The sequence below is a fragment of the Cygnus olor genome, chromosome 7, assembly GCF_009769625.2.
Source record: "Cygnus olor isolate bCygOlo1 chromosome 7, bCygOlo1.pri.v2, whole genome shotgun sequence".
Classification (NCBI taxonomy): domain Eukaryota; kingdom Metazoa; phylum Chordata; class Aves; order Anseriformes; family Anatidae; genus Cygnus; species Cygnus olor.
This window is the reverse complement of record NC_049175.1, coordinates 27089488-27377845: the sequence shown is the minus strand read 5'-3', so window position 1 is coordinate 27377845 and position 288358 is coordinate 27089488. Positions and strand designations below refer to the sequence as shown.

The 288358-nt window shown below is 45.9% G+C and overlaps 4 protein-coding genes and 1 long non-coding RNA gene across 22 annotated transcripts; 3 read left to right on the top strand and 2 right to left on the bottom strand.

Moving 5' to 3' along the window:
- Positions 1 to 15668: 15668 nt before the first annotated feature.
- Positions 15669 to 27589, top strand: LOC121073536. The gene is made up of 2 exons (XR_005821774.1): positions 15669 to 16367; positions 21707 to 27589. It is a non-coding gene; the product is annotated as an uncharacterized LOC121073536 (long non-coding RNA).
- A 4733-nt stretch (positions 27590 to 32322) lies between these two features.
- SMNDC1 (survival motor neuron domain containing 1) lies at positions 32323 to 41812 on the top strand. Its single transcript, XM_040564507.1, has 6 exons — positions 32323 to 32477; positions 32684 to 32803; positions 36051 to 36193; positions 37910 to 38071; positions 39181 to 39334; positions 40032 to 41812. Exons 2-6 carry the CDS (start codon positions 32684 to 32686, stop codon positions 40167 to 40169), a joined length of 717 nt encoding a protein of 238 aa, XP_040420441.1. The 5' UTR covers positions 32323 to 32477; the 3' UTR covers positions 40170 to 41812.
- A 7226-nt stretch (positions 41813 to 49038) lies between these two features.
- Positions 49039 to 101334, bottom strand: MXI1 (MAX interactor 1, dimerization protein). Of its 3 annotated transcripts, none has more exons than XM_040564504.1 (6): positions 101124 to 101334; positions 91051 to 91183; positions 75384 to 75413; positions 54341 to 54455; positions 52312 to 52483; positions 49039 to 50913 (listed from the first exon to the last, which is right to left on the bottom strand). In XM_040564504.1, exons 1-6 carry the CDS (start codon positions 101296 to 101298, stop codon positions 50750 to 50752), a joined length of 789 nt encoding a protein of 262 aa, XP_040420438.1. In that variant the 5' UTR covers positions 101299 to 101334; the 3' UTR covers positions 49039 to 50749. The 3 variants fall into 3 exon arrangements, with proteins under 3 accessions (XP_040420438.1, XP_040420440.1, XP_040420439.1); XM_040564506.1 differs by lacking the exon at positions 101124 to 101334 and adding an exon at positions 91882 to 92350; XM_040564505.1 differs by lacking the exon at positions 101124 to 101334 and adding an exon at positions 91294 to 91453.
- A 12448-nt stretch (positions 101335 to 113782) lies between these two features.
- ADD3 (adducin 3) lies at positions 113783 to 213263 on the bottom strand. Of its 15 annotated transcripts, none has more exons than XM_040563275.1 (17): positions 212997 to 213080; positions 178237 to 178282; positions 159002 to 159100; positions 139970 to 140193; positions 128096 to 128234; positions 126469 to 126620; positions 126262 to 126342; positions 124824 to 124973; positions 123740 to 123883; positions 123553 to 123651; positions 122626 to 122808; positions 121563 to 121820; positions 120296 to 120415; positions 118947 to 119036; positions 118283 to 118406; positions 116924 to 117019; positions 113783 to 116190 (listed from the first exon to the last, which is right to left on the bottom strand). In XM_040563275.1, exons 4-17 carry the CDS (start codon positions 140162 to 140164, stop codon positions 115889 to 115891), a joined length of 2133 nt encoding a protein of 710 aa, XP_040419209.1. In that variant the 5' UTR covers positions 140165 to 140193; positions 159002 to 159100; positions 178237 to 178282; positions 212997 to 213080; the 3' UTR covers positions 113783 to 115888. The 15 variants fall into 15 exon arrangements, with proteins under 15 accessions (XP_040419209.1, XP_040419211.1, XP_040419204.1 ...); XM_040563277.1 differs by lacking the exon at positions 159002 to 159100 and adding an exon at positions 144537 to 144927 and having other exon boundaries at positions 212997 to 213071; XM_040563270.1 differs by lacking the exon at positions 159002 to 159100 and having other exon boundaries at positions 212997 to 213193.
- A 17354-nt stretch (positions 213264 to 230617) lies between these two features.
- XPNPEP1 (X-prolyl aminopeptidase 1) lies at positions 230618 to 260768 on the top strand. Of its 2 annotated transcripts, none has more exons than XM_040563878.1 (20): positions 230618 to 230768; positions 233734 to 233864; positions 239283 to 239346; positions 240809 to 240913; positions 241230 to 241322; positions 241891 to 242034; positions 242412 to 242507; positions 244754 to 244835; positions 245792 to 246002; positions 249597 to 249686; positions 250807 to 250857; positions 251972 to 252030; positions 252696 to 252773; positions 253304 to 253375; positions 255183 to 255243; positions 256084 to 256153; positions 257294 to 257467; positions 258320 to 258396; positions 259086 to 259184; positions 260209 to 260768. In XM_040563878.1, exons 2-20 carry the CDS (start codon positions 233748 to 233750, stop codon positions 260335 to 260337), a joined length of 1872 nt encoding a protein of 623 aa, XP_040419812.1. In that variant the 5' UTR covers positions 230618 to 230768; positions 233734 to 233747; the 3' UTR covers positions 260338 to 260768. The 2 variants fall into 2 exon arrangements, with proteins under 2 accessions (XP_040419812.1, XP_040419811.1); XM_040563877.1 differs by lacking the exon at positions 230618 to 230768 and adding an exon at positions 230892 to 231057.
- The last annotated feature ends 27590 nt before the right edge of the window (positions 260769 to 288358 follow it).

Below are 288358 nucleotides of genomic sequence, written 5' to 3'. Positions count from 1 at the left end.
TTATTATGGACTAACATCGCCTGGCTCTTCCAGTGAGCTAGTGGTAGGAGCATTGCAGAGCTAGGGACATCAGAGAGGAAATTAGCAACATGCAGTCCACAAGTGATGGCTGCAGACCCCCATGAGGGCAGGTCTGCGATGGGGAGAGTTTCTGACCTCCTGTCCCACACAGCTCATGGTTGGTTGGTCAGCACCACCACGCAGCCCCCTCTCTCCTCAGCTTGAGCTAAAGCAAGGTTTCAGCCACACCTTTCCACGCTGCTCCAGGTCTGAAGAGCTGCCTGCTGTTTTGGAAATCTGAGAGCAAGGGAACCATCAACCTTTGGAGTCAGGTCAGGAATACTGATTGATACACCCAGACAACTGGACGGATCCAAGACAGACCTTGACTGGGAAAGGGAAAACTGCAGGGAATCAGCTCTGCTCAGCAGCAGGTGATGTAATGTCTCTGGAAAGCAAGATGGACAGACAGCTCTGATGAATCCTCTATCTGTCAGAACAAGAGCTGAGGATGGAGGATATTCACACAAACGTGGGAAAAAGCAGAACAGAGGGAGGAAGGAACAAGCAGACGGGGAGGAGGAGGTGCTGAAAAACGGCAGGGGAACAGCTCTTTCTGGGAGAGAGTAGAAAGGATTTTGCGTTGAGGAAAGCTGTTGCCAGTTATTTTTGTACAGATTTTAAAGTTCACCGAACCCAGCTCTGGAAGTTGCATGTTGTGTTTTTGGCTGGCAATATCAACATACCATATGGAGAAGCCTCAGTTTGAGCTTTACAATATTGTTTGGATTTGATATTGACGTATTTTCATTACTGAACCTGCCTGGAATTGTATGTTCTTTTCTTTTGATGTATGATGGATGAAATAAACCCACAAAGCAAAGAAGCAAAACCTAAAAACAACAAAAGAAATGCACAGGGAAAGTGCTGTATTTTGAATTAAGCCTGAAATTCATTGGCTTTAGCATCCTGTCATTAACAGCATCTACCAGATACAGTAGATTCCAGACAAGAGGAAGAGGCAAGAAATACTATGCTACTGTGGATATTATAGACACTGTTTCTCCATCTGTTCATCCCATTATTACTGGACTGCTTCCCTGTTTAAGGGATTTACTAAACTACTGGAGGAAAGGGTGGAACGGTCTAAAGATAGTCCTTACATTTACTGATATAGTAAGCACTGCAGGGCAACAGCTCCCACCTTCTATCTTCTTAGAAGATCCTTAGCAGAAAATAATCTGGAACAAAAACTTGGAAAGTTACTTGGATGAAAGTGTAGAGGCTGTCAGAAATTAAATATATGGAAAACAGAAGGAACCTGAAGTGTCAGAAACGCAGGAGTCAAAATGAATTTCTGGTTTTGTACGCTTGGCTTTAGAAATCTCTATTTGTAAAGCTTTTCTCTTGTAATGTTTTATTCTTCTGCTGAAATTGTGACAAATTTACTTCAAAAAGTTTAGGGCTTCTCTCACTCCAGACAGTGACCACATATGCACGTGGCTACCCTGCTGAGCAGAATGCTTGGTGTCAGAGCCTGAAGACCTGATCTAAGGTGAGGAGAACCACCATGGCCTTTCAGGTCAGCGCCACTGATGCCAGAATGGAGCTGCTGAGTAAAAGCCAAAGTCAGGACGGGGACGCAAGTCCCCAGCCATGGGAACCACTGTCAAGAGAAAAGGGCAGCTTACTACTCAGACCCAGCATGCAGGAAGGATGTCCATTAATTACACAGACTGCTGTCCAAGAAGCATCCCCTGAGCTGCTCTGAGGATCTGAAGAAAAACCTAGGAAGACCAGCTTCATCAGGCCCAAACTGGCATCTGGGTCCATGAACCATATTTTTAAGACTGTATTAAGACTGCAAGCTTTTTAGAACATGAATGCTGTTAGGTATGCTCTTGTTGTGCTCAATACCTTCAGTCCTCATCCTGGATAGGGTCTCTCATTGCTATTGTAATATGAAAACCAACACCCAACAGCATCCAGCAAACCCCTGTGCTACATTTGAACCTGCACGCTGGGCAGTGATAGGTACTGCCTTTTGTAAAACTTTCTTCAGCCAGCCACTGTCCCTAGCTGATGCTTTTTGCTACAACCTGCATTTTAATAAACTGTACTTTCCTCTGCTAATTAGCGTCAGCAGCATGAAATCAGGCAGTAGTAAGTGGCCCTCCTACGCACCTCTTCCCCCTCCTTGCAGCCCATGCCGCACCAAACTGCATATTTGCATTTTCAGAGGCTGCTTGCCTGAAATGTAATTGAAGACACACAGATCATCTGTTTACAGTAACAAATTACAGTAATTTCAGTGAGGCTTTCGTGACAATTTTACTCCTAACGTGGCTATTTTTGATCTGCAGTTAAAACACAAGAAAGATGACAGCGAGAGGATCAGAAACCCTGCAAAGACGTTAAACAAAGAAGGAATACTGTAGGGATCTTTGTTATAGATATAAAAAAAGCTATGCTGAGTGATACACATCTCTTGCTGGTGTAGGTCATGCTGTACAAGGGAGCCTGCTAGCCATGATCTTGCTCTAAAACCTGCCTTGAGCATCCCTCTAGCAGTGACTCCATTATTCCCGTCCCTTGGCATTTCCATCCATTCTTCACCCATTCCACAGGCAACAGAGTAAGTCTATCTTCTAGGTAGTATCAGGAGCCACACAACAAGTTCAAATTTCACTGATCCATCCCATGCGATTTTCTGCTACTGGTTCCAGCCTTTGGCCTGCATTTCATTTATTAGAGTTTGGTGACACGGGCTGCCCAGCCTTCTGCTGCAGAGTCAGTGACGTGGGAACCTTTGGCACTGGCCTCTGGCCACGCTTATTTGCAGAAAACATGGTGTTGGTAAAGATTTAGAAATAAGTGTGGATACAAAGGTAATTATTCCATTATAAGTAGAAGCAAAGGCTCCCTGGAGCAACATCTTATTGATTACAGGGGGCACTGGCAGGGAAACTTAGAGACTAGTGGCCAACACAGAAGCAGATCTCTGCAGTAGATATTCACCGAAGGGAAAAGCTCCATTGGATTTAATGTTTTAAGGCTTTTCTTGTACAAATGGGGAAAAAGGGAAGACAAGAAGCATAGACTTATATTTAAATTGCACTGAAGGTCACAACTAAAAACCTGAAACCATAACTTCTAAAAGCAAACAAACAAAAAACTACTGACCTTGATGATGCCACTGTAGTTGACATGGTTGATATCCCACTACCCTGCCTAGTTGCTTCTCAGTTCCAGCTCTCTGCTGGTTAAAAATTTCTACCTCTGCTTGCGCTGGAGTTAGAGTAATGGGAAAGAGACAAAAACCGCTGCCGAAAACTCTACACCATCGCTGTGCAGTTATTTCTATTTGTCAGAGCATTTGTGCAACACTAACCCAATTCTGTCATCTCGTAAACTTTAATTATTGTCACAAGCACTGCTGAGGTAGGAAGCAGTCCTATCACCCCCAGAGCAGACTGAACTGCTGAATGACCAGCTAATTTCCCCAATGACACCTGAAGTGGCGGTGCAGGGTGGTGCCCTGCCACCTTTACACTGGTTAAGTAAGCTGAGCTCTGCTCCTCTATTTTCTTCCACATTCTCAGCGTATCTGCTGTTTTATTTTCAATTTTAAAAGAAACTAAACCAAACATTATCAGCACACAGAACATTTTTTCCATCAGAAGTCACAGGTGCACACATTAAATCTTGAAAATATTAAAATCATTCTGGAACACAGATTCTCCTTGAATTTCACTAAATGCCTTGTTGCATCTCTTTATTCAGTTCTGTAAAATATCTGATTTTCTGGCCTGAGACAACTTGAGTACCAGATGAAAAATAATTATTTTTTTTTAAACACACAAATTAAATTCACAAGTTTTTCAATTTTGTGTTCAGCTCTACTAGGTAATTGTTGACTGCAATGGCAACCTCATGTTTGGAGGAACACTGGAAATGCTAGCTTTATTCAGTTGATATGGTTATCCTCTCCGAAACCCAGCTCTCTGCAAAACCCTGACCTGATGAAGTCAAAAAAAAAAATCTATTTCAAAGGGGCCAAGACAGTTTCCTGTCTTTAATGAAGAACGTCACATTCACTTAGATGGCATCTTCCTCTCTGTGTGAGGATAACAATGTGAGACCATCTCTGCTGTCTTCAGTAGGCAACTATGAAAGGGAAGAAGCTGGCTAAAACAGCTTGAAATTCTTAAAAATGGGCTTTAGTCCAAGTCCTGTTAACAGATTACTGTTATTAGCAAAATTCTCTCTCTTCATCACGACGAAGAATATAAGGCACTGATGAAAGTTTGTAGATTAATAAGATATAGCAAGTATTACTCAATCACTTTGATCAAAAAAGTCCAGTTATTTTTACAAAGCTGTTGATCGAGGTGTGACAGCTAGAATACACAGCTGACATTGAACACAAGTGTGTCCCGTGTGCAGAACAATTGATTACCTTAAGATGTGAAATGTACTTACAGATTAGTGTTCTTACTTCGGTGCAGTTATAATGAACAGGAAAAAACTTCTGTATAAAAGAAGCAATAACCTGACCCATAAAAGCAGCATCTTAAGTGTAGAAGACAGTTTTGGAGATATGGTTTCACATCTTTTATTCTCTGAGGAACAACAGGTTATATGGAGATGTGATGTAAACACAAAACTGCTACCGAAAGCCTGCAGTCATCCCATCTAAAAGGCAGATGAATTGACCCAGGGGAAATTCAGGTCAGCAGAAAGAGTAAAGCAGTCTCTCAAAACTGACTTTACCTTTTCAGCTTGAGAGATTTCAGTTTTATTTCTGAGCTACTTTTCCCCCATCTCTGACCTTCTGGCCAGGAACAAATGCCAATTATCAGGAGAAACAGGAGGGTCAACCCACCTGAGCTTATCCAAAGCCCTTCAGCATGAGAGGAAGGATGCATCTGTGGTTGAGTTGACTGAGAGATGGATTCTGTTCCCAGCCTCCTCTGTGACTGTGGGTACCTAAAAATTGATCATTCCTCTGATAAAGGGAGACCATAGAGGAATTTCATGCCTCAGTGTGTGAGCGTGCTTGGATACCTCAGCTTTAGCTTATGACAAAGTCTCTCTGTGCAAAACATCTGTGTGTTTCGGAGGTACAACCACCACTATGTTTGAGTTTAAGACATACAGTTTATACCAAATCTCAAAACCTCCTCGTAGTCAGATACGATGTTGCAAAGACAGGGTCAATCTGCACAGTGGGATACAGCGTGGATTGCATTGTTTTGCACAATCAGTCCCAGAGCTCCCATTAAGTCCCCATGTAGGACTCGACTTTAAGAGTTACTCAGGAAGGAAGAGAGCATCAAATAGAGGCATCAGCCTGGCAGCCAGGGCATCGCTGTCTCTAGACAACAGTGTCCATAACAGCCATGGGAAGCAAGAAGCTGTGAAGCACGTGTTGCTCAGCTGTATTTTTACCAGTAACGCCTACAAGCATTTCAGTTCCCTATCTCATGCCTACTTACGCTGTCTACAAAAGTATGTGAACTGGCGGTAAACTCTGCTACCTGTCATACTGAAGACAAAAAGAAGCTATAGACTCCCCTACAACAAATAAATCGAGGTAGATAAGTCCTTAAGATGAGCCAGCACCTGGCAGACAGAACCAGAATATTACTCTATTTCTGAAGCACACCTTTAATGAGACAGCTCTGCTCCAGTCCACCTCACAGCTCGTTAGCAAGATGCTACATCATGCATTAGAGGTAGGTGTGCATGGGAAGCCATGGGAAGCAAAGTCAGAGTTTCACAAAGCGTTTTGTAGATTTTGAAAATGCTTTTCTAAGCATATGTAGCACTATTTGCCTCAGAGCCTGCTCAAACCCTTGTATTCAGAGCTCTGCTCAAGAGAGCATTTCAAGCCACAAGAAAGATCTAATTACAGCATAATAAATACTTCTGCTAAGAAAGCTAAGTGAATTCTGTGGAAGTGAAAAGAACCAAAATCAACTGACGTCTCCATGAGCTGAATTCCCTGGTTTACTTACAAAGCAGTCCAAGGGCAAACACAAAGCCATTTTTCCTCCTACACAAAGTATGTCAACGTGAGGAACCTTCCAGGGAAGTCAAGGAAGAATGCATCCGTTCATTCATTAATTCGTTCATTTTCCATCCTAGAACAGCCAGCTAAGTAGACATAGCTGGGGAAGGGAGAAGGAAAGAATATACAAGTTTTGCACCAGGCAGACCCCCGCCTATTACAGGCTCGATAAAGGCCACAGAGATTTTAGATGATCTTTGAACCAAAACAAACAACAACAGAAAAAAAGGAGGCCTTCACACCAGGCTTTGTGGTAGGGAAAGGATGTGCCCCCTCCTACCTATTCTGCCCTTAGATGCTTTCTTTAAGCAAAGAGGTGGAGTACAGCACAAAAAAGACTTACTGCTAGAGCCACATGAACCTTTTCAGTAGCAGGAGTGCCTCAATCTCCAGATACATTAGGAGGGAAATGACATTTATAGCTCTATTGAAAGCAGAAATAAAGAAAGGCAATGAAGAGGCCAGTTGTTTCCCCTGCCTTCCTTCCTCTTGCGCCTCCTAGCTCATATACCCTCCAGGAAGAAAGCTTTGACTCTCAGAACAGCTGGTCTGCCTCTGACAAATGAGATATGCAGAAAGGGAAGTTTAGGAGTGATTGAGCTGCTAAAGAGACCCAGCTGACCTCAGGGTGTCCTGAGGCCTCCCCCCTATTGGAGAGACTCCCCAGTTCCTAAGAAACAAAGTGGAGGCATTTCCCCACAGCAGTTCAGGGAAATCTCTTTCACAGGGGATTGCTGATGCTGCTCATCATTGCACAAATCCTGCTCTCGCTTTCATTTGAGGAATCCAGCAACAATCCTATCACTGCTGCTCTGGCCGTTACACCACAGACAACTGCTGAGAGTCTTACACAGAAGAGACTGATTTTATGCAGGAATTTTAAAGTTGTTGTCTCTAAAAACTGTATTTTCTAATTTCTTTAAAAACATACCACATGCAGTTATTTAAGCAGCCTTAACTTTCCTTCCTCTAGGCAAATGGAAGTAAGAATTTCAGATCAGCAAAAGAGCTGGTGCATTTCAACCCAGACTCATAAAAAATGCTCTCATGTTAAATGTTGTGAGCAGCCCAGGCGTTCTGCAGAGCCAAGAAAGACCTCCAGAGCGAGCACGGGCTAATAACGATGGCAGCCTATCTGTAGCATTGCTCCACGTTAGTGGAAGTGCAAAATGAGACCTACGGAAAATGCCAGGGCGAGCAGAGGGACGCCGTGCTCACTGAGAGATGCAGATGGTAGCTAAAACCCATCCGACAGCAAAATGCTGAGCACATTCCTTCAGCAACTCAGCAGACACAGAACACTACAGGGACGGCACAACCCTCAAGCCGTTTCCAAAGCTCTGGCCTCAGCTGAGACCAGCAGACCAAAAGCTGGTAACAAACGAGCGTGGGGGTCTTCGATGCTCAGTGTCAAAGGTGGTATAGCAGCAATACTTGTGAGAAATGTCATCCTGCAGACTGAATGACAAACGGAGAAGTTTTAATTATTACTGACAGCAGCCACTTTTCGTAATTGCTCCTGAGTTTCTTGATACTGTACCCAAAGCCTGTAGGCTGTCTAGAGGCGCTCTTTGAAACGCCTCGTCATGAAGCTCCCACCCACAAATCTGCCTCGATTGCCCCTGCATCAGGTGGAGTGAAGGTCTCCCGGTAATGACAGCTTGGACAGCATTGCCTCGAGTCACTGAACTCTACACCAGCTCTTGTTAGAGGAGGGCTGGAAGTCGCAACCACAGACCCTCACGCTGTTCTGAACTGGCAGATCCTCAGAGGCGAGACTTGAGCCCTGTCTCATATTTCCAGCAGATGTGTGAAAAAGCTTGAGAGAGTTAACCAGTGGCAGTCTTTAGTTCAAGCATGTGCTGCCGTAATACACCATGAAATTATTATCTAGCAATGACTTAATTTGTGACCTGGAAAGTATCCCCTTCCCCAGGGGGGAGATGCAGTGCTGCCCAATCAAAGGCTGTCACTCACAGACCCGGTGCAATTAGCCAGGAGCATGTTGCTGCTGATAACGGCTATAATGAATCCCAAGCAGAGACACCTTCCCTGGCAGGCTGCTGTTTGGGCTTGGAAAACAGTTTCAGAATAAATAAAACAAAAACAGAAGCCATCACATTAGCTGCTGATTTTTTGCCTCCTACTCAAGCGCTCCATGCAGATCCACTCCGGGCTCTGTCAAAAGCACGCAATTACTCCCAATCAGAGAGAGCTGGCCTGGAGGGAGTGACTTAGTGCATTCCTCGGGGTGGGTGGGTATTTTTGTACTAATTCAGATAATGGAACTGGCTTGCCGAGTGGGAGAAGACTACTCATTTCCAAGGCTACCTCCCAGCCCCCCCCCTTCCACTCCATTCCTTGATCTTTAACATCCTCCCACTGCTTTATGACTGGTGCATTACACATAACCAGCTCCTGAGGTGGCTGCTTCTGGGTAAGAGGAGAGAATTGCTCACATTCCGATGTTGGGTGAGCTGAGTGAGTTGATTTTTTTTGTTGTTTTTTTTTCGGTACTGAATACAACAACATGTATATTACACTGCACTGCAGCAAACCACAGCTTCCCCCCAAGTTACGCAATTCAGAAAGGTGACTGAGAATGCCAGGAACAAAGAAGCCAGATGATGCCCTTGCTGCAGAAGCAGGGTCTGGGCAGCTGGTGCCCAGCTTTGCACAGCAGGTCTCGAAAGGTGCCAGACTGGTGACCGGTTATCTCAGCCAAAGCAGGACAGGAAAAGAACTGATGCCTGGCTTCCAGCCGACGTTTCTGACACCTCTGGCCAGGGCCTCCAAGCCGATATCCAGGGCTGACAGCCTGTCTGGGCAGGTCCTAACTCCTTCCTATTTTGCTAAGCCAGCATTTGTATTTCTGGTCCCTTTCACTTCTTGTCAGGTGATAAAGTGAGTCAGGGGAGAGCCTGTGCTGTCAAGCCGAGACCATTCCCGGTGCATTGCAGGCATTCCGCGGGCACAGGCAGCTTGTTCCAAAGGACAGCCAAGACCTGGAGGCTCAATTTCCATTTCCAGGTACCCCAAATCTGTTAGTCCCTGCTTGGGTCCAGTAGGCTATGTGTAAAGTGATGTTTTATCTCTACAGCGTTGCAAGAATTTGGTGGTGGTTGCAAAAAACTTTGTTGTTAATAAAACATTAAAAAGCAGTGTTGCACAAAGTAAACCTATTTCCTGGTAATTTGCTTTTGTAATCGTGTTAGTACAATCCAGGAAAGGAAATACAAGTGAAATACTTCTACTTTATTCGCTGATAAGGTATTCCCCCACTAAGCACATGAGGAGAACAATGCCACGTTATCACTGTCTGCCTCATTGCCCAGATGGCACAGAGGTGCTTCCTGACAGATAATGTACTAGGCTTCTTCAGTTTAACCCAAAGGTTTCCCTCCCTGGCACTCTTGAGAACAAATTCTTCAGAACAGAATTAAAGAAGTATTTACCCCAGATTGCTGAATGATAGTATTAGTGAAATCTCTTTCTACCCTTATCTGTGCTAGACAGCTGGCTCCTGTGGGTGACTGTGGCACCGAGCAGGGACATTCTTGGGCTGCTACTGACAGCGTGCTGCGGTATGACAGGCTGCAACAGAGCAGGGAAGATTTTAGTACAGAATATATCTTATAAAAATAATATAGTAAAGAATATATCTCAAAAAAAAGCACGTCCCTTTCCAGCATAATATTGCCCACCACACAACTGTATAAGAGCAAGCTGCAGAGGCACATCCAAATCTCAGAATTCACTACAAGGAGACCTTGCCAGCAAACTTCCCCTACGGGATGCGTAACGTGGTCTCCAAATACATTATCACTAGCAGCAGACAGCTGGAAGTCACACTGCAGTTATAAAAACCTTTGAGACGTGACAGTCACATCTTACAAATTGGTATTGTTCAACACCTGTTATTATTTCTACACTTTATTTTCTCCCCTGTTATGAATCACACTGACTTTCCCTGGTATAACGCGTACACCAGGCAGGTAGGGGAGCTGGCCAGAGGAAGCAAATCTTAGCTCTGGGTAATTCCACAATGAAGGTAATTAGTTACAGCCTTGCTCTTATCATTTAAAACAATGCAGAAGAAAGGAAGGGCCTACTTACCACTGCAAGTTTATTCAGATTGAGATAGATGAGACTTAAAGACAATAGGGATCCTAGAACAATTTGGTGCTCAAACTTAATCCAGAATAAATGAATGAATGTTGTGACTTACCAACTTCAAATATTTGCTTTCCAGGTAAAAGCAGTTAAACTGAAGGAGGTACCATTTCTCTAAAATAAGCAAGGCCATGCATTAAATTATTATGGGACATTGTGCAGATAAATCCTAAGGTTTTCAGAAAGAAACACAATCCTTTACTACGAAAAAGAGAGGAACAGTTTCTTCTGAGTTAGCAAGAGCAGGGAAACAGGAGAGAGATACAATGGAGAAAGACCAGAGGTTTTAAATTTGGCTGTGCATTAAGAAACAAAAATTACTCACTTCTCTCAAACTAAACTACGCCGAGTTTTTCTCTGTTATATATATTTAGGCTCCCAACCCAGTCAGACCTACATTAGCATCACAACACTGAGTCACTCGGCTGACTGACGCAGACGTACCGAGTTCTCCAGCTGAAGAACTGAAGCCTTTCCCTACTGACAACAGGAACAGGGAGTCTTCCTTTCTTCTTCTTCTCTTTTTTTTTTTGTTTTGTTTTGTTAACATATTCCTCCTCTTAATAGTATCAACAGCTTTAAAACTGTAGTCTAAGTGTTGTAACACAGAATCTAAATTATCTTCTACAATAAACAACCTGGAACCTGAAAACAAATGTTACCTTCTGTGAAACCCTGGTTGATTTAAAGCTCAAAACTCTCTTCCCATACAGCTTCCCACGGGTACAGTAGAAGCCTATCCCATGAGCAGTGGCCATGAGAAAGGCTGCTGCCGAGGTACTATGATGCCCGGCACTTCCACGTTATTTTTACTGGGAAAGATTTAAAAATACTTCCCCAGCGCACAAAATATTCCTGGAACACCTGAAGCCTGGGAGTTCGTTAGCTGTGAAAGGCTAATGAATATTGAAAGCCCTAGCAAATACAGTATTTTGTAACTTGTTTCAAGAAGTTCTGGCCACAGAAGTTGTCACAATGATGTCTCACGCTACCAGGTATTTTAAAGAAAGAGGATTTGAACAAACGCAAACCAACTGCTTGTCTCACCACTGATTAACCAGTTTGTCTCTTAAGCCACTATTAATAAGCAAAAAGTAGCTCTTCATCATCCCAGCAGATGAGAGCATTCTACCATTAAAAAACTCCCTTGCCCATAAATCAGGGCTTATCTAAAGCCACGTTTGACGTGCTTGCAGAGGAGTAAGAGAGGCACTCGGTGAGCAGCAGGCTGAACGCACGCACAGAAGCACGCCGTGCTCGGGACCAAATGTGCAGATCCCCCAGAGCTCCAGCACAGCTAATGACATCCTCCCTTGCAGGCGCTGAGATCCCATTAACTGGTGAATCACCCTGCCATCTGCAGAGAGCAGGTCCTCCCACCTCGCCCTCCCCACTCAGGACAAGTAAAGGGGAAGCTTGAAAACAACCTTCAGCTCTTCTAGTTCGTCTTCACGAGCAGTTTCATTGGTAATCCTTCCAGTTTTCTCTCAACAGGGTTTTACTACAGCGTCTCTATGTACCACATGGAGACCATCAGGTTTCAAAGCTGCCCGAACGCCAACATTAAAAAATGACAACCACAATTGTCACCTTGAAGACAGCTGCACAGACAAATAGGTGGTTTCATGTTCGCTGCCATTAAGCAGAGCAGCATTCATTTAAGAGCCAGAACTGAAGAACTGTGAAATATCACAACAACATAACCAAGCATTAACTTGGGAGACTTCAAACAAGGCTGAATCCAGCTACCTGCTAAGGCCCCTATCATATCACAACTTCCAGAGACCATGGAAATCTTCCGGACACAAAGGAGAGCGATTTTATTTGCAGGTCAGTGCCTCCAACACCAGCTTCGCTTGGTGGCTTGGTGCTCTGAGGCCACACAAAAGAAGGAGCTCAATCCACCTGCCTCTCAGGCTGCCAGCTGATAACCCCATGCCAAGACCTGTTCTCCTCCTCATTCCAAGGAGGCCAATCAGTCACTCAGCAGGAAGGCCAGACCCAGACCCAGCACCGTTACAGCGGTGACTTACTGGCTCAAACTTACTGCGAACGTGGTTCCCAGGAATTTTCTTAGTAGCAGTCCATATTCCACATCACTCCCGTCAGGGAGCTGGCACGGCTTTTTGGACGCCCACACTGGCAACCAGACCAGATAACTGATCCAGATGCAAAAAAAAAAAAAAAAAAAAAAAGGGTATTTTCTGCTGTGCTAGCAGCACAGGGAACGTGGCATGGAAGCTGGTTAAGATGACTTCAGCAGCATTGCCATAAAAAGCAAAACCCCTGCCAAATGATCTGCTTTAACAAGTCTTTTTTTTTAAAAAAAAAAAAAAAAAAAAAAAAAGCTGGTTTTCAAAACACTTAAAGCTGAAATTTAAACTCAGTGTTAGATGGTATCTCCTCCCTCACCATATTTTTTCTTTTTTGAGCACTCATCTGGCTTTCAGATCAGAATGAAAGCACCACTGATGGTCTTGAAATTAGCTTTAAAAAAAAGTTAAAAAAATTAGCTTAAAAAAAGTAAAAAAAAAAAAAAAAGGCAGTTCAGACAGTCTAGCTGATTTCATAAGCATTTACAGAATTTTCAGCACTGAATTCAGATGTACAAGCAACAAACACCCCAGAGCAATCTCTTTTCCCTTAAATTATCTCTAAATCCTAAGGCTGCTCCCTCTCCACACCTGGTCAAGAGCTATGGGTTAGGAGTCAAAAAACACCCTCTCACCCGTAGTCTGTTATTCACATTCAAGCTCCAACTTCTACCAAGACAAAGAAGAGAAGAGCATCACAGTGCTTAACACCTAGTTTATCGAGTAATTTCTTCTAAGTCCCACATTTAGATAAATAAGAAGGCTCACCTTGCCTCTACACCAATTCCAAGGGCTTCATGCTGAACTGAACATGACACAGGAAAATTGTTGATAGCTTCCTGGGGCACCCTGAGGATCATTTCTATCTCAGTGATGACTTTTGCAGACCTTGTATTTATGAGGCTTCCTTTGTTTTTCTGTATATAAGAATATCTGGAGAGACAACAATTGATTTAGCAAATTGTACATACTATTTAGCTAATGTGCAAGTCATTACGGCATGAAGCATCTAATCTCTTCTTCACTTCTCATTACAAAGAATACATCCGTGGTGTGTTTTTTTTCCTTTTGCTTTAATGAGAGCATTAAGTGCTTTGCCAAGAAACCTGATTAAGATACTATTTTAACTTGTATGTTCTTCTAAAGCTAATATCCAATTGACAGCCTTAAGTGGACGACAAAAAAACACCTTTAAAATTTTTAAAATCCAAGGGGTAAACCAATATTCCTCTGCAAGAAGACAAAATTACCAGTTCCTTAAGACTGGTTTGGGATACATCCATTCAAGAAAGTGCTCAACAAAGCAATGCAGATTGTCACAGCTGTCATAAGCAGCAATTACAAGAGAGTTATCCCAAAGGGCTATCCATTTACTGATAGGAGTTATTCAAGTTATGTTACTTCTGCCAAGCAGGACAGCAATGCACTGAGTCTCCTGACAGGTCCTGCACATCCACAGCAGCTGGAGATGACAATTTTGCACCTTCTGCAGAAAGCTCCTGAGACCCAGCAGTGCTGGGCACAGTGAGCTGTGCTCAGAGAAAAACTAAACATTTACTGAACTCTCCAAGAAACTGCGGTTTTCTCCCCCTTGCCTTTTTTTTTCCACTTATTCTAAGATTCCACAAATAGCCCACGAGTAATTTATTCACCGATTTAAAGTACTTTTCCTAATCACCAGTTCTGTATTTTGTTCTCTTTCAGTCCTAACTTCCAATGTTCAAATTTCAAGCGTGCTGTTTAACAGCAGCTGGTCAAGCAACTCAGATGATGCCGTTTCCACTTTCTGATGGGATGAGTACCTCAGCACTGCATTTTATGGCAGTCATCTCTAAAGAAGCATCTGTGGCATTTGCATGCCAAAGACATCATCTCTCCATCAGATTTCTTCCTCGCCTTCCCTGCCATGCCCTCAATTACCTACAGCTTGTGTACCCTCTCTCCTCATTTCCAAATGGTTTCCTTACCATGGCCATAACAGCAGATGTAGGAATTTAGGGGAGAGTGAACATCTCTCTGTGTATCAGTACTTCCCCAAGTCACTATTTTGTTAACTGCACAGCAGTTAGGCTAATGCCTCAGTATTAGACTCATGGGATATTAGAATTACATACGGGGAAAAGGAAATGAGTAGCAAGAGGAAGTGTTAACATGGCATATTTAAAGTATGTCTTTCTGTCCTTTTGCATCAGGTATGCGTTAGTAATCCAAACAATATTTCTTGCTTAAAAAAATAAATAAAAAAGTGGAAAAAACAAACAGTTTTTGTAAGAAAAAAAAATACTGCAGGGAGCAAACAAACAACTTTTTGTTTAAGTGTGTGTGGCAGCTCTTCCTCTGGGAAAAGTTTTATTTTTCCCTTCATGATTTATCCGCCAGTCAGACCTCCATGTACTCCCCTCCCTTCAGAGGCTGCCAGTTCACATGGAGCTTTGAGACGTGACTGTCACTGATGCATCTCACGAAGCTTTATAATGTCACCTTAATTTTCCACTCTGACCAACTCTCTCCCCCTTAGACTTCCCACAGGGTAAGAATCTGAAAGAAACAAAAGAGGAATCAGTCACCTAACTTCACATTTCAAGTGAGCGGCTGCAGCCTGAGCTGAATCAGAGCTTTTTGAAATTGAGTCATTTTGTCTAGCTTGCTGTAATGTGATAAGCTAGATGGGATAGAAATTCTATATGTTATTAACACAGAATTATTTCAAAACATGGAGTTAAGATAAGAGGAGAGTCCAGGGAGGGCTAATCTGTGCCTGGCAGCCCACACTCTCATCACATGCCGATTGCTTTGTTAGTCATCTCTTCATCAGTGCTCTCAGCCCACTCCTGCTCCTCCTGCAGTAAACTTTAATTAACCAAAGAAACACCGGACTTACTCACTGAAAATGGAGAAACAGAAAAATGGAGAGGCTGAATGTGTCTCCTCATAGGTGAGAGCAAACCAGGGTGGAGGTAGAGGAAAAGTCAACTCTTCGAACCAAGCCAGCAGGAATACCTGTGAGTGAGCGTTTTGAAACAATCCAAAAAGAAGATTTTTGTGACCTTGTGCTTTCACATTTCTTTCCCTGGCATGCCTTTCAGGATAGCAGCTGGTCTTTTGCAATAAATTAAATCGACAAAAAAGCAAATAGAACAACACATGAGTCACCTGCGTGGAGAGTTCAATAAAATCACTGCTCTTCATCTGCTATGCATTATCCCTGTTCCAATGGGACAATTGTTAGCTAAATGACAAAAACAAGCAAGTCACATAATAGCAATGTTTGTACTTTAGGGTGAGCCTTCAGTTCTTTCTAATTTTAGTGAGCTAGCACCACCCCTACATATCATGCCAGTTACCACAACAGGAGCAGCATCTTGTCATGCTACCAGAAGTAACAGCTGAGGTGTTATGCTTTTGTTATGCTCTTATGGATGATAATTAACCACTGAGGGAAAGGAAACCACTTCAGTAGAGCACAATCCCCCTGTACGACTGGTTGAGCAAGTTGCCATGACTTGACAAAGAGAATCTTCGGTGAGGAGCTAAGCTTTTATCCTCCTGCATCCGCATCCTCACATCAGCACTCGCACACTTCCTCACCACACCGAGCTGGGCAGCATGAGGCCTGGAAGAGGAACAAAGGAAAATAGGGTCCTGGCTCTTCAGGGGGGCACGTTTCCATATCAGGTCTGGAGAGCATGGCCTGAAGACCCTGTTAGATTACTTTAGCTATTAGGTAAGGATTGGAGAAGCAGAGCAGACTGGCAGGTTGTAGACTCGACTGGATTACACCAGTAGCTAGCACTTTGTGCCACATGGAAGAGCTGGGGTTTGGGCGCAGCTGCCCACTAACCTTGCATGCTCATAAGGTGTTCTGCATCATGCCCTGCAGCCAGCCCGCACCTGGCCCATTTGCATAATTTGCAGTATTGCAGTAGAAAGAAGATTATGAAAACAATGACTGAGGCAACACTCAGCTTCAAGTGGATGTGCTGCTGCAGTACCCGGACATAACAGGCCGCTGACAGAACTAGCTCTAGGTAGCTTTGTCACTTCTGTGTCCTCGCTGTCTCTCTTCTCCTAAGCACTGTATTATTTCACTAACGCCCCTCCCAGCTCTTCTTTCTTCCCAGTTTTCACCACGACCTACACTTTGCCCATCTTTAGCACTCTGCCACCTCACTACTCTCTCCCTTTCTCCAACTCATGATGAGATGTACCGCTTCGTGCCAGCACCTCTGCTCAGTCACAACAGACCAAGATCAACTACACCAGGGTCCTGCTTTTGACTGTGACTACAGGCAGATACCTGAGAACAACGGTAAGAATCAGTCTCTTTTTACTCCACTTGTGGACCTTCTCCTCCTCCTGCCCCTCACCTTGCTGTCAGACAGCTCTTACTCTCACTCCTGATCGTGTGAGGACACAACATAACCTAGTAATTAGGTTTGAGAGGAACAAGAGAGCAAAGCTCCTCAAGAGCTCACCATCTGGACAGTGTTTGGTCACTCGGAGCTGTCACTCGGTGCCACATCCACGTGCCAAGCCAGATTTATTATCAGTGACACACCTGGAAGCGTGGGCTGTATTCACAGCTGCTGCAGGGCAAATCTCTGTGAATTAATCTCCACTTTTACATACCCTCATCTCAGGCAAAGCTGTAAGAGTAGTGTCCCTGATCTGGCACTTCAGATGCTACTATTGCATCCCAAACAGCAAAACAAGCACCAAAGATAACGAAGGCTTGCTCCTCCTAAGCACAGTGTGAAAGGCAGGAGGTTCTTACCATTAAGACTCCTGTTACCTCAGCCAATTTCAGTTTTGCTCCAGCAAACTGCTGTCTCCCTCCCCTAATCAAGGAGGCACAGCGGTAGAGGCACTTCGCCACCTCTCTGTTTCACAGACTAGAAGAAGAACGCCTGGTGTTTTAGCACAGGAAAGACACGCAGGCAGCTGCTCACAGACTTGCTGACCTGGCACAACGTTCAGCTGTAATGCACAACTATTTTCCCTTGCAACTCATTGTTAACATCCAATTGTGAACACTGTAGAAAAGGCTACCGGATTTGGAGAGAGGTTATGGGAAGCAAAGCATTAGCTGGGATGTTGTTCTGCTCTCCAGTGAGCAGGCAGAGAAGGACAGCAGAGGCTGCCCAGATAGAAGGAGCAGACTGAGAAAAACTAGCACCATGCAACAGTCTACTACTAAGAACAAGTTTGTATCATCATAGAACCAAGTTTCACAGCTTTTCTCATGCCTGATATAAAAGGTATATAAATTACATCAGTCATAGATGAGTAATAATCATGCAAGGATTAATTGGATTTGGAGAGAGCAAAGGTAAAATTCAGCATGGTGTTTACAGCAGTCCTGAAGTCCCTGACTACAAAAGGGTGGCTGAAAGAGCTTATGTTTTTATGAGCATTCACTTTGACTTCTAACATATAGATGTGCAAGTTATGTGACTCAATACAAGCACATAAATCAGATCAAATGAAATTCAAACCTGAATTTCAGGAAAGTCACATACTAATGTAAATCAATCAGAATATAAAGAATTGCTGTCTTGTTGTCAATTAAGTCATTTTCAGTCCTCTCTCTGAGTTAGGGCTTCAATTCAGATACAGGTATGTCTTATGGTCTGATTTATACCACGAGGCCTCCTCTCCTCTAGATTTTAGAGAAGAGGTATGGTAGTTGAATAATTACCCTCACACTGGAAGAACAGACTCCATTATGCCTTCTTTCAAGATGTATTACAACCCTTAAGCCCAAACCACTGATAAATGTCATATTTAGTATGCCTGCAACAGCTGAGGAATATCTGTATGCCTTCCCCATTCTTTCATACACTCACACACTTTGATAAGAGCTCCAAAATAATAACACAACAAACAGAGGTGGAGATCAAAGAGAGCAGTTTTAAAAGCACAGCAACAACAGAACCCCAAGTCTTCTCAGTGCAAAAAGTTCTTCTGAGCACAAAGTTCTTCTGCAGGTTCCCCTTTGCACTTGTCTGAAGTCACTACTCATTTCTGAAACTCTATTTTTTTGCTAAGCTAGCATAAGACTTCTTAAAAAGAACTGAGTTTTTTTTTTTCTTAAATCTAAGATAACTTAAATCACTATATGATATGTAGATGGCAGAAATCTGTATCTAGACATTTAAACCTGCCAGCTGGCAGAGATGTTATTCTAACACTATGTAAAGTTAACAACAAAAAGGCTTATCTAAGTTTCGCAGCCCCTTTAATATGAATATGCTTCACTATACCATCCTGACCATCACAATCCTCTTCCTTTCTGCTCAGTGGAACTCTTGAGTCCCTCCTGATATCAGATTCCTACCAGGAGCTGTAATTCATCATGTCACCCAGCTGGAACCCTGCTTAGAATATTAAAAAACAAAAATATATGCTTCTCAATAGCACTCTCTCGATTACCTAATTGATATTTAAAAATTAACAATAATAATGCTAAAACACCCAGAAGCCTAATTATCAGCTGCTTTTCATTTGTACTCCCATTAAATTCACAGCTGCTTTGCACAGTGACAGGCTGCTGTAGGAAGGCTGCCTTGTGTGCCTCCATTCAAAGCCCTTCCATTTATTCCATGGAGAATGACGACACAAAAAACTCTAATGCCTGCTTGGTATTTGGCAGATGCAATTCTCACATGACACACTATTCAAAGAGCAAACAGCAAGAACTACACGATGTTCTAAAGGTATTTTCTTCCTCTTGAGCTAATAAAAGAGTTGGTTTACAGGTGTCCCCTAATCTCTTTGTTATCCGAAGGAATTCCTCTTTGAGTCAAATGTCTCAGTTTACCTGCCTTAAAACAAACCACAGCTGAAAACTTGGAAGCAGTGAATACAGCCACTGATACTGAGGGGTTGAGGCAGGAGAGGACAAGCAAGGCCTTCATGACAGGCAGACCCATGACAGGACACTGAGGTGTCCAAGTCCTGTCTTGTAAAACTGATCCAGTTGGAACCCCCTCTTGGCAGGAACACCTCAAAAAGAAGAAAGAACATGCAATTACTTTTTGTTGGTTTTGAAACATGCTAAATTGTCTGACTATATGTCAACTTCATGCAGCGAGATGTTTCAGCATCTTAAAAATGTATTTTCTGGTGTATTTCTAATTTGCCAGGGCATTCCTCTGCCAAGTGCAGAACACAAACCTATGCCAGGAATGGGCCTGCACCACCTCGGCAGAACCTGGGCAGTTCTGCTCGGCAGGGCTAGGCCCATTTCAGGCCAACCATTGTAAGGAAACCCAGACAAATTCACGGTACCCATGTGTTACATAGGAACAGCCTTGGTGTATGGCACCCATGTGTTATATAGGAACAGCCAAGGTGTAACTCACTCTGCTGGTGAGTTGGGCCCTGCCACAACTGCGGTGTGTTGAACACCATGCAGTTTTTACACACATTCCTGTCCTCTATGAAGCAGGCTGGGATTTGCCTGCCTGTTTCATCTTTAGCAAAAGGCCTCCTCTGTAACGTTTTACCTAGTACATATATCAGCTGGAACCATCCTGATGACCTAAGGAAAAATATTCTTACTAATCAGCAGACAACCTGGGGCACTCTTTTTCCAGGACCAGCTAACCCAGTACTGCTATTCGCACCAAGTGAAAGCTTAACTCAGCGCCTCCAACTATGCCGAGAAGTACAGCTGAGAAACCTTCAAGTAATAACATTTTTACAGCAACCTAATTTATCACCATGTATAAAGAAGTTATTTCTATCCAGTCGCACTACCCATAAATAAAGAACCAAATAAAGTATAGAACATGTGAAATACTGTTTTTAAAGCAGCCATCATAGGCTAAACACAACCCTTGGACTAAGCTGATGTTTGTCTACTCCTGATTTATAGCAGTGAAAAATCAGGATATTTGGCCTCTGTTTAGTTTAAAAGCTCTCTCAGACAGACTCCTCAAAGCCACATCGACAGCACAGACAACACAACAGGTAGGCTACAATGCTGGACATGCTCCATTTCTGAATGTAGGGTGACATTGGTGGTAGGGGGACGGTTGGACCAGGTGATCTTGAAGGTCTTTTCCAACCTTAATGATTCTATGAATTGTATTTAAAGGAGAAAAGTTGTATTTAAAGGAGAAAAGCTTGTCATGAAAGAATAAATATGAAGAAAAGGTACCGGACACAAACAAGCTATAAAGTAATATACAAAACCAGTTTGACAGTATCAGTTGGCATGAGAGGTGAAAATCCCACCTGTTAAGTGGTTTAAGGGTATAAAAAAGCATCCCCAATGAGATTAGGTCCCTTGCACCTACAGAAATACTCCCTGTAGGAACTCCACCTGAGGTTGCTATGTTTGGCACACATGGGTCTTGGGACAGGGGCAGTTTATAAACAACAAAATAGCACCAAAGTACAAGATGTAGCCTTAAATTCTAATTTGGAGTGAATGCCACCACCTGGGCCAAACAGAGCGAGGAGGAAAATGTGCACCTGTGATTTCAGGGGTTAACTCAGCCAAGAAAGCCAAGAAAATCCCACCTTAAAACCATTTTTGTTGAAATTTTTGGATTAACTCCTTTTTGTTTTATTGTTAATGTTACTTTCAAAGACCAATTACATACCTGAAATAATAAAATATGGAAAATTGTAACAAACCTAACATCCACATGGAAATTTGTGATAGGATTTGCATGCCTTCGGTTCATGTTTTAAACTAAATCAGACGTCAAGCTTGACTCCAGCCTAGGATTTTGCATTTCATATTTTTTTTATTATGGGGTAACCAATCTATGAATAATGTACTTATTTATTTTAAGGTCTGTTACCCAGTCCATCACAAAAGACCGTGTGCCTTGAAGTCCCTTCTGACTACCCTCAGCCAATATACACAATTTTCTGATGATTCCAACCTGATGAGTTACAACTGGTTTTGTCATCATACAGCTCACAAACCACAAAGCAGGCCAAAAGCATGTTTTTACAAAATAATCGGGAGTCAATCAGGTTTCAGACTTTTAAGATTTTTGAACTGAGAAACATGAAGAACCAGGAGGAAAACACATGAATTTAAGGCAAAGGGCATGTTTACTATGAACGATGTTACCTCTCTTGCACAGCTGTAAACACTTGGATGGTTTATTTTTTGAAGGGGTAAGGAACAGATGACAAAATTAGATTCAACGACTCCGTTTGTTACGCAAAACAAGTTGTTTTTATTTATTGGTTTATAACTGGGAGCTCTGGGACCTTTTCTGATAATAGGCTTCACCAGCTGAGTCACAGCGTGCGCAGGATTAGTCACGTCTGTAGAAGTGTCCCAAGGTTTCATTTCCATCGGCGTATTTACCTGATGTACATTCTTTTTTTTTTCTGTAAGTGGCAAATCTCTGAAGTTGTGTGCTTCAGGACCTTCTGGCTGTGTCCCTGCCCAGGGCACAAGGCGCTCCATCCGCCAGCGCCGCAGGACCACGAGGCTGGGTCAGGCTGCGACAGCAGGCAAGGAGGAAGGCGACGGCTGCTGGACGCGGGGAGAAGAAGAGAGGGCTCACAGCTCGCACAGCAACATATGCTATGTGGGCCACAGCAGAGCAGAGCATGCGTCACGCTGACTTCAGGCTATTTTAGGCAGCGATGGGTAAACTAAATGACTTAGATGAGCAACCGAGCACCCTCCTTTCACTCTGCGCTCCAGATGATGAGTCTGAAGGTACTGCAGTAGGTACGCGTGCTCCCCTCTGCCCTGTGATCTTCCCTCCCTGCAGATGTGGAACAAGGATGAGATGGAAGCAACTTTTCCCAGGATTGAACAGCAAATCTTTGGCAAAATGAAAACCGTATCAATGCCTCAGGCCTCCATGTTTTCATTTACCCTCTCCATGTAATCCCTGAAAATCTTCTGCCTGGAAGATCTGACCTGGCAAAACCCGGCTCTCCCACAAGAGATGCCAGTTACTGCCTACACTGGCTCACCACATGAACGCCAGGGAGCATATCTTAGTTATCTCACGTACCTTTTACAAACACCTTGAATGTGGCCCTATTTAGACACAGATGCCCTTCCACTGGGGTCCACATCCTTATGCTACCCGTATGCTGCTCTCTCAATGAGCACTCAGGTCACTGTCCGACCAAGGGACATCTCGGACACTCGTCTCCCACCAAGTGAACTACAGACACTCTTGAAGTTATCTCGAATGGAAGCCTATCTTCATGGCAAAACAGGAAAAGAGAAAACATACAGTAAAAATTATTTAAAACTGCACTTAAAGAACATGTTGTTGCAGGGACAGTCCCCCAATAAACTTGCAATCTGTTAAACAAATTTTCACACAAAAACAAAACATGGTTAGCCAAAGATAGTTTAGTCTACAAACGACGGCACGATGGCACTTCGCTGCTCTGTGTTGGCTTACACTGCTCACAGCTTCAAGAACAAATACAAACAGCCCACTGAAAACAGATAGCTCCATGAGACCATTCTCTTTCTTGTGAGGTTAACATGCATTTCACTCGGTTTTGTTCCTCCATGGGGTATGGGCTATACATTGATTCAATTTTACATCTCTTCCTGCAGTAGAACCCAAATTGTTAACTCTCATCTGTAGGTTAAACCACCCCTAATTTCCTTCCGTCTATTATTTCATATTCTCCTTCCTCTCTTCCTGTTTCTGTGTTAAGGATATTGCCATGTACTTATGACAAAATTTTCCTCCTTTCTCCTACCAACAAATTGCTTTAGAAGATTCTTAACCGGTCTTATTAGACACACGGAGTTTTTTTAATGCCATGCAGATGGAAATACACTATCTGAAAGCTTGACCAGCTCCAAAAGAGAAGTGGATCAATACTTACTGAACACTCTATACTAAAACCACTCATAGTATTAATACAGCTAATGATAGGAATAATCTACAGAGACTTATCAAGTGATTGTAAAGTTCAGAACCAATAGTGATTCCCTGTTCAGATCTGTTCAGAAGTGCCAAAGATATCTAGAAAGATTATTTCCCAAGAGGTTTCACTAACAAACCACCACCAACAAAAAGGATTAGTATAGCTGATCTAATATTTCAACCACAGCTCCTGACAACAGCTCCCTCAAGGTTAGCCTTAGAACTGTATCACAGCCTAATTTACTCTTGTTTTACATCAGTCTGAAACCATGTCTATATTTTATTGAACCCTGATTTTGTTACTGGTTTTACATATTAGCCAGATTCAATTTTTTAAGATGGCTTCATGGCTTGAAATGCACCATCATCTACTGCTGGGTAGTTTTTAGTTCAGCAGGAAATGGAATTAGGAAAGATCTACTGACTTAATTGAAGACGCCACTAAAAGCATTTGTCAGCTGCGAATATTCTGCCCTCGTGCTTTCTGCAGTGGTCCTGGGGGAGCGTGCTGAGCAAACAGCCACCCTCTGAACACAAAGCAATTCCACTGCAATGAAATCTGTGATGCAGACCTGGTCCACGCATGTATATCCAAGCAGGGGGTGCATTTACTGCAGTCAATATGACTTTGGGATGTGCAATGATTTGATTATGATAATTGTGCTGTGTTGTGCCTCTTCTCTAGCTCCAAAGGAAACCCAAACTCTGAAAGAAAAACAAAATTCAAACCACAAAAGCCTTTACGTTCTCTGCTGCTGTAATGTATATTTGAATCCCAAAAGTGACTAGAAGAGAAAATTATTATGAAAACTCATCTAAAGATATGCAAATGAGTATTTCCTATGCTCGCTATTCTAATTTACCAGGTAGCTACTGTCTCCATTTTATTTCAATAAAAGGGGAATGGTGAGCCCAAGTGAATGTCCTAAATCTAGAAATACTAACACATGAGTGTCAGTGAAATAAGTCTGCTTGGAAATTGCTCCGAAAAAAGGCAGAAATAAAAAAAAAAAGGTACATTTGAGTTCTGCTACCATGTTTTCTCCCTGTGGCTTAAGACATCACTGTCATGACTCACACCAAGGATTGGGTTGCTCCCTGGGCGACACGACCTCCTCATACCGGCTTTGTTCCTCATCCCGGTACAGATTGGTCATCCGCTGACACCAAATGAAGAAATTTCCTTATTAGTCATATCTGGATCTATAAAACTAATACCAGAAAATGATGTTTAAACAAGCCCACTGCTGCTTCAGGTATGCGGCCTTCCGACATTTCAAAGCTGAATAGTTTCATTAGGTGTGGGAGGAAGGGCAGAAAGAGAAAACAAAAGTTAGATGCAAAACTGCTTTGGGGCTCTAGGTAAAATCTGTGCAGCAGCACTGCTCGCAGGCAGTTTGGATCCATATTTAGCTTTCCATGTTTATTTGCTTGACTGGCAAATCCCAAGGAGATTCTGAGGCCGGTGTTTTAAAAACAAAAAACATAAAAACACACTGAGCCTTAAAATCCAGATGGCTCAGTCAGCTCTCAGCTGCACTTTAGCTGATTAGCTGTCCATCCTTAGGCTGTAAATCACTGCGTCTTCCCATGACGCAATTAAAAACTACACACCAGATCACCCCGCCAAACACAGGCGCAGGTGTCAGCCTACACATGCTCTTGCCAGCACCTGTCCTGTAAAACCTCAATACATTTCTGACCTGGTGCAAACTCAAAAACTCTGAGAAAAGCAGGCTGCATCGGAATAATAAGTGTGATTTTATACCAAGTTGCTTAATGTAAAAGATACAGCAATAGTATCAAACCAGAAGTCATTACAAATTACATTTACAAGAGACTTACTCCATTAGCACGGCAGGCTAAGGCGGTAGCAGAGATGCAGGGAACTTTGCAGAAATAAACTTAGATTTTCGCCAGTGGCAATATGTTTGGATCTGAGACAGCACTTTGCCCACTGCTGAATACAATCATCTCCTCTGTCAATCCAAAAATTATTTCCCTTGGAAGAAATCCCAAGAATATAACACGAAATGTTATTACATGGATAATGCCCATTATAATGGTCACTGACAATAATTGTCTTCACCTTGTTCCCACTGACGTTGGTTGCTTTTCATTTTAAGCTCCCTCCCCTGGTAACAGCACCGAGTCCAGTGCCACCCAGCAGCACATTTTACCCTCTCAGAAACTCATGCCAGTACGCTTGACCAAGAAGAGGCCAAACGTCCCCATGTCAGGGGAGCTGATCTGAACCCGTTACCTACCCCCTAAGGCAATAAAGTACGAAGCCAAGCTGCAAATCCTCCGACGGCCCTGAAGCTTTGGAAAGACTTTGGATCTATAACTACACCAAGGAACTGAAGTTTTTTCTCAAAGGAAGCCTAGCACAGGGAATCGAAACCTTCAAGAAAAAAAAAATGCAATGTATGAAACCATGTAACATACCTACTATACCCATTTTTTCCTTTGTAACTAAAGGATGTTGACATACTAAGTCAAATAAAATTGCTAAAAACCTTGAAATAATTCTTTTTTTTTCTTTTTTTTTTCTTTTTTTTAAAGCAACCAAGAAAAAAGCTCCCATAGGTTTTTAGTCAATACAGGGTGAATAGCAATTATCCCAGAGCCCAGACATGGCGTTGATGCCTTTGTGAAAACAAGAATCCTTTAGTTAGGCTTCCAGATCTCCTACATCTTTGTATACTCCTGGTAACAAGTCATCTTGGTTTCCCCATCATATTAAGATGGATATCAAAGTAGTTTTACATAAAATTTATCATTTAGAGAAATATCAGCCAGTAGCAACCACATCCTCTTCTCCTTCAAGTGACTTACAAATAGGAACATCAATAAAGAGAGGTCTCAGTGCCCATCTGATATATCCTCGTTTTATTATTAGCCTCTAAATAGTGACATTTGCTTGACAGGGATCCGAACAGACTTCATCTGTAGACAGCTGCAATGACGTGCGGGACGATTACGGCAAGAGAAATTTCAGTTTCATTTTCAGAGGAAACATCTGTAGGACTTTCAGTTTCCCTAAGCACTGTGCCAGGTGTAAGACGTGAGACAACAGTGATTACCAAGCACAGGATGCTAAGCCACACGAAAGCAGTCTCGCTGCTCAAGTTGTGACTAACATGATGTAGAAGGGAACATTTCACAAGTTCGTTCACGCAGCAGGATGGGTGGCTGCCATATCTCACCGCTATGCGCACGCTCCAGAAATTCTCTCACTTCATGAGAATGTGTCTCAAAGTCTGGCAGGAAAATGAAGGATGGGAGACTTCGGAAGAGGGATGTGCATATTTTGGATTTTATGCAGGCTGTGCATGTTGTTTATGTTGGTGGAGAAGGCGCACGGCTGCATGTGAAGTCTGCAGCTACTATAGCATAGCGAATGTTTCCCAGGGTTCACGTACAGAGTAAACAGCAAAAATAACCTTACCACACTCCGTTGCTAGAAATGTTAACTGTGGGCAACTTCTAGGTTCACAGGCTAGAAGCAAAACATGTCCTGGCAAAGTAGACTTGAAGAGTCCCTAATTCTGTTCTGACGCTAGACGTTCCCAATCTGCTGCAATGTCAGCAGAACTCACCAGAATAACTTAAAACACTTCCACCTTTTCTGTTCAGATGAAGTCTTTGCCAAGGACCCCTCAAATTCTGTTTTAAAAAGAGAATTCTTCATTTCCTTACTGGCTTTCCCTTGATACTCATTGGTACTGTGTCTCAGCATTTTTTAAATACTAATTTCCATAACACAAGGCAGCCTTATTAGCCCCTATTCTACAGGAGGGCACAGCAGCAGAGATACCAAGAACCAAAGGTGTCTGAGGGACTAATTAAAGTTCCGATCTCATTAACTTCAGAAGAGGCAGCACATAAACACTACTCTCGTTATAAATAAATTATCCTGTCTCAAATTGCTTGTTTCTATTTTTGACCACCCCCAAACAACTACCCACGTGGCTTACCCAACACTGATCGGGAGTGGGAGCTGTTGCGGGTCAAGATGCTAGGATTTTTCAGAACCTAGGAATGTATGACACAGTTCCCAAAAGCAAGCTTGCCATGCCCCAGTGGCAGCAAAATTACCTCTGGCTGAATCAGAGCCGCTTTGGTCAGTTTTCAGCGCCAAGACCCATGGTGCAATTTGTTTACAAATTGCAAAAAACTCTGAGTTTACACTCAGCTTTCTACTTGCCGTACATTGCTGCTTGCTCATTCATGCAAGACACTCCTACAGGGGTAACTAAATCCAGATCTTTACAGCAGCACTCGGTTGCCCTCTTGCAAAGCTCACTTTCCCTTCTTTCAGCTTACTTTCCTTTAGAATTCAGGGAAATGAGATGCAGGACCTGCAAAAACAACACCTTTTTTTTTAAAAAAAAATGTTTGTTTTAACTACCCATCCTTGATTACTGTAAATCCTGTGTTCTGAATGGAACAGACGTTAAGAGGAAGAGGATGAAGGCATTTGAGAGTGTAATTGAAGACTGCAGCCGAAGGTGCAGGCAGTTCCCTTCAGGGCCGAAGCAGAGGAGCTTGGGGCAGAGGGGCAGGCAGCATCTTTCCCTCGCCCCTAGGCACTGTTACCTTTCCTACCAGCTGCCACCGCCGGATGCCTGCCTCCTCTCCCCCACACCAGTCCCACAGTTCACCCCAGCAGAGCTCCTTGTTCCTACCTCCCAGGTCCCTCCCGCACAAACCCATGCCGTACCCCCATACCATTCCCACAACAACCTCGAGATCCTGCCTCCCAAACCTCCCACGCTGCCTGCTCGCTGCTTCAGGCTCTGCCAGGCCTCCCAGGCGCCTCTGCCTGCTGCACCGGCTACTGGCAGGCTGTCATTTCCTACGTAAGGCAGTGTTTTGTCGGGTTTCACAAAGTTGTCAGCAGCAGGAGAATGGGAATCCCAGAACCTCTGACTCTGCTGAAGCAGATGATGTCCTAATGGCTGCAGGCTTTCTGTCCTTTCATCCCAATTCTGACCTTTTCCTCTTATCTCCATGATGTCCCACCCTGTCTCCTAATCCTCATCCAATTCTGATTCACTTCTCCTCCTCAGTTTGAGTCACTGTGCCTTTCTCACTGATGGAGCATAATGACTGTAATCATTCAGGGCACAGAACGTGTTCGAGCTCTCAATTTCTCTGCGTAGCACCACAACCCCCGTTGTGGGCTACCGGGACTGTAGGGAGTCTGTGTTCAAGAACATGCTCACTTATTTAACTTCTCAAACTCCTGTAAGAGCAGGTATTTGAAAAACAAATAATTAGGCCAAATTTCAGGTGAGTGGAACAGCAGAAAATATATCCTTAAAGCAGAAAGAACTTCCCCATGAAGTTTCAAGCCCGCGCTTTAGAACAAAGAGGCACTAGAACCTCTCAGTGACAGAAGTACCTGCATATTTTAAGTATAAGCCTAGCCAACCAGCATCTTTTCTAGAACTTGATTTTATAAGTTGGAGCTGCTGAAGCTTTCAAAAGTCCTGCCAGAACCAAACAGCCAGCGAAGAAAAAAATCACCCCAAAGAAACAAATTTTGCAGGAGCAAGAAGAACAATGCCTCATAATAGCAAATACCACGTAATTGTGTCTATGGACAAACTTGATAGCTCTGATAACAAACTGTTTAAAAAAAAACAACAACAAATTTTGCTTAGAGGCACAGGTCAACTAAAAGAAAAAGATATACCTTCAGGAAAACAACTCTCTTAATTGAAGTATCGATAGATATTTCCTTGACGGTTTGATCCAAATGAAAATACCCATGACTCTGAGGCCTGACACACTGCCCTACTAACAGGGCAAGGCCTGCCAGGCTGGCAGCCCACCAGAAAAGCCCCAAAAGCCCGGTGTCTCCCTTTTGGCCTAGATTCGGACTGCAGTTCAGCTTCAGTGACTAGCACAGACTGTTTTGTTTGCAAAAGCCAAATTTTTGCTAGGGACTGGGTCGCTGTGCTGAGCAAAACGATCTGTCCACACAGATGAAGCTGAAAATGGAGGGCATTAGCTTTGGGTACAATTGTCGGCTGTGTTACTTGCTGCTGAGCACTCGGCTCACTCCCCTCCCATCCCACAGTTAAACGCATCAGGGTTTAACATCAAGGCGTGCAGAATGGTGCTGATCTTGGTGTACTTCTCCAATATAACACACGTACACGGTTCACAAGACTGGGTAGTCCCAGACAGCTTCAAAAACAACTTCAGGTATGTGTTGCTGATAGCTCTAACCGTAAAAAAAAAAAATGCAGCAGACCGTGGAAAAGAGGCGTAACTTCGGTCCTACAAAAGAAAGGTTTCCTGCCGGCCTGGGCGATTGTGCCGGCGCTGCAGGTGTTCGTGCAGCAGCAGCACCACCTGCTGGGCGAGGCAGGCACGCCGCCAGGCTTGCCTTGGAGCCGGGCTCCCCGTTAGGAGCCCGAAGCAGCGCCAGCTGTCCCCGGAGCGCTGCAACGTCCCGCGGGCAGCTTCGGGAGATCTCGCCCAAAGGCTCACCATTAAGGGCGGCTTGGAGAAAGACTAATCCAGGCGCCTTTTCTTCCTCTTACTAAGTTAGGGTAACAAATTCGATGGCGTTTGTGATGAAGGATGGTCTTAAATTCACTTAATTTGGCAATAAACTGCACAAAATTCTATGCATCATATAAGACGATAAGATGCAACGCACAAATTCCTATAATAGCATCAATTACTCTGTAATACCAATATACCTGTGGTACAACTGTACTCTGTAAATTAATATTGCTCAATTCTATGAATACCCTGTAATACCAAATGACAATGTACACATAGCTCATAAAAAGGGATTATGAAGAGTGAAAGTCCTTCTGGTAGCTACTCCCCTGCCCATATATAAGATGAAAGTACTGGCTGCAGTTAGAAACATCCAGATATGGCTGAACCATACCTGAACTTGGTTTGAACTCCTCACATTTACAGATCCAACAAAATCTTAACAACTAGATATCATCGTTTTAAGTAGCAAGAGGTCTGGCTTAGATCACATTTTTTCTCAATGTAGTATAAAAGATCTGTTTTGTTGAGCATAGAAAAAAAATATCTCTATTTTTGGGTGAGGACAAATCTGTTTTTAAGGATAGAATTAATGAGAATTTCCAATTTATAGGAGTTAAAGATAAGTGGTTTCAAGAGTGGGATTGCTTTCCTATATGTAGTAGCATGCACTTGAATGATACCATGTGATGAAATGGCTTCTAAAAAGGCTGAAGAAGCCAAGAGAAAAAAATCCCCTCTCCCTTGCCTTTGTAGTTAGTTCCAAAGAAGTTATTCATCTTCATTTATTGAATTTTCTAAAATTCTTCAGTGCACCATTAGCTTTCAGTCAACTGGGCCTCTCTCTATGCTTTTACATTTCAACTACTTCATATTGTTTTCCCTTCAGATTATTTACATGTTGTACTCAAGTCATTCGCGATCTTCAGTTAACAAATAAACAGATTGGGTATTTCAGTCTTTCACTGAGAGAAAGGCATTTTCTCTAGCCACTCAGCAATTTGGTGGACCCTTTTAGAAGTCTGCAGATCGCACAGAACTCCAGACTCTAGAACCACATATATTATTGCAGTATTAATTCTCAACAAAACCTATAAAAATAAAATAATCTCCTTACTCTTGCTCAGGCGAGCACAAATGTTTTCTTCTTTTGCTACACCATTGCCTTTGCAGAGATCTGGACACCCACACGGCTCCTCAGTCCTTCTCTGTCACTTCCTTTCCACAGATACGGACTGGACTGCTTGTTCGGAGAGGCAAAGCTAGTGTTAATTGCAGTAACGTGCATTTTAACTCGTAGACGTGCTCACAGTCATTAAGATTGCTCTGTATCAACAAATTTGCAGGTTTGTTTTCAACAGTCACTGATTTGCTCACAAAGTCGCATCAGAAAATGCTTTTACATCTATTTCCACGTTAATAAAAATACCGAAAAGATGCTAGCTAGTATCTTCATTGTTGCTCGTAAACACGGTCCCATCAATTGGTCTGTGAACAGTGTCCAATAACTTCTGTATTTCAATTATCAAACCTTATGCCAAGATTAGCCAGAAGCCTGGTTTATCCTCCACGAGGATATCCTCTGAGGACATAAATTAGGCACTGCAGAGTACAGTAGATGCATTTCTCCCTTTGTACATAAACAAACCCAAATGAAGCCCAAGCCATCTTCCTGCGAAGCACTGCACGCTGCCTGCCGTGTGGGACAGGATGTTTGCTGGAGACACCAGTCCTGGCAATATTAAGAAACACTTTGGGCGCCTGCTCAATTTGAGTGGCTCACGGGCTTGAGGTCACATTAGTCATCAAATTTCTGCCAGGAATGCTTTCGTAATTCCTGCTCTGGGCTTGAGTGGTCCACTAAATTTTCCTTTCCCCTTTTCTCTGTTGGTGTAGGACTAAACATGGAATCACAGAAGCATTAGGGTTGGTAAAGACCTTCAGGATCACCTGGTCGTATCCCCAAGCGCCACGTCCACCCTTTCCTTGAACACCCCCAGGGGCGGTGACGCCACCACCTCCCTGGGCAACCCGTCCCAATGCCTGACCGCTCTTTCTGAGACAACTGTCTCCTCATTTCCAACCTGAACCTCCCCTGGTGCACCTTGAGGCCATGCCCTCTGGTCCCATCACTGGTTACCTGTGGGAAGAGGCCAACCGCCAGCTCCCCACAGCTTCCTTTCAGGCAGTTGCAGAGAGCAACGACGTCTGCCCTGGGCCTCCTCTCCCCCAGACCGAACGCCCCCACTGCCCTCAGCCGCTCCTCGCAGGACCTGTGTCCCAGACCCTAACACCGGGAGCTACTCTTCGGACCGCGTGGCACTGAGTTTCACACAAATAACCACTCAACACAAATAAGCCAGAAAAAACTTGTATTTAATAGGGAGAAACACGAGGACACTGGACAAGGGACGCAGCCCCACACGCAGCAGCGACGCGGCCCCGAAATGGCGGCCGCCGCCCCGCGCACGCGCCTCACCGCGCCCCCTGCGCCTGCGCTCCCCCCACCCCTCCCCTCTCCTTCCCTCGCGCGGCACCGCTCACCCTCCCCCCACGTGACCCAGCCCTCTCGGCGCGCTCTACCAACCAGCGACGTGCAACGCCCGCACGTGATTAGCAGGGGAGCTCCCGCGAGCTCCGTTCTCCCTCCGGTTCTAGTTCCGGTTCCGGTTCCGGCCCGGCGCTCGGACGCGGAGGCGGCGGCGGCCTCGGCCCCCCCGGCACGGCGAGGTGAGGCGGGGAGAGGCGGGAGGCGGCCGGGCCTGGGCCTGGGCCTGGGCCTGGGCCTGGGCCTGGCGGGGCGGCCCCGGGGCTGGGCGGGCAGGGCCGGGCCGCGGGGTGCTGGGCCCGGGGTGCTGGGGCCGGGAGCGGCCCCCGGTGGGTCCCGGCCGGTAACGCGTGTTCCTCCTCCGTGGCGCCGCGCGTGTGCCCCGCAGATGTCGGAGGACCTGGCCAAGCAGCTGGCCAGCTACAAGGCGCAGCTGCAGCAGGTGGAGGCCGCGCTGTCGGGGAACGCGGAGAACGAGGACCTGCTCAAGCTGAAGAAGGACTTGCAGGTGAGGGCGGCGGCACGGGGCGGCTGCGCCCGCTGCCCCGGGTGGCGGTGCCGCGGCTGAAATACGTTCCCGGTGGCTTTAGTGCTTCGTTTTCCCGTGATTTCGTATAATTGTTGTAGGGTTGGGTGGGGGAGTAGCGCCGACAAAGTTTGACCTACTTGCAGTCTGTCCTGTACGTTGCCCAAAAACACCCGCGATTTTACACGGCAAACTTTTTTGCTGAAAAGCCCGGCTGAGGAACAGTGAAAGATATGCCAGTGCTGTCTCTGCTATCTTTGTGGTTTTCTTTAAAGCGTGTCGCAGAAAGGTTGGACTTAACTGCTAGCCTTTTTGTGGGGCTAGTATATAATAACAGTAAATCAGAGAAATGGAAAAACTTAAACCTGAGAGGCATAAAATTATTCAGATGAAATTACACGTTGGCTAAAGGGTACCGTTACTTCTTGTCACTGTGCTGAATTCTAATGGGTGGGCTCAACCTGATGCCTTTCCGCTTAGCTTTGAGTTGTCAAATCATTGATCCGGAATCTGTTTGTTCATTACCTGCTGTTGCAATGATGCAAATTTTAGAGTATTTCAGAATTCCTTATACATCTAAGCATCCGTTGTGTTAAGGTTTACTTACGAAAGGAAAAAAATGCCCTTCATTTGCCACCTGCAGTTTTTTAAACGTTTGCCCATACCGCATTCCAAAGAGCTCAGGAACACTTCTGGTCGTTAGGCTGCTGTTCAGTGACAGGAAGACCACCAGTCTCATGCTGAACTGGTAAGTGGTGTTTGAGGTTCCTGTGTATCTAAAGACACCTTGGCATAGGAGTGAACAGAAGTGCTGCTGAAGCCTCATGTGAGAGTGCAAGATGCTGCCTCGTTTCTGTTGGGCATTGCTTTAGCTCTCAAGTTTTAAAATACGCGCAACTGTGCAGTGCGACGTTCAGTAACCGCTATTCCGGATGGAAATAACAGCAATAAAAACAAAGCTTCGACCAGAACACCGGTAGTGCCTCAAATCGGTGATCTTTAGAATTCCTTTTAAATTGTGAAGGCTTTGTGCCCGCAGGGCACTTTATAGATCACCTTAATGTCCTTCGCTGTACGCTGTTAAAAGCATGCGTATATTTTTATATTTTTAAAATGCACAGCAAAACCCATATGGGATGATATTTCCGATACCAACACGACCTCGGCTTTGATGCGCAGAGATCACTGATGTGAAAGGACAACTTGCAAACTTCTTAATAAAAGCTTTCTGCACAGAATGGGGAAGATGTTTACACTTTCGTCCCCAAAAGGTTTGCTATCCATACGTTGCACCTTGATAACGACGTAGATAATGTTGTACAGACTTTACGTATCGACCAATTGTAGAAGTGGGCTGGATGCCTTAGTGCCCCGACTAAGTAGCTTTGTTTGTTCGAGCAGAATGTTACTGCGTAATTGAAACATCTTTTTCCATCGTAAACAGGGATGCGCTACTGCATTTCATACACTCGGCTTATCCCTGAGTAACGAAATAAATATTGTAAGAAACTTAGCTTTTTACCTTTTGTTTCACTGCAGCACTTCTTAGGACGCTGTCCATGCAGCCAAGGACCAAACTTCACCCTTTGCGTGCAGCGGAATTGATGGCAGCTGTCATCTTCTGCAGTTAGGGACGATACTCACGGGTGTTGCACGCTAGGGTATAAAGCTCTGTCTGGGTTTTAGAGACCAGGTGGTGAGGAGGAACCCTGACAAACTCTAACTAGCATTCTCTGCAGGTCACGCTTCTGTGTCACGGGGCCACGGCAGCAAGCCCTGTTGTTCAGCTCAGTTGTTCAACTCGATAAGCTGCTGCGGTAGTCGCCGCTGTTGAGAAACTTTCTTTGAATAAACTGTTCCCTTAGAGACTGTGTTGAGCTATCTCGTGAGTTGCAATGCGATTTCTGTCTTGTGTGCTTAGCGCTGTGTGCGCGGATATCCAATGAGGGCTTTTTGGTTTTCTTGTTTATTACCTGCGCTAGTCTTTTTAAACCCACAGCTGCAGCGGGATGTGAAGCTGCGGGGAACGTTCAGGCTTCACAGAGCCTCAGTTGAATGTTGTTTGTCTGTAACTCCTTTAAATGAAATACTTCCTGCTAATTAGGAGGGTGACAGTGGCTCATACTGAGATACTCTTAAGAACTGAAGGTTGTGTTTTTTTTTGTGAACTGCAGAGTTGCCTGGCGTTACGCAAAAAGTTCAAGTGTTCTTTTAGGTGCTGGCTCCTAAGTCCGATTTTTAATTCTAGTCAAAATCAATGGTACTGATCTTGGAGAATACAAATATAATATGGGCAGGAAGTTGAGGAGGGTAGCGTGCTCCTGTCTGTGAATGAATAATGTTTAAAAGAAATGGAGAAATTTGTTAAGTACTTAAAAGCCTTTCTCTCTTGTTTTTGCCTCGCTGGATTAGCAAGGGAAGGCCTGACCTGAAATCTTGAGGTCATGGATTTTGAGAAAAGTGAAGGCTTTAATTTAAGTGACTTAAAGAAATCAATTTCCTAAGGATGCATCTGAATGCTCTCTAGAAAAGAGAGGGCTTTACTGAGTGGCGGTCTTGGAAGGCACTGGCACTGAGTACGTCAGTCCAGACAATGCAGATATTTGAGGAAGCACTTTTCAGTTTATTCAAACTTAGAGATGTTGCATTATGCTTGCAGCAGTTGTGTGTTTATAGATTACATAAAGTAGTCAGCGAGTCCCAGCACGGAAGAGATGGAAGTAACTGCTGGCTAGGCAGAGAATAGAAGCATTGCGTGCTTGACTTTCTGTCTCTCTTAGAGCACTGTCCTGCTGATTACTTGCTCTGCCACTCGTGTGCTTTTTGGGCAGTAACCGATATCGCGTGCAGCCATCTGTACAGAGAGCCACGCCGCTGATTTGTCTTAATTTTACTTCGCCTTGAGGCTGTCTAGCTGTGTCTTTGTGCCTATGGATAAACAATTCCCCTAGAAAGAAATCCCATAAAAATAGAATGGGCAACTTTTCTGAAATTTTGTGGAAGGCATGGGGAACGTTACAGGGAGGACCATGGATCCTTTTACCTACGTGGGCAATAAGTGAATTTAGTTAAATGATTTATAAAATAAAAAAAGCACCCCCCCCTTGGTCCACTACATCAGCTATGAATTCATCGCAGTAACTTCAGAAAAACAGACCTGTAAGCTTGGGGTAAAAAATTCGTGGTAAGAGTTTTGAGATATTATTCTGTGCTATTTTTCCTTTTATAGGAAGTCATAGAATTAACCAAAGATCTCCTTTCGACACAACCCTCAGAAACTCTTGCAAGTTCTGACAGTTCTGCTTCTGCTCTGCCCAGCCACTCCTGGAAGGTTGGGGACAGATGTATGGCAATATGGAGTGAAGATGGACAGTAAGTGTAGAAAACTTCTCTAACCGTTACGTGAAATAGTTCAATGGTAAGAGACTTTCATTCAGCTTGTACCGCCCCTAGGGCGACTAAAAAGCAAAAAGAAACGCGCTATTGGCTATCATCATACTCCTCTTATTAAAGGTCAGTAAAGTAGGTGAAAAGCAAAGAGCTGGGGGGTCGTTTTCTAGGAATGCCCTGTTTGTCACTAGCCTCGTCAAAGCAGAGCACCTTTGGTAAATTACCATCTGTTAATGTAATAAATGGCAGACTTCCGTGAATTGATCTTAGGGCAGCGCTTCATAAACGTTACATAATATTAATATTATCATAATAATTGATCAATATCAAGAAGATACAACAAGCATTTTCAGTTTGTGTCAATAATTGGAAATTAGCTTTTAACTGGAAATATTTTTTGGCTATGAAATAACTGGCTATGCAGTGTAGTTAAGGAATTAATCGACCTTTGGAATTTAGTCTCCACTGTGTTAGCCTTTGAAGTTCTGGGAACCGAATTAGTTCATTCTGACTTCTTAATTTTTGAAATAAACATTCTAAAATTAGGAATGCGGTTCTATTAATATTTGTATTAACCACACAAATTTTGGCATAACTGTTAATATTTCAGGTAGAAAACAAACCTAATGATTAACAATTTTTCTGTCACAGATTTTTAATAACTAAAATGCCTTTGCGTAAGAGTTTTAAAAAGATAATGTTATACTGGGTGTGTTTGGTCACCACTGGGGCATTCTTCTTACTCTGATACTGGGTTAGAGGATCAGAGTTCGAAGAAGAAGGTGTTGGAGTGTCCGCTGAAGTGGCAGGTGTTTTGGCAGCTCAGCATGCCAGTATTGGACGTCATTTGTATGACTCTTCTTCATGCACTTTGGGTTTCCCTGTATGGTGCAAGGCATTAACATTTAGCTCAGCTTAAGGCGTTAGCCCACTATAGAGACTCATTTAGTAGATATAAACTGGAATACTGTCTGTAAAACATCTCATTTTGTTCCTCAGTTTGTCTTAGAGATATCCTTTTGCTCTGAATCCAGACTCAAATCGTTTTAATGTTCTTGGAAATGTCACGCTTTCTCCCCTTTCCCATTAGGAGGTCCATTTGATTGACTACTACAGTTCATACGCATAAATTCAAAATGGACCTGTTTCTGTTAAAACTTCAAAATTGGGATTTCAATTCAATAAGAAAACTTAGAATGTTGTAAATGCTGAAGGGGAAATATTTTTGAACGCCTGAGTTGTTTTTCTTTATTCTTTTTTATATGGAGGAGAATGGAACCAAACCTCTTCTGCCATGAGCTGACAGTTCCTGAAACTTCCCAGTGAATTCCCTGAAAGCTGTGTTCTTTGACTGCTGGATCTTGCTGGGGCTTTTTCCAGTCCCATGACCTGCCAGAACTAGAAACAAAATCAGAATTTCTGATTAGATTGCCCATGCATTAATCATTAGTCTTGCTAACTGTGAGACCATTGCTTCTCGCTGCCAAAGGTCAAATAGAACCAAGCCCAGTCTTTTACTCGTGTCCTTTTGACCTTAAGGACATGATCTCTGAGTTTGATTTGGGTATTGTCCCTGAGAAGGAAGGCTGATAGTTGCAGGTTTTTTACTTAATGCCATTAGCTGGCTGACAGTGTAGGTGTTGAAGGGCTGAGTATCAAACCTTTACTCACATGCTTACAGCCATGATATCTTTACAGGTGTTATGAAGCTGAGATTGAAGAAATAGATGAGGAGAATGGAACAGCTGCAGTCACTTTTGCTGGATATGGCAATGCCGAAGTTACACCGCTGTTCAACCTCAAGCCTGTGGAAGAGGGAAGAAAAGCAAAAGAGGACAGTGGCAACAAACCCATGTCCAAGTAAGTAATATACAGGCACAGGTCTGAAAGCTACTTGGTTTTTTATTTTTTCACCCTCACAGCTATGAAAATTGGCTGATGAAATAGAATTTCTCTTTGATATCTTCACATATTTGTGGTGAAGGATCATAAATCAGTCTGGCATATAACGTTTGGCAGATGATTGTGGCTGGTATTGTGTGTTATGTATCCTGGTAAGATAACGTGATAGACTTTGTTGTGCTCAGATCATGCTATTTATTGCAAGATACCAAATATCGCAAGTGGTAGACTTAAAAAAAGGTAGTTCTTTCTGGTTGCCAGCAGAGCCCCTGCAATTTTCAGCCCAGCTCCACAGCAGGCTGCTCTCAGATGTGTAACATGGCACACAGCTGAGTGCGCTTAGTACAAAGGACTTGTGCTCCTGCCCCTATCCCTGTGTTGGGATAGCTGCGTTGACCCCATCACTGGGGAGATGAGCTTTACTTAACATCCCACTGTGCCTAACAAAGAAAGTGTTTTTCATGTTTTAACCTTCTGGGGACAAAAATATGCAGTACAATTTCAGACTTTGTTATAGGCACCTTGTCCAGGGGCTCATTCTGAGGAATGCTGGTGTGGCATAGATTGATTCTTGAACTTCCTTATCTTACTGAAAAAAAACCATCTCTGTTCCTTTCCTTCCATCCCTGTCCAGTACTGGTTAGCATATGAGTGCTGTAGGCATCTAGAAAAACTTGGGCTTTTCACTCGAATGGGCTAGTTAAATTTTCCAAACACTAGATGCTTCTGGGAAGTGCTGGTAGGTTCCTTTCCAGACTCAGAAATGAATTGCATGCATTCCCACGGGTTGCTGCATTTGGCATGGTGTTAATCAGGTGGTTCTTATTATTTTGCCCAAATACACAAAGGACTAATGCAGTGCTTAAGCATGGAAAGATAGACTTCTTTAAATTATTACTTTTATTTCCTCCCTCCCCCTATGAAGTGGAGAATATTTACATGGTTTATGTCCGTATGGAAAAACTATTGTGCCTCTCTTACAGAGGTTTTAGTTTCTTACAGGATACTCTATAAATATCAAGAAAAAGGCACAAACATAAAATGTATTTTTTTTCCCTTTCTTCCAGAAAAGAGATGATAGCCCAGCAACGCGAGTATAAAAAGAAAAAAGCTTTGAAAAAAGCTCAGAGAATTAAAGAACTTGAACAGGAACGAGAGGACCAGAAAGTCAAGTGGCAACAGTTCAACAACAGAGCATATTCTAAAAACAAGAAAGGCCAGGTTTGTTCGCACGCTGTATGCGAATAGTAACAGGTTATAGAATTCTGCGCGTAACTGGGGAGAGAGGCAATGGTGTCTTTTAAAGGGAACTTCCTCACCTTTGGCATTTCAAAGTATGCAGTTCAGTATTTTATATACTTCCAAGGCCCGGTTTTGCACTTACCTTGGAGAACTGGGTAACTGCTCTCAGCTGCAAGGTACCGTTTGTTGGAGTTAAGCTTCTGAGGCCTGTCTAAACCAACAAGCCTGACTTCTTGTGTTTATGATGTAGCAGGCACAGCACTAAGTAACTGCCACGGGTTAGTAAGCACGCCGCAAAAAAGTTAGCATCTTAAAACTGTACTTAATTTTTATCATGGCTGGACCAAGAGCTGCTGGACATTGTGCTCAAACTTCAGTCTCCCTTGTGAGCAATGAACAAAGATTATCTCACGAGGAAGGTGACTTGTATTCGTTGTTGGTCTGACCCAGGCCAACAAAGTGCAAAAATCACATCCAGTACATGCCAGCCAGGAAGCTCCCAGCCGTTGTCTCATCTGCTTGTGATGTGCCACAGATGAGCTAGCCCTTTTGAAAGCTTGCTTGCTTCTAGAGTAAGAAGTTGAGGATTTTGAAAGACTTCAAATGGTAATATTTGCTCATTTTTAAAAGCAAGTCAGACGTTATTCAGAAACGGTGTTTTCTGTTTCATTTGCAGGTAAAGAGGAGTATTTTCGCTTCTCCAGAGAGCGTAACCGGCAAGGTTGGAGTTGGAACATGTGGAATTGCAGACAAACCTATGACACAGTATCAAGATACCTCTAAATATAATGTCAGGCATTTGATGCCTCAGTAACAGGGGAAAAAGGTGGAACTTCATCTCTGCAGGGCTTTACACTTATCTTTTTACCATTATATTTTTCTAAAAGTAAATTATTTGTTGGCACATAGAAAGTAATCCATTTTGTCACCATCACTTTGGCTTCAGCTGATACGAGCCTTAAATTTCCAACTATTGATTTGATTTCCCCTAATCATTGAACTTTTTGTAGCTGCATTAAAATACATTCTGCAGGTAAATGCTTTCATGAACTGCTGCAACCTGTTATGCAGAAAGCAGTAGTTTCCTGGAAGTTTGATCTCCAGAATCTTCCATTCATACTGGTGGTAAAGTTTTCTTTTTTTTTTCTGTCCTTAAGAAAAGTGGTGGTATAAAAATGGCACCGTAACAGCCTCCCTCATTTCTGTAGTCACAGTGCTGTCTGCTGGTCTCGGTGACAGGCCCAGCATTACAGAGCTGCTGCAGTGCTGTAGAGAGAGCTAGGCTCCATCGTAGCTTTTAAGTCACGTGGAATTGCTAAGGAAGTTCTGAATTACTCCCTTACAAATCCACTGAAGATCGATTTGTACAGCTGTGAATGAGGGCAGAACAGGGCCGGTACGATCTTTATTACTAAGTACTATTCATGTGCTAGAAACAATAAATCTGACTTTAATTCCAGCCTAAATTTCCTGTACTAAAAGTTAAGTAGAGGAGATCTTTTTTTATACTCATCAAATTGTAACAGGAAGTTACTGAAACATAACCAGAAAACCATAGGAAAAGGTGTTTGGACTGCAGTTTCAAGAATGGAACTGTACTTAAAGCGTGCCCCAGGGATTAGAGTTGCGAGAACTCTAGATGGTTGTGCTTTGGAAATGAATCATCACCTCCCCTCTTGTAGTTCTTACAAACTAAAAGGTTTGATGGTCACAGACCTTGAACACACAGCAACACCTTGTGTCTGGGCTGCCTCCATCTGGAAGAGTGGAACTGAAGCCTAGCAGGTATGAATGCCTAGATCCCTCGTAGTTGTGAGTGAGTGAAGGTTAGTCCCAAGTTTCTGTCCGTAAATACCTGACTGGCCCTAGTATTCATTGTAACTTCAGCTGTATTACAGTGCTGCTGAGCCCCTTCAATTTTATTCAGGAAACCACGTGTAAAAGCTCTTGCTTTTTTTTTTGTATTTTATGTGATTTGCTTTCCTCTGTTATTTGTCTCTCACTTACGGTAGTGGTGCCATCTCTGAATCCGTAATGTGGTTAAAGAAGTTAATGGGTAGCCCTGTATACAATGTAGATATTATTTTTGTAAAATCTAGGGCTGAGTTAATGGACAAGAGTACATCAGCTGTTTCCCCATTAAATAATTAAAGGGTGTGTCTTGTCCATTAACCCTGACCATTATTTCCCTGTATATTATGTTAATGTAGCTCATTTTGTAATTTGTTACCTAGATCAGGTCACGTCAGCAATTGTTGATGCACTGATTGGTGGAACTGTCCATCAGTTACCTGAGTCACAACTCAAGCTAAACTCTACAACTGGTAGTTTAGAATCCATACATAGAAAAAAGTTTTCCCTATAATGGGAGAAGGTGATTTTTATGAATACAAAGTGTGTTAATTTCAGTTTTGTATGTTTAACTTTTATTAAATAAAGTGTTTAAAATCTGCTGGATATATTTGACAAGGTGAACGTACATAAGTGACATGGGCACAGTAAATGAGCAGGAGGGAGGCAAGTATAGAAGCTGCTGATGTTACACAGAACAGATGGGGTATACTGAATATGATACTCAAAAGTGAATCAAGAGTATGTCACTGTCAGTACACATTCAATTCCTCATCTTCACTGCTAGTGTGTGGGGCGGTGAATTTTCTTTTGACTAGAAGAAATAATTTATAGTAAAATAATTTGAGGGAAGACCCTGCTGCTTTTTAGAGAGGGAGTTTGTACTGCAGCCTGCACCCTATAGCTATGTCATCTCTGCAATGACAGTGGTGGTAGTTCTGCAATGCTGACAGCTACTTGAGGAAAGTCACCTGTTATCTTTTACTGATATAGAATCTCTGTCAAAGCTCTCTCTTCCTCCAGACAAAAAAAGGAGCATCTTTGTAAGGTTACAACAGAAAAGCACTGAAGTAGACAGAACTGTGTTTCTCAGAAAGCCATGTAAGCCTTCCCTTAACTCTACCTGATCAGTTTTCTTTTTGAAAAAACAGTTTTAGGGTAAGACTTAGACCATACGGTAATGTACTCTGGCTTGCAGTAAGTCTAACAAATAGTCTATCGCAGGACTGTTCACTAGTTCTGAAACAAACCTGAGGTTACAGCAAGTCACCAGAACGCAATGGCCCTCCCTGATTGTGACAGCCCAGCCCAAGCTGAACTTGGGCTTATGGGCTTGGTTTTTGCTGATCCTTTCCCTGCCCAAATTAACAGAACTCAAATACGGTTGTTCTGGCCTGATGTAGAAAAAAGCACCTCTTACAACCTGGGCTGCCTAGTAAACTTAGCTGTAGTTCTGCTGGGCACCGTGAAGAAATGCTGCTTAAAGAAACCGTTGCTACATATGCTTTTTTCTTTCTTCCCCCTAGTGCCTCACCTGAAATAGCTTGTGACACACAACAACCGCTATGGCTGGGGTGGTCCACTCTACAGAAGAGAGAATAGCTTTAAGATCACTTGTTCAAATAAAACCGAACCAAACCCCCTAAAACTGACATCTTGGCTACAGCCATTCCTCATGGCACTTGATTAAATGGCTGTTCCCTCATTCTGCAGCACAGTGCCACTAACTGCATAGTCCCAATAATGTAGCTTGAATTAAATTTTTTTTAAGCATCACTGGCAATTGCCAAAACAACAACAACAACAGAAGTTCCTTACTTTACAACAGCTGAAGTGGTTTTTGACTTCTGGGCCTCTCAGCAGATTAAGTATCTACCCCAGTTCTAGCAACTCCTACCATAAAGCAGCCAGTACTTCAGAAATACCGGAAGGAAGAAGAGGTAGTGTTAAGCATAAAAGTAAGATGCAAAAATGCTGAGCTAGAGACATTTTAGAAAAATATTTCTTGTGTCAGAATACAGATTTGTTCCTTTAATGCCCAAGAAGAGCACTATAGGACGCATGTCTCCTCTTAAAAGCAAACTGCTATAGAAAATAGTTTATCTAGCACAATCTTGAGATTGTACAAATGGTAATCTACTGGGGAAATTAGAACAGCACAAATCTGAGACTCCTAAGTCACTGTAAGCATTTAGAACAGTCTTAAGAGTAGCAATATTAAATGCTGTGAATGTTGCCATCACAGTTACATTTTTTAAAGAGATATTACTGATTTTTAATCAGTAACTTGAGACATTAAGTATATAGAGGTAAGAGAGGAATTATACTGACCAATGCAAGGCTCATGGTCACGGAACTCCACTGCGGCTGCTGTTTCACTTAGTTCTGAAGCTGTCTGGCCTCCAAGAGATTTGGAAATACAAAGGTCTTCAGCAACTGCAATTCAATGCTGGAGGTGTTTGGAAGGCAAAAAAGATATGGTAAACTTCTATATTTCCCCTTGACTTTTCTCTACTAGCCCGAGCTGGCACATTGGCAGTACTCTGCGGACCAGCCACCATCTGTGTGTCTTAGAGCAGTTACACTGAGCACGGGGTGACTGAAAATGCTCTGGGGTCAGGTCCAACAGAAGCATCACTACCTTGGCACTGGTGGTGCTGTTTGCATTGCAGTGTTGGTGCAAGCTTTATCCCATTGCTAAAAAGCCTCATTTAGATTACATGGCAAAAAGGAAGGCAGTTTGCATCACAGCTCTGGTAAACATCCATGCCCTACACCCAAGCTAGCTACCTATTAACACATGACCCGATTAAGCAACTTCATCTTGACTCTAGAGGTTCTGACATTTCAGTGAAGATACAGCTACACAAAAGGTTTACCTCCCCTTGTGAAGGAATTATTCTAAGCTGAACTCACCTTGCTTTATGATTCCTCAGTCCGTACAGAAGTGCAAAGCTTTCCCATGATGACTGCTGATGGAAATGGAATGTGCCTGGAAATGTCTTGCTCTCACCTAGATTGAGGTGATGCGAGTTCCCGCAGAGCACAGGTATTCCCTAAGGCAACAAGTACGGTTTTGTATAGCTGTCCTCTACTCCAGAAGAGCAGAAAGCTTTTACATTTCCCCACCAAGCCTTCCAGAAGGAGATTCAAAACAATTCATTATTTTGAGACAAGTATTTTTGAGAAGGGGTTAAATGGAAAGACCTTCCTAACCTTAGCTACACTAAGCACCAGCTAGTTAGCTGGTAGCCCAAGTCAAGGAATGCACTAAGTCTGTATGTTCTGAATAGCAACCACACTTAGAAACACCATAACATTACTAAATTGCTTTGATGGTTTATCCCATTTTGCTGTAACGTCCCTCACAATCAAAACTAATCCCTTCTGAAATGCAGCCCTGCTGCAACGTTCATAAACCCAATGGGACATTAAAGGGGCCAATTTGGCCCACAGCTGACAGCACACGCATGGAGTGGCTTTCTGGCTCACTAACGTGTTTCAGTAGGAATCACAGCAGGGAAGAGCAGATGAACACTAAACCTGTCTTCTCTCAAGCCATCCCTGTAATTATCACCTTGTGGAGGAGGCACACAAGAGTTATTGCTAGCTGGAAGGAAATAGGAAATGCCAGTGTCCTCCAGACCCATACCCATCAGTCAGATCCATACGATGAGACATCCCAGAGAACCCTATTGCAAAAACAAAAAACAAACTGGGAGCATGCCTGGAGGTGGGAGTAGTATTATTGCCTTTTACTCATCATTCCTCTCTGCTTGATCCCTTTACTCAGCTAACACGCTTCCAGCATGTGAACACACTTCACGGCCTTACAAGCGCTGGCTGGGACCACCCCATGCTCCCCTGAAAGTCACTGAGGCAGCTGCCTTCCCTCACCCAGCTGAGAACTGACATAAATCCTGTGCAGTGCTCTGTTTCCTCGGAGTAAATGCCATATTACAGTGCAGCCTCGCTGCACGGCTGCAGCACAGCACACTACAATCCATATTTTACGGATGAGGGGACAGAACCAAGATGGTGAGTGACTTGTTAAAGGCCGCATGGACCAGCTCACCCCGGGCAGCAGGATGTTTGGGCGCACCAGGCCACGCGCAGAAACGTTCTGCTATCTAACACGGTCCCATGGAGTTGGCGTGGAGCCCCTTTAAGCTGAAGCACGGATTTGGATTTGCATCCGGTCTAATTACTTAGCAGAGGATCCCAACAGGCAAAGTTCACACGAGCCCCCTCCGCAGTGGGCTGGCGTGTACAAAATGGCTCCTGCTGAGCTCAGCTGCCAGCCTCCCCGCTCCTTCCCTTCCCTCCACACACACACAAACCCACAGCGCTAAGGAGGCACGCAGAAGGCTCCGTAAGGCCCGAAGCTCTGCCCACACCCCCGACGCGGATCCCAGGGCAGCCGCTGCCCCTTCCCAGGGCAGCCCTGGCTCTGGGCCTCACGCGCGTGCTACCACCAAAGGGGCCGGCTTTCTCCAATGTGGTAGCATAGCGTTACATTAAAATATTACCGACAGCAGCACACACCTCACAGGGACAGCCGCCCTTCCCAGGGGCTGCCCAGTAATTCCTCCTCCTTGGCCTTTTTCAAAGGACCCCAAAAGGAGCATCCCTCCTTTCAGGTAACTCCTCAGCTGTGGTGGAGCACAGCACCACCACAGACGGGAACCCTAAAAACTGTGTTCAGTAGCACAGCCATAGCACCGATACCCATAGCCTCTGTATTCCTCCTTCCGCCTAATACACAGACCAGTCCTCTTCTCAGGGGGAAATAAACGAGCAGTACATCCATACCATCTGCAGGCCTTTCTGGAACACGTACCTCCAAAGGAAAACACCGTGCGTGCAGTCAGCCACTCTCCTGCCCTTTGTCCGTCCTTCCAACCATCACTCAGCTCTATCGGCCAATTTCAAGCAGAGCTGACAGCACATCAGTATTTGCATTCATTTTTGAGGTATTTTGCACAGGCTGGTGAACAGAGAGGAAGAGATGCACTCCTCTTCCCCCAGGGTCCACAGGACAATTCAGGGAATTTATCTCAGATGCGGAGGAGTTTCAGTCACTCTGTCAGAGCACTCAATTTATCACTCACCAGAGGATCTGCCCACAAGACAAAGGCCCAGGAAAAAAATCAGGCTTTATTCTGGTATTTATGGACTTTTTTTTTCTTTATTATTATTATTATTACCCACCTCCCTAAACTCAGAATAAAGTCGTATTTTTTATCACCATCTTCCAGGGAGTTACCTAAATTTCTCTTTCCAATGACATACAGCTGGTGCCAAAAAGATGAAACAACAAAAGCTTACAGTCATGGGGAAAATAAGATTCTCCATTTAGTGCACAAGATGGATCCCACCTCCACTGAAGCCAAATATCCAAATATTTCATCAGTTTCAACAGAGCAACACAAAAACACAGCCTGCAAACAGGGAGCAGCATGTAGAAGCAAACAAAGAGCAGAAAAGCTGGAGCTCGCAGTCCAGTACCAGACATTAGGAACCAAACCAAATGAAAACACAACGACAAAACCTGGAAAATGATCCATATGTGCAGTTAACCCCATTTCCATTGACCTGCAGATTTCTTGAGACAGACAGATTTGCGACCACCTTCCGTCAGTGACATGCCTCTAATGGAAGGGACAGCGAAATGACCTTCAAGTGACAACTCGCCCCGGGATAACCGTGACAAATGCAGCCCGATAGCCATCTCCACCTTGCGTGCAGACACGAGATGACATACTGTAATACGCTTGTGTCACAAGGAGGGAAATGCTGGATGGTCTTTTTAATGGGTTTGTCTGTAGCAAAAGAACCCATCAGAGATGTAATTTGCAGGGGAAGGACTTGCCAGAATGAGCTTACGAAGGAGGTGTGTGTGTGCGCGCACGTGTGTGTGCTGCGTGGGCAAGCTGCCTGAAGGAAGCACATCTGACTCTCTTTTACAGGGAAAGGCAGTGTATTCCTGTAAAATTAAACTGGTTTAGGGCTTCTGTTTTAACACAAACAGAAACAGACCACAAAAACAACAGCATGCATGAAGAAAACCATAGAAAGAATCTCACTCAATTTTGCAAAGATGAAAAGGAAACATGATTCCATGTCCACAGTACCGTGTGGTAAGAATACAAATTATTCTGGATGGAGCTACAGTTAACGTAGTGGACTGACACCTAGGGCCACAGGAGACTGGGAGAGAAGTGTTTCACCTTACTCGCACAGGAGTGAAACGGGGCCTCAGAGGCAGCATGAATCCCTCACTACCATACATTAAAAAAATACCAGGGTTGGAAACCCAATCAGCAACATGCTTTCATTATTTTTATTTGTCAGGTGAATGAAAAAAAACTGTTTGTTTATTTTCTTTTTAAAAAGTGAGTTTGGACAAAACTGTCCTGAATTCTGTGTTGTGGAATTTTATACAACACGTTCAGGTGACATCTGGGTAACCACAAAGATGACTTCCACCATCAGTATGAAAGCTGCTTCTTTCCCAGAACAGCACCCAAGAAAGAAGAGAGGGACAGAAAGCTGCTGCAAACACCTCTCTGAGGAAAACCCATACATTTGACTTGCTCTATGGGTTCTCTCAGAGTTAAGCAATGTGAGGGCTTCCAAAGGATGACAGACCTGCCCCTCAAGGGTTTGGGTCTGCACCTGTGGACACTTACTCCTTCACAAGATTTCAGAGCTGCTACTAGAAAGTTGAGGACACTTTGAAAGCTGACATGATCTTAAAGCAGATCGGGGACACTGGGCTATTTTGGCTTGCCACAATGGGGAAAATTCAGGAGATTCACACATTTTTGAGCAGAAGGAACTATTACGATCATCTAACTAATATCCGGCATAACCGTACTGATTGGCCTGTACTATCATCTAAAAGTAATTGACAGTGACTTCTGTGAGCCCATCCGTCACCTTGAACGTTCGGTGTAACAGCCCAGAGCAACACATGAACACGATGAGCATTACAGACCGTGTGGGGTGCAAGCACACACAAAAGGCCGGAAAGCCTACAGTGCAGTAATGCAGCGCAACACAACCTCAAAAAGCCAGAGAAATGTTTTCATCGAGTAAGAACTATTCAAACACTACCTGAAATCTGCTATGACCTGCCCAAGCGAACCCTCCAGCACCAAAGCAACCAGACTCTTGTCTTTAGCAGTTATTATTATAAAGACACTTTCAGGCAGAGCAATAACGAATAACTAAGTCAGGCCTTGTTAGAGCTGAAGTTTTCCTCTCTTCAGCACTCAGAAGACTGTCCCAAACTCCTGTCATCTGCAGATAATGTGGACCCCAAACATAAATGCAAGCAGGGTGCTCTTATTCCAAAACCCTCGGGCCCTATTAATTAACCCGGAGCTCAATTCAGCCTGCGACAGGCTCCTCTTCCTGCCAGGTCACCTCCCAGAAGGAAGGGGAACAGATGTGCTGTGTTACATACGCACGAGTGAAAACACATTTAACAACAGCAACCTGACCCAGACTTAATAAACAAATTAATAAAAATAGAGGAAAATAAAAAAAAGAAAACCACACAAAACCAGAAATAGTTCATTACAGCCACAGAAAGATTATTTCTCTACTCAAGCACAGGCGTTGTGCCTCTTAACAAGGGACAACACATTTTGGAGAAGAGTGGGGGACACACCGGAATATTTAAACAGAGGCAATTCACCGTAACGCATAACTCGACAGCAGAACCACTCAGGATCTTCTCTTCACAGGATCAAAGGGCACGAGAAGAACAAAGGGTCAGCTAAAGTGATACGAATGACCAAGATGGAAGAACACAACTCATTTCGGATACAGAAATGTTTAATGGCGTTAAAGTGCTACTTTAATGGGGACCATATGCTAACATTTAAACACAATTCCACTGCACTGCTAAATATGGTTGTCTTTATTTTTTATTTACTTTATTTACTTCTTTTTGCCCAACCCTACCTAAAACAATAAAATAAAGTCTAAAGGACTGAAATTAACAACCCATTCAAATCAGCAATAAGTTATGAATTTTATAAAGCATTTTTTTTCCTCTTCTTTTCTTAGTAATGAGGGGTAGTTAAATTACTTAAGGATATACAAAGTTTCAAACAATGCCATAGGTGAGGACTCTATCAAGGTTTTTAAAACTTGGAAAAAACAAAATAATCCTGGCCATTAAAAAGACAAAAAATAAAAAACAGCAAAGCCCTCAAAGTGCAGGTTAGAATGCTCATCTCTGAGAAAATTAGAAAACATTTGCTAGAATAGCTCTTAACAGCACCTGCACAGGTAAGATGGCAAGGCCCTTGGGAACAGGACGTGCAGTCAAAACATTACATTAACATGAGAGACGTGCTGAGCTTAACTAGGTTAACTACTGGACTGGAACTTCAAAAGTCAGCAGAGGGAATGATTCTAAAAAGAAAACCAAAGGAACCCTCACCGAACTTGGCCTTCTCCAGCTAGCACAGCCTTCATCCATTGTGTGCACGGCAAAAAGCATTTTGCATTTCATTGGGTCAAGTGCTTCATCAAAACAGAGATCTTCTCATGGCCTAAATTCATATAAAAGACATCTAAGGTTTAATATGGACAAGCTCTAAAAAGACGCATCAGACTTGGGGTGTTTTCCCTCCCAACACATTTACAAACGTTTATCAAAAAATCTCTTCAAATAAAAAGGTCATAGTGGCTCAGTATCTGGGCACGACTTTCTGGCATATCGCCTCTCGTGTGTGCTGGTTTCTTTCTGTCCTCAGCTGGTTGTGTGTCTGCGCGTGGGCACGCATCTACCGGGAGATCTGCTGTCACTGTCACAGCACGACACAGCCCATGACGTGCTGGTAGATTACAAGCGTGTACCCCTCGCTTTAGCCACGCGTCAGAGGTACTTGCTTTTTAAATGATGTCCAACAGAAAGCTGAGCTGAATGGTATTCTCTCCTGTACATCTCTTTTCACTGCCCCTCTCTCTGGGCACAGAACGAGACCTTAATCATTACTGTCGTTGTTTCTAGGCTACTTATGCCCTCACAGATTTCCTATTACATTACGACAGCATTGGATTGTGATAAACTGTAGGACATGGTCCTTTTAGGACCACAAAAGCTCTTCAGAAGGGCCTAAACTAGGTTGTTCAACCTGAATGCAGTGTAAGAAATTCTGACATTTCTCAGATCTCATGACAGAAAGAGAGGGATGAGTCTCTAGTATCCTCTTTCAAACAAAGAAATTCAAAACAAAGTGTTTCATCGCTAAGGTCTAGATCCAGGTCCCACAGAAACAAATGGATATCACAGACTTCAATGGGACTAGGGTTTGGTCTAACTTTTGGCCAGCAGGAATTGGGATTGGTAATGTGACCAAATGAACACGTGGGTTTCTTCCCTTACCCCAAAGGTTTTATATTTACAGGTCTCTTCAGGACTAGCTGTCAACGTGTCATTTCTGAAAGAGGATACTGGCATCTAGGACCCAGTTTGATCACCCCAGTGAAATCTTTCGCCCTGCACTGTCATCTCACTTGGTTCTAGGAAGCAAAGGAGAGCTTGACACTGGCGCTGGAGTAACCCTCGTCACTCCCAATACTCTGCAAGCTGCTGTGATCATCAATGTCACTGATGCTGGTTGTGCTGATATTGTCCACTTCTCCATGGGAGAACTCTGTGCTTTCAACGTCCACTTCAATCTCTTCTAAAAAGGGAAATGAGAGAAACACACACAGGTTAGCACCACAAACCCAACTGCTTCCTTCAAGCCAGCTGCCAGGACTGCCCTGGTCAGGGCTGCAGCAGCCGCCTGGCAGGAAGACTCTCGGTGTTTTCCCTTGGGGTAGGATAGGCTATGGACATGGTTTGGGAAAGGACTGGCTACCAGCCTGGAGCTTTTCATAGGGACTTTGCAAAGGGGCTTGACTCCTCCAGAATGCAAAACCCGCTATCAGTATAAGTGGGCCATCTCATGCACTGAACTTGTTACTCTGCCTCTGTTCTTTGGAACGGTATTATCCCCGTGTTGGAAACAAACAAACAACAACAAAAAAAAACACAGATAGAACAGAGGACAAGAGAGAAAACAGAGCGTGAAGTCACCCCTAAAGTTACCCCTACCTGTAACATGCTATTCGATTGATATCACTTTGCCAAAGGTGGGATCACCCATTATAATGGGCATTATAATGCATTAAGATGAGGGTCTGAGTTACTTTCAGAGATACTGAGTGGACCTAAGAGCCTAAATCCTGTTTTTAAGAGGGTACTAGAAAGCAGATACTTAGTCAAACAGATTATCTTGATTTCCACAGCATTCAGGAATTTTCCAAAAGGATTTTTTTTTCCAAACTGTAGACTCAAACCCAAACTACATGGCGTGCTTGAGTCTGTTAGTAAATACCAAGCTATCTACTGTGCCCACCTGGGATCCACAGCAGAGGTGTTTCCAAAAATAAAATTATCTGAATTCAGTTAGCCATTCAGACCATCTCTATCCAGTTTTAACCGAGATGAACAGTACGGGAAGCTTGGAAAAGAAAGGGGGTTGGTGGTAGAACGATTCTTGGAGTTTTAAGAGTCAGTTTGCTTAGTTCTGTTTGCTTGGTTATGCCATGGTAGGCCCAAATACAGGAAATATATTGGAGAGCATGAGAAGTTGCTTTGCAACATCTGCTCCAGCCCCAATAATATCTTTCTTAGATATTCCCTTTGTGTTGCTGAGAGATACAAAAAAGGGACAATGGATCTTTAACATCAGGTATTTATCTACCATCTTGTGACCACTGCAAATTACTTTGCGCAACTGATGCTTTCGTATTTTAGAGAGCTCTTCAGAGAAGCAGATCACTTTAAATGCCACCGAAATCCTGAGATGACAATGGCAACACTTCTTCCAAACTTAACTGTAATTCAAGCAAAAGGCGAAACTTTTTGTATATAAGTGTGTGCATATGTATGCACGTACATGTGTGAGCAAAATCAGTAGCCTAAATACCAAAAGTCAGAGAGAAGGGGGTAGCTGAGAGACAAGAAATGGATCAGCCTCCTGCCCCCTCTTCTCAGAGTCCCGGGGATTCCCTGCCAGCTTAGTGACACCCACCTCGCTCCGAGTCTGAGCGATCAGAGGAAATGGTAGATCCAATGCTGTCCATTCGTATTCGCTCTATCTCCTGAGACCCCTGTAGTTGTTCCAGTCTTCTCTTTAGGAATCTTTGTTCTCGTTCCAGGTTCTCAAGCTGGTGTTGGCTTCTCCTCTCGGTCTCTTCAAGTTTCTGACATGATCAAATATGGCTCAGTAATAGGTTTCATTCTTTTCTCCTTCCCTCCCACCTCCACCGTCCAGCCACCTGCTTTACTTAGACGTTCCCAGGTCCCTGAAGGATTTAAGCTGCAAAAGAGCACTGAAACAAGCTGCTTTCCCCTTTCCAGGAGCTGTGCTGTCTCCTCACAACTTTTCCTGTTCCCAAGCTCTGATAAATCACACGTGCATTGGTATCAAAAGGCTTTGAAGACAGAGCCTCTCCAGAGGAAACTATAGGAACCGTAGCACTTTGTGGGCCATTCTGCCTGAGCTCAGCCCCCTGCATTACCACATCTGTCCACAAAGGGGCCTCGATTCCCTTAACCAAACCAACCCAGCGTCACAATCAACTGTCACATAAAAACGTGCCCTGGGAGCTCTGTGTTCCTTGCTGCATGGTTTAGCAGGATTTCTCAGAAACAGTTTTCTATTTAGTAAGTGATTTACATAACCTACTACAGGTTTCTTTGATCACAGCTGGGAAATCTACCAGGGCACTGTTCTTTGTTTCCTAGGACAAGCACATTGCATAAGGAGGAGTCATTTCAGGCTAACCCTGTCCCTTCGGCAGGGCTTTTTCTCCTTCGCCACCCATCCTCCCTCCCACTATCCTGTGCTGTGACAAAGGGTTTCAGCCTTTTCCAGCTACTGACAACGCTGCGTTTTCTCTTTGTGCTTCACTCTGCCAGGAGTGAAACTAGACGAGTGTTGGGCTGGCTGGCTGGTTCCCACAGGGAACTTCAGCAAGCCAGCCCTGGCTTACCCTCCTGGGATTTGCACCAATGTTTTGGCAATGGAAACTCACTGGCACATCAGAAGAGAAGGTGCGCTTCCCATCAAAATGGGGTCATCAACAGTAGGTACGTTTTTCTCGTAAGAGCTGTTGCTGTCAACAACTGATGACGATACAGAATAAGGCTCCTGCTTTCCAAATCAATCATTTCCACAGTTAACAGAGTTCCTTATGGACTCTCCTACCAATGTGGCTTGTAGTAATGATAAACGATTAACCAAGGAGACAACGCTTGCTTGTTGCTTTATATATATATACACACACATAAAATGTAAGTAATAGATATATATGTATATCAACATATCAACATGTACTACTAGTAGGTAAGAATTAGAACGAGTGTTAGAAGTATTAGAACGAGTCCAGAGGAGGGCCATGAAGATAATCAAAGGGCTGGAGCTCCTCTCCTACGGAGAGGGGCTGAGAGAGCTGGGGCTGTTCAGCCTGGAGAAGAGAAGGCTCCAGGGAGACCTTACAGCAGCCTTCCGGTACCTAAAGGGGGCCTGCAGGAAAGCTGGGAGGGACTCTTTGTCAGGGGGTGTCATGATAGGACAAGGGGGAATGGTTTTAAACTAAAAAACGGTAGGTTTAGATCAGATATGAGGAAGAAATTCTTCCCTCAGAGGGTGGTGAGGCACTGGCACAGGCTGCCCAGAGAAGCTGTGGCTGCCCCATCCCTGGAGGTGTTCAAGGCCAGGCTGGATGGGGCTTGGAGCAACCTGGTGTGGTGGGAGGTGTCCCTGCCCCTGGCAGGGGGGTGGATTTAGATGATCTTCAAGGTCCCTTCCAACCCAAACCATTCTGTGATTCTACAGCATAGGGTTTGATTTTTGGGTGGTCTTGTGTGGATCCAGGAGTTGGACTCTCTGATCCTTGGGGGTCCCTTCCAACTCGCGATATCATGTGCTTATTTGATTAAGCAAAGGCCTCGGTCTCCTTCGACACAGAGTTAACCTCTTGGCAGCAAGCGCGAGCTATTGGATGGCACTTCCAAACCAGCCCCGCCAGAAAGCAGCTGGGAGAAGCAGCTCTTACCTTGATATGTGCTTTGGCTTTGTTGAGCAGCCCAAGCGTCGTGTGCCTGGTGCAGTCTGGTCCGAGCGGTATCAGAACTTTCAAGCGTTCGAGACACAGGCGGAGGTGAGCTCGGCTGTAAGGGGAGAAGAGGAGATCAGAGCCGTGCTTTCGGGAAGGGAATGCCGTTTCTTTCTGTGCCTCCCTTCTAGGAGGCACTTTTCGTGCTTCCTTCTCTCTCTACACATCACGAGATTCCCCGCAGGTGCCAGGATGGGCTGCCGCCGACCTATTTACACCGCAAACAGCGGCTGCTCACCAATACTCGCACGATCGCTAACCTCTGGCAGCCGCTGTTTGTTTTCTTGCCGTTTGAGCTGATAATCTGGTTCAATGGATGGGCTTTGTGCAGAGACAAGGCACAGACACAAACGGTACGATTATCTTGTAGGCTTCACCTCTCGCTCAGCGACTTGCTGCTGTGCTGAGAACGTTTGTGAAGGCACTTCGGAATGACTGCTACCCGCGGCACGCTTGTGCATTGCCGGTTCAGGGAGATTTGCTATGATCCAAGCAACATCTCTAACATTTCTTTGCACAAAATTTGAAGAAGGAAATAGCAAAACAGTTAGCCCAAAACACCGAAACAATCCCTGCTGGCAATTAAGAGAGTTAGAGGGATTGCAGTTCCCAAGCGTGGCACCCTTACTCCTTCCTTGGACCCAGGTCTCAAACAGTGCTGGGGGCACAAGGTCTGCAGGAACACGAGAGCCCTTCCCTGGGCACTCTGCTGACCTTGGATCACATCTCCAAAGACCATTTCAAGCACGAAAGCACTGCTGATGGCCTGAGCCATTTTCTGCAGAATACGAAACGTGGGGAAAATGGTTCCGGAGCAGTGGCAAAGCACGTCGTCCTCAGGCTGCACAGGAGAACTGCTCCTGCCGATCCTGCTCTGCACCACGAATGCAGGGACGAACACCAGATTTATGGAAAACTATCTCGTGGGTTGCCTTTCTTCTCCTCCCTCTCTCTTTCCCGGACATTAATGATTTATGTCCAAACTTGTCATCCCAATCAATAACACAATGACATCAGCTTCACCATTCACATGCAAGCAACACCGGTGCAAAAGAGTCCTGAAAGCCTATCCCAAGCCCCGCTCAGACACAAAGAAACTGCATCTTAGCCCGATCCGTCTCAATGCAGGGGGAAAAAAAATAAAGAGCACGGACAGTTCATTTCCATTTGTTTTTCAAATTCACCATTGCTCCCGGTTTGAAAGGGGTGGGGGAGAAGAGTCTGTAATCAGGCAATTATGTCAGTGACAAGCAAGGATGATTAAGGGTGGAAGGGTCAGGGGTTTTGCTGATGAACTGTCAGCACCGAGGAGTGCTCGCTGGCGGTGCTAGGGCCGGGAGCCCCTCAGTACTTCTATTATAAATCTCTTTACAAAGGGCCCATCATTCTGTCTCGAGAACAGCCACGGGGCTGCGTATGAGCAGCAAGGGCCTTGACGAACATGTGCTTTTCATTAAATATTAACAACTGGGGAAGGCGGGGGAAGAACCAAAATCAGAAGAATCAAACAAACAACTACAGAAGAAAATCGCATCACTCTCCTCTGTTCCTCCTCGGACTGCTCTAGGGCAAACTGTGTTGACATTAAATCCATATGGCTGACACAAGTTTGGGTTTTAGCTACCTGGAAGCCCCTTTTCAACACAGGGGCTGGGGAATGGGGGTGCGTGCACCCAACCCACCCCAGGTGCTTTGCCCGGTACCTGTAGGGCCAGCAATGACAGAGCACTGCTGGGGCACACTGCACTCGTCCTCCCAGGGGAGACTGCTCAGGTGTCTGGCAGCCAGAGAGAGGAGGAAGAGGCCGTGCTGTTAAGGACATTCTGGGTCTCCGAACCGATTTTTGGTTGTGCCACAGATTTCCTGAGTGCCCACAGGCGAGCCACCAAGCCAGAGCTGCCCCAGCACTGCCATCAGGCTGCCGCACAGAGCGGCGTGTCCCTGCACGGCACGAGCGCAAGCACCAGCCAAACGCCTCACCCGCAGGATCTGCCCCAGCTGGAAATGCCGCGGGAGCGGAGCTGGGGATGTGAGCAGATGGGGGGGCTGAGAGCAGGGCCGCTGCCACCGCACAGAGGGCTGGGTACGCGGCATCTGCCGCAGGTAGGGCCTGGGACTTCGCCCTGACCCGCTGGTAACAAACGCACCGTGCGCGCAGCAGAAAATCAAAGCTCTGGGGAATCAACGCCTGACCAGTGTCGAATTATCACAGCAACTCCGGAATGCGGAGAGAAACGCACAGCACGTTACAGCCTGAGCTCTGGGGTTTTTACCAGGAACAGGGGAAGGCCCCGCACCAGGAACCAGGCCCTGGGGACCAGAGATCAGCTCTGGGCAGGAACGAGCACGCACCGGATCGCCCAGACACAGGTTGAAGGGATGGCACCAGGTACTAGAAGCACGGCCACCGATCAGTTCGGCTTGTGCCCCAGGACCGCGGTGGAACAAAGGAAGTCACCGTGCCCTGCAAACAAGGGCAGAGAGGGGACAAAAGATCTGGAGGGCTTGTCTTCAGAAGGACTGGACAAGCTGGCAGAAAGTTGCCTCCCCAGCACACACGGTCCCTATTTTCCCATTTGCATCTGGTTCAGAGAGAGAGAGCAACCACAAAGCTATTAATCTGTCTTATCGCGTCCCGTAGCTGTACCTGAGCAGCTGTAATCCCAAGGTCAAGCCCTGATAGGCACACCTTTCCTCCCCCTTGTTTACCTGGCTTCGGTTGCAACGTGGCTTCAGCAGCGCTGCAGGCGCTTGGGCTCAGTGAAAATGCCGGCATTGTGCAGGCTCCAGACAGAGCCCGACGGCCTCCCCTGCAAACCACTGGATTATGCCAATATTTGACACATCTGCCAATAGCTGGAAAAACAAGCCTAAATGCCCGTATTGTTATGTAACAGAGGAGCGACTCAGGCTGGGCGCGAAGCGCTGCTGCCTCTCACTGCGCTGGTCCCAGGGAAGGCAGAGGAGGGCAGGAGGAGAACTGCAGTTTCAGGCAAGGCTGAAGCCTCTGTACGCTAGCTGCAGGGGAGACGGGAGAAGCCAGAGCCCTTCCTCCTGCCTCGGCAGCTTTGGTAAAATCAGGCTCCCCCAGCTGTACGCTGAGCACAGGTAGGCGCTGGGTGTGCCGAAGCACCAGGCTGACGCAGAGGGAATTGGGGAGTACCTGACAGGAGGAGGCTCTCCCCTCTTTCACCCTGCGCCTGGGTGAGAGCCTCTGACTGCATTTGGGTCACCTGCTTGCACCAGCCCCCAACACCCCCCATCCTCCTCCGAGCCCCCCCAGGCTCTGCCCCGCGCCCCCAGCAGAGCAGCCCGGCTCTCGCTCCGCGCCTCCCCCTGCACTTGGCTCTGCCTGGCTGCAGAGGGCTGTAACTTCACAGCCTCCTCTCCGCTCCTCTCCTCTCCCAATGACATCATCCGCTCCGATTATATAAAGCGCTGGGAGGAAACCTTTATTTCTGCATGCTCTTTGCTCCTAGCCTCAGCTGTCTCACTGCACAGCCCGCAGCCAAATCCCACTGCAGGAGCCCGGCTCCTTTTTGCCTGCATCGGAACTGCAGTGCAGGAACGCGGCTGGGTGCAAAAAAAAATTCCCCGTTTCCTCACCCCACTCTTCTGCGGACGTTTTTGAGGGGCTGGGGTAGGGCTCATCCTCTCCCCCACCAGGCACCACAGCAAGCTTGGCACAAAAGCCACCGGCTTTTGTAAACATCCCTGGTGAGACTGCAGCTGCTTTGCTGCTACGGTGAGGGTTTTTTTCTTCCACCTCGGGCAGAAGCGATGGAAACTGAAACAAGAAAGTTTCTCTGCCTAGAAGTCACCAAAAGACACGTGCGCGCTCAGCTCTGAAGCAGCAGGTTTGCCAGACTCAGCGCTCTCCTGGAGTCAGACGCCGCTGACAGACTTTGCTGAATCAAGGCTTGAACATCTGCAGAACACCGGCGCAGGCGCGCACCAAGCTCCCATCTTCAGACCAAGCCTCCCTTCCAGCAGGAAATAACCAACGAGCCGCCAGCAGCATCTCAAGTGCTGAACTCTGATTCCTGTATGTTGAAAGAAGAGAGCATCGGAGGGAAAAGGAAAGCATTTCCCAGAGACTTTCGCACCATCCCTGCAGGTCTACAGGGCCTGAGTTCCACAGATTTCAGCACGTGCTCAGCGTTAGGAATTCACTCAAGTCCCACCGAAGCCAGATCAGATGTTTGATCTCCAAGAGGAGTTAACGAAACAAAACGAAAAAGCAGCACCAAAAGCACCAGCACAAGGAAGATCCTAACACGGAGAAGAACATCATCACCGGCCTCCCTCTCTGCCCTCCTCTCTCTCCTCCCTCTTCACCTTTTCAAAGTTGAGTCTAATTTAACCCTGAAATCAGATACCACCAACTTTGTTTGGATTTCAGGGCTAATAGATTGCTTAAAAAATTCAGGAGGGATCGCTGGTTAAAGAAAGCCATTCCTGGAGAAACACAAGTGACCCCACATCAATAATTCATTGGACCAGAACGATTTTGAGATAAAAGTAATGAGAAACACATGCAAAAAGCACAGGGCAGGGAAAATGGGGGAAAATACGGTTTCCTTCTATAAGCAACTCGCAGGTCAGAGCCTCGTTTATCCTGAGCAGCCATCACATGATGATGTTTTTCCCTCGCTCGTCTCTAACCCTCCGCCAAACCCAACCCTCTCTGCTAAAGGACCTGACCCCCGCTTCGCTGAACGCCTGTCGCCAGCGAAAGGAGAGGAGATTTTGCCGAGTACCTGAATCAGAAACTGAGAGCCAGTCAAGCGCTGAGGACAGAGGCTGTATTTTCTTTGCTGCAGAGCGTTATGTAATTGATGCGAGCCCTCGAGCCACGAACAATGGAGCTGCCGTGGCTCCCGGCCAGCCTGCAATAAACACGCACGCGCTCGCCCGGCTGCCTCCTGACGGCGGGGACGGGACAAGGTTTAGAAGGAAACCTGGTCCAGAAACACGCGGCTAGAAGCTGATGTCCTCCACCTGAGCTGTGACATCATTCAGAGCAAGCCATTCTGTCCGATTTTAATCCGGGCCTCTTCCCGTGATTATTTATTTGTCTGCGTTTGCTCCACGTCGAACGAGATTCCTTGTGCATTTGCCTCTTTTGTCTCCAGTCCGCTTCTCCCCGTGGCTCCCTGGCACAGAGGAGCACTGGTACTGCAACGCTAATAAAATGCACCGTGAAGAAGTAACTGGGGGGAAAAAAGGCCTTTAGATTTTTTTAATGCCTTTCTATCTTTTAAAAGAAACAAAGAAATGAGAATTTAGGAATGACAATAAAAACAAACTCGATGACGCGTTCTAAATCGGAATGTCGGCCCTGCACACACGTGGAGCCACGTGGACAGGAGGCAGCTGCTTCTTCCAACATTCAAGGCCACACCACTGCGGGCACAGCTGTGAAAAGGACACTTCTCCAAGTCTCAGGGCCCTACGCTCATCTCAGGGGGCACTTCAGGGAACAGGATCGCTTTCATCCCTGAGTTTTTTTTTTACCTTCCTTTTCACTCTGACCTGGTGCAACACTGCAAACGCCGAACTGCTTGTTCAGCTCTGCTACCACTGGCCTTTGTCCTTCTGTCTCCACAGGTTTTTGCTTCTGTCCCCCTTTCTGACAGCCTGCAGGACTGGAAACTCTTTGGAACAAAACCACAAGTGCCAAACGCGCTGAGGTCCGAACAGGACTCCATAGCTGCACGCAGAAATCCTGCACCAGGCAGGTCCCAAATAATCAGACTAATGCAACATTACGATGCTGAAGCTGAAGTGATGTATTTGGAGCTTTTTCTTTATTCACACACTAACTGCTGGGCCTCTGGGTCCCATTTGTTGCATATCTTGAAGCTTTTCTCTTTGAACTGGAGGACTGAAACAGAGAATCTTGATGTAAATGAATAAAACAATAAGAAGGAGAGACCATCTGTAATCCCATGCCTCCCAAAACTAGGATGCTAAAGGAATGGCAAAAAAAAAAGAAATTTAAAAAATGAATACTGATACTCACAGTAAAAAATACAGCTGAGAAAGTACCATTTTGGAAGGTGCCTCCTCCAGAACAAATTCTCAGCTGCTCACTAGGCTAACCGCTCATCCTTTCCTGACACCTTTGATCTTCAGAGGCCCCAGTGAGACAGACTACTTCAACTCAGTACTAAGAGATCAGATGTAAGAGCCTGCAGTTCACAATGAGAAGGTGATGAGAGCAGCATAGGTGGCCGGCTGCCCAGCAGAGGAACTGAGTGAATCAATGCCTGGCATTTTCTCTTGCCTCTTCATTTTCCTCCAGACCTAGTGCCACGCTCTCAGCGCCCGTTCATCAGTTTCTCTTCTCCCCTTCCAGCTCCTCCACAGCTTTTTGCCTTTCTTTGAAAGCAAGGAAATTTAGACAGTTAAGAGATGTCAAACAGCAACAGATGCTCCGGAGCAGAGTCTATTACTACTTATCAAAGTTAATCTCCCCCTAAAATTATACTTTGAGGATCTATTACTATTGATCTTGGCCATTAGCCACCAAGTATTTTAATCCCTGGTGAACCTAATGAACTGAACTTCGGTCTCCTGTAGCACAACACACGATGTTACCAGCTAAACCCCTTTACGGCTCAGCTGTGCTTACAACAGGACCCTAAACCCTACAGCCATCACAATACGTGAATGCTCTACATCGTGTTCTCTTTCTGACCTAAAAGCACTGCCCGGTTGCTGCCAGCAGTCACATCTAGGCACCTCCTGCACCAGACCGTTCGGCACCAACTTTCCGCTGATGCTCACTCCCGACACCGCGGGTGTCGCAGCCCCGCTGCTCTGGCAATGAGGCACGGTCACAATCCTGCACCCAGCTACCAGGGACCACGCAAAGCGAGCCTTAAACACCAACGTGCAGCCCAGTCCGGCTAACTAGAAAGCCCCGATTAGTCCAGCCTAATAAGAACTCCACCTCTGTTAAAAGGCAGTTAAAAATAGAGACCTGCTCTTTGAATAGCCGGCGGTGCCCTGTGCCCCCGCTCTCCCTAATACCATTATAAACACCCTGCCGGGGCCACGCAGCGTGCTCGGAGCCACAGAGCCCGGTGACACTGCTCCTGGCGTCCTGCTCCGTGCCACCAGCGTGCCCGCAGCGCGGCTGTGCCATTCAGCACACACCCGCCTGGCCGCAGAGCGGCAGTGACCTGCTTTGCCGCGACCCACGGATTTTCAGCTTCACGGCTAGAATTAGGTCACCAGCAAAGATAGCTGAGGTTTTCCAAACTCGCCAGCTATTCTTGATGCTCCTGTTCGGGTTTCCTGGCTAGGCACCACGCGTTTGAAGAGAAGTGACGAGGTATTTCAGATGCTGGCGAGCGGCGATGCTCAGCCCAGAACCTCTGCCTGCCTCCGGGGCTGCCGCCCACCACGAAGAGCTCTCCAGTTCGGATCCTCCTGGCCTCTCGAGGAGAAAGCAAGCGCGATACACATCAGCAAACAGATAAATTAGCTGGGACCTGCAGAGATCCTTGAATGCCACCTGAGACGGAGAGAATGTGAGACATGAGGCAGCCTCCCGCCAGGCGGATGGAGAGCGGCGCCCTTCCTGCCCTGGGCCACTCTCCTGGCTCCAGCAGAAAAGCCACCCAGGTGCACGGGGTGCCACAGCAGCAAAGGCATGGACGGGGTCTCAAAACAGAGCCTCTGTGTCTTCATAATACGAAAAAGACCCTGCGTTTAGGTGCTGAATGTAGTCAGGTTTTAGACCAGTAACACCACCGGCCAGCTGAAAGCAGCACGCACTTCTTTTGTCAGACCTACGTTTGTCCACCAGTTAAAGAATAAAGGATGCTACCAATCCGTTATTTGGGAAAACTATTTCCTGTCTTCAAAATAACGAGCAGGGAATACGCCAATACCAAGAACACATTCTGATGTGGTACCAGTGGTCACTTTTGCCATTAACGTAGTTCCCTAAATCACACAGCTAAGCTATTGCTACCAAGAAGTATTTTTCTTGTTCATAAGATAGGACAGAGTTTTCCCACCCCACACAATTCTTTCCTGATACTGTATTCCAGTTTCCTCACCTCATGGAAGAAAATCTTAATTCCTAATGAAAAAAAATAGTCTAAGAGGAGGACCGTGTGGAATATTTGTTTACATAAAGTCTCTTCTACCAGAAGGAAAGCATGTGCTTTTCATCTAACGCCACTCTGCGCTGTCAGAAATATTCAGGGAGTCATCAAATATCTCCCGTACCTCTCAGGTACAGAGGGCACGCATCTGGAACAGAGGACGCAGTGCATGTAATTTAACCTTGTAAAATTATTTTAAATTTAACCTCAGACTTCGCTGGAAAAAGGAATTACCAGCCAAGGTCATTACTAGATGTGCGGTTGGAAAAAGGCACTGCAACTAGGAAAGAGAACCTAAGAGCTCCTAGCACTATTTTTCCTGCTGGGTATATATCTTAGCACACATACGGCAGCACTGACGTATTTCAAAGGTCTAGGAGTTAGCTAGCATTAAGCGCCAAACAGTTTTAATTTAACTACACGTGTTATTCGGCAGGAGAACCTGAACAGAGAAGCCCAACTCCCGGCATTACGACAACAGATGCGTCACGTCCTGGCCTCACAGGTACTGACGCCCCAGGAAAGGTGCTGAGAAGGGGTAGTGGAGAGCACATCTTGCTTCTGCTCAGCCGGTACAGCACGCTAACATAACCTGGTTGTACGCCAACACCGTTCTTCCAAAGAGGAGCTGGGCTGATCACCTAGAAAGTTATAACTTTGTAAACTGCAGGAGAAAAAGCAGAACCAAACCTGTACCTTGCCCTTTCCCTTTAACTACCTTCAACGTCTCCCTTGTGTTTTCTTCCTCTTCTCTACGCACGTGTAAAGGCAGAGATATAAGACTGCTCAAAACTCCAACAGAAAAAAGCGTAAAGCTGGCCACTTAGAAACCATTTCCTTAGGCAGACCTGCACCCAGAAGAAATGAAAGTGGATCAAATGTTTTTCAGCCCCACTACAAAACTCAGGACGCTGTTCCTAGTGAACTCCTGATCGGCTGGAGAAGATCGCTATGACCCCAGCTTCGGCCAGCAGTGCCACAGACGGATATAATTCTGATTCCCCCAAACCAAGAACAGCTGCAGTTGGGTAAACTAACATTTGTGCGAGGATTAGCTGCCTTACGCTCACTCGGCCTGTATTCTCCCAGCAGGAAAAGGGCTGGGATCCCACCTGGGAACAAACCGAACGCAGAAAGGTTCATGCTTTTTTCAGGAAAGAAAAAGAAAAAAAAAGAAGGGCTAGAGCTCCCAGTCCTCTAGTTTGGTGGAAGCTGGTTTCCGTTTGTTCAACTATCAGGCAATATTTAAAACACAAAACACAAAAACAAACACACGTGAGCTTACAGAAATACCTGCAGTAAGCTCACTGTAATTGCAACCAGACCCCTCCTTCCCTGTTACGCTGTAGTGCTTAAATCCCTCACAGGGCCTTGGGAACTGAAGAAAGATAAACTACTGCTTCACGGCCAGGTATTCCCTATGCGCTGTTCCATCCTGGGATCGCTCCCTGCTCGTTTCACAAATCGCCAGTGAAAAAACAGTTGTTGGCAGAAGCCCGCCCAACTCGCGCGCACGTTCAGGGCGGGCGGCGCAGCACCGCAAGGAGCCGACGTTTCAGCCTCCCCACCACCCTTAGGGCTGGGCAGTGGGCAAGACGTGTAAGTGCCAGTAAGAGCTGCTGCAGACAGCCTGCACGACCTCAGGTAAATCCCGCGGAGCACCGGAGCACGCACCGCTCATCCGCAAAACGCAGCTAATCCTAATTCCGCCGCAGAGCCCCGCACGGCTAAATCCACCCTTGTTTTGCAGGTGCTCACGCAGCTCAGCAATGGCACTGGTGTTGGAAGCGCCTGGACAGGAGGACGCTTGAAAAGGTAATTCAGGTGTCAAAAGGGGGGAGCAGAAGACACTTCACCCGCTGCTCCTGCACCACCGCCTTCGGCTGCTGCTAACCCTTTACGGCACGCTCATGCCGCAGCAGAACCCCCTTCCTGCCCTGCTCCTTCCCTACCACGTGTGCTTTTCTCAGGGGTCACCAACGGGGGGAAAAAAAGACAACGAACAGCAAAACTCAAAGACACTCCGAGATGCTCCTGACTCCAGAGGGCTTTAGCTTGTTTTCCTGAAGTATATCACAGCTGAAACAAGATTTCCCTTCTCCTCCCCCTTTGCAATCCCTTCGCTGAAGGGATGGAAATGCATCCCCATATGTGCTCTTCCCAGCGAGCACCAAGCCTGTAAGCTGCTTTTCCAAGCCAAGAAAAGTTTAAAAGAGGTGACGCCCCGCAGAACAGTGCCTGCACGCTTCCTTCTGGGGTCACGTAACGTAGGATATCCACCAGAGACAGAGCGTTCCCGTCCGGTTTCCCACTTCTTTTGGCATCAACGTTGCTTTTCTGGGTAGGCAAAGTGGCATATGCACGGTCGGAAAAAGGAAAAGGATTTTTTTCCTCCATATTCCCTCATCTCAGCCAGAATTGCTCTGCATACTCGTAGCATCTAACGTTCAGTCTTGCTGTGAAAGCTGAGTACTACGTGCAGCATCCAGGGCTCTCCCCTTCAAACACACAGAGGCACTCAGCTTTGGATGGCTTTTTTTATTTCTAGAATAACGTTGAAATAGTCTTCTTCCTAGTTAGACGTTAAGGAAAAACTTCCTAGCAGTACCAACAGCTGGTCAGTGCACCAGGCTGTACTGCCTTCCCCGGCAGCCCTTCTCTCAAGGGTTTTCAACGCCAGTCAGACAGGCATCCGTCAGCTACGGTGGCGATGGAGCTTATCCTGCTTTGGGGCAGAGGGACACACCAAACGAACTACGCAGGCCTCACAGCTCCATCTCTGACAGCTTCACAAAACACCACGCAAACCCGAAGAGCCTTCCTGCCTTCTTCTAGGCGCAGGTCCCGAGCCGGCTGCACAGGCACCGTGCTGAGCCTCTGGAAAGTGAAGGGGGATTTTGCCTCTCCGAGCTACAATCCTGGTGACAGAGCACAAGATTTACTCCGGTGCGGCAGCCTTTGCTGCTGTGTGCGGCTGGGAAGGGCAGGGATGCCACGTGTGCGAGCAGACAGGCAAGGTAAGAGGATCAGGAGAAGGGAAACGTGCAAGGCAGCTCCCACCGCCAGCAGGAGACAAACCCCTGCCCTGCACGCTGGTGAGGAAGGACGAGAGCAAAGCAAACACCAGGAGGGCCTGCAGGCAACGTGACAGCACCGTGACTTGTAATTCCCCAGGTCGGGTTTGGCTAAGGAAGGATCAGCTGAAGAGAACCGTGCACGCCGGCAGGCAGCAGGAGGCCGGCGGGAGGAGCCAGCGAGGGAGAAGCCGCGGCCAGGAGCTGATCCTCTGCGGGGAGCGGGCGTCCTGAGCCGTGGGGGGCACGGGAGGCGGCAGCAGGCCTCGAGGATACAGGCAGCACACAGCTTCCGTTGCCACTGCTCTCGCTCTTCCTTTCTTCGAGCGGTTCTCATCTGGAGGCAGGAGCAAACACCCCCAGCACCCCGCTAGCTGCTCCGCGTGCAGTTTAGGGGCTGCAACCACGCAAAAAAGCAGCCAGCTCCGAGGAGCGCCAGGATCCAGTCGGTGAGAAACAAACACAGATCAAAGCGAAGACCCGAGCTGTATACACAGCTGGGGCTCTGTCCTGTGCTTTCAAAGAGGTGGGCACGGAGATGTTAACTGCGAGCTCTTTGTGTGTGTCCCCGCATGTAACTGTGCGCATCTGTGCGAGCGGGAGCACTCAGCCCACGTTTGGCACCCTGACGCCGCTGGAGGGTAGCTAGTGAACGGGATTGTCTGAGCTGGGCGGACGGTTCCCACACAGCTGGGCAAACTCTGACTGGGCAACGCACAACCCGACCTGCCCCAGGGAACAAGGCCAAAGAGGTGGGAACGAAGGACACGGAAGATACAAAGCAACCTCCTTTTAACCTCTGAGCTCTGTAACGAGCTGGATACTCCGCTCCCCCTTTCAGAGTAACTCGTTGGAAGAACTTCCCCGAGTTCCCAGAAGGAGCAGAAGAACCCTTCCACCTAAGGATCCCTTCCCACGCGGGGTCTGAAGTGCGCGTGCCTGGTGAAGCTGCGGTGAATCACCCCAGGGTTCGACAGGTTGTGTCTTTAAGCGGCACTGGGAAGTCCCTCCGGGGAGGAGGCGCGGGACTTGCCACCCAGAACCTCCCCGAGGTCACGGAGGACCCGAGCAATGCCTCCTGCACAGCGCAGCTTTGAGGGGAAAGAGCAGAGGAACGCCCTGCTGCAGCAGGTGGAAGTGCCTTTACCCTTGTGAAAAGACGTCTGCCTTTCCTCCGCGAACGAGCACACCCGCTTACTCACACGGAGAGCGGCACCTATGAGGTGTCCTCCCTTCGCTGTCGTACCACACGGCGTCCCGGGCAGTACGGTGCTGAGCGCAGGGGCCCTTGGCACAGCCCCAGCACCGTAGGGACAAGCGGGGGGAGCAGCACGTACCCAAGCGACAGCGCAAGTATTCATCTGAGAGTCATTAAAAGCTGAGCTGCTGCCTGATTAGATGCGTTCCGATATTCCACCCTAGCAGGGCAAGCACTCAGCTCAGAGCCGGCAGGCCGCACGTGCCTGTATAAGCACGGCTAAGTTGTGTGCAGCCGTTTACTACCCCCCGTGATAAACCACACCCGCGTGGCACGCAGCATTATCAGCGCGGACCACGCACGAGCTGCCTGATACCATTCACCCAGCCTGTTTCTGTGAAGGTAACGCTGCATTTCAAGCTCGGGTCCTCTTTCCAGGGGAGGTTTCGGTGCATGAGCTTTTCCGTATCAACTTCTGTCACGTCTCCCTCTTTCCCTCAGCCCCTCCTGGGCGGAACTCCTTCTGGAGGCAGTTACAAGATGGCTTTGCAGCTGCTGCATCCCCTTCCCTTTTGCAGACGCTTTGCATTTTGCATCCCTGTCCTTTGCAGAAGCTTTGCATTTTCCCCTAAGTAAGTCATGCTGTTTTCTCAACGCATTCTCAAAGGTAAATAATTAACAGGCAAGCGGGACAGAAAACCTTACCCCGCAGCTGATGGAAGTGATGTTCAGGCAGCAACTTACACAAAAAAGACACCCTCAAAAGACAGCCATTAATTTTTTTAATGGACCGTTGGGCAGAAGACCTGACTCATGCCATCGCTCTGGGATCCAGAGACTCCTCTGGACTCAAAGGAATCCAAAACCTTCACAAGAGTCAGTCTGCATCCGACAGCCTCAGGTGCCACCTTTAAAAGCAGAGACACTCCTATTCTGCAAAGGCACATCAAGAGTTTACCAAAAAGAAAACACAACGAACGCTACAGAGAGAAGATCCGTACTTCTACACAGATTCAAACTCTCGGGATGCACAGAAAGGGAGTCGGGTAAATGATTCCCCTGGGTCTCCCCATCGCTACGTCCTGCCGTGGCCCTGTCTACATTGCCCAGTGGCTTCACGGGAGGAGAATTCCTGGCCCTTGGTTGCACGCTGCCAATTTCGTTGTTTTATAGCTGCCACACGCGCTGCCTGGGGGGAAACCTGCCTGCTCTGTTTGCCCACAGCTACGCAAACTGCTCGGCACCAGTTTGCAGCCAGGCAACAGCCACAGCAACCGCCAGGCGAAGCCCTTTGCTTTCATTTCCCAGACGCGGGGCGATGAAAGCCTGTTGCACACTTGCTCTGCCTACCTCCCTTCCCAAAGCAGGGGGCTGGAAGGTGCTGCACGAAGCCCCGCCACCATCCCGCACCAGCAGAGGCACCTTCGCTTCGTGCCCCTCTCCTCTTGCCAGAGGGGAGAGGGCACAAGGGCGGTGAGACAGCATCAGCCCGCACGTCCTGGCCCTGGGAGCAGTGTTGGGGACACCGAGGGGGACATAGGGAAGGAGAAAGTTGTAAAGGAAGCAGAAGTGAGAACGGGCAGCCTTTTGTGAAGGAGGGGAAAAGCAAGCACCTGGCTGGAGGGATGGAGCGAGGAGGCCCCAACAAGGAGCGGGTCAGCGCACGCTTGCTGCACGTGCCCGTGATGCAGGCACTGACTCTCCCCCTCCTCTCCCCGAGGCATCACAAAGGCGCACAGGTTCTCAAAGCTGTAACGCCACATCCACAAAGGAGAATGAGGAAGCTCCTTGCCTCTGTTTCCCATTCCACGCCGAGATTTCCTTTGGTTACCCCAAGCCCACAGGGGCTGTGCTGCTGCAGTACCCCCGGCACGTGCGCCAGCCGCAGGTCAGCGCACAGACAGCTGCAGGCAGCTCTCGCTTCTGCCCCGAGAGCACAATGTCCTGAAACTTGCAGTTACCACGTAATCTGTCTCAGAAATTATGTTCCTATTACCTCACCTTCTCTAAGGCAGGAGCTCCCCGAGTGGCTGTTAGCCCGTAATGCTTCCAGGCCCACGCGCAGCGTCAGCCACTTGAGCAAGACAAGTTGCTGCATCACAATCTCCGGCTCCCGGCGCTCCAACAAACAGCACCCCAGGAAAAAACAAATACGAAAACCAAACCTGCAAAGTCTCCAGAGACGCGTTTGGGAGAGAGATGGCACGTACAAAGCCCTGACGTGACTGAAAACTGAGCCAAGAAAGCTGAGCGCTCAACTTCCCACCTAGGGCCAGATTCTTCCCTCGCCCAAGCTCACGGACTGCAGGGTGGATTTGCCCAGGCTTTGTTTTTCAGGACATCATCCCGAAAGAAAACTGTGGCAACACACCCAGGTAGAAATTTGAGGACAGAAGTTTGGGAAGAGAGTCAAGAACCAAAGCTGGCACTGATGCAAGCTCCTAATTAGGTATTATTTAAGTCCATCTGACTGCTTTCGTTACACATCCACGGCAGTGACCAGACTCCCTCCTGGAGCCCTGAAAACAGTAAAACAACCATAAAGCACTTATTGGATACCTGTTCTGTTCACTGCTCCGCACATTTCAAGTCCAGGATGCTGAATGCAAGAACTCAGCCAGCACGTAGGGAGACGCAGCAGTAGAGCATGTGGCTTTCTAAGAGCGGGGTCTCCTCTGAAGCCTCCATTCCAGGAGGCAAAAGGACGAGGGGATTCCCAGCATCAGACCTTTAACCTTTAAGGCAAGGCCACGCAGACCATGGTGACGCTTCTATCTACACTCTGGGAGGAAAACACATCAGAAAGTGTCCCTACAACACATCTTAGTTGAGAAGGGTTTTGCGATGAGCACTGGGTTTTGAGAAGTGGCTTACAGCTGTGACTTTGCGTGGCATTACCGAGACATTTTGCTTTGAGATAGTTTATTCAAAATAGTAGCAGTGTTCTTTTTCCTCTTCCTTCTCCATCTGCTGTTGGATTCATAGGGGAGGTGGAGAGAGCTGGGAGCGGAAAGGAAGCCACGTAGGCATTCATTCCTCACTGCATCACTTTGAATAACAAAATACATATATACACACACACATAAATATTGAAACTTGGAATTCCAATACGAGCAGTGCTGAAGGTCTTCCAACAAAATAAAGATCATTTTGTTTCCTTTGAATTTTGGCATGGAAACTAACTGTCACTTTTCAGCAGCTTTACTTGGAGTTCAAAATGTTCTGCTACCCAGCCAACGTGAAACAAAGCCTCTGCAGACTTCTGACTCTGAGCGAATCAAAACGCTGCTTCTGTGCAAGGGGGCTCTTTGCGTGAACGAGAGCAGTGGTTGAAGAGATCAGATGCCCGTTTTGCAGCATCTCACTGCTGAGTTCCTGGAGCAATGCAGAAAAGTAACAGCAAGGTAGCAAAAGGCAAACTGACACTAAACAATGGTGACCACACCTGGACTTCCCCAGGATGAACATCCCTCTAATAACCTTGCTCCACAAGCTACAGCCGTCCCTCTCTGGTTAAACCAAACCGGGCATGGCAGTGTAACTGTTACCAGACCTCCTGAACTAGCAGAGCACTTTTCAGCTCCCTTGAAGAATGTTTGTCCCAGCTGAAAATGGATGCATCTGTCAGCCAAGCAGCAGAGCTGAGGACAGCTAGCTACTTCCAGCTCTTGTTCCATACCGGCCACGGAGACAGGAGGGTTTAGCTGCAGCTCCCCCAAGGAGCAAGTGGATCACGGCGTGCTCTGACCTTTGGATGTGTCAAAAAAAGATGCATGCTCAGCTGCGTTGGCCATGGTTTGCCTGCTGCAGGGAACATCACAGGTTCCAAGTTTTATTAATGAGGAAAATAATACGTACTGTCAACATCTGCTACATGAAGTTAACACGAAAACAAAGCCCACTCCAGAGAACAAATGAAATTTACTGGATTAGTTTCTTGCTCCAGCTCTCCTGGATAAACAGCAAGGAACTCAACACCACATTGATCAGTTGCTTCAAGACAAACACTGATCACGCTGCCCTGGCAAGTATCTATCGCACAACACAAGCACAGCCAGCCAGTTATTCAGAGGAGCAAGGATTCACCACTCTTTCATTTCCCCTCCCTCCATCTTCCAGCCTAGACAACACGGCTGCACTGTTTAATACCAGAACCATCTAAATGTGCTACGTACACTATGTTCCGTAGGTAAATGCTTTCCCCTCCCTCCAGCATTTTGCTAGTACAGATGCACTCGAGGCCCTGTTCCGGAGAAGGGGAACCAGGCTGTGTAAGTGCTGCGGAGCCGCAGAAAGCCCCATGCTGCAGTGCAAACTGACCCGGGTCATGGTTCTCTCCTGCGTGGTGGGTAGGGTTTTTTCCTTTATCTCATCTGCTTCCTCAAATATGCAACCCAGCGCAACAGTCAGCTCCGCTTAAGAGACCACTTGGAGAAATACTTGGCGTTTAACTGTTTCTCTTATGTTAAAGCAAGAATGTTTGGGAAATCACAGAAGCTAGAAGGGAGACCCTGAGAAGAGCCAAAAAGGCTCAAAAAGCACAGCACCGATCATTGCTGTGTATGTTCTTCGCTTCGTTTCTGATCATCTCAAAAGATACCAGAGAGAAAGAATCTTACACAACTCCACTCTGTGCTTTCCCACTAAGCACAACACTTCAACTTGGCTTAGGAGTAGTTTTGTCGCCTTTAGACTTTGTCCTTCTTTGTTTTAAAACAAGCCACCTTTTGCAGAGACAAAATCCATGAGACCTTCAGAAAATGCTGATTTCAATGGTTCTCCCAGAGCCTTTTTCCCTCCTATCTACCTTTTGTTTGAGCTCCATTATTGTTATCAGAAGCAAAAATGACCCTACTAATTTCTTCCTCGTTCAGTTACTCAGCTTTGTTTCCCTCCTTTCTGCTGTATTATAATGCAATCGTCACCAAAAGCAAACAGGTCAACCCAGGCTATATAATAAGACTTAAATAAAAAAAATAAAAACGTGATGAATAGCTCCACGAACTTGTCCCTTGTTCCACCAGGAGATGCACCGTGTCTGTCAGACCCTGCCACCACGTTGGTCTGCCAGAACTGCCACTTCGGAGAGGAGCAGGAAAGCCTCTCGGCGCTGCGCACTGCACCGACCACATCCTTCCAAAACTGGCTGGTGTCTGAAACGTTCACAAACACCGGGTAATTTTGCTGTGTATAACACACGCGTACGCATGCAACGGAACTTAAACCTGAATTTATACTTGTTTGGGCAAACATTTCTCTATCAGAGTGACTGTTTTAGTCACTCACTTCATGGTGTTTTCTTTCAGGAAACGATGGGGCTTTGCTTAGGAGTCAGTTTTTTGGTAGGCGTGTTAAAAAGCTACGAAGTATTGCTTTAGTTACCATAGGAGAGGCAGAATGCTGGCTTCTCGTCTAAATGCAAGCTATGAGTCATCCCAGGCGGAGAGAAACTGAAACACATACCCATTAAATAGAAAACGCAAACAATTTTCCAACATGAGGATTAATGACAGATAATAACTATAAATTAACTTTTATCTTTTATAAATCAAACAAAGCCCCTTATATAATGTCACTGCAATCTCTCTAGATAAAAAACACAAATCAAAGCAGAAAGAGAAGTCGCTCACACATTGCAGTTAATATTCGGGACAAAATCAAACACCTCCTTTCTGGAAACACCCCAGTGTTTATGAAATATTTCAGTACTAAGAATGGGAGTGCAGCTTAAGACACTGCTTTAATTTCTGAAAATACAGCTTTAGTTGCTTTTGGACATGAAAAGATAAATATTCTTAATCCCGACGCATCAGAATTTCATGAGCTCTACCATAGTGAAACCAAATTAAGATGCATATTCAAAAAGGAGGGGGAGAGCACTGTTTTTCTGCTAGCCTTTTGCTGCTGCTTGAAAGAAACCGTGCGATTGTTGAAGGGGTTAAAACAAAACTTAACTGAATGTAAGGCGGCTGCTGTTCGTAGACGGGAGGGGAAAAACCAGAGTCAGAGACCTAATAGTGGACAATTTTGAAAATTACAGTGTGTGTCAATAATGGAGATAACAGTGAGATTCAAAAGGAATAATCTCAAATAATCGGGAAAATGAGCACCTGCCAGCCACAAAGCCATTAGTATCAGGGCTTTTATCTTTGCCACAGTTAAGTCTGGAGACGCCGACAAACCTAACAACACAGCAAATAACACACGGTGAAAATCTAACTGGGAAGCAATTCTCTTCACTCAGAAAACGCTGCCATGGAGTTTGAAAATGCATGCTTCTAGTAGGAAACCCACTGTCCGATTGCTGGTAACGAACACTGCAAACCCAGCACAGCCTCCGTGGGGTCCAGCTGGGCTTGCAGAAGCTCCGGCCTGACCAGCTACACGCGTCTGCATTGGGGACAGAAGCAGAGGGCTCCCGACCAAAGGGACCCCAGGTACATACAGGATTTTGCCTGTGCAGACCACCCAATGCAATCAAATGCGTGTCCTTCCCAGAAGGATGAAATCAAGGGCTTGTAAAACCGTATCTGAGACACGGACCTGGGCTACTGTGCCTTGGGAACTGGGAGCCCTCTAGGAAAGACCTTGCTGAGAGGGCTGATGGTTGGGAGTCTTCAACCTGGAGCAGGCGGGGATGAGGGAGTGCAACTTCGGTGGAAGGAGAGGAAGAGAGGCAGACGGTGTTACACCAACGGCAAGTGACAACGTGTGTGGCAAGCAAACAGCTTGTCCATGCTCACAAGAAGGTGGTGTAAGATGGAACAGGTCCTCCACATGCTCCTCTCACTAGTAACACAGATAACAAGGTTAATTCTCATGTCCCCACCCTAGGTAGCATTACTGTCCACAGCTGAAGTCAGGGAACAGAGGCAGGAACTGCCTCAGCTCACACAGCAAGCAGGCAGCAGGCATATCCTGAGCCCACCGCTACTCACCAGCCCTCACCCAACAAGAATTCCACAACATTAGCTGCTCAGACCTCACTCACAGAGTTTGAAGCTTTGCTGCCTGTCCCCCATGCCTGAGGGCAGAAAAAGCTGCTCGTAGATCCAGGCAAACCTGGCCAGCGCGAGAGGACCACGATGGTACAGGGGAAGATGGGGACGGCTCTGCTCTAAAGCTGCGCTGAGAACAAGCAGTGTTTGCAGTAACAATTAGATATGCAAATAAGGGCATTGAAAATTAGTGACGGTTCACCGTTGTCATGGAGAAAAAAAAGCACCCTCCATTCTGGGTCAGACCCAAGCACTGCATTTTGTTTCCCTCACTGGTGAATAAAGCTGCGGAGAGCACTGGAAAAGCCCAGGACCAACACTTCTCAGCAGAGCTCCATCTGGGCCCGGAGAGCTCATGGCTCGGACAGGGAGAGGAGAGCAACGTCACCTAAATAAAAAACCTCCCTGCATCACCCCAGAAAGGCAAAAAAGACCATGACAACTCCACGGACCCCCAGAGCTACCAGGAGGTGCAGCCACAGCCAGGAAGAAGCCGCCTGCACCATGCAAAGGGAAAGCTGCTTCTCAGCACCGCTGCTGCCAGGGGGCAGAGGTGTGGGGGCAACATGGCACAAAGTACTCAGCTCCAGTTCTCCTGATCTCCATGGCACGATCCTGTCTGAACTCCAATGCAGAGTTCACCTGGAGGCTCTGCGCATCCTTGGCCATCCTTGCGGTGTTCCCATCCCCTGTTAAATGACTGCTGCTAGGAGGGGGCAATCAGCCTATTTAGACCCAGCTTTCCAAGCCAGGGGGTTTCTTCGCAGGAGCAGCTGGCCAGAGCTGCCTTTGTTCCAGCAGCCCCAATAAGCCCAGAACTCCCCCCCCACCCCCAAATCCCACAGAAGGGCCAAGATCAGTTTCTAATGGAAACCCCGACATAACCTTAACTACAGCATCCTGAACGGCAGCTGATAATCTGAGCTGTGTGTGAACTACCTCCCCTCGACGCATTTATCTTACTTGAACTCCCGTTACAAAAGGGTAGAGTCGTGGAGCAGAGCTGGCCAAGGAACAAAAGCGCGAGCCTTGCTAAAACTCCAGACTCGAGGATAAACAGGCTCAGTCCTAAACCAGGTTAGAAGAGAGGCTCCACAGGCACGCCGGTCTCCAAGCTCAGAGCCTCTGGACAATGGCATTTGCTTCTGCTGCAGAGATGATCACGGCCCAGCAGAGGGGTGGGAGGGAGAGGGTGTAGAGCACAGGGCTCTGCCCTTTGGGGCTTGGTAACGCATCTTGCCCTGCGCCCAAGAAACCTGATCCCGTAGCAACCTCATGTATGGGAAGTGCCCCAATCAGATTTCACTGTGTCAGGAGAAGAACGGTATTTACTCCGCATACAGATTAGTCGCAAAACTGGGTCACTTCTTGCCTTTTCAGAGAGCAAAATGAAAAAAATAAAAACAAGGCTGCTTCTTCAGATCTTTTTGTGTCTCCCCGCCCCCCTCCCCCCGGTTTTAAAACTACGTGATGGGCTGTGGTCATTCGCAGCTGCCTAAGCTGATCGCAGACACCTGCGTGTGGTAAGGTTAAAGCACATTAGCACTGCTGGCCTCCCATTTCTTAGAATTCAGCTCATTAGCTACTTACCGGTTCTTTTCTAGCTCGTTGTGCGTAGACCTGGAAGACAAACAAAAATTTGGATTAGCCACCTTTGAACTCTCAGCACCAAAGTTCAGTCACCGAAAGCTGCGTACATCCCCGGTGGGGCACGTCAGCATAAAGCCAGACACACATAGGGTAAAATCTAGAGCTGCAACCTCAGCCTCCCTGCTGAGAGATTCCTTCCCTAAGTCTGTACTTACCTGGTACGTGCAGATCTGGTGCTGTACAAAACGCAGCCCAGCGCCTTAAAAGCACACAAAACCCCAAAGAGAGGCAACGATTCGGACAGGGGGCCTGAAGCAGCCCTTTCCAAACTATTTCTGCCTCTGCCGCCAGCTCAGGCCAGGACTGCAGTCACACATCTCTGCGCTTCAGCTTCTCCATCTAGCCAGTACAAAAATTGTTACCATCTGCTAACGCAGGAGCCGGTGGCGCGTTCATTTCTGCACATTAAATACTTGGGGACCTGCCGGCAGAGTTGGTTCTGTGAGGACGCCTCTGGAGCCCCTCAGCCTTCACACGCCACGCTTAGCAAGCCCAGCAGAGCTCCAGGTATGGCCAGCGCTCAGGCAGGAAATGGGATGAGCAGCACTGCCCTGTTTGCAAACACCAGCAGCACTTTTCAGGTGCCTGGAAAGCCCTCAGCAGCGGCTTGTGGCAAAGCAAATGACCCTTACAGTGGGGCTGTGACCACTCCACAAAGGAGGGGGCTTTGTCTTTGTACCTGCCCACCACAGCAAGCGCACCGCCAGCATTCCTTCCTTCGGAGCTCACAGCTTAAAAAGGAGACCAAACGGAAGCAAAAGGGAAACACACAAGTTCACTCTCCCGTCTCTGATGATAACGGAGGCAAAAACAAACCACCACATAAATGAAAAAGCAACGAAAACCCCACCAAACTTAAATCATTTCACGATTTCTAATCTAACGTGTTACTAGCAGCCCAGGGAAGGTTGTTGAGGATTATTTAAAAAGGATAGTCATTTATCCAACATTCCCCTTTAACAGAAGATCACCTTAGAGTAAGAGTAAAAGGAGCCCAAAAGCTTAATAAAAAGGATCTATTTTCTGTAATTTGGCATCACATTTCTTCCGGAGCTCTGAGAAGATTATCCTCTATCCCCCATCTGGAGAATCCCGCAGAGACTTCTACAATTAGGGAACTGAATGGAGGATGTGCTCCAAGGGAAACCCTGTCATAATTAAATGCTGCTCCAAAGAGAGGGAGGAGGAGCGCCTAACAGGTGCTAGGACCTCGGTGAAGATGACGAATAAACTGCGGACATCTGTGAAAAGCAACGCAGGTGACACTTGGCTAGCTGTGCCTGAGAGCTGGGGGTAGCTGGAAGAATAAAAAAAGAAATAAAACCTTTGATGTATGCTTGTGCAATACACCCTGCACAGCAGGATGAGGGGTGCCCTAAAGCCAAGGCACGTTACAGCCGAAATCCTAAAGTGGAGGGAACTCCCACAGCAACTCCTTTCACCCGACCTGCTGAAAACAGGACCCCTGAAGTCTGGCTCCCAGCAATCAGACACAAACTTAATATAGATTTAGTCCAGAAAATCACCCCACATCTCCCCCCAAAGCCTAAACCACCACAATCCACTTGTCCTGGCTACTTGGATGCAAGTTAACCCCCCGGAGGCTGAGCTGGGGCCCCGTTAAAGCAGTGCCCGTATGTCCTCTGGAGCATGTTTGCTGATCTTGTTTGCCCTACGTTCCTGCAGAAGCCTTCGCAGTCGTCTTGGCTGTGACATTAGCAGTTACGGAGCCAGAGATATGCAATGGCTTGAATTCCGATATTATATCGAGCCAATTATCAAGGCCAGCACTGAAAGAACAAAGTTTGGCCCACTGCTGTGAACAAAATTAAACCAGCAGGTTCTCCCTCCTCCTCTCACATCGCAGGCTCTTTATTACCTATCTGCCTTCTGACGAACACCACAATTGAGAGGGGTCACAGGTTTCTCACCAAGTCAGGAAATTTATGCTCTGACTTTTAACCATATTGGTGGCAGGGAAAAAGAAAAAAAAAAAAGAAACAACCCCCCTCAAAGTCCTTCCTCCTGCAGCTGAATGCAAAGAAAAGGATCCCGGCAACACTGAACGACTCCTGCGGGAATGCTGCCTCCCTTACCTGCCTGTGTCTTACTTAGTTTTACCGGGGACACTTGGAAAAAAGTAATTTTTCATTTCTCCTAAACTGAGGAAAGAAACCAAACAGTACTGCTCCCCAGCACCACCACAATTCACTACCTCTATTTGCTGTGCCAGCTTCCCTTTGCTTGGGCAGCAGATACAAGAACACCTCTCACTTTTCTGTTCATAATTCATTTCATTTTCTGTAGCTCCTGACTGAGAGATTAAATTTTCTCCCTGTCTTTGGGCTCCACATGTTACTAAGACTTATTTGGAGTTAAACAAGGACAGGAGTGTCGGTGAAGTGGTAAAAAGCACGGGAACCTCTACTGACACCACGCTCAAAAGCGATTTATAGGTACAGAACCAAACGTAGCTGAAGGTGTAGCTGAGGTGGTGTCATCCTCCCCTGGGAACCTGGAGAGGATCTCTGGCTTTTGGATGAGTCCAGGCTGAACGCCACAGCTGTGTTACTGCAACACCTGAGGGACGTCCCGGGGCACGTGTAACCCTGCATTTACGCCAGCAAGGAGCTGCTGCGTTCTGCGCGACGCTGCTTTGCTGCTGCTGGTGGTCGGGCACAGTCTGTGCCACGCAGTGAGATGAGGACATCGCCGCATACAGCACGGATGACAGGAGAGTTGCCACCTGATGGACAGGGCAAGCAACTTGCCCCTGCCCCCACCTGCAAGGCTGAGATCAGAGCCATGCAGGCACAGGCACGCTTGGAGAGGAAAACAAAAGCGCATCACACCTACCGGCACCACCTCCGGCCTGCCCGGCACCTCTGCTGCGATTTAGAAGGAGCTCGAGCACAAACCGTCTGCAGGACTCTCATTTAAAAGCAGGTTTCTACAGCTGTCGGTTCCTTACCAAGGAATTTGAAACACCCGTACTGTTAGCGTCCCTAAAAACTTCAGCAACGTTACGTAAGCAGGAAAATACTAATGAATACATTTTGAAAACAGCTGGGGAAAAGATCATGAAAGAGTTTTAGAAGCTTAACATAAAGGAGCCAAGGAAACAACAACAGAAACAGCAGAGCAGTCCTCATCGCACCTTAAACACCAAAAAGCTGAGAAAGGGGACGTTTATCCCCCTTTACCCCAGACACAAATGAGCAAGAAGCAGGGAAGCACAACCGTCCGTCACACCAGCGTAAGGTCAGATGAACCAACCCTTCTGCATCAGTTACTGGGATTTCGCCTGCCTGCAACACCGCCGGCCAGCCCTGGGACAAGGTGTTGCTGAAACATTAAGCTACGCTAAATTCCGTCCCTGCATGAGACATTGTGAATAACTTATGACATTGTCCTTATTTAAATCAAGTCCCTCTTACCAAGGTAAAGGCAGCCAAACTTCCTCTGAGCACGGGTAAGGAACGGGCTCTAAAGAGCAACAGATTCATTCGCCACTGGTTTTGTTTGTTTGCTTTGCTTTTAAATTGTAATTAAAATCACAAAGCTGCCGCATGGCATTAAGCACAGCTGACCTTTCTGTTTTACACAGTTCATGTTGATAAACGGCCCAACAAACGCATAGACAGCACATCTGCATTTTGTTTCCATTTCTTAGTGAGATAACTTCTACCTACAGGAAAAACTCGGCAGTCAGGAGCCCCTGTCCTACACAACAGATGGAATTCAGACCCCGAGACCCCGTTGTCTCCCCGTTGCCATCCTCCTGTCTGTACCTGGCACCTGCTCCTGGGGATCCCAGGGCTCCCTGAGCTGCTTCTCCACCATGCCGGAGACTGCAGGGGCTCAGGAGGTGCCGTGCCCATCCCTAACACCAGGCAGGGAAATAAAACCCAGCCCTTCAGCCACGCGGCCTCAGTTCCAGCACAGACCAGCGCCTGTCCTCCCCACCAGATCTCCAATTCACTCCCCCCGCTCCGCTGTAGCGAGGAGAAAGAAGTTGGTGCGAACTAGCGCCCCGTTACCTGAATCACATTTAGCACGGCAGCAAGAAGGTCCCTCCGCGGGGCAGGCCAGCCATCTTCTCTGCTTCGTTCCGCCCAGGCTCAGCCCCCCGTGCGTCGTGACCAACCCAACCTCCTCCCTCATTTCGCAGCCCTTTCCCACCTGCCTCTGTTGACACCCATTTGCTTGGCCACCCAACTGCCCTCCAGGAGGTGCCTTCTCCCATTCTCCAAGCCAAGATCCACCAGCCCTGCCGGCACCGCTGACCTAACCTCCTGCTCTCTCCTTTACGCAAGGCTTTTCTCAGAAATGACTTCTACTGGAAACAGCCAAATGGCAGGACAAAACGAATCCTCGGCTCCTTTGTTCCGTCTCAACTCCACCTGTGCCCACAAAGCAAAGCCTTCTGGCTGACGAATCTCAGTGTTCCTGCCAGGGCTTCTAACAGCAGCGGAGCAGCCCCTAAGTACTCTGTGAAACCAACTGCACAACGCTGGGAAGCTCCAACGGCAGCAGTGGGTGAGGCTTTCAGCCCAGTGCTAAGGCAGGTATACAGCTCCTACACCAGAGCCTGATCCTGCCGACACGGAGCTGCTCAAGGGCTGAGCTGTGAGGGAGCTGCGAGCCCACCTTGCCTCGGGGAGGTGGCTCTCAGGAGCCTGGCTCTCGGGGTCTGGGGCGGGTAGCAGCTGAGGGCACTCGGTGCTCCGGCAGCTCCTGCGGTGAGCAGCAGGACGCAGCCAGCAGGAGAGGGAGCAGCTGGAGCAGAAGTGCTGCCGCTGCCGTCCACACACCCGCTGCAAGTCCAAGAGCCTCACCGCAGCCTCACCTACTAGCAAACGTAACGAAACATTTCCTTAAAATACACCGGAGACAAAAGGTGTCTCCATCAGTGCTGACCCACGATCCCCCTACCCTGCCTGGCCTCGATGGCCAGAGAAACCCCGCTCCACGAGGAGCCACGTGAGGAGAGAGAACGGGCTGCGCTTCGCCTTCCAGCTGACGCCAGTGGAGACGCAGCAGATTAACCTGGCCCCAAAGTCTGGCCGGGCTTTCTGTTGCTCTTCGACTGACACGGTATCAGGTTCCTCCCCAGGCTCTGATCAAAGCTGTTTTCCCAGGATCGAGTCAGACCACTTCCAAAGTTCACATTCTCCGTCTCCAGCAGAGAAGGGGACAGAGCCGTACTGGCATCTGTTCCTGTTTATTCTCCCTGGAAAAGGAGAAACGGCCCCACAGCCTGTTTTCAGCTCGACAAGGGGACGAGAGCTCCTTCGTGTGGTTCACGACGACCGCAGAAGGGCACCTACCCCTCTGCTTCTACCCAGTGTCCCAAAAGCCTCCTGCAACGTTGTCAAAAAAAAAAAACCAAACAATTAAAGGAGATATACTGCACACCTCCCTTAAGGAAGTGAAACTCACACACCGCTCAGTTTGGTACCTACTCCCCATAACCACCATTTCTGTCTGCAACACTTTGGAAATCAATTCTTCCCTAACGCTTTCTGTGAGGGGGGAACACCACCAACAGGCTGAGTGGTTTTCCCGCGGCCACACCAGAAGCCCGTTGCAGGGCAGGGTACTTAAATCAGGGTCCCTACACCCCAGGAGAAGGATTGCATCAGTGGGTTGCTCTTCTCGGGCTCTGTCCCAGCGAGACACCCAACAAGGCCGTGTGTGCCATCTGACGCCTGTGTCAAAGAAAAGGCGCCAGTCGCTGCATGCTTCAAGGGGGGAAGCGAAGAACCCCCAATCCAACCCGAAACGAGCCCTCATCTCTCATCCCCCAGCTGCCGAACGAACCGAGCCTGCTCCCAGACACCACGCCACGAGGTGCTGGGGAAGAATCCCAAACGGAGCGCGCCGCCCTCTCGTTGCCTGTTCCGGTGTCCCAGCAGAAGGAAGGGGCTAGCAGGCAGACAGCTCTCACGCTGAGCACCACGCGTCTCTCCCAGCCCCCGAGCTGGGCTCCCCCACGCCACTGCACCACCCCGACCAGCAGCGCAAGGTGGCACCCTGCAGGGGAAGGGTTTTCCGAGCCAGGCCACGGGGCAAGAAGGTTGTTTTGCATTCCCTGCTGCGACCTGGGGCCAGCAAAGCAGCCCCCGGCCGGCCTCCCTCCCAGCTGCGCAGGGGCTGGCCTGCTCCTGCTCCACCTGAGACCCCACGAGCAGGGGCTGCTCCCAGCTAAGGGCAAACTGCCCCAGCACACACACTCCCTCCCGCCGGGCCCTGCACGGCCAAGAGGAACTGGGTTTGCTGAACAAGCAGCTATTCAATATTTTGTTTTCTCCTCATTGTTCAGCGCGTGGCCTCAAGCCAAGCCCTGCTCTGAATGCAGAGCCCGGGGTTTTCTTACAGGCTTTTCGGCACTCTCACCCAGAGCAGGGCTAGGCACTTCTCATGTTTGCTGTTAAGCATCCTTGATTTCCAAATGGGAAGCGAAGAAATGAAAAAAATCAGAGCTGCAGCTTCTCGTTTCCTCCAGCGTGCCTATGAAGACCCCCCCAAGGGCCTGGTTTTCTGGGCCACTTCACAATTTCAAAGCACCACTTCCCCCGATGCTCCTTGCGGCTGCGCCTCATCAGCACTTCCGCGGCTCACAGCCCAGGCTCGTACCTTGGAAAAAATCACGGCATGAAGAACACACTGTTTGGGGCTCTCCTTTGACAAGACAGGCTTAAAGTGACTTGCTGAATGTATACGGGACTGCTGACAGGGGCGAGGAGGAAACCGCGTTCTCCGGTGTGCTGAGCGCTGCCTCATTTGTCTGCTTCTAACTTCTGCGAGGAGTAAAGGTCCTACAGAAACCACCTCCTTCCCTCGCAGCCCGCAGCTGACCACATCAGAAGGGGCTGCTGCTCACGTATCAGACACGTAGGCTGGTGCACGTTCATCGTGGGCGGCACCTCAGCCATTTCAGTAGGGAAACCCAAGCTCGCCTCCCTCGGGCACGCTGCAGCTGACACCTTCTATACTGACTTAGAATTTGGCCAAAGTATGGTAGATTCTCACAGCTCAGGAAAAAGTGTTTTCCTCGCCTTTACCAAGGCAAAATTTTTAAACAAACCATGTTTTTCAGGAGACGGCGAGGAGAAACATCAGGTGGCTTCACCACAGCACCTCCAGACTCCACCACGAAGGGAGAAGAACGAGGGCAGCGAAGCAGACACTTCCTCCCACCAGTGTCGGGGGGCACTGTCCCCCAGGTCTCTCCCAAGCGCTACTTGGGGCAGACAGCCTCCCTGCACAACCACCATAAATAATTCATTTTGCTTCAGACGACCTGTTTAAGTAGAACGATGCACAGATTTCATCCAACGCCTGCTAACGCCTTAATATCGCTGCTAACGACATTTTCTCTCTTGAATATTCAGGTGTATTAGGGAGTGGGATAAGGCCTGATGCCGCAGGAGGCTTCGTGGGACTGCTGTCCCAGCGACTTCCAGCAGGCTCCACGAGTCTCGTGGCAGGGGCAGGGGCTCAGTCTCTTCCAAAGAGCCACCAGAACCAAAATCACAGTTGGTGATGCCCACATGGCGAAGAAACTGCAATGATTTACAGAAAGAGAACAAAAACACGGGGCAACGTTCAAATCTACCTAGAAGACTTAGGATCCTAAGTCGCGTCTTCTTTCAATCCAAAACCCCGACGCTGCCTCCTGAAAACGGGACTAGAAGAGCGTGTGCTACCCCGGAGTACAGATGGTAGGCCCCGTGTGGGTTAGCTGACGCGCCCAGATCTTGCAGCGTTTCTGTGGCGGACTCAGGACGGGATCCAAGGGCCCGGCATGCCAGCCCTTTGCCCTGTACCGTGCTTCTTCCCACACACAACGTTACCCTTTCGAGGAAGACGGTCACAGCCAGAAATAGCCTTCGCAATGTCATCTGCAGTGCAACAGCCTGTTTGGGGAGAACGTACGTGTCTCTGCAGCCTCTCCTGACCTCAATACTCTGCCTTCAGATGCACTGGGGAAAGTGAGGCTTTTTGACTAAATGCCACCTGCCTGAAACTCGCTTTGCTTGAAAAGAAGCTGATGGCATTTGTATGGCCCGGGGCCAAGCCAGGATTTCTTCACCTACTTCTATGTACGTTGTTAGCTCTCTCTCACGTTGCAACTACGCTGCTGCGATGCTGTGCCTGCAGATGAAGGGAGGGGAAGCGTACTTGAAAACAGGAAGCACAGCAACTGTTAGCTACGCTCTGTCTCAGGGAAACTGAGGCACAAACACTTACACAGGCTGCAGCAAAATCAGGAGGAGAACCCAGATTTCCCCACGTCCGGGGTTACACCCTGCCAACAGGGACATTCTCCGCTAGCATCTGGGAGATCCGTGAAAGGGGAAGGCTGAGAAAACCGAAAAGCTCCAATTTCCTCTGTTCTTACAGTTCTGGCTCAGGAGCAGCAGCGGCTAAGAGGAAGACAGCGAGGTGGCTACCTCCCACTGCTCCCAGATGGCCAAACGACTTGTGAAGCACCTCAAACTGCTGCAGTTTGTAGCCTGATGGTTAAAGGCAAACCAGAAGTGGTGCCATGCCACCTTACCGTGTCCATACATCGCTTTATGGCTGCCCAAGCAGCCGGGCAATGACCGCTGGGGTAAGAGTCGGTCCCAACGTCATCTGTCCCTTCCCAGAACTTGTGGCACTCGGTTAATCCCTTCCGGATGGTGCAATAGATGGAAGAAGATAAATTAGAATCGTTTAGAAGACAACTGAACGCTTGATGCTGAGGAACTTGAAATAAAACGGAGGCAAAAGAACTGCTTTCAGTCCGCAGGACTGCTTGCCATGGAGCGAGCAACAACGTATAAACAAGTAATTAAGATAATGCTGAAAATCATCACGTCTACTCCAATCTGGATTCAAAAAGCGACAGAACTGAAGTGAAATCACATCCATCCAGAGAATGGAAGTACAGTAGGCAGCACAGAAACGAGAGATGGGAATATATCCAGCGGGGTGGAAAAAACAGGCCTGTTCCCTCCGCGCTGATCAACGAGGCAGTGTCTCAGAGCGAAGAGATCCAGGCAAAAGCCAGCCAAGTGCACAGCCCCAGAGACCCCCAGCCTCTGATCGAGAGAGTCCAAAACAGTCAACAAAAACAAATCCTATCTTTGTTGGTTCAAAGCGGGTAGGGGAGCAGGAGCCAACTCTCTTGAGAACAAACAGAAGTCAGTCTTTGAATTGGGGCAGAAGTTTGTCAGGAGGGATCAGGAGACAATCAACAGCAGGAACTCCAACAGGCAAGACAATTAATTCAGCGGCACGACATGAAAAGATGGCCTGGACTGCTTGGGTCAGGAAGAGGAATGGATTTGAAAGCTCCACCAGGGGCAAGAAAGGAGCAAGTCAGTGTTAGCCACAGAGAGGGGAGCAGACGGGAACAACATGACGGGCGACAACCAAGTCACCACCAAGCAAAGGAGCGGGTCAGGTTAAACGAATCATGAAGGATAAACCCCTGCACGTACTGTGGATGAGGTGTTTCAGAAGACCCGAAGCACCACAACGCGCTGTTTGTCACTGCACGAGCACCGCTGTCAGCAGTGTAATCGGCCCACACGGCCTCTCTACCTGGGCAGTGCTGCAACAGGAACAGCGCGAGCCCTGCCTAACAGCCCCGCTGCTGCAGAACAGCACGTGCCTGCAGAGGCTTCCCCTAAATCTGGGAGGACAAAGGGATCGCGAGCCTTCAGCCACAGAGGGAGACGATTCACGGCAGGCAGATCCCGCAGCAGTGAATTCCAGCTAAGGCGCAGATAGCGTCAGCAACTGGCTCTGCTTCTGGTTTGCATAAAGGTCTCTCCGCACAACTTTGACAGTCTAACGAGATTGCAAATTACATTTTACACCTACTGAAGGTATCAAAGTCTAAATTCAGCCCAGCACCAGGGCTTTCTGCAGCACAGGTCTCCCTACGCAGGGCTGCATCGCTAATACACAAAGGAAAGCAGGAACTCGACAGGATCTTCTGCTGGGAGGGCCATCAAATAAACGGGGTGACAAAGGGGAACGAGGCGGCTTCCCCAGTGGAAACACATCAGCCCTGCCGCATCTGGGGGCCTCATTCCTCACCAGGCAGTGGGATTAAAGGCTCTCACGCCATTTGCTGGGTTCCCCCTTACTTTCCGGTATCCTGTCAGCTGTAGCGCTTGCAGGGGCAAACATCACCAAGACACCGCACGCAAAGCCTCACCTCTACTGGGCCATTTTTGCCCAAATCCTTGGCAGGATCTCCGCTTCTGATACAGACCAGCAAAGACAAGGAAAGGCACAGCTTGGTGCCAGCAGGCTCAAACTCTAGCCATCCCTACAGCTTGCTGCCTGCACGTGCAGACTCCAAACCAAATTACATCAAGAGGGCAGCTGGGGACCTGCTCTGAAGCATGTTGCAGTCCTAACCCGCAGAAGGCAGCGGGGTTTTCACGAGGGGTGATGCGCCTCTCGTGCATTTGATGTAGCTGCTCTGTCCCACCGACGCCCAGCCTTTGGACTGCAGCCCGCTCTGGTGCCGCGGCCAAGCCCCACCAACTCCGAAAGGCCTCTCCTGTGCTACCCGCAGGTAGTGCCGGCAGCGGGGGGCTCGAGCACAGCTTGTCTTGCCGAATCCACTCAGGAAACAGAACGGACCAAAAATCCGTTTTCCCAATCTAACACTTAAACCATCGCTATGTTTTCCCAAAGAGAAGTCATGCTTACACCTAGTGGCAGTCAGCACTAATCCCTCGGAGCAGCTCTACCAGGGAAGCATTCCTTAACAGCAGCTCAGCCTTGTCCACTTTTCCTTCCTTAAAAAATTAACTACGAGATGAGAAGGCAAGATCCCACCCCCCAACTATTTCCAGACGAGATTTCAACAACAGCATGAGGATTCCTGCTTGCCATCTCCCTGTTTGTGCATTATCAAAATGCGGCATAAATCGAAACACGGCGCAGCCGATCTCAGCCATCCTCCCCATCACACACGTGTGCGTTTGTACTGTACGAGGCGAGCCAAGCCCTGAGCCACCAACAGAGCTCCCCGGCACAACAAGGCTTGAGACAAAAGCAGTCTCTAGCCCCAGCACGTTACACAAAGTCCGGATCCCGACCCACCTACACGCAGAGAGTCGAAACTCAGCCCCCGCTAGCTGAGAAGTGAAGTGTGATCCGGTGTGAGTACAAGTGGATAAAAAAAATGCCCTAAACAAATAAATATCCTGAAACAAACAACTGCTAGAGGCTGGGGTGGGGGCAGAGAACCTCCCCTGACCGAAAAGATGTATTGTATTTACAGCCACGCCTAAGCAAGCGTTCAGGACCCCCCTGCTCCTCCCCTGCACAGGGAGGTACAGGCACACAGCGCTGCCGCCGTGGTAAATCAGGCTTCCTTGCGCACCAGACAGCCAAGGCTGACTTACAGCTACAGATGCCACAACCTTTTAGTTCTGCACCCTTGTTCGTGATCCTGCGGCACGCAGAGCCTTCACCTGAGGCACGTGAGGTACCTTCTGCACACCTACCTGCCCCCAGCCTCCCCCAGGGGGGCTATGGACCGACTAAGCTTAAAACCAAGAGCACCCGAGGGTTTCAACCCCCTACAACCCCCAACCCTACCCTCAAAAAACAGCTTTAAAGGTTGTGAGCGGAGGGCTACAGAGAAGATTCAGCACAAAACCAAGTGATTTAATTCACAAGTGCGAAAAAAAGTTTTTAATGGGACGGAGAAGAGACCAGCGATATAGAAAAATGAGGAACTGCATCACTGCGACAGCCAGACGGGCACAGAAACCCAGGCACCCAGGCTTTCAGGCCACCCTGTCCAAAACGCCTTACCATAGCCGCTGCAGCTGCCACCTCCAAGCTCTGCAGGCAACCTGCTACCGGGTGTAGGTGCCTGAAAGGCCCCTGGGACACAAGGGAAGATAACGGGAAGAGGGGAAAATGAAAGGAAAAAGAAACTGGAGAGATCGAACCCTCCCCAAGGAACTGAGCAATAGGTCCTCTGAGTGCCCCCCTGGGAGGGCTGAGGGCTCTCCACGTCCCTGGAAGGGTGCTTGGCATTTCCCCAGGATCAGACCAAAAAAATAGCAGGCTTCTCTATATGCCTGAGGATCTGATGATGTTGGAATGTAATTTCAGATTCCCTTATAAACATTACCTTTATTAAACTGATGGTATTTTGAGTGAAAAAAAACCATCGTTTAGCATCCCTGCTGTTTCTTTGCTGCTCATGCAACAACTCAAATTGATTAAAAACTCTTCTCAAATGTTTTTCGAAATACATAAATACGAGACCTGTCTCAACTATAATGGATTTTTCTAATAACTGGGCCTATCCAGAACTGCATACGGAGGGTCTGTAAGAATGGACTTCTACTTCACTTTTCTGGCAAGTTCTCAGAACCCAGCTTCTGTCCCGGAAACGTCTTCAGAAGGAAGGACACTAAATAAGTGATGCCATATGTTAAAATAAATCTCTGCTAATTTTCATCCCCATCCAAAAAACATCAGATACTATTTTCAAGAAAGATAAAGCATTTTTTAATATATCTACGTAAAATTCTAATCTAATATGGGCTGGCTGATTGGCTTACTTGTTTGTTTTTTGTTTGTTTGCTGTTAGCTATATTTTAGACGGGATATTTTTTAAAAGGTTTCCCTTGTTTATTAAAAATTCCAGGTCACAATGACTGCGGTTCCCCACATGTTTTTGCAGGCGGGTAATTTTCAGCACCTAAATAACTCTACTTAAAGCCAAGACTGCACGTGTTTAAATACATTCAGATTTTAAATCACAGCATGCACTCCTAGTCACTAATCTCAAAAAGGTCTTTAAAACATCCGTGCAAAACCCCACGCATACATCTAGATAATGCCCGTGGATCACGGAGGAGGATCCCTGTGCAAGCTGTCAGTTGCACAACTGAAACAAACAGAAGGAAGGAGGAGAGAACCTGAGCCAAAACATCCTTATTTCAAAAAGCATCATGTCAATTAGAAATAATGAAATTATTGTTTTTTTCCCTCTTAGTTGTACGCTCCTATTTGGGGCAGAAGTAAAGTTATTTTGCAGGTGCTGGGAGACTGTCCTTATTTCTTGAAGAGTAAGATTTGCTCCACCAATGCCATCCAGAGGTGGGCTGCCTGTAAATCAGCGGGTGGGTAAAAATACCTGTAGGTATTTATGCCACAGCATCACAGGGCCTGTTGGGAAAAGCCACTGTTGTTGCAAACAGTGAACAGAAATACTTAGATTTAAACTATGAAATAAAGAGCATCTAGGTTCTGTAAACGCTTTGTGTCTCATGGTTTGTCTGGTTCAATAAGGACCAGCAACAGCACTCAAATGTCTCAAGTACTAAAGGTGCATACACTGAAAAAAAAAAGAACAACTGTGCTTTGCCAAGGTTGCTTGAGAGACTTTTTTTTTTTCCTACAGGAGGCTTTTCAATGACAAATCTGCACAAGATTTTAAAAGAATCATTTTTCTACACTAATTAAACATTTTGAGACAAAAGTAATCTAGGAAAATTGCTCACCCAGGCCTGAAAGGTAAGTTTCATCCCTCATCAAGGGCTTGGTATTTAATTCAAAGTCCATTTGAACCTCACTAGGCAGAACTTCCTGAACTGTCCCTTTGATTTGAACAGGAAGGGATGATACAGAGCCTTCTTTAAACAAGGCTAATGCTATACTCGGCGTCACACAAGGCACACTGCAGTGAATTTGGAGGCTCCCTGAACTTCACAGTTGTCACTTGCCGGCACTGCAGCCATCTGGAAGGCCTGCCATCTCCTACAGCAAGCGCAAGCTGCTACGGCTCGCTGAAAGAAACTCCCATGTCCAGCTGCGTGCGTAAGGTCTGAGCGCCCCAGAACTGCTCTGCTCTCCGCCTGCACCAGACCTTCCTCAGGCCAAAAGACGAACGGGAGACAACACACACTGCCTACTGCTTCCGTGCTAACGAATCGAGTTGGTACTCAGGTGTTCCTTGTATAATGAAGGTCTTAAATACGGCTCAAAGCATCATTTCTGCCCCTCTGTTGCCTTACCCTCACCCCACACCCACCAATGTCAGCCCGTCGTGCTAAATAGCCCCCTGGGCTGGCCTCAGCCCAGAAAGGCGCCCCGGGGCTCCATGCTGGCAGGGCACGCTGAGCACCCAGGCCCCAGGGAGTCCTCTGCGGCCCTCTCCAGCCCAGAGGATGCAGGATTTGGTGCTAAGGAGCTCCTGAGGGGGATGTGCTTCCAGCCCTCCTCTGGAGAAGGGCAGGTTGCCATGACAAAGGCCTTTGGGAGAACGGTGTGGGATGGAGAAAAGACACGTGAGAAACCTAGGAGGGAAAAACACAGAGCTCAACTCAGCATTTGCCGTCATTTCTCAATACCGAGTGACTGGGATTTGGGACTTTCGTTCATGGGAATTAGGAAAGGACTACAGCTGCCCTGAAATCAGGAGAGGGTGGATGAACGAGGCAGACAAATACAAACACGCAGCATAAAAAGAGCCCAGGATGTGCTGATCCTGAGGAAGAAGAGTTCCCCACAGCAAGGCGTCCTTACTTCACTTCAAACATGCTTTGCTATCAAAGGCTGCCCAAGCAGAATCACCGTAAGCAAAGGTGCCTTTCTCCATGGCCTCTACGGGTCCCTTTCCAATGGCCTTAAGAAAGCTTTAATCACCTGAGCCACCTGCCACCATTTTATGATTGCACAAGCCTCACTGCAGTAAAAGCAAGCTTGCAATTGCCTTTTCAAAATTATATTTTGTTTCTAAAGTTTCTTTGTGCCAGAAATTCTCAACAAGGTCTGAACACTTCTACAGAAGGGAGGGAAGAAAAACAACAACAACAAAACAACAAAAAGGCTATCAGCTAGAAGGGAAGGTCAGATCTACCACTGCATCAAGTGTTAGGCCTAATCCACTTGTCTATACTACGTTTAACAAGCCAAGAAATATGGCATTGTTTAATAAGCAAAGTGTCAAAAACACAGAGTTCTACTATTACCAAGCAATCAGGAAGCCGGGAAATCCCACTGCCCTGAAAGGCAGAGTGAAAGACAGCTTCAATTTCCTGAACTGAATTTTTAACATGTTGCATGTAGCAGCCAGTCATCTCCCTCTCTCCCATTTGTTGTAGGAGATCCATTTCAAAACATCATTTCCTTGCTTCAAGTCATGCCTGTCATTACAATCCCAAAGCACTCAGGCTGCACACACACTATCCCTTAAGAGCAGTGACTTCGGGGTTGGAAAGACAACATCAGCCGTATATAATGGGAATAGCTACTGCCTGTCTCCTCCCTACACCCCGCGAACAGATCTCCCTGTTCCACTTCTCTCTGCAGCATCTGAGCCTTGGCACAGAGTCAGCTGGCAGTGCCACAGATACAGCTCCCCTGTGTCCCTCTGCTCGCAGCACCACGGATCCAGAAGGGATGCTGTACTTGTGTGTCCCAGCTCCGAATCCCCCTGTGCTCAGACTTTTCCCATTTTCCCTGCTGGCTAAGTTTCTCTCCTCTCGGCTCATCTCCAGCTTTCCTCTTCAGCTTCGTCCTCCCGTCCAGCCCTGCACCCCACACCTTCCTGCCCACGTCGTACCTGTTGGCAATACTTGCATTGCTGCCACTGCCGCTGTGTTTCCTTGCCCGGCTCAGCCTCCGCGTGGGCTTTGGGTCTTGTAGTCCAGGACTTGGAACTGAGGGGAAGGTCGAGGCATAGCCATGTTCGCACTCTGCACAAGAATCAACAGGCAGGGCATAAAAAAAAGGATCATTCGGGGGGAAAAAAAAAAAAAAAAAGAAAAGAAAAAAGAAAAGGCAGCTGGCAGGCCTCATTGCTAACCCGTCAGTCTAGCTGGGGAGGCCCCTAAGCACAACAGCACAGGGAAATGACTGCTGATGTATTCAGAGGGAAGTGGAGCGGGAGGTGGAGAAAAGAGAGGAAGGGGAGTGTGAAGGCTCTGCCGGCCTTGGAGGAAGGCCCACATCTCCAATACCTGAAAGCACCAAAAGAAGCCACGACAGCCAAGGGTGCCTCGTCCCTCTCTTCCTGTCCGAGCTATCTGAACCGAGCAAACCAGACACCTTTCACTGTGCTACCGAGGTCTCTGCAAAGCCAGAGCCTCCCACCCCATCTCTCCAGTCCACCGGGAAACTCCCAAGCCAACCCCTCGTCTTCCTTCCAGGAACCGCACTCACCTCCGTCTCCCCTTCTCCACAAAAATCTCCCACCTCAACCACCACCTCGAGGAGGGTCTGCCAGCCCTGCCCCTAACCTCAGCCCCTGCTCCGGCGTTTGCAGCAGCCCACCAGCGGACGCTTGCTCCGATCCCCTTCGCCAGCGGCTCTCTCACCCCTCTGCAGGGATTTCGGACCCCGGCCCCGCTCCCACCACAGGAGGCGGTCGCCCCGGCACCCCCCCTCCCGTTACCTCTCTCCCTTCGCTCCAGATACTCGGCCGCCTCCAGCAGCCGCTGGATGTTGATCAGCTGCACCTGCTCCATGCCCCGGGGAGCCGGCCGGGGGGCTCCGCAGGCCCGGGCCCCCCTCGGCCCCCCAGCTCCCCCCTGGAAGGGGAAGGAGCGAGGCAGTGCCGCCTGCCCCTACACCCCGGGGCTCCTCACATCCACACCTCAGGACGATTCTGCCCAGAGGGCCAGGGGTGGGTGCATGGAGGAAACCCGCAAGGAAACCCCAGGGGAAGGATGGGGATGGGGATCCTTCCTCCTCCTCCCTGACGAGGCGGCCAGGCGAGCCCTCCCCGACCGACAGCCGTCCCTACTGCCCAGCTTCGCCCCCCAGCCTGGCTTCGTCCCCTGCCAGAAGCGGCCCCCTTGGAGGCGGCCACGCTGACCCCCCCGGGGCCGGCACCGGCCCCCCCGCCTCGCACCACTTTGTTTACCTCCGCCGGGCGCTCACGGGAGAGGGGGGCGCAGCGCCACGGGGCTGCCTGGGAAATGTAGTTCCCATCTGCCGCTGAGCGGTGCGGGATGGTGGCTGCCACCGGCCATCACCCCCCTTTCGGCCCTGAGGTGGTGGCATTTAGCCCCAAATGGGAGCGAGGAGGCAGCCCGGCCTCCCCTCGGCTGCGGCAGCCACCCACGGGTGGCAGCGGGCTGGGGCTCTGCACGCTGCCAGCTCAAGGCCTGCAGCCACTTTGTGCTTCTCCCTACAAACTTCCACGCGTGGAAGTACCCCGAGTGGGGCGAGAGAAAAGCAAAGAGAGGCTACGAAAGAAAAAGCAGCAGCCGCAGGGTGGGAGCTTTCTGCATCTCATCTGTGGAGATGTACATAAAGATGAGGCGCCAGGCTCAGGGGAGGCGCACCTCGAGTGGTGGATCCAGGGCTCCTGACAGGAGCCAGCAGTACGGGATCCACGCCCTGACCCGAATACAGTCCTTCAAGAATTTAGACAAAAGATGGCACAGACAGCAAGTCTGTGTACTAATGAAAGCATTTTGTATATCTGAAGCATCATGTAAATAAGTGACACTTGACCTCAACATTTTAAAGAATTCTGTCACACCTACACCTTGCAGTCCGACCTCCACTCTTCCCAGTGTCTTTACAATACTCTCACATCCTGACATTCCTACAGATACACACCCTTGTGATTATGTCTGTGACTGAATTTCACCAACATTACTGTTTTCTGGTACAGAGCTTAAAAACTGTTAGTATTTAATTGTATGATACCAATCTCCAAAATACTTAATCTACACTCAGAAGTGGAACAATAGTCACAGGACATTCAGAGTCAAAATCTGAATCTCAAAGTGATACTGACCTAGAAACCTACAAAGGATTGTTTTACTGGGGTTATTTTTCACAGCTCTGAACCTTTAGATTGTGACTGACCACATTTTCAAGCATTCCTCCAATAGAACAGGAGCTGAAAAGGTACCTTTAATAAAATAACAAAAAACAGAAAAGCTGAGATTCTCAATGGTTTGTGTCTGTTAGCAAGAGCTTTAAACAGAGCATAAAATATCAGGAGACTCATGGTAGAGTTGCAAGACTTGGCAGTAGGCCTTGAGAAGGCCTGAAAAAAAGTGTATGTAGTTTAGTTAATTTTTCTTTAGCGCATTTCTCCGATTCACCATTTCAGAGGTTTCCTCAGAAAACTGCAGGCTTGCAGCTGATGGAAGTAAAATAATACCACTATTCAGTTCGTACACAACCCCTTTCATCTCTGAATCTCAAAGGGCTGACTTGGTTTGTTTCTCTTAAGATGGGACAGTTAAAAAATAAAGGAAGTTGGAACACCTTCAGGGCCATACTTCCCTCATTCCGCCTTGCAGAAAAGCAAGGCCCAGTCCTCACTCAAGCAAGACAACCACCACTCATACACACACGGGGCCAGACCAGGATGCTTGTAAAAAACAGCTTTTATCCAGGGGAGAACTTGGGGAAGGAAGTATTCTTTCCGTGTCTCTCTCTTTTCTATACTGGAAACTACTGATAGCACAGATAATTAAAAGCACATGTTAAGACTCAAATTTGAGTAGTCCCAGGGACTACTCATGTGATCTTGGATTTCTCACAAAGGGAAAAGGATGCAGGTGCACACGCTGCTCTGCAACAGCGGGGTTAATGCAAGAGCATTTCTGGGTTCTAACTGTACATCCTGCTTCCAAAACCAGGCAGTCATCTGCCTTTCAGGATTAGCAATACTAAGCATAAAAAAAAAGGAAAAAAAGCAAACCATGACTCAAAAATTACTGCAAGACAGGTTGTTGTCAGCAACCACCACCACTACCTTTTCACGTGGCGATGCGTGTAGTGACTCTAGGGACTAAATAGGGAAAGCCATGGCTGTAATATGAAGTAGTAATTTAGGAGTCTATCTAAGTATCAGCCTCCTGACGCCAAGGTTCAAGACACGAAATGGAAGAGTATGGAGGAGAAGGACATGGGTGCACATGGTGAATTAAATCAGCACCAGAAAAAAGAGCAGGATCAGTTCTTTGTGCAGTGATGTAGGATCAACTCTTCCATTTACACATCAGCTCAGCTTCCACATCTTTGTTTCCTAAGTAAATAATGTACAATTAAAAAAATGTGTGTGAAACAAAGACAAATTTGAGAGTAAACTGTGGGCCGTCTTCCCAAAGCCCTACAGAGGTAGGCAAGCCAACCACGGAGCCACAGTAGGTCTGCAAAATCTTTCAGTTGTCATCCCAAGTGCTAGTGTGGGCAGGTCAGCCCGTAAAATGCCAGATTTGTATGTGACAGAAACAAAAGTGGGTGGAAAGTGAATGGCACGAAGACGCCTAGTGCTATTCAACTGCTGACCAAAAAACCCCCAAAGTCACATTTAAAATGTGGTTGAGCAATCCACAGGCAATGCTGGGGAGGGGCTAAGGGAAGAGTATTTTAGGGGAGAATGAGATCATTTAATTTAGTGGCTCCAAATGATCTGTAAGTACAGTTTTCTGATTATAAGTGCTTGCTGCTTGGCATCCCTTCTGGCAGCTGTGATTCACTTTCATTGTGTGTTCTGCTGTTTCGCCCTTTAGAAAGGGGCTTTTTACATTTTATTAAATGGCACTTCGGCAGCCCTCCATTTCCAGCCTTAATAATGGATTTGTTAATCTCCCTGATAGCCTTTCCCTCCTCCTTAGCAACAATTTAAATATCCAAGAAGAAATCTGCAGTGCAGAAATCAATTAATATTTACATCTGAAGTGCTGCTGTGCTATTTTAATCAAGTAAAACAGATGTGGTCTGTTTTTTACCAACACCATCACTTGCTTTAAACTAGCTGCTTCTATCAGGGGAATCTTCTAGGAGCTTTCCAGAAAGTAATGTTTTAAGCTTCTCAAGACTGCAATGACTTCAGTTTATTTTTTTCTTTCCACTCTGCAGGAAGGGAAACTGAGGTGTAAGCAGCATAATAGCTCACACGAAGGCGGCACACCCTAAGCTAGAAGTAGAACAAGAATACAGCTCATGAATCAAGATGCCCAACCCTCTGCTTTGAGCACGAGGTTTAGAAATAACACAGTGCTTTGCAACCTGGGTGTTATTTTCAGCAGGGGCAATACCTTTAGGTTAAACTGCCTAGTTTTCCATCCCTTGGTTGGCTTTTTCTTAAATCCTCCTATCCTCAACTCTTTGCAAAATCAGCTAGGAACATGAATATGGCAAAAGTTGCAAGAGTTTCCTTTGCCCACCTTCAAACAAACCCTGAAAATTCTTGATCTTGCTTTCAAAGCCTTGCAACCTAACACCCCTGCAACTAAGGCATCAACAGAGATCCCCATGAGGAACCATTTTCTGCAGCTCTCAGATCAGTAAAAAGATTCACTGGAGTGTGGAACAAGCACATTTTTGGTGACAAGAGTTCCATAAAACTCCTCGTTTTTTCTAGCCAGGAGAACAAGAGCTATGGCACACTTGAACATCCCACCTACCAGCACACACTAACAACCACGTCTCCATTCCCATACCCATCTCCCTTCTGATGCCTGCAATACCTTTGGTAAGGGACACAGCGTCTACAGGATGTGGCCTCATTTCTCATCTAGGAGCCTCGTTCTTTTGCGAGGCATCAGATAATCCCTCTCAGCACTCCCACTGGTGCCTGGAACCCATCCAACGGTGAGGACAGAAATTGCTCACAGCCAAACCACCTGGATACCCAAGAGTTTGAACAGGAATAAAGCGCACGCTATATACGCTGATTCAAAGAACAAGCTCTACCAATCGATACGGCAAAAAGCCACAGGTGTACTGGCTCTTCGGGCTGCTGGCTTGCTCCCATCCTCTGGGAGATGTGTTGCTGTTTTCAGACCTGCGCCATGCCCCAGTTCATTCTGAGTCAGTGACTCATTCTGTGACTTGGGTCAAGTCACTTGACTAACCCAGCCGCAAAATTAAGTAAGAGGGCCTCCCTTAAGAAAAAAATACATCGCATACAGGATGGGGTCCCTCAGCTAACTAACAGTAAGGTAGGGTTCTCCAGACAATGGCAGAAGGCACTTCGCTGCCAGCTCTGAGGATGCTCTGCTGACAAAGGACATGACCGGTTCTCAGCAGGGCTTCTGGCACAGCCCCGCAGTTCCACCTCTGCCCTATCATTTCTCCCGCCGTGGCTTCCTTCTGCATTTTATGACGAGGTCCTAACAGCCTGAGTCAAAATAACCCAACCTGGAAGTGGCTAACTCATGAATCACTGTGGCCAGGTCACGAACCAGGAGGAATGAAGGAGGTTTATTGTGAGCTGGATGAAAAATATAGAAATGAAGGAGCCCTGCACTGCTCCAAATATTGCATCACCGTAAGATCCAGGACCACCTATACCGACCTTGAGCCCCGGGTTCAGCTCTCATTGATTCACGGGAGCTCTGCACACAAACTTAAGGCAGCCTCGGCTCCTTCCGCCCTCTACTAATTATAGGTTTCTGATACATCTCTGCTTTGGCTTGTCAGAAAAAGACCCCCAACTGCCCATAAACAATGGAAGGAGCCACGTGATGAATATAGTGTTGACTCACCCTCAAGGCTCAGATCTCCTCTCCTTGAGACAGGATTATTCCAGAGCAAAGGACAAATCTAGGGTCACCCATTTGTTATTCCTGGTCAGAAGGTCGCTAAACACAGGCGGCACTTGAAAGCCAGACCGCAAAGAAGATCTAGCTAGCTTCTTGTGAGGGGCCGAAGTCCACTGTGCACACCTCTACTAAACACGTGAATAAGGACACCGCTGTCATGGTGGTTTGCTCGCCTTTGTGATTTTAGAAGAGGATGTGACAGCGTATGTCTGTATCTGTAGTGAGATCAGTATATATTACGTACCACGTCTATTACAGATAAAGCATCATATCCAAAGAATTAATCATGTGTGTTTATGCAACCTTCCACTGACATAAGCATGAGTCCACGAACACACAGGTAATGCTTGGCACATGCTAACCCCAGCTGAATTTACTTCAGGTCCCTCTCTCTAAAGACATCTTCCAAACTTTAGCATTTCAGCTGCTTTTACACACTGCTACCCGCTTCCAGCCACACACAATTGTGAAGAGGCATCGGCAGAGGTTACCCATGCACCAACGGAGCTGCCCTCAGCAGAGCTTTCATTTCTGAAAACAGCCAGAGTAATTTTTCATGTGATGTTTCTATTCCTTTGATACCAAGCTAAGATTCCTAGAAACAGGTCATTTGGAAACCCGTCCGTGTCAGTTAGCGAGGTGCGTTGGGGCTGGGTCCTGTGGTCTTGCCTAGAGAGCTGCATCACCAGGCAGGCAGCGCTCATTTCCAGAGGCTCTACTGGAGAAAAGACTTCTCTATTACTTCAGTACCTAAAATACCCCGTTTTACCCAACCACTCTGAAAACAGGACTCCATCCTACCCAGTCACTGCAGTGTACTCCAGATAATTTTGCAGACCCACACATTCTAGTTTTTAACGAAGCGAGTGAATACCAAAGCAGTGTTTTACTGTGCTGAACGGGCACCGCTGCAGTAGTGTCCCGCTGCTCCAGACCTGATGGTACGCTGCAAATGCATCTACGGGGGAGCTGGTAAAAAAAAAAAGAAAATCGTCTTATTTCTCACTGGGCACCAAGCAGCTCGGGATCTGATGCCTTGGCTGGAAGTCCTGCCCTGACATGGAAGGCTCTCCTCACACTGCTGGCCTGTGGACAAGAGGCAGGGACCTGGCGTGTTTTGGGGGCTGGAAGGGGCCTCGGAGCTGCTCCTCCACCACCAGTAGGTGCGGCATGCGAGCAGGGAGACAGGATTGCCTCCAGCTCTCGTGGGGCTGCTCCACCAGACAGCACCCACCCCTGCTTGGGACAGCGTTTTGAGGAGGTGAACAACCTGTACGGCCGGCAAGGGCTTGGAAGAACAAATGCGGGCACTGAGCACGGCTTATGAGAAACGGTGTAAACTAAGATCACCTCCCGGGCTCGCCCAGCAGTTACAGCCCTTCCTCAAACACCAATCTTTGGCTCCCAAAGCCCTTCAGGATGCACTATCTGCGTGACGAGCAGTGCCATCCCATCAGGATAACGCACGGGCTCCGCTCCCAGCCCCTGCCTGCTGCTTCCCCAAAGCTGCGCCGCCGATCCCAGCACCTTGTTGCCCGTCCCCAGCACCTGTCCTGGCCAGGTGGAGACAAACGTCCACCTGCTACCTCTGTTTCTTTTTTTAAAGACCGTGTTTCCTTGGGGCAGGGCACCGTCATTCCCCTACGTGCACAGCACCTAGCCCAGCAGGGCTGTGACTCAGCCGCCTTCCTGGTGGGAGTCACACCGAAATAGCTCCTCAGAGCCCTGCCTAGCGCCGCGGTCAAATGACCCGGGCATGCTGCAGGAAGCAGGCGGGTGCTGAGTCTGCCTGCCGCCAGCCGGGACACAGCTCCCATCACCCGACTTCTGGGGCTGGACTCCTTTGTTATTGCTAATTGCCAGGTAGGAGACAGCACAGATAAGCGAGGAGCCATTATCAGAGTCTGGCAGCCAGCACGGGGTGCACCGAGCAATCCTGCCTGCTCCGGCAGACTAAAGGGCAGCGTATCCTCCTGGTGCAACAACCTGAGCTGAGCACGCAAATCTCTCCCCAGCCAGGCCAGGTATATACCCTAGGACGTAACCCTCCTGCCTCTGCAGCTGTTCCCCAGTTCAAACCGGGCCCGTCGTGCTCGGAGGTTGTTTTCCAGTTCCAGCAGCATTTCTCTTTGTTTGGGAGCAACACGTCAAAGCTGCCTGTTCTACCACGGTCACGTCTCGAGCAGCACGTTCAATAGCCCAGCCCTGGGCTAAACGGGACTTTTCAACCTAAGACGCCCCGATTGCCAACAAAAAAAAAAATTGAAAGATGTTGCAGAATCTCCTAAGAGAAGTGAGGAGTTTAATTGCTGGGACCGTGATTATCGTCAGCGGAAGATTCAGTGAAAACAACTTGGATGTGAACGCTTTCTTTCCAAAATAAAGCAACAAAAATCCCGTATCCCCGCGTCCTGCTCATGCAGCAGAGCCAGCAAGTTACACCGATCAGCCCGTTTTTCGGTTCCAAACACAAAAAGGATGCGTTTTTTACCAAGCAGGCAAAACACCCGATACCATCCACGTCACGGGCAAGAAGAATTCCGCCAGCCTCCCCCAGCAGGAGAAAGCACCGCGACACCACGGGTTTTCCTAGCTCCCCTCCGAGTCGCGAGCACTCCTTAACGAGACAAAAACAAGCGGAAGGTCTCGGCCGGGATTTCTGAAGCAACCGCGGCTGCTTCCACACACGCCAGGCTGGTTTTTGCTGCTCGCTCCTGGCCTTTCCCTGCGCGCGGCCGCCCCTGGGCTGCTCTGCTCCTCCGCTGCCCGGCCGTGCAGACTCATTATGAAACGACAAATCGCAAACGGGAGGCGAAAAGCCGGTGTTATTGCAAGTTTGGGGAAGGGGAAAGCAGCCCGGCTGAGAACGAGGGCTTGGGGACCACCAGCAGCGGGGTCCCGGCCCCACAAAGTGGGGGTGCCCCGTATGGGGGCCCTACGGCCATCGGAGCGGGGTGAGGGGGTGACGCTGTGATGGAGACGTGCCGTGAGGGACTGGGGGGTGCTGCTGCCGGTGCTGTGCGGAGTTTGGTGGAGAAGAAAACGCAGCTTGAGGAAGAGGAGGAAAAAGAAGAAAAGGGGAAAAGAGAAAGCAGGGAGTAAAAAAAAAAAAAAAGAGAGAGAGAGAAAAATAAAAGAGAGAAGAGCAAAACAAGAGGGAAAAATTAGGAAAATAAAGGAGGGAAAAAAGAAAAAAATGAAATAAAAGTGAAGGGATAGATGCGGACGAGGAGGCACCCGGGGACACAAGGGGACACAAGGGGACACAAGGGGACACAAGGGCACCCGGTGGCACCCGGCGGCCCCGGGCTCACCCCGCCGCCCCCCCGCCCCGCTCCGCTCCGCTCCGCGCCCCGCTCAGCAACACGTGACGTCACGGGGGGGGACCCCGGCGCCGCGCATTGGCGGAGCTTCGCGCCAGGCCCCGCCCCGCGGGAGGCGCCCGCCAATCGGCGCGCCGGGCTGCCTCCATGTGCGAACCATGCGCCCGCGGGGGCGGGGCCGGGGGCTGCCCGCTCGGGCTCGGGCTCGGGCTCGGGCTCGGCGCAGCTCCGCGGGCGCGCAGCGCAGCTCAGCTCAGCCCCGCTCCGCGCAGCGCGGTTAACGCGGCGCAGCGCCAGCAGCGCAGCGCGGTGTGACGCCGTGCAGTGCAATGCAATGCAATGCAATGCGAAGCAGCGCCCCGGGGCACGGCGGCCCCTTTGTTCCCAGCACGCCTTCACCCCCCCCTTAGCCCCTTCCCCGCTCCGCGGGGGGGAATCGCGCAGTTTGCGCGCATCCTCCGCGCGGCGGGAGGCCGGCCGCCACCCCGCAGCGGCCGCTCGCCCTGCCCTGCCTTGCCCCGCGGCTACCTGGCGAGCGCCGCCGCTTGCCTACGTGACCGTGCCCATGCCCCGCCGGGGGCAGCGGGGACGCGCCGCCGCCTCCTCCCCCCCCGCGGACCCCCCCCGGGCTGCGGACCGCCCCCCCCCGGCCGTGGGACACCGACCCGAGCCGTGGGGCAGGGGGAGCGCACGGCGGGGGTGCCGGGGACCGGGGGGCGCCAGCCCCGCGGCGCTGCCCCCCCAGCCCCGAGTAGTGCCTTTATGCCCCCCCCGACCCCGGCTCGCTCGCTCACTTTTATTCTCCTTCTCGATCCGCTCCAGGTAGCTGGCGGCCTCCAGCAGCACCTGCACGTTGCGCAGGAAGGTGTCCATGCCCGCGTTGCACAGCTCCCCCAGGGGGCAGCGGGCCCCGCCGGCCGCCCCCGCTCCCCCCCGCGGCTCCCTCCGCGGCCGGCCGCGCTTCCCCATGCCCCGGCGGCTCCCAGCCCCGGGCCCTGCGCGGCGGCGGCGGCGGCGGCGGCGGCGGCGCTGCGTGTGCGGCCGTGGGGCCCTGTGCGGCGGGGCCCGGCGCCGCCGCGGTCCTAGCGCTGCCGCTGTGGCGCTGCTTCGGGCCCCGGGGCCGCCGTCGCCGGCCCGCCCCTTCCCCGCTCCCCGACGGGGCGGCCCGGCCCGGCCCCGCCTGCGGGGAGCTGCGGCGGCGGGGCTGGACGGTGTGCTGCCGCCCCGCGTCGCCCCGCGTGGCCTCACGTCGCCCCACACGTGTTCCCGCTGCTGCGTCCCCCCTCAGGGATGCCTGGCGCTGTCACGCCAAGCTCTTGGGGCCACCCAGGGTCCCCGAGCACAGCCCCGGCTTCACCCCTCGAGGGGTGTTGACACCAAGTCGGCCGAGGTTTTTGAGCGGTGTCCCCGCCAGTTTTGAGGGGACCCCCGGCCGCAAGGTGCCCCCCGACATCAGGGGACCCCCGGCTGCGAGCGTGGCCCTGGTGCCCCCCCCACATCACGTCCAGCCCTGTCAGGGAGCGATAATTGGCACCTGCGGTGTCACGGGGACCTGAGTCACCGGGAGCGGGCTAACCCCACAGAGCAGTGGATGAAGTGAAGTCCCTCAGGCTCCCCAGTGCTTTGGGGAAGCACGGCGGCAGCATTTCAGCCGTCACACGTGCCTCGTGGGGCATGTGCCAGGGCCAGGCTGGGCTGTGTGACCACATGCCGGCAGCACCATGTGCCCACCTCAGTCCTGCCTGGCCGCTTGAGGCGATGGCACCTTGTCTGAGCAGGGATTTCAGTGACACAATTCATCCTGTCACCGCAGCTGGCCGAGTGCCCCCAGCGCCGCCCAAAACGGGATGGCTGGGTGTTGGCGATGCCAGCACCGAGAGCCAGCCACGTTTTGGGGTGCCTGGAGACGAGGGGAGGCGCGGGGCAGAGCCGGCTGTGCCAGGAGCGCAGCGGGACGGGACACGCTGCTCGGCACCGCGGCAGCACGTCCGCGAGGCAGAGCAGGATTTCTGCTGGAAGACGAGGGGCCGAGCCGGGCAGGGCGGGCATGGGAGCCAGGGCTGTGCTGGCGATACAGCCAGGCAGGCCAAGGGCTCCAGATGTACTTTGTTTTATTCACTCCGCTATGTAGCTGAGGTAAGACACGGTTTCAGGTCACATGCCTGGTGTCTGCATCCTCAGTTACCTTCTGCATTTCTTGGTCCTCCGTGTACACCGTACACAGCCCTTCTGCTAGGATCTCGTAATGCCCTGTTCGAATCAGGGCTGTGCAGCGTCCTGCTTTTTCCCATGTGACAACGCCAGGTTTGAAGCCAGCACAATCACCATTTTGAGATGCTTCCCTATTAGCTTAGTTCCAAAACTATTATTATTATTATTAAGTTACTTCCACAGAGAAAAGCAATCGGAATTATAACTCTCTCAGAACGGCTTTGTGCTGGAATTGTTCAAGCAGCTCTTGTGCATGTGGCCAGGCCGCGGGGTGCCCCGGGTGCCCCCAAGAAATGGGGTGGGTCTGTGCAGCTCTGAGCCCCAGTGACAGCCCCAGTGCTCTGCCCGGGGGCACTGCCCCAGCCCCTCAGTGCTCTATTTCTTCTAAATTTCTTTGGGCATTCGTTCTCAGCCATCAACAGCAGCAGGATGCCGAATTGGCCTGGCTGTCCTTGTGCTCTGCTACCCACACCTGTAGCAGCCCCAAACCACAGCTCCCACGTGGATACAGGTCTGTGCAGATGATGGGTCCTTGGTGGGACTTGGACACCCGTCACGGGGACAGTCCTCGTACCGAGCTGTCTGTATGGACATGGCCCGTACCTGCCTGTCCTGCCTGCTGCTGCGATGTTCCCTGGGGAGCGGGGTAGGGAGGTAGCTGCACTGCCACGGGGAGGGCCTGAGGAGAGGCTGGGATGCTGGGTTTCCAAGGGAATGGACCCAGGAGAAATGGGGTTTCCATGGGATATGGCCTGGTTTACATGCAGGGGCATTTCCATGGACATTTCCCCTGCCAGCATTGCCCCCCTGGGCATGCCACATCCCAGCAAGGCCCATCTCTCTGCTCCCACTGTGCACGGGAAGGACGGGACACAAACAGAGCAGTGAGGGAGAAGGTTTTGCAATATCGCCGGCTCCACACACCCAGCGACCGCAGCCCGGCACCCCATGCACGTTAGTCGAAATGCAGCCAGCTGCGCCGGGCTCTCTTCATTTGCCTTCTTGTTTACGTCGTTTAACCTTTGAGCTCCCCCCGAGGTTTTAGTGTCAGCCTTCTCTCCGCAGGGCAGTGGCGGAGCTGCTTTGCCGGGCAGAAGCAGAGGGGCTGGCTGCACACCTATGGATCTGCTCAGGGGAGCCGGGGCGAGCTGGGACGAGGTGCTGGCACAGCCCGGCTGCCCACGCCATCGGCAAACCCTCGCCCCCTTCCTCCTGCCCCTGTGGTGGCTGTGACTGCAAAACGAGGCTGCAGCATGTGAGGGCTCCTTGCCCGAGCCCTCCCCAGGTGGAGGAGGCTGTAAATCACCCCTCGGACAGACTGTGTGGGATGTGGAGGCAGTGAAAGGGTTGGGGGCCAGAACAGCTCTGGGTTTTGGTCTGCAAAGTCTCCTGGACGCACCTGCTCTCTCTCCTTTATGGCTAACGCCATCGTAATCCTTTTACAAAATTTCACCTGCAGTCTGCTGCTGCCCTTTTGGAAGGACGAACCTGTTTTCCAAGTGATAATTGCACTGCCCATCTGTCAAGGGCAGACATTTCTCACTGCTCGATAGCGGTACCAAGATAGTGGGAAAGAAAAAAAAAAAAAAAAAAAAAAGGCTTGGAGGGCTAGCGCATTTCTTTTTTTTTTTATTTTATTTTTTTTTTTATGGTGGTGGTGGTGCCACAGTGTGTGTGGCACGGACTAGAGCTGGACTGGAGCAGCTGGAGGCAAAGCAGGTTTCTGATGGATCTGGAGTGACTGCTAAAGGCTCGGTCTCACAGCTGGACCCGGGGACTCCCCACACCACCGCCTTCACCAGGGCAGGGCAGCAGGAAGCCTCGATCAGTGCTAAGAACCACGGCTGTGAGGAACGACATTTTGTCTTTTAGCATTTCTTTTCCCACTCCGATACCAGTCTTTTCACTTCCAAATACCTCGGCATCCATTTTTTTTCATTTGCAACCTGTTTTGCAAAATAATCTGCCCTTGCACGTGAAGGGTTATTGGCATCACTGCTTGCGGTCACCCAAGTGGCCCCAGCCCAAAAGTGAGCGCAGGTGGAGGGTGGCTCCTCACCTGGGTGCCCAGGTGTGATTTCACCAGGGTACAGAAACCAGCCAGCACGGAGCGATGCTCAGAGATGGGTGAAATCCTGGATTTCATTTTTTTCCTGCTTTCCTATAAATCCTATAAATCTTAAAGCTGCTCCAGAGCCAGTGCAGTGGTCCACCGAAGTACCAGCACTTCTCAGGATGCTTGGGACTCATCCAGCTCTTAGGCGCTCCCCAGCACTCCTTCTTTCCCCTTCACACTCCTTCCTTGGACGGTTTATTTATGGGGAAGAAACCAGCATTACTGATCAAATATTTCCTTGTTCACAGAGAAAGGGGGAAAGGCTCGAGGCAAGAAGAGGATTCAGGAGATGTTTAAAGACAAAGGATTTCTCCGTCTTCCAGTCAGACTATTTTTCCCCTCTTTTTCAAGGCACAAATCAGACACCAATCTTCATTTGGAAGGTTAAAGCAGCAGGGGAGGAATCTTGCTGTTTTCATTTCCTGCTTGCTACCTGTTTGATTTGTCTTGGGTTTTTAGGGAAGACCTTTCCTGACCGATCCAGGAAGTTTTGTAGGCAGCACTTCAGCGAAGTGTGAGTACATCTGCTCCTGAGCAGGCCAGTCGGTGCTGAGGGGCAGTGTCACCAGCACCGGCTGCAGGCTGTCCCGTCAGGCCCTTGCCTGCCGCGTGCCCTTGCTGCCTGCTTGCCCTGGTGCCCAGCAGGCGTGAGATGGGAACGGGATGTGACTTAGGGGCACCGCCAGAGGCTGGGGCACAGGTGGCCAGGGCTGAAGGGAGGGGATGCATGGGAGCAGCTCCACCCGATGGAGTCCTTTGTCACGAAGCCATTGTAACACCGGCGTTTCACTCCCCCAGCTGCTCCCCAAACTCAAACAAGTTTGCTCTCCCTCCCCGGTCCGCCAGCTTTCCTCCCTTGCCACCACGCTGACCTCAAGCCATTGTCGGAGCAAGCTCCTTTTCAAGACGTGACAGGTAATTCATTCTCCATCATGACTCATTCCCAGGCTTTCTGGAGAATGGAGAAAAATCACCCCCGTCTTCCTGACGTGACAGCGGGCGGCTCGCAGGCGGCAAAGTAACGCAAACGGGTGTCCCTGCAGTGCGGTGTGCTGGGCAGATCTTCTCCGCCAGTTTTGTCCTTGAGTGGCTCTAAAGCATCTCCGTGATCTCCTCTGAAAGCTGCCTCAAACTCTGCCTCAAGTTCTTGCCTCCTGCCCCTTACACAGGTGGGAGCTGTGATCTCTCGCTATTTTCACCCAGCATACTAAGTGCCCTCCACACTCCTGTTTTTTTTTCTGGCATCTGTGTTGGCCCATACGTTTTCTCACTTGGGCTGTAAGCCAGCGCAAGATCTCCTTGTCTCTTGCTAGCTCCTTGCTGCTCAGCGCGCTTGGTCTTTCCTAGCAGTTGATGCATCGTACTGAAATGAAAAGAGTAAGTATTTTTTTCTTTCCCACACTTAAGGGAAAAACATGGCCTAAAATTGTGAGGTACCAGCAGAAAACAACATTTTTTGGGGGTGGATTTGCTGCCAGATGCTGCCGGCAGGTCTGGGTGGCTCTGCGGGGAGCAGCCTGGCTCTGGCACCCAGCTTTTGGGGACACAGGCAGCGTGGTGGCGGGGTCCCCTGGGACATGAGCATGGAGCGGTGGGCAGGGACTGCCCCAGGGGATTCAGCAGCAGCTTAGGGATGCAGTTCTGCTCCTCTTCGGTTGCTTGGCGTCGTGACGTTCACATACAAATAGCCTGGCCCCGCTGCTCCTCAGAGAGCTTAGTGTCGTACAGGGAGGGTGGAAGTGGAGGGGATCTGCTGGTCACCCAGCCCAATTCCTGCTGTTCTGGGCAGCCACACCGTGTAACCCCCTTCCCAAATTTCCCAGGCTCCCAACGGTCACAGCCAGCTGATACCCGGTTGTTCCTGTGCCAGCGCTCCTGCAGTTTAAACTCTTTTCTTCCTCTTCGGTATTTCCCTGCTGCTTGCCCTTCTCCTTCCTCTTCCCACCTTCCGTACCAGAGGACAGGCACCGCACCTTCCTCACGGCTAAACGTTGCACCCACACTGTGGAAGTGAAAAATGGCTTGTTGCAAAGAAAAAAAACAACAGTGAGACTGATTCATTAAACCTTAACCCTTTTCGCATCCTCTCCATGCTCTCCTGGGCAGGTGGGCACAGCCGAGCCTGGGGCCAAGGCTGGCGTGGAAAGGTTCCTATTTTGCCCGTGTTTCCCAGCTGCCATGCAGATTACAGCTGTTTCTCCCCGGTCACGTTGGCTGCAATACTCGTTTGGTTGGTATTTAATTGCCTCTCCCTAACGACACACTGCACAGGGTGTAATTTGCCATTGCTGGTCAAACAATACAGATAAACGCAGCTTGCACGAAAAGGCAGCGGAGCAGGGAAACTTTGCTATCTGGTTCTGGTCTCCTTTACAGCCGGTGGCTCCAGACATGGGCGGGACGTGAAGAGATGTCTCGGCCTTTGGGACGCAGAAGGAAAATACCAAATAAAAGGTGATGCCCACATACACGACCAGCTTCCCTGCTGGGGTGAACCCAGAAATGCCCCCAAAGACACCTGGGCTGTACTGATGTGTGCCAGCTCAGGGCCATGGTTTTTTATAGTTCAGCTATTCCCTTCTCTTGGGCTTGAGAGATGTCTATTTTAACTTTTGTTTTCCTGATTTTGAGGTGTAAAGAACTAAAAGATATTTTAAGATTTTTTTTTCTTTCCTATTTTTTAACCTTAGGGGTGTGGGTACACGTACAGGAAATGGTAACTTGGTTTTTGCTTGGGAACCACCCCACAGGAGACGAAAAGCCCAGAGGGTCTTTGACGCGGGAGCCAGGAGGGCTGCCCCAATGCCCACGTGAACTCGCAGTGTTTCTCAGAACCTGGGCTTTGGCAGAAACAGACAAAAAAGGAACAAAAATGGGAAAGTTTCAACCCCCAGCCTCAACTTCTGGTCTCGGTTCCATTGTACCGTGATGCTCTGAGGCCTCTAGCACGGTCGTGGGGCATTCCTGTGCCAGGAGCTGGACCTGCCCTTCCTCTTGCAGCTGTGCTGAGGCCAGGCAGAGATCTGCCCAGCTGCTGTGAGGCCAGGGGGCCAGAGAGGTAGCTATTAGCCTGCCCTTGCAATGCCAGTGCTGAAGAAGCAAACCATGAACTTCCTTGTCCTGGCTCAGGGCAAGGCTGTGCATAATGCAGCTGTGTATTGTAAAAAAATACAGAAATGGGCGATACCCAGTATCAATACAAAGACAGTTACACAGATAGTTGGGTGGATTTTAATGCTCCTTAAATATTTATACAAATGAAGCTACTGGTCAGCATCACTTCTAAAGGACTGCAAACACCCAGAACATAGTGAACTTTAAAACTCTCGGAGAAGCAGTATCACCACTAAAATTATTGGGGAATCAATAGTCTCCCACCCCTGGACCACTCAGCATCCTCATCTCATTGCTACAAGGCCACACGAGATGAAATCGTCTGCTTCATTGCCACATTGCACACCACCATAGGCACGTACAGCACAGCAAACCACACGATAATAAGGTCCTGCTCTGGCAGTGGCTTGCTGGCAGGGTTTGGGCACACACAGAACAGTGCTGGCTTGGCTTTGGGCGCACGATCAGCACGACGGGGGTACCCAGCAGAGCTGCTGCCTCAGCTGGTCTGTGCCTCGTGCAGCGTGCACAGAGCGAGCCCCAAGCACAGAGCCTACACAGAGCCTACGTGAGCAGCAGCTCCCAGGACAATGTTATATACACGTGTAAACATTAAATACATGTGACCAGGGAAATCATCTACTTGCTTTATTTATTTATTTTTTTAATTTTTTTTTTTTTTTTTTTTTTACACACAACACACGCACAAACATTATTTTCCTCAGGAGAGATGGCTGAGGGAGATAGCAGTCCTGGAAAATTGAAATGGAAATGCAAAGTTGTTTTTGCTGAGAACTGTAGGAGCTTCCACGCACGCATAGATATATTTGCATGCATGTGTATCCACCCCCACCCTCACAAACACACCCTCCCGTTTTTACTCCCCACACTAGGTGTTCCCTGTGACAACTGCAGCTGAATGAATTTGTGCAGCACTCGGGGTTAACGAGACCAGCACGGCAGCTCATACAGACTGAAAACACAGCAAGAGAGCAGTGGGGAGGAAGGAGGTGTCAGGAGCCTGAAGGTTCCTGTGCCTTCCTTCTCCTGTTGGGGACGAGCCCCACTTAATTTAAGTTTTCCAGACGTTACGCCATGTGCGTGCCTTGGTCACTGGGGAGCTGCGGCAGGCAGGGCAGCTGCTGTGGCCTGTAGCGGCGTTGGGAATGAGATGCAGGGCATTAAAGGTGCTCAACATCACAAGTTTGTATTAACACAGTGTCATTTTGTGGTCTTAACGCTGCACGTAGCCACCTCGCTTATCTACTACTGTGTGAGGCTCTGTCCCCACAGCTGCCTCCTCACCGCCCTCCCAGCCCTGGGCCCAGGCCGCTGGGGAGGCCACCGTCAGTTCAGGGCAGCTTCAGCACCGTCCATCCAGACGGCAAGGCAGCACAGCGCCCTGATCGCCTTCAGAGATTCCAGTTCAATTATTTTGTGCAATACAGATTTCTCCAATTAATGTTTTTTCCTCCACAGTCAGTAAAACAGCAACAGCGAAGGCCTCAGTTAGATCTCAGTGAGATTAGGGGCGGGGTTTAGGGGGCTGCTCTGCTCCCCGGCCTATGCACCCAGAACCATGCAAGGCAAATAATTTAATGCCTCTGCATATATTAATTATATGCAGGTATAATTAGCATGCGTATACACACACAAACACATACAACATATGTAATTACAGGCATTGGTGTTAGAGGTGTCTGGCCTGACAGGAACAGTCAGTGCTGAACTCCAAAACACTCCGGTGCTGCCTGCTAGAGAGGCGAGCGTGTTCGAAGGCGCTGGAACAAGCTGGTGGCTGGTATTTGGGGAGGGGGTTACTTCCCAAACAGCCAACTTCTCCCTCTTGTCCACCCACCTGAAGAGGAATTGGCGCTGGGGGTGGCCAAGATGAAAGGGCGAAGCACACAGGCTGCTAACTTCAGGTGCTGCGGCGCATTCACCCCATCCTCTGGAGATTACTTTTGGCATGCAGAGAAGATGCAATTTGGGAAACTTCTACTCAGGCCTCGGTCCTTGGAGCCTCTCTGAGGTATGAGGGTGGGATGCAGGGGCTGTCCTGGGGCCCCTTGGCAGGGAGCCTGGTCCTGCAGAGCCCTGAGGTGCCCTGGAAAGCCCTCATGACAGTAACAGCTCCCCTGGCAGCCGACTGCACAGCGGAGCTATGGCCTGGTTTCTGCAGATTCATGTCTTTGGATAAGATTTCAGTAAGTTTACATGAGTTCAGCGAAACTTTGAAGCTTGCAGAGCCTCTGTTGCTCAGCTGTAATGAAGACAGAGGGAAAGAGGTGAGTCCCCACCAGCCGCCCTGTCACACACCGCACGGCCGCTGGCAGGGGGCCAGGAGCGTCCCCAGGCATCGCAGGCTGCTCCTTCCCCTTGCAGCCCAGTAGTGGGGGCTCAGCCCTACACAAGGCAACCTCAAGAAAGGATTACGTGGCTTCTGATGCCTCACACTGGGCGGCCGAACCGGCGGCTTGCTCTTCCACAGCTCTCCCTGGCATCTGCAAGCATGCCCAGCCTCTGGAGAAAAATCTAGCTGTTAAGCACCTAATTTTAGACAATGTTTGGACCTCCGTGAGGAGATGGCTCAGCAGCGTGCCTGATGAGGAGGTTGGAGAGTCTCAGTGATTCAGGAATCCCATACATCTGCATGATACGGATGCACTAATATCACACCTAAGCATAAGAGCGTAGAGGGAAAAGAGTCTGCATCTGTCACATATGGGCTTGAGACTTTGGTTTTCTCTCCCTGAGTTTGATCCAGTGCAAACGTGGACAGGGGACAGGAAGGAGAAACTGGAGAAGTCAGGCAAGACAGTCTGGAAAGGAAGTTCTGCTGAACACATGTGGAAAACACTTGTAGCCACTATTTCTGCTTTGTGTGACTTCTTTTACAAGCAGATCCCAAGTATGAAACATCTGACAACACCTTAGACTTTTTTTTTTTTAAAGCCAAACTTGCTTTTCTTCTCTCACTGAGACAACTTCGAGTGTCTCCCTCTTTGACCACTGTCTGTTATCTACTCATACCCTGTCTGTTTTTCCCTGCACAACAGTTAACATCAGCATTAACAGCTAAGTCATTGCCTTCTCAAGTTTGGCTAACATGGAAGCACAACTGTAACAAATCAGCACAAAGGTCCAACTTACCCAGTATCCTGCTTCTCACAAAGATGCAAGGGAGATGCTTAGAGAATAGCCTAAAAACAGGGCAAGCACACAGTGATGCTTCCCGACACCTTGCCATCAGCCTCTGAGTATTTACATCTCAGAGACTAAGATGCACAGAAAGTACAAAAACCTAAGCTGTGACTTTGGCAGGTTTTATTTGCCAAAGAGCAAGGAGACACAAATGGGTTAAGTCAGTGGCAAAGCATGCCTTTCTGTTTTGAAGAGCCATGAGAATTTAGTGCAACCCTCAAAACTGTTGCAGCTGAACTTCAAAAGCAGCACATTTTTCTAATACTTTAAAATATCTTCCTTCACTGTAGCCCTTCCTAGATACACAGCTGCCATGATGCAATTTGCCTTACAAATCCCCTGACGCTTTCCACGGAGCTCTTCTACCCCAGCCATCCAGAAACACTGAGAGCCCCCTGGCCTGTGGGTGAGGTTGCAAGAGAGAAGACATTTGATGTCAGGATATTCTTTAGAACAGTGCAGTAAGCTTCCAAGTGCAAAAATGTATTACGTTCTTTGTTGGTCGCTGAAGCACTGAGCTAAGTGGATGTCTTGCCTCCCAGATAAACCCCCTTCCATTTCTGGATTTTGAAATGAATCAATAAAGAAAATGAGTCCAGCATCCAGATGTCTGCTTTCATCTCGCTGCGCTGGAACTGGAAAAATGCCCACCAAATCTCCAACAAAATACTTTCTTTGAAAGCTCTTTTGTTAACGGCTTTCCAACTGGAGGGAATGAAATGTAGCAAACGTGAAAATCTGATGCCACCTAACGGCCACTTGAACGTTCAGCTTTCGGAGGTTGTGTTTGACTTTGGGACTCGACCAAAATTTCAGAGTGCGAACCCTTGAATACACATTGCTCCTGCAGACGCAGAAAGACAAAAGGAGTGATTAATTGCAAAGGGACTTCGAGAACTCACTCAAGGAAATGTTTTCTCTCCCTATCCTCAGCATAATGGCCCCGTAGAGCCCCCATCACTGTAGTGTGTTTAGAGGATGAAATATCTACATGTGTAGATCTACCAGGGCTAGGCTGCACGGAGGGGAAACACAAGCTGTGGCCACATTTGCCCTCCAGTTCTCACCACTGACTGAAGCTTTCCATGCTGAACACTGGTCCAAGTGAAAACTGCCTGGCTGTGTTTGCAGGCACTGTCTGCACACAAAATTTAAAGCTAATGTAATCAAACACTTCCACAGAACAAACCTGTAGGAAAATACAAGTTGCCAGAACGTCAGGTGGAGAAATCTTTCCTTTTAGAAACTTCCACTGCTGCTGGCTTTGCAACAGAGAGTGGAAATCCTGGCAAAGGACTGAGCAACCTTTACATTAGCGATGTGCTTTTTACTATTCCCTTAAAAGCCTGTGCAAAATTTGGCTGATCTGCAGAAGCAGGAGCTTACACAGGCTCTGTGAGAGCCCCGCCAGGAGCGTGCATCCAGCCTTCCAGCACCGTGCACACGCAACGCCTCCGGCCCGGCTGTCGGCTCTCTGAATGCCCTCATGTGATTGCCACGTGGCTTTTAATTACTGCTTTCCAATGAGTAATTTCCAATTTATGCTATGTGCTCAACACTGCACGATCACTCAACTAGAAAGGCAGGAAAATACTGGTCAAAATGGGCTGGTAGCAGCCTTAGCCATGACTTATCCTGTCTTCTTGCAGCATCTAAAGCCTGATCTAAAGTAAATAACATCTTACAACTTTTGCAGCAAATCAGACAAAATCTGTTTTGCCATGTAACACAGCTCCAGAACAGGTGAGTCTGTAAAAAGTCCACAAGCAATCACCTGACAACAATACAGGTCGTCTTATCAAAAAAAGAAGGGTACAAAGATGCACAACTTACAATTCCTTTGTTTTCCTTCACAAGGTTCTTAGATGTTGGCTTGCATGGAATTCCTCACAGCATACGTTTCTTCTCCATAGTGCTCTGACTTCCTTGGGTGAAGCATTCTAACAGCAATTATTATTTCCTATTATTTTCCTATTATTCTATAAGCAGGCTGCAGGCACTTCTAGAGACAAACGATAGTATGAAATTACTTGAATCTTGGATTAGATTTATTTAAAATGCTGAACCAAAATTATCCTCCCACACAGGAAGACCAGGTTCATGAAACTGTCACCGGACTTGGAGGACTAGATTTTGACTTTCTTGTAAACAAACAAAAGGTTGATTTGTGGAAGGACAACGGAAACTAACATTTCTCAAAAAGTCCTCAAAGACATATCACAAAGTTGATAGAGAGATAAAAACGTAACGCTTCAACTTCTGCTGCCTCAAACACTGAAGTACATATACCATATGCTGGCAGGGCAAGATACAGATGTCTTCAAACAGCTTTGAATGAAAACATTTCCCACAAAATACTTTTGTTTTCATCACGAAAATGAAAGAAGCGGTAATTTCCAGAAGCTATTTCCCTGCTCTGTACTTACATAGCACTTACACCAGCCGAGCTCCACGTAGAGGCTGTCGTGCTTAACCCCATGGTGCAGAGCAAAGAGAGACAGATGAAGCAGAAGCCGGCAGCACCAGCACAACCGGGGTTCAAAATCCCTGCCTGATGATGCTGTGTCTTTTTTTTATTTTTATTTTTTATGATGGGCCCGTCCTTTTTCATCTCCAGGAGCTAAGACAAGGAAAACAACTGTTCTCCAGTAAGATCAGACTACTTTCTTGCATACCTTTCAGAATAAGCCCAGGAAAACCCATCTTCGGAATAAATTCTGCAGAAGTAATGTTCATAATCAAGTCAGCTTTTTACAAGCAAGAGATGCAAAAGCCCTGTATAAATAAAAGGCTGCCATACAAAATGCATCTATTTAAAATACTGTTTATTTGTGATTTAACATTAATTAGCATTACATCTATGAGCAATTTCAGATAACATTTATATATTTTCCACAGGACACAAGAGTTGGCTGGCTCATTCTTTATGCCAAAGCAAGTAAATAGAGGCATTAGCAAAAGGTGCAAATAGTTCACGGTTGCATTTTAAAAAATATTTATGCACATTGCATTCATTTAGATATATTTTTAAAAAAGTTATGAAAAGCGTAGTTCACAGGTTACTGTTTCTACATATGTTGTAATACAACACAAATAATGTAGAACAACAACAAAAAAAAAACCAAAGTAAGCAACTGAAAGTTTCCACTATGATTAAAAACACGGATTCCAGTATTTAGTGATAGCTAGAAAATTGTTTCCAGGATCCATTCCAACATTGCATTATCACACTTACACGGTCAAAGCTAACCAGCCCCCGAACATGCTATAATCAACATTTTTGCATGCCAAACCACTCTCCAGCCATATTTAACAATTATATACTGTATAGTATTTCAACTGGCAATTTGGGAATCACATGGATCTTTCAAATGTATGTCCTACTGTGATGACTGATTTACAGACAGTTTGACACAGTGAAGAAAACTATGTTAATTTCTATGCTTAGTTTGTATTTACAATACAGTAAAAGTAATAAGATGACAATATCAGTAAAAATGAGTAAGTGGCAGTACTACCCTTACCCATGGCACTAGGCTCTGATTTGCTCTGGGTTCATCCAAAGGACAACACAGACTCACGAGACCCTTTTACAATTCAAATGAAAGTAAGGAACAACAACAACAAAAAAGCGTTACACTCCACATGAATCCATACAAATTATTTAAAACTTCTAATATGGAAATGTCACTTTGCTGATTTAATAAAAATATCCCACAATCCATATCATATATTTAAAAAAAATAATCACCAAACTTTTACTTTCTTTGTCTCCTCCTATTTTCTTACTATTTCACTTTCCCTTTTAACAGTTTTGTTTCCTTCATTTGGTTATGTTAAGAGATTATTTTTCTTCATTCATTAGCAATACCATGAGGAAAAAAACCCAACACTAAGTTTTAAACATGAATCCAGTTCGATAATTTTGTATGTTTTTCTTTCTGATTTCTAACTCCCTGGATTCCTGAATTATACTTAAGTATATTCTAAACCAAGCATTCTTAAATACACTCTACTATTAAATGCTTGGTTCACATGCCTATAATACTTTTATACTGAATGGTATAGAAACATTTGAACATATAAAATCTTTTTTGTTTTGCCACTTAAACTAAATTATCAATGTTAAGCGTATAAACCCCCCCCCTCCTTGAAAAATAAGGGTTCCCCCCCAACTGATAGAATAAAAAAGAAGTCTTCAAAAATTATAATTCACTAAAATGAAGTATTTGGCAAAGAAGTTATTGATGAATGGAATTCTTAGACATTTTGTATAATTCCAAATAAACTTTCTCTTACACAGTTCTTCCCCTAATATTATGTGCCAGTGTATAATATTTCTACATGATCTAATCTTAAAAAAAGATTTAAAGGTGTGCTGTTAATATGCACCCACTCAAACAGGGGTACAGAAACATAAAATATATGGTCATAAAATCACAATACAAAAATGCATGACCTGGTTACCAATTGAGAAAGCAGGTGTTTTTTTCTTTAAAAAACCCTCATGCGATCACTCTAAGTAACTTTATTAAAGACTTTACTGTACTGAAAATTGTAAGGTCTGCAAAATACTCCAAGCAGAATTTGCTGCTGCATACTGCGATGGTATTTGATCTTGCTATGATGGTATTTGAGCACCTGACAGTGTAGTTCTACACAAAACTAATGAATGTTTCAAACCCTCGTAGCAATTTTGGACTCAGTTATGTGAGAGATGAATTCATTTTAATTAACATGAAAGTCTTTTTTTTTTGGTGGTGGTGTTTTTTCGTTTTGTTTAAAGCAAAACCTCTTCCAGTTCCTTTTTGTTTAGGTTAAAAAGTCCAGTTACTGCACACCCCTAACACTACTCTGTTAATGGTCAACTTAAACGTTTAAAATGTGCAACATCTCCTCACAACAGAACTGCATTTATGCTTCTACTTTCTCCTTCTTTTTATTCTTTTTCAGGAAAGACGGGGTCCGGAATTTCTTCTTCTTCTTTGACGGGGATTTGGAAGGTGACCCTTCAGGGGACAGGGCCTCTTCTATCTTTTCAGAGCTTTTAATGGTAATCTCTACGCTCTCCACAGTACTACTAGTGGTTAACTGACTGACCCTCTTGGTGAGGTCTTCTTCCACATCATGTGCATCTTCCTTGCCGTTCACCACCACAACGGGTAGCTCCACAGATATTAGGTTGGCATTTTGGGTATAGAAATCTTCATGATTTTCTAAGAGAATGGAAAAATTCGCAATTATTTAGGTGCATTATCATGAAAACAAAACAAACAAACAAAAAAACACAACCCCAAAGCTGAAACAAAGATGGGAGTCTGGATTGTGATCCAAAGTATGAAACCTAAAGTGCTTAGATGGGGACTTTTCTCCTTTATCCACATGCCTACTTGTTGTAAACAGACAAATACTTTGAAAACATAATTAAAGGCTATTGGGCTGAAAATGCTAACCTCATCTCTGCCAGGTACATATACATCTCAAGCTGCCTACATTGTATTACACATACAGTATACACATATATACTCTCACACACTCAGAATTGCACTTTACTCCAGAGACTGCTTTCCAAAACTTCAGCAGTTCCATACAGAAATCTTTGGAGCACTTCTGTTCTCAAATTCTTTCTTAGAGCTTTCTGAAAAACCCTTAGGTCAAAAATCTAATCTTAACGCTTTTAGTAAAACCAAAATATACCATCTATTTCCCCCACCTTGTTAATATCTAAAGTTCAATATTCCCCATGTTATTTTCCATTTCTGAGAATTATGTATTTGAAAAAATTGGAAAAGCAGTTTACTGGATAGAGTCCCACCCAGACTTTGGTAAAAAGAAGACTTTTTTTTTTTCCCCTCGTTTGACCTCATGCAAGTGTGAAGAACCCAGCAAAAGAGCAGATGACTCAGGTTATCAGAGCCATTGATATTTCAGAGAAACTACATGGAATACCTTCTAATTTTTCTGGGATATTTTGCGGGGACTGAGTTTGTGACTGAATTTGTGACACAGATGAACCGTCATCTGAGAATAATTCCTGTTCAGCATCTGCAGGACAAGATTTTAATTAGTAGCCATGCAAAAGTAAAAATAAAGAATGTCAGTACTAGTGTTACAAGATTTACAGCTCTGCTAGCATTGTGCTGTTCATGCTGACAACCTCAAGAAGTTGCAGTACACAGTTTAAGCTCTGTAGAATTATGGATTTACACATTTCATCTGCTAACAATCATTATATATTAGTTCTTTAATAGAAAGCATAAAAAGGGGGGAGGGTTGCATTCCAGGAGCATGCCCATGGTTTTATCTAGCTGTAACAGCAGAGTGTGCGACTTACAATAAGCTATATATCCTAATATATCCTAAACACCGTATATAGCAAAGTTGTTTTATTACACAATATTAGTGAACAAAAGTGCATAGTAAGTGCTATTGTTAAAAAAAAGAATTAGTAATTCCCTATAGAATAGTAGTACTGGTGAAAAGATGTAAAAAGTGAAAGCAGATGAGTCTTGCACATTGGGAGAATAAAGGAAAAATTAAAGAAGCCAAGATCAAACATCTCAGTAAACTTCTGGAAATAATAAGTTACAAATGTGAACTCAAAACCACTGGAATTCGAGGGTCAGAAAATGCAGAACCTATCGACAGGGCTGTACCAAATGTGAAGCAACACAGCGTATTTCATGTTCTCAGTGAGAGCTCAACAGCTTTTTTTCTGTGAACTCTGATATCTGAACGGGTAAAAAAAGACCCTGGAGATCACAAAGATTTTTTTCTACCTTACCATATATTTCATACTTAAGTGGCAAAAGTCACTTTTCAGAGAGTCAACTATTCCCATATCATTTAGATATCTTAACCTTCTGCCCTTTGTCAAAGTTTTGTTACAGACTAGCTGCACAATCGTTATCCTTCCAGGTATTCAAAGCTCTGCTGGACATGGCCCTAAGCAATGCGACCCAAATTTGAAATTCACTTGGAGGAGGAGGAGGGTGGATTAGATGACCTTCACGGGCTTGTGTAAGCTAACTTCTGTTATTCTAAGAACCCAATGATTTCTAAGAAAAAGGTCACTATGTTAAAGCATGTTATTTTTTTTTCTCAACCCCACTGCTGTGCAAATCCTCCATTGCTTTAATTTCAGCATTTACCAAATTAAAAACGAAAAATTAAGAAATAATTCCATTGCCTCAAGGAATGATTAAGCAAGTAGTTACATTTTTACAGTCGAATTTCAAACTAAGAATGAACTGATGATTGAAATGTAAACCTCAACATAAAAACCAAACCAAAACATGCACCACTGACCTTCCAACCCTTGCTGCTTTCGCTCAATTGTTTTCTTGTACTCTTCCAGTTCTTTTTCTGTGAGATGACTGAATGGGTTGGGTGGTGCTGGTGGTGCGTGCTCATCATCTTCAAATTGCATTGGCTGGAAAAGAGAAAACCACAAAAATGGACGCTTGAGAGGCAAGCGACATGCATGTGGCTAATAGTTTGGTGACACCAGACCTGCAGAGAGACAGACAGACACATCCATACTAAAATTACCCCATTGGATAGATATTTATGTAGTAATCAGCACCAACTACAGAGCTGTAACTCACCATTCTTTTACAGTGTCACAATCATATTATTTGAGGTTGGGTGTTATTTGTGTGTGTGGTTTTTCGTTTGGTCGTTTTTTTTTGTACGAAGTATGATAGTTTCAAAGGAGAGACCTCTCTCAAAAGCTTATAGCTCAGGGACCAAGATATTCTTCTGATTATTTTCAATTCTCTGAAGAAACTTATTTAACAACAGAGATTCAAGCATAACGCATGATGTTCCCCCTCCCCTTTTTAAAAAAATAATGGCATTAAAACATTTAGTTCTAACAAAGTATTTAGAAAGAAAATGACCCAAAGTGAAATTTGAAAGAAAGTAAAGTGAAAAAAATAAATATTTAAATCAGTGAATTAGTCCTACTCACTGGACTTGGCTTTTTATCCACAACGATCCCAGCGAGCAGCTGAGACTGCGGTCCTGCTGTCTTTAGGTCATATCGGTTTTGTTCCCGAATCTATATATAGAGAAAATAAACTAGGTTAGAAGCAGTTATTTATGTGTTTGTTAATTTTAAACAAATCCTATGTCCATCAACTTTGTAAAGCCAGTAATACAGGTAGTAGCATGTGGCCAGAGGAACAAATTGTATGTTGGTGCACCTAAGATACGTCTTTCCTCTGCTGAAGGCACTGTGTATGCTATTTAGCTCTTCAAATACTGCTGAATATCCACCCTACCCCCAGCTTCTGTGCTTCATGTGAGCTAGTATTTAGAAATAAACTCCAAAGAATAGTACGACAGAGTCTCTCCTCTCCATCGCCAAAATGCATGACACACGCTAAGCTATGAGAGAGTTCTCATTGGTCATAAAGGAAGGCAAAGTTTTTCTTTCTGAGCAAAATTCACTGTTTTCCCCAAAACAACAATCCTAGCACATGGTCAGTGCTTAAGAGATTGATAGATCAGATCTAAACAAAAAAATAGATCAGATAAAAACATTGTACAGCAGAAAAAATAGGAGCCAACTAACTAAGGAGACAGTGACTTGCACAAATCTAAAAATCATTGTCTGGGACTTGCAGTATAAATCTCTAGATGATTAGAGGGAGCCTCGCCCGCTCTAAGGAAGGGAGTTGCTCCTTCTGACTCCAGTTCAATCGCCATGGACACTGATATGGTGCTTTCCAAGAAATAAAAGATTCTGTAATCAAATGGAAAGCATCCCAAATATCTGTTCATACAGTAACGTCCAGGGTGGAGTGTTTGGTCAGTCTGACAGTCAGCGCCTTATGTGCTGGAAGGGAAAAGCAGCGAGACGTGTTTACAGAGAGGTTTTTTTCCATTGCCATTACAGAGTGGACTAGGACAGAGAGACTCCAGCTTAATAAACAGTAGGAGAATTAGCACAGAGCAGAGCCCATCTGAATTGACTGATTTATGGTTCACCTGATGCACAACTATTTGGTTCATGCTGACACCTAATTATCTACTAAATATAATGCTAAATAGCAGGGCACTACCATTTCCAATCTACCACTTCTAGAGTTAATGCTCATCATTCACCAAAGTATTGCATTCAAAATGTGCAAATATTGCATGCATCTCTACAGAATTCATGTATATCGCATGTTTAAATACAAGTTTTTATAATGCTTTTTGGTGCTACAATCACACAAACTTCCTAGTAAAGTCAGAACACTTAAAAATGTTATGTTACTTAACATATAATTATACTTGGAAATGTTACAATTTTATTCATTTCACATCTTTTACCTTATTTCTCTTTTCCAGCACTTCACTGGGGTTTGTGTTTAAAGGAACAAATTGGTTTGGATCTTCAATTTTGATTGGCGTTCCTCCGCTAGTTTTCGAAGAGTCATCAGCTTTCATCCACTTAAAGGAAAAAAATAATGCTAAAAACCAGCGTGATGGAGAGGGACAATTCTCAGTTCTGTCTTACGGCTAAAGAACGGAGATAAAGAAAAGCCTTCCTGACTCTATTCTCTATTCCACATGACATCCACAAAATAATCCCAATTCCTTGCAAGTTTGTGTGCTTCCCCAAAGGGATTTAAGTTGACTCGAATATGTACCATCAAGATTACTTTCAGCAAACACCAAAATTTACTCTTGCAAAATACACTGCTGTGTACTAATGAAGTCACGTTTTGGAAGTGTCACGCTTCCTAGCGACTGGCACGCAGATCTGTAAACTCCAGAGCCTGTCCTCTCTCAGTCGTACAGTCAACTTCCACCTCTGCTAACTGCACATTTTGTCTGGAGCTTTCTTACTTTGTAGTAAGGTTTTGCATCTGTTGCTGTGGATATTTCTTCCAAACTTAAGTGCAGAAGCTTGCTGGCCTGCCAGCAGGAGGAGCTGATGCTTTTACGGTTGCATTGTGCATCTGGGAGTAGCCCAACAGCAAATAACGTGTTCCACACACACATAACAGCCACCACTCTCCAGGCTGGAAACACAGCGGAAGCAGGAAAAGTCTTGCTCATGTCTTGTTCATCTTTAGAAGTAGTAACATTAGCAGGCTCTTCAGGTCCCCCCCCCCCATTTTTTTTTTTTTTTCAATTCACAGAGGTGAATTAGAATCACAGAATGGTTTGGGTTGGAAGGCACCTTAAAGATTATCTAATACCAACCCCCTGCCATGGGCAGGGACATCTCCCACTAAATCAGGTTGCTCAATAAGAATTAGAACTTGTAGATATGAGAGCAGCCCACATGTGATTTAAAACCTTACTATATTTGGTGGATAATTAATAGCACAAAAAGGAATCAGAGGAACTGGTTATAAAGGGAAAATAATTGTTATATTTTAACAAACCGTTGCTCTTCCAAACAATGGCAAGACCCAAAACATTGGGAGCCCTTAATACTGGTGCCATTAAATCTCTCACAAATCTATTTCTGCCTGCTTGATTAACTGATTTGCTAGTCCTGTTAAAGATGTCTTAAAAAAACCTGCATGTGGTTTGCTTTCTCTCAAGTAGCGTAAAAACAAAGCAACTACTCGAAGCATCGGCCTACCGTGATCTTGGTCCTAGGACTGGCTTCTCCATTCCAGGACTCCTCAGGCACATTCACTTTCAAGTACGTGTTGGGGGAGTTCAGCCATCTTGTCTTTTCCCTCTGTTGCTTCTGCGCCAGGAATTTCAGCGGGGACAGCGGGACTGCATCATCTTCAAAGGAAAAGGCAGTCACAGTGGCTGGGATCTCAACGTCACTCTTGTGTCTGGGCTTTTCCCTGACTAACGGTTGCCTATAGGCATAGCCAGTTCTGTATCCCTATGGAGAATGAAAAAGAGAAAATAATTAAAAGGAAAAAAAGTCAGAAAAAAAAATAAGCGAAGTAGTCATGAACTTTTTCTGCTGCTTTTTATGCATTGAACAGGCTCACTGAGCTTTTCAGGAAATCGGCTAGTGGTGTTCTCTGTAATTCATTCCTACTGTTCTTTTAACATTCAGGATACCCATTTAAACTACCCTGCAGGTAGGCAGCTGCACAGGTCCCCCTCTCACACTTCACCTTCCTCCTGCCTTTGTGAATACACAGCTACTGAGTGACCCTCCTGCTCAGGCTGTGACTTAGTTGAATATCCTCATGAAGTCCTCCTATCTTACACAATGACAATCCTAGTTTACAACACTCTCCCATTTCTCCCTGTTTTTATTAGAAGGCTGTTCCAGAATTCATAGTGTAGGGAACAGACATTTCAAATAATCAGTCTTATTTCCTAATATTAGAATTATTAACAAAACCAGAGGAAATATTCTACATCTATTTACTAGGGTGGCATTTAAAACATTTTCACGAGTAGGCCACTATTAAGAGCAAATGTTTGTGAGATGGGTTGGATAAAGTTTAAGATCAAAACATTATAAATTCTTATCAGAGCAGGGTAATACTTTCAAATACACTGACATAAGAACTAAATCAAGCAGAAGAGATCTAATATACAATAGAAGCCATTCTGCCTTCATTTTCAAACTCACAAAAAAAGCCAGAAAGAAACATTTGCTGTACAGAAGCTGATCCTACACTCAGCAGCTTACGAAGGCTGTATGGACAATGCCCCGCGTGCGTGCTCACCAGGTTGTCCAGCATCCGCATGAGTGCTTCGAACTCCTGTTCCCCAACTTTCCATTTCTGTTGCGAAGCCATATTAACTCCACCTCCTCCAGCTGCTGCCACAGCATGTGTGGAAGGCTTGAACTTCTGCAGATCCAGTAGTAGGAGATTGTCTATCCCACCTGCTCCAGCTAATGCATGCACCTACAGACATCAATGAGCGTTATTTTGTTTGTGGAAATGCTTTTGGATACACTGCTTCTCTGAAAGCACTGGAGAAGCGCACTTACATACAAGTTGCAGCTGTTTCTCATGCTAGCTTTCTTCTGTGCAAAAATGTATTAAAATATACAGCAAGTGATTCTTACTGAAAGGATGATAGTATCCTGATAGTAACTGCACTCCAAAAGGAATGGGCTCAAACACTAACTCTCAGAGTACCCTAAAAAGGTCTTTTTGCATCACAATACTAAAAATTTTTCATTTTAATACAAGTTTCAAAATGAATGAGTGAGTGAATTCAAAACGAATGGCAGGGTGAGGGAGGAGAGACTGCCATCTGCAACTCCCCTCCAAACGTACTTGGGAACGTGCTGGGGAACACGAAAGAGTAAAGTCATGACATTTCTGGGGATAGGCTTCTGTGGAAAGTGAGGACACTTTAGTGGTTTCTCCCCACAGAATATAAATAATGCCCAGATGGCCAACAGGACAGCTAAAGTTAGACAATAGGGAAAAACTGATCTGGGGACTCAACTTATTTTTAAATACGCAACCCTGTACCTATGCTCTAAAGACCTTTTGTTTATTGGGTTTTACAGTTCTTTGTGATCATAAGGAGAAGTTTCTTTCCTTGACACAACAGTCAGCTTTGATAAATGAGCTGAATATTAATCTATCTTGAGTCACACCTTTTGCAAGACTAAATACAGATGTACTCTTTCTCACCTGTGTTTCACAGGCCAGTTGCACATTGAAAATATAGTGGAATGCTTCTTCCAGTGTCTCTCCTAGTGCTACCACACCATGGTTTCTCAAGACTAATACCTAGTAAATGAAGACACTAATGTTAAATGGTAGAAACTGGCACAGAACATGAAAATTGCCTTTGGAAAGCGTGAATGAGGCTGAATACCTTGCAACTGGGTCCAAGAACTTTCTGAAGCTGAATTCTCTCTTCCTGTTCATCAAGAGATCCCTGATAATTGTAATACGCAACGTCTCCCAAAATCAGAGCCTCTTGAGATATTGGAAGGATGCCGCACTTCATAGATGAAACCTGTTTCAAGAAAATGAAGTAATGATAATTAGGAAAAAAAAGCAACTCTTAAAACACACCTTAACCACCCAAGTCTTTGCAGGTTGTACAATGTATCTTTGCCAGAAAAGAGACTCTCCATAACAAGAGAGTTGAGAAATAATACCTCTATGTTTTAACTGCTCTAACTTGCAACAGAGTGGGAGAGCTGCTGCTACACAACCTAGGGACAGGTTGATTATAGGAAAAGACAAGTTATCTCAAGTTAATTTTTGTAAATTTTATCCTCCTTTAATTTTCAACATAAGCCTCCCACTATATCTATCTTTCCCTTGTTTATAGCTTCAAAAAGCTAGCATGAAAGAACTTAGCCATTACTTTTTTTTGTCTGTAGTCAAGGAATGCTTATATATGCATATAAAAGTAAATAAATACATTTCATATTATTGTATTTCAAAGCATTTTTTTCAAGTCTCCTTACGTTTTTATCATTGCTGCACAAACCATTTTTGATATATTTTAACTATGATATTTCTGTAGTATGGTAAACCCAAACTGAGCATAACTAATAATTAAGCCATGTAAAAATGGAGTTGCAGAATGTAAATGATGATGTATACAGCACATTGTACAGTCTGAGATGCTATAAATAAAGCCTGAGTAAACTCTGTATTTTGTAACCTCCTCAACCTAAGCAACATCATGTCTGTACATCAGTTTATTCTTATCCATTTCACAGTAGTGCCCCAGCCCTCCTACTCTGCTGATTTCATGACCTTGCAGAATCAGCTTTAAAAAAAAAAAGAAATAGAATAAAATTTAAAAAAAAGCAGTGTAGAACTGATGTTACAAACAAAAATAAAACCGCCATGAGTAGTGATTCAGCTAGAGAAAAGTGATCTAAGTTCATAAGGTAAACCTGTTTTCTTTTACTCTTCATGCTAGGAGGAGGAAGACTTACAGCTGCTGTTGCAGGGGTGTGTATGTGTATTATACACCTGACATCAGGGCGCGTGGAGTAGATGGCCACGTGCGGACTGAATCCTGCCGTGTCAATACTTAGAGTTGTGCTCCCCTGGTCAACTACATCTCCTAGGATGTTTACCTTAACCTGGAAAAGTCAAACAAAGGAACAACATTTAAGAAGTCTGTGACAACCACAATTATTTGATAACTGCCCCCTCCTCACCCGGTACCAAATTTTCCTCACATACTTAGGGCTCAGATCATGAGAAAAAAAGGAGAGCAGCCATCAGTCTGTGTGTCATTAAACCACTCTACCATCCAAGACACTAATAGCATTTGATAGCATTTACTACTCCTACTGTGGAAGAAGTAAAAGACAAGAACCCAATATATCATATCATACGCTCTTCTTTGGTCTAGCTAACCTTTCATTTAAAAGAAAGTCTCAGCAATTTACAAACTGGAATCACAATTGGAACAGAAAGCAGCTATGTAAAAGAAAAGATTTTGTTCAACCTGTAAACATATTTAGCATGTTTATGTAAGCATCTTCCAACTACGCAAGAAAGGAGGAAAGACACTTTCAATATTTTCCCATAAATGACATACAAATACAAACCGCTACTGATGACTTTTTCTAAGTGAGACATTCTCATTTCTAGCAGTTTAAAATTAATTTTATTAACATTTCCTGATTTTAAATATGAAGAAACTTTCAGCCTCTGAGAAATTTCCAGTAAGAAAATTAAATGCATAGGGAATTTTCAAAATTGTAGGAACATTAGAATACTAGCACATCAGGTCATATTCTCGCATTTTTATTTTGGTTCTGTGTTTGCTGGTGCAATGCTATCAGTCTTGATCTGCTGCCCCCTTCCAACTGGAGATAGTTTCTTTACAGATACGTACTGACATGAAGAACATATGGCAGGTTCTGCAGCAAAAGATGTGTGATTTAGCAGCTACCAGTTCCTAAATGCCAACCTGTAGCTTTACCCAGCTCCTTTGTTAGGCCCAGGGAAGATTAGTCAATTTATTTTCCCACTTATAAACATAGGAGCTGATTCTACTAACGCTACTCCTACAGAATGATTTCCCCTGCATTATAATATTGCTGGGTTATAAAAGGTTGCCGCTACACTGAGGCTATTTGGTTAGCTTCAGGAGACAGAAGAACAAAACTTTGCTACTCTGCATTGAAGCTGGAGACAAAGCAACACAAAGCAAAGCTAAACCCAGAATGAAATGCTAAGTATTAAGGATGCTGCTATCTAAATAGTTAATCAGCTTTGCATCTGGTGGGTAAACAATAAAACAAACAAACAAACCCAACAAACAGCATTACTATAGCTTAGGTCCATTTTAGCAGCCACAAAAGTATTTTAGAAAACAGGTTGAGCCTTGGTGGTTATTACTGCAGGTGAATTACATACCAAATTGGAAGCTGAAGCTTCAGAAAAGGACAGACCTCTTGGAATGATTAGAATATGGTCATGTTCTTTGCTTACTCTGACCTGCAATAGAGGAAAAAAACAAATGGATTATTGACATATTTCTTAATTTATATTGTTAGGGGGGAAATTAATTTGGCTGAAAAGCTGAGATCCCAAATAAAAACTCTTATTCTCTAAAATACTTACTGTGATATAGGCATTTGGCAAATGTGCCCACCCAAACAAGTCAGCCAATCTGTATAAACTGGCTAACTTGCAACGAGTAAGTTTTTCTCCCTTGACAAACAAGGAGGTATCTATTCCAGGTAGATCATTGATAGGGGTAACCATTCCATGGCCTGAAAAACAAACAGATGAAGATGGTGGCACGTCAGACAATTAAATACCTTCTAGCTATGTCGTGACCTTTCAGAAGCAGTATATTTAAATTGTCAATATAGCAATAACAGCAATTATTAGACTGGACCTGTACTCCTGGGATTTCTAAGGTTTCTTTCTGAAACCTCTGTTACTTTAGGAGAGTAGGAACCACTCTCCAAAATTAAGCCTTCATCTCTCTTTCAAACACAAGGGAGAGGCAATATATAGGTTTCCTTTGAAGTACCACTCAGATTTTGAGTGCTCTCCTGATTCAGGATGCTATGTAGGACCTGAACTGCACTCTAAGACATCTGCCACTAATGAACTATTTTTACATTTTGAAAAATACATGAGAAAACGTTCCTGCTGGAATACTAACGTAACTAATCTGAAGAGATGTCTCAGTCTGAGCCCTTTAAAGTTAGTCCTAATGAAGGAATTAGGATTAGTGCAAGAGTTCTCAAACTGCTAGATAGAAGAGATCACGTCTTAACAGAGTAGGCATAAAAATCAATTTATTTCTTTGACTTGTGATTACACAAACATCTCGTGAAGGACTCCATCTCCCCTTTGCGAGAGCATGATACCCCTCTGAGAACTACTGCCTTTGCTTACAGGGAAAGTTACTACCCTACTAGAGTTACTAGTTACTACTAGAGGGAAAAGGGTTTGGTTTGCAACAGAAAGAGTGTGCACTTTCAGATTAGTCGTCCTGTCCAAGTCCCTGGGCAAATGTTGCAGAGACAACAGTTGGACCTGCAGGACCAGCTAGAGACACAGAGATAAGGCTGAGCTCTCTGATGTTCTTTTCGATTTGTTTTGTTGTAGAAACACCAAAGAGACATTTTAGGACCAGTTCTCAAAAGATGTTGAATGCTGACAGCTGGTACTGTACTTCAGGCTTATAAGCTCCCATATCATATCATCCACCCACAGAGCTTAAATTGACTTTAACACTTCAGTGCTGCAGGACTTGGAAAGACTGGAAGGTCCCAGTGACATCTTTGTAACTATAGTGCATACTAGAAGCTGTTTTTAACTCTGGGAGGTGTCTGGGTAACAATCCAGTCCTGCAGGCTATTCCTCCTTTTTACAAATTATATGCAAGAGTAGAAAAATAAACAACTTCACATCTCAGTTTATGCTCATGTTAAATTGCTAATAATAGCAAGGCACAGAATTTTGTTCTCCTTCTCAATGTAACTCCTCTTAGCAAATTCTAAAATAACCAAGTGTGAAGATTCAAAACATTTTGGATATCATACAAATTAAAGCATTTGAGAGAAAGAAGGCCCAAAAGGGAAGTTAAGACCACCATCTGTACTACTTCACAGCTTAAGCAAGCTCTGACAGAACTTTTCTTTCAGATAAAGAAGAGATCCCAGCAGCGCTAGCCACTGGTGATAATAAAAGCGAAGAGAAAAAGGGGCCATCGTAGGCATAGCTCACTTACTGAGTGAAGATGAGGAAAAGCCTGCAAAAGAGCTTGCTGTAATGTAATCAGCAATCTGCTGTAACGCAAGCAGTCCGGTTGGGTTATTGCCCTTCTTCATCTGTTCTTGAATAAGGCATTCCAGATCTTCTCTAAAAGCCTGTGGAAACATTTGACAATCATCAAGGAAACCTGGATTTGATAGAAGAAAGATTATTATAGGTGGGGCTGGTAGATTTGCCTGTTATTAATGTTACATGACACTTCCCCTTAGACGTTTTTAGCTGCTTATAACTTCACCGAACTTCCACCATCTGATCTAAGCTTTGTATGCTAAGTACTGGCAATCTGGGGGGCTGAGGGGGAAGGCGTTTGGTCACAGAGGGTTAACTATTTCCTAGAAGAACACAAGGTAAAATACATTTTTGTAAAGGCTAACAACAGTGTGTGTATCAACAATTAAAGCACACTCCATGTTTTGGAAGAGATACTTGAAATCTGACCAGGATACATTGCTTTTAGTGCTGGATATTTTTTCTTTTAAATTCAGTAATCCTTCTGAAAATCCATCCAAATTTGATAAAGTTATAAACAAATGGAAAACTGGAGTTCATCCACGCTCAAGTAGTATTGCAGACATGCAAAAACTAGAAGGAATGTCAGGAGGTCACCTGCTTTATTTCTTTCCTTCTCCTCAGGGGAAAAGCCCTTCCCCTCTTTTCCCAGTATAAAGTATCCAGAACCCCAACACGATAAACTCATGCAGAATACATTATGAAGCAGTTTTCACAGTATCAGATTTAATATACTTAACACTGTGGACAAAGCCTGTTCCTTCCAGAAGGCAGACGAACCACTATTCCTAACAAACGTCTGTTTTAGGACTACTTCAGCCTTGACATTTCTAGACGAAATAAATTCAGCTCTTTCAAACTTTCCTTATAGGTTATATTTTCTAACCCTCTCATTATTTGCTGGCAGCATCCTCGAGCTTTTGTCTGAACACGCAGCACACAGGGCTGCACACACCACCAGCTAGGTGTATGGCAAACGCTCTTGCTGGTTCATTCCAGAAAGACATTTGGTGTCTGTACAACGCAGCTGACTCCTATTATAACTCCAGGCTATTCCCTTTATGTAATTGCTCCTTTCAGTTTGCGCCTGCCTTAGTAGAGTGTTTAGTCTCAATTAAAAAGGAAAATAGTTCTGTAAGGCAAACGCAATTCCTTCGCTGAATTTTAATTCATTCCTCCAAAACACCAAACTTGGTTGGGAAAAATCCACCGGTTTCGTAACACGCTCTTGTATACTCAGACCTGCTGATGAACAGAGTGCTGCTGCCAGACCCCCCGAAACATCTGCAGGACTCTGCTTGATACGGCCTCTCAGTTGGGCAGCTGGGCATCCACAACTACATTTAATTTTCAAGCACAGCCACCTGTGCTCTTTTTCTCCAAGTAATTTTGTCAGGATCACATGTACCTGAGACTTACCAGATCTCCACAAAAAAAGCCTCTAAAAATCCGTGTGGACTGACTACGCAGCGATCTGCTGCACAGGTCTCTCGGAGCAGACCAGATGCATGAGGCATGCCCACAAAACAGCTCACCAGCTCCCTGCTAGCCTGCAGATACACGGGCAAAGTCAGATTTTTCTCCCTCAGCACTAGGAAAACCACTTGGTGTTCCTCACTCCCATCCTCCGTCTATCCAGAGGCAACTCCCCTCCACCCAATTCAGCTCCACAGACAGCCATCGTCATCCATTTTCAAACAACAAGGTGGGTGTCACTCTTATTAACAAAACAGCAAGCACTTTCCTTGGCCCTAACGTGGCTGCAAAGCCCACAACGCCAGAGGCCAGGCACTCAGTGATGTTTCTCTGCCCGCCTTGCACACAGCCTTTCACTCTACCACAGCTGTCTTGTCCCTTTGCCTCACTTAGCACATGGTAGCAAGTCCTCACTAGAAAAGAAACTCAGTATTTTTTCCTCATCACGGCTCGGCACACAGCCCTGTGCCTTTTCAGCATGCTGTTCATACCCTGTTGCGATAACAATTATTACTTATCTGACTAGATTTTCTCTGGGGCAGATAAGTACTGTAAATCCAAATGCTTCTGAAGCACTGACTTCCTAATCCCCCAAACACGCCTTTAAGGTAAAGCAGGGCGCTATCACCGTTTTCACAGAACAGCAAAGAGGCGGAGGTCAGACGGTTCCACTAATTTGGGACATTCATTTTGAGATGCCCAGGGACCGATCCGCACAGTACTTGGCAGCAAGTAGCTTTTCACATACTCAAAACCCAATTTTCTCTGAAAATCCAAGTGCAGCTCTGAGTGTTTAACACAGGCTGCTGTATCTCAGGGGAACAAGTTGGAAACACAAACTCCACACCTGAAAGGCCAGGAAGCAGGCGAGTCAGCATCACTTGTGACAACCTGGATGAGATGCTGAGGCAGGTCGGGACCAGGCCCTGAGCACTTCTGTCACGGCAACCAGAGGCTTTGGATGAAATTCAGACATGTCTGATTTATGCAACTTTGTATAAGACACAGTGATTTTTCACTTAGCCAGAAGAAAGGATTTGGGTTATCAAATAGCTCACAACTGCATAGAGAAAGGAGCTGAGGACTGACCTTTATGCTTCACCAACCTTCTTGAAAGCACAAGAAGCGTAAAATAACAGAGGTACTTAGCCCTTTGCACATCGTATTCCTGGAGTTACAGATAGCTTTACAACAACAACAAAAAAACACAAAGTAAACCAACAAGAGATTTTGTGGCAGTTTACCTCATGTTCTGCCTAAGCTTCACAACACAACTGCTACTCCGCCGTAACAGACTTCCCAGAACCGGCCATCCCAGCGCCAGTGCTCTTTCCTCCTAATGGTTCATAATGTGGCTACAGTTTTATGGCATTTTCTCCTCCTGTTACTGTGATCTATTAAGATAGCAGAGACAGTGACTGGCCCATATATTTCATCAACAAGTAATACTAACCCTTATTTTCAGACTCTGCCATTCCAAGACATCCAATTACTCCTCAAATGTTCCTGAAAGGGGACCCTGCACAAAAGCTCTGCCACTTCACACTAGGGAAAGCTGAAATACTCTTTTACTCTTGTTTATAATCTGTATATAAGGAAATTGCACATTTGTAGTCTCATGGGGGCCATGTAGAAGACAGAATTCATGAAATTTATGTCAGTATTTGCTTGGGAGGAGATGGAGAAAAACAGTTATCTGTGTTATATTAAATCACTCTCAATTCAACAAGGACTATAGAAAGGATCTGCAAAAACATTCACAGTAAATTCCTATTAGTCATACCCAGACTTTTTTTTTCCCCAACTTGTATGAGAAACATTACTGCTATTGCAGAAAAAAAGATAGAGTAATGTATTTTGGACAGCTTATGATGGAACAATTTTATTTTATATTGTATTTTTATTCTTTTGCTTTCTGATCATGCTATTTTCATTCTTCTGCTCTCAGTTTTGTTCTCCCATGCTAACAGGAGTATATTTTACATGCTAACACAAATAAGAATTTATAGTTTAATCAAGTTGCTCATAACACAACAAACTTTCCTTAGACGTAATTTCAGAAATACCAGACAACAGGTAAAACCCAGGCAAGTAGCAAACACGGAGGTTTGGGATGAACAAAGCAGGTATGGGTATGCTGAAATACGAATACAATAAAATGAAGTATGCCATTTATCTACGTGCCAGTGCACAGCGACATTATCTAGTAGACAGCAGCCTTCAGTGTCACGCTCATGACTCACACACATTCCTCCACGCATATTTAGGCATGTTTCCCTACCTTCCAGTCACTCCTACAGACCCGTAGTACTCCCCTCTGCTGTGTTTAGGCTTCTTCCCACTTCCACGTGCTCTGCTGCATGCCCGTAGGTGATCACCCACTGTGCTGACACAGCTGCCTTCTGCTCCTGACAGGCTCACAGGAGGGGCATCACCGTCTTCTGGAGAAGAATTTACCTCAGCTATTCCCCGTTAAATGAATGACATTTACTGGCACTTTCACTTGCTGTAAATCAGGGCTCTGATTTTGGGATCCAACTCATTCAGTACCAATAATCTACTACTGAAAACCCAGCTGTGGCCCCAGGGGCTTGGTTTGCTGTAATTCACAGGGCAGTAATGTGGGAACTGCGCTGCCCACAAGTGGCATGCTACAGGGGGTGTCTTCCGAAAGGAGACAAAACACTGCTCCAGCACAAAGCAGCAATTTTTCAAGTGGAGAGGTCACTAGTAATTTCAGATGTAGTACTTGACAAGAAAATGCTGACCCAGGAAAAAACGTACTGCCAGATGAATGACAAATATATGTTATTCAACTGTATGCTCAGCACCACTCAATAAGGAGAAAGTTTCAGCTCTGGGATTCATATCTTTTCTGCACTGGAGCACCACCCCGAGCATCCCAATGACAGCCTACACAGAAAACAGCCCCCAGTATCAAAGCTGGGCCCAGGACAGCTGCTGGAAAGGAGGCAAAGCCACCCTTCAGACAAGGTGCACAACCAGCAGGAGGGTGATTAGAGCTGTTAATCACCTGGCACTGGACAGCCTCCCCATCCGACCAGGGCAAGCCACTGGCTGCAAGCCCAACTTCCACACATACCAGCTGAGGTTGTTCTCAAAGCCATGGTAGGTGGACAACAGGAGGGCACCCCTGCTTGGCCCTGTACCTACACCGAGAACCAAAGCCCGTCCGTGCAGCCCAGACAGACAGACAGACAGCCTGCCCTGTGCTGTCGGTGCTCTGCTGGCATCTCACCCGTCTCCTCGGGGCCACCCCACCACCATGCAGTGGGGCACACATTTCCCCACCACTCACAGGTAGAACAACACTTGACTTGCGTACCGGGGCTCCTCAGAGGGGGTCACTTGGTCAGCTGGATTTGGTACTGCACAAGTTGCCCTGTTTCTAAAGCTCCAGCCAGCTCCTTTGCAGCAGTTTCATTAGGCAGCCTCACACAGCCCTGCAGCCTGCAGGCCTGATGCAGATTTTCTTGACAAAGTCATTCATTGCACGGTTAGCTCAACCTATTTCTAATACCATTAAATTAATTCTCCAGAAATGTATGCAATTGTCTTCCAAATGCACATCACAAACAAGCAGCTTAGATGCAAAAGTCTTTTAGCCTACAACTGCAAGGGCTCTCTGAAACTCAGCAGCGAAGTTGCAAGCTTTGGTTCTGACTCATTTACCTCCATTTAGCTCACGTATGAACTGACAGTGTAAATTGGGGCTTTTAAGAATCAAAGCAACTGTTTGACAGCTGGTATTTTTCAGTCAACAGAAGCAGACAACTAGAAAAACTAGCTTGCTAGAATAACCTATAACTCTACTGTTCTCTGCTAGATATTTTTTTACTAGAAAATTTCTGTGTTAATCTCTTCCATCTTGGCAGACAGCTCTCTGAGGATGTCATGAAGCATGCAGGCTCAGAAGTATTTAGGCTTATAGTATAAGTAGTATCTTTCTATGTCATTTCTTGTTTGTTTACCGTTGATTTAAGAACGTATACGATGAGACTTATTGGCTCAACAGAAGTAGAAACAAAATGAAGAGAAAAAGAATTCCCCTGTGGACAGAGAAATGGTTAGCATGAAGTTTTATCTGCAAATACCCCACACCACAACAAACTTCTAAGAGGAGAAAGCACATATTCCTATCAGAGCTAATAAGAGCAAGGTCCCAACTGTTTGGTACCTCAGCCTACACAAAAGGAGCTAGAAAAGATTTGTGAGATCCCTACACTAAGTAACAGCACTATTAGCCTAAAAGCTGCAGAAAGATTCAAGAAATTCCTTTAGCCTCTTTTGCCCATTTCTGATCAAAGCATTTATATATATACATATATATATTTTTTAACAGGGTATAATTCAACTTACCTATGTATAAATGCACCCACAGTCTCCAAGCCAAATCACTACGATTAACAAGAAGTTTTAAAACTTAACTGGTATTTTTTGTTCTGGAGAACACGGAGACCCTACCTATCTCTGGTGCTCGATCGCGGCTGCCCGGGGAGGAAGGGCTTCACCGAGAGCAGCTGGCGAAAACAGCTCTGCACCAGGCTGCCTCCAGCCCGCCGTGCAGATACAAACAACCCGTGCCTGAGTGGGGAAGGGTGGAGCTGGCCGCAAAAAACCGCCACTGAGTTAAGGCTTGCAAGGAGGAGATAAGAGCAACAAGTGTTTGTTAGCTCTACGAGTTAAAAAAAATAGTAAGAGAGGCTTTGGTGTTGATGCAGAAACAAACAGGCTTATTAATAAGTCTGGGGTATAGTATACAGCTGCGATGATCTCTTCACTTGCAATGAGGTGTGTGGGTATCTGGACTGGCCTGAGCGACCCGAAGGACAAGAAGCGTCCCGCTGCCAGCTCAGTATGGGCTGGTTTTTCCTGTTCCATCCCAGCTGGGGCCATGCTTCCAAAGAAACGCCTGCAGGAGGGGTACAAAGGTACCCTCGGACCAGAGCACAGCACGAGGTGCCTCCTGCAGCCAGCAGCCACTGCTCTCTACGAGTTCCCAGGCGCTGCTAGGAACTCATGCTAAAGCACAGGATTATTTTTATAAACGGAGATATTTTTATAATATGGAGACATTTTCTGTCTCCAAGAAGAAAATGTCAAAAAAAAATACTTAAAAGTGAGCACAGCTAAGAGCTATGTAGGTCCTTTTAACTGCCACTCATTACCTGTACTGCAGTGGCAACCCCTGCTTGCTCACCAGACTGACTTGATGCCTTCAGTGGCAGAATTCACAACACCAGTGAATGGAAGAAAAACGGTGGGTTTCATTACAACGCTTCTTATTTTACAGCTCCCTATTGCTTTCCTGTAGAATTAAGGCAGATCAAGTGATATTTACATTTAGTAACTTTAAATACATATAGGGCCGTAGAAAAATCATCAGGCAGAAGGCAGGCAGACCTGGCTGCTGAATGACTTGAATAACCTAAAGGACATGGTGCTGCAGTTACAGCAGGATCTGTACCACCCCCCCGACAACAAAAACCCAAACCCAAGCAGCTCAACAACAGGAAGATTAGAAATAAAAATATATGTATATTTATTCAATCTGGAAAACATTGGCACTTTTATCTAATGAAAGCCTGAGTTCAAACTAAATGGAAAGTAGCAACATGGGAGTAAGAGAGGAGTCAAAGGTAACTTTCTTTTCTAACATAACAGAGCAAAATAGCACAGATTAAAAAAATAAAAACGTTTCAATGAGAGGAGAGTAAGGGAAACGTCCACACCTCCCCAGCAGAAAGCCACGAAGCTGTCAGAGACGCCCGAAGCCAGACGAGGGAGCTGCAGAACGAGAGGCTGGTCCAGGCAGAGGCCCCAAGGCACAGAGGAGACGGGCAGCCCTTCCCTGCCAGCAGCGGGCCATGCTCCTGAAGGACCCACAGGGCTTCTGAACTTATGGGGAAAGAGCAGTGTAAGCTGAAACGCACGAGCAACTGAATGGACTTTGGTATTTTAAAAAAATAAACTGCCTCAAAAGGGAGCGGTGTTGTGAAAACACTGGATGTTCATCCGATACAGAGCAAAGCAAGCCAGACAAATGGAAAACCTGGGGAAAAAGTAAATATACAAAACTATCCCTCATTTCTGTCCTGATGGTTTGGAAAAAAAAACATAGCCAGAAAAAAATCGAGTGTGGGTTTGTTTGCTTGTTTACGAGGAGCAAAATCCGCCCGTACCCTGCACGCTAAGGCAGCCGCCAAGCGGGACCGGGTTGGGCAGGACCGGCCGGGGCAGGCACACGTAGGGGCAGGAAGGACAGACAAGGGACAGAAGGACGTTTAACCTAAGCGTAAGGAAAACGATTTTGTGATACACACAGGCACAACTGAATTACTGCTGTTATGCAACAGCGGCACTGAACCAGCATCGCCCTGCGGGGCCGCAGGGGCCTGATACGCCCTCCCAGCCAGCACAGAAAGAAAGCAAAGCACAATGAGATCCTGCGAGCAAGCTGCTTCTCAGCCTCAAACCAAACGGGTTTCATGGGCAAAGATGGCCAGGGCACGCTCAATGCACCTTGATGAGCCACAAGAAACATTCCTGGGTAAGCTCAAAACGTAAACCAGGCATTTAAATGCCAATAGCCAGGCATTTGTGTGTTTCAACCATTCAGCTCATTGCCTCGTACATAAATTTGACTACTTTTTGCTTGCATAGTAGAATTATGAAATACATCTAATTCTATTTTGTGTATATGCCAAGTAAATTTACGCACCCTCTCCCATTTCCACCCTGACCCTATTCAGCAGGCAGGCAGCTGCTGTGCCCCACAGGCCCCCAGAACGCAATAACAAAGTGACCACACAGCCTCCATACAGGATAGCTGGGCAATCATGGCTTTTCATGGCCTTTTAAAAAAAAAAAAGTGGTTTTGAAGCTTTCAGTTGCCATGGTGAGGGCACCAGTGAAATGCCAGAAGGAAAGGAAGGCCAGGAGCACTTGCATACCACAGCTTAAATTAGGGTTTTGATGATATAGCAGATAGATGTTTACTCATTGAAAGAAGTAGTTATTCTGTATAACAAGCAGAATACGATTATTTAGCATGTAAAATGACAAAACGGGTTTTAGTTTTAGAGTTAATTGTGAAGATTAAAAAAAAAAAGCTTTTCCTATTTTGGATATATTACAGGTAAAGTATCTTAGAACCAATGTAAAGAAATGAAATTAGTCTACCGCAGAAATGTATCCTTTCCTTTAAAAATAAGCCCAGTACCCAAACCTTCTGAACTTGCAGACATTACTGAAATAGACCTAAATGCTTTTCTGTTAAAACCACGGCCAGTTGTACTTCCAGATGCTATCAGGCTGGACGTGGCTAACCTGGCTGAACGTACGTACTTTCCACCAGACAGACACAGAACACCACATGTGGGTCCCATCAGATTGTGCAGGCCTTCAGACGCACATAGGTTACACATAGCATCAAGCAAACGCCTGAGAAATCACTGATAATGTCAGGAGGTTCTTCGTGGGCAGCGTTGCAAAACTCCTATGATTTGTTTAAGAGTTATTACGAACAGGCTCCAAGACATTAGCAAACATCAGAGGTAATGAGAATAGCTTTTCAGTAGCCTTTAAATTATTTAATTTAGGAAAGGGAAATTGCACATCAGAGAGGAGCAGTCAGACTGCACATCAATATGTGCATCAAATGGCACATCAGACAGATGCAGCAGTTTGATGTCTGAGGGTGTCTGGTCAGGGCTGTAGCCATTACAATAACACACACTGCTCAAAATATACAGTGGTTCCTGAAATATATTCTCTAATTTATTTTCGTGCTAAGGGATGTAGATTTTCCTACCGGGAACAAAGAAAAAGGCTTGTTAATTCAATATATGAGTACCAAAGCTTCCTCCTGTGCGGCAGTGCTTAACCCTTTAGCTTTATACCGTAATTCTTTGTTTGGAGAAAGTACGTCTTCACTCAATCTCACCTCGAGTCCATACATGCTCATGTATTTTTAGAAAAGAAAGGCATTATCCTTGCTATGTACTGGTACTTGCCAGGAGATGAGTCAATGACTATTTCTCCGATCTGAATGCATACATCAACATGTAAGACCGGGTGAAGATTTACCAGTGAGCAGACTCTTTTTGAAACTGTGTCTGATAAACTCTCTTCCTCCTCTTCCAAAACACCTTCAAACCAATTCCTACTCGTCAACTGGAATAAACCAGAGGAGCAACGAAGCTTTATGCAAACTTCTAATACTCTGTAATTCTGTAGCTGTACAACAAAAGCATTATGCTCAATGCAATCCTGGACCTGCATTAGGCAGACAAGTAAGAAGACACATGTTTTCTGGTACTTTTGTGAAAAATACTGTATTTATGAGGAAACAAGATGATAATTTTCAGTCCTGACTCTCAAGAACATTGTGTCACATTGCAGCCAGACTCTGGAAGAAATAATGCAGTTTCTATCTCCAAATCAGTTATGAAATTCACTTGATGGATGTTCAGTCACAGATGTTGTATTACAAATGCTTTTATTTCCTCACAAGAGGAACCCTAACAGCATTCCTTTAAGCTTTCTATTTCGAAAAGAGACGACAGAAGGAGACAGAAGGAGAAGGAAGCTGGTAGCTCAGGCACCTTCTCTCCGTGCCTGCTCACACACTCGGCTCCATGTCCCCATCTTCTCCCTGCCAGACGCCAACAGCCACCCAGCCAGCAGGCCCCTGGCTTATTTGGACAACCGTTCCCTTGCAAAACAAAAACTTGCAACTTATTGGCAGCTCCAAACAGTCACTTCCCAAAAGCGCTGGGCTCAGCTTCTTCTGCAGCAGGACACCAACAACCGCCTGGCGGCTCTTCGTCCTCCAGCCGTCTGCTAAAGCAGTTACCTAGAGTCAGAGGTAGCACCTCCTCGTCCCTTCCTAAAACCTGCATGCTGACACTTCACTTCTTAAAAAAAGAACAGAGACTGCAGCAAAGAGACATTACACTTGGCAGATGCAGCAAATGGTCCCCCCAAATGCTAACCAAATAGTTACGCCCAGCAGATTCAAAGCTTCCGTCGGAAGAACCCAGGAATGCCACGCACACAAGCCCAAACAAGGCCTCTGTAACTTATTTTTACCCTGCCCCTTCTCAACAGGCCGAGGATCTATCTAGTCTTTGCTGTGAGTCCTGGCTACTTATAATGGGAGTATTTTAACAGGAAAGAGCAGGCTGATCACATTTTACAATTGAGTGTTTAACATAATTTTATCATGATTAAAGCATTATGCAATACCTCCTTGGAGTATTTTCTTTATAATAAAGAGGCTGGCTGCAGAACTAAACTTGCACAAATGGACTCAAAAGCAATAAATTCCTTAGTCAACAGGTTCACATTATACCCAGAGCAATGCACAGATCCAAGAGGCACTCCACGACAACACTTTAGCAAACAATCCTGTTATTCATGGATGACTATAATAGGGTGATTACTAACAGCTGTTTGCAATCTCATTACATATGGAAAAGCTTCAGGAAAATGACACAAGAAACACCCCAACTTACAGAGGAACTGAACAGCGAAGGATCCGTGAAGCAGCTTAACCCCTCCGCGCCCCGCTGTATGCATCACTCACCTTACACCCCCCACCCTCGCACAGCCCTTACTCCCTGTGGCTTTAAAACACCAGTATTACTTTCTAATGCATTCATCAGCTTAAATCCACACAATACATAAATTACAATATGAATTAAAGCTAATCTGAGGGTGGTTCAATAGATTTGAGTGTTACGTGCAGTCTACACAAGTACTAAACTTAGACAACCACTAGATGTGTGCTAATATGGCCACGTATGGGTACGATCGCCCCCAAGTACACAAGAATGCACAGTCTAGCATTTAAACGACTGTAGCCTGCATTAAAAAACGTTAATTAAAGCATTCCTGATGCAAATGATAGGTTCACACTCCAAACCAGGAAGCAGAACTCCTAGCAATGCCGTAATTTGTTCCTATTTCACCGGTGACTCCTTTACTCTCTTCCCCGAGCCTAAGTTTTTAATTAAGTACCCTGCAGCCAACCAGATCTTTTTGTAATGCTGTAATGAAGCATAAAACCATAAAAGCATCAGGAGGAAAAAAAAAAAAAAAAAACAGAAACCCACTCACAATAAAGACTGTTTGTTCACAGACAAAAAGCAATGCAAACAAAACGTTGGATAATCTGCTTCATGGCACTTCTTATAAGACGGTCCAGAGTTATTCTTACCAACTGTGACATAATTTTCTTCTTCTAAGTCTCAGCAAGTTAACGAGAAATCTCAAAAAAGAACCTTTTTTAGTTCTCAGCCCCCTCCTAAATCCTACTCACAGGGCTCTGCAGTATCTGAGTGACCCTCTTCCTCTGCTCCATCATGTTGAAGTCCTGCCTCAGGTCTGGAGACATGTTTCTCTCCCGGATATACTCCGGGTCGTTTTCATTGATGCGATCGAAGTACCTCTCCTTGTGAGGCATTGTGGCAGGGGGAGGAGTAGTGATCACCACCTGACTGGCATCAGTACTCATGCTTCAGCTCTGCGGATGATGGCCTTCACCTGGAAAAAAGCAAGAAAAGGGCAAGAGTGATTAGCAATTAAAAGGAGGACTTTGAATGCAACTTCCAAGTTCGGACACACATAACAGTTCTCTTCAGCTCTGCAGAATGATGTCTAAAATGAGAGCGGAACAAGTGAATAATTACCGTAATTAGGAAGTTAACGAATAACTGTAGAAAAGTGTTTAAAAACCATTAATGAGATCTCTGGTACCTTGTAACCATCTCTACTCGAGCTCAAATAAAAACCACAGCAGAACAATATTAAAAATAATGAAATCCAAAATATACACTATATATTTTATGACAACATTTCCTGTATCATTTTACATCACATTCATCACCCCCCAACATGGTTTTTTATTATATTTCTCCTTCCTGACTCATTGAACTTCAACAGAACACATCCAGAAGACGGGGCCTCTGTTTAACATCCGCTCAGAGCTCACCTCCCAGCTCCAACGAAGGCATCCCTTAATTACACCATTTCCAAAGCATCCCATAGCTTCAGTTTATAGAAATGCTGTTGGCCCATTTGCAGCCTGCCGGCAGATCTCTGCCAGCGCCTGTGCTTGGAGTTCATGCTCAAAGCGAGCAAAGCAGCAGAAAAGGGTGGCACTGGACTGCGGCTTCAGCCGCTGCAGACATCAGGGCTTTAGCTCGTCTCCTCCACGTGCAATTGTAAGCAAGGATTCTCACCAAAGCTCATTACATTAGGAATGAAAAAACAACTTTCATGTCTTGCACTTAAAACATCATGAAAAAAACCTGATAAGCATTTGTAAACACAAACAGAAGTGGATCAAAAGCAGAAAATCTGACGCCTGGATTTTCATACACAGAATCAGGCTCAGAAACATGCTGAGGAACACCGTTCCTCAAACAGGCACCAAGAGGAAGGTTTTCTCAGGTTTGAAGAACAAAGAGAAGCAAGATTTGTACGAAGAGATATTATGAAAATACATTTTAGCATGCAAATACCTACATTCAATAACGTACTTAACATAAGAATATTTGCATGCGAACGTCTTCAGTATATAAATAATTCACAGAACAGCCAAATGTGAAGGAACGTCGCTTGGGAAGCAGCAGTAAGCAATGTGCTTCAGCATGATACTTTCCTCTCAGAGGCTCAAAACATCCCTCCTTTGGGTCACTGCGACTACTTTTTGCAGCACTCTGCGAGCATCAAACCGATGTGCGGATCTGACCTGTGCAGCTAAAACTTCCCACCTTTTCCAGACGAGTTGTTTGGGGAGAATCCCATTAAAGCAGCTTCGGCAGCCCCAGCCCTCCTCCCGCCCGTGACGAGCCCCAGAAGCAGGCTGGCAGGAGGACGCAGGTTTCTCTTCAGCCAGTTTCCCACAACAGCGCCCAGCTGGCTCTGCTGGCACGCTGCACAGGGCAGTGCGAGTATGAGAGGCTTGGGGCACTGCTACACTGCCCCCAAATGTGAAACCCCAGACAGACAGCACCTACAGAGCAGGGAAAGCACTCGCAGATAAGGCACAGCAAAACCACATCCCCCATTTTCTTATATACCATCATCATTAAATTACAATGCTATCCAGCTTCACACCCAGCTTTCAGGAGGGTGCCAGGCCTGCTGGACGAACGCACCATGTCCTGGGACGTATAATCCACATCCTGGACACAGGCCCCACAAACTTGGATGGCTTCTTTATGGAGGCTGCGTTGCACTAGCTGCTCTGCCACGGGCTGAGCTCACTCAGCGCTTGCTGGCTGAAGTCTGCCAGGCATGGCTGGTTGGGGGATGCTGGGGAGAAGGTGAGGAGACACTGCTTGCTTCAAGGAAGCGGGGATTTGGGGGGAAAAAAAAAATCAGTGCGTGATCTTTCCCCACTACAGACTGTAATTAGTTAATGTCTTTTCATTTAAGTCTTTGCTTAGGGCAATGTGCTACATGTGCTACAAGCAGGGGTACAAAAGGAGAGAAGGTTTTCCTAAAGAATGAGCCATTGTCTTTTCCAGCTGAGAGCACTGAAGCAGAAGGACAGTCCTCTGGGGACAGCACTCGGGGACAGCATCACAGCTCAACCTCCCTCTGTTCAGGTTAGAAGAGAGACCCTTGTAAATCTAACAATGGATTATGTTGTTCCTTTCCCCCTGCCCCTGCGAAATAGTGGCGTTTGAGAGAGAAAAGGCAGACCATCATGAGGACACACAAGCCTACCAGCTCGGCCTCCAAGCACCACAAGGCTGAAAGAGCTCAGGACCAGAGCTGTTCTCCATCCCCTGAGGTAACTGCCTCCATCGGGGTCAGAACGGACACCTTCAAGTGCCTGCTGGTAGCCAAGACTGGTCTAGAGCTGCAGAAGGTGAGAACCCTTGATCCGAGCGGCAACCACCCCCCACGGCTCCTGTTCATTACTTTTCTCTCAGAAGAGCTGCCTTATCCAGTTGTTTTTGCTAAAATGCTCCTGCACCCGGCTAAGCCCGAGTGGCAAGCTGCTCCTCAAGTGCCAGCCTGCGTGCCTGGTCAGACCAACTGCACGCATGTCTGAGCTTCAAAAATCTTTGATTATTATTATTATGATTATTTTAAATAGGTTTACGGGACACAATTAGTTCAAGTCTGTTACTTTACAATGAAGCCTTACAGTGACAGAAAACCCCATTCATCTGGAAAAAGACACAAATGTGGCTGGCAATGCTCAAAAGCCACAAAAGAGATTTTCTAATTGCTCTGGACTTCGTTTTTTCCTTTTTCCTGCCAGATTGGTTTGTTACCTCTAGCCATTAAGATTACAACATTAAAGTCCTTGTGCTACAAAAACCTCTATTACTGGACATAATATGGGTATTGGGTCCAGTTGTTCCTACAAGACCTGGTTCAATGCCTGCTCTGTTGGGCCCAGGCTGACTCTTGCATAACCCCTACTGTTCGGCTGGAAAACTTTCAAACAAATCAGCCATTCTTTTACTATCTGTATCTTGCACCGATTTTTTTCTAAAAAGGGGTCATTTGTTAAAACATGCTCTGCTTCTGGGGATCTAAGAATCTGTACCTCCTTCTCAGCACAGGACTGGCAATGACACAGAAGCAAGATAATACCGGAAAATCCAGAAGTTGAAGTCTATGAGTTGTGATAGAGAATTATCACTCTCTATTCACCACTTTTATTTTCTGGGACCATTCTTTTACCTAGGAGGAAATCAGTTTTGCTGCAAGGCTGCTTTGGGCTTCCACTCCTTCCAGTGATGCTCCTGAATTACAGAGAGAGCGAGCTACCACCTTCCTGAGCAGTAACGTTTCCTATGCGTGCTATACTGTTTATATCTGGGAAATCTGTGGTCACAGAGCCTGAGATGCAGGTAGGAACGAGAGACCTCATGCCCCTGCAGCAACCAGAGGCTAAATGTAGACTGGTCAGAAGGGACACACATACACACGGAAATCGAACCTGACCTAGGATCTGATGTCCTGCTGACATGATCACTCCTGCTCAGCGGAGACGCATATCTCAGCCCACATTTTGGCCTAACTTGCTAAGCCATCGTGCCAAATAGACTCAAAGCACGCAGAGGAGCAGTTTTGGCACCTGTGGTTCAGCTCCTCCAACGGGGGGCAAAAGAAACCCTGAAAAGCAAGTCAGCGTGCTCAAGTTTTTTTTATACAGGAGTCCCCATCTCCGCTGAAAATACTTTTAGGGAGCTGTAAAACAAAGGAACCTGAAAGCCCTAGCTGCGGGGCACTCGCTAACGTCACCCTGCTTCCCCCACTTACTGCCGAACTGACCTCTGACACTGCGGCAGCAGAAAGTCGGCCGTGTGCTGCCTCCCTCTGATGCCCTCACACGGCTCATCGCTTTGGCCTCTTTCTGTTCTGTATTTTGTACCTGTAACTGGGCAACACGAAGTAGAGCACGGCACCTTTGTCAGGAGGATATGCAGCTCTACTTAGTTTTATGTAATAAAAATTTCCAGTTAATTGCAATAACTTGGAACCGGGCCTTGTAGGCAGCAAGATTAAGTCCTGATCGTGCCCATCTGACACTTTGTAATGTCTGAGTAACACGCTGTGCTGCTTTTGCTGGAATAACTGTTTTCAATGTCAAATCACAGAAGCAGCTCAAAAATAATAATGAGGTCAGAGAAACACAGAGTACTGGAGGGGAAAAAAAAACAACAAAAAACCAAGAGCAAGAAAGAAACCAAAGACAAGGAAAATTTCTTGCCAAAGAACACCCCAGAAAGCACTGACTTAATGTATCCTTCACAACACATGGAGCACGCTTAAGAATAAATACCACCATAAGAGAAATTCAGCAACAGAAAAGGGAGCAAATAATGAGATCGCCTAGCAACAACTCATTAACCTACCTTTTATTCTGACTTTTTATGGCGGGTTTCAGCCATCCCCATTTTCTTTACACAGTGCAATCCATCTGTTAGAGTTTCCAGCACCATAAACCAACGGTGTGTGCACCGCATAATTAGCCACTATGGCTGATTTCGGGTCTGAGCTCTCAAGCTAGATGAGACCGCATCTGAGCACTTCTTTTAAGGCACATTGTGTTATTCTGCTCTTGCTACTTCTCGCCTGCTTGCTTTTAAGGAACAGTCTGCTCTTTCTTCCCCCACTCCGGTATCTTGTCTGCCAGGAGACTTGTTGGAAGCAAGCTGGATGTCTCTTGATCTCGGTTCCAGCCTCCCTGTGAAACAGGCAGGTTCCAGTCTGAATCAAAGACTTGGCTCTCGCCAACGCTGTCAGCTACACAAGCGAGATGGCAGAAGGAAACACGCTTAAGGAATATGAAAGAACGGTTAAGAAGGATAGGAAAATAGGTAGGGGAATATGGACAGAGACTACGGTCACCGTCGCTATCTTTTAGCATTCGGAATTCAACTTGCAATCCTCTCTTCTATAAGTTTTAGTAGTGATATATTATTGAGCAATCACATCTGTTCTAGGACAAGAAAACACTTGGATAACACCTCAAAACTCATTTATTTTCTCTCTTCTTCTTTTGATCAGGACATCAAATGCCATAAATATCTGACAATAGGTTGACAGATTACCTCTTATGTTACAAGCAGCTTGGATTTCATTTATCAGTCTCACTTCACACATTGGTAAGAAGAATACGATGTACATTCATACACTAGCATCTTCTAAACATAACTTGTGGAACTGAAAATACTTGTACTAGACTAGGTAGTTAGCATTTGTTCAAAATTAACTGATTTTACTAATATACAGTGATTCTGTACACAGGTACTCAAGGAAGTCAAACTGTCAAATTACACCCTTACGTTGACACAAGGTAGTATTTGCATTAGGAAAAAAAAAGCAGTCACACCTCCCGCCAACCCACCCAGCCATCCAGTCCTTCTGCCTCTGTCACCTCTTCACGTTCGTGCCAGCTTGTGAAGTAGGATGGGTGGGAGAAACTACTCATCTGCTGATTTTACGTTTGGGTTTATTTTTTTTTTTTGGTCAGCCCGAACTTTTGTTTTTAAATGGCTGTTATTTTTTGCTGTATCAGCCCCCCGGCCAGCTCACTGAACAGCTACCCATGCTGTTCTGGTACGGAGCTGGTGATGATACGGGGATGCCTCGAACTACTCCTGCCAGCACAGGGCAGGCACAATGATCCGTCATACTACAGCCCAAACTGGTCACAAACCAAATATGCTAATCCACTGCCATGCACTTAATTTAAGTCTTTCTGCTTTTGAACAGAGTAAGCTAATGAAATAGTCATCGTCTCCTTTCAGACACCACATTAAGGAGACTATGTGGCGGCAGGATATTTTTCCTGAGAAGTACGAACTTGAGTGTATCTGAACCCATTTTTTGTTTCTGTACTAAAGCTAAAGCATCATTTTTGCACGCTCATATGGTGCAACACTAAAGTCAACATGAATATGCAAGCAGTTCAACTCATGCTTTGCTCAGTGCGAGCTGGAGCTGAACCACAGCCAGTTTCTTCTCCACTGCTAAAAAGTGAGATGGCATCATGGGCTGCTGACATCCACCCAAAACACGAGGACGGCACCTTCACCCGAGGACGTGACCCTTGCTGAGATGGGGAAGGTCACCTACCGTGTGCCCACCCCATGCCCCAGAAGCAGCACCGGGCTGCTGCAGGCTGCACTGCCATGCTCTCCGACAGCCTGATGGTGTTTTTCAGATCAAGCTGGAGTGGGAAAAAAAAAAAAAAAAAAAGAAAAAAGCCTAGAGTGAGGGTTTGATGCATACAATATGCTCTACCACATGGCCATAAATGCTACTTGCATGTGTTAAGTCTCAGAACTGAACTTTTGTACTTAACCTTGCAGACACAAACTACTTTAGTCATACGCATTTGGGTATCCTTTCAGTGTTGTGCGACAGCTTTTAACGATAGAGAGCCCGTGGTGAGCTCCTGTTCTGGGTGGCAGGACTACAAAGAGCACCAACAGCCCCAGAGGAGTGTGCTCACACACCATGGGGCTTCCATGCCTCGCTCCATCCTCTTGCTTGCTTGCACCAGCACGGTGCTACGGCCGTACAGACAGCAGGAGCACTGAGATTACACTGCTCTTTACACACACACACAAATTGTGTCCCTAAAATCTCACTTTACGAGAAGGTCGGTCACCCACAGATACCAAGTCGGTTCGTTGTTTCCCTGTCCCCATACTTGTTCCTTTAAAAGCAAATTTTCTTTTGCTATTCCTATTTCTTTTGTAGTTGCATATTTTTAATAAGTACTCAGTACACTGCAATTCACCAGACGGAGTTTTAATTTAGAGGTGAGTTACGTTTTGCTTGGATGTAAGTCTTATTTACATATGCAAACACATGCATATATTTAGAAATGACATTGAAGTGCACTTGGAGCGCCTGAGAGCTGCCACCTCTGCCTGGGTACACAGGGTGACCGGTCCTACGAAATGGTGTGGAGTCTGTGCATGCAGGCTATTTCTGAGGCAATTTAAAAAATCACTTCCTTAAACTGAGTAAAAGCACCAGACTGGCTAATAAATTAAACCATTTGTTAAGCAGTAATTAGCTTCTGTACTTACTAGACTTGAAAAGCATGTCAGTCCTACCTCACACCCACTTTTCCTCTGTTTCTCTTCCACCTTCTATACCATAAAGTTCACAAAAAGCACAGTAAAACTGAACTCTGTGACGAGTGCTCACGTCTGTCTTGGTTTACGTTGTTTTTCTGTATTAGCACCAAAATCCCACATACAGACGTAAGGGTTCACCCAAAAGCACCTGAATACCGAGCTCAAACTGCCTGTTTTTATGGTGTGGCAAGACGCCTCTCCTGGAGAGGTGTCCTCACTGCAGCACAGGGAAGGAGACCTACAGGAGCTGCTAGGGGGAAGACCTCTCCCTATGGCACATGCAAAAAGCTGCTCTCACAAAGCACAGCTGCACTGAACAACAAGGATGGGACTGAAGTTAATTTCTTCTTCCTCTTCTATATTTTTCTGCCTGTTCCCACTTTGATCCAGGGCAAAAACCCAACCGCTGCGCACAGAAAGCATCCTCCCAGCCCCGCTGCCCAAGAGGACTGAGCGAGGACCACAGCAGCAGAGCGGACTTCCAGCCCATCAAGTTGCACGCTTTCTAATAATGCGTTTCCTCGTGGTGTTGAGGGCTGCTACAGAGCATCTGCAGGCAGAGGGCCCCCCGCAGAGCAGCAGACAGCACGGCGATGCCAGCAGCAGCGCTGGTTCCCAGATGGAGACAGAAGCACGAGCCCTCTCCCAATGCTACCTCGGAGCTTACGCATCCCAAAGAATGAACTGTTCATCCCCATTTAATCACTTACATTAACAACGCCCCTACCACAGTAAGTCATAAATGTGACTAGCAAATATTTACATGTTACAAAGAATCTCAGTACTTATTAGTTGGGTGTTAAAGCTTTCCTTTATCCGCTCCCAAGGCTAGCTAGCACTTCAGAGCACCAGCACGGGATACAAGTCAACCTACAGAGCAGAGATCACATTCCTGGTGTTTGACCTTACCTACCTCAGGGGACAAAAACCCCTCAGAGTAATGTCAGGGAGCTTTAACCCCAAGTGTGCATTTCCATTTAATTTTAAAACCATAAACACAGACAGAAGACAGAAATACCTATTTTCAATAAGAATAATTGCTTTTCTTTTTTTGGTTTTAAGGATTCTGATGAAACCTTAGCAACACAAGCACTGCAGCACAAAAGCAGTTTCAATTTTTGGTTCTCATGACCTAGCTTATATTCATGCTACAAACTGAATGAGGTTTCGAAAACAACTGTCAGCACAGAGGAACGAAGTACATCACAGGTGGAAAAAAAAAGATTGTATTTAAAAATTGATACTGTTTTGAAGAAAGGTGGGGCTTGGGTAGTATTTTCCAAAACATTAAAACACAATAAAAAGCTATTTTTTTCTTAAAGACTTATCTCTGCTTATCTACATAATCACTTGTGGTTAAGTTACCTAAAATATTTCACGGGTCAGTAGGCAACAGAGAGCTAAATTAAAAGATTATGTTCTGGTAGTGCTTATCCGTACTAAGCTGTGAAAGTACACGAACACATAACCCACACACATACACAAGCAATGGCTGAAAAACCTCCCTAAATCCTTTGGAAAAGATGGAACCTAGGTTCCTCTACAATAAAAACTAAAAACTTATCTGTGAGAAAAAAAAAAACAAACAACAACATTTAATTGGAAAAGCTGATTGCAGCCGAAACCTTTCGCGTTTTGCAACACCCTTCCCCTCCCACTCTTGCAACTTCCTCTGGTGACTTTTTTCTGGGGCTTCCTCTGAGCGGCACTGATGCAGGAAGAAAACAATTTCACTCTTCACGCAGACCTATGCAGCGTTACGGACAGAAGAATGAAGTTTGATGCAGTTTTTTTTTTTTTTTTTTTTTTAAATCCCAACCTGGAAAGCAGCATTTGGAGCCACAGGGGCTACTGTGGCAATCTGTAAGAGGCCTCCCTGCTCGCTGGTACAACGTGTGACATTAGATAGCGGAGAGGAATCTTATCGATCCCAGGGCACATCAGAAGCCTTGATTTATGACATTTTGACTATCCTGAGAAGTGTCACGGCCAAAGCAGCTGCCTCCCGGGCCTGAAGGAGGTCAGAGGCTGTGACGGTGGGCGACCCAGATGATGGACACGTGGCAACTGCTGGATTTCACACGTGTTTACACCAGCAGCCCATCCTGGGTATGGCAGCACGCAGCCAGACCTTTTTATAGCCCAAACCACTGGATTTCTCCTCTTCACACCAAGTCCTGACCCTACCCCTCAGCAGCGAGCAGGCCGGCAGCTCGGCGAGGACCTGAGGGCCGCAGACCGAGCACGCCGCGCTGCAGCTCAACGCCCTCCGAACTCCTCAGCGAGGAAGGGGAAACCCGGCCAACAGCTGATCCCGGCAGGGACATTCGTAATCGGAGACGTGAAGAAAAGATGAAATTGTGCCAGGCCTTCGATCATAAAGTCTTCAGGACAAATTGTATCTTTATTTATGTTATGCACCACGCCCTGCGTGATTCCCTCAAGTTCACCTCAGGATCTGTGAATCACTCTACTATAAATTTTAAATATGCAGCAGCAACATAATCCATATTAATTCACTGATCCCAGCTTAGCCATGTAAAAGTTGACTAACTCCTCAAAAAAAGGAATTTTGACACTTTACTGACCCGTACACATATTTCATGTTAAACAGAAAACGTCACTTTAAAAAAAGCTGATTTATGATAGTAATAGCCAAAAATTAAGTATGTTTTAGATAACACAACTGCATATACTTATTTCATGGGTGATGAACAGGTATAGAGGGAATGATCACAGATTTTTAATTATAACTTAAAAATAGTAATTTTAGGAATCAATGAAAGTATGAAACAAACGATGGCACCAACCTCAGGCCTGACTGTGCAGCAGGCGCGTTGCCACTGACAAGTGGGAGAAGAATGGAAAAAGAAAAACAGGCATCTTGAGAATAAAGCTAGAGATTTACTCTAGTAAATGCTCACCCAAAGACATCTATGAACTGAGGTGTAGAGAAGGTACTGTTAGTAGGACTTGAACAGCCTATATCATTCACTGGATGGCATGGAGAAAACAAAACAAAAACAACCCAAACCCCATAGTACATTATTACTACAAATTATGCTGACAGTGGCTTTTCTCACTCCATTCAGTCTCAGAAGGATCTTGCTTTTCTTTTCATTACTGGAATAAGTTTTGCCTCAACATATTGGACAAATTTTCCCCTTCTTGGTCCATTTGAAACCATAAATTTAATGCTAATGCGTGTTAAAACATAACAAGAAGAAAGCAGCATTTAATTAAGGTTGCCAAATACATGCAAAATTCTCATCTGCAGACGACTTAACTTGATATGCACACCTTATGCTACCATTTTTCATATTTTCTTGGCTGGCTCGAGGCGATCCTACCCTTCCCAACTCACGCGTTTCAGTTCTCCAAATGCCACCCCAGCACATCTGTCCAAGAAGCGAGGGTCTGAACTGGATACATGAACACATCAGGGCTAAGAACAATTTGGGAGAGGAGGGCAGGGGAAAGTACGGAGCAGAGAAGGGCCACATGGAGGTTCAGAGGGCAGCCAGGACCTCCTTTATGAAAGTTCAAAAGACAGCTATACTTAATTACCAGAGTTCAAAGCATCTTGCTTTAATTATCCTTCCCTGGGAAATCCCTAGATTAATGGTAGTGCACTAATGCTTTTTTCTGTGTTTACTCACATTTCTAATACTGTCTTTAGCTTGCTTCAAAATAATTAAAAAGTACTTGACTAGTAAATCTAAGAAGTTTCCACTGCAGTCAAAGTCTTACCTACATAAATATGCACATTAATCTCAATTGACTTGGCCTGCATTTGACCTGTTTCTTGTCTCTGGCACCTTCTGCTAACAGCACTAGAAAAGCAAATTGAATTTAGAGAGGCAAAGGTCTTATATACCTTCAGGAATGGAAAATTACTCAACTGGATTTCAAGGCAGCCAGTCTGAAGTCAAATGGTCATTTTGGACTTAGCCACAGCGCTGAGCAGAGAAGCAGATGTGCCCAGCGCAGCAGCCAGCACACCCCTGAACAAGTGCTGAGGATTTATTGACAAACGCCTCGGTAGGACACACAGCGAGGGGTACGGTGAGTCAGTGCTAAGCGCATAGAAAGTAGTTTTTAAGATGTCAAAAGCAGAACGTATAAATACTTCATAATTAGGCTACTATTATTTTCCAGTTCAAGCAAGCAAATTATTTATGTTCATCACTCCTTTTCCATCATCACCTGCAAGCATTGAAAGTCTGGATAATAAAAGAAGATGCTCCGCAAACTACTCCAGTATCCCAGCACGGATGCACCCTGCATACTGTCCACAATCCTGGGTACATGCAAACACCTGCAGTGGTTGTTTCTAGAATGCAGCCTGACATCACAACCTGCTGGAGATTTACACTATATTCTCTTTCACCTAAGCAGCTGCATGAAACGTGAAGAAAATTGGACGATTTTCATGTCTAATGGTCAGCCAGTCCAAGGCACCGGTGACAGAATTTCCTAACAGCCAAGGCAGCACCAGCAAGCAGCTTCACAGGACACGTACTTTCTACCAAAACACTGCCATGCAAGTGAAGAAAAGCTTTTCTACAATTTCTGTAGGAGGAAAAACAAGGCAGGCTCCTAGAATGAGCTGCAGCAGCAGCAACTCACGTCCAGTTGCTAAGACCCAGGTCATGATTTTGGACCAGCACGTGCAGCCTCTAAGTGACCACATACCCAGCATGGCAGGCGTTCCTGCTATTCCTTCCCCACGCAATTCTTCCATTTTTGACTCCTATTTTTCTTCGTTTATAATTTTAAGAATATTCTTAAGCAACAAATACATCAGATGGATCTGTCAGATACGATTTCAAGATAATGTGTCAATGATTATGACAGAATTCATAAAATAGCATAAAAGTTGTTTTATTTGAATTTTCTAAGTTCATTTGTATACCCACTAAAAATGATATTTGCCTGTTTGCAATTCAAGTTGCTTACGTTTGCACTGAAAGCCAGGAACAGGCACGTAACCCACTGGCTTGGAGCTCAGAATCTGTGAGTGAGGAGAGATGTGGGGGCAAATACTTCTCTCAGTGATATCGTCATGAATCAAAAGCAACTGATTTACAATTTAATCAAAATTACTGTAAAAATGACACTAGTTTTTACCTTTGGCAATGCTTTTTATTTTTTATTTAACTATTTAACTCATGGAAATCATCCTAGGTAAACATGGTATTTCAGCTTACGCCATAAGAAAATTATTGATGGTACAAAAATGTCAGAGGCTACACAGAATACATATATTACATCTGCTGGAAGAGTGAAAGTAAATCACAGCTTTTCTATGGCTTTCAGTTATCTTGGTCACTTATGCTTTGGGTTGTTTTCATCATCTGTAAAAACCTAATACCGCTTTAATTTTCATCAAGGAATTAGAGACCTCTGTAGTAACATATGACCGTGCCAAAAAAATACCATGAAAGCTGATTAATCAAGTGCTGAATAATAGGTGATTAGATGCCTGCCAAAGGCTGCGTTCACAACAGCATCCACAGACATGCAGGAATGCTGTGTGGGACGGCACCGCACCAGCGGGCTCCGGCTCTGCAGCAAGCACCGCATCTGTGCTGGAACACATCTCCTGCTCCAAAAAGGGAAAGAGGAGGCTGAGGAAGAATCTGGTCCCCCTAGTCTGGTCTCAAAGACTTTTTTCGCCCCTTAATTAAGATGTATTCTTCTAGCTTGCTAAATTGTTCAATTATTTGAGGCAGTGATGTAGCAGGATTTCTGTTTTTCATCTTAATTACTGGGTGGCACTTACTTACTCTAATGCACACTGAAAGTATTTAAGATACCATTTGTGAGTTACTGTAGGTTCTTTTTAATTCTGTAGCACGTAGCTATGGGAGTTTGAATTCTGCCTGCCTCATCAGCATTATGTTCTCCCTGTGATAAATGATCAAAACGGATCAGAGTTAGCACTGCAGAGCAGTTAGAAAGAGGTGAAGGAAAGTATGCGAAGTTTTGTGCTGAATGAACAGACTGTTTCCTGTGACTTCTGGCTTCGAGCTCAGAATGCTGGGATTCATAATGAAAAACACTCCTACCTGGTGCACAACCCCTGCCCCTCATTCAGAGCAATTACACAATATGAAACTTGAAGACAGGTTTTCATTACGTGTATCCTGTGTTCGTTTTCATGTCACATTGAAAGTGGTGTTTGTAATCCGGTGATTTTGGGCAACAAGACCTGTGGTTTCTCAAAAACTAAAATGGGTGGAACTATTCCAAGTGGTCAATTTTTTTTTTTTATTTTTTGAAGTTATTCTCAACTGTCACATTAATGAGACATTGGATACAAAGCTTTTAATAATTATAAATATGATACCTAAAATAACAAAGCATGTGATAGAGAACAATAAGTAAATAAACAAATCCACCCTGTGATGGGGCAGCAAGGAGCCCAGTGTACCCAAAAGCCCAAAGATAGGTCAACAGCTCTCGTGAGCTAACAGCACATTGCACCCTCTCACTCTGTGTCAGAAACTACTGCCCACAACAGTAACTGCTCTAAGGCAGCTGTCACAGTATTATTTTCATCCATGTACGGGACATACACAAGGAAAAGTAATTACCAAGTGCTGCCTCATTTATTGTGACAGCACAATAGTGACTGTTCTCAAAACTATGTTGTTTGGAAATGCAATCAATGCCTTTAGGTTACTTGCCTGCATTATGTGTACTCCTAAGTTGTTTTGCGCATTTTGCAATAAAATATAAAACACTTTACATTGAAGTTGTCTCTTTGTTCTGAAAATTTGATCATGAGTTTAAGTGCGTCCACTTTTACTGGACTGATTTTTTTTTGTCACTGACCTATAATCAGATGGAATGAGCAACTTACACCTCATTGCAACCTAAGCATCAAAATCCTACAACCTTCTCTTCTAAACAGGTATCAATTTTTGTAATGCATTAGAGAATTATTTTCTAGCAACGGGTACCAAGTTTGGCTTAAAGTAACCAACAGGTTCAGATAGCTACATGGCAGGAATGAATATGTACACAGTGTGATCACAGAAGACCTCAATTTCTTAGAGCACCAAGTGAGCTGGAGCTCTTGCTGACATGCAGTGTGAGCCCAGACACAAGTACAGAACTTAGTTCAGTCAAAAAAAAAACACAAAAAACCCAACCAACAACTCCCATTAAAATTAAGCTTAACCTGTAAAGGAGGATAGCAAGCACAATTTTGCAGACAGGGACAGTCCAATGTGTACTTGGATAATCATGTTTCCTTTAACAACAAATAGCATTTGCGCCTGTGGTGGTAGTATTTCCTGAAATGTGAGCAAACAATGCAATAGATACGTTTGAAAATTTAAATATGTAGTATAAAGACAGCATGAGCCATCAAAGCATACTAAACAGTGTTACAACTGGTATCTATAAATAGCAGAGGTTCACACTTCAGGGAGAAGACAAGCATTCAGAATTCCCCAAGTGCCAGTGAACAATGACCTCAGTGTTGGTTGTACCTGAACAAAAAAAGCACTTAACAGAACTGGGAACTGTATTAGTAGAATAGCTTGATTTTTTTTTCTTCCATGCCCTGTTCTTTCATTTCCAACTGCATCATTATCACTAACAGAAAGACAAATCAATTCAAATCATATATTCAAGCGATTCTACGTTTTAAAAAATAACATATTCATTGTTATTCTTGCAGCTCATCTGACCTCCTCAGTACAGCTATGACAAATGCTCAGTCAACGAAAAAAATCTGAACAAAATGTGTGCTCAGAGTATCAGTTAAGAAATATAGCTGCTCTGAAACATTAAGGAGGATACAAAAGGGCCTCTACAATAGTATAACCTTTGCCTCTGTGTGCTAGCATCACAGTTTACACGGTTTCCATGGAAACCCTCTGCAAACATATGAATGTTCTTGCTGCGTTAGATGCTGAACAGAAAATCCTTTGTGACCATTCCAGAGGGCCATGGCCAGTGCCAACCTCCCAGTGAAATAATGCCCCTCACTATGCCTTTGCCCAGCAGGCTCATGACACACTCTCTCACATGGTACAGCTGCTACCATAGCTTGTTTTTCCCCATCTGAAAAAAAAGAGGTGTACATCATATCTTTTAAATGTCTCTTCCCACATCAAGAGCGTGCTTTGCCCCCATCAAACTGATGGCCAAGTCCCCAGGACTGGACCCTCAGATGCAACCCAAAAGCTGTAAAACCAGGGCACTGGCTAGGAGACTTCCAGCAGGCTCCAAGTCAGGGCACAGGGGAATATATTTACATAATGAGTAGGCAAATGCCCAAAGCGAATGCCACAATTCCTCATTATTAAATATCTTGAGAAAAGCAAATTAAAAAAATAATCTCAGGATGCCACAAGTATACTGGTGCAGAAGGGAAAACAAGTTTCATCGCTTGTTATTTTTTGTAATGGACACACCAACTGACCTACATAACACTCAATCACAGAATGGCTGAGGTTGGCAGGGACCTCTGGAGGCTGTCTGGTCCAACCCTCCTGCTCAACCTGGAGCAGGTTGCCCAGGACCATGTCCAGACAGATGAACTGCTCAGGTACTGCATGGGCTCCTCCTGCTGCAGTGGAGGCAGAAAAATTTTATCCAGGAAAGAAAGAAACTCAACAGGAGGACTGGTTTCTGGTTTTGGTAGTTAACGGTGTGTGAGTGAAGGCTGAGGGATCAAGAAAACTTGCTTCCGTTTTATAAAGGAGGAGATACTGTCAAAACATCTGAGTGTTGCGTCCCTTGTGAACTTCCTCAAAACGTACATCTCCCCCACAATTTAACATTTTAACCAACACTGAGATAAAAGCGTATCTAATAAAGTGAATTACAAGTGCACCTTCAAGAGACCCAGTCTGTGCACACAGCTGGACGGCACCTTGTTTGTAGACTGAAGCATTCCCCTGTATTCTCATTTCTCTGAAACTAAGCAAATTCACAGCAGAGCAAGTTTGACTCTCTGATCTCTGAGATATCAGTGGTGTAATTTATCAAATTACTTACAGACGTGCCCAGTCTGAGGCAGGACGATGGCTCCAAAGACTACATTGAGGAGAACAGCGAGCCTGCGGTCTGTGCGGTGAGGTAAAAGCCTGACTGTTCGATCCCAAATAAAACAGGAAAGGTCAACACCTTCTTGTTTGTAAACAGGCACTTTAGTGATTAAGCCATTTTCAGACACTATTACAGTCCCAATGACAACAATCAATGCAGTAATAGTTTTGTGGTGAGTGCTGCAGAAAGAATACGACAGAATTTGTACCGGGAAGAAAAACCACGCTCTTGCTATGTCAACACCCTTGATTTCTCCATTTATTTTTGTCCCTTTACAACAGGAAGCCCCGGCAGGAAGCTCCCAAAGCTGACACTGCCACCACCCTCCTGTCTCGCACCCCAGACCAGCTCAGTCCCGCAGGCCAGCTACCACGTTACTTCTGCGGCCCTGCCCACATCTCCCTGCAGCACCGCCTGCGGAACAAAGTAAATATTGGGTTAGCCGCAAAGCTCTCACTGTTCCCCTGCTTTAACAGCCCATTGTTCACTTGTGGTTGCCTCAGTGAGATAAAACACCAAAAAGCAGTGTTTCCGGAGCCTTCCCACCGTGTGTCACGGGTCCAGGGCTGGGCTTTGTGGGGTGTAGGCCCGCTCAGCCGCCCCATTGCTCTTAGTGCTAGGGGCGAGCTGACCACGCATAGGCCTGCTTGGCCCATGCTCTCCTGCTTTGCTGCCCAAGGGCCATTTCCAGTGTATTTGTTTAAAGTCGTGTTTATTCCTCAGCAGGAGCTGGATGGGACCTGCTGTGGTCCACCCCGACCCATCCCATTGCCCCCCAGCCTAGCTTCTGCTGCTACCTATGTCAGCACCAGGTTATGGGTAACAGCCACTGCAGGTGATATTTAAGCACAGGAGGTGATTACAGACAATATTTAAGGACAGGAGAAAGGACACAACAGACAGAGAAATTAATTCAACCATACAGGAAATGATAAAAATCGAGAAGTCACTCATTTTATATTTTCAACCATATCCTCTCGCCCAATAAAGTGCACTGAACTTAATTAACATCCCGCTAATGAGACCTTCGATTGCCCAGAACAAAGCAATAATGAACGTGAGCTCTGTTTCTACCAAATCTACCAGAAAGATTTTTAAGGGTCTGCTTTCCCGCTGACATAAACACATGACTCCCATTAGCCTTAATAAAGGAAGAGAGCATTCAATAGGAGATTAATTTCCCAGGACTGCACAACTAAACCGTGGCATGCCTAAAACACAGTACAGGCTGCTAAGAAAGGGTTGGCTGTCACAAAATCATAGTGACAGATCAAATTTTTTCATAACTTTCCCATGAATTTTTTCATCTCTTGTTGCAGTTCAGAGCTTTTCACTTCAGGATGGAGAAAGTGTTCAGAACTTTTCTTTTGACAAAATTATGGAAAAGCAAATCAGATAGTGGAATGCTTACCTCATTTTTAGGCTGAAAAATACAACTTCAAACACGCACTTTTTGTTTATTTTCATCTTAATGCATTGTCCCTGTATACTATTTTTGACTATACAGTACGTAAATCCTTACTCCCACAACAATGTAAATTTGTTGACAGGATGATAGGTTAAAGTTTATCTTTCAGGCCGCTTCCCCTGCACAAGTCAGAGAAATCTAGTTATGTCAATTTATGTCCCTCGCAGTGCTCAGCGAGGCGAGGAAACGGAGTGGAGTGCCAGAATGTGGAAACAATGCAAAAAAAAAAAAACAACTAGTGCCAGAGCTGAGCATCCGATGCTTCAGCTAAGCTCTACACGTCCATAGAAAACTCTGAGATTAGTACTGCGCATCTCAAAGCTGCATTAAAAAGACTTAATTCCAGATTTTGAAAACATATTTAAGCATCTAACAGAAGTTTTTTCTTAGTTTTTTCTCCACAGCTCACGTTTATGAATTTCAAAATGCTTGAGGGCTTTTCTTCCCTCCCCCCTCCCAAAAATCCAATTTGATAGGCAAAATGAACATATTTCATGATGTGCTTATCATAAGAAATCTACTTGACATAATCTAAGACATTCAATGCTATTATAGTATACATTAATGAATGCTGTTTCACACATTCTCCTATAGCTTTCCAAGAGAATAGACTCTATCTCTTACTGCAACGGCTGATACAGAAGAATATCTTGTTTGCTACTACTTATACACATGATAAAAGCCCATTAGCACATATACTCACGGAAGCTGAACTGCTTTGATATAATAAACCGAGATATGGACATAGAGTGCAACAGTTGCTGTAGCTCCATGACCAGTACTGTGCTGTATTTTAGAGCCATATATTAAAACGCATCTTGCGAATTAAATCAAAATTACTTATTTGTGCTCAGCCATACAGAAATATTTGTTTTATTCTATAGAATTAAAACTGAAATCTGTAAGGCCAGTACAGCAAACTATGATATTGTGCCACAGCAAGATCAGTCCTGTGCTTGACACGGTCACAGCATACACTTGAAATCCAGCGGCCAGTCCTCTCAAAGCTGGCACTCTGTTCCACTTAAACAGAAGCAAAACTAAATCCCATGTTCATCAAAGACCAACTAACCAAAACAAACAAATGTAGAACAACTGAGGCAAGCAGGGAACAGCTGACTTAAGGACTACACAGATACCAATTGCACTGGAAAACCACACTCAAAACACAAAAATTGTAACTCACCAGCCATGACGCTACTCTGAAGACAAAAATCACAGAAGTTTGAAATAGAAGATAATCAAAATACATGACAATTTTCTTCAGCATCCATCCCCGACTGTTCTGTCAAATACACAACAGCAATAGCACAAAGCATCTTTATGACAGGAATAAAAGGCTCTTTAAATGCTCCTTTTATTTTTTATTGAATGAACCCACTCTTACACAAAGTTCACGCAACGATGTCTCGAGCTCCAGCACTACTAAGTCATGTATTTGATTGGTCAACCATGGTGTGCAAGTTGCATGCAGAACAATCCAAAACATTTATTAATTGCACATAACTTCATGTGGCAAGTCAGGTGGTTGGTTAAGACAATGAACTTGCAAACACTTTGAGATATGGAGTTGCTGGTAAGATGAAAATCTTTTCAGGGAGTATTTCACAGTGACTGACCAAACACTTCTCACCTCACAGTCACTGGCTGGCAAAAAAATAAAAGCAAAACAAACAAATACAGGTGTTGAGAACCAAACCCACAGGCTCCTCCTGACAACAGTGTTAGATTTGGTGTGGTTTGCTCTTGTCACAGCACCGTGACTCCTCGCTGATGCTGCTTCTCACTGCACGGAGGCACGCTGCACTACTCCTCCCCATCACCGCAGAAATGCCAACAGACAGTGACCACCGTTTGAAAAGATAACATCAGATGTGGCAACTCCAGAGAAACCTTCCCCTAAGGAGTGTTCAAGTTTATTCATGAGAAAGGGGTGGAGAAAAACCGCAGCTGCAGGATTCACAAACACGAACTCACTCGCAGGTTTGCAAAGTCCATCACGCCACTGACCTGTCACGTAACCCACAGGCAAATGCAGCCGCAGACTCCCTGAATCGAGATGTTCCCAACAGGATAATATTACACTGCCCACCTACTCTCTCTGTTCTTAAAACTGCTTTTTGCCACTTTTAATCTCAGTTAGACAGGGACGAGATTAAAGTACATTAGGAAAGACAGGGCATGAAGCCAGAGCAGAAACCAACCTGCTCCTAAGCCTTGTTTTAACAGCCCCTTGCACTGGGGGGGAAGCTAAGAGCGCTGTTTTCATACATTGCTCAGTGCCTTGAAGTAGATACAGACACAGTACTGGCCATAAAAACAACTGCAGCTCTATGATTTCTTAAATATTTATCATTCAGACACACCACAGTACAAAACCCAGAGCTGTGTTCCTGATACTCAAGCCTTTCTGTCAAAACACAAACTGAGAGAAGACCTCCTGGTAAAAACAGTTCAGAACGCTTTCACGCTTTTGTTTTGAAGTACAGATCTGTCTTTTTTCCCCCCACCCCAACACCACCCACTCTTCCAAACAAGTAAGCAATCCAATGTTGCAGAGGAATTTTAATTGTTTCCATAACTTCTGTTACCTGCCAAAAAAGTGCTTAGTATGACAGAGAGAGCACAGGGTGCCTATGCTGTGTGTATATTTAAAATAAAATATGAGCATACGAATATATACATATATAGGCATAATATATGACTTTCACAGCAGTTAACTTGTGTAGCTATACAGACCAGAAGACTTTGTAAGACCCACCCTTTACTCTTTGAAGTAGCAACCATGGCTTGAGCATGCTTGACTCTTGGGCTCAGACTTACAATCGAGTTACTACAGCCCAACTCCTGCCTGTCATGTGAGCCAGGCTGGGTTTGTCGTCTCCATGCACAGTGCTCGGCATGATAGATGTTAGTTAGCAGTAGCAATCTCTTGCATGAGAGGCTAAAGTAAGGCGCGCACCTCTGTATTTGTTACAAGTGTAGTCCCCCAGGTCTCCCCAAAGCCTCTGCAAATTTGGCAGATGTGGGTACTGTGACTGGAAGCCTGCCTCCTCACGAGAGTTGTGTAACTTTTTATTTATTTTATTTTTAAGATCTTGGTCTGTCATCCCTTCCTCACCCTGCGCAGTATTTCTTACCACAAATAAGGTTCAGGACCTTTTAAATACTCGTCTTGTAGTAGAAGTAATTGCACAACACAAGCTTGTGAGGACATTTTCAGTGTATTTGTACAACTTCATTTATTTAGTTATTGCGACCAGGTCTAAAAAACAAAAACAAACAAAACCACTTTCTCTAGCATTTGTTTAAATAAATAATTCATTCTATACATCTCACACTCTATAAATTTACAATATGTGATTCTATGTATCAGCAAAATCCCTAGGAAGGTTGTAGTTTAGGCAAAAGTGGTTTTGTTACTACAGCTTAGAGATGTTCTCTTGGGTAAACTGCATGCCAGCATAAGCTTGCTAATAGGGGAGGCCTAACAATTTCCATAAAACAAATGCATTTAGAACAGTTTAATAAACAAGAGGAAAAATATCTGTGGGATTTGCAGGGTGGAAGCTAGCAAAATATTATCTTCAAATGGTAGATATTACACATTTTTCCACTGATTTTAAAACTAAAACCAGCAAGCGGCAGCTCCTGACATCTCTCATGTTCAGAACCTACTTTTGACAGCATTTTGTGATTTGTGATGGGTGGTTTGTTTTTGAATTTTTATGGTCTGGGGGAAGCCTCGAGGCAGACGTGCAGCACTGTTGATAACACACATATTTTCCAACACCATGATAAATTTCCCATAACTGCTGGCCCACAACATGACTTTTAGCAGTTTGAATGTTTCACATTTGGATACAGCAGTGTCAGTCCATTTGGTGTGATAGCCTTGGAGCTATTACACCAAAGACATGTCTTCCAAAGATGGAAGACAAACATTTTCAGAACTGATTACTTTCAGCGCTCAAGTGAAGACTCCTCGAAGCAACTTAATTTCTGAAAATATTGCATGTTGCATTCAGAAGCCCAAATCTCCCTTGAGGAACTTCTCAAACTGGAAATCCTAAGTCAGAGATGACTTTTGGAAGGTATAGTCAGAATCTGGATACTGACGTTAGCAGCATTTGCTGCTAGTGCTTAGGAGATGCTTTATTTCACATGCAAACCCAAATAAGCACATGTATTTCAGCACCTCTGCATCACTACCGCTGAGAAGGTCTATGCTGTTTTCAAAACCTGAAAACCTGCCCTGTCACAGCTGCAAAGGAAGCGACAAGAGAAGAAAAACATGGGCAGCGTACATCAGCAATTAATTCCAGCCACCGCTGCCCAGCTGCTTGCGCAGGGAGGAATTGGCCCATTTCCTCTCCCTGCCCCACTGCAGAGAGGGCCCTGCAGGGCTGGAGGGGAGGTGAAATCCAGGCGAAATCCAGGGCAGCGTGCAGGACAAGAAGCAGGGCACAGGGAACAGGACGGCCACGGCCACCGCTTGCTGGCGAGAATGAGGTGGGACATACCTTTAGTCTTTCCTCTGAATATAAATCTCCTCACCTCCCAGGGATTTCAGGAAAGGCACAGAGTACGAGAGAAGAGGATGGTACCAGTAACATCCACAGACCCCGCTCCACCAAGCGCCAGGAAATTTCATCCCACTCTGGAATAAATTCACAAGGCTACAGGCAGTTTTATCTGCTTCCTCTAACACATTTAAACAAACAAGCAAACAAAACAATCCAAACAAAAGAATAAAACAATACATTTTTTGCTCCCTTAATTGAAGTCAACCCCCATTCAGAAGCTCCAAATCATTCCTCTGGATTCCTTATCACTGGGTAAAGCCACACACAGCAGACTCTTAATATACATTACTGGCTTTTTCTTCAGCTCCAACACCACCTACTCAACAGCTCTTTGCTTGTTAGTAACAGCAGGTCACTGTTTGGCTTGCTGGATCTATCAGGCAGGGACAACTTCTCAAACTGCACAGCAGCTCAGAAGAACGCTAGTAAGAAAACACCAAACCTTTGACAATTTTCAGAACCAGTGTTTAAGTAAGAAGTAACTACTGGAGGGCTATCCCTCTGCAAAAAGGCACCAGGAAGAGCTATCTTGCCCATCTCACTGAATAAATTTGGTTTGCTAAAAGTACAGGCTTGGGTACCAGCGTGTGGGAAGAAAAACAATACTGGAGAAGCAGGACTGGGACCCAATGTCCATACAGAATTACAGAATCACAGAATTATTAAGGTTGGAAAAGCCCTCCAAGATCATCTGGTCCAACCATCCCCCTACCAGCAATGTCACCCACTAAACCACGTCCCTAAGCACTACATCCAACCTTTCCTTGAACACCCCCATGGACGGTGACACCACCACCTCCCTGGTCAACTCGCTCCAACTGCTCTTTCTGAGAAGAAAAACAAGCATGAGAAACAAGCATGAGAACAATATTCTTTTAGCAAGTAACAATGATGAAATATTTCAACACTGCCTCTTTAAATACAAATCTGTGAAGTTCAGATGTATGCTTCAGGAAGATTGTATAATCTCTGCAACACCTACACAAGCATTCAGCGTTATCAGTGGGAAACTACAAAAACAGAGGATTGCAGCAATTTAGAGTTTTCCAAGGAAAGCAAATCCAAATTCTGTGGTTGACTGGCGAGCAGTATTGCATGCATTGTTCAAAATACCTTCTCTTTTTACTTCCTTGGAACAAATGGCTTACTGATGGGTACACAGAAGCAGCAAACTATTTTTAAACAGAAGTACAGCACACTTTACATTGCCGGTAATCTCACTATACTTTTGCAGTAGTTACACTGCTTACTGAAAGCACGATCAGCTCTCATAAATCGTCCTGTAATTTCAATTCTAGCTGCTCAACACTGGGCAAATCCATTGAGGGATGGTTTCCTATGTTGTTCTCTGTCTGCCACAGCAAAATCTGAGTTTCTCACGTAGGAGAAACACACGCAAAAAGCTTCTTTATACTTTCAATCCAGTTTTACAGCAGGAAGGAAGGCATGGGGGGAAGGAGGGGGATGCAGCAGCACTCACACCGCGCAGTCCCAGGAACTCCAGGGTATAATGCCAGCTCTGTAAGTTAGCTCCTTTCATAGCTGCTGCAATACAAATGATAAATAATAATTTATCATAATTATTTTATATTAAGTACTGGGCAATACAAGGCAAAATTCAAAACAGCAAAACAGACAGTGAAGTTGTTAAAAATCTCACAGGGAGTAAAGGCTTTATTAGACCTACCTCAAGCTCCAAGGTACTTCAGTAAACTAGGGGGTGGTGACAGTGACAGCTGCCTCTTAGAAAATCACACAGCCCAGAAGCGATGCCCACCTCACCCATGCTTACTAGAGTGTTTATTAAATCAATACTCATCAATTTCAGGACTGTTTCTCAAGCTCAGTTTTACAGTGATATTTTGACAGAAGGCTACAAAAATATTGACATGTCAAGAAGGACAAGAGTAAACGTCACTGCATCAATGAAGGTCAGCTGAGTACTACGGATAAAAATAGCCCAAATGAACCCTGCAGGTGTACACGTGCCAACAGGTTAACCCAACACGACCACTCACAGACTACTCTTCTTTTTCTTATATAGAGCATAATTCTTCCCTATGCAGCACACCTGCCCAGGACCTAGGCATTGCTTGAAATCACGTAAGATGCCTCTCAAATTAATGCCATAATTCTTCAGTTCTTCTTCAGTTCTGTGGGATTTAGCATTTAAACTGAGGTGTGACGCTTCAGGCTGTGGTGACTAGGGCTGAATGCAGATGCAGAGCAGGCTCCAAGCCTGCACACCACTCACATCCCAAAACAGCCACAGGTGACTGCAGCAGCAGGGTTTGAAGAGGTGTGCAGCTCTCAGATGCGCTACACACCGAGCATTTAACAGGGAAGGGTTGTGAAAGGTGTTTAGAGAACCCACAGCTTCCACAGACAGCCACGGCATGAGGAAGCTAGTATTACTACTCATGCTGAGAAGGCGCCCACACAACCGGACAGACAATGTGTGCAACATGCATTACTGAAATAGGAAAGTGCTCAGTGGCACCCAGAAACACTTACATTACCCAGCGGCTGAGGATAAGGAGCACCCACCTGAACCTGCCAGAGGAGTCCAGGTGAGTTACCCCACTACACACTTGATGGGTAAATAGCCCGTGAGTCACTTGGGACGAGTCAAGGTTTTCTCTCTCTTGAATTTAAACCAGAAACAAAGATGCCCACAGACTTTAAGTTCCCAGTCTGAAAGGAAAATTCCTCGCTCCTAAAGTAACAGAGTTCTCATTCCTTATTCACATGATGCATGAGCTACAGAAAAATAACATTTCCATGTTCAACTTGTGTCCACAAATCCATTAGGTCCCAGAGGGGGGTTCTTTTGCTTAAGCTCAGATGTTTACAAACATTTGAATTCATTGTCTGAAGTCTCCCTCTAGGCTGAAGTGAATAATTTGCTAGACTTTGCTGCCTGTACTGACTAGACATCCATCATAACAGAAGCACATAATTCACAAGTAGACATCCATATTGCAGACATCTTCAGTTATGCAAGACAAACACTGCTCTGCCACACTAGCAGGGTACGTGCAAGACTGAGGAAATACACACCAAGAAGAGATTGCTTCGTTATTTTAAATAACGAGGGAGAAAAATGACAAATGGTGGATTTTAAAACAAGAACCTACTCAGTAAACTATTGCAATTCACACAGCAGCGCAGGCAGCACACTTCGGCATGTGTTTTTCCAGGCTTCTCGCTAACTTCAGAGGTATCGATCCCCTCCAGAAGCTGTATTACATACTGATTTTCTGCACTGCGACACAGCAGTATGAAACGAGCGCAGAGCAGCTACCAAGCAAACAGCAAGATCTGGCAACAGTGGTGCGAATGTGGACGTACAGCTAAAATATGCTGCGAGAAGATGTCACCAGCACAAACAAGCTTGCAGAATATCAAGTGCAGGAGCTGCTAACATAAGCGCTAAGTGAAAATACATCTGATTCCCTGAAATATATAAATCACCAAAGATGTCAACATGCAGGGAAGAGAGCAGAAGGAATGGCGACAGGAGGAGGAATGGGAAAGATAATAATTTACATTTTATTGTATTTTGTGATCAAAATACAGGTTTACTTGATTAGGAAAATGTATTTCCATGAAGACTACTGTATAGCAAATAACCTTAAGAGGAAATGGTGCTTAACAAGCTCCATAAAAGATTTTTAAAGCAACTATAACACTTTCCCCCTTGCTCCCCATAAATGCTTGAAGCTAATGTACATCTTGAAGACCAAAATTTCCGTATTTTGTTATTGCTGTCATGAGAGGATAAATGAGCCAAAGAGTTAGCAAATGCATTAAGCAGCTCACACTTCTGGACCTCAACAAGGTATTAAATTCTTTATATTACACTGTTAGTATGACATGTAAATAAGCAAAGTGATGCTTTCTATCAGAAATCCTTTAGAAGTCCATGGTGAAAGCTGAGTTAAAGCAAAAACAAAACCCACACATCCATCAGCCCATTACAAACATCCTGTTACACTGTTTGGTAAAGGCTAATTTAAACCCAGCCCCCTTATACCACAGCTAGATATTTTGGGGTTGAATTGGTATGATTAATGGCAAGCATGGAACATTATAAATGATGGTGAAGATGAACGGGTTTCTGAATACTTTTCTGAAGCATGCAGGTTTAGCAGCACCCACCTACAAGCATATGTTTTCTTCCATATGACAACGCGTGCAAGAAAACAACAGCGCAAACTTGATGTTTTAGGTTTTAAAAAGACTAGAATAAATGTATCTGCACATGCATCTCCCCATGGCCTACAGAAAACAGATTTTGTCAAAGAAAATGTTTCAGTGGAAGGAACCTGACCTCTTTTGTGACTTTTCCCCATTTTATGATTCCTTGGTACAAAACTGGTACATAGCTGAGAGATGCAGGAGAAGGCCTTTTTTCTGGTCTAGTAAACCTGTTTTACTTCAAAACTATTTCACCATTGTTATAGTATTAACATTTTACAAAGATCAACGTTCAAGGCTTTTTTTCAGTCACTTATCTTTTCAAATACCCACAGATCATCAGCAACTTTATATACAGTCGAAATGCAAATCCTTCCTGCTCAGGGTGGTAAGCAGCTCAGAAAAAAATCCTCACAACAGACAGCCTTATTGCTTTGTGCAACTGTTTACTTTTTCAAGGGAGATGTCATCAAAACAAGTCTATCAAGCATATCTTCCTTTTCATCAGGTATTTTTCTCTTTTGCAGAAAATGTAAAGTTCATTAAATGTCTACTTTCTCTTTCAGATCATGAATTCATATACATACAACAAACTAGCAGGAAAAAAAATGATGTTTAAATTATTACAAATTTTTTAACATAAAAAAATGCTTTCACTCTACACACAAAGTTAAATGTCTCAAAGAGACTGCACCCATAGAAGAGCTAGCAGAAAGCCAGAATTAGTCCCAAGAAATTTTTTTCTCTAACTCTTGTACCAGATACAAGGAAGACACTATACCTTATTCATTACGTATCCTCTTACCAAGAAACAAGATCGGCAGTAACATTTAAAAAAAGCCACAGGCATCCAGCCTGACTCATGCCAATCACATATGAAGACAGCAGAAATTTCAGACTTGGCAGATTTCGTAGGACTCTGCTGACCATGCCGCATCCACCACTCACCACAAAGCAAGTTTTACCTACATCTTGCGGTCAGGACTTGACCAAAACTGAGCAAACATTCACATCTAAATATAGGTTTGCAGTCACAGATTTTGACCACATATAGGATATTTAATGTACTCAGTACAATACAGTTGATTTCAGTCCACTACTTCTTATGATCTAATTATTCATTAACATCCACGGGTTTTACACAAAGTTACACTGTGGTATGGCATTAAACTTCTGGTTATTAAGTACGTACATTCCTCACAAAGACACATGATTGTAGAATAAATAATTGCTTTTTTGGATTTTATGATACTGGCAGTTTCAATTCTACAAGCTGAAGGGGCAGACGAGAACCAGCAAATTGCACGTCCGCCATAAGACTGAAGAGCATCAACCTATTTGAAGTGTACACGTTCACTTTTCCCAAACCACACGATAAATGATATATGCCCACATATTTACCAATTCTGTGGGGTTTATTTGTAATGATACATACCAACTCACCTGTATAGACTCGCTGGTCTGTGGTACCCCAACTATTTCTGGAATGCTTTTAAGATACTGAAATTGTTTGCCTATTTTCATACCTCTGATCCTGAGGTAGCTTTAAGCAATGGATCACAGTTGCTAGATCAGCATTTTCACTTGCAGTTACCTTACAATCTCTTGGGCAAATATCTGCTACTGGGCAGTTAGCTATTTTTTTTTTTTTTTTTTTTTTTTTTTTTTAAGATTCTAAAAGTCTCTTCTATCAACTTTTCGGTATGAAACCGATTCTCAAGATTCAACTGTAAAGTTCCTGCACGAAGACTTCTCAGGGAAGTCAACTTGCATACAAATCACCTAGCTTTCATTCTGCACCTTATCTTCTCTGGGCGCTCCTTTCACACTTGGGCCATCCATCAGCTCTCCAGTCTGTCTGGCAGGACTTCCATTTCCTGCAAGTATCTGAAATGATTCAATATAAATGATTTATCATAGGCTCTCGTGTCTTTAGTGAATTGTTTCTCAGAATACCTTTTGGCCAGCCTCATTATACTTTAAAATTTAATTTGAGAGAGGGTATTTTTTTTTTCCTTTTTATTTTCTTTGTTTGAACACAGCTTCAGCTTTTGAAAGATGTCTCCTTGTTTCTAATAGATTCCTTAACTCTGCTATAAAACCATCCTTGTCTCTTACAAATAAAAAGTGGCAAGAGCAGAAAAAATTGGAATACAGCATATTTGATATATGGCATGTATTTTATCCAACCTCTAATACGCAGTCTTTCAAGAGCTGCTTTACTACCTGCGAGCTACGATTTCCTAAAAAAAAAAAGCTCTCATTTTTATCTAGCACTTTTTTTTTTTTTCCTAAATTAAGAACTCTACCATAATGAACTTTCTGGCTATTTCTGAAAAGATCCTGAATTACAGTATATTACAGCCATGGATACGTGATACCAAGCACTTGAAATCACAGCCCATGCACACAGAATCAGATCAAACTGCTCCCCGTCCTGCAGGTTCTTTGACCAGCTGCACCCCAAAGCACCCTTTTGGCCCAAGATGTCACTCTTTGTTCTGAGTGAGCGATAGGTACTGCAATACTAGTATTTTTCATTGTACAGAATTAGAAGTGTAAGTCTGTTTCACCTTGAAGCTTTCTTCAACATCCAGAAGCTGTCTATCAACAGTCACCTCTGCCTTGCAATTATGGGATTTCTTCCGACCATCAAGTTCTGACACATCTATGGCCTCACTAAAAGACACACATCACCATTTTTAATTATTTCTTCCCGCTGGCATTTTGTAAAACCTTCAGGTGGGAGCAGGCATATATTTGGTCTGTCTGCAGACTCTTCTATTCCCTTCATCTCGCTTACTCTTTATCCCATCTGAGCTGATTTTTGCTAATCTGTACCTTTATTGTTGGAGGATTATTCCCAATTTTACTCCTAGAAGGCAGGACATGCCAAGCTGTCTTTACCAACAGCTGACTTCCTCTCCCCCTTAAGTTTGAAAACTTGTCCATGAGCTTCTAAAACGTCAAGTACTTTTTGTTGGTTCCCTGTTGGTTTTGCATGAAGTCGTCCTTCCTTTTCAGATCTTTCGATTGAAAACGTTTTTCCTCCTATTCATAATTGAACAAAAGCCTCTTTTCTCCATGCTTTTTCACAACCACACACCAAAGTTGTCTCTGCCTCAGCAATAGTTCATACACGATCCTGGGAACACCTCAGACCACTTCCCCAAGGGCTCCTGCCTCCTGTCAGTATACATTTGGCTTTTGAAACTCTGTCCTACCCGTACTGCTCGTCCCTGGCTCCTTCCCAGACCTTCAAAAAGATCTGAAGAGTTGCCTCCTGAGGTCTAGGATCATAGCAGCCACACGTCTTCCTTCTCCCAAGTACACCTGATAACCAACTCACCCTCTGCAGCCTGACTTGTCTTTAATTTGGCTGTGACTTGCCAGTTACCCTGCTTCTAATTTAATTATTTGTCCCGATTACGTATCTTAATTGCAACTGCTTACATGGAAAGCAGAAGCACTGGCATGTACATGGTAAGGAACACAAGTGTACAGGGAGCCACTTCAGCCACTGTTTGAGTGTCTTTGCAAGAAATAACTAAACCTGTCTACTACTGGAGCTATCCAATTTTCAAAGCTCCACTTCAGTTCAGCACCTCTTTACCCTTGCCATACTGATTGCAAGTATTAATTTAAAGTGATCATCATTGCACAATTCCAGCTGTGCTTCTGTAAATTATGAGCTCAACCCCAATGGCCAGGGACTAAGCAAGATACCCTGATGAAGGTGTTTTTGCAGTAATCCAATTGTTTAGGGATAAGTAAACTAATTATCAGATGTGGAATTTAAATGTGATCACTGAAGGATGAAACTACCACCGACAAAAAGGACATATTAAATGTTTTTCTCTGCCTTGCTGTACTGGATGAACAATTGCTGTTGTACTCACTTCAAAGACGAGAAGGTCATTTTTACAAGAACTACCAAGATCATGATCAAATAAATTCATGAAGATACCTCAATGTACAGTTTATAGTCCTAAAAAAGCCACAGGAAGTAAGTATTGACTTTAAAAGCTTACTGGAAATGGCATGTTAAAGAAATAAAATTAAAAACAACACTGATAAGCTGAAAGTATAGAATTTCCGGCCTTATTTCTCCCACAGATTACTTCTGTCTACTTAAAATATTAGCATTGCATTCACCTGTTCATATTGATAGGTCTATCCACAAAGTGCTTGCAATGTTCTAATTAACTACAGGGCCCTATCGTACTCATGCAGTGAAAGTCTCAAAGCTATGCACAATTAGAAAAAAATCTTCACCTCACATCTTACCAACTCTTGATCTTGGGTTTTACCCTGGAAAGCCTGTAATGGGCACACCAGTGTTTGCGTCAGGCATGGAAATGTCTTGAAAAGGCTTCAACTAGCAGAGGCGGGAGGCTGACATGGGAACTGCCGATGGAATTTGCTATACTAGAGTCCAGTTACCAACGTACTGAAAGCAACACTGATATTTTCTGAAGCTACTTCCTCCTGCAAGCTTGAGACTGGTATCAACAGGCTTCTTCCTTTGAGAGCATTCATAAACTTACTTCCTTCTGCCCCTTCACAGAAGCATGCTCGTGCTCCTAATATCAAGGTAATTTATTCACTATGTTATTACCAGGCTTGTAACTCTTGTGATTTTTACTATTTTTTATACTTTTTTTTTTTTTTTTTTAAATTTTAAGGATCACATTCAAAGAATGCAAGCAATGTAAACAAAGGGGTTTGTTTTGCTGCTCAGTAATTACATTTGGGGTCTTGGACTGCTTTAGCTTAGAAGAACTAACTCAATTGTAATTTACAGTCTACATCAAGTATAATGACATCCTTACAGTTAAAGACAGACATAAGTTCAGAATAAACAGATTTGATACAGCAATCACAATTCATCAATTTTATGCTAACATTAATTCAGAAGCATGGATAAGTTTTACTTAAAATCAAAAGTTCTAATTACAGTTAATTCCAAACAGCCATATAGATAAACCTCAATCTGAATGGGTTGATGTGTAACCCTGTGCTTACTTCTCCATACGGAGGTTTGACACCAGGCAATAGCAGCAACTGTTGACCACTGAAAATGATTCCCAAACACAGACTGAGCACAAAATAAACGCACTTGCACTCACCCTACATCAGAGATATTTTTCCCCCCATCCCCTCTTCACCAAGACTCTCATCAGCTTAAAGATAATACAAGACAAATCACATTTCCTAGCACCCTGTGCAGATAACAAGCAGAGGCTACAGCTTTGGAAAAAAACTCAGCTACCAGCACAGGCCCTTTAGGAGCAGAATTAAGAGAGCCTCAGCTGCAAACCACTTGACTGGCACTGTTCTACCCTGATACGCCAGGGTATACGCTAAACCAAGTCTTAAAACTCGGTCCACATTTAACAAAGTTAAATGCAAGATGTTCTCTGTGAAGAGTGACTGCTCGTTAGCAGAATGACAGAGCCCTCCTGTTGTTACAACTGAACTGTTAGGAAGTAAATCCAGCTTCAGCTGAGGCGCAACAAAAAGCAGAGTGTTTATTAAACTGACTTTCTAAATATCAACATTTGCTAAGAAGGTCAGCATTACTATATACAGTCCAATGCACAACGGGAAAAGAATAATCCTAAAAAGACAGGCTGTTGTTGAAATTATTAAAGCAGTATCGAGTGGATGGAAGTTTTAAGGCTTATAATTATTTTGGAAAAAGTTCAACTTTTAAACACTCATTCTTCATTCATTCCACTCAGCTTATGAATAAAGCCAAACCAGACTGGGTTGCTGAAAAACAACCCCATTGTAAGTCACAGTGATGAGCCGATACATATCTAGGAACATTTTTTTATGCTCATAAAGATATGGTATTTTTAAGTCATCAAGTACAGGCTTGCTCCTGAACTAAGGAGCATTTTAAAAAGTAAGTATGGTGCAGCTGAGATAGGGTGACACATTTAAATTTCATTAATAGTTTTAATGCTAGCAAAATGGAATGATTTTGCCTATTGGAAACAGTATTTAATTTTAAACTAGATCTGTCCTTTAGTAGTTATAAGCCTATTGATTTAATGTATGCCAGTCTGCAATGCTGAATGAAAATTTTCAGCTTTAATTCCAGCATCACATAGAAATAGCTGAAAATCTGATCAGCATGTCACAAGCTAGTAATTATATCAACTTAATTTTCCAGAGCTGGTCTTCATTAATTCATCATTAACAGGATAAGATAACAGTCTGTACTACTAGCTTTCAACAGCCTGCTCTTGTCAACTGAAAAAGCTGAAAACGAACAAGTTTGTTCAAGATTGTTTTTTTTGTTGTCGTCTGGTGTAATCCAGAGCTCCACTGCTTCCCTCCCACTGCTCGGCTGCATTCCCTCCCTGCAATTCCCTCTGGAAATGACAGCCAAGCTTCCCCGATCCCAGTGCAATCGGAGACTTTCCATTCATGCTGTCCTCTTCCTCTTCCCACCTAGCATGAAACTGCTTTATCGCACGGCCCAAGGAATTTGACAGGGAATGAGATATAGAAACTTATCAGCTGCCAGAAAACTGTTTCCAAGATAGGGGCAGAGGAAAGGGAAGGGGAAAAGAGCGGTGAGCCATCCAGCGCTCTTCAACACCTTCCAGGTACTCGTGGAAAAAAAAGGGCAGTGCCCATGGTTCAGGATTTTAACTTATTGAAAATAATGCCTTTGAAAGATACAGTGTCCTTTTTCCTAATTCCACAACAGGAACACTATCTACAGAATTCCTGCACAAACCCTAGATCAGCTAAGACTTTAGAAAGCTGAATGAATTTGGTTGTCTTCCTCACAACCATGGATCACAGACACAGCAGCAATCAATCCTGCAAGTACCCTGGGATGATGCTTTCTCCTCTTGTACTTTAAAAGCTTCCTCAGCCTCCACTGTTAAAGCTCTTCTCTTACAGTTTTCCATCGCGGTGAGAGGGGGTTAAGTTTAGCCAAGTCTTGCCAACTTCGACATTGGATCTCTTAAGACAGAAAATCTTCAGCTTTGTGCTGAAGAAAGAACCAGGTCCTATTTTTTAAATGGCAATCCCTGTTGAAATTGATGTTTCTCAAAAACCTAAACCACACAACCCTTTCATAAGTGTAATAAAGCAACAGGAACTACATACAAAAGAAGTGCTTTTTCATGAGAAAGGCAACAACTGCAGAACTGTTGAACAGGATCTCCCTTTGTCTTTTTTATATTCTCTTTGATTACTTTAGCTTGCACAATATATATCCCACACCGCGTTTCATTTGTTTACGAGTATCTGGGCAGAGCTCCAGTGCTTTGATGCAAGCGGTCAGAGGGAACAGCTGAGTTCAGCGCGAGCGCTGCCACCAGCGGGGAGGGCTGGAGAGGTGGAGGAGGTACAGCACCATCACCACGTCCAGCACAGCACGTGGCTGCCACCAGCCAAGCAACAGGGACCGAGCTCCAAAACGTTTCTTCAGCTGAACGGGAAAGCAGTCCAACAAGTGAGGAACTCCAGTTCCAGAGAAGTACAGAAAATACAGTTGTCTTCACACTGCCTACAGATCTTTTTCCATTCTAAGTGGAAAAAAATGCAGACTGCAGACACAGTATGAACAAATATTACTGTCAGCAACTACAAATATTTAGTGAGAAGGTTAACTCAAAGACTTTCCTGCTCTGAAACCTCTCATGCTAAGGAAAAAAACTTTCAAATTGATCCATGGCAGAGAATAAGACATCAGATTACAACATTATTTTATGTTATGTGCGCAAGCCCAACTGTGTGTTTAGTTTTGTTTTTGTTAACGGACTGCAAGACTAACTTATTTTCACAAATATTTATTGGGAAGGGTCATTTAAGGCAGAACTACACTTGTATCCCATATCCTGCTTCTATTATTCATGCAGATATGAGTATTGAGTCACTGCTGTTTGAAGAGCCCTACCTGGGAAATAGCCCAGATGACAAAACTGCCCAAACCAGGGAGGCTCACCCTGTGCACAGTGCTCAGCAGGGACAAGTCACGTTGAGCAGGAGGAGCCTCTGAGATCCTACAATATGGCTGGGAACTGATAGAATGTGGTGATCAAGCTTTTCACGTTGGCCTGAAATGGCACATATCCAGGAGTAAACACTTACTAAGCAGTTTCCATTGCTTGAGCCTGGAAAGGGGTGAGGTTAAATGGATTTTGAGTCAATGGTCATCACAATCGCTGGCATGGAAGAGTGAGGGCTGGTAGGAAAATGGAGATCTACTCTTTGCAATGTAAGAGACAGACGTGTCGAAAGATGTGTTGGGTGAAAAAAAGCACTCACGTGCATGCTTAAAATAACCCCACAAGCAACATCTAGTCCCTGTGTGGGCTCTGAAGGCCCAGGGCTCAACAGCACAAAGCCCACAGAGGCCGGGTTAGAGGCACGACCTTCACCCGCACCGTCACGGTCACCCTGCAGACTGGGCCCGGACCGTGTGAGTGAAACTGGGACACGACAGACTGACACTTACGGAGGTTAGAGACAAAAAAAAATTGATCAGCTCCAACTTCGGTAATAAACAAAAATATTTTGGTAGCTGCCCTAGCCTGCCCTGCATTGACCTCTTCCTCAGTGCTAGGTGTAAGGCGATTTTAGAGCTTTAATTTCTAGCAAAACTAGCAATGCCAATTAGGGCCTAGAAACACGCTTCATATGAGAGAGACATTGCCTACTCAAAAAGCATAAAAACCCCCACATTTTCACAAGCATCTGCACCTCCTCACACGGACCATGCAGGCAGAGGTGAGGGGACACAGCTGGCCCAAAAGCTGAGGATCAACTTCCTCTTTTATCTAACCAGGTTAAATGCTTCTGGGGAATGGAGGAATGCTCTGTACTTCAGGGCCTCTCTGTACTTCAGGGCCGGGCTGACCTTTCTTTTTTTTTTTTTAAGCAATTTAGGCAAGAAATTTGAACACAGATTTACATTCATCTTCCATCTGACTGTATTTTTGTACCATTTGCTTTTAGCTCGATCCCCAGACAAAGCAGCAAATAAGAAGCTGTAGCTTTGCTGTGTTCTCCTACTGTTACAAGGCGGTGCACCAGCCTGGAGTTATTGAGCAAACCCGTAAGCCCCCCAGGTTACATTCTTCCTGCACCTGCCGCCTTGCCTTTCAAGTGAGCCCTGCTCTTATTAAAAGGATCAGAGGCTGTCCTCAGGCATCCCCTCTCTTTGAAGCAGCAGCCCCAGCTCCATTTTATGGAAGGACCGCTTGGTTCAGACCTTTGCCAAACAGCACGACAGGTTTAAACAATTACTGAAGACAGTGCATTTGGATTCCAAGCTCCTCTTGCTCAGTCTCTAGTTTTAAAAATAATATTTTTCTTTCTGCTAGGGCACTCCTGAAATAAATGCTCCAAACAGTGACGATCCAAAAGGCATTATGGAAAAAATCAAAGCTTACGTGCTGTGACACAGGTTATCAATAAAGAATCTCATCCCACATGGAAAAATGAAAAATATTTGTTATTTTTCAGCAATCAGAGAAACAGTGGTGAATCCTGACAGCTTCAGACAGAAGGGAATAATAGCTCCTGGGATATATTACACAAATGAGCAACAGCAGAGAAGGGAGAAGGATCCTATAGCTTCCTTTAAAACCAAGCGATTAGCAGTGTTTCCTTAAACTGCTGGGAAAGTCTGCAGCCTGGAGCCAGCCACATGTTACTTATCAATGCTTCGAATGCAGGGCTAGTAAAGAAAGGCCACGTCTGGTTCCTTTTGCAATAGGGAAAATCTCTTTTGAAGTCTTTTAGAGAGACTGACGGAGGAGAAAGTGTCAGGAAAAGGATCTGACAGGTTTTGCACAGTGAGGGGCAAGACGACGTCTGGAATAAAATCTCGTCTAAATTGGGCAAGGAGATAGAAACCTCTCCTTCAGCATGGAGACGCCAGATAAAAACGTCTGAGGCTCGCCTGTATCTCTTTTCCAGTTGCACACAAATTCCTTCCCGTGCTTTCTGCCAGCTCCTGTCTTACCGGGAGCCTGGGGGCGCCTGCGCTGGGGAGCACAGCACCTACAGCACAGACAGACAGACAGCCTGCTGAGCCCCTGGGAACCGCTGGCGCTTTGAACACCCCAGGTACCACAGAAGGCCTCGCTTAAAAGGTGGAAGAGAGCAAAGCTGAGGGGCTAAGGAGTCACTCCATTTCTTGAAATAAAAGGCACCCCCAATGAACACGCTGATGACGATGCCACTGCTTCGCTGCTCTGGGACAGGATTTCTCTGTGTTGCCAGTTCTGTGCAGAGCAGAGAGCTCTAAGCAGAGCAATTTTGCGCCGCCTGCCATGTAAGTGTAATTACCCACTGGCAGGCCAAGAACTGGACACCTTTCATTTTTACCAGCACTGTAGGCTGCTCTGCCCTTCTCTCAGCTTCCCACCCTCTGCAGACACCACTCAAAAGGAAAACACACGTTATTTTTTTTCCCCAATCACAAAGCCAAAACAAACGCTTGATGTAATCATTCTCTAAAAGCTGTATTAGAAGTAGAAATTTGAGAGATTACTTCTGTACGAACTGTATTCTTGTCTGTATCAGACTGCTTTTGTATGTGGCGCATGAACAACCTACACAGCTAAAAATACATTAACCTAGCATAAACTCCTGCACAGGGCAGAAAGCTGCAGAGCTCACTACAACAGCACTCATAAGTAGCAATTTCATGTATTCTTACGGGAAGAAGGCAGCTTTGTATCTCAGCACTATTCAGTTTGAAGAGCATGGAAGTATGCAGTAAGCTCTTAGTTAATGTCGGAGAACTTATGTTCCAACTAAACATATAATCAATGGGCACAAATAACTTTGTTGTACTCTTTCCTCTCCAGTTTGTTCTTTATGCACATGAATTTATTTAGGAAGATGAAATTCAATAACTAACATCTGCTGTGGCTCCATCTACTTATCTGCTCCCCTCTCTCCCCAAAATCATGACAAATAAAGGAGATAAGCTTTCTCCAACTAAAAAAAAAAAGGAAATCTATAAAGCATTGTGAGAATGTTTGCTGCCTATTACTACGAAAGCGAGGAACACAATATTGTATATCCTAGCCATACCACAGTAACACTTGTAAGTCAAAATAGAAGTGTCTGGAAAAGGTATAAAAACTGAAGAGTTCCTAACTTGTAAAATATCAGCTACTGCTCAGCTTTTGCAGACTTCATACTCCTCCTTTTGCAGCTTTAGGAATCGTACAAGTAACAGTTAAATAACGTGCTGAATTTTGTTAATTACCGTGACGAGGGGCCAAGCTGCAAGCACTGCCTTTGCTCAGCTGGGATAGTCCGACCAGTGGGAAGCACCCAGCTGGAGGCCACCTCACTGCGCATGCACATGGGAAGCTCTGTGCACCCTTAAAGCAAGGGTTAGGCAGTGCTGTGCAGGCTCCAGCACTCATCCCAAAGCTAATGCACAGCTTCTCCCCACAAAAGTATTTTACACAACCTTAGTGAGATTAAAAAGCACAGATAAAAACCACAATTGCTTCAATAAAGCCACTTTAAAGTGGCAGTTCTCTAATTCAGTTATCCCCCACCCCCCAATTAAAATCATTACACTAAATGACCAGCAAGAACACAGCCAAAAATCCACGTAATAAAATGTTTTGGGTACCTCGATTTTTTTCCACAGCTCTCCTTGCTCTATTAATGCAGCTGACCTGTAAAGCAGAAGAAAGATTAATGACTTGTGGTAGGCTTTGCAGTGTTACTGGAATATGCTGTACACTTAAAACTTTACAAATCATTAACACAACATTAGGTTTCTTGAACTCTTTTTCAGAATATTTAATTTAATTATGTTTTACTTTGATACCATACAACGCATTCTTCATTAAAATAATAAATCTCAGCACAGGGAAGTCTCATTTAAGAGCGCCTGGGTGGGGAACCCAGCCATGTACCTCATGCACAGCAGGCTACAAACAGAAACAAAACCCAGCTACCTGCTGAATTTTGTAAAATAACCCCCATATTCCATAATGCCTCTCCTAGGCCAGCAGAAGCTGAACTTCAGAGCAGTCAAATGCCTGCTGTGCTGCCGGGTGGGCAGACCCTGACCAGGGTGGGGAGCAGGAGAAAGGGGAGCACAATCGGGAACACAATTCCTCTCTTTGAAGGCCGGCAGCTTCATAGCTGCTGGCGTGCAAAGTTCACGCGGGAACCACCGCCTTTCCCCAACCCCTTCCCACCACCGAGCAGCTATGGGCTTTCCCCTCTCCTTCATCTTTTAACATGAAAGTAAAACGAGTAAATAAAATAGCAATTGTTTGCTTCTATCATCTTTTGTCTTCTCAGTCTTTGAGCATAAACTGTCTCCAGTCAAACCCAACAAAATCTATTTCCATCACCTTCCCTTTTCCCTTAACCACTCCTCTAAGGAAAAGCAATTATTTCCTGGTGGACAGGGGCCAGGCTCCTTGATTTCATACATGCATACAAAACACGTGCTTTTATTTATTTATTTTTAATTAAAAAGATTGACACATTGCATATTTGACATTTTATGACTTGTGACATTGAACTCAGTCTACCAGCAGGCATAGACGGTGCTTCTTTCTAACCAGCTAACCATTTGTATTTATTCAATTGAAACAAATTTAACTATCACCAGCTTTGCCTTGTTACTCCTCCAGGACTTGAACACAGTATCCTCAGGCATTACAGGTTTGGTCTTCTGAGTATGTACAAGTACTTTAACAGTTTCAACACTTCAGCAGGCTGGTCAGCCCTTCCTCCATTACTGAAGTCTGGATTGTTCAGTGCTGTCTTGGTTTTAGCTGCAAAGCACTGACTTCCAAAAAAAACAATGTGCACGAAAAGAAAGTATAACGATACAAAACTAATGTATGACACTGCTGTCACAAGATATTCACAGTCTACTTTCCCTAAATTACTGTGTTAGAGAAAGCCAGTTCCTTGCTCACTTGAAAATAAACATTGCAAAAAAAAAAATCTGGCATTGTTTTCAGCCAGCTTGGACTCGGGAACGAAGGACGTGCTGGCACTCAGCATTACCCCAGGTAAGCAGCCACCACCGGAGTTCCCCTGCCTTCAAGGCCAGCAGAGGCACGAGCTGGGGGCAGGCCTGGGGCACGTTTGCTCCTCACCGGGCGACCCATGGCAGTGGGTGGGGAGGGCAGGGGACACGGGCTGGCACCAAAAAGCACCATGTTACAGCCGGAGCACTCCACAGCAGCAGGAATTTAGACACTTGAACGTGGCCATTTATTCTTGGCATGAGTACGGTTTATTTTTCACCTACTTCATGCTGCAGGAGATAAGGGAATGCTATTTCTATGCGAGCTCCTGATCGGTTATTTTAAGCGTAGCTGTCACCCGCGAGAGGAGATGTCACGTTGCAGGCTGGCAGCTGCTCTGTTAGACCCCAGTGCCCTCCTCAGCTCCACCAGCCCAGGGCCCAGTGGCCCTTACGGTGGTGGTCAGCATGTTTTAGCGCCCTGGAGCCCACAGCACCCACCACGGGGCCAGTGTGAGCCCTGGCAAGCAGTGGCCAGGCTGCGCCCCCACCTTGGAGGCCAGAGACCCTACAGCGGTCAGAAGAGGGGAGCAGGGAGGAAGGCAGCTGGAGCGAGGAGCCATTACGCTAGAAACGTCACAGGCCCCTGAGCAGATGCTTTTCCTGCTGCTTGTCACCAGCTCTTTGCTACCAGCCCTTTCTTCTTCTCCTTCACATCCCTGCTCCTCAGTAGCGCTGCACGCATTTTCATAATCTCTTCCCCTCTCCCCAGTCTAAAATTCCCATAAACAAAGAAAACCCTCAACAACTGTAGGACTACCACAACATTGGTGTCATGTCCTAATTCACTCTGCTTAATCGATCGGGGTCTTCTCATCCCACCCTACCACTCCTCCAGCACGGCTGAGAAATCCTCTGGTGTAGGCACTGACCAGCAGTTGGCTTTGCCGAGCTTAGCACTGCTTAGGACATGCATGAAGCTTTCTTCACTAGAATAAACATTAATTAAATGCCTCTACAGCCAAAGTGAAATTGCACATCTAATACCAAACGATGTAGATCATATCAAGAATGGGGGAAAAAAAAAATCTGAAAAAGGACTAAGAGTCACACAGTAAACATCATCTCAAAGCCAGCTCTCAATTCAGGGAAAATGAAGACATTCTTGGATGAATGGGCTAGGAAGAGAGATTGATTTTAACTCAAGATATGACAGCGGTAAGACAAATATTGAACATGAGCAGCTTCAGAAATTTGGAATACATCTGAATGAATGCATATGTCAAAAGTTAGACATATTACACAAATCCTAACAGGATATTGAAAACACAAGTACAAATTAAATGTTAGAAGCCTTCAGCCTGCAAGACAAATGGATTTGTGTGTCAAAGATGCCATTTCTCTTCTCGAGCATTAAAGTGAAAGCCACTTGGTTATTTGAGAGCTTTCCCCCGCTCACTCAGAGAAAGAAGTAATGTTTTAGAGCTGCATCCAGAAAGTATGAGTAATCACAATGATGGATAGTCAAGGAACTGATGGGATATCCCAAAGAAACGCTCTCTGGAATGAAAATATAATCTTCAACTACTCACATTATAATGGTTGATCAGCGCATATTAAGAAAATACACTTCTGGTTTGAATCCAAACCTTGAGTGTAGAAAGCAAAGCCCTAGTAAATATTTAAGAGAATTTTGAGTTCTGAACTGAAGAGCTGGCAACTTTTTCTTTCTTTCTTTTTTTTTTTTTTTTTTTTAATAACAAACAAAACCATCAAAAGATTGTGCAACTCTAAAAGAGCCCTTAAGGAAACAATTGGGAATTTTTCATAACATGGTATTTCCTTATACCACTGACCACAGGAATGCAAACAGTTCCACCAAACAGAGATTTCTTCATTGGAAACAACTGACAATCTAACCATGTTTCCATCTTTTCCACTCTCAGCTCTCAGCATACAAAATAGATGACATAATAGGATACAGAAGTGGTGTACAATCACTATCAGGGCCATGAGATTTCTTTACTAAAGCTCAGCAACTGAGAGGTATACATGAATACACTTCTAGAAGGTTAGAGAGAGAACTTATGTTGTATTATTGAGCATCTTTGCCTAATGATTTTTTTTTTTAAATACAATTTCTACTCCTTCGTTGGATTTCACCAAAATATACCTCTCTCAACCAGAAACCCCAAACCTCAACTGTATTATCAGTAAAAAGACTCAGTCCTGCAGCATTCCCCAACAGCAAGGCAGGCAGTGCCAGTGAGGAGCTTTGCCATGAAAACCTGGGTTGTTACTTGAACAGTGGATGAAAAAAGCACTAATGGTAGTATACCCCTTGCACCCTATACAGTACCTCCTATGTTAAGTCTAATGAGTAGACTTCCTCTACAACTTCTCAGTTCACAGTTATTTCAGTAAAGCTTATCACCACTACAAATCATCCCTGAAGGAAGCCAAAAAAAAGCATACGGGAATGTGCAATGGCACTTCCAGTACTAGAGATCTACTGGCCTTCAGACTCTGTGTGATGATAGCAAGCATCAGAGACACTCCAAGGGAAGTGCAAGACAGGCCTCACAAAGGGACTAGATTTTCTTGACAGCTAATTAACAAGTCACTCTATCACGGAAAAAGCGATTAACGCCCTGTGCTGAGCTTCATGCAGGGAAGAGAGAAAAAGGGAAGAAATGAACATAAGCAGTGATAAAACCAGAGAGTATCATCAGAATTCAGAAAGGTACCAGGAATGCAAAGAGGTACTAATCATCAGCACCCTGACAAATATCTGTCATCACAAATTTGCAACTCAATTAAGTGAAGATTTTAATCAGGGCTACAACTGAATTTAATTCTCTCCACTGCAGCTGAAGGAAAGCAAGTGGAACAAGTCATAAAAACAGAACAAAAACAAAATGTGCTACAAAGAGCCCAAATTATTTTCAGAAGGAAAAAACAAAACAAACAAAACCCGTGAAAGACAAAGCTTGATGTTTTTAGTGCGCCAGACAAGTAAACTCAAGAAGTTTGGATGGTATGCCTTAATGCCTTAACTTCAGACAGAGATGTTAGAAGAATTTGCTTGTGTAGGAGGTTGTTGACGATCTATGGCAGAGGGATTATTACACCGGTATTCAAGGAATCCACTCTTAGAATGGCAAGATTGGAAATTTTGGAATGCCCCAGTTTGAACTAAACAGATCATGGAAAAAAATGCTCCATGCTTCTCAGAAAGGAGGAAGGGATATGGCTCTGGCATCCCCGGAGGCCCACGGGGCCAGGGAAGACATCTCCACGCAAAACACCAAGCATGGCCTTCTTTAAGGAGTTACGACAGTTCCAGCTCACAGCTGGGGAAGGGAACGCTCCCTGTTCTTTTCAGTTACGGTATCAACTTTAGCCTTCAGAGAAGGCCTAAAACACAAAACCCAGACCTGTATTGTGAGTGTAATAGATGGAATAAGGATTACAGAGTCCCTGGGAATTACAGAAAACCCCTTCCATTGCCAGCATGCTGCTCCCTCAGCCTCCACCAGACCCTTCATTGCTCACGCAACCCACAACGTAGATACTCTATGGGGGGGGGATGAACATCAAGGAGAGCATCAAAGACACTCGATGTTCGACATTTCCAAGACTCACCAGTTTTAGTTCAGAGCTGCCTGAAGCACTAAGTGACTGCTACCCTCAAGCTACCAAAAAGGGCCTCTGGTCTTAGCTCACCTTCTCTAAAGTTACAAACACATGAGCACTCCCTTCCTTTTTAGTTGATGCTGAAGATCTAAACGTAAAGTATAAAAAAAGCAGGTTGGCTTAATGACAAATAGTACATCAAAAAAACATTTTTCTAGTCACTGCCTTAATTAGATAGCAAAATAAAACATCGGCTGATATGCTGAAGTCTGTACTGAGATTTAGAAGACTACTCGAAAGCTATTTTTTTTTAGTTTTATTACTCTCAGTAACACAGAGGAAAATGAACACTAAAAGCTTTTCAATTTAATCTTACTGATGATGCTATACAGAGAACTACCCTGTGCTTAGACTACCCGAACTATGCAGATTGTAAGGCAAGGCAGTATTTAGAATATACCGCATATTTCCACAATTAGAGCAGAGTAGCATCAAGCTATGCCAGAAATGATTTGCTGGTTTTGATTAAAAACACACAGTTCATTTTTATTTTTTCCTACAGTTGCTGCACCAAGATACATGACCAGAACGGCAAGAAACTACAGAGTCCATGTAACACTGCTACTCAGGCTGAGCTTTCACTACTATCAGTGGAAGTGTTAGCATTAACGAGGAAGCAGAACACGATTTTAGACTAATGTGACAAATCAAAGCTATTGAAGAATTTTTAAAAGGCTTAAATTATGAATTCTGGCTCAGTTAAATACATGTAAATATGAAAGTGCTAATTCAGATTTCCCTTACTGTTTATTTGTTACTCCATTTACCTCGGATCCCACTATTAAAGGCTCAATGCTCAACAATTCAGTGTTACAAAGAACACAGCTGCAGCCTGGAATCTATTTTAATTACTAACCATGTTTAAGCAAGCTTGCAGAAATCTTTTCAGGTAGGGTATTTTAAGCACTGCATTATTACTTAAATTAAACTTAGTTCATATAAATGCAGTCCAAGTAATGGGAAGTAGCAGTTTCAGAAATCACCTGAATGGGCTTAGGGGTCTGGATGACAGGCACAGCTCTGTAACAGGCGTCCTGCCTGGCCTTGGGAAAATCATTTGAGCATGGCATACCTCTGCCCTGCCTCGCCCCCTTGAAACAAGGTGAAATCCTGACTGAAAGCAGGATTAGTCAAGCTGTGTTCATTCACACTTGTGAATATAGTGCATCTCTTTCAGTGACTGGTATTTCAAGACAGACAAAACACAAGTGCTCACTGTTGGCTTCAAGGTCTGTCAAGGGGAGGTGGACTGTGCTCCCTCATCCTTAATTACAAAAAAAGAAAAAGCAGATGTTAAAGCTACACACAATACACTGAAAATAATTTTCCAGTTATGCCCAAGGTTTGGGTAATCATCACCAAAAAGCCATCCAGCATTTTCCAACTGCTATTTAAAACCCCTGCCTACCTACCTTGCATCCTGATCTTATTTTCACAGCTTTCTTTGTCCCGTACCACAGATATTCTGATATTAAGACTCTTTAGACTTTAAATCTGTATTGGAAAAATAAATCTCTTAAATTCTTAAAAATAGATACAAATGTGACAGCCTGTCATGACTCCTCTCTCGCCTTTCGTTATCACAGGTTTCCTGCTTTCTTCTTGTCCCTGAGACTAAATCCCATTTTTCACCAGTCTTTCAGTGTCAACTCCAACTCATTAGCTTTTGCTACAGTCTCATTATGACCACCAGATTTCATCTACTAATATGCTGTACTGCACACTCTAAAAATTGGTCTTGGCTTCTCACCAGAAGCTATCCACCCCAACCACTCCTACCTAGTGGTTTCCAGGACCCTACTCTCAGCAGCGCAGTTGTTCAAATATGTCAAGAGTGCTAGAAGCGTGAAGAAATCCCACCATCCACCCTTCGCAGCTCCATTCTTTCGCACTTTGCCCTGACTCCTGTGTTCAGTTTTCAATGCACTTACAACAACTTTATCGTTGGTCCTCTTCTGCTATTGCCACGTGTGCTCTTGACATGAGAATTGCCTATCAAGTATTGCTTAGACTAACCTCCTACGCCTGGGAATCACAAACATACTAGTTTGCCCCTAGGAAACAGCCCTGCACCTATTTAGTCCATTTTTATTCTCAGCCCAACACGTCCTCTGCAGCATCCTCACCTCAGGGAAGGCACAGACACTTCAGGGAGAGAGACTTCTGCCCCCTGCGTCTGACATGTGATAATAAGACCAGCACCCAGGTATGTGCATTTGACATGCTGTTCTCATTAGACTTGCACAGAAAAAACACACAAACATTTGCAGTTACAGTACTGGTATAGCAATGATGGTCTGCCCAAGGATAATAAGCAAGGCAAAGTCCATAGGGAATCTTTTCATACTTTTTTTTTGGTAAAAAGTATCAGTAAGATCCAACACATTCTCACATTAGATGTCATTTCAGAGCATGGTTTCACAAACTGTCTTTGATGTTTTACTGCAGAAAAACACCCATTCAGGATGCCTTTACTAGGAAATGATGCTTGCTAACTTGACGCTTGGACCACCTACATAGCCATTGATTCCTTTCTAAGCCCATCTTTTCCTTTCATATTATGTTCTTATTTTTAAGTCATCAAGTCTACAGCAATCCTACACCTGCTCCAGCACGCAGATTTCTCCTCCAGCTCTGATGTGAAAGTGTTTACCCCTGTTGCACTTCAGCAGCATTACTACTAAGCAATTCCAGCAAGGTTACTGTGATTGCACATCTCTTTCAGAGACTGTCCAAACTTGTCTCCTACCACACCCAAAACCAAAAAGAGAAAAGAGGAAAGGAAAAGGAAGCCCTGCAGCCATAGACTGGAGGGAGGCCTTTCCCTACACCCCACAGAGTGACTGAGTGCACGGCACGGCCTGCGTGCCTGGTGGTAGACGAGCAGAACACGTTTCACAACGTAAACTTCAAGTGCCTGGTGCTATTTTCTTCCAGTAATAATTTCTGGATAAAGTCATAGCTGGATTTGTAACAACAGCACTGCTGCAAAGGTAATAACAGTTAGTGCACACACAGATCTTTAGATCTTTTTCCTCAGCTACACAGTACCAAACACTCATTTGTTGAAACAAACTGTATTTGGAAGTTAAAATTATTTGTTTAAAACTGACCATCTCCACTGCTGAAAGAAAAACAGGTTCTATCCATTTTCTTTCTACTTTATTCTGATAAACAAACAGAAACTTTGCCTCTTCATACACTTTCATTCAATCACTATCATGAAAGGCTCAAACCAGCCCCAAACCTCAGGAAGAACAGAAACTTTTTTTTTTTTTTTTTTTTTTTTTTTTTAAGTCTGTAACTGCATTTTCATCTTTCACTTGTTCACCTCTGACTTCTACAAAGCTTAATTCATCCAACCTCCACCCTAACCCCTGGGAGCATCTTGTACTTTCCAGCCATCTGGACTGTATTTACTTTACTAAGAAGTTAAATTTGTTCCTGAACAAAGAAAACCCCTTACTATCTTCCTGTCATGTCTGCACAGTTATTTTCTAAGTTCTTATTTTCTCAAAAAAAAATTATGCCCTCTGGGAAGCTCTCACAATCTTTTCTGAGAGCTCTACTGGGGTCATACAACTTCTTCATTCACCCTTTTCTAGTGCTGCTTTTTTTGTAGGAAATCTGTATTTTTTCCCCTTGGTTTTCAATCCCTCTTCACAAGAGCCCTTACAAACAGCACTGAACCTCACATACAATAGAACAGAACGATGGCAGCTGTACCAACGCATTCAAAAACCAAATTCACCAAAGTGAAAGTGACAGTTCTGCAAATGAAATCAGCTGTTGCTAAAACATGATCAGAAACAAGTTTTAAAATGAACACAGAGTGAGATTTACTTTTGGAGCCCTACCTATTTCGAGGGCCTTCTGCTCTGCCACAAGCACCACGCCACGACACCCGTCCCAGCGCTTGGACACCCACACGTCAATGGAGACTTGCAAGCCTCCTCAACTGGTTTTTAAACGTCAGCCACATGTTCTTAAAAACCGCCTGCTTTTATCTGTTTTTATCTGTGCTGCTGTAAAATTCTTCCCTTTTAGCATGTTTATAAGCCTATTTTTCAAGGCACACTATCTTTTTCTATCAAAGGTAGCCAGCTACAGCTTATCATTAAAAGCTATTTTGCAGCTTTCCTCTACCCCTCTTGACAGGCACGAGAAATCTGCATTAAGTTTCAATGAAAGCCAGACCGGCCCCTCTGTTACTGACAAAACTCATGAAAGCCATCAGCAGCACATAAAAGGCAGCTAGCTAGCTTTATAATTGGGAATTGAAGGTTCCTGATGCTTTGTGATGCTTGACTCAAACATCTGATTCATTTGAAAACTTAATTTAATGAACTAATTTAATGGCTGTGATACGGGAAAAATGCTAACATATAACTATACTGTAAAAGAAATTAGAAAATACATACTGAAAGAAAAACACCTTCAGGGGTGACTGCTTAAAGAGAACTACCTGCTGCTGTTTATTTTCTGGTTGAGCTTCCAAATGTAATTCAAAACAAGTGACCCTTCAGAGGAATAATGATTTTTAATGACCACGTCAAGTATTTTCTTATCTCTTCAACGGCTCTTCTGAAATACCAGGGAGTAGAAGCTCAATTACGAACGTGCAGGAGGCTGCATACCACAGTAAATTCATTAGAGTAGAAAATGCACAGTATATAAAGCAAACAATGAATTAGAAATGCAACTCAACATGTCCATGTGAGAAATGACTAGGGAAGTAATTCACCAAAATAACAACACGCATAAAACAATGCAAAAGAGAAAGTTAATATTTTGCATCAAACTCTGTGGCCACACAAATGCTTGGGCCGGCAGTATTAAAGGGCCAAAGCAGAGGCAGAAACACTTCCCTTGCCAACATTTACCTCTTCCATGTCTATGGAGCTAAGGCTTAATGCCACATTAACAAAAACCCAAACATTCTGCCTCTTTGCAGTTGTTGTTTCCAATTTCTCAACTGATTCAACAGTATCCCTTTCCAGTTTTTTCCTCCTCATCTCCAAAACCCACAAAGGGTCACCAGTATGAATAAACATGTTTTGTCATTAAAATCAGCTGAAGCACAGTGAAGATGCAACACATCTCTGTTTTTGGGAAGCATTATGTTATTTATCAGAAACAAAACCCCGGGAGATCTGTTACCAATTGAGCAATATCTCCACTAACAAGGACTTTTTTCCCTCTTGTATGATTTCACACTGTTCAAATTTTCCCTAGAATTTGTAATTTTTTTTCCTTTTAGAAGTGAAGACATGGACTTGAATAAATTGGACAACTGAATTGCCTTTTCTCAAGACACGAGCTGAATGTTTCAAGCATGATATTAAGAATGTTTTGCTTCAAGCAATGACATCTCACAACTTTATCAAATGAATGGTGATCACAGCTTAAGTGCACTCTGTTCTTTAAAGCATCTGAGATGGAAAATGATCAGTAAGAGAAGATTGACTGCATTGTCCGCAAAGAAGCGAGGACCAATATATTTGCATTTAGTATGCATCAACTTGATTTTGTGTGTTTCTAGTGGAAAGGATGCAAAACAACTTGATTTTCAGTCTGCAGCTATGGTATAAAATTAGTTTCTACAGAAATCTGACAGAATCTGAGGGAATTTTGGTTTTGAGCTGCTTCTGCAGCAAACAGCATCAGCTGCAGAAGGCACATGAAGCAAAATCCCTCCAAACTGATTAAGGAATTGAATCCTGAGCATCCTGCAGAAGTAATCTGCAGTTCCAGCCCAGCACTTCACACAGCCGGCTCCTCCGCGTGTGCCACCGTTCCTCTATGACTGCTGAAACATCCGACTACCCACATTTCTGAAACATCTGACTACCCACATTTCACGGTTCCTCTTTCAGAGGGAAAGCACATCTTTCACCAGTGAGGCAGAAAACGTTTCTTTCCAGGAACTCCAGGAAGGGCAAGTGAAAGGCGCTGGTCTCCAGGAGGGGTTTCCAAGTTGTGACCCCTGAGCCACCTCCCTGTGCAGTGCGGGCACCAATTCCCTGCAGAGGGGCTGTGGTGGCTCTGGGTGCTCTTCCATACCCCAAGAAGACCCTGGCACACTGGGGACACCAGGAGCCTCTCGCCACAGCAGGGAAGGCAGGCAGGCCCACGGTGCTGCTGCAGGCCAAGGTCCTGCAGGCCAGCACAACCAGAATCCCTCGGAGAATTAAAAAACTTCAGAGGTATGCGGTGCACTTCCGAAACTTTAAAATGAAACATTCCTTCCACCAAGCACCCACACCACGAGTGGTCAGCAGCAGGTGCTGCAGCACGCACAGGTCTGCCAGGGGCACAGCAAGTCCTGTTACCCAATATCCCCAACACAAAGCAAGGCAGCTTCTCTGCAGGGTATGCAGAGGGTTTTTAAAAAAGTTACCTTAAATTCACATTTCCAGGTAAATTCATGTCTCCTTTCCATTCAATACAAAGTGGACAGTGAATTCAAAATAAAATCTTTCTAAAGCAGTTTTAATAAAGGTACTAGTAAGGCTAATTTGAACTCCAGAGAGAAGGCATCAGGTCCTGCTCCAGCTTCTCCTCTTGCCATATGAGCTGTGTTGGCTGGAGCAGAGGTTTTCACGCAGATGCCTACTTCTCAAAAGGAAAATATCAATACACCTTGAGGCATCAGTGTTAAGAACTACTGCCAAGTGTTTGCCCAAAGACCAAGAGCCCAGGGATTTACAGACATGGTCTGAAATCCTGGATATGTCACCACAGGCCAGGATATTTTCCGCACTCAACTCCAATGCAGGCTGTATTTCAATGCCCATCTTAAAAAAGATAAAGGAATGTATTTTGGGCACAAAAAGCTTCAAAATAAATCCTTTTGATCAACCTCCCAAAATAGTTATTCAAATGCTGTTTTAAAATACACAGATTATTATTACTTCGAATTTATAAACCCCAGCACATGTACTATGAAAGAAAAAAGAAGGTAAATGCTTAATTACACCCATTGAATAATCCAGATAATGGCCTGTCACACGCATCATTCTGAATGCAAAATAGAATGATGTTTTTAGCTGTAAACACAATGCAAAATTGTAACATAACTTTGTTCTTGCCTTTGGCGAGAACACAATTCTTTAAGATATATTTCTGTTCTCAGTGGTAGATATATATGCAGATATACACACATATATTTGGCTTTTTTGCCTTTTAAATTTTGAAGCCTTTTCTTACAAAACATACCCTTTAAGATATTTCAGTAGGGATGAATAATTATATTTCCTCAAAGAGAAGAACATTGCCATTTATTACCTTGATTAAAAAAAGAAAAAAACACACACTAGAAGCAACAACATTGTTTTTGCCAAATTACTGTTGTCCAAGAAGACTGTGACTGTTTTCTGTCGTGAAAATGTCTATAAAGGAAGGCTGCAGTCAAAAATCCCTGAGATAAGAGGCACTTACTGCTTTGGAGAGAGGAAGAAAGAATACCCACAAAGAACCCATGCCTTACACAACAAAAACCAGGCAGAAACAAAGACATACAAAAGGAAGGTCTACAGTTGAGCAGGTATCATCAGATGAGCGCACCCATATCGGCAGTATCAGGAAGGCAACACGAACAACAGCTGCTGTCTTTGTATCTGGCACTGAAAAATTCCTTATGCTATTGCCTATGGTATAAAACTAAACTTCTGCACAGGTTAGGACACATTCCAAGTCAACATTATTGAGGGGAGATTGTGCTTTTTATGAGACAGTCACACAACTTAAGAAATTTCAGATAATAGAAAAGAACAAATAAAGAACTTCAGTGTCTACATGACGACAGTAGCTGTTTCAAATATAAAAGCAACAAGACTTCTATCTGCTCTATGATACGCAAGTCTTAACTTTTTTTCCTCCCCACTGCCAAGCTTTAGTTTCTAACAACTTTTGCCACTTACAAGAAATAAAAAAGAAATTCCAAGCTGAAAATTAGACTAGTTTTAAGGTTTGAGGAAATACTATAAAATAGTAATATAGGAAAATAAATGCACAGTTTTTTAAATGAAAGATAATTGGAATAGATCTAGGGTCATGCAGTGAAAATACTGCTGCTGCACAGTTTTGTCTGGTTGATATCACCAAATTGAGACGAAAGACAGATCCTGTCAGATACTGCTGCAAAAGCCATTATAACAAAGTCTAACTGATGCAATCCTGGTTTGTCATTCACCACAGGGATTCCAGATTTCCAAAGGAAAAAAGGGAAAAAAAAGGACCATTAGAACTATATGTAAGTGGTACAGTCAATTTACAGAAGATGTAAACAATAATAATACACCAATTTACTTACATTCGTAAGACAAATCCCTACTTTGATGAATGCCTGCAGAGCACAAAGCTTCAGAAGATTGCCCAATTTGTTTAACTTATTTTGACACCAAAAGCTAAAGGAAATTCTTACATTTCAACTCAGGAAGAGCCTGCATTTCACAATACACATATTATTGTCCAAGTCCCATAACTCTAACTCCAAGTCAATATGAATGTTGCAGTTTAACATATATCTAGTATTCTTGAAAATACGAGTTATCGGGGTACAAGAACATGACTTGTTAACCTTTCTTTCCCCCTTCAGAAAGGAAGTTTTCTGTTTTTATTCAGTTATGAGACAATGCATTATTTGCAACTTAGTCAAGCTGACTCACTTAACCTAGGCTCCTCCAGCACACTTCTAACAAAGCTCTTTTGGAAAGGAATTATATTCCCTTTTTCAAAGCTGTAAGTCAAAACGGTGCTCAAGTGTACAGTAAGAACAATACATATGCACATTATTGCTAAACAAAAAGGATGCTATTTAGTTTTATATGTTCCTCCCCCAAGAAAGGTGGGATGAGGCCTAGTTTGGTTTAAAGACCCCCCTCTCAGCCCCAAAGTTGAATCCAACCATGCAGGCCTCTTCCTCCTCCTCGCCTCTCAACAGGCGCCTTTCTAACGGGATCCTGAACTTCTGCTACCAGGATTTATTGTGCACACTGTGATCCCTTCAACAGAAATTACTTAAAAAGACGAAGAACACATGCACTGATCAGACAGAGCACTGCATGAAGTGGCGATGTAATACTGCACAAGATATACATCACAGGCCAACACCATTTACTGAGTTCGAGTATAAAATAAAATAGCACTACAAGAGTGTAACATTTCCTGACTATTCACACATCAGTGAATTTACACAAGCCCTTACTAGTCTTTGCAAATCACTCATTTCCACTGCTAAGCCAGCTAAACTCAAAAGACAAAATGAATACGGTTGTTTTCATACGCTGCTTCTAAAAGCTTGCCATCTTAATAACTTGTACATCAAATTCAGTTACAAAAAAAGAGCAACACTAGGATAGAACTAATTGACATTTCAACTTGAGTGTGACTGCTGAATATTCTCTTTAATGATTCCAGTCTAACTCTAAGGTTTTATCTAAACTTTTCTTTTTACTATTCTATAGCATTATCTACTTATTCAGATTGGGTTGGGATAATGCAAACAAAGGCTTGTTATCTGTTTAAACAGAAAACCCATCCTCTGTAACATTGCATTAAGTCAACATGCAACTTAACACCCCCTCCATATTCTTATTCTCTATGGTCTTCCTGGCCACCCAACTCCTTCCTCATCTGTTGTCTTCTGGCTCATTTTATTTCTGTTTTATGCACAAGTTTGGGTATTTGTACAAAAACAGTCATAACTTAGAAGAATGTTATAAATTGCATGTTTTAATAGCATAACATCTCAGGAACCTTCCTTAGAGTTAGCTCTTTGTTGAGCATCAACCTATAGGCTTACCAGCAAAATGTTGTCATGTACTCATGTTTCCTGTTTTAATATCCCCCCCCCCCCCCTTTTTTTTTTTAAAAAGAAAACTAAGATTATTTTCATCCTTAGAAACAGGAAGTCATTAAATTCAAAATGTTTATGCTAAATGAAAACATACATATCTCCATGACTGCTATTCAGTGACTATTGGGTGGTCTCAATCTGAATCCAGTTTCTGAACAGCAAGTGCTTCCCTTGTAGAAATTATCAAAACCAGTATCACTAAAACACAGCCTCAGAGACCAAGTATTGGAAAGGTATAAACAATCAGCTATTATAATTACCATTCAGGATTACAAGATTTTTTTTTTTTTTTTAAGAGTTTAACATACCCACAAAAACCTCTCAAACATCTGTTTTCACTAAGCATTTAAATCAATGTTTTCCCCAAATTATATCAGAAGTTGGCTTGTGTTGTACATTTCTTGGGATGAGGTCAGTAACGTGCATTAATGCAACGCCTTCGCTGCAGTAACATGCACGTTTATTTGTGTTAGCATATGAATGAAGAGGGAAATTCATTATCCATTGGCATCCTCCATTGGGAAGCTTCACAACACTATCTGAAATTCCCTGTGATCAACATCTCCAACATGCTCCTAAACCATTTCAATTTTCCCTCTTAATTTTCAGAAGCATAAGAAATCTTCACTTTAGTATTTTGACTATAATACCCTAAAAGGTGGCAAGCAAAGACTTCCCATACACACAACAACATGACTATACTCCCCAGCTTAACACAAAAAGCTGCAACTTTTGATTTCAGTTTATTGTCATACTAATCCCAGTTTACTACTGCCTGCCTTCTACGGATATAAATTAGATTCTAGGAGAAATCAAACTCAAGTCCATCAGAACAAATTCTCAATTGCTTTTTCAACACCATCTGTCCTTATCACAGGAAAATTCACTCCCTCTCAAACTCAAGTTTTTAATCATTAAATACGTGGAAGAACTCTCTTCCGAGAAGATAACTGCAAAGCAGTTCCTCAGTAATCGTGGGCATTTCCAGAAAACTTGAATGCTCCTCCAGCTCGCCCACTTGCTTTGCGTGAAAAGCAGTATTCAGAATTATCATCTGGAGAGGTCTACAAAAGTGCTGAGAACAGTTTCTGCATATTTTGATGCTCTATGAATCACGAAGAGTGGAACATGAAGCCAAAAACCTGTAAAACACACACATGTACAAACAAGAAGTAAGACCTATCTTAGACCTACCAAAACGTATCCTGAACATATCAGGAAGAGACCGACAGGAACTCATATGTTATGTCTTTTCCATATGAGACTATTTACATTTGTTTGGACCCACAGATCAATATGAACATCAGGAATTAATAAAGCCAGCAGTACAGAGCAGCTCTCCAGAGACCAGCCACATCTGCTCAGCAGTGCCAAGCTGCCAGCTGGAGAGAGTCCCAAAAGCCTTTACAGGGTCATCATGCACAGCAAAAGCTTGTGCTTGGCTAAGAATCTTCCAGCCTAGCAACAAAAAAGTAATATGTATTCTGTTAATTACATTAAGTAATTAAGCCGTGTTTAGCTCTGTTAATTAGAATGCTTAATTTTAACAGGTCTAATAACCACAATATTTAAATTCTCGTTTTGTTCTAGTATTGCAATGAAAAATCTGTTCTAGACGACCATCATTCTCATGACTAAGTCAAAAAAAAAGTTATGCTGTTAACAAATAATCTATTGAAAATCCAAAACGAAAGTCATCCTGGATCCCAGGTGAAGACAGTTAATCACACAAGGACATTTTATCTAGGTATAAATTGTCAAAACTTCCTTTCCTGGTGCACAATTGATCAGAGCCTACTATGGCAAGAAATAAACCCAATGGCAGATGATATTTGCCTCCCTCCCCACCGCATCTCTCAAGCATCTGCTAGCCTATACGGAAATTGCTCCTTCCAAACACCTCCAGACAGAAGTACAGTACATCCATACTCAGTTAAACACTCCTCAGTCCACAGCTTTTTCTGCAACTGCAGGTGGACCAGATTTCACATTAGAAAGCTACAGCTGGCACCCATAGCTACACGGGTCAGCACGTGCCGATGAGACGTGTGGCTGAGCACTACAACGGGTGAAGCCCCACCACATAGCTTCCCCCTGCTCTGGGGGTGCTCACAGCTCACTGCCCTTTTATTACAGGAAATCATACCTCTGAATTTCCAGTTCTTGTCTTTCTGCTGCTTCCTACGCTGAACACAAAAGGTCTGTCCAGGCTGGAGCTCTTTACAAGCCCCACAGGGGTGGCTCTTTTTGTGAAAAAGCCACTTTAAAAAGCATCGTTAAGATCAACCTGTTCAAATTAGTCTGAACAGCTCATGCGAACGACTGCTGTGCAGTCTATTTTATTAAAAGCAGACCACTGCTTCCAAACCTAACTCTTAGCAGCAAGCAGCACCACGGGCTTGCTACTAGTCCTCAAAGGCATGGTGTCTTTAAGGCTTTGTCATCGCTTAGCCTCACCATTGCTGAATCCACACAATGCTTTGGGAGCATTACCAGCACAGCACTGCCAGCAGAGCATGTGGGGCACTACCTCCAAAGGCACCTGAAATTATCAGGCTCACATTCCATTACCGACTCAGATCCTAATTTTATGTCCCTTTATGTCCCAGGACTTATTATCCACACCACCCAGTACCCCAGACCGTTCATGAGGGAATGCAGATGTCATTTGCTCACCTCTGTAGTGTGCTGCAAAGTTTTCAGATGAAGAAATATTTCATCTCGTGGTGCTATATAAATAAACAAAGTATTATAAACAATCATTTTTATCTGACTGGGGTTATGTCATATGGTTTGCTTTCTTTATGAAAGAAAACACATACATAAAGTGCAACCAGATGCTGTTGGCAGAGAGTCCATTTAATATGGACTCATTTCTAAAAACATGATTACAGATATGTCCTACATCTTGAACCCAATGTTTAAAGGAAAATTCTCTACTTAATCATTTTACTTGCCATCTTTTTTTTCCTCCTCTGTCTTTTTACATACATACAAAGATTTCTAGAACTAAAAAGTTGAAACTCCCTCACCTTTTCACATTTCTACCACAAAAACAATTCATATGTACCCTTATCTACAAAAAGTTGAACATGCTGCTTAGGAAACACTGCTGTAAGAAAACTTTTCAGGAGAGAGCTAAGCCTAGTCTGAGTTTCTTTACTACAAACAATGCTAACCTAGGACTGCCCCAAGTCAAGTGTTTATTTTCAAAGTACACAAACTGTTATTATAACTCTACTCACATTTGTGGAGACACTTAAGATACTTCAATCAAATATGTTTAGTGTTTCGAGTTAGAAAAGAAATTCAACTAATACATACCCAAGTTTTAGATCACTAATGACATGTTTAACATCTCTAAACCAATCTATAGAGCTCTTGGCCAGATAACTCAATTTGAGTTAGCTCGAATATATACATTGTATGACAAAAATCAGTGTGCTCCATCATTGTTGAGAACGCAAAGTTTAATTCTGGTAAGAACCCAATCAATCAACAAAACTAATAGGAATAATAAGTAAGTTCTAAACTGAAAATGAGTAACGTCTAAAGAAGAACTTGGTTCTTCATGCATGCCGATTTATAAAATGCTACCAACTTAGCTCAGAAAGTTTTATTCAAACTCATTATTTTCAAAACAGGTTAGAAACAGCACAGAAAGCTTGACTGTATCATTGCCATCTAAAATCCAAGGACTTGCACCATATTTGATATCCAGATACTGAAGTACTTACGAACAGCACTCTTAATAAGTGCACTCCTGAACTGGATCAGGCAAGTTCATATTCACATGAGTATTGAATCCAATGTTTAAGAAAAATTCTCTCTGTATATAGTCATTTTATTCTCACTCTACATTCATGCAAAATTAAATTAGTAAAACCCCAAGTGGTTCACGGTTATAAAGGTTATTGCCTTGATGATGTATTTATCATAGGAATTAAAGTACTTGAAGTGAGGTTAGTTAACCACCAGTGACATCACTTAAATCAACAACTGAAAACAATCCCTGTCACCAAATTACCTTCAGGTTGAACCTTTGAAAAAAATAACTTGGCTCTTTCACAAGACATTGCCACTTATGAACACCTGTATTTATCATTAAGGTAAGTATTTGATTAACCTAGATTATTTTCCAAGCAGGGTATTAAAAAAGTCACATGAAACTATAAAAAAGCTGAAGAACAAAATCAAAGCAGGGAAAAGCCCAATTTTCACCTAAAAAACACAATGTAAGATGAGACAATTGGCATTTCAATGTGAAAACCCTCTCACAGCCAGGCAGTTTGGAACCACCAGGTACGTCGCCGTGCTTGCCTCTGGAGGCAGCGAGACCTGGCAGCATCAGTCCTCCACAACTATTTAAAACGTGCCACCCAACCTCTAACGAAAACTTTAAACATCCATTGCATCTGAACTGAGCATTTTCAACAGGATTTTAGAAAGAAAAGATAGTTGTATAAATACCGTCCTTAGAGGCGGAATCAGATTAATTTAATGTGTGATTAGAACTAAGGGCTTGTTCAGAGAGGAAGCGTTGGCTGGGATGGATAAAGAAGGCAATCAGAGCACAGAGATGAGCAAATCATTTGTTTCTGCTCCCTGAGGAAGCGATGAATTCATCTGGAAAGCGTGCCAGCTCTCCCGAGCTCAGCAATGTGCCTACTCTCGTTTTCCTGGGGCGGCTGGGAAGGAGGGTGCAGGTAGGCAGCTCTGAAGATTACTTCCAACAAGCTTCAATGCTACATCCTCAGTGAAAAAGAAGAGCCCACCAAAGTGTGGGAGCTTAAACTGTTTGTAATAAAAGCCTTGCTAAAACAAAAGGACACGAAACAAAAACCTAATTGGGAATATTTGTACCTAATACTGAAGTTGACCTACAGATGGGGTGAGGGGGAGCAGGAGAAACAAATGAGGATGCGTGTGTTTGTTTATTTTCTTAAGAGGGAATGCAAACAAACTGAACTGCTTAAGAACCTGAAGCCTCCAGGTGGATTCTGACCACACTGAAGTCAACAGCAAAACTCGCTTTCATTTACTGGATGCCAACTGTTTCACACTATGGGCTGTCTGCAGAAAGGAGGAACGCCAGCAGCTGTCAGTCACTGGGGGCTTCAAATATCCTAAAAGGAGAAGAATAACACCGCAGCATTTACACAGTTTATATTAAAAAGAATTTAAAAAAAAATCTCACAGCCCAAGACTTTCCACGGGCTAAGCCAATATGCAGATGGGGCAGTCAAATATTACAGCAGTCTGAATGATGAGCTGAGAACTAAACAGACTTGTTATCCATTTGTCATCTGTGCAGAGCTGGGAGGACCCAGGGATCTGGACCCCACTGCACAAAGAACATGTGTGCAGGCATGGCAGTGTAATGGCTGTATTCACACTTCCCTAACCGGGCACCCTAATTAGCCAGCTAAGTCTGAACTGGGTTTGCCTTGTTGTAAGGCTTCCAACCAACAATAGAGTTCTCCAGAAAGCATTCGGGGCAGGGATGTGATTAAGCAGAAAGCCCGGGCTGGATGAGCTGGGCAGCTGAATGGCTCCTGCCTTCCCTCTGCCTCAGGGACCGAGACAGAGAAATTCTGTGGCTCCAGAGCCAGCTGTGGAACCGTGCCCAGTGCAAACCCCACAAGCATCACGAGATGCTACAACAAAATCCTTCAACACACACATGAAAAAAATTCTGCTGTTGTGCTTTTATACCCCTCAATCCATCAAATATGCCAAAGACAGCACTCAAATTAATTAGAAAGCTGTGCAACTGCACACTTCAGTCAAGTCTGCACTAGCTCAGTTTACCACAAAGAACAAACAAATAAAAGATCAGATCCTCATGTGCTAAATACGAACTCAGACCACTCAGGAGACTGAATTTCACACAATTTCAAGTTAACTGAATAACGTGAGGATGTCCACTGGAACGTTTACTCTTGCACTGAGTTACACAACCTTGTAACCCTCGCAACCCACAGCCTCCTGTAAATAACTATGTTTTTCCAACACATCAATGCTCACCTCGCTTCTGGTCATAAGTGGACATTGCAATGTTCTCTAGGCAGGCAGACAGACCCTACTTTTCAAAATGCTTTAGTAATTTAGGCACTTCAGGACAAACTTTTTTTTCCTCTCTTACGTAACACCCATTGCTACAGTCCACAGAAATGTTTCCAAAAGTTCCTCCTCGGGGCTATATACAGTTTTACCCCTTTCATCAGCTTTCTTTTTCATCAAAAAGATTTTTTGTGCGCGCCATACGCACATATAGCACACAAAAGACTAAAAATGTTGCATTTGCTATATTTGACTATAATGCACTGTAGTCGCGTGCTGAAAGTGCTGATCTCAAATCACACACAGCTTTTTGCTACATGAAGAATCCAGTTTTCACCTTCCAAAGCACTATACGATTAGCCATAGCAAGGACTTTCACTTTACCCGAGAGCTGTTTCTAACATGGACAGTATAAAAATAAGAGTGGAAAAAGAGTTATATAGTTGAACCTTAATATGAGAAAGAGCATTAGGAAAGGCTGCTCTGGATTTCTAGAATTAAAGAAATTAATAAGGCATTTTGACCAGCACATGCAGAAATAGACAGTGAAAAGAAACATTTCTGGGTATGAGGTATGACTCAAAGTTGTTTGTACCTGATTGTATACCAACATGCAAAGACACAACAGTTATTAAGAACAAAAATGGGGAGAAAATACCACCAAAGCATTTAAAAAGAATCAGATTAAGAGGACATTAAAGATACCTACAGCTTTGACTTCAGCAGCTTTACTAGGATTATACATTAGTTTGTAAGCGTTAATGCCAAGATTTCAATTTTTTTCCCTCCTCTCTGAATAGTATCTGCAAAACCACAGCACCACACGCTCTTTGCCCTGAAAGATCAAGTGTTCTGGCACAGCAGAGACGAGACAAGGGACTCAGCATCACTCCTCTTCTGCAGTGGTTCAGCATCAGAATGAGAGAGAGCCAGCAGCGTGCTCTGGCTTCTTGCTTCACCCGAGAGGCACAGTCATTTACCAAAGGCTTAGCAAAGAAAGCCGTTTGCATCCTGAAGTATGCTGTGATGATTCTACCCTTACAATTAAGGTCACCTTATAACAGAAGTAGGAGTGAAAGCCAACAGCAGCAGCCAGCTGTGGCATGCCAGAGAGCAGCGAGGAGCACCAGGTACTCGCCGCTCTGAGCAGCACCGCTCCTTGGCAGGCATGAGCCCAGTGCTTGGCACAAGGCTGCAGGAACCTCAGGCACAACCAGACCTATATCAGGCTGGCTTCAGTTACACCCTCTGGTGACTCTGGATGTCTCCTGCTGAATTTACTGCTCTAATCAAAGAGACTTCCTGAATAAGCCAGAATTCAGGGGAAGTGCATAAAGATAGGACACAGTGATTAACAGTATTGCCCGAATTGCCTGCTATTGGGCTTTCAACTACTTCAGACACCCAAGCTGCTTCAGTTTTAAACTCTGCTTAAAGCAAAATGAGCAAACGCCAATAAAAAAAATGATGGAAAAACCAGCATGAGCCAAACCCGGCATTGTTTGTTTCAATTATATAGAATCATTATGTCCAGTTCTTGGATCCTCTTTATTATACCCTCATTTCCCGACTGAAGAAGCCTCTGTAGCAGAAAACCCTAAGGAGCCATAATTTAACAAAGACAGTATCCAAATTTGATACAAAGATTGCATGAATGAAGCCAGTAATCTGGGTATGGTTAGAGGGTTGTTTTTTTTTTTAAATTTCCAGTGGACAAAATAAAAAACTACATTTGATAATAAATAATCTTTTTTACAAGTTAGCTTAATACCCTTCCTCTTGGTACAAGAATGTAATGCTATTCTCCTTGCCAAGAAACAACAAAAAAAGCATAGAAGACCCACATTGAACAAGAAATGAAACAAACATCAGACGCACATGGTATTTTCAAAAATTTTTTTTTTTTCTCCTGCACATCAGCTCTCCCGTTAACTGAGCCCCTCTACAAGGGGCAGTGCTGGAGGCCAGCCTTCAGCAAGCCCCCCGAAACAGAGCAGGGAGAGATGTGGCAGGGCAGTGCTGGGGGACCCAACTGGCACCCCAGGGCACGAGGCCTACGCATGAGGCCCACGTGCAAGGACCACGCAGGAGCAATGGCCGACAGGGCAGCCCTGAGGAGAAGGGCCAAGAACCCGAACCTGAGGGAAGGCAGTGCCTGCACCCAGCCCAACAAGAGCAAGAGGCAGTGGCACCACACGCGGCCTTCACGTGCTTAAAAGGCCCAGCATGACCAGCTCCCTCTAAGCGTTTTGGCTAATCACGTCGAAAATTCGGGAGCGTTCAGCCTCCCTCTTTTGATTCATCTAACGCTGAAACCAGGTCGTCCAACACGCTGACACAGCCAGGGCTGTTATTTTTAAACACAGCCATAGTCTATTTAGCTAAAGCATCTTTACTCTGACTGAGCCAGTATTACTTTGATAAGACTCCTTAAGTATCTACACTGAAGCTGGCACATCACATCAAACAAAAAGAAAAAGCACAAAAACTTCTGGAGATAATGCTTCATTGCAGTTGAGGGTGGGGGGACAAACAACAACAACAACAACAAACACAGAAAAAATATAAAAACAAAAGGAAAAAGTGAGGAACACACCAGGATAAAGGCCATGAACTGCTATCTATAGGACAGCTATGCACGCTGTGAGTGCGTATCATTCACCACCCGCAGAGAATAACTGGAACCATTTCAGTCAACTTCAACAGCAAACAGCTTTCTGCTGTTGTGAAGTCAGCATTAAATTTGTTAAAACAATTTTTGTGCCAAGTTTGTTAGTAGCAACACTAGGTTTTCTTACACATCATTTAACTGATGAAAACCTGGATGGAAGGAAAAGTCAGATAACACTGTTCAAAGGATGAAAAGAGACCACAAGTTTTAGTTACAGGACGCTCTGGGAGGCAGGCTGAGCTATGCTAAGCCAACCTATTTGTACACATTTTCCTCAATGCAATTCTCACTTCTTCACATATAAAGTTGTCTTGCAGCCGTATGCATAAGTTCATTGCTAGAACCAAGAACAGCCCCACTCTTTCTCACCAAAAAAAATCACTTTGGTCTATAAGTTGCAGAATGCTAACGTATGAGAACAATACACCGTTTTACCTGATGAAATAAAGTTTTACCATGGCAATATTTTGCCTCAGTTTCTTGTACATAACCATGAAACAGAGCTAAAAAAATAACAATGTTACACACCGCTCAATAGTGAAAACCTTTTTATTTTACATGAGAAAAACTAGTTATGATGCTTTGCATTGTACAGGAACGCTGCAGACTGAAGACAAGGGGATGGTGCCACAGAAAGCAACCCCTATGCCCCATCCCAAGCACCCAGCCCAGGACCATCACCCACCGGCAGCCCCATGGAGCTGGGACATGGCTGGACGATGCTTGAGCCCAGGAGTGGCTGCATCCATTGCGCAGCTGTGCCAGGCCACAGGCTCTGTGTGCGCAAACTGCACTGAGGCCCCTGCTGCTATAGGACATCATGGCACAATGCCACCCGCTGCTGTAATGTGCTTGGTCTGCCTGGCTGCCAGCATCCCATGTCCCATGTGTCTGACACCCCAGCAGCGCTCCAGCTCCACGTCAGGACACACTAATGCTTGCAGATGAAGGGAGCCAGTTGGTTATTTTACTCCAGCAGCAAACTGACTTCAAGGACTTAACGCAAAATGAGAAAAACCCGAATAGCAGAGGCACCTTCCACTGTCCTGCCTGCACACACGCTCCATACCTCCACCTCCTGCAATCAGTAAGAGTTTGGTGAGCCAAATGCACAGATACGTCTGCATGTTATGGTCTAAGGACAATAAAATACGGAGGCACACTTCAATGCTTATTCCTAAAGCTTTGTCAGCTTTTTCACTCCTCCTCTGCATTCTGTGCACCAGTTACATCAGCAAGTCCCACTTTCAGCTTGGTTATCCCCATTTTTCTTCCTCCCCCTCCCTACATGACACTTTCATTCTTCAAATCCAGCATCTAGGACAGGAAACTCTCCAAACTATCAGATAACAGGAGCGGCTTTTCAAAACTTGGAAGGTTTGACACATATCTGAGCCTCTTAAAAATTGCCAAAATAAACAATGGACAAGGAGGTTTTAATTAAAATAATTTTGAAGTCTATGTAGTTTCTCCAAAATGTTGCCTTCACCCCAAAGAGCCTCCCCTCAAACAAGACCTTTTCCCAAAGATTTTGGGAGTACTGGCAGGGCAGGGGGAACCTAATGACCTGGAGCTGCCAGCTCGTATCTCAAAGCTTAGAGAAACTGCCTCTTCTTTCTGACTCGCCTGAAAACAAGTCTCCTTACAAAAGGCTTAGCTTGCAGACAACGTCCACATATGTATTTGCATGGACTGAACAAGCCAGCATTGCCCCCTTCACAGGATTTTGGGACCGCAGCCCCAAGCTCAGTACAGACAGGTTCCCCTGTCTTTGGCACATTCCCACCGTTGAGACCTTGCACCTGCTCCAGTGCTCGTGCGGCTCCTCCTGGAGCCGATTCAACTTATTAAAAAGAATTAATGCAGAAAGTGAAAGGAGAGGAGGTGTTCTGCTGTATTTTCACAGTGGACTACTTAAGTTTAGTGAGCACCAGCACTTGTAACAAAAGCGTTTGGGACAGGATCCAACTATACATGGCTTTCTTGTATTTCTTTAAATTGGTTTTGGAGAGCGAGAGAGAGAGAATAACCAAAAAAAGTTTAGAAGGAAGGTGAAATAACCTTGGAGGGAGGGCATTGCATTATGCCATGTGAACCAGAATGGTTTCCCCAGGACAAATATATGCCAGCACACATTCTTCAAGTTAACTAATAAACTGAAGAGCCATAAAATAGAATTACTTGCACTACACATTTACACACTATAGCTGGTAATTCTGCAGCTTTAATTCCATCTTTGAACTATCAGTTATATTGACAAATAACAGCGGCAGCAGTGCATTATTACAAAAAGGAGTAAACAAATGACCTCTATCTAACTTTATTAAGGTAATAAAAGGCAGATTTTTTTTTTTAAGCTTTCTTCAAAGAGAGTTTTATAGCTAACCACCAGCAGGGTGTGGACTGAAGCTAAAAACTTTGAAATAGGTCCCTGTGAAATCTGAAACCAAAATACAGCAAAGGTCACCCTTCTGCGAAGAACCGTCTGGTCTGCATGCATGCTATAAGCAAAGCTCTGTTAGCTCAGCCGCGGTAATAACCTCACTCAACTCGCCCCCTGGGAACAGCAGCAACATCAGGTTTCTACTACAAAGATGAATTTCCTACATACAATACCCGTTACTATACATTTGCAGCATGTTTGATAGCAGCCAGACTCTCCTGTTACATGGCATACCTCAAGCTATTTTTTTCTTGTCAAAGGCTAGCCCAGGTTATAAATATGACTCTGTGAGTCCAACTCCCACCTTTAGGTAATTCATTTTAGTCAACGTTTCACAGACAGTAGAGAGTCTTATGCAAAGTATTAGCCAACGTTAAGAGCAAAGGAGGCAATGCATTTGCTTTTTTTTTTTTTTTAAACCCAAAGTAGACTATTTGAACCCTTTTCAGCAAGGAAACATGGTGATTTTTTCCATCAGAGACAGGATCTAACCCAAGTATGTGGACAATCACACCACTGTGCTGTGGTCTGCCTTGTTGGGCTGGCCCTGGGATGGCCGGGTGATCTTGGGCTGCTGCTGGCTTCGCCTACGGAGCCAGAGCAGCCTCGACCAGGCACTCCTACCTCCGAGCACCAAGCTCTCCCTTCCCTTGGCTCGAGTTGCATCCTAGGTGCTTGCCAACTGAGGGAAGATTTGGCAATCTTTGCAGCTCAGCAAGGATTTCACAAAGGGTATGACCGCCCTTGCTGGAGGACACTTCTCTGGCAGCATTGCACGCCCGCCAGTGGCCATGCTGGGTCCATCGCAGGGGACAGCGCCTTGACCCAGGCAGTTGGAAACCTTCAGGCTTAAGATATTTTGAAGGGAAAAGGTTCCCACCTGGCAGTAAATTAAGTCATTACATTTGATTAGAAGCACTGACACACAGTGACAGCCTCATGTTAGGAACAACTAGAAAGAACGTTTTCTGCTGATCTGACAGCAAAAATTGCCATTTGGAACGAAGCAGTGGTTGAGAAGAACTAAGCAGTCCTTCTGATCTAGCCCTTACTGAGCTGTCATCTTAGGGCGTGTAAAATCACAGGCACTGCTGTTTAAAAACATCTAAGCTTGAGCAAACAAACACACTGGAAGCATAACATACATCCAAACCCGCATCTGAAGAGGAAGCAGCGTTTCAGTTTCCCCCCAGAGCTTGGCTCACAGGAAAGCATCTGATACAAAGAGGGAACCCGCGCTGCCCCTCCGCTACCTCCGGGCAAATTATCCAGGTACCTCTAAGTACCACCTCCCAGTGTTTTACAGCCTAAACGTTTTATATACTTAAACTGGATTGTCTTGAGTTCTCATGTTTTAATCAGGAAGCTCCCTGGACCCATTTCAAGGCACATACTTTTTTTTTTCTTTATAAACTAACCTGGTTTTGAGCACAGACTCCCTCATGTTAGTGCTTTACAGATGTATTCAATCTCTTAGCACACTGCAAAATTATTTAAACAAAGTTTGAAATAGAGAAGAAAAGGAGGGGGAGAACCTGACTGCCAGACCACTAGGACTGTTTTTTTTTGTGTTTTTTTTTTTTAATTATGGATTTTTAAATCCCACAAGTTTCAAAGTATTTGCAAAATCCTCTATTTCTTTTCCTTCCCTTCCCGCCCCCCCCCCAATACTGGTACTAGACCCATGATTTTGATTAGCTTGATAATGAACAAGCCAACTCCATGAAATGGGCTTTGCTGGTTACAGGCTTATTTTGCTTTAGAAATCATTGCACTGCCCATTATTAAAGCACATCTCACAACTTCCTTTTTCTCCCTCAGCTGCTCAGGATTAAGTCTCTGCAATGAAAATATTTATGAAAATTTTACTGAAAGATCTACTTTGGACACTTCGTCTTAGGAGACGGAGCACTCTGTTCCAAATCATGCACACGAGAGGTGTCTGCCAAGCGCTCCAGCTGTGTCCCTCCAGTCCTTAAGCCATTTAACACAGAACACGCACGTGTCCTTTGCATGCCAAGTCAGCTATGCATCAAAGACAAATAGCTCTGAATACTCAACTTATAACAATCGGCACGCCAACAAGAAACCTAATTTGTATTCAGTATTATGTCCATTGAAGGGAATGGGAGGAAAAAAACAACGCATGTATATATATTCTTTCATAACCTTGAGAATTTTAGGAATAAGTAAAATACACAGCCTTTGGCATGAAAATATACAGTTTGCCCTAGGAGACAACAGCTCCCATTTACTAAATGAGTTGGAGATCATGAACATCTCTGCTTTCTGCCTTCTAGCCTGACAGCTGGGCCAGAAAAAAACTTAATTGTTTTGAATCTTTAGAAGAGTCTTGCCTTTGCATATACTTTTAGACAAGCATGCATTTAAAGCAAGCTGCCATTCAAAGCCAAAAATTCCACAGATTAACTGTGAACATTACAAAGACTTAAGACTTCTCAACTTGGCATTTAGTACAATACTTCATATGCAATCAAGATCTGAAACATGATGATGGGCTTGCGGGCACTGCCACAATTTAATCACGATAACAGAAATTTTTCACTAGGTATTCATTTATTATGGCAGTTATATTATATCACAAGGGCTAATGTTGAATTCAGTTAACATGGGAGTGCCAGCTGTTAATTTGATATAGAAACCAGCTTCTTGCACTCTAAGTTTCACAACCACCATAAAAATTGCAGATAACACAGCTGAAAGCAACCGTATGAGGATACGTGATCTTTCCCTCCACAGAGTACTACATCATGAAATCTCAAAATAAAGTTTGAATGTTCTAACAATTAACTTTTTTTGTCTGGTTTTGAGGTTTTAGGATGCACAGCAAATACAGTAGGTTGTCTGGTATGTAGCAAAGATTGGTGTATTAAAGGCACGCCAGAATAACTAACTGGCTTAGATCACATTTTACTCCTGTTTTAGCATTACCCAGGAGCCTGGAAAAATGACTGTGCAATCCACAAGCACTCCTGCAAACGACTGTGTATTTGTGTCAGGAAAATACACAGGTTCTTTGCCACGCCACCACTTGTGTGTCGCTGTGCTCAGTTCTCGACAGAGCTGGACACATTGTCTAGTATCTTTCACTCTTTCCACTTCCAAAGCTTGTTTTCAGTTTTCCCTAATTTTTCATATTTTAGGCTTAAGGTTGCCTCTGCTAAGTGTCTGCTAGATCTGAAGCATCTGAGCCAAAACACTTCAACTCTTCCTGACACAAGGGCTCATAAGTATGCTTTCCAATGCTATAGTTTAATTTTCATGTTTAAATCCAGGATATTTTCTTTGGAAAGCACTACTTCGCTTTCAAATACTTGACTTTGTGGCCTTACTGATGTTCTTTCTAAGTACAGAGCTTTTTGTACATGTATCTATAAAGACTGAAATGGGGGTGAGACCATTGCTGATTCTTGAGCTGGACACAGTCAGAAGGGCTGAGACGTCACTGTGTGGTCTGAAAAGCAGCCTGCAATGTCTTCACCCAACCTGTGTTTTGAAAAAGACCAGGCTGGCCAACAAACTTCGCCCAAAGACCTGAACTCTCCCTCCTGAGGTCATCCTTTGCTCAGGGGCTGTTGGTGAAGGGGACCTGGAACTGGCGAAAGCCCCCCAACACACACACCTTCATACGGGTTGCTGAGGAAGTGCTGAGATGCTGAGTTATATGAAACAATGTGCTTTAATACCAGCAATCTCTCTGAATACAGCAACTTGAAAGTTCCATTGATCTAAAATGATTTGAGTCACACAGACAAGGTCAGTACCAAATGGATTCCACAGGGTTCAGACAAGACCTCTAGAACTGTTACGAAAGCCTTCCTTCACCAAAAGCCAGCCTATGCTTGGAGGGAAAGAAACAAAACGTTTAAGATATATTTTACCTTTCTCGTTTTCTCTACATTAGCACAATAAAGCAAGCTTTAGGCAATGAGCAAGGCTTTCTATTTTGCACCCAGCAGGACACGCACAGGAGGGCTTTGCTGGGTGGCACGCACCTTGCTGCCGGATCTGACATTGGCTGTGCATCTGCAAACACAAGAAGATGCAGATCCAACTGGTCTCTGAAGAACGTCACGTGTAGTGCAACAGGTACGAATGAAATGCATAGCAATGCTTGTTTTCCAAAAAAATAAAAAACGTAACGTTTTCCCGTGCAACCTGCTCCAGGTAGCCTTGCTTGAGCAGATGACCTCCAGAGGTCCCTCCCAACCTAAACCATTCTATGATTCTGTGATAACACACTTAAATGTAGGCAACAACAACAAAAATCTTAAGATAAATTATTGTGGGCATAGCTGAAGATAGCAAGCACAAGTTCACACAGTGATTCAACAGAATCCTCTCACTTGGGCCAACGGAGTCCAGCTCCTGGCTGAAGCGCCAGCCACCTCCACCAGCAGCACCACGCTGAGGACTCATTCAAGGCAGCACAGCGGCTGTAAGAGAAGCAATAAAAGCTGCAACGGGACAGGAATTTAACTCCATGGTACTCAAGATCGCCACGTCCTTCAGCTGGAGAAGTAGCTTCAGGAGGTGCTGGCTGCGCGGGGGCACAGGGATTTTCCCAGCTGTTAGCCATCGGGTCAAGCAAATGCCGAGGGAAGAGCTGCACAGACCAAGCGGGGCACAGCTCCCACGCTGGTTAGCACATTTACTAAACCCCACAGCTCCCCGCCGCTTTGAAGTCACCAGGATTTTAACACATTAAACAACACAAGGCAAGGAAAGAGTTTCTTCCCAGCCAAGACCAGAGCAGTTTAAGAGACTGAAACAGTGAATGAGGCTATTATACTATTTCCTTAATTAGCACTTTGTACCAGCTGATTGCATCCTTGTTAAGAAGAGTTTACATTATTACCCTTTGAATGACTTTGAATATAATAATGAATCTTATACACTCCCAGAGTCCTGACTAAATAATTACCTATGTCACATCAGCTAAACCGTGAAGATGCAGGCTATAAGAAAATAAGAATCATCAGAAGGAGCCTTCTTTCAGAAACTTTTCAATGAATCCTAAGAAAACCTCAACTTTTTAGTAGAAGCTATTTTCCATTTTACTGACTATAGAAGGAAAAAAAAACCCTCCACTATAGCCTGGATTAAAAGCAAGCTATAATTGAAGACACTTTCATATCTGACCAAATTTATTAATGGAATTAAAAATTGGTTTGTCGTAACTAATAATCCAGACCAAGAGCTATCCACAAAACCACCACGTACTTGCCAGGACATCCTTAAAAGAAACACCTCAAATTCTCACTTGCGACATACAATGAGTTGTTACCTCGCACAGGGAAAAGAAAGAAGTGCTTCCCCACATGCCAGTTGTCTCAAAGTTAATGTAGGAACTAGACCTGTTCGCCACATAATTTAACATTACCACAATGAATAAGTTACGGCTTGCTCTCTAAGGGTCAAGTAGCTTTTATTCATCTTCATGCACCAAAAAATGCTACATAAAAGACACTGCCTTCCGAGAACCATATGATGCCACACCACCACCTCTTCTCCTAACGCAGGCACCAGCATTCCAAAACATAGCTTGAGGAAAAGCCTGTGATGTAACAGGAAGCAATGCTATTAAACCCTATAGATCGCATTCTTCTGGGTCGATACCAAAACAATGACCTACCCGGTTTTTGAAACATCGGCACTACGAAATTGCAGAATTGATCTACAAGAGAAATAACAGCCAGAGGTTGCTATGGCCACTACAGTTGCAGGACATTTTAAAAAGAATTTTATTTTCCTCCTGTTTAGAAAAGCTAGCAAGGCCAACTTTATGCACCAGCTCAAGGTCACACACGGGTTCTTTTCCTAAATTATTATATCTTTTAAGCACTGTAATTGCAGTGCCGTCAGCCGCAGAGCAGGCTGTTAGGGACGCTTGCTGCAGGTTTAACCGGCAGCAGTAATTTTCACGAGGCACCCCCGTGCTCACCAACACCTCCAGCACCAGACTGGGCAGGAACGAGCCCAGCAGGGCCAGGGGACCCATTCCAGTTCGCACCCACAGCACTTCCCAGCAGCACGGGGCAGGCAGAGGCACTGCAGTGTGCAGTCCTGCTCACGCCCAGCTGCTACAAGGAGCGCTGCAGCGGGTGGGGAACGCGCCACCTGCACCCTGCCCTGCAGGATGCACCTCAGCATCACCCCCAAATCATCATTTCCTTAAATAAAAACACCAGCTGCGCCGATCCTCAGGCAAGAGTAAAGGATAATGACCGATTTAACCAAGACACTATTAAACCCCCAGCCATCCTGGGGTGCAGCAGCACTCCATCAAATGGCCAACGGGTAAGGACGTGCTCGGTCATCACCCCCACGTGCTAACCCCGACCACCAAGCACTCGGTCCCTCAAGAGCCCCTGCTTCGGGCTTCATGTTCTCCCACTGAAAACTAAGCAGGAGTTATAATTTGTTCTGAAAAACAACAAGAAATCTTCTAAAGCTGAGGATGCGGAGACTCGTAAAGCTAAAACCAGTATCTGCTATTAACGACCGCGCACACAAATTAAGGAGCTCACGCACTCCTTTCTCAAAGCAGCACCTGCCAGCCCTTTTAGCACCAGCCCAGGAACCGGCCACATTCCCAGACCCACACCTGCTCTCCTCACCAAGCCCTGGGCACCGCCGCAGCAGGCTGCAAGGACTCACCTGAGGTTTTTGGCCACGCCGCTGTAACGGCTGGGCGTGCAGAACACCTCCACTGAGAGCTCGCTGGCACGAGACGTGCCGGTGGCCCCCGGCACAAAGCGAGCCTTGCCCAGCAACGCCACTGCTGGGGCCACCATGCATGGCAGGGCCACTTCCCTCCAAACCAACCGCCGCTGGTGGCAGCACGGCACCAGCCACCCGTGCCTGGGGCAGGCGGGATCCTGAAGTTTCCCCGGTCACACCGAAGCCCAGCAGCTGAGGTCACATTTAGCAGCTTCACTCCTCTGGTCCCAAAGCCGATTTAAGCAACAGCTTATCCAGCACAATAAGTAATTTGGCAATTCCATACCTTGATTCTTTTAGAACCCTTGGATGATTATTTTTTTGCTCATTCATTGCCACTAATTCTGTTTTAAAACTCAACTCCTCCTAGGAGTGCTGGCCAGATGAGGCTCAATCCCGTTCTTTTTTCCCTCTGCTCGCAATCGTATCACCACCCTCGAGATAGCCCAATACCCCTGGACAAAGGGCAAGCCGCTGGTGCAGGCTCAAGTGCAAGACAAGGATGCTCAGAAGACAGAGCCACAAGCGACCACCTCCAGGAGCAGCCGTGGTGCTGGCTGTTTTTCAAGTCAGTTCCTCGCTTGTTTCCCCATGCCACTGCAAGGCTTCATCGCTGAAATTTGGTAAGGCAGACACTGCCTAGCTGCCAGACCACCCTCAAGTCTGGGATAAACATTGGTTTATACAATAAAAGCTCATTTAAAAATTCAAGGTGGATTTAACGCAAGAAGAAAATTGTCTTGGGGCTGCAACCAGAAGTGGGGAGCAAACTCCCCAAAGGAGTCCCCACTGCAACCTCGTTACCGAAGTTCACGGCACAAACCTTGAAATTTGTGGCGACTAACACACACACACACACACACACACACACAGACAGCGCCACACGACAGAACCAAAACACCAAACCCTCACCAAACGGGGGCTGCATGGCCGGGGCTGCTCCCCGGGGAGACAGCGGGGGAGAAGCGGGGCCGGGAGGGACAGGTACTGGTGGCACTGGGAGGTGTGCCACTGGCAGCCCAGCAAGTCGGTGACGGGAACGCGTGGAAATTGAGTTCCTGGGCTCCCCGCACCACTACAAGCGGCAAAGGTGGAGCTGCACGCGTGTGAGCATTTCCAAAGCCCAGCTCTCACGGAGCACGCGGATTTTCAGCGGTTTTCTCAGCCTCGTGCGGCCGGGCCCCGTGCTTACGGCCGGCCCTAATTGCAATCACCTCCCCGGCTTTATGGGGTCAGGGTCTCCAAACCCAGGCGCGCTGCTCCGCGCCCCGTCCTTTCCACGGCGGCACCGGAGCCAGCAGCCAAGGCGGCAGCACCGCAGCACCATCCGGGGCGCTGGGGGCTCCCAGGCGTGCGGAGACCCCACAGGAGGGGGGAAATAAAGGGGGAAAAGGGATGGGGGCGGCCACCCGCCGGGGGGGGTTTGAGGAAAAGCGAGGCAGCGAAACGTCGCGAACTCACCGCTGCGCTCCGGCAAGGCGGGGGGGGGGGGGGGGGGGGGGGGGGGGGGGGTGCGGCGGGTCCGGCACCGGGGTGCGGGTGTGCAAGGGGGGTGCTAAAAGGGGTGCAAGGAGGGGGTCCTCGCCGTGCCCCCGGGCACGCAGCAGCAGCCGCCCCGCAGCCTTTGTGCGCCGCCGCGCGGCCCCGCCGGGCTGCACGCGCTGCTTGCACGCGCGCTTGCACGCGCACGGCGCCAACTACCCCCCCCCCCCCACACACACACACGTACCCTACACACACACACCCAAGGACACCCCCCATTTGGGGGCTGCCCCCCCCCCCCCCGACCCAACAGCGCATCCCCAGCACATCCCGCCCGCCCCGCACCGCCCTCGGCGCGGCCGGGAGGCGACATTTTGAGGCCCCCCCTCCCTCAGAGCCCCCCCTCCCCGACCCCCCCACAAGCACAACAGCGTTACCTCGGCGGCCCCGCTCCTCACTCCATCCCTTCCCTTCCCTTCCCTTCCCTCCTCTCCTCGCCTCTCCGCCCCGCGGCGGGCACGGCCGGGGAGGGGCAGGGGGCAGGGCCGGGGAGGGGAGGGGATGGGGGAGGGCCGGGGGGGGCGGCGCACGATGTGGCAGGAAGGGACACCTGGGCTCCTCCTCCTTCCCCCTGTGGAGCACTATCTGGCAGCGGCCGCCTCCCGGCTGAGTCTGGGGGGGGGGTTGCGAGGGGCTGGGGCTGTGAGGAGGAGGAGGAGGAGGAGGAGGAGGAGGAGGAGGAGGAGGAGGAGGAGGAGGAGGAAGAAGAGGCCCCGCCCGTCTCCCTCCATTGTTGTTCCCGCCCGGAGCGGAGGGGAGGGACCCGGGCCCCCCCCGCCGTGCTGCAGTGTGTGCGCAACATGCAAATCTCTCTTTTTTCTTCTTTTATTTATTTATTTTTTTTCAAAAGCCGGCCGCCGTGGAGGCTCCCGCGGCTGGGCTCTGCGGCTGCAGTCGCCCCTGTGCTGCTCTCTGCCCGGTGTTACTGGGGTTTGGGGTTTGCTGGCCCACCTCTGACCAGCCCTTTGAACTCGCAGAAGCACGTATCAATGCGTGCAAAAACTGCTGGGTGATATGCACGCATGCAAAAATAATAATAATAAATTTTAAAAGTCTGTTATTATATTTGTACTTGTTTTTAAGATTCAAAAGTTGTGCAAAATGCACTTGGAAGGCTTAAAAGTTCCCTTTGAGACCCAACAGCAGTGCTTACAGGTGTAAAGCCGCTCACACAACCAGCTTTGCGTCGTTTCAGGGACAAAACCTTGTAATTCTGCAACCTGCCGGCTTTGGAAGGGCTCCTTGGGGACGGCGACGGCAGGGACACGAGCGGGGCTGCAGCATGGGCAGGGCGAAGGCTGCGTGCGCCCAGGGCCTTCGGTGGGAGCCAGCAGGGAGGCTCCAGCCCCGCTGGCTGTGCCACCACGTCAGCGTGAGCCCCAGGTCCCTCGGGCGCTACAGAGGGCCTCAGAGACACAACTGCTTGAGGCTCCGAGCTGCCCAGCCCTGGGGTGTGCAAGGAGGACGTCTTGTAGCTTTGCAAATTTCCACCCGTGGCTGAGATGGCCCCAGCTGGCGGGACCGGGGCTCTGGGAACCCGTAGGTGCTGGCCAGTAATAATGGGATGAGGTGGAGCGGCACCTGTTATTTAGTGCAGGACCTCTAACCATCTGGCGGCTGCGGGGAATTAAAGCTTACCTTGGGCACGGGAGGAGCGGGTGCGTTCACACACACACACACACACACACACACACACGCCTACCTGCGTGTGGAGCGCGCTGAGGCAATCGGCTTCCTCGTGTGTGGTTATCCACTGCAACGCTCGTTTGCCTTGTAGGAAGAAAAATAATAATACAGCTGTATCATGTTTTGATAAGCTTTCAACCTGAAAAACCAAGGAATGCCATGATTTAGTTGTGGCTTTGGAAGTGAGGGTGGTGCCGCGGTGAGGATCAGGAACTCCCTCCGGCCACTGACCAATTTCAGCTGGAAATCAGAGGGGAGTTGTCAACCCCCGGAGCAATCAGGCTCAACCTTCCCCAGGAGGGTATTGGGAATGGAAAAACCTCGCTGCTTTCGAGATAAAGTTTATTAAAGCCATGACACGAGGCGCTGTCTGCGCAGCACGCTTGATGTCTGGGGAGGCTGATTTGAGCGCTGAGGGGCTGCGTGACATCGATCACACACCTGGAAATCTGAATTTCAGAGGCACCGCTTGCTTACTCCAGCAGAATGCTTTCAGACATGTAAAGATGCCTCGTGTGTTTATTGTAGGGCGAGTTCTCTTCTCCTGGGCATGTGGCTAAGTTTTCCCATTACTCTAGTCCTGAAAAGCTTATGGAGATGACAAATCCTCGTGATTCAGACCACGAACGGATTACAAGCAGGACCAAGGAGAAACATTCCTGCACAGGAGAGACTTTTCCCATCAGTTCTGGAGGTTTTGTTCCTTCGGAGTGGCTGCTGGGTGCTGCTGAGCTCGGCCCAGTCCCGTTGGACAGGTCTGGGTGCTGCGGCTCCCGCGGTGCCTGGGTGCTGCTGCCGAGGTGCCCATCGGTCTGCAGATAGGCAACAGATAGCACAGCGCGGGGGGATAGCAGCCAGGACAGATCCACTTGGGTCAGACTGGAGCTCTGGGTTAAAAAATACACCTTAACGAGTGAGCCCAAGCCCACAGAAAGCTACCGTAACATTGCGTTTTTGGAGAGTGGGTCCTCAGAAAGAATTAGGGCTGTGCTCCTCTCTCTGGGCTTCGTGCCCTTGTCCCTGTTTGCAGTGCCAATGAAACCCTCTCTCTGCACATTTCCTGCATCCAGCTAAATACAGTCCAACAAACAAACAAACAAAACAACACAAAGCTGCATACAACAGATAACGTGTCTCCTTTCTGGGGGCCCGATCCAGCAGACGTACTTTGCCACTTACACGGTCCTGCAGCCTTTTCACCCTCCATAAAGCCATGTGTCTAATCGGGGGACCGAGCTGAGCTACTCGTTAGAATCTTGGCCAAACCACAAACATTTGTTTCCTTGCTTTATGCCAAACTCCGAGAAAGGAGGAGGGAGTGGCACAAAGCTCATGTTAATGAGTTCTTCATTCCCCACAGAGAGATAATCAGAGCACTGCTCAGAGATTCATCAACATTTTTTATTAGCACTTTAATGGCCTACTTTTTTTTTTTTTTTTTTAGGGAGTTACTTCAGCTAAGAGCTAGATAATTCCTCGTGCAGCTGTGGTTTAGGAAGCAGCTCAGGGGACGTGCATGTCAAATTACTTGAGCTCTAGTTAAAAAAAATAATATATATATATACACCACAAGGTTTCCTGGGTGCCTCCTTTTCCAATCAAGGGCACTATGTCCTCAATCTCTCTCTCCTGAGTTGTGTGGGGTTGTGTGGGGTTTTGAGGTTTCTTTTGCACTCTTTGCAGCCTGGAGAGCCGTGCGGTGAAGCGCCAGCCCCTGATGGCACTGCACGTTCACCATGGCAAGGGACCGTGACAGCTCCCTGCTCCACAGACCGCTGCAGCTTCAGCCGGCCAAAATGAGGATCGAAGGTGCTGAATGCTCAGGGCCGGAGCTTTTTACCCACTGCTGTAGGGTGAGCCCCAAGCCAAGGTGTTCACCCGTGCCCAGGAGACCTGGCTCGGCCACCTATCTGTAGGTTACGGCGAGAGCCGACGGGTGGGGAGCGCTCTCACGGCCCTGGAGGAGGCTGCTCAGAAATTACACAAAGTTTGGCGTTTGCAGCTGCTTTCTCGGGGAGGCTTTCACAGCAAGAGCATCACCATCTCACCCTCCTGCTTCCCAGGGCGTAGTTTTGGGCTTTGATTTTGCTTTTATGAAACTCGGGGCATTTTGCAGCCCCCATGCCCGCAGAAGCGTCCCTCTTCCCGCAGCAGACTGCCAAGGCAGCAGGGGCGGCTGCTCTGGGGTCCCTTTGGTTGGAAAGGGAGAGAGCTGCCGGCCTTGCGCTGTTGTTGAGGAGGGCTGCTCGCTGGAAATGGCCCTACAGCTTCTTCCCATGCCTCCCCCGCTCCCCAGCGGCCAGATTTCCTTCTGGTCTTCTGGAGAGAGCCGTGAGAATATATACATTAAAGGCAGGCAGGCAGTCCAGTGCTGCAGGATAGCTGGGGTTATGAGAGTATAATAAAGGAATACTATGTACTTTTTCCTGAATCGAACCCCAAGTGTTTCCTGTCAAACCTCAGCACAATGGGACACAAATGTCCAGTTCATTACGTTCACATTTCCTCCAATCCGCAGTCTCTTTCCTTCAAACACAGAGGACAGGAAAGGATGCTCTCTGCCCCCACTCGTGTTTCTCAACCGACTTTGTGTCGTGTGAGAAGGGATTGGAGGCTTTCGGCAGTCGCTGTGTTCAGTAGGTTGTCTCCCTTCAATCCACGCCGCCTTGGGATGCAAGAGGTGTAAATATGGAAGGATCCCTTTGAAATCAAAGAGAGCTTCGCTGGGGGATAATCAGCATGAATGGAAGCAAAATGAGGTCCGTGGGGAATAAAATGCTAATGTCTGGGGAAAAAAAATCAAGATTCACAGCACTAGTCCAGAAGAATGGTAGCTCATATCATATTAAAAAAACCATAGTTCTCATTTCCTCCTTATCCCTGCAGGACAGGAAAGAACATCCTGCTCTTTTAATATGAGCAAAATGCAAGTTATTTTTGGAAGAAAAAAAATCACGCTCAGAGCACGGTTTTCAAAAGACATCTCTAATCTGTGATTCTGATGATGCATGTGGAGCACAGCACATCCTTCTGCAGCAAGAAAGCCAGGTTTGTCGCCTCGGCACAGTTCACACTTGGGCAGAAGGTTTCTGCTGGTTGCGTGAGGAGCCAGCAGCTCCTTGCCAGCACATCGGCTGTGTCCCGAAGCCAGCCGCCCCCTCCCAGGGGGTGTGCAGGGGTCAGAGCTGCAGTGGTGGGAAGCCCAGCCCGGCTGCTGGGGGAAAGCACAGGGAAATGTCAGGGCACAAGGTGATGGGCTGGGGGGCGAGCGCTGATTCAGGAGCACTGAAATTGGCTTTCTGGACCCGTGCTGGACTCCAGGCCAAGCTCCTATTTTGTTACCTCCAGGTGTAGGACAAGGCTGGAGCCCTCCCTGCCCTCAGCGGTGGTGGCTTTTTCGGCACCATGCTTCTTGTTCTTCCCATGGACCTGCAGGGGATGTGTGCTGTCATCTCCTGGGCTGAAGTTTGGAAGTTTAGAGCATAAAGTCAAACCCAGGGCCTTTGGGGCAAGCCGCTGCTTAGCGTGTTTGATGGACCGCTTGAAAGGACGGAGATGAAATCAGCCTCAGATTTGTTAATGGGCATAAACAACATTAATTCATGAATAATGTTTGATTCTGATTCTGCATGGGTAACTGTTACTCCCGATGCCCCTTTTGAAGCAAGTAAGAGGGAGGAACATATCTTAGCACAACATCTAATGATTAGGATAAACAAATTGTTAATCATTTACCACTGCAAGATTAACAAACTCCTAGTGCACTATAAAAAGAGCTCCAGTTTCCCTTTAAAAAACATTCAGCGAGAGTAAGATTTTAGCTCCTCTCTATGTCAAGGGCCCCAAATACCTAAGCAGACTCTGGGGAATGACCTCATCTGTACTTTCTGAGCGTGTTCCCAGGGATGCTAACGCTAGGAACGGCCGCCTGTCAGTGATGGAAAGCCAGGGTGCAGGAGCTCACCCCCCAGCACAGCAGGGGCCAGATGTGCTCGTGGGATGTGCCAACGGGATGCCCCAAACCCCAAAGGGCAGCACGGGTCAGCGGCACGCACACCGAGCAGCCTGGCACTCACCCGTCGTACGCTGCACCGCTGAGAGCACGCTTAAAAAATCCACCCGGAGATATTCCTATGAAGTCAGTGGATTACTCATGCACTTAGAGCACTGATTTCCCTGGCGGGACAAACTGTGTTCCGTGGTTTCATCCGCGAGGACGTGAGGCTGTTTCTGCTGACTGTCTCGGTTTGTTCTCAGACAGGAAGCGGAGCGGGGCAGCGTGGACCCACGGTCGGGTCTGTGCAGACAGCCGGTGGAAACTCACAGCACATCAGTCACTGAGATACGTGGATGGATGCAAGGGAAAAACCCGTGCTTGTCTGTGCCCGGCAAATCCGGACCGTTCTGCAGAACGTGTTTTAACCAGCTCCACGCCTGGCTCTGTCCCTGCTGCTGGCGTAGCGTGAAGTGCAACGTCAGGGCTTTGACCGGGGCGCCTGAACTCTCTGGGATTCTGCAGGGGAAAGATAAATGGTCACAGCCATTTCCCTACGGGAGATAAGGAAGCTGCGGGGGAGGAAAAGCACAGATCTCTAACAATAGTAATATGTGACTCTGCGTACGGTGACTTACATACTGGAAAATAGCGCCCAGATCCATTATATAGGAAAAGCACTAAATCTGTGTAATTGCTGTACGGCAGATTGGGAAGCTCGACCCACTGTGCAGAAAACAGACCTCGGATTGTCTCAAGATAGATGGCAAAAAGGCAGCAAACATCAACAGCGTTCCCCAGAGTGGGAGATACATCAGTGCAAATTGAGTATCTGGTCCCCTGGAGTTCTGCAAATCATCAGAAAAGACATTAATGTCATTAGTAAAAACAACAAACGTGCCTATACTTATTACTTATTTGTAATAAGATTTGGCTAATGTATAATTAGCAGGCTTCAGAAGTCTTTAACGACCTCTGAGATTAGTCTGTCTGCCACGCTGAGGTTCACCAGAAAATTCTCATCGTTGCACGGGAGCTGCAGCTTCCCCAGCAGCCCCTACACCCTCAGCGGGACCCACATCACATATGCAACGCGTCTCCTAAATCCGTGTGAGCTGGATGTATATACATATATACACATGCATTAGTTTTGTTTGATTATTTGCTGCGTGAGGGTAGTCTTTGATCGGGACTGCTTGTTTCCCAAGAGGCGATAGCAGCCTTTTGCCAAGCAGGGCAGCGAGCTGTGCTGTGGATTTGCGGTGTGTACACGCAGGATCACCCGTCAGCTGGTTCGAACACGTCCAGTTGTGCCTGGCTGATGGAGCTGGCTCGCTGTCTTTCTGCTGTCGCGCTTTTCCTCTGCTTTCAGCGTGGCTGTAAGAAGTTATTCAAACACGTGCCTCGCTAAGGATGTGCACAGCCCAAGAGACGCTGCGCTGGAATGGGGCAGGTCCTCGTGTACCGGCTGGCCTGGCATCTTGGTTTGAATCCCCATGTAAAAGAGATGAATTGGGTGACACCAAATGGCACCGTACAAGACTGCAATTTGTGCTGTTGCTCCTCGGAAGGCTGGGGGGACTTTAGCCTGCAGGATAGGCTTGGATGTGCCGGACAGGAGAATGGTACATAAATATTCAGCTGACATTAAAGCAGATGAGGATGGTGGTGCAGGAGCTGGCTCTCTCTCAAACCAAGAGCAGCCACAGATCCAGCATCCTGCCTGATGTCTGGGTGGGAAACCAGCTCCAGAGCTGGCAGCTCTGCTCCGTTTTCTATAAGCTGGGGACTTTTCAAAGCTCGTGAAGGTGCGTACAAGAACCATCTGTTTCACCTCATTTTACACCGCCGGAGGTGTTCAGAGGCTGGTATGGCACCAGGAGAAGGGGCCCTGAGTCAGCTGGGAGCTTCTGAGCATCTGATGATGCCCTCACCTGCCTGGAGCCCTCTGGCTGCCAGGGCCGGGGCTGGCAGCAGCTGCTCTGTGCCACGCTCCGGAGCCCAGCTCGGTGGCACCACCGGGTTGGAGGGGACAACTCTGGCTTTGCACGGGGTCTGTATGGAGAGGGGAGGTGCCGGGGAGGGCCAGGAGGCTGAAGAGGAGAGGAGAGACAAGGCTCTGCTGCAGGTGCCCTGTGTTTCAGCAGTCTGATACCCCTCCATGTCCCACAGGGTCACTGCAAGGGGAGCTCCCGGCAGCTTCAGCTGCTCCTCTTGTCTTAGAAACTGCTTGTTCAAAAGCCATTTCTTCTCACATGCTGAATTTGTTTCGTGATCCACCTTCTGTCACCAGCATCAGGTCTCTGACGCCATCAGGAATCTGCTCCTCTCCATGCAACGTGCTGCTCAGAGCTCGCCTCCGTGCCGTGGGAGCAGTGCTGGGACAGGGGCTGGGGCTGGGGACATCCATCCCTGTCCCACGAGCAAACAATGCGGTCCCTTCACTGGTGATGCTGTTATCTGTGGTCCAGAACAAGATAGCAAAAATACTTTCCATGCTGTGCAACTGGCTTCCTAGACCTAGCCGCATTACGATGCTCGCTCTCGTACTTTCAGAGATTATCAGTGTAATTTCTAATGCTAATGGAATAACGCCGAGTGCGAAAAGCAAAGGACAGATGTAATAAAGTTGGATTGCATTTCTGCTATAAACTCTGTGTACAAACACGGGCAGGTTGTCAGGGGGAAATATTTCCATGAAATTTGCATCCCCACATGTGAGAGTCCAGGCTTTCAGATGTACCGAAAGACTTAATTTAATTGTCTTTTGAATCCTAACGCAGCAGGTGTTTTCATAACTCACAGCCTGCCTTCCACCTGGGTCTTCATTTTCCCGAGCCCAGATTCAAGTGTCCTGAGCCACCGATGCCTCCAGTGGGATCTGACGCTGGATTTCTGTCGCAGAGCCTGCTGCCAGGCTGGCAGCACCAGCCAGCTGTGCTCACAGAGCCTCTCTGGTCTGCGTGGACCTTGCATTTCTCTCAAACAAAGTCAAACCGTTGATTCGAGCCTGATGAACTACTGTGAATGCTCTGCTTTATCAGAGGAAATAGTTGGAGGCTGAAGTCTTGGTCCCCGACAAGTCTTTGCGAGAATATTAGCATGTCTTGCCAAGACCTCGTAATTCCCTCGCAGCCAATGCAGCATTCCTCAGAGGCCATAAGGCGAGACGGGAAGGAGGATCACGGGGCTTGGTCAAGGCTGAATGAGCTTCTACACAGAAACACTGAGTGTGTGACCTCCTCTCGGACACATCCAATGGAAAAAAAAAAACCACCAGGTTTTGGAGGATCCATTAGAGGCATCTATTTTCCAAATGTCTCATGTAAGAGGAGAGGAACATATTTTTGAAAAGGACATAAAAGCTGCCCATGCAACGCGATATTCTTAGCAAAACAAACAGCCTGCATGACTGGGGTTAAAAAAAAAAAAGGAATCTGGGAAGAGGATGTCGTACAACTATTACTAGATTTTGTTTGCCTGCTCTACAGTGAAACGAGAGTGTCAAGAGAAGCGAAACAGAATAATGCTAAACCTGATCCCTGCTATGTGACAGATTATGCAAAACTCTGTCCTCCTGGGAGTTGCCTATGGGAGGTTAAACCTGGCTCTCAAAAGATGAGCCGCAGGTTTTCAATTATGTCACTGAGAACACCGCGGTGGGGATTAGGAGAAGATGATCCAGTCAAGATGGCCCTCGGAGACATGCTTTTTTTTCAGCCAGAGGACGAGCCCTCCGACTGGTACTCTCGCAAGCATCCAAGGTGTGCACAGAGAGAGGCAGCCCAGAGATCCCAGAGATGCCCCCAGCAGGCTCCAGCAGCATGGCTGGGGCTGGAGTGAGCAGCCCTTGGCTCCCAGCCTTGCCGTGGCTCTACCCGTGCTAAAATGCCATCTGGCTTCTTAGTCGTGGGAGCTGCCTTGCTGCATGCTAGTCTGGGAGTCTCAGTTCCACACCCCATTGCCAGGCTCTTTCTCCAGCCTGAAGAGCAACGAGACTTTTACCAGCAGCTGCAGAGAAAAGCAGCCAGCAGGGAGGGATTTGTATCTCCTACGCTAAGGATCTTTATTTGGCTCGCCACTCATTGTTCTGACAGTTGTCTCATTTATTCACTTTTTACATCAAAATCCATTCCTTTAAAGCTTATGTTAAGCCTTAAGCTTCAGCATGTGCTAATAGTATTTATCATTCTGGAAATGGCTCTGTCTCTTCTGTTACCAGTAGCTATCTTGATGGTGCTGCCCTGGTTCCCCACTGCGTCCCTGCTTCCTGGGGCTGGCTCTTGAGCAACGAAATCGGGGCACAGCCAGGGCCAGGGCAGCAGGCAGAAGCAAGCCGAGGGGATGCCCTTCGGCTGTGCCGCGTTGTGGAGCGTGTGCTGAGGTGCGCTTAGCTGCAGCACGATCCAGCCCTGGTTTCTTCAGGGGGGCTGAACTTCCCCTATGCATCCCATCTGTCCTGGAGGAGACATCACACAGCACGCTCAGGGTGGTGAAGCAGGTCCAGAAACCTTCCAGGAGGGTCCTACTGTCACGGGCATCAAGGGCAGATGGGACCTGCGGTCAGGACAGCCAGGTCTTGGAAACGGGCTGGGATCCTGCAGATCAAGTTCAGTGTCCTGCCCATATGGTTCTGCCTTTTTACTAGCCAGGCTTCTGTTTGTGCATCTCTTCAGAAAAAGGAAGGTTATTCCAGAGGGCTGCGAAACTATCTCCTGGATATGTTAAGAAGTAAACATCATGTGCAGAATCACCAGCAGAGAAATTCGACTGGGACTAAAAATAGTTTCCTTTTGCTTTCTTATTCAAAAAAATGCTAATGCCCAGTTTTAGGATTCTTGTGCTCCTTCATACAACAGTCAGTCTTAAAATAAGATAATAATTGTAATAATAAACAACAAAAACATCCTCTTGGGCAATGTTTTATTCCCTTCGCAATTGACTGAACCAGGTTTTCTCTCCTTTCTGATCACAGAGTACCTCACAGCTACCTATAGTGACTGTGGAAAAATACCAGTAGCAGCAGTAAGGTTGCAAGTAAAACATCGTCAGCTTCCTTGAATATAATTTAGCTGCTGAAAAATGAGTGATGGCTACAAGCATGTGACCAGTCACTCTCTGCTTCTTGGCCCATGGCTTAAAAACTGCAAATTAGTACAAAAATGCTTCACAGTTAATTAAAAGCCTTACTTTTGTGAAGGTCAGTAGAGATGGCTCTGCCTACGATCTCACACAAAAACTTTTAGCACACTTGACAAATCACTTCCCACGTCTTAGTTTCCCATTTCTAGATGGCACAGAATGCTTGCAGACCTGACAACTTTTCCATGGCCCATAGCAGGATCCAGGAGGACAAACTCCACCGTGGGACATTTGGAGGTCTCACGTATACTACGGTCACGTTGCTGCTGTACCGCAAGTTGCACTTGCTGAAGTAGTCCTTGAGTAGCAAAAGATGAGGTCGTTTTTAGCTATTGACAGACCATGCAAATGTGAAATGCATGGGATGTAAGTAGGATTGGATCAGAATAATGCTACAGTAATTGTTTAGGAAATATTAAGCTTTTACTGATCAATAGGCAAGTCAACAATTCATGTGAGGTCATTGTGTAACTATTTGAGGCGCTCTAGCAGTACCTGTGCTTTACTACTCCAGTACCACGCACCACACGTCAAAATATTGTACTGGTAGCTGAAATTAAATTAATCTCACGTACCTGATTTCTTCTGCATTGATCATCTATTTGACTCTGGGGTCAAATAGAAGTAGTCCCCCTTCAACTCAGAGCACGCTGTCAATGCTAACATTAGATTAACGTTAGCATACACTCATAGCCAGGAGAGAATAATCAGCACGCAGCCCTATCTCTTTTTTTTTGCTAATGTTTTGTCATGAAGCATGTTTAAAAAGGCTGGAAATGAGCATAAAATTGAAAGTTAACCAGGCTACTTCATGCCTTTTACCACAGCAGCAACAATAGCCATGTCACAGAACAAATGTATCAAGAAAACAATTTTTGCTGTCGGTACCATTGGGAAAAAGCCCAAGTTCCCATTCAAGTTGGAGCGGTGCTGCCCGAGTTAAACGAATGTAAAAAATTAGGATGTTGTGATTATCTTTACGCCCTCCAAAAACGTGGTGCATTTTTTTGCACTGCAGGTTAGGACACCCTGGTCACCCTGGCGCTGCTTTTCCGCGATACCCGGTGCTTGACGCTGTCCCCTGCTTCTCCCCGGGCTCCTTCCCTCCGGCCCCGTGCCCCTTCCCCTGCTGTGGGGCTGTGCTGTGACGCCACCTCGACTTTCCCAAGTTCGCCTTGCAGCCGACGGAGCCTTTTGGCACGAGCTGCCGGCAGCAGTCACTTCTCCAGCTCTCGCCTTCTGTTGCATTGCCTTGGCAACAAGCTTCAGCAGCAAGGCAGCAGCCTTGAACTTGTCAGGGGCTGCTGCAACGAGCAGCACCTCGTGTTGCTATAACGACTGCCGACAATAAAACTCATCTCCCGGCTTAAAACAGGAACTTTTACAGTCTGTTTCCTGGCAGGGCTGCGGCGATATTATGGGAATCCTGGCTGAGTGATTTGGGAGCAGGCGTGCAGGGGACTGGTCGTCCCCGTGTCACCCGTGGGTCGTCATGACCCCAATGTCACGAGTTTGGCCTGAATCACCAGTGTGAGGTCTTAAAAAAACCACCTTGGTGGAGACCAGGCTTTCCGAGCCAGAGGAGCCCTTGAATGAACGAGGAGCGTTTTTAACCCATGGAAATCATGGTGGAGGTGTAGTCGAGGCGGCAGCGTGGAAGTTCCCCCCTGCCCTGTCCCACCTCCTTCCTGCGCCTCCACTCCCGAGGACGTCATGAAGCACTCGGCCTCTTCCTGTCCGTCATGGCAAGGAGCACTTCGTGCAGACTGAATGTCATCTGTGCTTTTCCATAACACAGGCCATATTTTTTCAAAGGGGTAGGATTCGTAAGCTGTGACCCGAACAATGGGAAGGCTTGTTAAAGGGTAACCACAGGAGGATATGGCCTAATCTCTTCCCCAGCCGCTGCTGCTCTGCTCCGTGCCCATCATTTGAAGGTGCCATGGTGTGAAGGAGACCCAGGCAGAAAGACAGGTAGCCTGTGCAGGACAGAAGAGGCACCCAGACCTGACAGACCGTCCCAACCAGCGTTACACGTGGAGTTAAAACCTCCCTGTCGCTTTCAGACAAGTTTTTGCCTGTCTTTCTCACCTGCTGTCACCATGTGCTCCTCACAGGCTTTTTGTGGGGGCAGATGTGATGTCTGCTCAAGCCTTGCCCTGGCCCTTGTGGGTTTGAGGTCTGCCCCTGCTCCCTCTTTCCCATCTTCCTAAAGGGATCCTTGTAATTGCTTTGTTTGGTTTTCAGGCTCGTGCTTCCTCTTGCACAGAGTTTTGAGCAAACATTGCCCAGCCCATGGAGGGCTGAGCAGCTGGCCTGGCGGGGACACCCCAGCCCCCAAACTGTGCCAGAGCTCCTCAGATTTCATGTTTCACTTGGGAAAAAAAAAATAAATCTGAGTTTTTCCTAACTCCTAATCTAGAGTTTTGTTTTCATGGATAAAAACAACTAATCAAACATAGCGAGCCTTTGTTTTAAGGAAAACCAGGTCAGGGCTCAGTTCTGAGAGTAGGCCTCAGGGTCGCAGCCCCCAAGGACCTGAAGTATCATGGCTGGGGGTCCATGATCCCAAACTGCCCATGGACATGGGCTATGATTCGTCCTGCCTTGAGTTAAACTAAGTGGCCAGGCACCAAACTAAACCCCGAATAGCCCATTCACTCGTTGTAGTGGGCAGGTCCATGGGCGAAATACCCGCCACAGGACCCAGGCTACACGGTTGGGGATCTCAGCCCCTACATCGGGCACACTCAGCACTTTCCACTCTCAGCTTTTCCACTTTGTCCTGTTATCTGAGACAGACAGTAACCCAATACTTCGTGTCTGGACTCCTGCACCCACTGGAATAAACATCTGTTTCTTGTGCTGCGATTCATTTAATATATTGCACAGCTCGGTGTGCCAAATTATTTCCAATGTGCTCAGGCCCCAGGGATTTTTCCACAGGTGAGCAGGTCTCGCTCGCAGAGGTTGTGACTTTGGGTGGGAGCTGAGGCTTGTAAAATGGGGTCCTTATGTATATTTATGAATGAATCTCTGCTGCACGATGAATGCTAATTGCAAACAAAATCCACATCTGGTCCTTCTCTGTCAATGCCAGATGCATCTTGGAGTCCTGACGATGCAGAATTCAATGCGTGCCTAGTGGGTAACCAGTTTCCTAAGGAAATGAGGCTGCACAGGCTGTGCGCTCTGTCCATCCGCCCGTCCATCACCACCGCACAGAGGTTTGGGGCCCCTCACGCAGCTCCCAGAAAGCCTGACGGCAGGACAGGGAGTGCGGAGAGCCCCAGCTCAGTGCTGCCGGAGGAGATGGGTGCTGTCCCCAGCCCTGGCCACTTCGGGGCAGAGCCAGCAGGGCCAGGCCGTGGGTTGCAGGCACACGGCATCGCTGGTATCATTCCCCAGGGAGACACGGGAAGCTTGCGTGATAATGGTGCTCCCAGACGTCAGGCCAAAACACAGGCATGCTGGGCACTGAGCCCCGGTAACGTTTGTGCTGATGAAGACCTTGGGGAAGAGTGGCATCACGTTAGCTGAGGAAAAGTCTCTGTTGCACAATAAGCACCTTTTTTTCTTTTTTTTTTCTTTCTTTTTTTTTTTTATTTAAATAAAGACAATATGTCCAGTCCATCAAGGATGCACCTACTAAGCAGCACTGTTTTATGCAAGCGGAACAAACCATCTCCTAAAGCACTTGACAGGGCAGGAGTGTCCGCCATGCTCTCTTATGCAGGCATTAGGTCTAACTTTTTCCATCTTTTTTTTTTTTTTTTTTTTTTCCCTGCTATAGCAGACAAAGGGAAAAGAAAAGGCCTTGGAAGTCACCACGAGGCTCACACTTCCCTTGCAAGCAGCTGAGTGCAGGCGAGCAGGGATGTGTGCTGCTCAGTGTGGCAACAGATCCGGGGGGAGAGCTCAGCAAACATTTTATTTCCATCCTTGGCATTAAAGGCTTATAAGTAGAGTCCTACCTTCTGGTACTCAACTGAAAAGAGCCCTGGGACATCTACCTGGCCTGCTGCTGCCTCCCTTTCCTTCCCAAATGCACAAAGGCAGCCGCTGGGAACCAGCCAAACTCGATGAACTTCCAGTGCTGGCTGGATGAGTCGTCCTTGTAAGGAAAGCTGAGACAGGATCTCTAGATAGGCTTGTTCCATCCCTCCCTGCTATCTTTTCCCCCAAACACACCATTTGTTGTTGCAGTCTCTAGTTTCACTGTTTCCAAACACACAAAAATTATTTTAAATGTGGTCCAGAAGAGACTCATTACACGTGTTTGGAGTCTCTGTTTAACTCAGAGCTGAGAGCTTAAAATACCATCACTTTTGTGCTGAACCTTTCTCAGGACTCACCGTGCCTCGGCACGCTACATGCTGCTGTTATACACTACCAAAATGCAGGTGTTAATTGCTGGGTAATTTTATAAGGTGGAAATAGGAAGAAAAACATTCTCAAAACATGTGCTCTCTCCTGGGCACGCCTGCAGGCTGTGAGGACGTGCCCTGGCTGAGCCAGGCAGAGGCTGGACCATGAAGCTGCTGCGGCGCTGTGAGCAGGGCAGCATGCACGGCGGGCACAGGGCAGCAGCACGAGTCTGGTGGCTCGGTCATTGCCCGGGACGGGACGCTGCAGCACTGCCAAGAGAAAAGGGGCTGCTGGGCAGTCGTGGCATGAGTGCACCCTCGTGTTTCAGCCTGGGAGATGTCCCAGGCCACCAGTGGGATGCTGCCCTCTGAAAGCCAGCTCGTGGTGTGAACTGAGCTGTTCCCCCAGCGCAGGTGTTCAGCCCCAAGCCACAAATCCCCCTTTCCTATTGCTGCCTCTCCACAGCACCCTGCATGGGACCAGCGGTCTGCAGAGAGTCACCTGGGGCCACCTCCACCTCCCCAGTCCCACCAAGGTGCACCAACAGCCAACAGTGCCGTTAAAAAGCTCTGGGCTCCCTCGGGGCCAAGGGTCATCTCAAAAGATTAGATTGCAAAACAGGAGTCATAATTTCATCTGTGACCAACAGGAGAAAGTGAATAAAATGAAAGCTGCAGCTATAATAAAGGTATCATGTGTATGGGAGGGCTGATAAGATAATGGGAGTTCTTTTATGGCTTATTTCCCAGCCTTGATCTCTTGATATGGATCAAGATTACAACAGAGTTAATGGCTCTGTCATATGGCGAGGTTGGTCTCAGGCAATTTTGGTTGCTACTTGCTAGGCCGTCCTCCCTCTCCCCTCTCTTTTGTAATCTGATGGAATATAGCATTGTAAGAACATAAAAGATAGCCTATTTAGGACAATTTAATAAAAAGCAAGGTATTTTGAACCACTTTCGTAAAACACCTTTGCAACAGAACTTGCACCATTTTAGCTGAGATCAAACAGCTGCTTAGAAAGGACAGTTTCATCTCTTTAGTCATTTCAGATTACATATCATACACAGCACTGCCTGATAAATGAATTATTGAAGTAGTTTACATTATCTACATTGGTACGTTCATTAGAAGCTTCCCAGAGACCCCAAATGCCCAGGAAATAAGCATCAAACATTTGGGCTTAACTGGAAAGCTCATTCCACTTTCTCTTGTTTAACTGACAGGACATGTATTATTCAAATGAAATAAATAGTGCTGCCTCCTGTGCACATCTGGGCAAAGCCTTTAGCAGCAGTCCTCTGCTGGCTCCTTCAGCCTGGGGATCCACCCACCGTCGCTGGGGCTGTGTCTCAGCACCAGTCCCCAGCGCACCCTGGAGGCCCCCAGTGCTCATCCACAGGCCGGACACTGGTCCTGCAGGGTCAGGCCACTGGTGGCACTGGGATGCTGAATGTCCACAGGTTATCCCTACTTGCACAGGCAAAGAGATCTCTGGACCTCTTCTCCTCCAGGATGGGGAAAGCAGGGGCACGAACCGTGGAGCCTGGAGGCCCTTCAGGTCTGCTGGGAGAAATAAAGGAACTGGGAACTCAAGGGTTTAGGTCTCATTTCTGCCTTGCTTTTTTTTTTTTTTTGGCAGAAAAAAAAAAGAAGTAATTTTTTTGAGTCCTCCACCTATCGAACAGCCTTGGTGCTGCCTGCTGCAGTGTAACGAGATGTCTGTGAAATGCTTCCTGGCCCCTGTACATCTGTTCTTACAAGATGGTCATCTTCTGGAATGAGGTTCCTACGAGAATACCCATCACAGAATCATAGAATCACAGAATATCTGAGTTGGGAGGGACCCACAAGGATCACCAAGTCCAACCCCTGGCTTCACACAGAACCACCCCAAAATCAGACCCTGTGTCTGAGAGCGTTGTCCAAACACTGCTTGAACTCTGACGAGCTCAGGGCCATGACCACTGCCCTGGGGAGCCTGTCCCAGTGCCCAACCACCTCTGGGTGCAGAACCTTTCCCTAACACCCAGCCTGACCCTCCCCTGTCCCAGCTTCATGCCGTTCCCTCGGGTCCTGTCGCTGTCCCCAGAGAGCAGAGCTCAGCGCCTGCCCCTCCGCTCCCCTCGTGAGGGAGCTGCAGGCCGCCATGAGGCCTCCCCTCGGCCTGCTCTGCTCTGGGCTGAACAAACCAAGGGACCTCGGCTGCTCCTCACACACCTTGCCCTCATCATCTCTGTAGCCCTCCCTTGGACACTCGCTGATAGTTTTATGCCCTCATGTTGTGGTGCCCAGGACTGCACACGGCAGCGCTGGTGGCGAGGCCGCCCCAGCGCAGAGCAGAGCAGGACAGTCCCTTCCCTCAGCCAGCTGGCAGTGCTGGGCCTGATCAGCTTGAAATTATTCATGGTGCCAGGAAGGGAAGGAAATTGTCTGAATTTTAACATTCAGCCAGTCAAGTACTATTAGAAGCCACGGTTGGGTAGAGAAGCTGTCACAACACGGCCCCGTGACACCAAGGGCTTAATAACTGCAGCTCTCGGAGCCGTATTTGGCTCCCAGTGCTCTGGGCAGCGTGCGCGCAGCCTCCTCGTGCGCCTCATCAAGCCGAGCCCTTAACTGGGAAGAGAAAGAAGAGAGGAGAGGAAGGCGGGTGGCGTTTTGGTCACCACACCAAGCACAGAGGCACTGGGGCAATGACTTCATTTATTTTAACATTTCCGTTTGAATTTCCTCATTTCTTTTATTTTAACCTCCAGAGGGCCGCCGGTAGCGCCTCAGCGCCCCGGCCCCGCGCTGGGACCGTGCTGAGGAGACCGAGGGAGGGACACCGAACGCAGCGAGCGCAGCGGCCCGCTGACGTCACGCGCCGTGACGTCACGCGCCGTGACGCGAACACTCCGCCCCGTGCCCCCGTGACGTCGCCCGCGACGTCATCAGCGGCGGGCCTGGGCGGCAGGTGAGGGCGGGCGGGGGCTGCGCGGCCGGGGCCGGGTCACAGGGGCCGGGGGAGGCGGCGGCGGCAGTGGCGGCTCCCGGCGCCCCGGCCCCGGCCCCGGCCCCGGCCCCGGCCCCGGCCCGGCCCCGTCCGTCCCCCCGCCGGCCGCCGCAGCGCCGCGGCCCTGCCTGTAGGGCCCCGCGGGGCCGTGCCGGGCGGTGTGGGCAGAGGTCGCCGTGCCTTGCGGGCTCGCCCTTTGGCTCCTCGGGCGCGGGTCGCCGAGGCCCGGCGGCTCGCGGGATGGAGCTCGGTGAGCGGCGGCACGGGGAGCCGGGGGGCGGCGGCGGGGCAGGTAACCGGGGCCTGGTGCCTCGGGAAGCGCTGGGGCAGGGACGGGGCCGTGCTGCCGGTCGGTGTCGTGCTGCGCCCGCTGCCTGAGCCGCGGCTCTGCGGGGCTGCGAGCCCTGGAGTCAGTAACGGCTGCAGGGAGGCTGCGTTAGCTTCACGCGGGCCCGTAATTACAGAGGGCCCCCAGCAAAGGGCTAGCGAAGGTCTGACAGAAAATAGCTCGTCTTCCTCTGCGAGGTAAAGACAACGTTACTGGAAAGTTTGCGGAGGTTTTTTTTTTTTTTTTAATGCTGACTTTTTAATATTTTTTTCTTACGCTCTATGGGGTATCTAAAATCAAAGTCCTACCTGATATGCTTTTCATTGCTAATCAAGCTGCGTTCTGTTTTTAACGGCAAATCTTTCAACAGCGAGAGTGCTTTTTTAATCTATTTTTTTCTCTCCTCAAGAGAACCTCTTGCTTGCTAAGAAAACCGGGCCTCGTCAGCAAGGGGCTTAATTAAAAGGCAAAGCCTTGTCGTTCTTGCCCGTTCAAATGAGACCTTCCGGCTCCTGGAGACAAAGCACAGGTTGAGAAAGGAAGCTGTGTCCTCCTGAGTTTATATAAAATACATAAGTAAATCTCTTGGCTGGTCATAATGTTGTTGCTCTCACTCTTCTAGGTTTTTTCTCTCTCTGTAAATAAATCAGCAGCAGTGTTATAAAATTTTACAGCAGCTTGTTATAAAGGATGGACAGAAACAATCACAGTATAATAAAGTACAGCGTAGTTTGCACACACTGTGGAAAAAATATGAAATTTGTCCTGAGAATAAATCTGAAATGTAATCTAATCCCAGCGAAGGCACTGGGGTCAGATTATCAATTTGATGGTGTAGTGTATGATGCTTTTGAGCCTCCTTTGCTCCTTGTGAGCTGGGTTTTAAAGCACAGTGTGCCAGCAGGCAGTCAGCTTGTCACACGTGAGTCTGTGTGCTCTGAGCTTCTTGTGATGAGGAGTATGAGCGATGGTTTTGGGTAGAGACTCCCACACCTGAAAGCAGCAGGTTTTAGTGCGGTTCTTGGCTCAGTCACAGTGTTGCTGCGTCGCCTTTGTCAGATCACGCTGCGTTCCTATGGCTCTGTGAAACGGTGGCATGTTTTCTGCCTCCCTGTTTAGATGACAAGCATCACAGGACTGTGCTTTACTGTCTTCTGGCCCAAGACCGTAACGTTTCTGGGGGTTTCTGGTAGTTACTGAGGTGTAAGTAGAATAAGAGTGTGTATAAGTAAAAAATGTTTGAGACTTGCCTGCTGTTTGCTTCTGCCATCTGTTCTGTGTTTGTGGACATAGCTGCGGAACGAGCTGTGAAACGAACTGGTCAGAACAAAATGCTGTGCGGTGTGGCGTTCAGGCAGCACAGAGCCTACCCGCCCTGCGCTGGGAGTGAGGGCATTGAGGTTACAGCATCCCAGTCTGTACCTGTATGTGTGAAAGGAGTGGGCAGAGGACTGGGAAGGGGATTTTTTTGGGCACAGTATGGAGAGGTAAGTGAGGAAAAGGCAGAGAGATTCTCTGAAGGCATCGCTTGATTTTCATAGGCTTTCAGGCCAGGCCTCCCCCACAGCTTACACAACCTCTGCAGCGAGCTGCGGAGCGAGGCACCTCAGCCTTCGCTCTGGCTTCCCGGCAGCGTGGCCTTCCGTGTCCCTGCACGGGGCGCCAGCTGCTGATGTTTTTTGGGAAGCAGATTGAGAGGCTGCCGTGCATTGCAATGCTAAAGGTGCACCCATTGCAGAACCAGGGCGAGGGAGTGTGCTTGGTCTGTGCCCTTGTTTTCCTTTCCATCCACGCTGAGCCCCACTCCTGCCTCCTTTATCCCAGCTGAGATCAGCAGAGCGTTTGCCAAAGGTCTTTAGGGAAGGTTCCTTTAAGCCACCCTTGTCCCCTGGCAGTCACCTGTGAGAGCTCAATGGGCTGTTCCTCCTGTTACGGTTGGGCTCTCGCTGCGTGAGCTGACATGTACCCAATATGAATACACCCAATAAAATCCTTGTGTATGTCCGCGGGAACAGATTTCTTTTGTCTGGGTTAATCCGGTCCCCAGTTCAGTACAAAATCCTGTGCTATAGTGAAACTTCTAAAAATTGCTTTGCCTGGTCTGTTTCCGAGTCCCCAAAACGCACGGCTCATTCTCTGCAGGAGCACGCAGTGCAGGGAGAGTGAGCCACAACGTTTCTGCCCCCAAAGTGAAAAGACAGAGTTTCTTCCTGTGTGCGTGACTGATCTGTGGGGACTTGGAACCTTCAACGCGACGTGCCAAGACCTTTGTTGGCTGTCGTGGGGTTCCTCAAGCTGTTGGGCATGTCTGAGCTGCTCTGCTTCCAGGTGCCAAGAAGGGATGGCGTGTGTGTTCACCTTGTGTGTGTCCCCGCTTGGCGTGCCAGTCCTTCACCGGGTAGTAAAGGGCCTGAACAGCACAGACCAGGTTTGGTTCTGTGGCCCTTTTTCGTGTTCTCGAGTGAAATGACAACACAGCAGAAGGTGACACTGGTACAATTGTCCTCAAAGGGAGTTTCCTGTGGTGGCAGCCTCCAGCTGTGTGTGAGGGGCCAGGGATGGCTGGAGAACCTCTGAAGTTTTTGTGCTTTGTTCTAGTTGCAGGTGGGAAGATGAGTCCAAAAATTACAACAGAGCTGCTGAAACAACTGCGGCAGGTGATGAAGAGTCCCAAGTATGCCCAGGAGCCTGTCCAAGCCTACATAGTGCCCTCTGGAGATGCCCACCAGGTATGGATAGATGGATTGTGGGAACGATTATACTTTCCTTCCCAATAAAAACTACAAGCCAGGGATAACTAAAGTCATCCTTCATTCACTCACTTTAATGATTCTAGCATAAAAGCCTGAGTAACCTGAGAAACATCATGCTGGAAAAAGCTTCTGGAGCCTGTTCAGGAGACTAAGGTTTTATGTTCTTGCAACAAATCAGCGTGGATGTTCCACCAGCAACTTCTCATCAGACTGTTTCCAGGGAGAAAAGGGAGCTTGCCAGAGCACTTGCTGTCCCCATCCTGGCTGTTGGAAAGGATGGATTTACGGCGGGAGGAAAAGGCATTATATGGGCTTTAGTTTCTCCATTAGCACCTCCCAACCGAAATGTGCTCTTAAGCCTGGTTGCTGCAGAGCTTTCCCTTTGCTAGATCCAGTTCTTGCTGGAATTTGCTGCCTTGTGCTAAAGCTCTTAGATCCCATGCAGAGGGGGCTTTGGAGAGGCAGGGAAGGAGGATGCCGCAGTGACCCTTCCCTTCGGAGGCTGCTCTGCACCAGCCAGTCCGGGGCACTAAAGACAGGAACGGCTGGGCTGAGGGGGGTAACTCGTGGCGGCAGCTCTGTTGTGTGCTGCTTCTGTGGCTAAGATTTTTGTAGTCCGTGACGTTAATTCTAAATGTCTGAACTGCCTTCTGCCTCCCCAGTCTGTTCGTTTGCTAGTTTCGCTCTTCTGCCTGCTCTGTTGGGAGACCTAAGAACTGCTAAGGCTTTTTCCCTCCTCAGCCATTTTCAGGAAACAAAAGACCTGAAGCTTTCCTGGCTCGCGCCCAAAGCTCTCTTTTACCCCAGGGTGCAAGAGAGCAAAATGCAACTGAATCGGAACCTTTGCCCTCGACTTGGCACTGGGGCGCGTTGGGTCCAGGCTTGTCTGTGCCCTGGGAGCGATGTGCAGCATCGTGTTTCCTCTTTAGGAGATCCAAACTTGGGCAGGTAGGGGGAAGGCGTTTTCTGCAGCTGCCATTGTCTGCTGCATTCCTGCCTCGAGCTGCCTCTGTCCATATATAACTCCGGTTTCATTTCACTAGATGTTAAATGCTGTCATGTGAGTTGAAGAATGTGACCCTCAGGACTTCTGGGTTTTTCTGTTGCTCTCTTTTCCTTGACAGGGTGCAGTTAAGCAGAGAACCCCATGTTGCTATTTCCTGCCGGGCGAGTTGGTCAGGTTTCTTTGCGGAGAGAATCTATCTAAATGGAAACGATTACCAAAAGCTGCTGATTTTGGCGCTTCCTGACTAGCTAGCGCAGGGTTTTGTCTGTGAGGTTTGGGAATTGCTGCGATTTCAGGCATAGGCGGAAACCTGTTGATCCCAGAACAGCCTCGCTGATCCAGGTGACTTGTGATGAGCTGAGATTTGCAGCTTCCCTTCATTCCAAGCGAGGCTTTGTTTCCTGTATGCACACGGGAACTTTACAGGCCTGCAGTCAGTTTGCTCTTAGGCAGCTCCCTCTGTGACTCAGAAGACCGTGGTCAGTGATGCCCAAGATTTTAGTGGCTGGAGCCGTTTCCTCTCTGTAGCCCAAGCTACTTATTCCTGTCCTCGCTTCTCTCAGCAGTTGCTGAGGCTGTCCAGGGATCCGCGCCAGAGAACCGATCAACAAGGAGGATTTTCCCTCCTGTAGTGTTGACCCCGGTGTTAGACTGGGGGAAACATGGCCTTTTTGGTTGCAAAGAAACCCCTGAGTCAGACTGGTGCTCTCAGGCCCTGATTCCGCAACTGCTGCCTAACCTTTCTTGGTAACATCACTGGGAAGATTTGAGCTCTGGGCTTTGTGGTGCTTTTAAAATTGGTTTCCCTGCCAAGGCCAAAAGGTTTCGGTTATAAGCCTACCAGTTCTGTCCTCTGTTTTCCATGCTTAGTTGTGTAAGGATGTGAAGGACTTGAAGAGCTGCTCTCACGCAGCTGGCTCTGACTCTGGCTTATCAAGGCTTTTAATACTTTGCATCTGTGGTGTTTGTAGCCAGCCCTGAATGTCAGCTGCTTTGATTTTTGAATGTTTTGATGCTGGCGATTAGAAGTCAGAAGAAACTAACTCTTCCCCTGGGGACCTGGGTGGTCCAAAGGGCAGTGAGAAAGGAGAGCAGTCCCAGCCAGAAGTGGGCCGAAGTCCATACAAGGAGCCCCGCTGCCTTTTGTGAGTACTGGGCATGTCTCGTGGCTTGAGTTATCAAAGGAACGTGAAAGGATGAAATGCCATGCTTTTGGGACTGAGGCACCCAATCCCTTTGTCTCCATGACAAACGCTTGTCTAAGCTTTTGGGGGTGTTGCAGTGGTGAACGCAGGATCCACTTTTATGTTGTCATCCAGTTCACGCTGAATGTGGAGTCTGCCCACGTGGGGTTATCCAGAGAGTGGAGGCGCCTTCCCCTTAGTGGGAGGGAATGATATTTGTATTGGAGCTCGGGTTTGAGTCACAGAATCACTGGGGCTGGCTTCCACCTCAGGTCTTGGCTCAGTGCAAACAAACTTGGTCAGATCTGGCCGATCTTCCACACGACGGCAGGACCTGCCCAGCTCAGGGCCCCATGTTTGGGTTGGCAGAGATGCCATCTTCTGCTTGGGGCTGCCTCCTCTGACACACACATTGTGAGCCGAGGAATCAGCAGAGCTATAAAGCAAGAGAGGAGATGGCTTGTGCACAGGTTGCACCGACCTGTTCCGGATCTTACTCTGTGGTTAGGTTTTTGGCAGCGAGTGCTGACCTCCCTCCAAGCACACAGCAGCGTTTGTTCTTCGGCGGCATCAGCGTGGTAGCTCAGCGGGCAGCGAGCTGCGCTTCTCCTTGCTGCTCTCGGTTGATGTTCGAATGCCCTGGGTAAAATAAGTTTTAAGATGTTAGTGATTCAGCCATGCAACTACTGATAAGCACCACTGATTTCTTTGGGTTCTTCCTGGCTCAGCTGAGGGTTTCTGTGATGCAGCTCCCAATTTTACCTGCACACCCAGGACTGACAGGTGTGGAGAGCAGCCACGAAGAGCCTGAGAAAGGGGTAGGTTGAAGGGCATCAGAGCTGCAAGACAGGCCCCAGGGGAATACCTTGCTCCGACTGTGCTGTGGCCTGTGCTTTGTGTGGCGTACGCAGGTGTTCCCCTTGTAATTTTAGCCTGTGCAAAGTATGGGCTCGTCTTTGCACAGTGGGGGTTGCTGCGTGGAACGGAACAGGTGGGAGTGCAGGAATTCAGGCTGACAGATGAATGAACCCTCTTCCCCTCCAGGTCCCTCACAGGCCCTATTAAAGCCCATCTGCCTCATTGTGAGCACTTAAAGCATTCTTTGGATTTGTCTGTGAATGGGACAGCATGAGGTATTTCCCATTCAGTCAAGGTCTTTGTTAGCTTAGGTCAGCTTTTACCAGATCTAAAATGGATGAACTTTTTTTTACCTTGTAGATTAATCTTTTTTTTTTTTAATTACACCGATCCATTTCACTCACCTGGGCTGTTAATGCAGCTAGCCCAGCCTTGACTCGTTCCCATGAATGTGAAATTGCCTGCACAAGCCAACCAGCCTATAATGTTTCTCTGCTGCGTTATCACAGTCAGTGATGTGATCCACAGTGGGAAATTTCCAGCACCTCCTTCAGGCGTTGGACCCTTGGATGCGGTGCCCCAGCTGTGAGTTGGGAAGCGTAGGGGAGGGGGAGCTGCAGTGGTCATCGTGGTGGATAGTTGTTGGGAAATCTTGAAGTGAAGGATCCTCCTCCAGCCCAGCGCCGCTCTGCCTTTGAGCTCCATCCTGCTGCTGTGAGGTAGGCGCCCGTGGGAAATGGATGCTCGATTCCCTTCCCAGAAGGGCTTTGTCCTCTCTGCCTGCTGGTGCCTCTGTTGTTCTTTTGCAGGGGGCTAGTGGCACTGTTTCTGCCGATTAGTGGTTAGATAATGTAGAGGAGTTCTTGGGAACAATCCCAGGGATCTTCCCTGGCAATAGACATCAAAAACCTATTCAGCCAGATTCTCTTTTGGACCATGGGTTTTGCTGTTCCAAGGCTCGGTTTCATCAGGTCAGTGGGAAATGGTCGGTAGCTGCTGCCCAGGACCTCTCCGGGGAGGAGAGACGTGGCTGCCCTGGAGGGTTTTTGACCGTGGAGTGGTTGGAAGCAGAAATAAACTGTGTTGGTCCTGGGTAACTGGGAGCTGCCGCAGTTTGTGCTTCTTGCTCGTTTCTGTGCTTTCGAACCCTGTCCATTCTTTAGGAGAACAGTGAAGAAGAGCAGATTTGAAGGGAGGATTTTCTGATGAGCAGGTGGTTTGAAAATAGACATGACCAGAGAGAGGGAAATGCAGTACCTATCACAGCAGGAACCGAAGCCACCTGAGAGTCAGGCTGTGGTTTCTCAGCTCATTTCCCAAAGTATTTCTCTTGCCACAGCACAGCTGGGGGGAGAGAAGCTTTATGGGCACAGGAACCCTCTTTGGTTTCAGGCCATTGCTAAGGTACGGATTTTGGGGGGTTGCCATTCGAACGTCACTGCTGTCAGCCTGGATTGTGCTGTTCTGCTGAGTTGTGCTAGTTAATGAACAGACCTGCTCAGCAGTTCCAAGCTTCAAACTTGCCAGAATGGGATCCCATAAAAAATGATGTGTGGGCCATTTCAAGGTATGGCTATTCTTTTAATTTTGGCAGCTCCCACAGCTGTCAGGTATCCGTGCCTTCGCAGGCTCTTCTGTAATGTTGCTGACAGAAGTGCCCACTAACAGGTCGTGATGGGTTTGGGACGAGGACGGACGAGTAGTTTTTGATTCTCTCTCACTCACTGGCAAAACCATAGTTTCTGCTGAAGTTGGGGTTTGAGTAGGCAAGGAAGAAGTGAGAGGATCAGCACCTCGTGAAAGTTTGTAAAGGCTTAAAGACTTTACAGTTTTACCATCTCAATACTTTCCTTCAATGTCGTTGTGGAAGACAGAGTCTTAAAGGAATCCTCATAAATCCCAGTGAGGGGACTTCATTGGAGACAGTGACATTTGCAGGTTTTATGCACTGATTACTCTGGTCTCCAAGATCACGGGGCACTTCTGATTTCTCTTCCTTTCACATCGAAGCTTCAAAGACAGCATTTGTTTGTTGCCTAAAGGGGAGGCTGAGTGTGAAATAAACATCTGCAAACTCTGAAGCACTTCAGTGTTTACAGACAGTTGTGGGAGAAAAGTGCTGCAGCTTGGGAAAAAAAAAATACAAAAACCCCCAAACCAGTTGGACGTAAATACAGTATAATCACAGATGATTAAGTGTTCCGGGGAAGGAGAGCCGAGGCTTTTTTATCTCATTTCTCTCTCTCCGTGGCATCCTTTAGGAGAAGAAGCTTATCAAAGTATTTGTCATCAGCTGACTTTTTTCGCCTGCTGCTATAAATAATTGCTGCCTCTTTTGTTTTCCAGAGCGAGTACATTGCACCCTGTGACTGCAGACGGGCATTCATCTCTGGATTTGATGGCTCTGCAGGTACTTTTCCAGAACTTGGGTTCTTGCTAATGTCCAGAATTCCCCCATAAAGAAATAGTCTTATTCATGGCATAGAGGCAGGATGGAAAACTATCCAGCTTGTTTGGACTGTTCTCTTCCCATCTCAGCCTCTGCAGAATTATGTCTTGGCTGCCCACTGGAATTATGTAATATCAGCGCAATAACAAGTTTTCAGAACGTGTTTGACCCGTGAATGAACCGTCCATAAAGTAAAATCCTGTTAACTCTTTAATGCGGTTCTTGTAACCTACGTTCGTTTCTTTTGATGTGGAGCCAGCGTGAATAGAATTTTACAATGCCTGTTTGGGTTGGGTAAATAGTAGAGATGGACTTCAGCTAGCCCTTCTGTTTAGAGAGAGCCAGGGCCAGAATCACTGCATTTGGAAACTGAACTCTGTGGAAAAGTTTGCTTATCTTGCTGAGACAGGATGTTTTCTTGGCTGTAGGATAGGTCTGTGTCAAGAGACCTATTTTTTATGCTAGCTGTACCCTAAGCAATGTATCTCTGCTGTGTGATTGTTGGAAAGTCACTTTAGTCTACTTAGACTAAAGTTAGGTCTTTTTTTTTTCCCCCCAGTTGTAAATTGGTTTAATAAATACTGCTACCTATGTGTTTGGAGGGTCCATTCGTCAGTTCCTATGAACTGCTCTGGGACCCCCATGTGGAAGGTGATAAACTCAGGGCTGTGGGCTGATGCTAATAGATGATTTGAATCCTGTATTAATGTCATGCCTTCCATGTTGCTGCCTTTTAATCTTCCTGTCTATTTTGGACCATCATTATACGTCTGGAAGATCTGTGTTCCCAGCCTAGCATTTGGTTAATCCCTGAAGTTTCACTCAGGGTTTACTCACCTTATGTTTCCTGATGGAAGGCAGTTTTGCTTTACATCTTTTCAGGTTGAAGCAGCTTAAAATGGGGTGTGTGGGAGTTTAGTAGAAAACAATTCACTTTTGGAAACTCTGCTCTGCTAATCTGGGCTTCAGTTCCTGAATGTAGGTGAAGGGAGAGTATAGTCAAGATGTAGAGACTCAAAAGACTTGTTTTGTTTCTGGTTTTTTGTTATTGTTTTTTTTTGTACGGGCAAGGCAGTGAGGGTACACTGCTGAGATGTCACTGCCTCAACTGTCAGTTTACATCCCTCTGTCTGGGTCAGTGGAATAGGACAGGTCCTGCAATCAGCAGAGGTTTTTCATAGATCCTGTTCAGCCATCTCTGCTGCAGCTGTAACATTTGGGAAAGGGGGCACAGCTGGGGGTGATCCCCACTTAGGCCAGCCTAGTAACACCTGCTTCTTGTGGGTGGCCTGAGCTCCGGCTTCCTCCCGGTAAGAAGATGGGATGGAGTCTGGGGATGCACAGTATGTGTTAGTGTGACAACAATCAGGTAGAGACCGACTCTAACCTCTAAATAACCACATCTTTCTGCCTTCCTGCCTAGGTACTGCCATTGTGACGGAGCAGCACGCAGCCATGTGGACAGATGGGCGCTACTTCCTGCAAGCAGCAAATCAAATGGATAACAACTGGACTCTCATGAAAATGGGTATGCAGGAGGCTGGGATACTGCTCCGCTGAAAAACAAACAACAAGCACAAGCTGCTTCGCCCACGGTACAGCTTGGGCAGTAGGGATACCCCATCATGCAGGAGTTTAGGGACATATTGGATACGCTGCTTCTCCTGCTTTAGGGCCCAGGGGTCCTGTGGTTCTTCTTGCCCATGGGTCTAGACATGCATTAGTAGATGATGTCTGATGCATCAGCTTGGACTTGGCATTTTGGGTAGCGTAGTAATGTTTTGGGATGACTGCTTCTACGAACCTTTTCTTACTATATTTTATTTACTCTTTAATCTGTGGAGGTCTGAAAGATACACCGACTCAGGAGGATTGGCTGGTGAGTGTCCTCCCAGAAGGCTCGAAGGTGGGAGTGGACCCTTTCATCATTCCAGCTGGTTGGTTTTACTTTATTTTATAACTCTGGGTTGGGCAGCTAGTTTTCGCTTCTCTGCTTCCCTGGCTAAGCTGTTGTGTGATGATGTGCAGCTAAATGTTGCTGAATTTTGGTCCAGATGGAGTGGTGGGGAGTTAAACCATTATACAAAACAGGTCGGGTTTTGATTTCAGGCGTGTGTCATGAGAGCTTCTCAGCAGCTCATTAACTCCGAAATGCAAGAGGTGGCAACTACTTGCTGGACTTGCAGTGACCTTATGTGAAAAACAGAGCCATCATTATGGCAGTCTCTGGGGTGGCTTCTTCCAGTGACTCCTCTCTCCCAGCTGGAGCAGTTTTTCAGTAGAAGCATGAGGCTCCTGGGCCGCAAGGTTCTGGATCTGCTGCTGCCCTGCTGTGGCTGTGGAACTCAAGCTGCAATAGCTTTTGCTTTTTTTTTTTTTATGGGAAGGAGAGGCTGTAAAGAAAGGAGGAGGCTCAGATTGCCGTTTTCCCCCCAGTGAACGGGGCTGTTGTTCAATCAGTATGTGTTCTTTGAAACTGTCACTCTTGACTCTTCCCTGTGTCAGACCAATGGAAGAGGATGTCCAAAGTCTTGAGAAGTGCTGGCCACGATCTTGTACCTATCAAAGAAAACCTGATCGATGCAATCTGGACAGACTGTCCTCAGCGCCCCTGCAAGCCTCTCATCACACTGGACCTGAGTTACACAGGTGAGAAGTTTTACTCCCAGAATACAGGGACTGTTTATACTGCCTTACCTCCCTTTACTTTTGTCTTATAAGATAGTGAGAAAAACACTACTGGAGCCCAATACGGTGTGCTGTGATTAGGTTGAAGTTGGTCAGACCTCAGCTAATGACCTCTTTGTTCTTGAAACTCGACGTAACTTTGCTAGAGGCTGGATAATTTAGAAACAAATTCATGGATGTCTGGAGAGGGCAGCTTGTTTGAGATGGTTTGTGTCAGTTACTAGGCAAGACTGAGGAGCACAAACAGTGTGCTTTGAGTACCTCCAAAATCCAGTTCGTGTTTCCACCATCATCCCCAGTAAAGTTGGTGACTGTAGCCTTTGTATTGTGTTTTGCAGGGGTTAGCTGGAGAGACAAAATTGTAGCCCTCCGTTCAAAAATGGCTGAGAGGAAAGTCCTGTGGTTTGTGGTAACGGCCTTGGATGAAGTAGCATGTAAGTCTTTGCATTGCCCTTCTCAGTTCTTCCTACAAAATAAGCGTCCTCCCTGCTTTTGAAAGGAGAAACCCTGCCAGGGTGAGAGAGACTCATGACAGCCAACATGTTTGTTAGATGTCGATTAACTTGTATCAGCTGCAGTTGAGGAACCAGGTCAGAAACAGCGAGCCTGCATTTCTGCACATTGTCTTTTTGCACCAGCACAGCTCCTGGATACACTTCTGGCCTAGGAAAGGCAACAAATAACCATCTTTTTAAAACAGCACAGGCAAAGGTAAAGGAAAGTTATACATAAAGCTTGAGGCAGTTTCCAGAGGGGTAAAAATGACCGTGAGATCTTCTGGTTCTAAAGTACCCTGAAGCTGCTTCACCCCATGGGAAGATGGAGGCTGTTATCTGCTGTGGAGGATGGGCTACAAACAAAGCAGTGCAACATGTGGCTTTGTGTACATAAGGCAAGGGTGGGGTACGCGGCGTTCAGTCATCCTCCGAATTGTCACACGGTTTTATGTCAGTCTTTACCTCTCTGCTGTTTGGCAAATGCTTTGATTAAAACAAATACGTCAGGGCTCAGCTGTTGTTTCCATATCTTTTCAACCCAGGGTCCAAGGGTCCTGTTCGAGGGTCTCCCCTGTGTTTGGGGCCCCGGGGTAACTAGGTCTGCACACCCTGGCTACCAGCCCAGTGTGTAAAAAGGGAGCACGGCCAGAAACAGCAGTGGTTCCTCTGGGACTCCTGCTAGTTTTGTGTATCCTTTGTGCATCCCAGCGCACAGACCGGTGCAGTGGGAACGTAGCACTGGCAGGGTGTATGCTGCTTAATGCATGTACCTCACGTCTGATCTGACAAAGCAGAAATGAAAATGGTGTTCTCCTAGCTCCAGCACTGCAAGCACAGAGTCTCTGGCACTGGGAGAAGCCAGCTTGTAGAGGCCTGTGGGCTCTCCTGGATCTGGGGCACTGAGCACAGAGTTTGTTTCATGAAAGCAATACTTCAGGGAGTGGTGAATATGACTCCTCCCTGGGGAGGCCTGTGTGGGCAGAGATTGTCTCACCTTTTCAGGCGCATCTCCAATTAAATTAATGATAAATTGGTGCCCTGAGGTGGTTTCAAATTAAATGTCTTTAACAAAGCCAAGCTAGGTTATGAATCAAGGGTTTTAAGACAGACCAGAGGAGGTCATGAGAGAAGCTTATTGCCAGGTACCTGGCTGATTTCCTATCCTAAACTGGGGGAGGAATGGGAAGGTCTCTTTAATTCTATTTAATTCCATGTCCTGTATTAAACTTCAGACAAGTTTCTGGGGACAGAAGGAGAGGGCCACAAAGGAGACCGCCTTACTGCATTGGGAGTAGTCTGAGCGAGGAAATTCGTATCCATGCAGTAAAGAGTTCTTTGTGGCTCTTTCCTGCTTTCAAGTGACCTACTCCTCCCCTGGGGAGAATCAAACTCTAGTTTGACTTTCATGGCAGAATTTGCACAGTTCGATGAATACAGTCTTGGTTGTGATTTAGGACATGCTGGTTCTTTTTCCAGCTGTCCTGCTGGCTGGCGTTATTGCCTTGAGTAACTCATTTCAGCTAATTGGATGCCCTGGGGTTTTTATTTGACCCTAAAATCATGAGTTTGGAGATGCTGAACATCTACTTCCCCTCTTGACTTTGCCTGCAGTTGTGAGGAATTAAATCTTTGTGGAGGGGGGGGAATTAAGACTGTGCAGCCTGAATCTGAGTTGTTGGAGGCACCCAAATGAGAGGCCAAAAAAGGAGCATTTTGGTCTTGCTTATTGTTTCCCTTCTCCCTCAAGTATCAAAAAAAAAGTTTGGAATTAAATGATATATCCTCTTGTAACTTTGAACTCTTCTGGTTGTTGAGAAGTGAGCTTTCATCGTACTGCACAGACTAGAAAGAGCAAATAATACATTTTTTATCATGTCCATATCTTTTTTTGCCTGTACCTGCTTTCTACCAAGCCAGCCGTCCTTTAGAAGTTAAACCCTAATTTCCTTGCTCGATGGCAGTGTTTAAACTGCGGTTCTGGTGCCATCTCCTGGCAAAAATTAGGATTGCCAGAAGGGCAGCAGGATGTGGAACAGCTGGGTGAGAGCTGGACCCGTGGCCTGCACCCATGACGACTCATCGACTCATTGCTTGACTGTATTTTGCTGAGATTATTTTTGGCTTTCTTTTAATGTTGCAAAAGATGAACCAGGACTGTGATTCTTGGCGTTCTTATTTTCCAGGGCTTTTCAACCTCCGAGGCTCTGATGTTGAGTACAATCCCGTGTTTTTTGCGTACGCCGTCATAGGAATGAACACAATCAGGTGCTTATATTCCCCTCTTCTGTCCCCCAAGATGCATTCTTCTGTGGGAGATCCGTTCCAGCAAAGCATTTGTCTTTTAAAAACACTTCACGCTCAGATGCTTTAATGTCCCTTCAGAGCACGTTTGCCTTTGACATTAATTACTTTCCTCCACTGATCAGAGCTAGAGAGGCAGCCAAGAGCTCTGCTGTGCCCCTCAGCACCTCGGCTGACTTGCTGGGTTGCACTGGGCAGGACAACTGACCCCTATGGGTGTCACCCTAAGATAACGTGGAGGGCTGTCGGAGCCTGGGGTGAAACGTGGGTAAGAGCCAGCGCTCACCTGGGCATTGGAAAACCTCTCTGAGTCATCGATGAGTCACCTCAGAACTTCAGGGACCATGCAGTAAAGCTTCAGGGCTGATTTAGGACAGAAGGCTACTTTCCTGCTACTGCCGCATAAAATGAGCTTCAGCAAGCACAAGAGTCTTAGAGGCATCTCCAAGCTGCTGGCTAGATGCGTCTGGGGTAAAACCTGGCTGAGAGAGTACATGTTGCATATGAAGGGTGAGCTGAACTTTCTCAGTCAGTGCAAGAGGGGACAATGCGACACTTAACAGTAGATTTTCCACTATGAGATGTTACTCCTGAAAATGAGGGAATGGCCATTGTGTGCTTCTGTTACTCTCTCTTGCTTGAAGCACAGTGATGGGATGCAGCCATTGCGAATGTGTCGTGCAAACAAAAACGCTATCAACTCCTTTCTTCTCAGCAGGATGGTCCATCATAATTTCAAAGCGGGATTTAAGCTGTATGAAGGCTGGTGGATAATACAGTATAGAGCAAAGTATAAAGCATAATTGACAAACTCCTTTCTCCCTGAACACCAGAACAGCGTGGTTTCTCCTTCCGTACCTTACTCCAACTACTGTCGGATGGGGTCCCATCCAAACTGCTCTGTTGTATTTCTTTCTCAGGCTCTTTATTGATGGTGACCGGATGATGGACCCAGCTGTGAGGGAGCACTTACAGCTTGACTCCACCCTGGAGCCAGAGTTTAAGATCCAGGTGATGCCCTACGGATCTATCCTGACGGAGCTGCAGGCTGTCGGTGCAAGCCTGTCACCCAAGGAGAAAGTATGGCTCAGTGACAAAGCCAGTTACGCTCTGACTGAGGCCGTTCCCAAGGTTTGTGGCTCTGGCAAGGACAAAGGCTTTTCTTCTCTTTGTTGAGCATGGTCAGGAATGGTGTTAATGAGGGCAGCTGGCCTCAGCTTCCCTTCCACAAAGTGTGCCACAGGCTGGAGCTGGAGCGGAAGGGATCCAGCCGTGCTGAGGTATCGAGGCGTTGTTTAATCCTGGGGTTGCTCTCGATGGAGCTGCCCTTCCAACTCACTAAGCTGATTTACCCAAAGAATTGCCAGCTTAAGATAAGACAAGTATAGTGAGAGAGGGGAGGGAGAGAGGGAGCAGGGTGAACTCGGGTCACCATGCCCACGGCTGGAGCATCGGCCTTGCACAGACCAGCAGTTAGAGCTGGAAATACTCACAGAAATTGCAGCAGAAAAGTTGGGCTGGACTTTCAGGAGGGGGCACTGGGCTTGGTCTGAGTGTCTGAAGATGGTTCCCCTTATTTATTGCAGTAGCTTGAGGTTATGAGGCAATATGTGATGTCTCATATTGAAGACAAAAGGAGCAGGGAGATAGAGTTGTTGCAGCAGGGAACCTTGTAAGGAGACAAGTAACTTGCAGGCACTGGTTTTCCATGCAGTGATTGCATCTGCCAAGGGACAGTTGTAGCATCAGAGTGATTTTTGTGCAGCTCTACGTGCTATATCTTACCCTTGTACTTGAACGTGGCTGTTTGGAGCTCTGCTTTGCACCTGATACTCTGGTAGCCATGAAAGGAGATACTCAGGGAAGGACACAGCAGCAACTACAGAGAGATAAGCCAGCTTCCATGTATCTTGTGTACATCTCTGGTTTAGTAGAGATCACATTCTCTCTGGAACATCATCCAGTTTACAGAGACACCTGGTACCCAAAAGATGCTGAGTGTGAACACACTGCACAGCAATATGGCAGGGAACCAGGATGTTTTCCAGTGGATATTTTCCAGATGTTGCTTTCGAAGACCAGACACTGAACACAGTCTGCGTTTGTGCTGAGTTATTTAACAGTCCAGGCTTGCTACCTCAGAATCACAGGGCTCAGATTAAGAGGTCACTGAAGGAAGAACTAAATTGTAAAAAATTTTTGGCTGGAAGTCTGTTATTCATCCACCACCAGCTTTCTGCCTCCATCAGGCAGCCAGTTTTCTTCTTGTTTCATGTACTGCATGGATGTGCTGCAGGTGTGTGTATGATATGGCGCTGCATGCGGCAACAGCTAACTCATGGGGTCTGAAGGGCTTTTCTGTATACAGGAATTTTAAGAGTGGACTCGGCTTTGTGTCTCCCAAAAGACAAAATTCCCAGAGCAGGAATCCAAACAGCCAGCACAAATCTCTGGGTAAACTTCTCTAACTTTAAACTCTTTAAACTCTCCAACTCTCTGATGCATAGCAGGAGCCATCCATTATTTTTCTCCAGTTAGGATGCTTGGTTATATAATTTGGTAGCTTCATTGTGCTTAGTATGTCAGGACAGATGATAAAACCAAAACAGTCTGGCAAGTTTTGTTGCAACCAGCACAACCCTTTAAAATGGGATGTGGCTCTCGGTGCTTTTGCACTGACTTGAGGGAAGCATGTAGTTTGTCTTTCTTTTTAATTTAGTTAAAAAAAAAAAAAAAGTAAAAATTAAAACAACAACAAAAACAACAAAAAAACACCACAAGGCATGTGCATGAGCAAGACAGGCACTCTTTTGCCTCTGCTTCGGGTTAAATGTTGTGACACCATCAATCCGTTTCTAGGTGCAAATGGCACCTGAATGCAAAATGCTGACATTCTGCCCACTGCCTCTTGTGCAGTATGACAGAAGGCACAGAGTCAGTGGAGCGTACAGGGTAAGTTGTTGCTCTTCTGCCTTCAGAGCAGAAAACCCCGTGTGGTTTTGTAGTTGGAGTCAATGGGTCGACCCCGGTTTGGGCAAGTTGCTGTAGCTGCTTTATGCAGGGCAAGTAAATGTCCGTATGGACAAGTATAGCAGGTCTGGCCTAGATTAAGGAATTTAATGAGTTGTAGTGATGTTATTTACCCCTTTAGCACTGGAAGTTTTGTCTAATACTAAGTCATTACAGTGCTACTTGCCCTCTGTATGCACAGGGAGAGTCCCTGCCTCAAGGAGCTCTGTGCAGTAGAAGGCAGAAAGGGAAGGACTGAAATATCTTGATTAAAGACCATTTAGAAAATCAGTGGCAGAGCCAGAGGTTTCCCAGTTTTCATGCTGGGTGTTTTTCAGTATCTCTGTACCACCTCACGTCAGCTGAGTAACTGGCCTGGGGTGTTTGAAGCACCCTGGTCCTGGAAGTCCATCTACTGCCTGTCTCCATCAAAGACAAATATTGACGTTGGCAAAACTCCAGTTTGTTATTAAACACAGATCTGCAAACCCTTTGTAGATTTGCCTACAACTGCATGTAAATATGCTTTTCACAGGAGAGTAATAGAACCTGACAGTGTCTGTAGAAGACAAGCCGATCTAATACAGAGTCTGACTGTTAAAAAGTTTTGTCCTGGCTCTGAGAGAACTTTCCTGCGGCTTCTTCTGTGCTTTAGTTTCTGCATAAAGTAATGAAACTCTTGCTGTTGTTAAGAATTTGGAAACCATAAGCCTGTAGGATTTGTGTGAAATCTGTCTTTGCTGAGGGTCCAGCAGTCCTTTCCCACAAGTTTGAGTGGTGCTTATTTGTATGCTGGTGTGTTGAGAGCAGGAAGACGGTGTGCTTCTACCTATTTACGTAGGTGCTCATCTCATCTTCCAGTATATAATGGGTAGAGCAGAGACCTGGGGGGCAAAAGGTTTTGCTCTTGTTCCTTCCATACTGTGATATGGCTTGGACGGGTCACCTCAGAGAATTTCTGAGGATGTGCTGAGAACCAGCCAAGAGTTCCTGCTAGCTTAAGGACAGCTGATGTTTAGGGAAAGCACGGTAGTAACTGATTCCTTTCCAGTTCTTAATGCGTGGGAAAGCTTTGTCTCAAACTGCTGATGTAAGCTCCTTTCAGAAGAGGACAGCATATGAAAAGAAACAGTTTTACGTTTCTTGGGCTGTTGAAGTATTTATCAGAGCTGATCATTAGAGGTGGTGGTGCTCGGTGCTGGAGGAGCCAGACCCTTAAGGGATCCTCCAGGTTCAATTCCAGTGCTTGGTATCTGGGCTGGATACCCTTTGCTCGCTGCTGCCCGAGATTAACAGTCAGGTAACGAGTCAAGGTGACTTTTTAGGTCTGTTTGCACAGCTTGAGTTCTGCCTGAGTCCCTGGAATTGGCGTTCTCATTGGCCGTCTCTGGGCCTTTAGTGAACAGAACCAACAGGAATCCCCTAGCTCAGATATTGATATGATATTTAGGATATCCAGTCTTGACCCTGCTTCGTGGCATGCTGTCGACCCTTCAGTTCCCTGGATTTCCCTGATGGCAGTTCTTCCTTCAGTCAGGGGCTGTTTCTCCTCTTTATTCCCCGGTACACTTAGCTGACTACTGGCAACCAGTATCTCACAGCACTGAAGGTTGAGGGAGACTGCCAAAGTATGAATTGTGGCCAGGCTGAGTTATTAAACCTGTAGGATTACGTAGTCTGACTAATCCACAAGTAATCCCTGTCCTTCTGCTGCAGGCTTACCAATACCTCACCCCATATACCCCCATCTGCATTGCAAAAGCTGTGAAGAACGCGTCGGAAACGGAAGGCATGAGACGAGCACATGTAAGTGAAGCCTTGAGAGCCTCCTTCTTGCACATGGCAAGAGGTTTGCTTTATGTTTGGGGTAATAAATTGAATTTTCCCTTTTTTAATCCAAAATGCTAAAACTAAATATATTAATTTGGACGTCAGGTTAAAAATGTTGGATGGCTATTGCTGATGAAGCAGCTTTTTGCTTGTTTAGTGTTCCCTTGGAGTGAAGAACAACATTCTAATCACATAAGGGTCCAACCTTGCTCTGTTGGAAGACCACGTAGGCTTGAGAAGTGTTATTTAGAATATGAACCCTCAAAGGGATCTTCTCTCCCCTTTGCAAGTTCTGTTGCTGGTCTCACTGGAATCTTAAAATTATTATGACTTGAATAAACATGGCTTGAAGAACATAGAGAAATTCTTTAACACATGGTGCAAAACACAGGCCAAGATATTCAAAAGCAGCTTGTGTCCTCAAAGCACTCCGTTTTCGTGTCTTCATCACGACACTTTGGAAGTGAGTCTGATTTCCCAGGATGTTTCACATTTTTTCAAACAAAGAAGTTGCCTGTGAAACAGGTTCATGGTAGGGCTGAAGTTTGCTTTTATTTATTTCCTGTTAAATTCCAAGCAGCAGGTTTCACAACAGGACAAATGTGCTAGTTGAAGCAGCATTGGCAGTTCTGGGCTTGTCCCTTATTTGCTGCTATTTTCTTGGGATCTGCTACTTCCTACTTCAATGCTTTATTACCCTGTCAGTTAAAGGGAAGTAAAAATATTTGTACTGTGCAGAGATCTTGTTCCCCTGTTCATGGCCAACTGTGTTGCGTGGTTACCTCCCATGAGCTGAAATGCAAGATCTTGTGTGTAAAAGAGACCTGAAAATGATGTGTGGGATAAAGCTAGTGTTTGCTGAATCCTTGGTAATTCTTCAGAGTAAGATACATCGCAGCAGAAAACCTGTATTAACGCTTATTTAATTGTCCTGGTACATTTCCAATGCTTGCAGTAATTGCAGGATGCAGAAGCTGAAAACTCCAGATTACCTCTTAGTTTGTATTTCTGAAACTTGCAGGTTGAATTGCTTTGCATCAAAAACAGTGTTTGTACTGAAACTTAGTTTTTTTTTCTTGTGCCTATTTTAACATAGGTTAAAGACGCTGTTGCCCTGTGTGAGCTCTTTAACTGGCTGGAAAAGGAGGTAGTGTATTACTTTTTTAAGCTGGAAATTTTATTAAGTAAAATTTGTCATTAGCATGGAATTTTTTATATTCTTTATAGCCCCTTTGATATAAATGGGGAAGTACATGGCTTTTCTTCTGGTGTGTGTGTGTGTGTGTGTTCAATCATACTTCCATCCAAGGCCTAAGACATTTTTTTTGAAAACACTCCCACTTATTTTGTACAGGCCAAAGCCAGAGCAGGTGAGGAACGATGTGAACAGACTTAATGTAGTGTTAATACTGTCTTGTGCTGGTTTGTTAGTGCAAATCATAAAGTAAAATGAAATATCTTCTGGCAGAATTAACAGATTTGGTGTTTATGAATGGAGAGGTTTGGTCATGCCCATGTACAGTAAAACTGGGATAAAGCGAAATTACTCATGTTTCTTCTGGTTTAGAAGTACACAGTGAAGGTGCAGAATGTCAGGTGTTGCACAGTCGCTTACTAAGCTGTGCTGCTTGTGCTACTGCATATCTAAGTCCATTGAACTCACCTATGGATATGCTTTGACTTCCAGAAGGTACCTTTTTACATGTCTGAGTAACTCAAGAAACCTGCCTCAGGGGTTATGAGACCTATCTCTTTTCCTGTCCAGTGCAGGGCAAGTTGATTCAGTCCCTCTGGGTTGCAGGTCTTGATTTAGTAAATGCCTAAAATTTGACATCCATGCTTTGTTTTTCCTTCAACTGCTTCCATCTCTAGATTAAAGGCATAAAATTTCTGCTAATAGCATGGGCTGTTGAAATGGAGAGAACTGTTTACACTTACTGTGATGTGTGTGTGAGGAGATGTTGCATTCTGAGATGTTACTCTGTGCATATCTCAGCGAAGTAGATACTGCACCAGCTGTTCCCTAGGCGAGGTTCAGCAATCCTGCTCTGACCAGCTCTGCTTCCTGCTTCTCGCACGCCCTGCACGATACGGCTGGGTTTGTGTTCCTCATTACTGAGGAATGAGGACAGAAAACCTGGAAACAGGCCACTTCAAGATTGGGTTTCATAATACTCAGAGGCGGGGGGGCTAGTGTTGCGGCATATAGCATTTTCTTTGCCAGTTAGTGTACTAATTCAACCTGCATCTTTGTCCACTAGGTTCCAAAGGGAACAGTGACAGAAATAATTGCTGCAGACAAAGCAGAGGAGTTTCGCAGGTAAAATGTAAATCCCCCTGTGAGGGTGTTTTCTTGGTGGCGTTTTTATCCTTTCTTATTCTGTAGAAATCCTGCTCACTCACAGATATATTTTACCTGAGGATAAATCATAACTCCAGCATTTCTTTGAACATTTGAAAGAGCTGGGGAAGAATTGGGTCTCTTGGGAGGTACAAGTCCCAGCCCACTGGGTCCCACTTTCCTCCCAAGACAGCGAAGAGGAATGTTGCAGATTAGGACACTTAAATATGAGATGGTTGCTTTCTTACCACACAAGAGTTCATGGAAGAGTTAGATTTCCTCTTCTGGTGGAGAATGAGCAACATTTGTAATGGGAGATAGTCCAGTCTGTATATAACAGGACCTCCAGAAAAGTCTATAAGTAAATAAGTAACAAAGAAATAGTTCAGGACATCTCTTCCCCGGGTGGTCTGGGTGGTGAACTTCTTACTAGTAAGAAAAGGGTGGAGGTGGAAAGCAGGCTTCCACACGGTTGGGTCAACAGGATTTGGATCTGTACTATTCTTTTGTTCAAGTGTTTCTTGCCCAGGTGGCTTTCAAGGCTAAGGGAAGGCTAAGAGGAAGTGAAATTGAGGATGGGGCACTGCAGGTGCCTGGTGTGCTCTTCTTGCTCGTGCTGTACTGATCACAATCTTTTCTTTCAGCCAACAGAAAGACTTCGTTGAATTGAGTTTTGCTACTATATCGAGCACAGGTCCAAATGGAGCCATCATTCACTACAAGTAAGAGAAACATGGCTGCTTCTTTCATCCTTCAGCAAACATAGTTGGGATGAGTTGTCAAGCTTTTTGTGGCATCACAACAGAGTATGATCTCACTCCAGGGAGATGTAGTCGCTGTTGATTGCCATCTTGCTTTATTCCACACACATTAAACAAAGATCTCTTCCTGCTGGCAGCATGCACGTCTTATGATGCTGAACTGCCCAGGGGCCATAGAAAAGGGCTATTTGGGGGTAGAAGTCTGGGACGGACAAATATGAAGTGCAAGTTATTCTGCAGTGTGTCCAGGAACAGATGCTGAGGGTTTTCCTGGAAGCAACAAAGCTATTCTTTGTACTTTAGTGCTATGCACTGTAGAAAATACATTCCTCAGTGTGAACCCTGCTTGAGCATATGTTGGATTTCTATCACTGCCACAAAAAATCAGAGCTGACGCGTCCAAGCTTGCACTTGGTACGGCTTCTGGACTGCAGATGTGGGCTGGAGACCTTAAAGTGGTGGAACAAAACCATTTGTCTTTAACTGAACAGGCCAGTTCCTGAGACCAACAGAACACTGTCTGTGAACGAGATCTACCTCCTGGACTCGGGAGCACAGTACAAGTGAGTGGGATGGATGGGGCTGAACAGCTACATTTTTTGCTCCTAGTGACCTCCCTGCAGGGTCAGCTCGCAGTTCCTCTGGCAAACATGGCAAAGTGTGGTTTTGACTACAGTGCCATTTCACAGAAAGCCTGCTTGTTGTATCCCTGTGGAAGGAGATTGATGTATGTGTGATGCTATCGTACGTGTGATGATAGTGTGATGCTGTACTCATAACCCCACAGTCACTGGGTGACTGATCCCTGCCAGAAGGCGCCGAGCTAGGCTCCGGGCAGCAGACTAGGGCTGCTGACTAGCCTTGCCTGGGGTAGGAGATGAGATCCAAAAGTGCTGTTCCCCAGAATCCCATTGACAGCGTGATGGTAGATATGCTTCAGCTGGTGGCACGTGTTTGTCTGTTGCAGCTCTGCTCACTGGCACATCCATGTTAGAGTTGCAGGGAGTAGGGAGCAGGCCTGGCTTCCCAGGTTTAGCCATAGGCTGCCTACGAAGCTGAGTAAGGATGTGGGCAGAAGGTAATGATTTGGCTGATGCTGAGGTCAGGACAAGACGGAGCAAAGGAGCAGGACGGCACTGCCTTGTGGGATTCTCTGCCTTTCCAGAGAGAGACTCGAGCAGGTTTTCTTATCCCAGTGGCTACTCGGTCTCAGTTGTGTTTTTGGGAAGGCATCATGTCTGACTCACTCTCTGCTGTGGTTTTTTTTTTGGCAGCAGCCTCAGTCTCTGCAGCTGTTTATTGTGTAGCTCTGACCCCTTGGAAAATGAAAGAAGGGGTGTTTTTAACCAGTGTAAATAGATGAGAAATAGTTTGTTCAGAGAGATACAAGATGGACCTGGCTGCTCCTTTGATATGAGCTTTGTCTTTAGAGCTATGCCTTTTTGTTTTGTCAGTCAGGAAGAGCCTTGAAAATGAATCATGTAGACATCCTTTGATAAGATTTTTACAGTGAGATCCCTCTCCCCTCCTTCCCTCCTGATGGCCTAATTAATGATTTCCTTAGTGCCACTATGAAAAGCAGCCCTTTGAATAAAATGCAAGCTGGACATCAATGGCACTTATGGTGGCATTGTCACAGGGATGCTCAGCTTGTCACTGCTGGGAAGTTAAACCGTGAGTTCTTTTGTGACCATGGCCAGTGTGTGCTGGGGAAGAGTGCTGGCACAGCAGTGAGTGCTTCAGAGGAAACCCATTATTTCAAGACCCTTTGTGTTTTTCACAACAGGCTCAAAATAATATTTGCATAAGGAACTTCGAGCCATTTTCTAATGTCTCAGACTAACCCGTATCCAAATGATAGATAATTTGTAGCACAAAGCATCCTGAGGATGAAAAGGACACACAACCTACTTGCACTTCCTTCTCCTCAGCTGGTAGCTGTAATTTGTGCATAAATATATATTTTTAAGCTGCTAATGAGTCACCTTTCATACAGATAGAATAAATTTGGCCTTTTCTGTCCTGTTCTCAATGGGCAGGTACCAGCTGCTAAACCTCAAATTAACTTGATGTTTATGAGCAGTCTAGATTATAATTTGAAAAGAGCTTTGGGATCCTTATGGATGAAAGATAACATTTTGAATTGTAAATCATTATTGTTGCATCAGGGATGCGTGTGTGTGTTCAGGAATTTTTGAGATTGGGAACTTTTATAGCATCAGTTTTGTGTAGCACAGAGTGGATAACTTTACCCAATGATTAGTCCGTTTTTCTGCAGTCTGATGGGGTTTTCTGTGCATTTTCACTTTGATCTTTCTTCCCCCCCCCCTCCATTCCTTGGCTTCCTGCGTCTTTCTTTGCTTCTGGAAGAGATGGTACAACAGATGTGACCAGGACAATGCATTTTGGCACACCATCAGCCTATGAAAAGGTAAGTTGGTATCTCAGTATTTTGCAATCTGACCCTTACTAGAGATGCTTAAACCACGATGGCCTAAATTTAGTGACGTGCCTTACTGATACATAGTCAAAGGGATCTATCAGGTATCATTTCTTTACTAATAAAAGTGGCAGCATTTTGCGGATTGAAAAGGAGACTGTCAGACTTCAGATTTTCAAAACACCAGCAATTTAGAGAGTGACGCTTTCATATCATAAAATGCACACCTCTCATCTACTAAATGACATGTCTTCTCTAAGAGATAATAAAATCAGTGGGCTGTGGATACCCATTACTGGCTGCCCAACATGGGAGTTATAGGAGTTTCATGTAGCATAAAGCTCAGTATCCAATGCAGGGCTGCAGTAGTGGTTAATGTCTAGTGTACTGTGTTAAAATCCAGTCTGACTGCTCTGAGAAGGTCCGTGTTGGAAATTCAGTGATGTAATTTTGTTTATTTTAAATTGTTTCTTTAATTAACACTTATTTCATCATTGTAGTTTGCTCAGTGATGAAAATATGCTGTAGGGTATGCTCAGGAAGTAAAGCTATAGCCACAAAGAAAATGAATCATGTAGGTCAGATGAATCCTGCTGCTAAGCCTGCAGCCTGAGATTGTGACACATTCTGCATATTAGCTGAAAAAGATCTTCAGAGCAATTTAAACTTTCTGCTCGTGCTTTGCTTTGGCATTGCCAGTCACAGGAGAGCATGAGTAGGTCTCTGCAGAGGATCTGGAATTTGCTACAAGATGCAGTCTTTCTTTCTGTTACTGGGAAGGACGATGTTTTGTCTCTCCTTGCTTGCTTATGGTACATGTTTCTTTGGCAGGAATGCTTCACCTATGTCCTGAAGGGACACATAGCTGTGAGTGCAGCCATCTTCCCAAATGGAACCAAAGGTAGGTTGGTGAGTTGGAGCGCTTGACCATGGCGGTGGTGACCTCTGAAGAGCCATTAAGTGGTGTAAGAGCAGCATTATGAGTGACAGGTCCAGATGTGTTAGGCAGATGTTGGCGTAACTGTCTGTGTCTGTTTCCAACACAACATTTTGGATTCTGGATTATTGATTTTTCTCCCTTTTTCAGCAGCAGCAACAAGCACCAAACAATTTGAGGGGGAAGTCTGAAGGGTGTTCAGAGTGCTATGGCTCTAGGGTGATGGCGACTTTAATCAGTCACTGGCACTGTAATACACCCGTGGCCTGGTTGTGTTCATTATGCTTTACTCACAGCCTTATCAAAGGGATAGGTCACTTTCCAGCTTCAAAAGAACTGGCTAATTGTCTTCCAGTTAATGCGGAATCTCTTATCAGTGAGCAGCTTGGGAAAATGACACACAGAGGAACTGTTTTGATTTTGTGCAGGAGAAGCTGTAATATACATTCACTGCTGGTGAATGTTGCAAGCTGTTTTCTCCCTGGTCCTAAACCTGATATCGAGATGCCTTTTTGTAGAATTACTTCCAGTTTGCATTCTTGAGTGTGTGAAGGAAAAGCAGCTGGGTAGTGGCATGAGAAACTCCAACTGAAATTGGAGGGTGTCAGAACTTGCACATGTGGACTTGGTGTTTGTATGCAGGCAATGGAAATCCTCTACACTGATTGAAACAGCCTGAAATGACTGGGACTGGGCATCCAGGCAAGAAGGCTGCCTGGTTTGTTCACCAAATGCAATTATCACATCTTCCACTTTGAGTTATCTTAGCACAGCTACCTTTTAAGAAAGATACTGAATTCACTATACACTATTTAAACACCAGATTCTTTCCTGAAAACCCCAGTGGAGCAAGCAGCAAAACAGAAAGGCTGTGCAACCTGGGAAGGAGAGGGGCTTTTTAGATAAGAATGGACTTGAATGGCAGTCTAAGTGTGCCCTGTAATTTCCAACAAGCCAATGATTTGTTTTTTGTTCCTTTTAAATTTCCTTATTTTTCTTTGCACATTTTCTAGTTTTGAGCCCTCAGTGTGACTATCAGTCTCTGAGGAAGCCTGACTCGATAAAGTTTTCTTTCTATTTGTGTCTGTTCCCCTTTGCTTGCAGGTCACCTTCTAGATTCTTTTGCTCGCTCTGCCTTGTGGGACTGTGGTTTGGATTACCTGCATGGAACAGGACATGGAGTTGGTTCTTTCCTAAACGTACATGAGGGTCCTTGTGGCATTAGCTACAAAACCTTTGCAGATGAACCTTTGGAGGCCGGCATGATTGTCTCTGATGGTATTTAACATTGATGATTGTCTGGCTTTTAAGGGGAGGGACTAAGCTCTTAAGATGCAGAGGGGATAAATCTGATAGTGGTGGAAAGGGAGGATGGGATCATAAGCTCTGGCCCTGCTTTCTTGGTTTATTTTAATTGTTTAAGCTCTCTGGGTAAAGACCCTCTGATTTTAGCTGTCACAGTAAAGCATCTTTGCGGTTCTGCAGGGTTCTGCAGGCCTGCTTCCTTTTCTGTACAGTGCAAACCTCAGCAGAGCTGTGCTGCTGACCATCCCAGCTCTGTCAGGCTGCCTTCACCTGCAGTGGAAGAGCTGGCTACTCAACTAGATGGACACCAGGAGATAATTCTGTCTTTGCTATGGGCTATTTGAGCCAGCTCTTTATATCGTTACATGCCTTACTTTCCCAGTAGTAAATTAACAGCCTGCTGGGTTTTGCTGAGACACTTGCATTCCTTCAGGGCTGTTAAGTTCTTTCAGGGAGTCAGGGAACACCCTCATAAGATGACTTCAGGGGAGAGGTTTCCTACCTGCCTCTCATAAAGAGATGAAGATTTTCTGCGTTTCTGGTACTTGGAACGTGTACTTGGTGTTCTCTCTTGACTTGGAAGGAGACTCTCTGAGCTCGAGGGCTGTCTGGTTTCTCCTCTCTGAGAACTTCTGCTGTCACCTTGCTCGGGGCTTCTGTGCAGATTAAGTAGGCAGAAATCTGTTTGCTTCTCTGGGTGCCTGATGTCAAGATTGTTTAGCGACCTCAGCAAACTAAAGCAATGAAGGGGAAGTTTAGCCATAGGAAATAAGTATTTGCACAGTGTATCTGTGTGTCTTAGTTAATTATTGTCTGTTTCTGCAGAGCCTGGGTATTATGAAGATGGGTCCTTTGGGATCCGAATAGAAAATGTTGTCCTTGTGATCCCTGCTGAAACCAAGGTGAGTGACCTACTGAAGATGCCCCTTTCTTCGTGAGTCAGTGGTTGTAAAACTTAGAGTACTGGAACTTGAGGTGGGATCATGCTGCAGATAGTTGAATCCTACTCAAGTCTGCTGCTCTCCAAAACCCTGCCTTGGCGAAGGCTGATTCTCTGTCTCCCCTGTTAATGGGGACACAGAAGACGGTTCTGCTTGTGCAGTTTCCATAGGTTGAAACGTGTATGTGAGAGTTGTTTTAAAATGTTTTCTGTCTGGGTGTCAAAGACAAGAATCATCTGTAATGCAGCCCCTTGGAATCATTGCTGGTTGATCTTCTCAAGTCAGGGTTTTTATCTCTGATAGAGTCCCCCTTGGCAGTAGAACCAAAACTACAGACAGATTTTGACATTATAATTGCAGGTCTGTCTGGGTTATGCTTTTAGAAATGCTGAACTGGAAATGACCATATGGCTAGTTCTGTGCAATTGTGACCTGGGACATAACCTTTATGAAGTGACCACTGAAAGAAATGACAGTGGTTTATATTGAGATTCTCTGCTTGATATATGAGGGAAAAAAATACTGTTAAGTTGCTACCTTCTCATCTGAATGCTACAAGGTTGTTTTTTTTGTCTGGTGTTGACGTAAGAGTAAGATCTTGCTAGAGCTGTTTCTAAGAATTTGCAACCCCATTTGTGTTTCTGTTGCAGTACAATTTCAAAAACAGAGGGAGCCTGACTTTTGAACCCTTAACCCTGGTTCCAATCCAGACAAAAATGATTGATGTTAGTTTGCTGACACAAAAAGAGGTAAGTGAAACAGTAAGTTTCCAGTGCCGCATTTATGCTAGAAACATTTCTGTTTACAAGAACCACTCGCCTCTGCTCTACCTGGTAGATTCAGAGAGCGGCCCTGAGGAATCTGACTTAATTTTAAATGATCCGATTTTGAGTGGGAGAGTAGACTAGATGACCTCTCTAGAGGTCCTTCCCTTCTAAATCACTCTGATAAGGGCAGCAAGGAGACTAGTGATGTTTTTTTGGTAGTTCCTTTGATATGGTATTTGCTGGTACATGTAGTCTTCTTTCCTACTCTTGCCTTCGTTTGCTTCTGTCAGACTACCATGCTGTCTCCCCAGAAGCTTATACTAATGACTGTCCCATGTTGCTGTCTGTGTCTACTCATGGTCGGTCCCATTTAGCCATGCCATGTTTATCAGTGCATATGGACTCTGAGCAGACATTCTACTTGCTCAGCAGTATTTATTTCCTGAAGAGCTTTACACTGTAGCTTTCTGTTCAAGTTTCCCACTACCAATAGCACATTTCATCCTGGTTTTCTACCATGTTGTCCACTTTACTTCAGTCTGTCCTCAGTTTCTGAATGATAATCCAGTTTGCATTTCCTTTTTCTGAAGAGGACTGAACAGTACCAAGATCCATCTGCCTCAAGGTTACCTGTTGAGATCAGTAGGCTAAATCCTATCTCATCACTGCATTGTTCAGAGTTACAAATTTGCAAAGCTATTTACTAGACTGTGCCAAGGTAGCTATTCTGACTTGCTGGAGGCAGTGATTTGCAGAGACTTTAAATACTTGTCAGTTAAACTGAACCTTAGCTCTTCTGAAAACCCAGGACTAATTGCTTCAGTTCCTACCCTCATCAAATTCACAAGTCACTTCCACGTATTAGAGGTCTGTCTCTGGGACAGGATCCCATCCTGGCCTAACAGCCCATCTCAAAGTGGCCTACTAATGTCTTTGGCTATACACAACTTATAAAGGCACCAGCTATTCTGCATTCATGCTGAATATCATATCTCCCTTTCTCTAGTTGAACTGGGTGAATGACTATCATCAGAAGTGCCGGGAAGTAATTGGGGCAGAGCTGGAGAGGCAAGGTCGGCTTGAAGCTCTTCAATGGCTCATCCGGGAGACTGAGCCTCTGATCAGAGTTCAGTAGCACCACGGTTGTCTTCAATACAGGGAACATCAGGACTGCTTGGTGTCACTGTAATCTACGTCATCTTGGCCCATGACACCACTGGGAGAAATTTCGTCAATAAACCTTTGGAAATCAGAAGGGGGATTTCATTTAGTGTCTTCCTCCTCCCCAGAATTTGCGGGTAACGTGTGGGGGTAAGGAGGGTTACTGTCAACATGTTTTGAGCAGGGGGGAGGTTGAGAATAGAAAGCAAACAAAATAAATAAGCATGTTGCCTTTGAAACAGGGGTCTTCTTGAAATAATGGTTTTAAGAGACAATACTGGAATATTTTATATGGTGTGGTTTTTCACTATGAAAACTCAGTATTTTTACATACTTGGGTTCTAGTTGCTGGGATGCTACCCACACAGCAGGACTGATTACTGAATAAAAGTTTCCAACACGTTATTTGCTCTGTCTGGCTTCCCTTGCAGTCAGTGATGTGTTGGGTTGGACAGCTTGGAGGGCAAAGACCAGATAATTCCACGTTTGTGTGCACCCTGCTCGGACAGTGAAGAGATAGAGCTGCATATATGTGTATAGAGCTGCCTTGTGCTAGGAGCTGGGCAGATGTTATGAAAAGGCCTGGCGGGAGCTGTCACTTCTATCTATGCTTTGTGACAGATCATGGAAGGGATGCAGTGACACTTGGCAGAGCGTTGTGCCTGTGGAGCACCCAGGCCACTACTTCTGTCTATTGTTATTCATGGAGTACTTCTATAACCCGGGGCAGTGCAGGATGTGTGGGCAGTATCATGGAATTACAGCTCTTCCTGGACGCAAGGCAATTACTAAGTTAAAAATAAAAAAAAATGCATGCAATGGACAAAGGAAGGCCTCTTTGCAACTTCGGCACAAAGTCAGTCAGGCCCTGGACACCAGGAGCAGTGCTCTGGATTGTGCTAGGCAGTGCACAAAGCCATCTAGTGGTTAAGTGAACTACTGCAAGGCAAATGCAGGTTTGGGCTCTTCCCAGCCTTCAGCCGGGAGGGAGAATGCTCTGCTTGCAGTCTTCTCAGCTATCTTCTGGAAAGTCACTGTGTGCAGCCCCATCAGAGCACTGTCCATAATGTCAAATGGTGGTGTAAGAATATACCTACTAAAGGCAACATTCTTAACGTTTACCCACAGTGTTTCAATCAAACTAAAACTCAGTACTAGATATAAAAGGGACAGTTGGGTAATAGTAACTCACTTTCCTGACATTTTAAGGAAATGGTCCGTGCAAATGGAAATGTTCATACAGATAATTCTTTTAAAAAAATAATTTTCATAATTCCAAGAGGGAAATGTTAATCTCTGTTAAATAGCATGAAATTGGTATATCCCTCAAGAGATGTAGAAATTGGAAGCAGTACCGTGTAGCCAAACAAAACTTGGAAGAGAAACATTCCAGGAAATAACGTTATAATGTTCCCTGGTCTCCTAGCTATGCTATCCAAGGAAGTGTAAAAATAAAAGTGCAGTAAGTGGTTTAGAAGTTTGTTTTGACACTACAGCCTCTGCACCTATGTATATGTATTTAAATATCCACGTGGTTTCCCACTACCACCTGCAAGTACGCAAGTATTAGCTGTCATTTCAGCTGGGTCTGTGGGAAACCCTGCTCGTGCATCAAGCAGTCCCCAGTGTCTCAGGAGTGTGTGCTATCAACTAAAACAGATTGCACCTGTGGAAGAAATGTTTTTGCCCAAATTACCTCTGTTGGTACTGACTGTGCTACAGGATCAAAGAACGAGCGGCAGATCTGAGCGGGTTGTACTGTGACAAAAGGGGAATTTCCCTGCAAAATCACTGTGCGTGCAGTGAGGCTGCGTGAGCCAATGTCTGCCACGGGCAGGCAGCCACTTTCCAGGGTGATGGTGGAAGTTCATGCAGGTGTAGCTTTGGTGGTCAGTGTAAACCCGCGAGGGGTCCAAGCTGCCGGCTCTGTATGATCCAAACAACACCATCCCGGCTGTCCTGGCAAAGACCAAAGACTAAGGGTAGGTTTCTCCTTGCTCAGCCTTCAGGGCAAATGTTTCCCAAGGGATGCAGAAGAGGATGACTTCTACCAAAGGGTGAAGCAGAGCAGCCGAGGAAGCTTTTGTCCTCAGTCTCAAACCTGCAGACACTGTGTTTGGCTCAGGCACCTCAGTGGGGAGGGGAGATTTGACTCCAACAGCACTTTGGGCTGTTCAAACCCAACAATGCCCTATTAGACCTTTTCCCCACCCAGATTCCCTCTTTACAGTCATACACCAAGTAGGGTGGTTCCCATCCACATCCCAGAAATTCCTGGCCCTCTCCCATGCCAAAGTCCATCCAGTGCTCAGGGACAGAGATGGGGCAATCCGGATTTAGCTCCTCTAGGCACCAGCCTGGGGAGCCCCAGCAGATGTCTCCTGTCCATAGCTCCCCCAGCTGATCCCCCCATGCCACTTTGACCCCGTGGGCTTTTGTTGCAGGGAGCTTGCTGCACTGCCTTGGTCCCAATTAGGAGATCTTTACTTCTTTCTCAGAAAATTAAACTTGGCTTTTTTTTTTTTTCTTCCAGGTTTCGATTTATTTCTTTAGTGTCTGCTTTTCCTGGGTGGTCTCTCTCTTCATTTCTGCTGGAAAAAGGAAAAAAAAAAAAAAAAGAGAGCAAGTTTCTGTCGGGTTTAGGTTTTCTTTTTGTATGTGCCATCCACAGAAATGACTGTAAGATTATGCTTCTCATGAAAATTACCATTTTATTTCATTTTGTTATTATTTTCTTTCCACAGAGGCTTTTTTTTTTTTCAGTGTGGGGAGGAATGGGAATTTTCAACAATACACTTAGTGGTCTGTTTTTAACCCATGTGGTTTTGCAGTTTTTTAACCCATCGAGTGTCTCCCAGTTTTGGATGATGCTACGAGGCACATTTCTGCTCCTCGTACAGTCCCTTTCAAAGGGGTGCTTGCTGGGGCAAGCCTGTCTGGTTTAATCCTTTCATTCAACCCAGGGTCTAAAGGGGCAGTTTGTCACCACCACCTTCTGCTTCTGTCTCTACCCATGGGACAATGCTTCAGCAAATCCAAACCATACTTGATGTCTATATGGCCGCCCTGACTTGTGTTGCCAGAGCACTTCCCTCACTGTCCCCTGCCCAGCTGTTTGGTAACGTTAGTGCTAGAAATCTCCAGCTATGCTATAACTGTGTTTAGGGGCTATCAAATCCTTTGTTTCCCTTGGAATAAAAACGGTACAGCAGGAGACAGACCCTATTTTTCAGGGAGGAAAATCCCCATCAGCTTCACCATTCAGTCACGAATCATGACGTATGCATTGGCAATGTGCCTGTTGGTGTACAAGGCTTCTGAGACAAATAGAGCATTTCTCCTTGAGCAGAAGGATTCATATTCATTCATCTCGAGCAACAAATGCTCCTTCACTCCCTAACCTGGCAGACTGGTTGGGTTCTCTGCAGTCACATCTCCTTCCTCTGTCTGCGGGTATTACCATAAGTGTGCCTGGCAGCAGTGAAATCCCATTTTCTTCTTTTTTTTTTTTCTCTTTAATGGCTCATAACTCACCTGTAATGGAAACCCCACTATTTGTTCACATGACTATTAAACCCATCACTTTACATGGCAGCTGTTGAAGCAGGTTTTGATTTACCCCAGCCTCGCCTTAGAAAGAAAAGGAAAACTGAGAACACCATTGCTGAGGACCTCCTTGGCGGCCCCATCAAACCAGCCTGACATTTAAGCTGCACGCAGGGAATTAGTTACCCTACGATGATGTTGGGGCTTATTCCTGTGATCCCTTCAGCGGATAGCAACAGAGAGCCAGGTGGTTGGAGCAGCCAGGTATTGAAGCTCTCAGGACCAGGAGATGGCACCTTCTTTCCTTTGCCACTTCTCTGTCATGTGGTGCCTTGGGGGGGTCTCTGGGCAGCACTGAGTTTGAGAGGTGCTCTTGAGAGGCTGAAGGAGGCTCCTCAGTCATGCGACTGCCTAAAATACGCCTGTGTGCTCACACCCGATGTCTGGAGAGGAGCTGTCGCTGCCTGGCAGCGGCTCCTTTTGGCACCCAGCAGGGGTGAATCGACTGCTGCTGCTGCTGAGGATTTTCGCCATTTATTTTTGCTGACTTGTAGCAATTCGCACCTTGTTCCCAGAGTCCTGGGTCTGCTCCCTTTTTTTCTGCCTTGTGGGAAGTAATTAATCTGCTTTGAAGGTTTTCTGCTCAAACGGGGACAGCAGGACCCCTTGCTGTAGAGTGGCAAAAGGAGACAGATCATTTCTCCAAGTCTTCTTTTTATGGAAGAAAGTGCTGGCCTGGGCATCTGGTGGAGGTGTCTTGAGATCAGAAGTTAAATAAATTGTCTGGTGTCAGTGCCCTCAGCTTGTTTTACATGATAAGGACAAAACTCCCTATGGCTTTGGCTGTAATAAGAAAAAAAGAAAAAAAAGAAACAAGAGCCTCTGGAGGGTGGAAATATGAACTTGGTTAGTACTTAATTAAGTTGCCTATTAACAGTTGTGTAGCGGCTCGGAAGAATTTTAATGTACCAATTAAAGCAAGGAGCTATCTCCTCAGCTTTTCACCACCTCTGGGGACGCTGTCAAGAATGGGAAGCTTCGCAGATCAAGTGCTGTTTATTTTGCTTCTCCTAGCTTGTTAAAAAGTGTTCTAAATTTGGGATGTGGCGGATGCCCATGGACATAGTTGCTTCTGCAAGGCAGTGAAGCGTCAGCTGTCTGATAAGGATTAGCATAGGGAAAAAACAGGAACATAATGCTGCCTGACCCCATAAAAAACCTTGTTTCTTATGGTTTCTCTGCATTGCTCCATAAGGAGGAAGGGCTTTGGGGGCAGCTCTTTATGAACTCACCTGGCTCCGTTGTAAAAGCATGCATGGGGGGCTCCCTCCTCAGCTTGTGCCTTGTGCAAAGTGACTCAAGAACATCACTGTTAGGTGTCTTCTAATTTACAGCCAAAAGCTATTTGAGGCCATTTTAGACCTATTTGTTCATTTACTCAAATTGCTCTTTCTCCTTGGCTGGGCTTCCAAATGAGCTGCTGAAGAGCAGCTGTACCTTGATCGCTGCCCACAAGCTCCTTCTTGTTCTTCCTTCAGGAGGAACTTGTGAGATGAGCCATCAGCAAAACCACGCTTAGAGGTGGGCTTTAACCATCACGTTCCACTGGCTGTCTGGGAGAAGAAGTTGTTTAACCCCAGGGTTGTTACACCATGTTATGTTTTTGGTCACAAGTAACGTATCTTGAATTCAAGCAAGCCAGGTTCACCCGCAGTGCCCTAGAAAGAAAAGACTGAGCAGAAAGGGTGGGTGAATCCTCACGGTCTGGTGGGAGCAGGGCTCAAGGAGACCTGGAGCCATTGGCCTCTGCTTGTCCAAACATCAGACGGTCTGGTCCCCTCCACTGTGTTTGTTGGAGGAAGGCTACAAGGGAAGGGCTCAGGGGCTTGGCCAGGAAGAGGGGAAAAGGCAGATGGGGTGGCCTTGGCCCTCAGTGAGGGTGGTAGGGCCTCTGTGAGGACATGTCCCTGGCATGTCAGCTGGGGAAGTGACAGCTTTCCAGCCACAGCCCTTTGCAGTAGGCCTGTCTGGGGGACAGGAGGCTAGCAGAGGGGTCTGAGAACAGGGACTTAAATCCTTCCCCTGGGGCTGACACAGGGAGGTGGTGGCTGAACAAACCCCCGCTGAGCCCTCCAAAGCTGAAGCTGATCTGATGTAAATGGTCAAACACCTGCAAAACATTAGGCAGAGGGGGAGCACGTTTGGGCTCAGATCATTGAAATTTGGTGCACCTGGCTGGGGCTGGGCTGGCTGCAGCTCCCATGGGGCTCCACTGGGGCAGTGCTCCTCAGCGCCTGGCACACTGCCATCTCTAAAAAGTTCAAAACCATCCTCAAAAACAGTGTTGGCTGCAAATGACCGTTTCTCTGCTTCCCAAGGCTGACCAAGCCAAATGCGGCCTGCTGTTAAATGCACTTTGCCCCAGCCCCGTGCTTCCTCAGCAGGGGTGCTGCCACACCGCTACTGCTGCCAGGAAAGAAGTCAGGTCTACAAGTCACGGAGCCTCACAGAGATGCTTTAATGTAAATAAGTGTAGTGGAAAGTTCTTTTATTTGGGTATTTTAGCCCCCTAACATTTGGAGTGTTGTCTCATGAAGGCCCTTTCCAGATTTTATTAGGATAACCTAGAAATTAGTCAGAACTTCACACCAGGCCGTTTGAGTCAGCAAGGTGTAAAACATGGAATGAGAGGTGATAGCAGGGTACAGAAACTAGGTCAGAAAACTGTAAAGATAGAGGTCTAAATTACTCTACGAAGCCAGTGGCAGATGAGGAGGGGACCCCATGTCTCCCAGGGCTTGATCTGGGCGTGAATGTTAGTGCTGGTAACGCTGCTGGTGATTCTGACCCCAAACGTGTGCAGAGCACACAGAGCCAGCAGAGAGCAGCCTAAGTCATATGAAAGAATAGAGATTTTTTTTTTCTCTCTCTCTGTTAAATTAATACATTGCTTATTTTTGTACTGGCCCGGGGTTGGTGAATGCTGCAGGGGAGTTTTGTTGCCTCGCACCCGCAATGCACTGTCTGCAGAGCCCCACTTCCGCTCTCAGATTAGTTTGAAGAAAAAAAATCCAATCGCATCCTTCGTCATTTGTCAGGTACCTGCCAGTGGCTTGCTCCGGCTCTGGCATCACAGGAATCTTTGCCTGCGGAGGCAGAAGGCGGGCGTGCTCCTGTGTGGGCACTCAGCTACGTGCCCTTTCTTGCAGCATTGTTGGGGCAGTGTATGGGGTTGAGCATGAAGCCTGCCCCTGCCTCTGCAACTCACAGAGCTGCCCTGGTCTGCTCCTGCTTAAAAATCAGGCGGGGATATGGTCCCTGCTGGGGCAGCATGTTGTAAACCACTCCCAAAATGAATATTAGCCAGCTGGAGAAGGTCAACCAGGGCCTTCAGTATCCCCTCTGCCACCCCAGCATCATGTCAAGCAGCCCTGGCAAGGCATCCCAGCTCGCCGCGCCCAGTCCCTCTCTCTCGGCTCTGTGCATCCTCTCTCCCATGCAGATGCTGCTGTGTGTGTGACAGGGGACTCAGTGAGAGTCCTCCGTGTCCATTTGCATTTGGATCACGTCTTCTGATAAACACCGCTGTGTTACTCTTGAGGTTTGAATAGAAAATGAGCTGGGGGATTTCAGGCGAAGGTAGCATTAGTTTGGAGCTCCAAAGACTTCTAGGAGGGGCTTTAAGGAGCTTGGAACGGTTGTGAGAATATCTCTGCTCAAATCCAAACAGGCAGCTTGGTAAGTGCAAAGTTAAGGAAAGTGTCTTCTCCCCCTTGTATGCTATTAATATTTAGGGCTGGCCCTCAATTATTCATTTCTTCGGGGTGTGCTTGTATCATCTCAGTGCTACAGGATTAGCTTGTGTACCATCTCTGGGCACTCAGAAAAGACCTTTCCATAAGATTTGTGAAACTTCATATCTGAGAGGCCTTTTGCAAGCAAAATATATGCTGTGCCATTAGTCAAAAAAAGCAAGTATTTCCCATCCCCACCCACAGCTCCTTTAAGACCACACATTGCTGAGCATTAGCAGATGTACAGGATCCAGCCATGGCTGGAGGATGGATAATCCAGCATGGCTTGATTAGACGTTGGGACCATTATGTGCTTCTTATGCAAGAAATTGGAGATGCTTAATGATGTTTTCCAGGTGGATGTTCAAAAGAGGGGAAGGTCTTGAGGGCTTCCCACAAGGCAGAGCTGACCTCTGCTGTGGTTGTGGGTGCTGGCTGCTTAAAGAGATTCAAAAAATAGCTGAAGGGCAAATCCAGGAAAAAAAAATTCCCTCCAGACTGTTAAACTGCAGATTGCTGAAGGCTAGAAGAGGAGTCTGGCAAAATATCACTGTATTTCTGTCCTGCTTTTGTAATCCAGGAGTCCTTTGGGTGCTGCAGGTGGGGAGAAGTCCCCAGAAGGACCTTAGGGGTGCAGGGCTGTGCTGCATGCTGTGGGAGCCTGAGCACATTGTCTCCTCCCGTTACAGCAGCAGGGCACAGCTGGAAGGCAGCTGGGTCCTGCAAAAACATCTGGGGGGCATTTTGTCATTGAACAGCTGTGCTGGGAGGTGTGCTGGAGAGATCTGCCTCTGAGCACCTTTTAGACCAGCGTCTATGCTGGGATGGATCATCAGAAACTCACTGTTAGGTAATTAGCTAATTATAAGGCTTATTAAGTACATGACTCAATTGCCTAACACGGAGGCTGGGACACATATGCATATAGGAAATTTGACATGGATGCTTGCTCCAGTGACCCACAGCCAGATCCCAGACCCGAGACTAGCTCCGTGCACTTCCATTGCCCTTGGCACAGCCTGCTCCTTTGCTTGAGCTGTGGACAAATCGAAGCAAGCGGTGATTAAATAGTCCGAATTATTGACATCCGCACTATAAATATCTGACTCGTTAATAGCCTGTCTTCCTGCTGGGTCACAAAGCCTGGCAGTCATTTTGCTAAAGTAAGGATCATCAAATTGCGTGTTTCGACGCACAGCTTGGTCAGGGTGGGGTCTGGGAAGAGTCCTTGTCATTTGCCAAAATATTCCTTCAGTTTAATTAAGTAAAGTCAACCCTGGAATTAGCATTCCCTTTCTCCTTCAGGAGCCTGAGCTCCTGTGAGAGGCATGTGAGCACAGCGCTGCCGCGATTGCTGCAATTTCAGAGTTGGTCAAAACAAGGGAAAAACAGGGAATATTATTTTTTCTGCTTTTTGAAAATATTTTGTAGGGTAATTCTTCTCTGGGATGAGATGATAAAGCCAGGAAAAGTTTTGCTAACAAAAAGCCTGGAAAAATTATTGGGCTGAAAAAATGACATCCATCAAACATTTCATTTTCAGAAGATCTGTAAATACTGACAACTCTAATTAAACATAGCCAATTGGATTAATTTCTTAAGAAAAACAATTTGCTAACTTTCCATTTAGAAATGGTTGAATAAGGCATTCTGACAATTTTTGAAAGGGCATTAGAATATTTTTGGGCAAAAACCTGAAGAAACCTGGCTGAAACCCTAAACCACAACTGAAGTCAAACATTTTGCTAAAAAATTCCTGATGCTGTGATTGTGCAGCTTCTGAGAAACATGAGCAGCAGAGAAGATGCACGAGGTGTGTGTTCTTCTAGTCCCTGGTGTCTGATTTGAGGTTGGTGGAGAGAAATGGTACCCCCAGCACTGGGCAGGAAGCAGTAGGCCGGACTGCCCTTGTTTTGGGATAGCCACTTCCTGTGAAGCCCAGGCTAAAACATAAGCTCTCCTGCAAAATGCTCCCCTGAAAGTCGTGTTGGTTGTGCTAAAGGGAGCAGCCTGACAGAGGGATACCCCCCTCCCTCGCCCCTCCTCGCAGGGTCTTATCCGCCAAAAGCTGCAAACCCACTTTGTGTTAAAGCCTCAGCGTAGCTATAAGGCAGCTTTGCAGGACTCAGTTTTTAATGGCTAAATATCAACAGAGACAATGTTTTGTGTGCTGCCTCTTGCTCCCAGAGCACTGGTTATCTTCTCTTAACCAGGTTTGGGTTCAGTGAGTGACCCCACACGCCGGGGCCCTGAGCTGAGGGTCGGCGACAGGGCTTGTGCCTGGCAGCCGATGTGACTGGGAGCTGATGCTGCTTTAACTGTCAGCTCTCAGTAAAAATAAACCTTGAACCCTACCAGGCCAAGCTGTAAAATCACATGGGTTTCATTTTAGTCACTGTCAGCACAATGCACTCTGCTTCTGGCTCGCGAAGGGCTGCACAGTGCAGGCCAGCTCACTGACCATGGTGTTGACAGAGTGATGGAGACCAGGCCAAGCCAACGCTCCAGCAGGGGATGTGGCACTGTCAGAGTGGGGCTGTCCCCAGGGAATGGCTTTGTGCAGGAGCACCCCTGCTCTCATCAACCTGGCCTGCTGTTTCCTGCCTCTACTGTCCTCTCTCTTTGTAGGCTGAAGTATCTGGGCCCAGTTAGACCTACAGCAGGAGAAGAAGATGGGTTCCCAGATTAAGGTGGAAGAATTGTAAAAATCCAGAAAAGAGCCAGATGCTGAATCAAGAGAAGACACTTGATGGCACCAGAAAAGCACCAGCATTACAACCAACCTGATAATGACCCTGCAGTACAGCAGGTTCCCATTACCTTTAAAGAGCAAAGCAAGTGAGCTTTATGCTGCTGTGGTCAAGCATTTAAAAGTAATAACCATGTAATTTTTAGTACAAGCCATCCCATCATTAGTAACAGTCTACTTAGCATCAGAAGTTGTACTGCAGATGCCTGATTTTGCTGGTTTTGAAACATCAGCAAATTTTGTTTTAATCTGTAGCTGTAGAGCTAGAAATAGTCACTGTAAGGATGATATTGTTTTGCATTCAGTGCATTTATTGACGTGAGAAAATCAGCAAGCATTAATTTAAGTGATTAATTCAGGCAGGAACATGCAAATGCGAAGGCTGGATGGAAGCACACAGACCACGTGTTGCAAAACTGTAGTCTGGTTCCTTGGCTTCTGACAAGCAGGAGGGAGAAAGAACAAGTGGGTAAAATCCTTGTATTCACTACCTTGCAGCAAGCCTTTTGTGTGTGCAGAGAGTGAGCACCGTTTGCACTGAAAGTGCTGGTACTGATGAAGGGTCCAGGGTGGGTTTGGGGCTGGGACTCAGCTACCTGGTGGCAGAAAGCTGGCCAGGAAGGAGACTGGTGGTGGTGGGCAGGGAGTTGGACATGAAGTCCTAACAAAACGGGTCAGTGTCACTTGGAGACTTCGTGTGCAAAGGAATCTCCCTCTATGAGTGAGACAGCATGGCCCATCCCTGCTCTGTACATTGTGTATCGAATAAGACTCTCAGCTCTCCATGACATTTTCACACCACTTGACAACGTGAAAAGTGCTTTTAAAAGAGAGAAAACAGCCCAGGGAGAACAGCCTTTCCAGAGAGCCCTCCTCATCTGCCCGAGAATGGTCAAAGGACCTACACAAGCTCTGCCCTGGTGAATGGGGCAGGGATTGAATTGGAGCCTAGCACAAATTGCTCTTCAGTTAGCATTGTCCCCCAGGCTCAGGGTGACTTTTGGGAAGAGGACAGCCATCATGCTCTCCATCTCAGTGGGGCGCTCCCCACAGCCCTGCAGCAGAGAAGCCACTGTAGTGATTTTTCTCCCCTTTTAAGAACCAAACACTGCATACGTCCCAGCTGGCAAAGACAAACTAGATCATTAAGACAATTGAAACTGTGTGGGTACAGAGAAACAAATGAAAAAATGACTCTGAGATGCATTCACATTTTGCACATTTAATGGGATAAACCCCCAAGCCTATAATATTAAATCAGAATGTCAAAGAGAGAGCTTATGTTAATTTAATTAAAGACAGCATCCTGGTGCACATGGATAAGGAGCAGAATTAATATTGTGCACCACCCACTAATTTTGCCTGCCGTGAGTTGTGCATAGCCTGGGATGTTCTGATGTGCTCACAGCTCTATTTGTTTTTCTGGACAGGGTGAGTGTCCCCCCGCCACTCTGCCAAAACCAGGCAGGGCTGAGTTTTATGCTTCTCAGTCCCAAACCTGTCAAACTGTGCATGAATGTCACCTGTGGCACAAACCTGGGCACTAATTCATCTGTCTGTGCTGGACAGGTGGGAGTCTTTGTCTGCCTTCACTTCCAGTGGGGAGAGAGAAAGAAATTCCTCAAAGATGCCTGGAAGTAAGTGGTATGAACACCCCTCTACTCTTTCCACATCTCTAGTCCTATAGTAGAAATGATCACCTCACCTCCTTATGTGCTAGGCCCTGGCAAAAAATAGCTGATTCTTCAGGAAATTGCCTCTAGGCCTAACTTGAACTCAGCCAAGCTAATGGGAGCCTTCTGGTGGCTCTGAAAGGGTATGGATCAAATGGTTTGCTTGTCGCAGAGTAGGGTGCAGAAAAGAGCTCATGGCTTTGTGCAACACATTGTGTTGTGCAGAACCTGAAAAGCATGTTAAGGTCTCTGAAAGTTTCCTGGCAGCACCAAAAAGCTGTGAGAGGGTGTCCCTGCAAAGAAACCTGCTTGTACACAGATGTCTGCATTCTGCAGCAGACTGAGACACCTGGTCAGAAGGCCAGCTATGACCATTAGCTATTAACATACAAAAAACAGTTATAATGGAACAAAAGTATCCATGCACACAGGAGGTGGCAAGACTGAGCTCCTGGAGGTTATCCGGATGTCAGTAGGAAAGAAGGATCATTGGCAGCATCCAGGATTTCCAGACAGAACCTTTCTAGAGTGTGTCAGTGCTAAAACACAAGCAGGTCCGTTCATGAAGTCTGTGTAAGAGATGCTTCAACAAAGTTTTGCAGAGCCACCTTTCCCCCTTGGGTTATAAAGCACCACCATGGTGCTGCCTCCTAACCCCGGCAGGAAGCTGGCACACTGCCTTCTGGGCAGGTGGAACTGCAACCATCTGATTTCTGCCAGCTGGAGGACTAAGAGGTGGACTTCTGCTCTTCCACTAAAGATGAGCTTCTCAGACGATAAACACCTACTCATTAGAGCTGGAAAAACTGAGACCCCAAGCCAGGCATGAGACCTGCAACAGTTAGGACTTGGGTTTGCACTTACTTTTGCTTCCCACTAAAAGGAATGAATGAAGTGAGTTATTAGCTTACTCGCCTGAGGAGTTGTAATGTCAGAGCCCAGAGGAGCTGGAAGGACTGCTCTCACCCCTTGAAATTTCTTGCTGGTATCACGGATTCTTTTATCATCTCACTTTAAAGTGAAAGCACTCTACATTTTTCTCTGTGACTGTATTGCAGAACATAACTTGGGAATGATCTGAATAGGAAGGTCTGACAGATTGCTTTTTGTAAGGGCTCTTTAGGGAAAAAAGCAGACATGACCCTTTGCTAAATTACACCTGTGTTAAAGTAATGCATAGCCACTGCTATTGACAGCATCACACCTGGCTAAATGAGCGTGAATGGAGGACTGGGACCTGCATTATATTATTTTTCATTTAGCAGAGCTGCTACGGTCTCCCCTGAGTCCAGGGGAACCTAGAAAAAACCTCCCCAGATCTTTCCTCCTTTCCCTAGGTTTGGGAGGTCATTAGAGATGGTGAATCAGCCACATGTTCAATCCAGCGGTTTGGGGCACTTGAAATGTACACAGTGGCTGGATTTCAGTTTCTCAAGGACATTTCATTATTTCCATCCACAGAGTGGGAGCAAGCTGTAGGTGATTTGTGAGAAAGGAATTTGAATTCATTTTGTTGGGTGCTAGCTGCTGAACTGCAGTCATCAGAAAACAGCTTTTGGTCCGTCCTCTGTCCACTGCTCTGAGATGATCCATCCTTTCCCTGTTCTGCATCTTTTCCTTATAACTGTGTGGGAGCTGGGTTAGTGGCTCTATCCCTGCTCTCTGTGCCCAGGAAAGGATTCTTGGTTCATTTCCTGGAGCCTGGGAAGAAATAACATTTCTTGTTCATAAAAGCTCTGGCTCTGCTGACACAAGACCATATACCAGCCATAAAACCGGAGTGCAGCCAGTGCCTCGCTTGGCCTTTGGGCTGTGCCCCGCTGATCGCTGCCCCAAGGAGCAGGAGAGGGCCTAGGCCACAGGGCAGCAGCACCTGCAGCCCCTCCTGGGACACCCCGCTTGGCTTCAACAGCAGCTCCCGGCGAGCAGAGCTGCACCAGGATTTTTCCTTAACCCTATTCCCCCCTCTTCTCCTCTCCATGCTGTGGATTTTCCTCCCTGGAGCGAGCATTTCTGGCTGAGCCTCGGACTACTTTCACTTGAAATTTCTGGCTTGGGCCCGACTCCGCCATTTGCTGCGCCCTGGGAGGGCTGCGGGCAGCTGGGGCCTGAGCCTGGCCATGGCTGCGTCCTGCCACCAAAGGGACCCCTCGAAGCAGCCTCAGGGTGCTGGCCAAGATGGAGAGCGGGGAGAGCAGCCACAGGACACACAGAGAGCCACAGGTTTGGCGAGGAGGGAGCAAGCAAGCTGGCTTCCAGTTAGCCTGGAGAAGAGCCATGGCTAAAGGAGGAAAAGGTGGTGGTGGTGATGGTGGTAAGATAATAATCATGTAATAATCATGTCTCTCTGTGCATCTGTGGTTTGCTTGACATTTTACTTCTTTTTTTTTTTCCTTTTTTTTTTTTGTCTGCTGACAAGTATTTGAAATTATGAAGGTAGAGGTGCCTTGATAATTAAGGCTTGCTGCTACAAGGTTTGCTCTGTAATTGTCTTGTTCATGATTTCGCAGGCGTGAAAACATGGATAGGGAGTGATGATGTGTGTTTTCTGGGGAGAGCAGGAGGCTGGTCTCGTTTCATGGGGGAATTCATGTGCCTGTACATGTGCTGGTAGCTCAGCATTAGGGGGTGAGTGTGACACTCCCCACACCCCAAAAATATATTCCCCATGGATTTTTCTTCAGAGTCGTGAGGGTGATAAACTAGCAATTGGAAGAAAGTAGAGCAACCAAAGGGTGTCTGTTACATCCTAGGAAACTGCTGGGCTCCACTCTGCTAAAAGCCACAATTACTAATGTAACAGACAACTGGGCTGATACGAAATCATGGTGAAGTCACCTGTGGCATGTTTTCCACCCTTACCAGGGCTAAACTTTGGATTAGGGTCTTGCACAGAGCAGTTTTCCCAAAGCAAGTGCTGCTCCTGGGTTTGAAGGAGAACACAAACTGTCCGGGCTCAGCTCCTTGGAAAGGACGGGCCCTATGCAGGGGAGTTTGCACCATGGCTGTGTGCTCAGGCTGCGCAAAAAGCTCCTGGGGTTCCCGTATGAATTTTGCAATCAAAAATGCTGCGGAAAGTTCTTGTCTTTCTACTGTCCTTCAGAAACTGCCAGCTGGAGTGGGAGGACCTTTTATTGCAGTGATCAAGATTTATCAGGAAATCAGACACTTTTTTGTGTTCTTCACTCCTTTGTTTTTGCAAAGGATTTCCTGCCTTTCATGATTGCCAACTGCAGTGCTGCAGGAGCTTCTAGGAGGCACCAAATACAGGCCTACAGAGCTCCTGAAAAAAACTTTTTAGCCAGCTGAAGCGGAAGGATGGGCCCCTGTCCTGGCGGCTTTGGTCATCTGTATTCGTCTATGCTACAACAATCCTTCCTGTAAAGCCAACCATATGCTTTGGGTACATCTGCGTGACTAATCCTTAAGTAATCGTTTATGTGGGGAATGTCACCTCTGGGTGTGCTATTTGTTGGTCCATAACTATTCATTTCAAAGGGAGCAGGTTGAAATAGTCTAATCAGCCTTTCTTGAAGGGGCATATGATACCCTGCCCTTTCTCCTTGTCCCCAGTAGAGCACAAGAAGCATGTGGATGTGTGGGTGAAGAGGTGGCAATGTGAGTCTCAAGGAGAGGAGGGGTATCTGGATGCTGATTACAGTATGAAGGGTAGACTTTATGAGGGAGAAAATACAGGTTGCAACAGTTTGAGAAAAGCTGATCTGCTGTCTGTTGGTGCTGCCTGCTGTAGGGCAGCACGGTCCCAGGGCGCTCCTCGAAGTCATGGTGGTAGTCACAACATTGTGCCTTGTGGTGCGATGCTCTGTGGCTGGAGAACATCTGGGCTTCCCTGTCTGAGGCTACATCATTGCCACTGTGTACTGTGTGAGTTAGAGCACAAGCACAAGCAGCACAAGCATTTCCAATTCAGGCCATGATCCTCCAGCATGCAGATCTTTTGGACACAAGTGTCTCTTAAGAACACAGGACGCAGGTATCTCCAGATATCTTCATAACTGGAAAAATGGAGGTTCAGGTTTTGTACTCAACCCTACTGGTTAAAAATGTACCAGAAATTCATTCAACTTCCTCACCCAGCCATTCTCCCTATGCCTGGGGATCCCTCTAGTGCTGGTCCCTCATGAGACTTGGTGGGCTGGGAGAACACAGTTTAGGCTAGATGTGTCTCGTATCACAAGCTGGTATGCTGTGAAGGTCGCAGCACAGGCAGTTTTTCTTTAAAGGTGCTGGCAAGACCGACAGCTGGGAAGAAGGTCATTTCTGGGGCTAATCCCCTCTCAGCAACCCACAGGGAGCAGAGAACCTGCCTTCTCAATGGCTGGCTCCTGAACATAATGCTTCAACTTTCACATACTGCTTAACTCCAGTGGAAAGAACATTTTCAGTTCAATTTCCTCCTGGTTTTTCACTTCATGTCTTTTTTCTTCATATAGCTCAACCCAGGAAGTTGGCAGCTTGAAGAGGAGGGTGCCAGCAGTTCCTGGGGCTGGTTCCTCGCTCTGGGCTGCATCCCAAGATGTGGTTTGAGTTGTTGGCATAACTTCCCCTCAGAATGTTACCTCAGAGGAAGTTCAGCCCATTGCAGGACTGGTTGCTATGGCATTTTGTAGATCACCATACCAGGAGCTATTGATTCAAGAGTAACCTACATCCTGCCTTGTGTTTGGTTAAAGCCTTTTTGACAAGAGTTCTACATGTTTGGCATGAATATGTACGATCTGGGCTTTGTAGACCAGTAAAAATCTCTATTCATCCAGTGGTGATAGGGATAACTCCTGTGGGATGCCGTGGGGTTGTTATGCCTTATAAGGGATAAGTACCTTTTTTATTCAGCTATTGCTTCCTTCAGCAATAATACCCATTTTTGCATTTTGGTATGATGGTGAAGAATTTCTAGGGAATTTCTAGATGACAATTTCATTTGGAAAGTCAGAGGAAAGACTTCCAAAGAAACTGATTCCCACAAAATGAGTAGAAAACAGGGATGGCTTCCCCCCCTCCCCCGCCATATAAGATAAGGAAGACGAAACTGGGCGTTTTCAGAAGAGAATGAAAATATGTTTCTGCCTTGCTCACTAACAACTGCAGGCGGTCCATGGTCCATTGGTTATTTGTCCCAAGAACTTTCTATGTAGGGCATAAAAGTTATCTTTGACAACTTTCTGTCAACTTCCTCTGCATTGCTACAGTGATGGAATATAAAGCTGGTTCAGATGAGGACCAGGATCTGGATGTCTGGTTCCAGGAGCATTTTTGAGGTCATGCAAATGTTTTTTAAATTTTTTTTTTTTCTTCATTCTAGTTCAAACTGCTGTCTAATCTTGTCTGGCATCTGGTGCTTCAGAGGAAGGAAAGGGAGAATGAAATGAAACCTCCCTGTAGACCCAGAACAGTCAAGTAAACTGCAATTTTTCTTGTCTTAAACAAGATTAGCAATCATTAAAAAAACAACTCGCAAAAGAACAGTGCTGGCTTATGGTAGTTTCCATGATGCTATCAATATGGCCTTAGGCATGAAGTCTTCATTTTCAATGCCTTCTTTTAAATACTGGCTCAAAAGGTCATCATGGGGTCTCTGACATTATGTGAATCAGTTACTTTTCCCAGCTGATGCTACTACCTATTTTTGGCTTTGCCCTTTGGCTTGCCTTTGGCACTTGAACTATATTAACCAGTAGGAATATGAATCAGTGCACAGGACTGACAGTCTTAGAGCCACGCAGGCAAGCTGGAGAAGTGCCAAATAAATAATCAAAGCTACTGATGGGGCTGCATAATGCTGGGGGCTTGTAGAGAACTTTCTTGCATTGTGGTCAGGAATGTCATAGTTGTTTGAGAAGTAGAAGGAAAACATAATGTTTGCTACACTAGAGAGGAAATCTGACTAGAATATTTTAAGATAAATGAGTAGCAGATAAAGTGTTGCTTAGATTTTCTTGCCACATGGTTGGGTGTGTTCGTTATTTATGATACCATTGTTGGAGCTGCAGCGGTATAACAAGGGCAAAATGAGTTTTGTTGGGAGAAGTGATAGCTTTTAGTTTCTGTAACAAAAAATATTGCCTCTACCTAGAAAGCTTTTCTTCATTGCTACCACATACGTGTCCACATCTGGGGAGTGACCACAGGTTGCGAGCTGATCATATGCTTTGTTTTGGCTAGAGGAATTAATCATCAGAGTGTTCACGAGCAGTAGGCTTCTCTGCTCCAGGAAACACCACATGCTAAGGCACTGGTTGTTGGCTGGGAACTGCAGCAACCTTCTGCCTGCCAGGTCCACTAAGGAAACAGCTGTGCTTCAGGTTTACAGGGAGGGAGGAGAGAAAGGGGACACAGCCCACACTGCAGTATTAGAAACAAATCCTGGTGATCCTGAGCAAACCTTGCCACTAGGTGAGTATTTGGTCACATTTGAGTATGTCTGGGAATATTTTCCCCCTTCTCCACCTTCCTAAAGGCTGTATATGGATGCTGGCATCTCATGACTAATGCAGGGGCTTGGGAGTAATTTTATGAAATCTCCCTCAACAGATGAACCCTCTTTCAACAGAAAGCCAGACCGAACATTTTCCTTCAATCATAAGGGATGCTGTCCTTCCTCATCCACCCAGCTGGGAGCTTTCTGCATTGCTGTGCCTGCTAAATCCACTTTGCTGGCTGCGTGTATTGGGAGTGGAGGTAGGATGGGGCATCTGGGACAGCATCCCTGGTCCCTTGCAGTCTTGGTCTTACAGGACCTGGCGAGGTTTTGTCTGGCTGCCCCAGGTCACATATATTTCGGGAACACCTTTGTATATGGCCCAGACAAGTCAGACAGAGCTACCAACCACTTAAAAATCCCCAGGCATCTTATGCAGAACTCAATTCATTAAACCCCAGCCTCTAAAATCATTAGTCAGCAGTGACCATTTTTTTCAATTACGGGGTTTAAGGGATTATTGTGAGCTCTTTTAATATCAATACTCTGAGGTATTAATACCTGCACTGCTTCTGAAATGGTTCAGGTAAGGAGGTGGCGCAGCAGCTGCACCCAGGACAGCTGGGACCAGGGAGCATGACCCTTTCTTTTAGTCTCCAGAGCAGAACTGAAAAGCAAATGTGCCCTTGTGTTAAAAATTCAGCTCATTCCACAAGCTTTTCACTTTGTCTCTCGAGGGGTCAATTAAAGCTTCACAGTCTTTCCTGCCACACTGGCGAAAAAAGATCTTCATCTCCTCTTTCTTTGATTAACTACGTTATTATAAACAGACGATGCAGCACAAGCAAAGGAAACTAATATGCTTCCCCCCGCGCCGAGGTCCTTGTAAATGAATCAATTAATTTGAACCAGTGCACCCCTGAGCTTGAAAAGGTGCAAGGCTGGCACACAGCTACAATCCTGCTGAAGTCTCAGTGTTGTGGGCAGTGGCTGGCCTCAGATATAGGAAGCCACCCCTGAACGCAGGGACTTCATGCATGTGCTTGGGCATGGGCTTATCAAGGCTGTTTGGCTACTGCAGATGCCTCCCCCAGTTTAAGAGATTTTCTTGGCCTCTTAATTCCACAAAAAAGACGCTCGTAGCAGGCATTTAAATTTTTATGAAGTGCTTGCCTTATTATCTTAATAAATCCTTGTTTGGTTTGCAGAATGCATACCCATTGAAGTTAAGAGTTTATATGAAAATTAAAACAGCACTATATCTTCTTAATTAGACAAATGTATAGATAAAAGGAAACAAATGTCAGCTGGCAGAGGAATTTAGCTTTTCTGGGAGGTCTCTTTCCATTTCTCTCTCAAGATGTTTGCAGAGGTTAATGCTGGTGCTGCAGGCATTCAAAGGGACAGCAGAATTGGCCCTTATCAGCAGGCAAAACACGGGCACAGCCCACTCTTCTGTGTAGTGCATCTCATACTTGCAGAATTATTTACTTCCAAAAATAAGTTACATAATTATTATCACATAAAAATTACGCAGATTTTATTTTTCACAGGTGAACGGCCAAGGCTAAGCCCATAAAGTCTTTGCTGTGGCGTATCTTTTCAGGTACACTAACTTACAGGCTTAATTGGTGAGAAATGATGGGAGAATATTGATCAATGAATTTTTTATTCAGATTGTTTTTGGCGTTCAGAAGCAAGACATCTCCTAGGTCATTATTATTTCTTACAGCTCCTAATGACTTTAGCTGTAAATCAAGGGGACTCATCCGAAGTTCTCTACAAGACAGTGATTTTTTTTTGGAAAGGACAAGTAGCAAATGTTAGCTGAATTATGGTAATAGCTTTGTTCTAACTCACAGCTGGCTGCAGGGTGGGCCTAGGGCTGTATTTGCCCTCTTTGCTACACATGGAAAAGAATTCCTGCTTCTCACCATGAAATGTATCAGGAGGAACTGCTGGTTTTTAAAGTAAACTCTTGCAGCTGCTGACATTTATGTCCAGGGTTTTGGTAATGGGTTTTGTTCCGTGAAATAGGCTTGGATACTTGCTGCTCTGCAGCAGGCCTAGGGAAGCAGAGCTGGTCCTGGCTATAGGGCTTCTTGCCATCCTTCTTGTGCTGAGGCGGATGGAGACTTGGCAGGAGGCATCAGCCCGGAGATCTCCCACCAAAACGTTTCAAAAGAGATTGCATTTTCTTTGTGACTGGAGCACCGCCGGCTGCAGCAGCTCCCGCCCTTCTCTGCATAAGCAGGCCAGTGCACACGAGTAAGTAAGTACCTGCTGTGGCTTTGCAAAGAAAACACTGGCTTCATCCCCCTGCCCTGCAGCACGGTGGTGACAACTTGCACAACTGCCACTGAGGTGGCTGGAGCAGGGGGGGAACACGGAGGAGAAAGAATGCAATAAAAGTGTAGCTATCTCTTCTTGAGGAAGACTGGATGCTTTCTGCTTATTGCAGAGCTTAAAATATTATTGCAAATTAACTCTGCTTAAAAGGTTTTTCATCTTGACTTCTCATGCTTATTAAACTTTCTAAATTAGGAAATTTTGCTGCTTTTAAAGGGAATGTGACAGACTGGAGAAGGCTTTCACACTTATTAAACAGAAACAAGACCACCAAAGCAAAATCCCAGGTCAGGGCAGTCTTTCTGTCTACAAGAAATCACAGGCAGTTGGTTCAAAGTGCTGCTGATATTGACTGGGGGGAGGAGATAGCAAACTTCATGGTTCCACGAGGTGCATGGGTAAATCATCAGCCTCCTGGGAGCCAGGACCGATTCCGTGAGAACCATGAATCTTTGGGCACTGTTCACTGAACTGCAGGTGTCTGGGTGCCCCTTGCTTTGCTGGTGGGCTCAGTCGTGGCAGGGCAGGTCAGCAGGGGCTGGTTCCTGCTGTGCATCATCACAGCACAGCTACAGGACATGGCTCCAGGCTTGGGTGCACGTCTGGGTGTCTGCACAAATGCACTCAAGGAGGTTTCTGCAGGAGAACAGCCTGGCTCCAGTCTCAAAGCGTTGATCTGTGACTGCCTGGGACGTGGACTGGGGCTGGGTAGGAACAGGACGTATTTGCTGCCTGGGTTATCTGGCCTTCCTCCCCTCTGGCAGAGGCAGGATGAGGCCTGCAGGTTTTCTAGCAAGACCAGCTTTTTGGGGGAGAATTCTTCTCCCATGTTCACAGCAGCAGCCATCATTAGTTATGTTGTAAGCATATCCTCCAAATGCAAAAATCAATTCTGAATATTTTATGGCTTTAATTATAACACCCTGCATGGGCTGCAGTGAAGGGGTTATTGGGCTGCTGGATGCTAATTTTCTTCCATGATGACATTTTTTTTTTTTTTTCTCTCATGCTTTTCCTGCTTTGGATGGCAAAAATTGGATGCAAGAAGGTAAAAGTTCATGGTAGCACTGAACTAGCAGTTGAGCTCAATGCAAAAGCTGCGAGAGCAAAATGTCTCCTACTCTTTTCCGATAATGTTCAATAGGGCAGTGAGCTCAGCGACAAGCCTTTCAGCAGTGTATGGATTTCAAAGGGTAGGGGGAGAGTGTTTATCAGAAAGTCATTCGTACCTGCTGACAGATAGATGCTTCTGCAGTTCAGTTAAAAAGTCCTTGGAGTCACTGGGTTGGGTCTCATAGCCAGGATACCTGGATGGGTGTTCAAGGGGAGGTGAATCAGGCCAAGGTTGTTGCCTGGCCCTCCTGTCTGTGGTTCAGAGAAAGGAACCAAACTTACTGCTGTGATGTGCTGACAGACTTACTCTTAGCAAGCGCAGTCAAAGACTGGGTAATGGAGCTAAATGTAGGGTTCAGTTTCTGCCAATGAAACAATAGAAGCAATATTAGAGCTCTCACAGACAAGGTCTGGGCTAGTTCTTCATGATTTCTAAGCTCACCTCCACTCTCTATAAAGGCAGGTCTGCAGGTCTTTGAAAAGTCAGGTCTAAGGAAACAACCAAACTACTACGAGCACAAACCAGAGCCTGGATGAAGAGTTCAACTTTTCCTGTCTAAGCCATCTGTCTGCCTTTCCCCTGGTATTTTTTACCAGTATTGATCTTTCCAAGTCATTTATTTCAACAGTCTGCACGATGACATGACATAACAGATGCTGTCCGCGCCAGCAAGTAATGAGTTCAGCTGTTTTGCTTCATATATGGATGCAAAGGACCATTGCCCTCAGGTTGTAAGGCCTTGGCCTATTATCACATCAGCTCTCATAAATGAAACAGGGTTGAGCTGACTTCGTCTTAGCATCTTTCAGGGCAGTGGGGCTTGTGATTGAAGGAACCACATAATCTCTGCTGAGGCCGAATTCCAGGTCCTTGGCAGCCTGGCAGAGGTTATCCAAGCACTCATGTTTGTTCTGAGATTTCTAGATGTTAAAATATATCCATACATTTTTGGGCTATCATGGGCTGGGGTGTGCGTGTGTCAAAGAGATAATGGTACATGCTCCTTGCCAATGAGTGAGCTCTCGAGCTGCTCTCGTGGATTGTGCTGTTGTACTGTGCTGTTTAAAAGATCCATATCTTGCCTCTGCAGAGGCTGTGCTGCAGAGGTGATCGCCTTCAGCCACGAATTGCAGTTTTGGCTGAATTCAAACAACGTGGACATGGCTGAAAAATAGCTCTCCTCAGTTGCATCATTCATTGGTAGTAGAAAGTACACACATTTCACCTGTCTTCCTTGGGACTGGATTTATAGTCAAATGAAGTCAGTGGCAGCCTCTTCATTGACTTGAGGGTTGGGCCAGTTTCTCATTTACTGTCTAGTACAGTAAATGAATGCTGCTTTTGCAAGTCAAGGGAAAATAATCCATATTACAACAAATTTTACTCTCCTAAATGATCTGCATTCCTTTTATGTCACTATTTCCCATAACTGTGGTGTCTTAGGAAGGCTATTTTGTTATGGCAAAGAGGAGATAGTACTCCTCTTCTCCAAAAAGCTTCCAAATACACCTTTCAACATTTTTTTTTTTTCTCCTTCGGTACAGCTGGAGTCTTATTGCATGTCAGCCCATGTCTTCAGCAGATCTGCCTTTTTAAGAGCTCTCTTCCTTCCTTTGTGAGTATTCCTTTGTGAGGACAAGGGAATGACATTTTCGCTACATCCCCTCCCATATCAGGAATTTCTCTGAGGTGTGGGGTGCCTCTCCCTTTCCATTAAACCTATATGTTCTCATAGACTCCCATGAACATTGAGATATTCTGAGTGTAAATGAGCCATTTCTCATTCACCTCTTAAAATCTTCAGCCTTTGCTTTCTTCCAAGTGGTATTTTTCAGGAGTTCTTGACACTCGTGTGAATTTGCTGTGCATTTGGAAGGTGAGTTGAAAAGCTTTTAGTGAATAAATCTCTAACAACCCTCAGTCTGAGGTTCTCATCATAGGTACGGTGTCAGTAGGGGAGAGATTACAAAGAGTTTTAACATAAATCTGGGAAGTTTTCCAAGAAGGAGCTTGAGCTAGTCTCTTCCTTCCTTCCTTCATCTTACCTCAGTAGAGCTTGCTTTTTGGGTGTCCATGGGAAAGCCCTGATTATTATTTATTACAAAGAGGGAATCAAGGAAAGAGTGTGGCCTGGCAGCCTTACTCATTCCCAGAATCATGTAATTTCTTGTGTGTGAAATAAAGGTTTTCCCTCCCCGTAACTCTTCCCCTCTGTTCATTGATCTCCTGTTGCAGTACATCCAGGGGAGAGGAACATCTATATTTGCATTGCTACAGATTATCTTCTCATATCTTGAAGATTTTCCCACCCCGGCAGAGGAGATGATCTCCATCTATGTTTATCTTTAATCTTATCCCATTCTCTCTGCTTCCTTATGTGATTTCATTAAGTGTCCCTTATGCTTGATTTAGAGAAATTTAGAAAAGCACAGAAAGATCCTTGTGATGAGGAAGTGTGCTCCCACAGGTACATAGCAGGTACGAAAGAAATAATGATTGCAAGATACGTGTAAGCTCTTGCTATGGGGGTCAGAGTTAAGGTTAATTAAATGTCTTCATTGTGTATTGTCTTCCCCTTAAGGTGTTTGAGAGCCTTCTAAGAGAACGATTAACTCTGAACAGCCAAGGTTTTTAATGAATATTTTTATTGATTGTGCTTGCAACAGGTTTGGTCTTAACTACATATGCTCTTTGTGTATTTTATCTTGAAATTATGTTTAAAATTTCCCAATTCAGTGTTACTAACTGGTAAATTTTTTATCAGATATTGCATGTAAATATTCCTACTTTTTAAGATAAAGCCATCAAAATGCATGTAATCCATTTCTTTCAGTCTTTATACAAACATAATAAGAATAAAATAGTCTGAAAATTACATACAGCTAACAAATGTGGTTCCTACTGAACTAGACAATTAAACTATCTGAATACAAATGGCTTGGTTATATGCAAAAATATATGTTTTGGAATTTCATGTGTTATAGAGGTTTTAATATTAAAGAGAAGATTTGTGCATCTAGGTAAAAGTCTCAAAATTGTTAGGTCTCTTGTTTATAACCTGCACATTAGTGTGAGAAATTTAAATGGGTACTAAGTGCAAGCATTCGTGATTCATTCCTTCTATATGTATGAGCATTTCTTTTCAACATGCCTGTTTCTCAGCTTGCATGAAAACTACTGTTTTGCTGTCATGGAAATGAGAAATTGTGAGAGTTAATGGAATGATGAATCTCCATTGCTTAAGTCTTTCAGTCAGAGCCGACTGTCTTAGAGAGTTATTGTTCTCTGTGCGGGAGGAACTAGGGGAGGTAGTGACCTATGTCCTTGTTTAAAGCCCCTTTCTGGCCTTAAAATGATGTCTATGATACAAATAGCTTTTGTTTATACCCAGCCTCGCCAAATCTTCTGGAGGTCTCAACTCATGCATATGTGTGTGGAGTGGATCCCGGGTTTGGGATGTTGCACACAGCACATGCTGCACAGGTATGTCCTTTCCCCACATACAGAAACATCTGAATATGGAAGCAAAGTCAGACTTTGGGGAAACGCCTACCACATGTAGGTGGGAAGCATACATATGGGAATTAGGATCTGCTGCCCAACTCCTTCCACTAGAGCAGGGTGGAAAACCTCAGCAGTTAGCTGGGTGCTGGGCGACCCCTCGGAGGCTGGAAAGTGTTCACTGCACAGCCAGCTGGTCCCTCACCTGTCTGCAAAGGTGTGCATCAAACAAGTTGAACCATCTCATGGCTTGGGTTGGCCTAGAGACTTCAACCTCATTTACTTGAAGCACCCACACTTAGAGCGGAATGAACCAGTCCAACAAAACCCAAACAATTTTGTGCCAACTCAAGGAGAATTTACTCAGCCACTGCTTAAAAGAAATGAGTGTCCAGTCTCAGGAACAATCGCTGGTATGCCTAATTCTTACTCTTTCCATAAGCATCTGCTGCTGGCCTCTGGTAGAGACTTGAAACTGAGGGAGTAAGGAGACCAACTGTGGTCTGAATTGTAGTGTTGTTTCTCACAGCCATATGGGAAGTTATTTCTGACTGCTCACATTTCACCGTTGAACATATGGAAAAAGATTTAAGGTCTCTGCAGGTCATGGCTCATTTCACCTGTGTCATGTGATAGTAAAATTCCAACTCTAATATGTGCAGTCCACATGATGTTTAGCAGCAGCTGGGAAATGTCTAGTGGTTTTAATTTATAGCTCAACAGCATCTTGGGAGTCAGTCCCAGCATTCAGAATAATTACTACCAAGTGACCCAGCCTTCACATGTAACATATGGGGTGCAGTGGACTGTCCACCTAGTATTAATCACCAGCTGGGGATGGGGCAGGCACACTGAAAAGGTTCAGCAGGCCACATCATTTAAAAGTTAAGCTAGATGTCAGTGCTGTCCTTATATTTTTCCTGCATCAGTTCAGGAGTTGCCTAACTAACAAGAGTCTTACTCAGTAGACGTCTTCTGTGTCTTACTGCTGCCTGTTGCTCATATACCAAAATCTCTCAGGTGTCTGTTGTTCTTAGAAAAGGAAATGTTCACTCCTGGGCCTGTTCAAACAATCTATCAGCTCTGTGCTCTGAAATACCACAGTACAGATGTGAGAACATTAGTTAAAGACATAAAGAATCACACCCAACATTGTAAACGTAAATTTTTGTGAATTATTTTTTACTTAAGTATGTTCAGGAAATTTACATATAGATTAAACCCTAAATATACCAAACGCCAGCCAGTTTACATCCTGATGCCTTGACATCACCACTGTGTATGGATTGGGTTCAATGCTGGAGCATTCTCCTCATTACCTTTAACTAACACATTACAACTGTGAGGGTTAAAAGAGAACCTTACAGGCCAGAGACATGCTAGGGAGGTGTGTGAATTGTTTGGACTTTGCTATGAACTTGTCAGAATTTTAGTGCATGTTGCCTGGAAAGCTAATGAGCCTCCATCTGGAGACATATAACTGATTACAGGCTTAATTATTTCTTGTACCTAAACAGCTCAGTTCTTTGTTCACACTCACTTCTGTAAAAACAGCAGCAGCAGCAAGCAGCAACTCGAAGGCTGGTATTCTGCAGACACGTACCCTATACAGGCAACCACATCATTTCTTTGTGGCTTTGTCTTTTTTACTACTCTAAATTTCATTTCTTGGGCATTTCAAATGCCTTCTCCCTCAAAGTGCTTTTGTAGTGGTTAGCAGTTCATCAGGACAGATGTATAGATAATATAGATATCCTTGTCTTCACTGATGGGGCTGTAAAATCTAACAGCTGAGGCACCTGAGGGACACCTGGAAAATATAGCTCTGCAGTATTTTGCCGTGTATCTGTTGTGATATTTTTCTTCCTCTCCCTTTTGCTCTATTCCCATGCGCTGAAGCCAACTTATTGGGGGTGACCAGGGTCTTCTCCAGCTCAGTGTGGGCAGAATAAAATCACTCCTGTAATAAATTGGGCTGGGCTTATGTCAGCCTGCTCTGCTGGGTGGTACTAACACCACTGAAGCATGGGCTGCAGTTAGCATCTGCTTTCTAGCTGCACAGTAAAGACTAGAAGATCTGTGCCAGTGAGGCAGATCTAAACACTGATGAAGCAATGGGTGCAGCCACACGATGACGAAGGCATTAGGATCTCAATCTTTCTCTGTAGGAATATAAAACTGACTTTTTGACTCACTGGAGACAGCAATTCTGCACAAGCAATAACCAATTTCTGAGATATGCAAAGAAGTGTTCTTTGCTTGGCTAAAACATCCATCTGAGGAGGTAACCACCTATGCCCTGCTCTTGCAGGCAGCCAGAAAAATGTCCCCAGGTCTTCCAGGCAACTGTGAAATGAAAACTTTCTCCTAACAGATGATACATTCCCCTTATTAGTTACAGCCCGGTGGCCACTGTCAAACACTTATTAATTATTCCTCTATTTTTTCCCTTATAGCACCTGCAAGAAGCTTTTGTCTTCAATAAACAGCTCTTTATTGACCAGTAGTTTATTGATTTCTGTATTCAATAAAAATGTGGTAAATAGGGACATTAAATAACTCTACAGCTCTCACTTTTAAAAAATTCAAGGGAAAATAAGACACTATGACATGTTTTGTTAACACACACCAGATAGAGGGAGAGAATTTATCAGAGTGGGAAACTGCCAGCTGTGTATATGCTTCAGTTGCAAATAGGCAAAATTTGGTCTGTCACATGCCCGTGCTAGCACATGTGCACACGTGTACACACACACATGGGAAGCGGAGCTCTCCTCCTGAGAGAACTGGAAACTGTTTCTCATTTGAAGCCCAAGTCCATTAATTCTCA

What these genes read in the sequence shown, in the direction of transcription:
- ADD3 (XM_040563270.1), bottom strand. Translation starts at nt 140,164, where the DNA reads ATGAGTACTGATGCCAGTCAGGTGGTGATCACTACTCCTCCCCCTGCC. An exon ending in TGCCAAATGCCTATATCACA is followed by an intron (nt 126,343 to 126,468) that starts GTAAGTATTTTA and finishes CCTCTATTGCAG; the next exon opens with GTCAGAGTAAGCAAAGAACA. An exon ending in TTCTTGGACCCAGTTGCAAG is followed by an intron (nt 123,652 to 123,739) that starts GTATTCAGCCTC and finishes TTCATTTACTAG; the next exon opens with GTATTAGTCTTGAGAAACCA.
- MXI1 (XM_040564504.1), bottom strand. Translation starts at nt 101,298, where the DNA reads ATGGGGAAGCGCGGCCGGCCGCGGAGGGAGCCGCGGGGGGGAGCGGGG. An exon ending in AATGCAAGTATTGCCAACAG is followed by an intron (nt 75,414 to 91,050) that starts GTACGACGTGGG and finishes TTTGTCTTCCAG; the next exon opens with GTCTACGCACAACGAGCTAG. An exon ending in TCGCTCAGACTCGGAGCGAG is followed by an intron (nt 50,914 to 52,311) that starts GTGGGTGTCACT and finishes TTCCCTTTTTAG; the next exon opens with AAGAGATTGAAGTGGACGTT.
- SMNDC1 (XM_040564507.1), top strand. Translation starts at nt 32,684, where the DNA reads ATGTCGGAGGACCTGGCCAAGCAGCTGGCCAGCTACAAGGCGCAGCTG. An exon ending in ATATGGAGTGAAGATGGACA is followed by an intron (nt 36,194 to 37,909) that starts GTAAGTGTAGAA and finishes ATATCTTTACAG; the next exon opens with GTGTTATGAAGCTGAGATTG. An exon ending in CTAAAAACAAGAAAGGCCAG is followed by an intron (nt 39,335 to 40,031) that starts GTTTGTTCGCAC and finishes TTTCATTTGCAG; the next exon opens with GTAAAGAGGAGTATTTTCGC.
- XPNPEP1 (XM_040563877.1), top strand. An exon ending in CTGGACTCTCATGAAAATGG is followed by an intron (nt 240,914 to 241,229) that starts GTATGCAGGAGG and finishes TAATCTGTGGAG; the next exon opens with GTCTGAAAGATACACCGACT. An exon ending in TGACTGAGGCCGTTCCCAAG is followed by an intron (nt 246,003 to 249,596) that starts GTTTGTGGCTCT and finishes CTTCTGCTGCAG; the next exon opens with GCTTACCAATACCTCACCCC.